Source organism: Anomaloglossus baeobatrachus, chromosome 10, assembly GCF_048569485.1.
Source record: "Anomaloglossus baeobatrachus isolate aAnoBae1 chromosome 10, aAnoBae1.hap1, whole genome shotgun sequence".
In the NCBI taxonomy this organism is placed as follows: domain Eukaryota; kingdom Metazoa; phylum Chordata; class Amphibia; order Anura; family Aromobatidae; genus Anomaloglossus; species Anomaloglossus baeobatrachus.
This window is the reverse complement of record NC_134362.1, coordinates 60650671-60897712: the sequence shown is the minus strand read 5'-3', so window position 1 is coordinate 60897712 and position 247042 is coordinate 60650671. Positions and strand designations below refer to the sequence as shown.

The following is a 247042-nucleotide window of genomic DNA, read 5'->3' as shown; positions in this document are numbered from 1 at the left end:
AGCTTTCTGAGCTCTGCTGTATTGAAACAATATTGCAGCACTGTCTGCCTGTGAGATGGAGGCAGAAGAGGAACCTGGAGGAACCTGCAGATGTGTCACTTGTAATCATACAGCTCTGTAGTGTCCGCCAACGGGTAGCGGTGTGCAACGGCGGCACGCCAACGGGTAGCGGTGTTCTCCGGTGGCACGCCAACGGGTAGCGGTGTTCTCCGGTGGCACGCCAACGGGTAGCGGTGTGCTCCGGCGGCACTCCGGCGCAAGAGGCCCGAGGGTGTAACCGTTGCTGGCCGGCGCAAGAGGCCCGAGGGTGTAGCCGATACTGGCCGGCGCAAGAGGCCCGAGGGTGTAGCCGTTGCTGGCCGGCGCAAGAGGCCCGAGGGTGTAGCCGTTGCTGGCCGGCGCAAGAGGCCCGAGGGTGTAGCCGATGCTGGCCGGCGCAAGAGGCCCGAGGGTGTAACCGATGCTGGCCGGCGCAAGAGGCCCGAGGGTGTAGCCGGTGCTGGCCGGCGCAAGAGGCCCGAGGGTGTAGCCGGTGCTGGCCGGCGCAAGAGGCCCGAGGGTGTAGCCGTTGCTGGCCGGCGCAAGAGGCCCGAGGGTGTAGCCGTTGCTGGCCGGCGCAAGAGGCCCGAGGGTGTAGCCGTTGCTGGCCGGCGCAAGAGGCCCGAGGGTGTAGCCGTTGCTGGCCGGCGCAAGAGGCCCGAGGGTGTAGCCGATGCTGGCCGGCGCAAGAGGCCCGAGGGTGTAGCCGATGCTGGCCGGCGCAAGAGGCCCGAGGGTGTAGCCGTTGCTGGCCGGCGCAAGAGGCCCGAGGGTGTAGCCGTTGCTGGCCGGCGCAAGAGGCCCGAGGGTGTAGCCGTTGCTGGCCGGCGCAAGAGGCCCGAGGGGTGTAGCCGTTGCTGGCCGGCGCAAGAGGCCCGAGGGTGTAGCCGTTGCTGGCCGGCGCAAGAGGCCCGAGGGTGTAGCCGTTGCTGGCCGGCGCAAGAGGCCCGAGGGTGTAGCCGTTGCTGGCCGGCGCAAGAGGCCCGAGGGTGTAGCCGTTGCTGGCCGGCGCAAGAGGCCCGAGGGGTGTAGCCGTTGCTGGCCGGCGCAAGAGGCCCGAGGGTGTAGCCGTTGCTGGCCGGCGCAAGAGGCCCGAGGGTGTAGCCGTTGCTGGCCGGCGCAAGAGGCCCGAGGGTGTAGCCGTTGCTGGCCGGCGCAAGAGGCCCGAGGGTGTAGCCGTTGCTGGCCGGCGCAAGAGGCCCGAGGGAGTAGCCGTTGCTGGCCGGCGCAAGAGGCCCGAGGGTGTAGCCGTTGCTGGCCGGCGCAAGAGGCCCGAGGGTGTAGCCGTTGCTGGCCGGCGCAAGAGGCCCGAGGGTGTAGCCGTTGCTGGCCGGCGCAAGAGGCCCGAGGGTGTAGCCGTTGCTGGCCGGCGCAAGAGGCCCGGAGGGTGTAGCCGTTGCTGGCCGGCGCAAGAGGCCCGAGGGTGTAGCCGTTGCTGGCCGGCGCAAGAGGCCCGAGGGTGTAGCCGTTGCTGGCCGGCGCAAGAGGCCCGAGGGTGTAGCCGTTGCTGGCCGGCGCAAGAGGCCCGAGGGTGTAGCCGTTGCTGGCCGGCGCAAGAGGCCCGAGGGTGTAGCCGTTGCTGGCCGGCGCAAGAGGCCCGAGGGTGTAGCCGTTGCTGGCCGGCGCAAGAGGCCCGAGGGTGTAGCCGTTGCTGGCCGGCGCAAGAGGCCCGAGGGTGTAGCCGTTGCTGGCCGGCGCAAGAGGCCCGAGGGTGTAGCCGTTGCTGGCCGGCGCAAGAGGCCCGAGGGTGTAGCCGTTGCTGGCCGGCGCAAGAGGCCCGAGGGTGTAGCCGTTGCTGGCCGGCGCAAGAGGCCCGAGGGTGTAGCCGTTGCTGGCCGGCGCAAGAGGCCCGAGGGTGTAGCCGTTGCTGGCCGGCGCAAGAGGCCCGAGGGTGTAGCCGTTGCTGGCCGGCGCAAGAGGCCCGAGGGTGTAGCCGTTGCTGGCCGGCGCAAGAGGCCCGAGGGTGTAGCCGTTGCTGGCCGGCGCAAGAGGCCCGAGGGTGGTAGCCGGTGCTGGCCGGCGCAAGAGGCCCGAGGGTGTAGCCGTTGCTGGCCGGCGCAAGAGGCCCGAGGGTGTAGCCGTTGCTGGCCGGCGCAAGAGGCCCGAGGGTGTAGCCGTTGCTGGCCGGCGCAAGAGGCCCGAGGGTGTAGCCGTTGCTGGCCGGCGCAAGAGGCCCGAGGGTGTAGCCGTTGCTGGCCGGCGCAAGAGGCCCGAGGGTGTAGCCGTTGCTGGCCGGCGCAAGAGGCCCGAGGGTGTAGCCGTTGCTGGCCGGCGCAAGAGGCCCGAGGGTGTAGCCGTTGCTGGCCGGCGCAAGAGGCCCGAGGGTGTAGCCGTTGCTGGCCGGCGCAAGAGGCCCGAGGGTGTAGCCGATGCTGGCCGGCGCAAGAGGCCCGAGGGTGTAGCCGTTGCTGGCCGGCGCAAGAGGCCCGAGGGTGTAGCCGATGCTGGCCGGCGCAAGAGGCCCGAGGGTGTAGCCGATGCTGGCCGGCGCAAGAGGCCCGAGGGTGTAGCCGTTGCTGGCCGGCGCAAGAGGCCCGAGGGTGTAGCCGTTGCTGGCCGGCGCAAGAGGCCCGAGGGTGTAGCCGTTGCTGGCCGGCGCAAGAGGCCCGAGGGTGTAGCCGTTGCTGGCCGGCGCAAGAGGCCCGAGGGTGTAGCCGTTGCTGGCCGGCGCAAGAGGCCCGAGGGTGTAGCCGTTGCTGGCCGGCGCAAGAGGCCCGAGGGTGTAGCCGTTGCTGGCCGGCGCAAGAGGCCCGAGGGTGTAGCCGTTGCTGGCCGGCGCAAGAGGCCCGAGGGTGTAGCCGTTGCTGGCCGGCGCAAGAGGCCCGAGGGGTGTAGCCGTTGCTGGCCGGCGCAAGAGGCCCGAGGGTGTAGCCGTTGCTGGCCGGCGCAAGAGGCCCGAGGGTGTAGCCGTTGCTGGCCGGCGCAAGAGGCCCGAGGGTGTAGCCGTTGCTGGCCGGCGCAAGAGGCCCGAGGGTGTAGCCGTTGCTGGCCGGCGCAAGAGGCCCGAGGGTGTAGCCGTTGCTGGCCGGCGCAAGAGGCCCGAGGGTGTAGCCGGTGCTGGCCGGCGCAAGAGGCCCGAGGGTGTAGCCGGTGCTGGCCTGGCGCAAGAGGCCCGAGGGTGTAGCCGTTGCTGGCCGGCGCAAGAGGCCCGAGGGTGTAGCCGGTGCTGGCCGGCGCAAGAGGCCCGAGGGTGTAGCCGGTGCTGGCCGGCGCAAGAGGCCCGAGGGTGTAGCCGTTGCTGGCCGGCGCAAGAGGCCCGAGGGTGTAGCCGTTGCTGGCCGGCGCAAGAGGCCCGAGGGTGTAGCCGTTGCTGGCCGGCGCAAGAGGCCCGAGGGTGTAGCCGTTGCTGGCCGGCGCAAGAGGCCCGAGGGTGTAGCCGTTGCTGGCCGGCGCAAGAGGCCCGAGGGTGTAGCCGTTGCTGGCCGGCGCAAGAGGCCCGAGGGTGTAGCCGATGCTGGCCGGCGCAAGAGGCCCGAGGGTGTAGCCGTTGCTGGCCGGCGCAAGAGGCCCGAGGGTGTAGCCGTTGCTGGCCGGCGCAAGAGGCCCGAGGGGTGTAGCCGTTGCTGGCCGGCGCAAGAGGCCCGAGGGTGTAGCCGTTGCTGGCCGGCGCAAGAGGCCCGAGGGTGTAGCCGTTGCTGGCCGGCGCAAGAGGCCCGAGGGTGTAGCCGTTGCTGGCCGGCGCAAGAGGCCCGAGGGTGTAGCCGATGCTGGCCGGCGCAAGAGGCCCGAGGGTGTAGCCGATGCTGGCCGGCGCAAGAGGCCCGAGGGTGTAGCCGTTGCTGGCCGGCGCAAGAGGCCCGAGGGTGTAGCCGTTGCTGGCCGGCGCAAGAGGCCCGAGGGTGTAGCCGTTGCTGGCCGGCGCAAGAGGCCCGAGGGTGTAGCCGTTGCTGGCCGGCGCAAGAGGCCCGAGGGTGTAGCCGTTGCTGGCCGGCGCAAGAGGCCCGAGGGTGTAGCCGTTGCTGGCCGGCGCAAGAGGCCCGAGGGTGTAGCCGTTGCTGGCCGGCGCAAGAGGCCCGAGGGTGTAGCCGTTGCTGGCCGGCGCAAGAGGCCCGAGGGTGTAGCCGTTGCTGGCCGGCGCAAGAGGCCCGAGGGTGTAGCCGTTGCTGGCCGGCGCAAGAGGCCCGAGGGTGTAGCCGGTGCTGGCCGGCGCAAGAGGCCCGAGGGTGTAGCCGGTGCTGGCCGGCGCAAGAGGCCCGAGGGTGTAGCCGTTGCTGGCCGGCGCAAGAGGCCCGAGGGTGTAGCCGTTGCTGGCCGGCGCAAGAGGCCCGAGGGTGTAGCCGTTGCTGGCCGGCGCAAGAGGCCCGAGGGTGTAGCCGTTGCTGGCCGGCGCAAGAGGCCCGAGGGTGTAGCCGTTGCTGGCCGGCGCAAGAGGCCCGAGGGTGTAGCCGTTGCTGGCCGGCGCAAGAGGCCCGAGGGTGTAGCCGTTGCTGGCCGGCGCAAGAGGCCCGAGGGTGTAGCCGTTGCTGGCCGGCGCAAGAGGCCCGAGGGTGTAGCCGTTGCTGGCCGGCGCAAGAGGCCCGAGGGTGTAGCCGTTGCTGGCCGGCGCAAGAGGCCCGAGGGTGTAGCCGATGCTGGCCGGCGCAAGAGGCCCGAGGGTGTAGCCGATGCTGGCCGGCGCAAGAGGCCCGAGGGTGTAGCCGTTGCTGGCCGGCGCAAGAGGCCCGAGGGTGTAGCCGTTGCTGGCCGGCGCAAGAGGCCCGAGGGTGTAGCCGTTGCTGGCCGGCGCAAGAGGCCCGAGGGTGTAGCCGTTGCTGGCCGGCGCAAGAGGCCCGAGGGTGTAGCCGTTGCTGGCCGGCGCAAGAGGCCCGAGGGTGTAGCCGTTGCTGGCCGGCGCAAGAGGCCCGAGGGTGTAGCCGTTGCTGGCCGGCGCAAGAGGCCCGAGGGTGTAGCCGTTGCTGGCCGGCGCAAGAGGCCCGAGGGTGTAGCCGTTGCTGGCCGGCGCAAGAGGCCCGAGGGTGTAGCCGTTGCTGGCCGGCGCAAGAGGCCCGAGGGTGTAGCCGTTGCTGGCCGGCGCAAGAGGCCCGAGGGTGTAGCCGTTGCTGGCCGGCGCAAGAGGCCCGAGGGTGTAGCCGTTGCTGGCCGGCGCAAGAGGCCCGAGGGTGTAGCCGTTGCTGGCCGGCGCAAGAGGCCCGAGGGTGTAGCCGTTGCTGGCCGGCGCAAGAGGCCCGAGGGTGTAGCCGTTGCTGGCCGGCGCAAGAGGCCCGAGGGTGTAGCCGTTGCTGGCCGGCGCAAGAGGCCCGAGGGTGTAGCCGTTGCTGGCCGGCGCAAGAGGCCCCGAGGGTGTAGCCGTTGCTGGCCGGCGCAAGAGGCCCGAGGGTGTAGCCGTTGCTGGCCGGCGCAAGAGGCCCGAGGGTGTAGCCGTTGCTGGCCGGCGCAAGAGGCCCGAGGGTGTAGCCGGTGCTGGCCGGCGCAAGAGGCCCGAGGGTGTAGCCGGTGCTGGCCGGCGCAAGAGGCCCGAGGGTGTAGCCGTTGCTGGCCGGCGCAAGAGGCCCGAGGGTGTAGCCGTTGCTGGCCGGCGCAAGAGGCCCGAGGGTGTAGCCGTTGCTGGCCGGCGCAAGAGGCCCGAGGGTGTAGCCGTTGCTGGCCGGCGCAAGAGGCCCGAGGGTGTAGCCGTTGCTGGCCGGCGCAAGAGGCCCGAGGGTGTAGCCGATGCTGGCCGGCGCAAGAGGCCCGAGGGTGTAGCCGATGCTGGCCGGCGCAAGAGGCCCGAGGGTGTAGCCGTTGCTGGCCGGCGCAAGAGGCCCGAGGGTGTAGCCGTTGCTGGCCGGCGCAAGAGGCCCGAGGGTGTAGCCGTTGCTGGCCGGCGCAAGAGGCCCGAGGGTGTAGCCGTTGCTGGCCGGCGCAAGAGGCCCGAGGGTGTAGCCGTTGCTGGCCGGCGCAAGAGGCCCGAGGGTGTAGCCGTTGCTGGCCGGCGCAAGAGGCCCGAGGGTGTAGCCGGTGCTGGCCGGCGCAAGAGGCCCGAGGGTGTAGCCGTTGCTGGCCGGCGCAAGAGGCCCGAGGGTGTAGCCGTTGCTGGCCGGCGCAAGAGGCCCGAGGGTGTAGCCGTTGCTGGCCGGCGCAAGAGGCCCGAGGGTGTAGCCGATGCTGGCCGGCGCAAGAGGCCCGAGGGTGTAGCCGATGCTGGCCGGCGCAAGAGGCCCGAGGGTGTAGCCGTTGCTGGCCGGCGCAAGAGGCCCGAGGGTGTAGCCGTTGCTGGCCGGCGCAAGAGGCCCGAGGGTGTAGCCGTTGCTGGCCGGCGCAAGAGGCCCGAGGGTGTAGCCGTTGCTGGCCGGCGCAAGAGGCCCGAGGGTGTAGCCGTTGCTGGCCGGCGCAAGAGGCCCGAGGGTGTAGCCGTTGCTGGCCGGCGCAAGAGGCCCGAGGGTGTAGCCGTTGCTGGCCGGCGCAAGAGGCCCGAGGGTGTAGCCGTTGCTGGCCGGCGCAAGAGGCCCGAGGGTGTAGCCGATGCTGGCCGGCGCAAGAGGCCCGAGGGTGTAGCCGTTGCTGGCCGGCGCAAGAGGCCCGAGGGTGTAGCCGTTGCTGGCCGGCGCAAGAGGCCCGAGGGTGTAGCCGTTGCTGGCCGGCGCAAGAGGCCCGAGGGAGTAGCCGTTGCTGGCCGGCGCAAGAGGCCCGAGGGTGTAGCCGTTGCTGGCCGGCGCAAGAGGCCCGAGGGTGTAGCCGTTGCTGGCCGGCGCAAGAGGCCCGAGGGTGTAGCCGTTGCTGGCCGGCGCAAGAGGCCCGAGGGTGTAGCCGTTGCTGGCCGGCGCAAGAGGCCCGAGGGGTGTAGCCGTTGCTGGCCGGCGCAAGAGGCCCGAGGGTGTAGCCGTTGCTGGCCGGCGCAAGAGGCCCGAGGGTGTAGCCGTTGCTGGCCGGCGCAAGAGGCCCGAGGGTGTAGCCGTTGCTGGCCGGCGCAAGAGGCCCGAGGGTGTAGCCGTTGCTGGCCGGCGCAAGAGGCCCGGAGGGTGTAGCCGTTGCTGGCCGGCGCAAGAGGCCCGAGGGTGTAGCCGTTGCTGGCCGGCGCAAGAGGCCCGAGGGTGTAGCCGTTGCTGGCCGGCGCAAGAGGCCCGAGGGTGTAGCCGTTGCTGGCCGGCGCAAGAGGCCCGAGGGTGTAGCCGTTGCTGGCCGGCGCAAGAGGCCCGAGGGTGTAGCCGTTGCTGGCCGGCGCAAGAGGCCCGAGGGTGTAGCCGTTGCTGGCCGGCGCAAGAGGCCCGAGGGTGTAGCCGTTGCTGGCCGGCGCAAGAGGCCCGAGGGTGTAGCCGTTGCTGGCCGGCGCAAGAGGCCCGAGGGTGTAGCCGTTGCTGGCCGGCGCAAGAGGCCCGAGGGTGTAGCCGATGCTGGCCGGCGCAAGAGGCCCGAGGGTGTAGCCGTTGCTGGCCGGCGCAAGAGGCCCGAGGGTGTAGCCGTTGCTGGCCGGCGCAAGAGGCCCGAGGGTGTAGCCGTTGCTGGCCGGCGCAAGAGGCCCGAGGGTGTAGCCGTTGCTGGCCGGCGCAAGAGGCCCGAGGGTGTAGCCGTTGCTGGCCGGCGCAAGAGGCCCGAGGGTGTAGCCGTTGCTGGCCGGCGCAAGAGGCCCGAGGGTGTAGCCGTTGCTGGCCGGCGCAAGAGGCCCGAGGGTGTAGCCGTTGCTGGCCGGCGCAAGAGGCCCGAGGGTGTAGCCGTTGCTGGCCGGCGCAAGAGGCCCGAGGGTGTAGCCGTTGCTGGCCGGCGCAAGAGGCCCGAGGGTGTAGCCGTTGCTGGCCGGCGCAAGAGGCCCGAGGGTGTAGCCGGTGCTGGCCGGCGCAAGAGGCCCGAGGGTGTAGCCGGTGCTGGCCGGCGCAAGAGGCCCGAGGGTGTAGCCGGTGCTGGCCGGCGCAAGAGGCCCGAGGGTGTAGCCGTTGCTGGCCGGCGCAAGAGGCCCGAGGGTGTAGCCGTTGCTGGCCGGCGCAAGAGGCCCGAGGGTGTAGCCGTTTCTGGCCGGCGCAAGAGGCCCGAGGGTGTAGCCGTTTCTGGCCGGCGCAAGAGGCCCGAGGGTGTAGCCGTTGCTGGCCGGCGCAAGAGGCCCGAGGGTGTAGCCGTTGCTGGCCGGCGCAAGAGGCCCGAGGGTGTAGCCGTTGCTGGCCGGCGCAAGAGGCCCGAGGGTGTAGCCGTTGCTGGCCGGCGCAAGAGGCCCGAGGGTGTAGCCGTTGCTGGCCGGCGCAAGAGGCCCGAGGGTGTAGCCGTTGCTGGCCGGCGCAAGAGGCCCGAGGGTGTAGCCGTTGCTGGCCGGCGCAAGAGGCCCGAGGGTGTAGCCGTTGCTGGCCGGCGCAAGAGGCCCGAGGGTGTAGCCGTTGCTGGCCGGCGCAAGAGGCCCGAGGGTGTAGCCGATGCTGGCCGGCGCAAGAGGCCCGAGGGTGTAGCCGATGCTGGCCGGCGCAAGAGGCCCGAGGGTGTAGCCGTTGCTGGCCGGCGCAAGAGGCCCGAGGGTGTAGCCGTTGCTGGCCGGCGCAAGAGGCCCGAGGGTGTAGCCGTTGCTGGCCGGCGCAAGAGGCCCGAGGGTGTAGCCGTTGCTGGCCGGCGCAAGAGGCCCGAGGGTGTAGCCGTTGCTGGCCGGCGCAAGAGGCCCGAGGGTGTAGCCGTTGCTGGCCGGCGCAAGAGGCCCGAGGGTGTAGCCGTTGCTGGCCGGCGCAAGAGGCCCGAGGGTGTAGCCGTTGCTGGCCGGCGCAAGAGGCCCGAGGGTGTAGCCGTTGCTGGCCGGCGCAAGAGGCCCGAGGGTGTAGCCGTTGCTGGCCGGCGCAAGAGGCCCGAGGGTGTAGCCGGTGCTGGCCGGCGCAAGAGGCCCGAGGGTGTAGCCGGTGCTGGCCGGCGCAAGAGGCCCGAGGGTGTAGCCGGTGCTGGCCGGCGCAAGAGGCCCGAGGGTGTAGCCGTTGCTGGCCGGCGCAAGAGGCCCGAGGGTGTAGCCGATGCTGGCCGGCGCAAGAGGCCCGAGGGTGTAGCCGTTGCTGGCCGGCGCAAGAGGCCCGAGGGTGTAGCCGTTGCTGGCCGGCGCAAGAGGCCCGAGGGTGTAGCCGTTGCTGGCCGGCGCAAGAGGCCCGAGGGTGTAGCCGTTGCTGGCCGGCGCAAGAGGCCCGAGGGTGTAGCCGTTGCTGGCCGGCGCAAGAGGCCCGAGGGTGTAGCCGTTGCTGGCCGGCGCAAGAGGCCCGAGGGTGTAGCCGTTGCTGGCCGGCGCAAGAGGCCCGAGGGTGTAGCCGTTGCTGGCCGGCGCAAGAGGCCCGAGGGTGTAGCCGTTGCTGGCCGGCGCAAGAGGCCCCGAGGGTGTAGCCGGTGCTGGCCGGCGCAAGAGGCCCGAGGGTGTAGCCGGTGCTGGCCGGCGCAAGAGGCCCGAGGGTGTAGCCGGTGCTGGCCGGCGCAAGAGGCCCGAGGGTGTAGCCGGTGCTGGCCGGCGCAAGAGGCCCGAGGGTGTAGCCGTTGCTGGCCGGCGCAAGAGGCCCGAGGGTGTAGCCGTTGCTGGCCGGCGCAAGAGGCCCGAGGGTGTAGCCGTTGCTGGCCGGCGCAAGAGGCCCGAGGGTGTAGCCGTTGCTGGCCGGCGCAAGAGGCCCGAGGGTGTAGCCGTTGCTGGCCGGCGCAAGAGGCCCGAGGGTGTAGCCGTTGCTGGCCGGCGCAAGAGGCCCGAGGGTGTAGCCGTTGCTGGCCGGCGCAAGAGGCCCGAGGGTGTAGCCGTTGCTGGCCGGCGCAAGAGGCCCGAGGGTGTAGCCGTTGCTGGCCGGCGCAAGAGGCCCGAGGGTGTAGCCGATGCTGGCCGGCGCAAGAGGCCCGAGGGTGTAGCCGATGCTGGCCGGCGCAAGAGGCCCGAGGGTGTAGCCGATGCTGGCCGGCGCAAGAGGCCCGAGGGTGTAGCCGTTGCTGGCCGGCGCAAGAGGCCCGAGGGTGTAGCCGTTGCTGGCCGGCGCAAGAGGCCCGAGGGTGTAGCCGTTGCTGGCCGGCGCAAGAGGCCCGAGGGTGTAGCCGTTGCTGGCCGGCGCAAGAGGCCCGAGGGTGTAGCCGTTGCTGGCCGGCGCAAGAGGCCCGAGGGTGTAGCCGTTGCTGGCCGGCGCAAGAGGCCCGAGGGTGTAGCCGTTGCTGGCCGGCGCAAGAGGCCCGAGGGTGTAGCCGTTGCTGGCCGGCGCAAGAGGCCCGAGGGTGTAGCCGATGCTGGCCGGCGCAAGAGGCCCGAGGGTGTAGCCGTTGCTGGCCGGCGCAAGAGGCCCGAGGGTGTAGCCGTTGCTGGCCGGCGCAAGAGGCCCGAGGGAGTAGCCGTTGCTGGCCGGCGCAAGAGGCCCGAGGGTGTAGCCGTTGCTGGCCGGCGCAAGAGGCCCGAGGGTGTAGCCGTTGCTGGCCGGCGCAAGAGGCCCGAGGGTGTAGCCGTTGCTGGCCGGCGCAAGAGGCCCGAGGGTGTAGCCGATGCTGGCCGGCGCAAGAGGCCCGAGGGTGTAGCCGATGCTGGCCGGCGCAAGAGGCCCGAGGGTGTAGCCGTTGCTGGCCGGCGCAAGAGGCCCGAGGGTGTAGCCGTTGCTGGCCGGCGCAAGAGGCCCGAGGGTGTAGCCGTTGCTGGCCGGCGCAAGAGGCCCGAGGGTGTAGCCGTTGCTGGCCGGCGCAAGAGGCCCGAGGGTGTAGCCGTTGCTGGCCGGCGCAAGAGGCCCGAGGGTGTAGCCGTTGCTGGCCGGCGCAAGAGGCCCGAGGGTGTAGCCGTTGCTGGCCGGCGCAAGAGGCCCGAGGGTGTAGCCGTTGCTGGCCGGCGCAAGAGGCCCGAGGGTGTAGCCGTTGCTGGCCGGCGCAAGAGGCCCGAGGGTGTAGCCGTTGCTGGCCGGCGCAAGAGGCCCGAGGGTGTAGCCGTTGCTGGCCGGCGCAAGAGGCCCGAGGGTGTAGCCGATGCTGGCCGGCGCAAGAGGCCCGAGGGTGTAGCCGTTGCTGGCCGGCGCAAGAGGCCCGAGGGTGTAGCCGTTGCTGGCCGGCGCAAGAGGCCCGAGGGTGTAGCCGTTGCTGGCCGGCGCAAGAGGCCCGAGGGTGTAGCCGTTGCTGGCCGGCGCAAGAGGCCCGAGGGTGTAGCCGTTGCTGGCCGGCGCAAGAGGCCCGAGGGTGAAGCTCCATGGTAGGCTAAAGGGTGCAGCCCAATGGTTGGCCAAAGATCCAATGGTGCAGCCTGGTGGTCGGGCCAATAGAAGCAAAAAGGCGGCACGCCAACAGGTAGCAGTGTGCTCCGGCGGCACGCCATCGGGTAGCGGTGTGCTCCGGCGGCACGCCAACGGGTAGCGGTGTGCTCCGGCGGCACGCCATCGGGTAGCGGTGTGCTCCGGCGGCACGCCAACGGGTAGCGGTGTGCTCCGGCGGCACGCCAACGGGTAGCGGTGTGCTCCGGCGGCACGCCAACGGGTGGCGGTGTGCTTCGGAAGCACGCCAACGGGTAGCGGTGTGCTCCGGTGGCACGCCAACGGGTAGCGGTGTGCTCCGACGGCACGCCAACGGGTAGCGGTGTGCTCCGACGGCACGCCAACGGGTAGCGGTGAGCTCCGACGGCACGCCAACGGGTAGCGGTGTGCTCCGTCGGCACGCCAACGGGTAGCGGTGTGCTCCGGCGGCACGCCAACGGGTAGCGGTGTGCTCCGGCGGCACGCCAACGGGTGGCGGTGTGCTTCGGAAGCACGCCAACGGGTAGCGGTGTGCTCCGGCGGCACGCCAACGGGTAGCGGTGTGCTCCGACGGCACGCCAACGGGTAGCGGTGTGCTCCGGCGGCACGCCAACGCGTAGCGGTGTGCTCCGGCGGCACGCCAACGCGTAGCGGTGTGCTCCGGCGGCACGCCAACGCGTAGCGGTGTGCTCCGGCGGCACGCCAACGGGTAGCGGTGTGCTCCGGCGGCACGCCAACGGGTAGCGGTGTGCTCCGACGGCACGCCAACGGGTAGCGGTGTGCTCCGACGGCACGCCAACGGGTAGCGGTGAGCTCCGACGGCACGCCAACGGGTAGCGGTGTGCTCCGGCGGCACGCCAACGGGTAGCGGTGTGCTCCGGCGGCACGCCAACGGGTAGCGGTGTGCTCCGGCTGCACGCCAACGGGTGGCGGTGTGCTTCGGAAGCACGCCAACGGGTAGCGGTGTGCTCCGACGGCACGCCAACGGGTAGCGGTGTGCTCCGGCGGCACGCCAACGGGTGGCGGTGTGCTTCGGAAGCACGCCAACGGGTAGCGGTGTGCTCCGGCGGCACGCCAACGGGTAGCGGTGTGCTCCGACGGCACGCCAACGGGTAGCGGTGTGCTCCGGCGGCACGCCAACGGGTAGCGGTGTGCTTCGGAAGCACGCCAACGGGTAGCGGTGTGCTCCGGCGGCACGCCAACGGGTAGCGGTGTGCTCCGACGGCACGCCAACGGGTAGCGGTGTGCTCCGACGGCACGCCAACGGGTAGCGGTGTGCTCCGGCGGCACGCCAACGGGTAGCGGTGTGCTCCGGCGGCACGCCAACGGGTAGCGGTGTGCTCCGGCGGCACACCAACGGGTGGCGGTGTGCTTCGGAAACACGCCAACGGGTAGCGGTGTGCTCCGGCGGCACGCCAACGGGTAGCGGTGTGCTCCGACGGCACGCCAACGGGTAGCGGTGTGCTCCGACGGCACGCCAACGGGTAGCGGTGTGCTCCGACGGCACGCCAACGGGTAGCGGTGTGCTCCGACGGCACGCCAACGGGTGGCGGTGTGCTCCGGCGGCACGCCAACGGGTGGCGGTGTGCTTCGGAAGCACGCCAACGGGTAGCGGTGTGCTCCGGTGGCACGCCAACGGGTAGCGGTGTGCTCCGACGGCACGCCAACGGGTAGCGGTGTGCTCCGACGGCACGCCAACGGGTAGCGGTGAGCTCCGACGGCACGCCAACGGGTAGCGGTGTGCTCCGTCGGCACGCCAACGGGTAGCGGTGTGCTCCGGCGGCACGCCAACGGGTAGCGGTGTGCTCCGGCGGCACGCCAACGGGTGGCGGTGTGCTTCGGAGGCACGCCAACGGGTGGCGGTGTGCTCCGACGGCACGCCAACGGGTAGCGGTGTGCTCCGACGGCACGCCAACGGGTAGCGGTGTGCTCCGGCGGCACGCCAACGGGTAGCGGTGTGCTCCGGCGGCACGCCAACGCGTAGCGGTGTGCTCCGGCGGCACGCCAACGCGTAGCGGTGTGCTCCGGCGGCACGCCAACGGGTAGCGGTGTGCTCCGGCGGCACGCCAACGGGTAGCGGTGTGCTCCGGCGGCACGCCAACGGGTAGCGGTGTGCTCCGGCGGCACGCCAACGCGTAGCGGTGTGCTCCGGCGGCACGCCAACGCGTAGCGGTGTGCTCCGGCGGCACGCCAACGGGTAGCGGTGTGCTCCGGCGGCACGCCAACGGGTAGCGGTGTGCTCCGGCGGCACGCCAAATGGTAACGGTGTGCTCCGGCGGCACGCCAACGCGTAGCGGTGTGTTCCGGCGGCACGCCAACGGGTAGCGGTGGTCAGCCCAAGAGAGGCCTGAGGGTGCAGCCCGATGGTAGGCCCATGGGTGAATTCCAATTGTTGGCCAAAGATCCAAGTGTAGGTGTAGGTGTAGCCCGGTGGATGGCACAAGTGGCCCAAGGGTGAAGCTCGATGGTAGGCCAAAGGGTGCAGCCCAATGGTTGTTCACATAGGGTAAAATTAACCCAATGTGTACTCTGGCTGCGAGTGCAGGGAGCCAGCACTAAGCGGTGTGCGCTGGTAACCAAGGTAAATATCGGGTAACAAGCGCTTGGTTAGCCGATGTTTACTGTGGTTTCCAGTGTCCGCAGCTTCCAGACGCCAGCTCCCTGCAAGCGCAGCATCGCTTCCACGTCGCTGCTGGCTGGGGGCTGGTCACTGGTCGCTGGTGAGATCTGCCTGATTGACAGCTCACCAGCGACCATGTAGCGACGCAGCAGCGATCCTGACCAGGTCAGATCGCTGATGGGATTGCTGCTGCGTCGCTGAAGTGTGACGGTACCCTAGGAGTGCAAAGGAACTTTTCTCATTTTGTCTTATATATTGTCCTTGTCTGTTGCTGGAGACATTGTCTTAAGTACCGAAGGGAATTACCCTTGAGTGTTATTATCAACAGATATGGTATATCTTATACTAAATTGCAAGGTACCAGATTAAAATATTTCACAAGTTGTAATATTATATTTGCTAAGTGTCTGCATGTCAGTTATAACATATTGTGTTATGATTGGAGATGAGCGAACCTGAACTGTAAAGTTCGGGGATCATGCCAGACACTGGGTGTTCAGGGCTCGAACTCCAACACAGACTTTTTAACAAAAAGTCTGTCTGAGTTTGAATGCTGTTCGTTTGCTAATAAAGTTTGTTGAAAGGCTGCAGTGCAACAAATTAACAAACTTTATTGCATGAGGAAGATTGCTGTGAACAAAATTAATAAATTTAAAAAAAATGGAGAGGGCTCCCCCTATGTTTATAACTAGCCAAGGCAAAGCAGACAGTGGGGGGTTGGTATTATCAGACTGGGAAGTACCATGGTTATTTGGCCCTTCCCAGCCTAAAAGAGCAGCTCAGAAGTGGCACATGCATTAGATGCAGCCATTCTGGTGCTTTGCCTTGCTTTTCCTGATTGCCCTTTTGTGGTGGCAATCAGTTTAATACTTTTGCGGTTGATGTCAGCTGTGAATTGACAGCTGGCATCAACCCCGGGGGTTAGTAATGGAGAGGTGTCTATCAGACACCTCCATTACTACCCCGGCTGAAAGAAAAAAGTTCATGGATAGCATATGTGCTTTTTGTGAATAACAGAATATTGCAGGTTATTGTTACTAGATTTTGTTATATGGGACGTTGATCCAGGGAACTAGTCTGATTGCCGTATGTCGAGTCGGGAAGGGATTTTTCCCCTAATACGGGGCAATTAGCATCTGCCTCATGGGGTTTTTGCCTTCCTCTGGATCAGCACATTAGCTTTTAGGCTGAACTTGATGGACTTAAGTCTTTCAACCTTAAGGCTATGAAACGATCTTTGTATTGAGGCTCAAGGGTGTAGGCCGGGGTTTCTTTGGGACCAGCATTAATGGAGTGTTTTGTTCCAAGTCTATCCCAGGAAGCCTTTTTGAGCTGACGTCCTTAGACAGATACCAACATTTAGGGGGGAAAAAAGCTTTAGTTAGTTAAAGGCGTTTTCCCATGAGCAAACTTAATCTTAACATAAATTTTAATCAAATCTTGGAATAATAATAATTTCCAGAATTGGATATAATTAAGAAAAAATGTTCCTGTGCGGAGATAATCTTATATATGTGCCCCTACTACTGTAGTGGCCGTGTCTGACCGTACAGGGACATGGTCTGATCATACTCCTAGGCAGGGGAGGACTTGATCGCTAATTATTCTTTCTTTGAGGTAAAACATTTTTTAAAAGCAAGTAGGGAAATGTTTTACCTCACAAAAAGAATCAGCTGGGATCTTGTTTAATTAAGTTTAACTTTATTCATGGGGAAACCCCTTTAAGGGTGAATTAAAAGCAAAGCCACAAAGATTTAGCATTTTTTCTTGCTATATTGAACTTATGAGCTTTTAGGGAATTTTAATTCCTTTTTCTGTGGCTTTGCATTTAATTTTAGGTAGGGACTCGCAAGAAAATGAGGACCCTTGACGTGGGTTGCGAGCTTGTATATTTTGGCCAAAATATTGACCCATGCCACATAAATGTATTATATATTTTTGCACGTTATATTTCTTTATGCAGGATGCAGCCAAGCCCATCTATGTTGGCCTTGTAAACTAAGGTGTCTGTGATGGTGGGGTGCACTGATAGAGTGCTGGGCAGCCCGCCTAATCTAATACTATGGGCATCAATACTAGGTTGTAAGCCAGGCACTGGCACTTCATGTGTGTGACCAGCACCCTATACAGGCCTTATCTGTGTGCAATGTTAATACTGAGCAATCACCCCTCCATAATTTGGTAGGTTGTGAGTGGTTGTCTCATCAGCATTAGCTTGGGTAACCTGGGCAGATGAATACCGTTGCCCATTTTTTTGCCATATTGAACTTATTAAATTTTGGGAAATTTTAATTTTTCTGTGGCTTTGCTCATAATTTTAGTATAGGGACTCAAAAAATAATGAGCACCCTTGACGTTGGGTTGTGAGCTTGCGTATTTTGGCCAAAATATTAACCAATACCTCATTTATTTATCATATTTTAATGGATTCTTGATTTCAGCCAATCCCATCTATGTTGGTCTTGTAAACTAGAGTGTCTGTCCTGGTGGAGTGCAATGATAGAGCATACCTCCCCACTTTTGAAGAAAGGAAAGAGGGACAAAGTGAAAGGAGCGCTGTGGCAAATTTTGGCCACACCCCTAGCCACACCCATTTGGCAGTAAGCCCCAAATGCCCCAGACTGTTCATTCATAGTCATAACAGCCAAAATGTTCTTATATTTATATGTGTCACTATATGACATATTGCTTATTTCTGCCTATATTGCCATGTTCACACGTTGCGTAAATTCTGTTGTTTTTTTTCTGCCGCTTTCCGCACCAAACTACACAAACCATTTTTGCTGCATTTTGTATGCCTTTTCTCCATTATTTTTTATTATTATTATTATTATTAATAATAATAATAATAACACCTGCAGAAGAAAACGCAGCATTAATGCTACGTGTGAACACGGCCTCAACAATACATTACATTTTTTATGGGTTTTAATAAAGAAAAATAATAAATTGCACCATTTTTTTTTTTATAAATTTAACTTTTATTAACATTATCAATAACACAGGAAACACCGTATTATACAGAATAAAGCACAATGTCAGAACACAAGCATTGTATCGAGGGATTGTTAGCAGATCAAATCCTAAAATATGGGGAAATACAAAACTCAAGACTGTATAAACAACGATGAGAACTGTAACCGACTACTGTCGGAGGATCAACATAATACCTTTTCATCTAATATATAAAGCTGAATGTGTGTGTGTGTGCGTGTGTATGTATGTCCGGGATTGGCATCTGCACCGTCGCAGCTACATCCACAAAATTTTAAACACTCACACTTATGGACCCCGAGAGCGTCATAGGCTATGTTTTGAGGGGAAATTTTAACCCTGCGCTTTACAGTTATTAACCAAAACTGCCTCCATTAAAGCGAATGGAGCTGGGAGCCACAGTGCAGCCAGAACTTCAGAAGAATGTGCAGCCACACCCTTAAATGGAATGTTGGCGTGTCACAATGCAGCCAGGGAAAGAGACAGACACAGGGAAAGAGGCAGACACAGACAGGGTAAGAAACAGACATAGACAGGGTAAGAGACAGACACAAAGAGAAAGACAAAGAGACAGATTGACAGAGAAAGAGACAGACAGGGAAAGAGAGAGACAGGTTAAGAGACAGACGCAGACAGGTAAAGAGACAGACACAGGGAAACAGACAGGGAAAGAGAGGGTAAGAGACAGACAAAGAGACAGATACAGGGAAAGAGACAGAGGGAAAGAGACAGACAGGGAAAGAGACAGACAGGGAAAGTAACAGAGATAGACAGACAGGGAAAGAGATTGAGACAGACGGAGAAAGAGACAGACAAAGATATATATATATATATACACACACATATATATATATATATATATATATATATCTATATATATATATATATATATATATATACAGAGGGGGAGACAGACATTATAATTACATTTAATCTATTTGTTTTGTGGTTTTTGTGTGCAGAATACATTTTTGTTAATACATTCTATTTTGTTAATAGCAGTTATTAACCCGGGTGAAGCCGGGTAGTACAGCTAGTACTACATAACGAGGCCACCTTAGAGGAGTGAACAAAACTGGGGCCGTAACTCAAGTGTGAGTTGGCAGAATAGAAGATACTGAGTAAAACATGAACAAGAAAGAAAAAGAGGAAAGAAAGTCAGAGAAGAAAAAGGTGGGAGGGTTGGGGTCAAAAAGGGTAGGTGAATTTGTCAGGATGGAGGGGGAGGTGGGGCGGGAGGTTCCAGACACTGACAGTGCAAAGTTAACCAGTCTCCAACAGTTAAATGTAATCATCAGATCCCTTAAACTCTGTCCAGTTATACCAAGTTCTAACAAAGCGGTCTTGAGAGTTGTGAATTATAGAAGTGAGGTCTTCGCGCAACATCGTCTCGTTTATCCTGGCGAACCACATTGCCATCGTAGGAGGGTTATCTTTTTTCCACAAGCGAGGTATGCAAGCTCTGGCTGCCGTGATTACGTGTCGTAGTAAGGAATTCTTGTACTTTTTCCTTGAAATGTCACTGCCATAACCTGATGTGGACTCAGTTTCTTCCGACCCGCTGCGTCCGCTCACCCGAGCACCGAACTCTCCCTTCCGAGCCCCTGGGGCCAGCCCTGCTCGCAGAGGGCCATACCATTTCACTGCACTCACCATCAGCCCTAGCAGCTCCCAAACCGTGCAGCGGCGGCTTTTCCTATATAGCCGCATACCGCAAGTGGTGTCACACTACCCAATTCAAATCATATCTCAGGAGCAGACCCCTAAAACACGATACCGGGCACCGTCCACCAACAGACCGTGACATCCTTCACCCGCCCAGGACCACCAGGGCACGACATCAAGTACCCTACAGCCCCTGGGTGCCACAATATGTCATCATGTATTAAATCATAAAGTATTATGAAGCATAACTAAATCTCACCATTTCTTCCTCCTTAGCACAAACGTCGCTACTTGCTGTGTAGCGGTCTTATGTAATTTTACACCGATAACAGTCTTCCCCATCATATTTCTGGCCAATCCTCTCCTTCCACTCAGACATTTAAGGATGAAGAGACCAAAAGTTAGACATAAAGATAGTAAAGCAAACCAAAAAAAAGGATGGCTGCTGAAAAAAAAAAATAGGTGAGAGGGACGTACTGTCATGTGCTGTAATACCCCAGCTCGCTGCAAATGCTTCAGCACAAGTAGGGCTTGTAGATAGTACAGAATTTCCAGCTGTGTGCTTTGAAGCAGACATCCATCTTTGGCAGCTTGAACACACTTTAAAAATTGTTGTTTTGCCACATCCAGGATCTTCCGGCACTCCTGGGGTGTACGTTGCGATGTTGTCAGTGCCAGGTATCTAAAAATAAAATTAATAATGGAATATTATGGTATAATATATCGTATAAAAGAAATGTAAGGTAATAAATGCAAAACTATGCAAAAAATGAATTACAAAAGGCTGCCTAGTATAATAAACTGCACACAACAAAATAGGAAATCAGATATAGGTTTTATTACAAATGTGCACAAAACCAGAGGTGTATCTAGGCTTTCAGTCACCCGGGGCAAGAATTCTTTTTGGCGTCCTACGTCATACACACACGCTGGCATTGAGGTCCTGCGCAGACGCACTTTGATCTGCCCTGAGCAGGGCAGATGAAAGTACTGTAGTTCGCATGAGTGGGACCTCAATGCCGGCTACTGTGGATGACGTAGGACACGTCGTACACACAGGCTTGAGAAGAAGGAGGACAAAGATGGCCGAAAGAGGAGGCATCGGGTACCAGAGAACAGAGACACCCATCCGACCAGTCTGCACCGCACTGCGCCATAGGTGAGTATTATAAAGTGATTTTTACATTCTACACAGCAGCCTGGGCTCTTATATACAGTATGTTACAATGCTGTATATAAGAGCTCACTCGTTCAATGGGGAGTTAAAAGCCCTTTTGGAGGAGGGATTATACAGTGGGGCTCTTACACAGAAATTATTTAATTACATGTATGTGACATGTCCGGTGGTCCCCATTTACTGTTCTCTCCCAAAGATCCAAGGTATTTTTCCACCTCCACTGCGACCCATTGTTGCAGGTATTGGATCTTTGAGAGAGAAACTGAGTGAATGGGTGGATCACTATTTACAACCCCTTGTTACAAGGATCCCTACTTACATCAGGGACACTAAAGCATTAGTAGTAGCTATGATGGAGGATTTTACCTGGAGTAAGCAATACTCATGGTTTATATGCGATGTACAGTAATTCGGATTATATACCTCGATACCACATGGTATTGCAATAGATACCTTTATCTACCACCTTGAAGTTTTCAGTGACTATACTACAGAGATAAGAGATTTTTTGATAGATGCCGTGCGTTTTCTCCTTAACCACAATTATTTTTCTTTTAATGGCAGATACATGAATAATAGCAGAAACGCGTCTTGTCATGTGTTTCCGGCAGGACTAATTTTCATCTCTGCCTGTATATATATGGTAACATGCTGTTTCTAAAGATTTTCTATTTTATGGAATAAAACATACCCATATTTTTGCACTGATTTTTGAGCTTGCTGGATTTCTTTCCCTGTTCTATAACCAACTTATGCCCCCTAACGTAATCACATGGTGTAAGATACACTTAGGTTAAGTTCACACAGTGCGTTTTTCACGACTTTTTCGCGTGTTTTTCGGGTGCGTTTTTGCTCAGAAAACTGCATGACTTTGCTTCCCCAGCAAAGTATGAGTTTTCATTTTTGCTGTCTGCACACAGCGTTTTTTTAGCTGCGTTTTTTGTGCTGCCCACAAAAACGCAGCATGTCAATTATTTTTGCGTTTTTCACTGCGTTTTCCACCCATTGAGTTCAATGAGATGTTCAAAAACGCAATTAAAAACGCAAATTGCAAATATAGCTGCGTTTTAGTGCGTTTCTATGGCTAAAAACGCAGCTATAAACGCAAGGGGTGGGTAGTACAGTGACATGTACAGGAAGAGGATTCCTTCTGTCAGTAAACACAGAAGCGTGAATCCTCCCGGTACCGCCACCGCTGCTGCTTTCACCTCCCGTAGTGCCATGTCTGCTCCCGTGCGGCGCCATGGCCGGGCGGAAGGTGGAAGCCGCTGTGAAATCAAAAGTGAACAGTACAAAAAAAAAAAAAGTCATACTCACCTGTCTGCAGACTCCCGGTGCCATGTCCGCTCCCAGCTCCTCTCCCAGTACCGCCACTCCGGCTGTGTGCTCCCGGGCACGTCCGATGGCTGCAGGACCTGGCGGTGGATCACCTGATGCGGTCACCTGACGCATCAGCTGATCGTAAGTCTCGCGGTGATGTCGGCGCCCGACCGGCTTAACCTATCAGCTGATGCTGTCAGGAGACTTGATCAGCTGATTACCGGCAGCTACTGCAGCGATCGGACGGGATCAGACTCCCGTCCGATCGCTCCAGGTGCTGCCGGTAATCAGCACATAAGTGAGTATTTTTTTTTTTGCACTGATGCATCAGCTGATTGTATAAAAGCCGTTTATACAATCAGCTGATCTGTGATGTGATTCAGGCCCTTGAACCTGACATCATCTGATCGGTATGCCTTCCAGCAAACCGATCAGATGATATTGGATCCGGATTGGACGGCGCGGGACCCTTGACCCAGGATTACTGCGGAGGGGGGTTCTTTATTTCAATAAAGATGGAGTCACTAATTGTGTTGTGTTTTATTTCTAATAAAAATATTTTTCTGTGTGTTGTGTTTTTTTTTATCTTTACTAGAAATTCATGGTGGCCATGTCTAATATTGTAAAATAAAATAAATATCAGCAGTGAGAAAGGGGATAATACATAACTTTTATTAGAATTATTTAAAAAAAATTGCGTAGTGCTGCAATTCATAAATTTTTTTTTTTGTGCAAAAAAATGAAACAATACTCATGTCCAAGAGGACCAACAAAGATAGTGTTGGAGCCCCCCTGGTGGTGTCCGTCAGTAATAGACCATAATCACCAGATGGACATTGAGGGGCTTCAACACCAAATTAGTGTCCAAGATTCATAGACACTGTAAAGTGATGACTGCTATGAGCCGGGTAAACAGGGCATCAACCTATAATTCTATCTATTAGTCAGGTTAGGGTCATAGGAGGATATATTCCAGTGGGAACCAAGCCTCCCAATAGGACTCACCAGTGTAATATACAGTGTGGGGTTAATAAATCCCCCAAAAAACAAGCTTTTCATACATGTAAACACCAAAAATTACCACCATAACCTAACAAAAATCCATCCAAGATCACAGTGGTGTTTCCTGGATTTAATTCAGAGTATAGTCACGGCACTAAACATGTAGGTATAATTATTGCCTCTTGCTTATAATATCCGGCTCATTTATACATCATACAATTGTACATAGGAAATGGAATGGTCTCACCCAGTTGTAGGTGCAGGTCAGTTGTTAGAAGGGGGTCATCAGGATAGATAAATCGGGTGGCTGTCCATGGCCGGGTAGGAGCTCTCTCCCTGGCAGGAACTAGCTGAACCCTCAAACCCCATTATTCATGGTGATGAATCTTTAGGGCCAATTTATTCAGGGTCAGTTTGGGACGGCCCTTGTAAGGGCTGGAGCTAATGGGGTTTGAGGGTTCAGCTAGTTCCTGCCAGGGAGAGAGCTCCTACCCGGCCATGGACAGCCACCCGATTTATCTATCCTGATGACCCCCTTCTAACAACTGACATGCACCTACAACTGGGTGAGACCATTCCATTTCCTATGTACAATTGTATGATGTATAAATGAGCCGGATATTATAAGCAAGAGGCAATAATTATACCTATATGTTTACTGCCGTGACTATACTCTGAATTAAATCCAGGAAACACCACTGTGATCTTGGATGGATTTTTGTTAGGTTATGGTGGTAATTTTTGGTGTTTACATGTATGAAAAGCTTGTTTTTTGGGGGATTTATTAACCCTACACTGTATATTACACTGGTGAGTCCTATTGGGAGGCTTGGTTCCCACTGGAATATATCCTCCTATGACCCTAACCTGACTAATAGATAGAATTATAGGTTGATGCCCTGTTTACCCGGCTCATAGCAGTCATCACTTTACAGTGTCTATGAATCTTGGACACTAATTTGGTGTTGAAGCCCCTCAATGTCCATCTGGTGATTATGGTCTATTACTGACGGACACCACCGGGGGGGCTCCAACACTATCTTTGTTGGTCCTCTTGCACATGAGTATTGTTTCATTTTTTTGCACAAAAAAAAAAAAAAAAAATATTTATGAATTGCAGCACTACGCAATTTTTTTAAATAATTCTAATAAAAGTTATGTATTATCCCCTTTCTCACTGCTGATATTTATCTTAATCTTGAGAGGTAATTTAGGAACGGCTTTTCATCACTTGTTTCTATACTGCTGGTACATGTCTAATATTGGCGTGACACCATGAATTTCCGGCTTTGAGCCAGCTGATAATATACAGCTAGCCTTAGCCCCATCATTACCCAGCGAGCCACCCGGCATCAGGGCAGCTGGGAGAGTTGGATACAGCGCCAGAAGATAGCGCTTCTATGAAAGCGCCATTTTCTGGGGTGGCTGCGGACTGCAATTCGCAGCAGGGATGCCCAGAAAGCTTGGGCACTCTGAACTGCGGATTCCAATCCACAGCTGCCTAGTTGTAACTGGCTGGACTCAAAAATTGGGCGAAGCCCACGTCATTTTTTTTTTAATTATTTCATGAAATTCATGAAATAATTAAAAAAAAAAAAAAAAAAAAAAAAAGGGCTTCCCTATATTTTTGGTTCCCAGCCGGGTACAAATAGGCAGCTGGGGGTTGGGAGCAGCCCGTACCTGCCTGCTGTACCTGGCTAGCATACAAAAATATGGCGAAGCCCACGTCATTTTTTGGGGGGGGCAAAGAACTCCTGCATACAGTCCTGGATTGAGGATGCTGAGCCTTGTAGTTCTGCAGCTGCTGTCTGCTCTCCTGCATACACTATTGGATGGAGTATGCTGAGCCTTGTAGTTCTGCAGCTGTCTGCTCTCCTGCATACACTAGTGGTGAATGAAGAACCTATTGAAGAAGGAAATGACATCAGAACTTTTTTTTTTTTTTTCAACAATCTGTAATTGCATTGTTCACTGATAAAAAAACGCATAAAACCGCAGTGAGCAAAAACGCAGCAAAAAACGCACCAAATCGCGGTAAAAACGCATGCGTTTTCGCAGAATTTTTTGCTGCGGATGCGTTTTTGTGCGTTTTTTGACGCAAAAAACGCACAAAAACGCAGCGTCAAAAAAACGCAATGTGTGAACCTAGCCATACATTAACCAGCACCAAGAGTCAAGCTAAGCAAATCACAGAGCCACCTATGGTAGTATCAACAAATAAATCATGAGCGTCTAGACACTAATATGCATTCTACCCAATACAGACTTCCAAATGCTAATTTTGACAGGGCCATTCAAGTTGTGAAAGCTTTGCAAAGGCCATTCTTAGGTGTCAGAATGCCACTAAGGGTCATGTCACACACACCGACAGCGACGACGACGTCGCTGCTAAGTCACCATTTTCTGTGACGTAGTAGCGACCTTGCTAGCAATGTCGCTGTGTGTGACATCCAGCAATGACCTGGCCCCTGCTGTGAGGTCGCCGGTCGTTGCTGAATGTCCTGGACCATTTTTTGGACATTGCTCTCCCGCTGTGAAGCACACATCGCTGTGTGTGACAGCGAGAGAGTGACGAACTGAATGTGCAGGGAGCAGGGAGCCAGCTGGCAGCCTGCGGTAAGCTGTAACCAAGGTAAACATCGGGTAACCAAGCGAAGTGCTTTGCTTGGTTACCCGATATTTACCTTAGTTACTAGCGTCCGCCGCTCTCAGGCTGCCAGTGCCAGCTCCCTGCTCCCTGCACGCGTATCCAGAGTACACATCAGGTAAATAAGCAAAGGTTTGCTTATTAACTTGATGTGTACTCTGGCTACGAGTGCAGGGAGCCAGCGCTAACCGGTGTGCGCTTGTAACCAAGGTAAATATCGGGTAACCAGTGAAGCATTTTGCTTGGTTACCCGATATTTACCTTAGTTACCAAGCGCAGCATTGCTTCCTTCCACGTGTCGCTGCTGGCTGGGAACTGGTCACTGGTCGCTGGTGAGCTGTCAAACAGGCAGATCTCACCAGTGACCAGCCCCCAGCCATCAGCGACGCGTGGAAGCGATGCTGCGCTTGGTAACTAAGGTAAATATCGGGTAACCAAGCAAAATGCTTCGCTGGTTACCCGATATTTACCTTGGTTACCAGCGAACACTGCTTAGTGCTGGCTCCCTGCACTCGTAGCCAGAGTACACATCGGTTTAATAAGCATGCAACGACGCAGCAGCGATCCTGATAAGGTCAGATCGTCGCTACGTGTGACCCTAGCTTAAGGTTTACATTGGATATGTTAAAATAGGGTAATTGCATTACCAGGCTGCAGGTGTTAATATTGCATTTCTTGGGAATTTCCAAGCAAGGCTTTTGGTTGGAGGACATTTTATGGAGGAAAATATATGAAATTCTGGATAATATAGAATCGAAATGTATATATTAGTTCAATATTAATATTAGCACATAGCCCACCTTTTGCCGACAACTTCTCTTGAGATTCCCTTCGACAACCTCTTTTGTATATCCTCCGTCACTTTCATAAAAAACTCACACGACTTAAAAAGTGTGCGGTTTCTTTGAAAGAGGTTGGTGGCTCTCACGTTGTAAGTCATGAACCTGCGCACATGTTTTAGGTAGTTAAATATGGTCTGACTTGCCAGATTCAGGTCCCGCAGCTTTGTAAAGAAAGAGTTGACTTTTTCTAGATCTTTTCCAAAGGGACATACTAAAAAGAATGATGAAAATAAATAAAAAGAATGAAGATAATAACTTATTAGGTGTATATTATGTAGATGTATAAAAGGTTTCTTGGGCAAGTTAGACATGGAATGAACATTATATATGAGCATTATAGGTGTGCAATGATCATGAAATATCTGAAGATAATAGGAGAATGAATGCATATGGCATATAACCAGGTGTATATTATGTTACCTGAGCATTATAGGAGTGGAATGATCATGAAATAGCTGTAGATAATAGGAGAATGAACGTATATACCATATAACCAGGTGTATATTATGTTACCTGAGCATTATAGGTGTGGAATGATCATAAAATATCTGTAGATTACAGGAGAATGAACACATATGGCATATAACCAGGTGTATATTATGTTACCTGAGCATTAAAGGTGTGGAATGATCATGAAATATCTGTAGATTACAGGAGAATGAACGTATATAGCATATAACCAGGTGTATATTACGTTACCTGAGCATTATAGGTGTGGAATGATCATGAAATATATGTAGATAATAGGAGAATGAACGCATATGGCATATAACCAGGTGTATATTATGTTACCTGAGCATTATAGGTGTGAAATGATCATGAAATATCTATAGATTACAGGAGAATGAACGTATATCCCATATAACCAGGTGTATGTTATGTTACCTGAGCATTATAAGTGCGGAATGATCATGAAATATCTGAAGATTACAGGAGAATGAACGTATATGGCATATAACCAGGTGTATATTATGTTACCTTTGCATTATAGGTGTGGAATGAATATGAAATATCTATAGATAATAGGATAATGAACGTATATGGCATATAACCAGGTGTATATTATGTTACCTGAGCATTATAGGTGTGGAATGATCATGAAATATATGTAGATGTTACGTCCAGGTGGTGGAAGCACTGGACCGTACACCGATGTCCCCTGAGGAGGCAGCCAGGCCGGTCACCCCGCCAGAGGGTCCTGATGCATGGCAGCTGAAGAACTATAGGTAGCTGGACAGTCCGTAGAGGAGCAGGAAAGGTGGATGATGCTGAACCCAAGGAGTTCTGGACGGTAGTCCGGGTGACGAGGCTCAGGGTCCGAGGCCGGGTTGTAGGGTCAGGCGGGATCCGGAACCTGCTGAGCGATGGAACGGGTCACCGAACGGAGCCAGGGACTGGAGACTGGCTGAGGTGGTGAGGCATCTGCCGAAGTCACCGTCAGGGTCCAGGGATGGACTTGGTTCGGAGCGACTGGCGTAGCAGGATAGGCTCTACGAGACAGGACAGGGTTAATGCAAGGCAAAGCACAAGGCAAAGCAATACGGGGACCTGAACACTAGCTTGCTAAACACGTAGAACAGGCCCCGCCCACCAGGAAAGAGAAACCTTATATACCCTATACCTGTCTATGCAATATCCTGTTTCTGGGTGCTGGTCCTTTAAGAAAGGGTCAATGACCGCGCACGCGCCCTAATGCGCATGCGCGAGGCCCGTGTGCCAGAAGCCAGTCCAGGAAGCGGTGAGGAGGAAGCAGGAGCGCCCGGCTGGGAGTCCCACGTCGCAGAGGAGCGCCGGGAGCGGGGAGCTGGACGCATGGGGGCCGCAGGCGGGGACGAGGAGGCCGGGACCGGAGTGGTGAGCAGGGGACGCCGCCGGGGAGCGGGGAGCGGGCCACAGGGACCGGAGAACGGGACCAGGGGACCGGGAAGCGTGACAGTAGATAATAGGAGAATGAACGTATATGCCATATAACCAGGTGTATATTATGTTACCTGAGCATTATAGGTGTGGAATGATCATGAAATAACTGAACATAATAGGAAAATGAACGTATATAGCATATAACCAGGTGTATATTATGTTACCTGAGCATTATAGGAGTGGAATGATCATGAAATAGCTGTAGATAATAGGAGAATGAACGTATATACCATATAACCAGGTGTATATTATGTTACCTGAGCATTATAGGTGTGGAATGATCATGAAATATCTGTAGATTACAGGAGAATGAACGTATATAGCATATAACTAGGTGTATATTATGTTACCTGAGCATTATAGGTGTGAAATGATCATGAAATATATGTAGATAATAGGAGAATGAACGCATATGGCATATAACCAGGTGTATATTATGTTACCTGAGCATTATAGGTGTGAAATGATCATGAAATATCTATAGATTACAGGAGAATGAACGTATATCCCATATAACCAGGTGTATGTTATGTTACCTGAGCATTATAGGTGCGGAATGATCATGAAATATCTGAAGATTACAGGAGAATGAACGTATATGGCATATAACCAGGTGTATATTATGTTACCTTTGCATTATAGGTGTGGAATGATCATGAAATATCTGTAGATTACAGGATAATGAACGTATATAGCATATAACCAGGTGTATATTATGTTACCTGAGCATTATAGGTGTGGAATGAATATGAAATATCTATAGATAATAGGAGAATGAACGTATATGGCATATAACCAGGTGTATATTATGTTACCTGAGCATTATAGGTGTGGAATGATCATGAAATATATGTAGATGTTACGTCCAGGTGGTGGAAGCACTGGACCGTACACCGATGTCCCCTGAGGAGGCAGCCAGGCCGGTCACCCCGCCAGAGGGTCCTGATGCACGGCAGCCGAAGCACTATAGGTAGCTGGACAGTCCGTAGAGGAGCAGGAAAGGTGGATGATGCTGAACCCAAGGAGTTCTGGACGGTAGTCCGGGTGACGAGGCTCAGGGTCCGAGGCCGGGTTGTAGGGTCAGGCGGGATCCGGAACCTGCTGAGCGATGGAACGGGTCACCGAACGGAGCCAGGGACTGGAGACTGGCGGAGCTGCTGAGGTGGTGAGGCATCCGCCGAAGTCACCGTCAGGGTCCAGGGATGGACTTGGTTCGGAGCGACTGGCGTAGCAGGACAGGCTCTACGAGACAGGACAGGGTTAATGCAAGGCAAAGCACAAGGCAAAGCAATACGGGGACCTGAACACTAGCTTGCTAAACACGTAGAACAGGCCCCGCCCACCAGGAAAGAGAAACCTTATATACCCTGTACCTGTCTATGCAATATCCTGTTTCTGGGTGCTGGTCCTTTAAGAAAGGGTCAATGACCGCGCGCGCGCCCTAATGCGCATGCGCGAGGCCCATGTGCCAGAAGCCAGTCCAGGAAGCGGTGAGGAGGAAGCAGGAGCGCCCGGCTGGGAGTCCCACGTCGCAGAGGAGCGCCGGGAGCGGGGAGCTGGACGCATGGGGGCCGCAGGCGGGGACGAGGAGGCCGGGACCGGAGTGGTGAGCAGGGGACGCCGCCGGGGAGCGGGGAGCGGGCCACGGGGACCGGAGAACGGGACCAGGGGACCGGGAAGCGTGACAGTAGATAATAGGAGAATGAACGTATATGCCATATAACCAGGTGTATATTATGTTACCTGAGCATTATAGGTGTGGAATGATCATGAAATAACTGAACATAATAGGAAAATGAACGTATATAGCATATAACCAGGTGTATATTATGTTACCTGAGCATTATAGGAGTGGAATGATCATGAAATAGCTGTAGATAATAGGAGAATGAACGTATATACCATATAACCAGGTGTATATTATGTTACCTGAGCATTATAGGTGTGGAATGATCATAAAATATCTGTAGATTACAGGAGAATGAACGTATATAGCATATAACCAGGTGTATATTATGTTACCTGAGCATTATAGGTGTGCAATGATCATGAAATATATGTAGATAATAGGAGAATGAACGTATATGCCATATAAACAGGTTTATATTATGTTACCTGAGCATTATAGGTGTGGAATGATCATGAAATATCTGTAGATTACAGGAGAATGAACGTATATAGCATATAACTAGGTGTATATTATGTTACCTGAGCATTATAGGTGTGAAATGATCATGAAATATATGTAGATAATAGGAGAATGAACGCATATGGCATATAACCAGGTGTATATTATGTTACCTGAGCATTATAGGTGTGAAATGATCATGAAATATATGTAGATAATAGGAGAATGAACGCATATGGCATATAACCAGGTGTATATTATGTTACCTGAGCATTATAGGTGTGCAATGATCATGAAATATATGTAGATAATAGGAGAATGAACGCATATGGCATATAACCAGGTGTATATTATGTTACCTGAGCATTATAGGTGTGGAATGATCATGAAATATCTGTAGATTACAGGAGAATGAACGTATATAGCATATAACCAGGTGTATATTATGTTACCTGAGCATTATAGGTGTGGAATGATCATGAAATATCTATAGATTACAGGAGAATGAACACATATCCCATATAACCAGGTGTATATTATGTTACCTGAGCATTATAGGTGTGGAATGATCATGAAATATCTGTAAATTACAGGAGAATGAACGTATATGGCATATAATCAGGTGTATATTATGTTACCTGAGCATTATAGGTGTGGAATGATCATGAAATATCTGTAGATTACAGGAGAATGAACGCATATGGCATATAACCAGGTGTATATTATGTTACCTGAGCATTATAGGTGTGAAATGATCATGAAATATATGTAGATAATAGGAGAATGAACGTATATGGCATATAACCAGGTGTATATTATGTTACCTGAGCATTATAGGTGTGCAATGATCATGAAATATATGTAGATAATAGGAGAATGAACGCATATGGCATATAACCAGGTGTATATTATGTTACCTGAGCATTATAGGTGTGGAATGATCATGAAATATCTATAGATTACAGGAGAATGAACACATATCCCATATAACCAGGTGTATATTATGTTACCTGAGCATTATAGGTGTGGAATGATCATGAAATATCTGTAAATTACAGGAGAATGAACGTATATGGCATATAATCAGGTGTATATTATGTTACCTGAGCATTATAGGTGTGGAATGATCATGAAATATCTGTAGATTACAGGAGAATGAACGCATATCCCATATAACCAGGTGTATATTACGTTACCTGAGCATTATAGGTGTGGAATGATCATGAAATATCTGTAGATTACAGGAGAATGAACGCATATCCCATATAACCAGGTGTATATTATGTTACCTGAGCATTATAGGTGTGGAATGATCATGAAATATCTGTAAATTACAGGAGAATGAACACATATGGCATATAACCAGGTGTATATTATGTTACCTGAGCATTATAGGTGTGCAATGATCATGAAATATATGTAGATAATAGGAGAATGAACGTATATGCCATATAAACAGGTGTATATTATGTTACCTGAGCATTATAGGTGTGGAATGATCATGAAATATCTATAGATTACAGGATAATGAACGTATATGGCATATAACCAGGTGTATATTATGTTACCTGAGCATTATAGGTGTGGAATGATCATGAAATATCTGTAAATTACAGGAGAATGAACGTATATGGCATATAACCAGGTGTATATTATGTTACCTGAGCATTATAGGTGTGCAATAATCATGAAATATATGTAGATAATAGGAGAATGAACGTATATGGCATATAACCAGGTGTATATTATGTTACCTGAGCATTATAGGTGTGCAATGATCATGAAATATATGTAGATAATAGGAGAATGAACGTATATGCCATATAAACAGGTGTATATTATGTTACCTGAGCATTATAGGTGTGGAATGATCATGAAATATCTGTAGATTACAGGAGAATGAACGTACAGTGCCTACAAGTAGTATTCAACCCCCTGCAGATTTAGCAGGTTTGATAAGATGCAAATAAGTTAGAGCCTGCAAACTTCAAACAAGAGTAGGATTCATTAACAGATGCATAAATCTTACAAACCAACAAGTTATGTTGCTCAGTTAAATTTTTAATAAATTTTCAACATAAAAGTGTGGGTCAATTATTATTCAACCCCTAGGTTTAATATTTTGTGGAATAACCCTTGTTTGCAATTACAGCTAATAATTGTCTTTTATAAGACCTGATCAGGCCGGCACAGGTCTCTGGAGTTATCTTGGCCCACTCCTCCATGCAGATTTTCTCCAAGTTATCTAGGTTCTTTGGGTGTCTCGTGTGGACTTTAATCTTGAGCTCCTTCCACAAGTTTTCAATTGGGTTAAGGTCAGGAGACTGACTAGGCCACTGCAACACCTTGATTTTTTCCCTCTTGAACCAGGCCTTGGTTTTCTTGGCTGTGTGCTTTGGGTCGTTGTCTTGTTGGAAGATGAAATGACGACCCATCTTAAGATCCTTGATGGAGGAGTGGAGGTTCTTGGCCAAAATCTCCAGGTAGGCCGTGCTATCCATCTTCCCATCGATGCGGACCAGATGGCCAGGCCCCTTGGCTGAGAAACAGCCCCACAGCATGATGCTGCCACCACCATGCTTGACTGTAGGGATGGTATTCTTGGGGTCGTATGCAATGCCATCCAGTCTCCAAACGTCACGTGTGTGGTTGGCACCAAAGATCTCGATCTTGGTCTCATCAGACCAGAGAACCTTGAACCAGTCTGTCTCAGAGTCCTCCAAGTGATCATGAGCAAACTGTAGACGAGCCTTGACATGATGCTTTGAAAGTAAAGGTACCTTACGGGCTCGTCTGGAACGGAGACCATTGCGGTGGAGTACGTTTCTTATGGTATTGACTGAAACCAATGTCCCCACTGCCATGAGATCTTCCCGGAGCTCCTTCCTTGTTGTCCTTGGGTTAGCCTTGACTCTTCGGACAAGCCTGGCCTCGGCACGGGAGGAAACTTTCAAAGGCTGTCCAGGCCGTGGAAGGCTAACAGTAGTTCAATAAGCCTTCCACTTCCGGATGATGCTCCCAACAGTGGAGACAGGTAGGCCCAACTCCTTGGAAAGGGTTTTGTACCCCTTGCCAGCCTTGTGACCCTCCACGATCTTGTCTCTGATGGCCTTGGAATGCTTCTTTGTCTTTCCCATGTTGACCAAGTATGAGTGCTGTTCACAAGTTTGGGGAGGGTCTTAATTAGTCAGAAAAGGCTGGAAAAAGAGATAATTAATCCAAACATGTGAAGCTTATTGTTCTTTGTGCCTGAAATACTTCTTAATACTTTAGGGGAACCAAACAGAATTCTGGTGGTTTGAGGGGTTGAATAATAAATGACCCTCTGAATAAACTTTTCACAATTTAAAAAAAAATAACAAAAGAAATAACATTCTTTTTTGCTGCAGTGCATTTCACACTTCCAGGCTGATCTACAGTCCAAATGTCACAATGCCAAGTTAATTCCGAATGTGTAAACCTGCTAAATCTGCAGGGGGTTGAATACTACTTGTAGGTACTGTATATAGCATATAACCAGGTGTATATTATGTTACCTGAGCATTATAGGTGTGGAATGATCATGAAATATATGTGTATTACAGGAAAATGAACGCATATGCCATATAACCAGGTGTATATTATGTTTCAATACATAAACTGAAACAGATATATAGAGTAATTACACACAGAGGGATCTATTTCATGTACTTATTTCTGTCAATGTTGATGGCAATGGCTTACAGCCAATGAAAATCCAATGGTCATTATCTCAGAAAATTGAAGTAGGGAGGATGAAGGGTCTGAGAGATAAAATATGACCTAAATAGGTATCAGAGGCTTCACCTTTTATGGTTGTGAGAGTCACAACCACTATAAAAGCAGATCATGGCTGCTGCAGTCCCCATTGTGGTGCATATAGAGTAGGGAGGATGAAGGGTTAAACACCGCGCTGCTGTATTCCATGAAACATCAGAGGGTGGATATTGGTTTTAGTCAACGCGTTTCAGGGCTCCCAGAAACATGGCAATATGATATTGATCCTGACCAAGGGTCCAGGAACCTCCTGAAACGCATTGACCAATAAATCTATATTATATACACCCTTTGATGTTTGAATACAGCAGCGCAATTTTTAACCCTTCATCCTCCCTACTTTAATTTTCTGAGATAATAACCATTAGGTTTTCAATGTCGGTAAGCCCTAATCATCAACATTAACAGAAATAAACACATGAAATAGATTCCTCTGTTTGTAATGACTATATATGCGCTTCACCTCATGTGTTGAATTACTGAAATAAATTAACTTTTTGATGATATTCTAATTCATTGAGATGCACCTGTATATGTCATAGGTCAGGGACACCATCCTTCTCAAAACATATAGGTATGTTAATGCTTGTGAAGGGGTTAAAAAAAAATAAAAAAAAGTAAACATATTTAGAATTGCCATGTCAAGAACAACCCAATGTCTAAAGCTGTTAGACTAGAAAACCCATTCAATGAATACCGAAAAAAAAAATAAAAAATCAACAAATAAAAACATGGTCAAAAAGTTTGGCTTTTTCAAAATAATGACCCCCAAAACGTGGAAAAAAGCGTGATTAAAAAAAAGGCAAATGTTAATAAATATGGTATCCCTGAAACAAATCTGCATATCGGTGCTACTTCACCACCACTGTACCTGGTGCTCCACCACCACCACTGGATCCAGCACTACACCACCACTGGACCTGGTGCTCCACCACCACTGGACCCGGCGCTCCACCAATACTTGACGCAGCACTCCACAACCACTGGACCCGGTGCTCCTCCACCACTGGACCCGGTGCTCCTCCACCACTGGACTTGGTGCTCCAGCACCACCAGAGAAGACCCAACCTACTTGTCTCTCTCCCCATCGCCCTGTAGAATGTAAGATCGCAAGGGCAGGGTCCTCTCTCCCCTCTGTATCGGTCTGTCACTGTTAGTTTGTTCATTGTATTTATAACTTGTAAACCTTTCTCTTGTACAGCAGCATGGAATCAATGGTGCTCTCTAAATAAATAATAATAATAATAATTTCAAGCAAAAAAAAAAATTAAAAATAAAAAAATATAGATCCCAGAATATAGCAATGCCAATAAAAACATTTTTTTTTTACACTGACAACCAAAAGAGTAACAATGTTTTGACCTTTTGACTTTCAGGATCCATATCTCACCATCTACTACAGATTTAAGCAGGTCTAGACTGGGCATCTGGCAAACTGGGCAGATGCCCAATGGGCTTTGGCACAAAACCATAAAATTGCCCGGTAGTCCTGCTTCCCTGCCACAGGTTGTTTCTATTTTTGACACTGGCTCTTTAAATAAGTTACAAGTGGCAATACAAGTGCACTCACTAATGCGCACTTCCCCTCTCAGCACCGTCGCGGATCGCACAGTTCTCTTATCAACTCAGACGCTGGGTCGGTGCGAGCATTAAAACTTTTTTGTGGTCATACTTCATGCTCTGCTCTTTCCGACATCCCCATGGATTACTTTTCTCACTGCGCCAAGCATTCCGCGCGTCGCCCGCTATCACCGCCCCATACTTTCATCTCTCTCCATCTCCGGGATAATAATAATAATCTTTATTTATATTGCACCAACAAATGTTTAAGTGCTTTACAATTCAGTGGTTCATATACGAATGGTCATAAGTAACTATTATAAAAAAAATTCAATTCTGAAGGCCGTGGAGGAAAACTTGCTCAGCACAAAACTTTAATCAACTATAAATTGATTAAAGAACTTAAAAACTCTGCCCTTCACCTCGCCAAACAAACCTACTTCACCACCCTGATCTCCTCACTATCTAACAACTCAAAGAAACTGTTTGACACCTTTCACTCTCTCCTCACTCCTAAAGTGCAGGCCCCATCACTGACCTCTGTGCTGATGATCTGGCTTCTTACTTTACGCAGAAAATAGACAACATGATCCAGGAAATCAGCTCCCAACCTCCAAGGGCTGTTGCTCCCATTCTTCCACATATTTCCTCCGGCTCAATCTCCATATCTGATCCAGTCACAGAGGAAGAAGTCTCCAGGCTCCTCTTTCCTCTCATCCCACTACATGCACCACTGGCCCTACTCTCTCACACCTACTCCAGTTTCTCTACGGTAGTCACTACTCACCTAACCAAAATCTTCAACCTCTCCCTCTCTTCTGGCATCTTCCCTTCCTCCTTCAAACACTCTATCATTACTTCATTATTAAATAAATCTTCTCTTGATCCATCCTGCATGAATAACTGTAGACCAGTCTATAACCTGCCCTTCATCTCTCTTCTAGACCCATTACAGTCTGGTTTCTACCCCCTACACTCTACAAAAACTGCTCTCAAAGTGACCAATGGCGTTCTGACAACAAAACGTAATGGTGACCACTCTCTGCTTATTCTTCTTGATCTCTCTGCAGCTTTTGACACAGTTGACAACCATTTCCTACTCTCTATGCTGCATTCCATCGGCATCAATGACATGGCTCTCTCCTGGTTCTCTTCCTATCTTTCTGACCGCTCTTTCAGTGTATCACTTGCTGGCTCCACTTTCTCCCCTCTTCCTCTCACTGTTGAGGTCCTTCAGCGTTCAGTCCTTGGTTTTCTTCTCTTCTCTCTGTGTCCGGCATCTGTTGGACAGACCATCATCAGACTTGGCTTCCAGTACCATCTCTATGCTGATGACACACAATTATACACTTCAGCCCCTGACCTTTGCTCTGCGGTACAAAAGAACACCAATGACTGTCTAACCGCAGTCTCCAATATCATGTCCGCTCTTTATCTGAAACTAAACATTTCCAAAACTGAACAACTTCTGCTCCCGCCCTCCACTAACCTCCCTAAATCTGACATCTCCTTCTCAGTGTGCGGCACCAAGATATCTCCTAGTTAGCAGGCTCACTGTCTGTGTGTCATGTTTGACACCGATCGCTACTTCACTTCCTTTATACAATCTCTTGTCCCTTGCACATGAAGAACATTTCTAGAGTCCGCCCCTTTCTAACCATGGTAACAATAAAAACCCTCAACGTAGCCCTGATCAACTCCCACCTTGATTAAGGTTATAAGATTGATTCTAAGAAATGTGTTCCTTCCCCTATTATCTACATATATTTCATGTTCATTCCACACCTATAATGCTCAGGTAGCATAATATACACCTGGTTATATGGCATATGTGTTCATTTTCCTATTATCTACATATATTTCACGATCATTCCACACCTATAATGCTCAGGTAACATAATATACACCTGGTTATGTGGCATATGTGTTCATTTTCCTGTTATCTACATATATTTCATGTCCATTCCACACCTATAATTCTCAGGTAACATAATATACACCTGGTTATATGGGATATGTGTTAATTCTATTATTATCTACAGATATTTCATGATCATTCCATACGTATAATGCTCAGGTAACATAATATACACCTGGTTGTATGCTATATACGTTCATTCTCCTGTAATCTACAGATATTTCCTGATCATTCCACACCTATAATTCTCAGGTAACATAATATACACTTGGTTATATGGCATATTCCTTCATTTTCCTATTATCGAAATATATTTCCTGATCATTGCACACCTATAATGCTCAGGTAACATAATATACACCTGGTTATATGCCATATACGTTCATTCTCCTGTAATCTACAAATATTTCCTGATCATTACACACCTATAATGCTCAGGTAACATAATATACACCTGGTTATATGGCATATGCCTTCATTTTCCTATTATCTAAATATATTTCCTGATCATTGCACACCTATAATGCTCAGGTAACATAATATACACCTGGTTATGTGCCATATACGTTCATTCTCCTGTAATCTACAAATATTTCCTGATCATTACACACCTATAATGCTCAGGTAACATAATATACACCTGGTTATATGGCATATGCCTTCATTTTCCTATTATCTAAATATATTTCCTGATCATTGCACACCTATAATGCTCAGGTAACATAATATACACCTGATTATATGCCATATGCGTTCATTCTCCTGTAATCTACATATATTTCGTGATCATTCCACACCTATAATGCTCAGGTAACATAATATACACCTGGTTATATGCTATATACGTTCATTCTCCTGTAATCTACAGATATTTCCTGATCATTCCACACCTATAATGCTCAGGTAACATAATATACACCTGGTTATATGGCATATGCCTTCATTTTCCTATTATCTAAATATATTTCCTGATCATTGCACACCTATAATGCTCAGGTAACATAATATACACCTGGTTATATGCTATATACGTTCATTCTCCTGTAATCTACAGATATTTCATGATCATTCCACACCTATAATGCTCAGGTAACATAATATACACCTGATTATATGCCATATACGTTCATTCTCCTGTAATCTACAGATATTTCGTGATCATTCCACACCTATAATGCTCAGGTAACATAATATACACCTGGTTATATGCTATATACGTTCATTCTCCTGTAATCTACAGATATTTCCTGATCATTCCACACCTATAATGCTCAGGTAACATAATATACACCTGGTTATATGGCATATGCCTTCATTTTCCTATTATCTAAATATATTTCCTGATCATTGCACACCTATAATGCTCAGGTAACATAATATACACCTGATTATATGCCATATACGTTCATTCTCCTGTAATCTACATATATTTCGTGATCATTCCACACCTATAATGCTCAGGTAACATAATATACACCTGATTATATGCCATATACGTTCATTCTCCTGTAATCTACATATATTTCGTGATCATTCCACACCTATAATGCTCAGGTAACATAATATACACCTGGTTATATGCTATATACGTTCATTCTCCTGTAATCTACAGATATTTCATGATCATTCCACACCTATAATGCTCAGGTAACATAATATACACCTGGTTATATGCCATATGTGTTCATTCTCCTATTATCTACAGATATTTCATGATCATTCCACACCTATAATGCTCAGGTAACGTAATATACACCTGGTTGTATGGGATATGCGTTCATTCTCCTATTATCTACATATATTTTATGATCATTGCACACCTATAATGCTCAGGTAACGTAATATACACCTGGTTATATGCTATATACATTCATTCTCCTGTAATCTACATATATTTCATGTTCATTCCACACCTATAATGCTCAGGTAACATAATATACACCTGGTTATATGGGATATGTGTTAATTCTATTATTATCTACAGATATTTCATGATCATTGCACACCTATAATGCTCAGGTAACATAATATACACCTGGTTATATGGGATATGTGTTAATTCTATTATTATCTACAGATATTTCATGATCATTCCACACCTATAATGCTCAGGTAACATAATATACACCTGGTTATATGGGATATGTGTTAATTCTATTATTATCTACAGATATTTCATGATCATTCCACACCTATAATGCTCAGGTAACATAATATACACCTGGTTATATGGGATATGTGTTAATTCTATTATTATCTACAGATATTTCATGATCATTGCACACCTATAATGCTCAGGTAACATAATATACACCTGGTTATATGGGATATGTGTTAATTCTATTATTATCTACAGATATTTCATGATCATTCCACACCTATAATGCTCAGGTAACATAATATACACCTGGTTATATGGGATATGTGTTAATTCTATTATTATCTACAGATATTTCATGATCATTCCACACCTATAATGCTCAGGTAACGTAATATACACCTGGTTATATGGCATATGTCTTCATTTTACTATTATCTAAATATGTTTCCTGATCATTGCTCACCTATAATGCTCATATATAATGTTCATTCCATGTCTAACTTGCCCAAGAAACCTTTTACACATCTACATAATATACACCTAATAAGTTATTATCCTCATTCTTTTTATTTATTCCTTTTCATCATTCTTTTTAGTATGTCCCGAAAGAGGGAATGTTTTGGGCAGTGTTTTTTCAAATAAAACTTTTTTTTTTTTTTATTAGTGACTGGGTTGGTGATGTCGGGTATCTGATAGACGCGTGACATCACTAACCCCAGGGCTTGATGCCAGGTGACATTACACATCTGGCATCAACCGCATATATTAACCCGTTTGCCACCGCACCAGGGCACGGGATGAGCTGGGGCGAAGCACCAGGATTGGCACTTCTAATGGATGCGCCACTTCTGGGGCGGCTGTGGCCTGCTATTTTTAGGCTGGGGAGTGTCCAATAACAGTGGACCTCCCTAGTCTGAGAATACCAGACCACAGCTGTCCGCTTTACCTTGGCTGGTGATCCAATTTGGGGGGGACCCCATGTTTTTTGTTTTAAATTATTTATTTGGGGTGCCCTCTGTTTTGGATTACCAGCCAAGGTGAAGCTGCCAGCTGTGGTCTGCAGGATGCAGCCGTCTGCTTTACCCTAGCTGGCTACAAAAGTATGGGGGACTCTACGTTGGTTTTTTTTTTTTTTTAATTATTTTTTATTTTTTGGATAATTACAAGGCTAAGCACCCTTTAGTGCCACATGAATGTCACTAAAGGGTGCCAGCTTAGAATATGCAGGGGGGTAGGACATTATATGTCTTTTTCATCTATCTACCTACCTACCTATGATTCTATCTATCCCTCTATTCATTCATTCATTCATCCGTCTATCTATTCATCTCTAGATCTACTCATCTATCTTTCTTGCTGCTTCCTTTTTTTGCGGTCCGCAATAAAACAGAAGGCACACGGATGACACACGGATGTATCCATGAAAAAATGGACCGTTTTTTGAGGACCGCAAAAACGGAACGGTCATGTGAATGTAGCCTACATGTGTTCCCTATGGGGGTAGGGGTCGGTGCAGAACGATGGTGAGGGGGGGGGTCGGTACAGAGCGCCGTGTGTGTGTGTGTGTGTGTCGGGCGGGGGGGAGGACGAGGGTTGCAGAGCCTGATGTGGTGTGGGGTGCAGAGCCCAATGTGTGTCTGTGGCACAGAGCCCGTTGTGTGTGTGTGTGTGTGACGCAGAGCCGTGTGTGTGGCGCAGAGTCGTGTGTGTGTGTGTGTGTGTGTGGCGCAGAGCCGTGTGTGTGTGGCGCAGAGCTGTGTGTGTGTGTGGCGCAGAGCCGTGTGTGTGGGGCGCAGAGCCCAATGTGGGGCTGTTATCTCCATTGCTAGAGTGATAACAGGTCAGGTGCTGGGGCAGAATACTGACAGGGAATGTGTGTGCAGGGGGCGGGCAGGGGCGGGGCTGGACAGTGAGGCCGGGCGGTGCCAGCTCTGACTGAGGTTTTGCACCGGAAGTGGTCATTTTGCTGGAGCAAAATGTAAACAAAGAGCTGCAGAGAATAAAGGGATAATTCAAGGGGAACGAAAGGTAGAAAACAAAAAATAACAATGTAGGGGTGTTTTATATGACAATACAGCACAGATAAACTCAATATGTTTTGGTAAGCTAATGTCGGACGACTCCTTTAACAAATAAGTCACCACTGGAAATATTGTGCCTTTACATAAACTTGAAGCATTTTGTCTATAAAAGTTTCAAAAATGCATAAAAACCCCGGCTGTGGTTTTTTTTTTCTTCAATTAAAAATTTGAAGGACTCATTCACACTTTAGTTTTTTGTATTGTGTTGTGTCGATCTGCGCCAGTCATGAGGAATCAGTGCCAGTTATTAAAGAGCCTGTTATACGCGTGGCTGCTGAGAAGTCTTTGTGATCTTTTTTTGTTTCTATGGTAACGAATGTTACATCACATGAAAGCCTTATGTGTCTAATATATGTTTTCAAAACATATATTAGACACATAGCAATATGGCGACAGTGTTCTACGCACGCGGGAAAACAAAATGGCGAAGTCTAATGCGATATTTACAGCATCTGAGAGCAGAGGAGGGATAAAATTCTTGTTTCTGCAAGGAACATCTGCGAAGGATATTCATGGTGATATGTCGCAGACATTGGGGGATCAATGCCCTTCATATTCCACAGGTAAGAACTGGGTTGCCAAATTTAAACTGGTCACTTCAGCACCAATGATGAGGAACGTCCTGGACGACCGAGAGTGGTGGTTGTTCCGGAGATCGTCGATGCTATGCACAACCTCATACTGAAGAACAGCTAAAGCAACAGCAGACATCATGGGGATTTCCCGTGAACGTGTTTGTGTCATTATCCATGAATATTTGGACATGAGGAAGCGATCTGCAAAGTGGGTTCCCAAATGTTTGACAACAGATCAGTGAAGCATGCGAGTGAAAACTTCCTGGTCCATTTGTCAGCGTTTCCATACTGATAAGAAATTCCTGGATCGACCGGTCACTATGGATGAGACCTGGATTTATTTCTATGACCCTGAAAACAAGGAGCAGTCAAAAGAGTGGAGGCACAGTGGTTCTCCTCGTCCAAAGAAATTCAGGGTGCAAAAGTCAGCCACTAAGGTGATGGCGTCTGTGCTCTGGGATAAGGAGGGCGTGCTGCTAGTGGACTACCTTCAAAAGGGTTCCACCATCATTGCAAGGTATTACACTGAACTTTTGGACCAATTGAAGGCAGCTCTGAAGGCCAAAAGGCGCGGCAAACTGTCCAAAGGAATCTTGTTCCTGCAAGACAACGCCTCCGCTCACACTGCACAAGCGATCACAGCAAAACTGACAGAGCTAGGCTTCCAGAAGGGTGACTGTGGCGCCCCTGACCTGGTCAGGCGCCACTGAGTACTGCACCTATGCTGGGTGAGTGCAAACAGGTAATCCTAAAGCCTGAATAGGGTGTGTACGCACAGACACATAGTGACCAGGTCTCACACACAAACCTTAGAGGGGACCCCTGGACAGACCCAGGAGTGGGCGTGGCCTCCACATCTCAGCTAGTGGTGGGGTAGAGATGCTGGAAACTGGGTTGCAGTGGCAGTCAGAAAGAGGAGCTGGAGGAAGCCAGTCTGAAGTAGAGACGCAGGAGAGCGGACACGCTAGTCAGACCCTGCACGTGTAGTGGCTGTTGGCGGGGGAGAACGGTCACCAGAAGTTGGACAAAAAGACACTGAGGCGGTCAGCTGGTCGTGTTGCGGAGACATCTGGGGGCTAGGTACGCATGGGGAACAGGTCCTTAGAGCCAGACATCCATTTAGTGGTCTGCTAAACCTGCTGGTGGGGTGGACAACAAGTCCCACACCAAACAAAACAGTCCGAGCATCAGCAGCAACGAGGGGGCCCATAAGGAGGATTGAGCCTGAGCTATCCACCTTGGTCCATGCTACCTGCAAACGGGCCAGAAAGGGGAGAAAAGGCAGCTGCGACTTCCCTGGATGAATCCCACAGTACTTTAAGTCAGGGGTTGTCCGAAACAAGAAGTGCTAGGAAGGCGAGCCAGCAGTCACCCCTTATACCAGCCTGAAGGATACCTGGTTCCACCTGGTCTGTATCAGTATCACCCGGGTTACCTCACAAAACCAGCTGAACGTGAGTAAACAAGTTGAAAGACACTCTGGACTGAGACTGAGTTATTCTGCGACCTGTAGTTCTACGCACATACACCCAAGCCCCTGGGGCCAGCCTCACTCTCGGGAGGCCACACCATCCGACTGCAGATTCCAACAGCCCCAGACATTTGTTAAAACTGCAGTGGCGGTCACTACCCTGACCGCAAACCGAGAGTGGCATCACGACTCCTATGCAAGTGAACCTGACTTACCTGTCGCCAGAGAAGTCCCTGCGGCGTCCCTGGAGGTGGAGCGGTGTCCTTGGCGCCACCGCCACAGCGGCAGGCGAGACATGACCACCCACCTTGTTCACGAGATCTAGCTCCCTCCGACTATCATCTGTTTCCAAACCTGAAGAAATGTCACGGGCGGAGGAGGGGACGCTGCGCTCTCCCACTGCTTGGGTCCGGCTGCCGCTGCTGCTGCGGCCTGCTGCTGCTCGGTGGCTCGAGCGATGGGCCGGATCCCGGGGACTCGAGCGGCGCTCCTCGCCCGTGAGTGAAAGGGGTTTGGTTTTTGGGATAGTTTATTGTCCGTGACGCCACCCACGGTTGTGGTGATTGTATGGACACCACCGCTGCTCTGTATGGGGATCCCGGGAGCGGTGACAGGGAGCAGCAAAGTTGTTGGTTCTCCCCTCCGTAGGTAGGGGGTGGTCGTCCCGGGGCCCAGTGATGAGTTAGGGGATGAGGGATGGTTGGGCCGGTGCAGGGCTTAGTGGGGTGCAGGGACGCGGGGGCAGCGCTGTGCCTCACGGCACTGTGGTACTCACTCAGCCTGAGACGGGGACACAGTTCTCGGTAAAACACACGGCTGGAAAGACGGTTCCCACGGACGGCTGCTGTTGCTTTTCCCCAGTAGTTGACGGTGACGGTCCCTTTTCCTGCACCTAAGTCTATGTTGGTAGCGATGGGTTCCCACCGGTAACCCGCTCCCCGGCTTGAATATGTGCCGGAGGAGCCCCTCTTTGCCCGCAGGCGCTGGCCCTGAGAAACTGGTGCCTTGGCGGTGGCGGTGTCTCTCTCTAACGGTTGGACTGTTGCCTTCAATCGGGACTTGGTTGCTGGGAGACCCAGCGGTCCCCTTCACTGACGGATTTGGCAAATTCACGGCGACTCCTAGCCTTGCCGGGATCCGAAAGGCCCCTGCCAATGGTGCTGGCTTCTCTTCGTATACCGCTCCGGTACCGCCGGGCCACCACCCGTCCACGGTCCTTTCGGCAACCTCCAAGCAGCCTCTCCTGCAGACGGTCACCGCCGTCTGCTAACCTTGCTGTTCTCAGTCTGGGGCACACACCCGGACCAACTTCAGGCTTTCTCAACTGTCACTTTCTCTTCCACTTTTACTCCTCTCTCTTGCTCCTCTACCACTTCACTCTTAACTCACTCTCCCTAAACTGAACTGCCTGGTTTTCCCGCCTCCAGGGCTGTGAACTCCTCGGTGGGCGGAGCCAACCGCCTGGCCCGCCCCCTGGTGTGGACATCAGCCCCTGGAGGAAGGCAACAAGGATTTTTGTGTAGCTTTGGTGTACCTATCCGGGGTGTAGGGTGTGGTGGTGTTATGACCTGTGACCCCTGGCTTGCCCAGGGCGTCACAGAAACACCTCGAAATTTCACACTATTTCTAATTCTATGGCTGCTACGGATGCCTGGTTTGAAGCACAACTGAAATCCTTTCTTTTTGCTAGGCTTACAGAACTTGGAATACCAATGTAAGAAGTGTGTTGACTCCAGTGGAGAGTATGTGGACTAAATGTAAAGTTTTATCATCCTCTCTCATTTCTTTCTGGGTAAAGCCAAAGACTTATCCGCAGCCCCTCTTAATGGGTCAGGAGATGCAACATGGAGGTTTACACATTCGGAATTAACTTGGCATTGTGACATTTGGACTGTAGATCAGCCTGGAAGTGTGAAATGCACTGCAGCAAAAAAGAATGTTATTTCTTTTTTTTTTTTTTTTTTTTAAATTGTGAAAAGTTTATTCAGAGGGTCATTTTATTATTCAACCCCTCAAACCACCAGAATTCTGTTTGGTTCCCCTAAAGTATTAAGAAGTATTTCAGGCACAAAGAACAATGAGCTTCACATGTTTGGATTAATTATCTCTTTTTCCAGCCTTTTCTGACTAATTAAGACCCTCCCCAAACTTGTGAACAGCACTCATACTTGGTCAACATGGGAAAGACAAAGGAGCATTCCAAGGCCATCAGAGACAAGATCGTGGAGGGTCACAAGGCTGGCAAGGGGTACAAAACCCTTTCCAAGGAGTTGGGCCTACCTGTCTCCACTGTTGGGAGCATCATCCGGAAGTGGAAGGCTTATGGAACTACTGTTAGCCTTCCACGGCCTGGACAGCCTTTGAAAGTTTCCACCCGTGCCGAGGCCAGGCTTGTCCGAAGAGTCAAGGCTAACCCAAGGACAACAAGGAAGGAGCTCCGGGAAGATCTCATGGCAGTGGGCACATTGGTTTCAGTCAATACCATAAGTAACGTACTCCACCGCAATGGTCTCCGTTCCAGACGAGCCCGTAAGGTACCTTTACTTTCAAAGCGTCATGTCAAGGCTCGTCTACAGTTTGCTCATGATCACTTGGAGGACTCTGAGACAGACTGGTTCAAGGTTCTCTGGTCTGATGAGACCAAGATCGAGATCTTTGGTGCCAACCACACACGTGACGTTTGGAGACTGAATGGCACTGCATACGACCCCCAAGAATACCAACCCTACAGTCAAGCATGGTGGTGGCAGCATCATGCTGTGGGGCTGTTCTCAGCCAAGGGGCCTGGCCATCTGGTCCGCATCCATGGGAAGATGGATAGCACGGCCTACCTGGAGATTTTGGCCAAGAACCTCCGCTCCTCCATCAAGGATCTTAAGATGGGTCGTCATTTCATCTTCCAACAAGACAACGACCCAAAGCACACAGCCAAGAAAACCAAGGCCTGGTTCAAGAGGGAAAAAATCAAGGTGTTGCAGTGGCCTAGTCAGTCTCCTGACCTTAACCCAATTGAAAACTTGTGGAAGGAGCTCAAGATTAAAGTCCACATGAGACACCCAAAGAACCTAGATAACTTGGAGAAGATCTGCATGGAGGAGTGGGCCAAGATAACTCCAGAGACCTGTGCCGGCCTGATCAGGTCTTATAAAAGACGATTATTAGCTGTAATTGCAAACAAGGGTTATTCCACAAAATAATAAACCTAGGGGTTGAATAATAATTGACCCACACTTTTGTGTTGAAAATGTATTAAAATTTAACTGAGCAACATAACTTGTTGGTTTGTAAGATTTATGCATCTGTTAATAAATCCTGCTCTTGTTTGAAGTTTGCAGGCTCTAACTTATTTGCATCTTATCAAACCTGCTAAATCTGCAGGGGGTTGAATACTACTTGTAGGCACTGTATATATATATATATATATATATATATATTGCAAGACTTTTGTATTTTTACTCTCATGTTCTGATCTCACTGAGCTGTAAGGAACGGAAATTCAACCCATTTGCATTATATGGAAGCATCGGGACATGAGCCTTAACACTAGACGTTCCAGAGAGGGGTCATTTAACATTTCCACCTTTTGAAACCCAGAGACGGCTCGAATGACCTGAAGGATTTTAGCTAACATCCTTTGTTGAGGTGGAGCAACACAATTGGCCCCTGCAGATTCCTCAGGCAATGGCCACTTTTACAAATGAAAGGATGCTAATTGGAGCCATCAGAGTTGTCAGTTGTCAGTTTGGACTAATGCGGGCGTTACACGCTACGATATATCGGGCGAGATGTCGTCGGGGTCACATTGTTAGTGACGCACATCCGGCATCGTCAGACAAATCATACCGTGTGACACCTCAGAACGACTGTGAATGAGCAAAAATACTCACCTTATCGTTGCTCGTTGACACGTCGCTCATTTTCAAAAAGTCGTTCCTCCTTCTGTGCTCCGGTTGTTCATCGTTTCCGAGGCAGCACACATCGCTACGTGGGACACCTCGGGAACGACGAACACAGCTTACCTGCGTCCCGCCGGCAATGCGGAAGGAAGGAGGTGGGCGGGATGTTTACGTCCCGCTCATCTCTGCCCCTCTGCTTCTATTGGCCGTCCGCTGTGTGAGGTCGCTGTGACGCCGAACGTCCCTCCCACTTCAGGAAGTGGATGTTTGCCGCCCACAGCAAGGTCGTCTGGCAGGTAAGTACGTGTGACGGGGGTAAACGACTTTGTGCGCCATGGGCAACAAATTGCCCGTGACACACAAACGACGGGGGCGGGTGCGATCGCTTATGCGGTCAAACGACTTATTGTCCCGTGTGACGCCCGCATAAGGGTCATTTGACCCTCTTTCGGGACTTCAGGGGGGAGCTTGAAATTTCTTGTACTTCTAGTGTTAATCACTCCCATTGTATTATATGTATAAAATCCAGTCTGACTTTGTTATATCCCTACCTCGCCCAGCTCCAGCAACTTTTGGAAACAATGTGAGCAATCTCTTATGGCAGTTTGTGATGCTAACAGCAAACAATGGTATAACTTGTAGAAAGCTTGCAGTGGATTAACCAGCCTGTTTGAGAGTTCGTAGAAATCACAGGAATTTACAAGGACTAATGCAGCATAGTGATTAGTCTCTAAATGTCCAAATGTATCTAGTGCTTACTACAATCGATGGACTAACCAGCTGGTCTTGTGGAGCTGCCAGAGTCCAAACAAACAGCAGCTGAGCATAGTAGTATCTTAACACTTAGGGGCACCTTGCACACTACGACATCGCAGGTGCGATGTTGGTGGGGTCAAATTTGAAAGTGCCGCACATCCGGCGTCGCAGGCGATATCGTATTGTGTAAAGTCTTTTTGATATGATTAACGAGTGCAAAATCGTCGTAATCATATCATCGGTGTAGCGTCTGTCATTTCCATAATTTGGAAATGACCGATGTTACGATGTTGTTCCTCGTTCCAGCGGCAGCACACATCGCTGTGTATGAAGCCGCAGGAGCGAGGAACATCTCCTACCTGCGGCTCACGCCAGCTATGCGGAAAGAAGGAGGTGGGGCGGGATGTTTATGTCCCGCTCATCTCCGCCCCTCCGCTTCTATTGGCCGCCTGCCGTGTGACGTCACTAGGACGCCGCACGATCCGCCCCCTTATTAAGGAGGCGGGTCGCCGGCCAGAGCAACGTCGCAGGGCAGGTGAGTGCATGTGAAGCTGGCGTAGCGATAATATTCGCTACGCCAGCTATCAACATGATATCGCAGCTGCGACGGGGGTGGGGACTATCACGCTCGGCATCGCAAGCATCGGCTTGCGATGTTGTAGTGTGCAAAGTGCCCCTAAGGCACAGGAGTTTGTCCAACAAGAACGAAGGAGATGATGTCACTGAAACATGGCAGGCAACTTGTAAAACCTGCTGTGGAGCACAGCAAGGGCAGTGGTCATAGGGGAAGGAAGCAAAGCCCAGCTGAGAAAAGTGATCAAAGCATCCCAGAACATTTTGGAGAACTATAGCTTCCACCTTTGTGTAAATAGTTTGGGAAAGGACATTTTCTGTTGCCCGTGACTTTGTCCCAGTGCACAAAGTAAGGTTCATAGAAATATATGGTTGGGGGAATTTGGTGAGGAACACTTCAGTGTCTGAGTAAACTGTGTCCATCTACTGACAGACTTTGTTACACATGTATATTTTTTATACAGCTTTTGCATAAGTTTTCAAAGTATAGGGAATACATTTTGCAAGGTAAAAGGGTACAGTTACACTAGGGATTTAGTATGTGGAAACAAAGGACATGTATTTGCACTAGAATCTGTGGTGGAAATCTGAGTCCAACCATTGGATCTCTGCACAGATTTGCAGCTCGGACATGGATTAGATCTGACAGTATATGAACAGCAAAGCGTTTTTTTCCCATTAAAAATGCAATGGTAGATGGTTTGTCAGTGGTTTTCCCATGAAATACTATATGTAGAATTCCTGTAAACACTATATTTATGTACCTTTCACAAAGGTATAAATACATACACATACAGTGGGTACGGAAAGTATTCAGACCCCATTAAATGTTTCACTCTTTGTTTCATTGCAGCCATTTGATGAATTCAAAAAAAGTTCATTTTTTTTCTCATTAATGTACACTCTGCACCACACCCCCCATCTTGATAGAAAAAAAACAGAAATGTAGAAGTTTTTGTAAATTTATTAAACAAGAAAAACTGAAATATCACATGTTCGTAAGTATTCAGACCCTTTGCTCAGACACTCATATTTAAGTCCCATGCTGTCCATTTCCTTGTGATCCTCCTTAAGATGGCTCTACTCCTTGATTGGAGTCCAACTGTGTTTAATTAAACTGATAGGACTTGATTTGGAAAGGAACACCTGTCTATACAGTGTGTCCACCCATATCCTGTCCACCGCCATTAACTTCAGAACGACGGCAGCTATAGGCATAGAAGTGGTGTCTAGGTGTAGTAAAGTAGCCATGCGCTATGCAATGAAACCACCTGTAGCGCCACCTGGTGTAAAACAACGGAGTTAGCATTTTTATCTGGAAAAAGGAACGAGGTATAGAAAAAAGTGAATTACAAAGTTGTAGGGCATCATCAATTCAATACAAATTGACACCTTGTATACAGGAATGCTATGATTAGAACGTGTAAAATGGGGAATTACCCTATTATGCAAATAAGTGTGCAATGTCATACCTGACGAAATACTGTAGACTGCTACTAGTAAATACTGTACAGTAAATGGGACTGTTCAAAGGGTTGCCCAACATATCTCTGTTACGCTGTTTTCTCCAGTGTGCCTCATCCATGTTTAAGCTGACCGTTTTAATTTCCTATCCATTGTATTCATTGGGGGGCATGTCTTTCCTCTCCACCCTCCTTGGTCACGATTCCATTAGTGAGCTTAGTGACAGTTAAGTGCTCCATTAGTCCACGTCTCGCAACGTCTCCGTTTTCGAGATCGCGACCATACGTACGCTCATTTTACACATTCTAAATGATAGCTTTTCTGTATTCAAAGTGAAGATTCGTATTGAATTGATGATGCCCTACAACGTTGTAATTCACTTTTTTTCTCTATCTCGCTCCGTTTTCGAGATAAAAATGCTAACTCCGTTGTTTTCCACCAGGTGGCGCTATAGGTGGTTTCATTGCATAGTGCATGGCTAGTTTACTATACCTAGACACCACTTCTATGCCTATAGCTACCGCCGTTCTCAAGTTAATGCGGTGGACAGTATATGGGTGGCCACACTGTAGAAGATCTCACAGCTCACTGTGCATGTCAGACCAAATGAGAATCATGAGGTCAAAGGAAATGCCCAAGGAGCTCAGAGAAAGAATTGTGGCAAGGCACAGATCTGGCCAAGGTTACAAAAGAATTTCTGCAGTACTCAAGGTTCCTAAGAGCACAGTGGCCTCCATAATCCTTAAATGGAAAAAGTTTAGGACCACCAGAACTCTTCCTAGACCTGGCCATCCAGCCAAACTGAGTAATTGTGGAAGAAGAGCCTTGGTGAGAGAGGTAAAGAAGAACCCCAAGATCACTGTGGCTGAGCTCCAGAGATGCAGTAGGGAGATGGGAGAAAGTTCCATAAAGTCAACTATCACTGCAGCCCTCCACTAGTTGGGCCTTTATGGCAGAGTGACCTAACAGAAGCCTCTCCTCAGTGCAAGACATGAAAGCCTACATGGAGTTTGCAAAGAAACACATGAAGGATCCCAGATTATGAGAAATAAGATTCTCTGGTCTGATAAAATGAAGATAGAACTTTTTTGGTGGTAATTCTAAGCGGTATGTGTGGAGAAAACCAGGCACTGCTCACCATCTGCCCAATACAATCCCAACAGTGAAACATGGTGGTGGCAGCATCATGCTATGGGGGTGTTTTTCAGCTGCAGGGACAGGACGACTGGTTGCAATTGAAGGAAAGATGAATGTGGCCAAGTACAGAGATATCTTGGAAGAAAACCTTTTCCAGAGTGCTCTGGACCTCAGACTTGGCCGAAGGTTCCCCTTCCAACAATGACCCTACGCACACAGCTAAAATAACAAAGGAGTGGCTTCAGAACAACTCTGTGACCATTCTTGACTGGCCCAGCCAGAGCCCTGACCTAAACCCAATAGACCATCTCTAGAGCGACCTGAAAATGGCGTCCACCAATGTTCACCAACCAACCTGACGGAACTGTAGAGGATCTGCAAGGAAGAATGACAGAGGATCCCCAAATCCAGGTGGGAAAAACGTGTTACATCATTCCCAATTAGACTCATGGCTGTACTAGCTCAAAAGAATGCTTCTACTCAATACTGAGCAAAGGGTCTGAATAGTTATGACCATGTGATATTTCAGTTTTTCTTGTTTAATAAATTTGCAAAAATTTCTAATTTTCTGTTCTTTTTTTTTATCAAGATGGGGGATGGGGTGCAGAGTGAACATTAATGAGAAAAATAAGAACTTGTTTGAATTTACCAAATGGCTGCAATGAAACAGAGTGAAAAATTTAAAGGGGTCTGAATACTTTCCATGCCCACTGTACATAAAAATCTTGGGGTCCCACTGCAAAAATCTAAAATATTTCCTCTCCCCCTCAAAAAAAAATATATCCGAGGAGTCAGTCAGAGATATGGTGCATAGGTGTAGTCGCAGAAGGGCATACCTTCCAACTTTTAAAGACAGTGAGGGGGATATTGATGCACACACACAGAAATAGTGCCCCTACTGTAGCCCGTTGGTGTTCCCACATACTATGATACTGCACTCCCAATACAGTGCTGACTGACAAATTAATAAAAAAAACCCTCACCTAACTCCCTTTATTCTGATGAGCAGCTCTGGTCTGTTCTGTGTTGGGCTCTTATGCTCCATTGATGTCATTGCGCCTATTGCACAAAGACTCAGACGCACAGGCTGAATGGTGGAGCAGTGAGACGCTGGCTCCCTGCTCCACCATTCTGTTCAACTGTATCTGTGTCATATGGATACAGATACTATAGAAATTGAGATGCTAGGCAAGGGTGAATGAACAGTGGCGTTCAGTAATGGGCCTCCCTGCTTCAAGAGCCTTATAGCCGCTGTGTGGTCTGCCACTATTAGTGGTACGCCACTGCCTTCATAGCTATATGTACGCCATATGGACTAATAAAGTCCACTTCTTCTGCAAGTATTGGAGTGCTGCTTTCTCTTTTTGTTTTATTTAATTTTCCATTAACCATTGGGCTTTGCACCCAATTTTTTTTGTGCTATTCCATTTTCACTTTCTATCCCCATTTACAGGTCATGCCCACTCAATGGACTTTCTATCCTCTTTCTTGCCCCCCCCCCCCCCCCCCCGAATTGGTGTTTGGAGGCAGTGGCTCCTTTTGAAGACAAAGCACCCTGGCAGTATACACAAAAAGTCTTCTAGAAGTGCTGTTTTTTAGGAGGTTTTGGAAAGACTTCAGCACTTGCTTGGAGATTGTCATAATGTGACTGTAGGATAGCAAGGAACATGGGGCTCCTATATTGTCCCTCACGCTAGGGGACCCTAGGCTATCTCTAACCTCTGGATTACTCCTGATGTGGGAGATGCCGGAGTCCTGTGCCTGGCTATTCTCCTGACCAGAACTAATCTGTTTACCCCCAGGGAAGGGAATGAAGGGGTAGGAATGTGATTGCAACATTGATTAAGATAGACAGGGAAAAAACAAAACTCAGACACACTACAAACTCAGGAAGAAACATTATGAAACTAAGGAAACAAGCAAGAGAAGGCAGCAACAAAAGGACAACAAGGGTTAACACCACAACCGCTCCCAACAATGAAGTAGCACGACCACCAGTTAGTCTGGATCACAACACCTCATCAGACCAGTATAGAGAAGCTATAGCTGGCATTAAAGGAAGTGTCTAGCCAGCATATATAGGGGGAGAGTGAGTGTGACTGGTTCCCCCACAGCACGTGATCAAAAGTGACTAAAGGCCCTGTCACACACAGAGATAAATCTGTGGCAGATCTGTGGTTGCAGTGAAATTGTGGACAATCAGTGCCAGGTTTGTGGCTGTGTACAAATGGAACAATATGTCCATGATTTCACTGCAACCACAGATCTGCCAAAGATTTATCTCTGTGTGTGACGGGGCCTTAACAGGCAGGACAGCAGGGATTAACTCTTGCTAGCCTGCCTATGAACTACAAGTCTCTGGGTTGACACCCGTGTCCACTTTCTATAATCATAGACCTCAGAGCAGTTAGCAGACAGAGTGCCAGAATCTGTAGTCTCCACAGATCTTGATGCCGCCATGACAGTCGGCGATGTTTGTAAAAAAACTCCTTGTCTCATAGATTTTCCATCTTTTGCACCAATCAGGGACATATCCCCTTTTAATTTTTAGTTACGTATCAGGAGATTTGTCCAGTATATAGGATCTATACCCATGAAATATATGAATTTGTATACTGAGATCCTCCATCCGGCATGTTTACATCGTTGTGCATCTTTAGGGAGTCATTGTACCTGTATATGTGAATTTTGACCTATCGTCCCAATAGATCGCTGGGGCCTTGTGTTTTGAACCTTCACAACTATCGCCGCCGTTGGTGTATATACTAAGATAGACAATAATTCTTAAAATCTGATTATTTACACTGTACAAATGTGTCATTTACATGTTTATTAATTCTTGCATTTTACATTGTACACGTGATATATCATGGAATAATTACAGTATATTGCTTTTATACATGAAGAAGAAATAGCTATAGACTGGAGAAGGCCTCTGGGTGACATTACATACCATTTGTTTTCTGAATGCTCGGCAGAAGGAGTGTCGATAAGAAGGCAGCCTAAGGCTGTGTGCACACGTTGCGTTTTTTACCGCGGAAACGCTGCGTTTTGAACCGCAGCGTTTCAGTGGCAAATTGCATGCGTTCAGCTTTCCCAGCCAAGTGTATGGGAAAGCTGAAAAATCAGTGCACACGCTGCGTTTCTTTCCGCAGCGTTTTGGATGCCAAAAATCGGTGCGGAAAGAAAAGCAGCATGTCACTTCTTTTGTGCGTTGTGGCTGCGTTCTCTCCCCCATTGAAATCAATGATGTGGGGTCAGAACGCAGCTACGCCGCATGGACCTGCTTTTTTGTTGCGGTCCGCGGCCTTTGTCGGCACGCCAGAACGCAGGCATTTACCTGGAAGTGAGGTCAAGAGGTTTCCTGTTGACCTCACTTCCTGGCAAAGCCCCCGGTGTCGCCAAAGTGCCCGCCCCGACCCCCGACCCCCCTCCCGAAAATCCAACATGGCCGCGCGCACAGTAGCGCATCGGCCGCCCTGCTCCTATGATTTCTGTCGCATGTGCAATAACACATGCGACAGAAAAATGCCCCCCAGGCCCTGCCCGTTCACCCCAATTCCCCCCGGTGTCATACATACCTGTCCGGTCGCAGCGCTGATCCCCCGCGGCTCCCTCCTCCTTCACAGCAGACGCCGGCCGGTCACATGTGCAGAGCAGCTGACAGCCAGCACAGTGTTCAGTGTGAGCTGTGCTGGCTGCTCGGCAGTCTGCAGCTGTGACCCGGGGAGAGTGGGTGCAGATTTTTGCACCCACTCTCCTCAAATGGAGGGTCTGCCCTCCTAGAAAATGGGGGATACGTTCCCTGAACGTGTCCCCCATATTCTAGAAGGTCCAGAGCCGACGTGGGACGTCCAAATGGATTTCTGCGGACCCATTTTTTTTATTAAATTCGAGAACAAGGGAATGATTTGGGGAGTGTTTTTTCTAATAAAAAATTTTTTGTTGTCTTTTTTTGCTTTTGTTTACTGTCAATTAGTTATGTCGGGTGTCTGATAGACGCCGTGACATCACTAATTGCTGGGCTTGATGCCAGGTGACATTACACATCTGGTATCAACCCCATTTATTACCCCGTTAGCCAACGCACCAGGGCGCGGGATGAGTTGGGGCGAAGCGCCAGGATTGGCGCATCTAATGGATGCGCCACTTCTGGGGCGGCTGTGGCCTGCTATTTTTAGGCTGGGAAGAGTCCAATAACCATGGCTCTTCCCACCCTGAGAATACCAGACCCCAGCTGTCAGCTTCACCTTGGCTGGTGATCTAAATTGGGGGGACCCCATGTTATTTTTTTTTATTATTTTTATTTATAAATAAAAAAAAAAAACCTGGGGAGCCCTCCAAATTGATCACCAGACAAGATGAAGCTGCCAGCTGTGGTTTGCAGGCAACAGCTGTCTGCTTTACCCTGACTGGCTATCAAAAATAGGGGGGACCCTACGCCATTTCTTTTTGGTTTGTTTTTGTGATAAAAACTAGGCTAGGCACCCTTTAGTGCCACATGAAAGGTACTAAAGGTGCCAGCTTAGAATATGCAGGGGGGGTGGGACGTTGTATATATATTTGACCTCCATTGACGCTTTTTAGGCTGGATGCCCACAATCGGGGTTTGCAGCGTTTTGGGCGCAGATTGTTTTCCCTGCGTCCATGACGCTGCGTTGTGCAGTAGAAGCACAGTGGAAGGATTTTTAGAAATCTCATGCCCACTGTGCTTCTTTTCTCCGCAGCATAAACCGACCGGTGGCGCAGCTTCCCGAGCCTCAGCATGTCAATTTATGCTGCGTAGATGAGTGTTCTCTGCAGGTAGCATAGAGCTCCACAGCAGCCTGAACCCAAATCGTGGGCATGGCCAGCTGCGTTCTCCCGTGGACAACACTCACATCTCTGCAGGAGGCTGACACTGTGTACTGGACGCCGTGTCGCTGGATCTTGGCCACATAGCCTTAGGCCTGCTTCACACGTCAGTGATTCTGGGACGTTTGTGCTTTTTTTTAAACGTACCAGAATCACTGACATACGCAGACCCATTATAATGAATGGGTCTGCTCACACATCAGTGATTTTTCACTGCACGTGTCTCCGTGCAGCGTACCCGCGTGTGCGTGATAGCTGCACGGAGACATGTCCATTTTTTTCTGGCATCACTGATGTTCCACGGACCACGCAGTGGTGTGGTCCGTGAAACACGTGCCAGAAAAAAAGTGCTTTTAAAATAAAAATCATTTTTACTCACCCGGCTCCAGCGATGTCCTCTGCAGCCCGTTCTGCCGGCTGCTTCTGAGCCGGCTCATTATTGTCGCACATATTCATGATGTGCGACACAGCCGACCCGGAAGCAGCTGCTGCGGGGGTCAGCGCCAGCCGGATGCTGCACCGCGTGAGCGATCAGCACCATGGAGAGTGGGAGCGGGCACAGGTGAGTTAATCTCTAAGTGCAATCACGGGCCACGGAGAACGGAGCCCGGATTGCACTTAGACAACCCATGTGTGCCGTGATTCACGGCACACGGAGGGACATGTGCATGTTTTACACGCCAGTGAAAAACGTCACTGACGTATGAAACGGGCCTAAAAGTGAGAATATTGTTGCTACAGCAACATTTTGGGTGAAGTAGCTGTGGATTCAAAATGCTTAATATACTCCTGAATAAAATCCTTGAGGGGTGCAGATTCCAAAATGGGGTCACTTGTGGGGGGTTTCTGACGTATAGGTACCCAAGGGGCTCTGCTAATGTGACATGGTGCGCGAAGTTTATTTCAACTTTTCCAAAATTCAAATGGTGCTCCTTCCATTCCAAGCCCTCCCATTTATCCAAACAGAATGTGGAGAAGGAAATGACATCACAGGTTTTTTTTTCCAAAGGTCTGTGTTCAACCAACTTTATTAACACTGACAAGTCTTAAAAAACGCACCTAAAAAACGCATGAAAAACGCATGAAAAACGCATGCGTTTTCGATGCCTTTTTCTCAAAAAAGCATTGTTTACAATTCTCCCCTCTGCCAGAGGGTGCGTTTTTTTCCGCGCTGAAAAAAAAGCAACGTGTGAACATACCCTAAGAGCTTGCCAACACCATCAGCGATAGCCTGTTCCTACAAGCTTTATATAGAAAATCTATTTGCTATACCAGGGTGTATCCCTCAGTAGAAAAGACTGGAAAACGAATGCTGCACGTTAGATATTATAATATAGTGCAACGATGCTGCAGGAAAAAAAGTTATATCAGCTATGTTCATCAATCGGTTCTATGCATGCACATATCTTTTTCTTTATCACTTGATACAAAGTGTATTGCTTTTATCTCATATAATGTATTTGTTTTTATAATGAAGAGCAAAAAAGGGAAGAATGCCATACAATTGTATACATTGGAGCATACGTTAAGGGAGTAAGTACTGAAGCTGGTGTAAAAATGAGGCTTGATAAATGGTAAAACTAGTATATATAAGAAATATTTTAATAAATAATGTCACTTTTGTACCATTATCGTGCAGTGTGCCTTCAGTAATGTAGCAGGGTTGGAATCGTTGTGGGACCTCGTGTGGATTATGCCGGACCTGCAGGGGTGTTTGGGAAGTTAATAAAATGGTGAAAGAGGATTTTTGTTGTCTTTTATTTCAAATAAAGGAATTTTTTGGTGTTTGTGTTTATTTTTCACTTACAGATTAGTAATGGGGGGGGTCTCATAGACACCTCCCATTACTAATCTAGGGCTTAGTGGCAGCTGTGGGCTGTTATTAACTCCTTATTACCCCGATTGCTACTGCACCAGGGCAATTGGTAAAGCGCTGGGATTGTTGCATCTAATGGATTTCACAAGTCTGGGTGGCTGCAGACTGCTGTTTTTAGGCTGTGGGGCCCCAATAACCATGGGTCTGCCTAGCCGTAGAATACCAGCCCCCCCATCTGTTGGGCTTTATCATGGCTCGGTATCAAAATTGGATGGGACCACAGGCTGTTTTTTTTTTATTTATTTATTTACATAATTAAAAAAAGAAAAGGCTGCATGCAGTTCCTTTTATTTTGATACACAGCCAAGATAACCTCACAGTTAAGCTGGTGTCACACATAACGACGACGACAACGACGTCGCTGCAACGTCACCATATTCTGTGATGTTGCAGCGACCTCAACAGCGACGTCGCTGTGTGTGACACATAACAACGATCAGACCCCTGCTGCGAAATCGTTGCTCGCACCTGAATGCTCCAGGTCATTTTTTGATCGCTGCTATCCCGCTGCGCCATGCTGATAAGCTGATAATCCTTTTGTTTGACACCGCAGCAGGGACGCTACGCTACGTCTGAAACCTCACAACGACCATCGACGTGGCTATGATCGCTGCTTCGTCGCTGCTTTTTATAACATGTTTGACAGCTTACTAACGATCATCTATGGTCGCTGCTACATCACAGAATATGGTGACGTTGCAGCGACGTCGTTGTCGTCGTCGTTATGTGTGACACCAGCTTTAGGGTCTGCAGCCTGTAGCTGTGTGCTTTATCTGTCTGGAAATGTTAGCGAGAGAAGCCAGTGGATAATTAAAACAAAACCATTAAACAAAACTAAGCGAATCATTTTCATGAAACCCTCTCATTGTCTAACAGATAATATAAAACTTTTTTTTAATATTTCTCATACATTTTATACCTGGAATACACACTCACACGCACACAAAATATTCACGTTATAGGCAAAGTCGTGTTTCTTATCAGCGAGAGAATATTAATTGATCAAAGAGCTCTAAGTCATTTAGAATATTTTTGGAGCTTAAGTCACTATTTATATAATTTCTCTTTTTTGTCACTGTTTTTAATTTTTTATTATTATTATTTTACAGTAGCGGTATACTTTAGTTGGCGAAACCGAAGAGCAATTTGGTTAATAATAAATAAATAAATATATATATATATATATATATATATATATATATAAAATATTTTTTATTCTTTTTTAAAGCTGTCCTTCTAGTTTTACTGATGAGATTACCGTTTAACCTAATGATAATCTTTTTTTTCTCTATACATTATAGATTCCGCTAACCTTGTTAACAAGAATATAAAGTGATAAGATTGTATCATTTGGTATAGTGTTCTATATGTATTTCAGTTGCAATAAACACAAACTTTGCATAAATCAATAGTATAAAAAACTTTGTAGAACATCTCCTAAGAGAATTTAGCTTCTATCTGCACTTATGAGCCACCTCTTCCCCTCTCTTGTGCCTCTTTAACTCATCTTCCAAAAACCCCAGCCCAGATCCGTTTTGTCAAGAAGGCCTGCCTGCACAGGAATATGTTAGGTTATGGAGAACATTGAAATTTATATGTAGAAGAGAGGGGGAAGCAGAGCCGAGGAGCGTGCAGCACAGTGAGAGAGAGGCAGACACAGGCAGATCTTGCTGCAGCTTCTAGGAATTTTATTTCCCTTTAGTACTGGATTCACAGCTACACAGCTCAGTACTGAACATAAAGTGATAAGATTGTATCGACTGGTATAGTGCGCTATATTTATTTTAGTTGTAATAGACACAAACTTTACATAAAAATCTTTGTAGAACATCTCCTATGAGAATTTAGCTTCTATCTCCACTTATGAGCCCACTCTTACCCTCTCCTCTGCTTCTTTAACTCATCTTCCACTCTAAAAAAAACAAACAACCCAACTCATTTTGGGAAGAAGGAGTGCCAGCACAGGGATATGTCAGGTTGCACAGCATATTGAAGTTTATATGTAGAAGAAATTGGGAAGGAGAACTAAGGAGCAAATTGAGAGAGACAGGCAAATCGTGCTGGATTCACAGCTACACAGCCCAGTACTGTTTTATAATGTATTTGTGCAACAGGGAAAAAAAAACCAGAAATACACCTATCTGTGTACTGTGTATGGGAGACATCCGAGCAGCTAGTCTCCACCCACTAGCTCAGAGATAACTGAAAATTAGACATAGATCCTGCAGAGAGGGGAAAACTGGTGAAAATACAGGATACAAGTTACATAATAATAGCATCAGATTCTAACTGCAGCCACCACCAGAGGGAGCTAAGGAGCTGACTGCATACAGTTTAGAGAGGCAGACACAGGCAGATGGTGCTGCAGCTTCTAGGAGATATATTTCACTTTAGTGCTGCATTCACAGCTACACAGGTCAGTGCTGTTTTACAATGTCTGTATGCAACGTGGAAAGAAAAACAGAAATCAATCTGTGTAGTGTGTATGGGAGACATCAGAGCAGCTAGTCTCCACCCACTAGCTCAGAGACAATCGAAAATTAGACATAGATCCTTGCTGAGAGGGGAAAACTGGTGAAAATACAGGATACAAATTACATAATAATAATAGCATCAGATTCTAACTGCAGCCACCACCAGAGGGAGCTAAGGAGCTGACTGCATACAGTTTAGAGAGGCAGACACAGGCAGATTGTGCTGCAGCTTTTAGTGCTTGATTCACAGCTACACAGGTCAGTATTGTTTTATAATGTCTTTGTGCAACATGGAAAGAAAAACAGAAATCCACCTATCTGTGTACTGTGTATGGGAGACATCAGAGCAGCTAGTCTCCACCCACTAGCTCAGAGACAACCAAAAATTAGACAGATCCTGCAGAGGGGAAAACTGGTGAAAATTCAGGATACAAGTTACATAATAATAATAGCATTAAATTCTAACTGCAGTCAGCACCAGATGGAGCTAAAGAGCTGACTGCATACAGTATAGAGAGGCAGAAACAGGCAGATCGTGCTGTAGCTTCTAGGAAGTATACATAATAGTTACAAATTGTGTCATTCCTCGTGTACACACACAACAAATTATCCTGAAAAGTAACCTGAGCCAACAAGTGCACTTTAAATTAGACTCTAACTGCAGCCACCACCAGAGGGAGCTAAGGAGCTGACTGCATACAGTTTATATGATCAAATGGAACAGAATACACCTCAAAACCATAACTGATTAATAATAATAATAAAAAAAAAAAATAAAAAACAAAAATCATCAGATTAGTTTTATTGGATTGTTGACCGGAAAATGTCCACTTAGTTCAGCTACAATTGAGTTATTGATAAGAAAAAAAAATATATATATATATTTGGTACACAAGTGTGAAATTTCTTATGCGTTATGTATTCTATATCACGATATTCCTTTTTATTTCCAATATAAGATTTCATTAGTTCTGCCTAGTCCAAGCAAAACCCTCCTCTGTAGCAGCATCTTATGCTATTATGTGCATGGAAGAAAATGAGCAAAATAAGGGATATTTTTCATTAATCTGCTGAATGATACGACCAACTATGTGCCCTTCATTTCCAGTGGAATGGAGATTTTCCAACATGCCTTGCAAAGATGGTAAGACTGACTTTACCGTCTCGGCAAAAAATAAAATAAAATAAAAGTACATACATAAAAAAATAATACTTTCATGCAATACTTATTGCTCTCTTCCCTATTTACCCTTTAACTCCTAGCAGGACAGTTGGCCTCATAGGCAGCGAAGAAAGCAAAGTGTTCTAGAGATGAAATATATCCGTGAGATATACAAACATAAATATATGCGTATTATATATATCTATACATACATGCAGATATCCTCTAGCAGGTTCTGCTACTGACAAATGATTACAGGCAATGGTGTTTGGTGGTGAAACTTCTGCAATGCACCACATTTCCCACTAGAGGGCGTGATAAACCGTGCTGCGCATCTATGTATACATTTATATATGTTTCCTGCTGAGGTCCGCTTCTTCTGTCTCTTGCTTTAACAAGTTATCAGTATCAAACCATAAACCTTATACAGCCGGAGGCATAAATATCTGCAGCGAGTAATTTTGCAAGGCGACGTGGGTAGAGAAACGTAAAGGGGAGACGTCCTGCTAGTTGCTCTCAGCCTTCTCTTGACGTCGTTTCATGATTTCCTGAAGTTCTGATTCACCCTGACTTCTCTGCAAGAGAAAAAAGGTCACAAAGGATTAAGAAAAACTGATCCAGCCGTCAGTGGTATTATATCTATACTGTGACATCACTGTGTGTATTATCCCCATACTGTGACATCACTGTGTGTATTATCCCTGTACTGTGACATCACTGGGTGTATTACCCCTGTACTGTGACATCACTGTGGGTATTATCCCTGTACTGTGACATCACTGTGTGTATTATCCCTGTACTGTGACATCACTCTGGGTATTATCCCTGTACTGTGACATCACTGTGTGTATTATCCCTGTACTGTGACATCACTGTGTGTATTACCCCTGTACTGTGACATCACTGTGGGTATTATCCCTGTACTGTGACATCACTGTGTGTATTATCCCCATACTGTGACATCACTGTGTGTATTATCCCTGTACTGTGACATCACTGTGTGTATTACCCCTGTACTGTGACATCACTGTGGGTATTATCCCTGTACTGTGACATCACTGTGTGTATTATCCCTGTACTGTGACATCACTCTGGGTATTATCCCTGTACTGTGACATCACTGTGTGTATTATCCCTGTACTGTGACATCACTGTGTGTATTACCCCTGTACTGTGACATCACTGTGGGTATTATCCCTGTACTGTGACATCACTGTGTGTATTATCCCCATACTGTGACATCACTGTGTGTATTATCCCTGTACTGTGACATCACTGTGTGTATTACCCCTGTACTGTGACATCACTGTGGGTATTATCCCTGTACTGTGACATCACTGTGTGTATTATCCCTGTACTGTGACATCACTGTGTGTATTATCCCTGTACTGTGACATCACTGTGTGTATTATCCCCATACTGTGACATCACTGTGGGTATTATCCCCGTACTGTGACATCACTGTGGGTATTATCCCTGTACTGTGACATCACTGTGGGTATTATCCCTGTACTGTGACATCACTGTGGGTATTATCCCTGTACTGTGACATCACTGTGTGTATTATCCCCCATACTGTGACATCACTGTGTGTATTATCCCTGTACTGTGACATCACTGTGTGTATTATCCCTGTACTGTGACATCACTGTGTGTATTATCCCCCATACTGTGACATCACTGTGTGTATTATCCCTGTACTGTGACATCACTGTGTGTATTATCCCCATACTGTGACATCACTGTGTGTATTATCCCCGTACTGTGACATCACTGTGGGTATTATCCCTGTACTGTGACATCACTGTGGGTATTATCCCTGTACTGTGACATCGCTGTGGGTATTATCCCTGTACTGTGACATCACTGTGTGTATTATCCCCGTACTGTGACATCACTGTGTGTATTATCCCCATACTGTGACATCACTGTGGGTATTATCCCTGTACTGTGACATCACTGTGGGTATTATCCCTGTACTGTGACATCACTGTGGGTATTATCCCTGTACTGTGACATCACTGTGTGTATTATCCCTGTACTGTGACATCACTGTGTGTATTATCCCCATACTGTGACATCACTGTGGGTATTATCCCTGTACTGTGACATCACTGTGGGTATTATCCCTGTACTGTGACATCACTGTGGGTATTATCCCTGTACTGTGACATCACTGTGGGTATTATCCCTGTACTGTGACATCACTGTGTGTATTATCCCCCATACTGTGACATCACTGTGTGTATTATCCCTGTACTGTGACATCACTGTGTGTATTATCCCCATACTGTGACATCACTGTGTGTATTACCCCTGTACTGTGACATCACTGTGTGTATTATCCCTGTACTGTGACATCACTGTGTGTATTATCCCTGTACTGTGACATCACTGTGTGTGTTATCCCTGTATTGTGACATCACTGTGTGCATTATCCCTGTACTGTGACATCACTGTGTGTATTATCCCCATACTGTGACATCACTGTGTGTATTACCCCTGTACTGTGACATCACTGTGTGTATTATCCCCGTACTGTGACATCACTGTGTGTATTATCCCCGTACTGTGACATCACTGTGTGTATTACCCCTGTACTGTGACATCACTGTGTGTATTATCCCTGTACTGTGACATCCCTGTGTGTATTATCCCTGTACTGTGACATCACTGTGTGTATTATCCCTGTACTGTGACATCACTGTGTGTATTACCCCTGTACTGTGACATCACTGTGTGTATTATCCCTGTACTGTGACATCACTGTGTGTATTATCCCTGTACTGTGACATTGCTGTGTGTATTATCCCTGTACTGTGACATCACTGTGTGTATTATCCCTGTAGTGTGACATCACCATGCTTGTTATGCCTTCATTTCTTTCCTTGTTGTGTCTGGCCATCCTTCTTGGGTATATTGTGTGCTCAGAGTCATGGTCATGGGTATAATGTAAGGTAGCCGACTCGCCATCATTACAATGAGGGTAAATCTTTAAAAATGATTGTATTTACCTCTAATTGAGACTTTTGCACGGCCAGCTGACTGTAGACTCTTGCACCTTCTTCTCCACAAACTCTCTTCAGCTCTTCTTTATTGAGAGAGAATATTTGTACTCCGGTTAATATGCCCAGCTGTCCTGCGGTCCTATAGAGAAGGGACAGTGTCCATGACAGTTACATACCACTATAGAATGACCATTACTGGCTCCTATAGAAAGTGATCACATTATTAGGCATCTCCTTATCATGGTGTGTGACACTATTCTTTCCAGTAAATGAAATGTAATCCTGATTGGATCAACAATTGGTCAGCGGGGTGTAAAGAGACTGTACTTGCATTACTGACAGCCCTTAATAGATCTTTTATGCAAGCCTTTGCACAAACTGTTTAACGTAAAGGGAATCTGTCAGCCTGTTGATTGTTCGGTATTATGAGAGCAACATCATGTAGGGGCAGAGACCCTGATTCCAGTGATGTGTGTTCGTGATCCAATGAAATCAGTGTTTTATCAGCAGGAGATTATCACTACAGGACGTGGTGTAACCCAGCTCCCACCACTGATTAGCAACTTTTTGTAAATGTTCAGTGTACACAGAAAGCTGTCCATCAGTGGCATGGGTGGGGTTATACACAGCTCAGTATTCAGAGCACTGCTAGATCTACAGAAGAGAAAACAGTGATTGCATCAAAATGACAGCATGCAGACTAATAAGTGACACATCGCTGAAATTATGGTTTCAGCCCCTACATCAAAGTAAATAAAAAGTCAGAGTTCACTTTTACACTTTTAAAACACTTTTACAGTCTTAGTTCGCCCATCCCTAGTTATTACCATTGAGTGCTGGCGGCCTCTGTAGGTGAAGCTTAGTAGTACATGCTGACCATTCAAATGAATGTCTCAATGTACAATGCATAGACAGAAGTGGTTAGTGAGAACCACCAATGCCAGCAGACCACGCAGATGCTCGGGGGCCCGTGAGTTGGGGCCCCTCGATGCTGATGCAGTTGAAAATAATTATGAAAAAGGGAGAACTCTGTGACGCTCCCTCCTCCATCATTCTCCCTTGGAGGCTGACATCTCGGCATAGCGCGCTCGCTGTGCTGAGATGAGCAGAGCTGAAGACCTCTTGCCACAGAGACAAGAGCAGTGGAGGAACGATGGGAGGTGAGTATTTATTTATATTCTATATGGAGGAATATGGGGTGCATTATACTATATGTAGCACTATGGGGTGCCCATTATACTATGTGGATGACTATGCTGTGCGCATTATATTATATGGAGGACTATGTTGTGCATTATATTTTATGTATGACAATAGGGGTGCATTATATTATATGGAGGACTATGGGGCCCATTATACTATATGGAGGACTATGGGGTGTGCATTATATTATATGGAGGACTATGGGATCCATTATAATATATGTAGAACTATGGGGTGTGTATTATATTATATGAAGGACTATGAGGTGCGCATTATACTACATGGAGGACTTTGGGGTGTGCATTATATTATATGGAGGACTATGGGATCCATTATAATATATGTAGAACTATGGGGTGTGCATTATTTTATATAGAGGACTATGGGGGTAAATTATACTACATGGAGGACTATGGGGTGTGCATTATTTTATATAGCGGATTATGGGGGGTGTATTATACTTTATGGTGGGCTATGGGGGTCCCATTATACTACATGGAGAACTATGGGGTGTGCATTATTTTATATAGAGGACTATGGGGGTAAATTATACTACATGGAGGACTATTGGCTGTGCATTATTTTATATAGAGGACTATGGGGGTAATTGATACTACATGGAGGACTATGGGGTGTGCATTATTTTATATAGAGGACTATGGGGGGTGTATTATACTTTATGGTGGGCTATGGGGGTCCCATTATACTACATGGAGAACTATGGGGTGTGCATTATTTTATATAGAGGACTATGTGGGTAAATTATACTACATGGAGGACTATTGTCTGTGCATTATTTTATATAGAGGACTATGGGGGTAATTGATACTACATGGAGGACTATGGGGTGTGCATTATTTTATATAGAGGACTATGGGGGGTGTATTATACTTTATGGTGGGCTATGGGGGTCCCATTATACTACATGGAGAACTATGGGGTGTGCATTATTTTATATAGAGGACTATATGGGTAAATTATACTACATGGAGGACTATGGGGTGTGCATTATTTTATATAGCAGATTATGGGGGGTGTATTATACTTTATGGTGGGCTATGGGGGGCCCATTATACTACATGGAGGACTATTGTCTGTGCATTATTTTATATAGAGGACTATGGGGGTGTATTATACTTTATAGTGGGCTATGGGGGTCCCATTATACTACATAGAAGACTATGTGGGAGCCAGTATAATATTTAATAGGGTATGTGAAGGCCATTTTACTATTTGGAGGGTTATGAGGGAGCCTTTATACTTTATGAAGGGCTATGAAGGGGACCATTATACTGTTTGCAAGCAATTATACAGTGTGAAGGTTTTGTGGGGTCCATCATACTGTGCGGAGAGCATTATACAGTGTCAAGAGGTGTACTGTATGTAGGCCTAATTTACTGCATAGCTTGCCATGTGGGGGTCACAGTTGGTGATTATACTGTGTTGGGGTCACCATACTTTTCCGGGTTAATTGAGGGTGGGCACAGTAGGGTCATTATACTGTGTGGAGGATACTGTAGAGGAATTCTCTGTGGGGGTATTGTACAGTGTTTGTGGGGCACTTTTGGTGGCCCCATGCTTTGTGGGTGCAATGAGAGGGGAATCTAGGGGCTTCAGTAGGAGGAAAGTGAGTGTAGGCCCCTGATGAGGGCTGCTGTTTGTGAGTAACGCCCTACTGTCAGAGAGGTAGTAATGTATAGACGTAGGGGATATGATGGCGAAGACCATGCTAAGGGGAGAGCAGGAGTCCTACTTACCCTTGACTAAAGCCCTTGGCGTCGAGCCAAGCTTTGACTTCATCCGGCTCTGAATCAAAAGTTAATGGTACGTGCACTTGCTGAGCTTTTGGTACAGCAAAGTTCCTTTTCGGTGCCTGCTGTGTTGTCAGCTTTTGCAGGAGTTCATTGTTCAGGTCATCCATATTGTGAATTATCTCTGTAAGAACAACAACAGACCTGTTATCTATTGCCAACACCTAGTGATTGACAGTCCATTACTGCAAAGACTGAATGGAATTGATAACACCTATGTAAAGCCATGAGCTTCCGTGCACAATCACACAATTCCATGAGTCCAACAACCCAGTTTCAAGACGAATACACATGGAATATGTTTGCCAGAAATTTGTTATCTCCAGATTTCTCCCAGAAGACTTAATTCACCCTATTAAAGACATACATAAAAGATCTGCGAGAAACTTACGCTCCTTCTTGTTGTTTGACCATCCAGACGTCTCACTCCCCCACTTATCACCAGCATAACTACCAGGAATCTTATATATTGGGCTAACGGGACCTCTGGAGTTCGTCTCTCCTTTGTACTTGGGTGCAGCCTGAACATAAACCAGATATGTATTAAAAAAGGGCAAATAAGGTTACAATTGTTCATTGTAATATATTTAAATATTATTTCTTATAGGATGTTACTAGAGGGGAGCGGACCCGTAGAAGTCTGGGTTTGCCGGAATAACCAGCCAAGGTAAAGCTGATAGCTGAGGGCTGCTGCCCACTATTGTCTGTTTTACCTGCACTGGTTATCAAAAATAGGTGGGAGCCCACATCATTTTTTTTTCAATCTTTATTGTTTACAGCAGCATACAGTCATCTAACGCATGCAATAAAGCTTGTTTTTTGGCTGCAGCCTTTTAACAAACTTTTTAAAAGTCCATGTTTGTGTCCAAGCCCCAGACATCCAGTGTCCGGTATAAACCTCGAGCTTTACAGTTTGGTTTTGCCCATCCTTAGACATTACACATTTTCTAAAAAAAAAAAAAAAAACTCATGTTTTTGTCATGAGTGTCTCCCATCATTAGGAGATTTGTGATAGGTTTGGGACCGGAGTCTCACATTGCCTTGTGAGACTTTAGATTTTGAATGTGATTTGCTTTCTTTTAGAGCAGCGAAAGTTAAAGTAATTTTCCTTGCTTCCCTTCAGGTGAAACCGGTTTGTGACTACTTCCGTCTCCTTTAAATAGTCACAAGATCCATCACCTGATGCCGGTAATAGAATCTCCATTCTTAACTAGTCACCTTGGAGAAATGAAGCATCTGGTAGCCACTGGCGTCATGCTGCTGCTGGAGCCTTTGGTTGTAGCTCTGTTGCCTGCAGCCCTGGTGTCTGGCTGCAGCTGTAAAGTTGGTTGTGTATCCTTTTGTCTATGTGTTCCTTCCACTGTGTTATTTTACCATAGTGGTGGCATCTACTCTCCAGCCTTGGCACTATACAGGGTGAGTGGTGGGACAGTTAGGGACTAGACACATGATGGCGAAGGGTGGAAGGACCCTTTTAGGGATGGTAGGATATTTTAGGGGACAGACACTGGTTAGTGTCAGGAGGTGTCCCAACCCTCGCTCCCTATCATCAGGGTTTTCCTCTCCCTTAACATCTCCAATGATTCTTGTGTGTTATGCCGTGCACCGGACAGTTGTTGGTCCGTGCGTCTCTCACGCCGTGCATCAGACATTCACCAGTCTGAGCATGACAGTTTTAAAATATACAGTAAAAATAGAGTATATCTTCACTGACAAAATAACCATTATGAGATTTCACCTTTCTCTGCACAATTCGATATTATTTGGAGGTAAGTCCTTGTTGGGTAGGAATCCCATATACTGAAGCTAGATTTCTTAAAGACTGTAAAAGTGTTCTTTTATGATCTTACTAGGGGTCAAGGTACAGTAGATGAACAGCTATGAATAAAGACGTTTCATTCTGAAACACATAAAATGTCTGTATGCTTGTATATATCTCTGGTTTTTATGACTTTTTGAAGAAATTAAAGGAACATTTTTTACAAGGAAGACAAGATTTTTCACGATAGGTAGTTAGGGGTTTGAAGAGTCATGGCTATATTTCAGTAAAATTCAAAGCAGACCTTGAAGTATACAAGAAAGAACAATTAATATCTATCCATGGAATGGATGGATAGAAGAACGGGGCAGTCATGGTCACACATGCACAGTACTGCTCCCGTAGGATGGAATGGAGGGGTGATCACAGGTGCACCAATGCCTTAAGACTTTGGAACCCTCGTTCTCTAGATCATGAGGGTTCCATTGGCCGGACCACTACCAAATATGCATTTTTCATCTACGTTGTGGATAGGAGTTAAATGTGGGATAACCCTTCAATATGTGTTCAATTATTTTGGTATTTTAGTAGCTTATGGGTATCATATTGTCTTGACCATCAAAGCCTTCTGCTGCGGCCTACAAGAGTACAATGTAGATAAGTAAAACATTTTGGTAAATGATGCATGGTCATTACATTTATTTTGTGGTGGTAAACTTACACTGTGACCGTCTAATTGATCGGCTTCATCAGTAGACACAACATCTAGGATATTATATGGGACATATCCCTCCTGCCCAATTCTGTTTCTTAATTTCCACCACTGCTTATTGTCCTCCAGAATCTACAAAATAAGGGTAAAAGTTCTAAGAAATGTGGATTCTCAATGGAGCTTATTTTGGTGTATTTATTTGTTTTAATAAAACCTGTGATGATAGACAATGCTTACCTCCAGGACTTCATCTCTCAGCACTGAAAGTTCAGTGGCATTTCGAGCGGTGAAATCGTAGCGAATTTTGGCGCATTTCTGTGGCTGTGCCGGCACTGGTGCGTCATAACTGTTTATTAAGAAACACATATACTTTAGATATTTTATGAGGGGCTGGTAACAGAGATGGTTGCCATAAGTGTTGGGAGTGCAAAATTTGGCCACCATTGCCCCCCAACGTTAAATGAGTAGTGCTGACAAGCATTGCTTCCTCTTAGTGCAGTGTGCCCACCCAGCACTGCCTATGCAGAGCACAACATATGTGTTCAGCTGCTACACTCTGCATAAGCAGCGACCAAGATAAAAAGCTGAACAGTTAATACATGAAGATAGTACACATGATTCAATTGCTAAGAGACTCTTTTATCTTTTTATATTTTTATTAACCAGTGTTAAGCTGAGGGCTTGTGTTATGGCTAAGTTTAGGGTTAGGGATAGCGTAATAAAATATAGATAAATATAAATACATATTGCATAAAAATTGTAACAACTGCCCTGGTCGGGTCCCGTTTTCCCCGGCTGCCGCTCGCCCTCCCACATACTCTCCTGCCTACCTCCCCTCCTGGACCCTGTACATGCTGCGAAGGATTCCCGGGAGTTCACCTAAGACATGTGCACACTGGCCCTCCTCTTAAACGGCTGGCGTGATAGTTCCAGAAAATGCCTCTGAGCCTATGGTTGAGAGACACTATGTATTTAGGGAACCTTCCCATTAGGGGAGGTGCCTGCGTAACGCTTCTAGTTAGTCAGTTAGTTTTTCAGTCTGCTACCTAGCTAGTTGTCAGGTCCTGAACTCCTGTCCTGTTATCCCTGTGTCCGTCTCCAGTACCTACCTTCCGATACCTGTATGCCCCTGTCGTGCCCATTATTCCTGTCCATACTCACCTGTCGAGCCTGCCTCAGTCACCCAACCTGTACTCGGCTATTCCTGAGTCCATCATCTGCCCTGGGGATCAGGTGCCACAGTCACTACCCTGGGAGTGTTACCTGTTGTCTGCCTTGCGGTGGTTGCTTAGTTAAGCCTCTCCCACTAAAGGGTAATCCGGGTCCCCCCTGTGGTCCAGTGGGTCCACTAACCCCACTCGCTCCGACTACACCAGCCATGAGCGTTACAATATGACTTTCTATTTTTAACATTTTATGTTGGACTTTAGCAAAATGTGTAAAAAAAACTAAAGAATTAAGGGGCAAAGTTGTATGATTATTTTCTTACAATGCAATACATGGATTCTGGACTATGGGAAGGGGCTCAAGGAGACCTAAGGGTCCACAAGTTAGGGGGCACAAAATACTTGGCTGGTTGCCATACACGCTGATAAGACAACAAATTATTACCACTCACCTTGTGAGTTTTGGGCTTGTGCTATACTCTGGCTTTATTTCTGCAGGAAGGGGCTGTTGCTTGAATGATGGTGTCCTATAAGGATTACCATTAGGAGGAGGAAACTGAAAGACAATATGAGGACATTTCAGCATCATCATCTCTGGGAGGGTTAACAATGGAGATGACAATATAATGTAATAGGTTTTTTTATCTTACATTGTTCCTGGGTCCATGGTTTTCCATTGGCTTTGGTGGCTACAAAAAAAGAGAAAGAAAAGCTTTATCAAAAAGAGCTGCAAGGTGAGGCAGGTATCTGCAAACCTTCTAGCTTTCCTGACTAAGTAGATATGTGTGTTTCTTATGAAAAGACGAAAATGAACCATGTTTCCTTATCTGTGTTGTGCCATTCCTCTTTAATTCCACCTTGGAATATGCAACTGGGTTTTGCCATTTCCCTATATATTTTAACAAATTTAGTCTAAGGTTATGTTCACATGTCCTGTAGTCGTCCGTTACAACTTTTTTGCAAACGGATTTGTAACCGATCCGTCATAATGGATGACTACAGGATATGCGAACTCAGTCTAACTGATGTCTACATGTAAAAAAATGCATTTTGAGTTTTAGGACCTAAAGAAAAACTTCAGTTTTGCCTACATAATATCATGGGTGTGTCACAGGTGACAGACAGTCATGTGGTTTCTGGCAATAGAAGGTCACAGCGTTTGGCTGCGAAAAATGCTCCCTGACTTTCTATTGTTCCTGCTGTCAGTATTCATTGTACTAGGTAGCTTTCCTGCTGGGTTTTCATCTCTCCTCCTTTAGGACCTGACAGGAGCTCGCTTTCCACCCAGCTACTCATCATCAGTATTCTCTTGGTGCTTAAATACTCCCTTCTTCCCTGAAATAGTGCTGGTGATATTATTCAGTTAATTCTAGCTCTGGTTGCAAGCAGGTGGCTTGTACTCATCTGTGGTATCTTTGCTGAACTCCTGCCTGTGTCATCTGTTTATAAGTAGTTCATGCCTTTTCCCTTGTGTGTTCTCCTTGTTTCTTCCTTTAGCGTTTAGTGGGGTTGACGAAGCACTCATCCCACCTGTTCCTTATTTAGGGCTCAGCACCTGGGTTACCTAGGGTCAGGTATCCGGCTTGGCGTATAGGTGCGGAACCTATCTGGGGTGGTGAGGAACCCCAGGGAACAGCTGTAGGTTTGGTCAGGGATCATCATCTCCCCCTTCCATAGATGAAGTGGTCCTCTTCCCTTACGCCGTTCGCTTGGTACTTCCCCATACCTAGCGTAACACATTGTGGTGAGACGGACACAAAGATTGATGGCAAAAAGTAGGACAAAGTCACCACTTCTCAAAGCCACTTTCCAGAATTTTAAATCCTAATCTCACCTTAGGTTAGAACTAACTTTACTTCTCAATCACATGAAGTCGTAGTGTTAAAAATCTGCAAAAACTTATAGCCGGAGGTCTATGTTCTAATGGTGGTAATGCTACATACTTCTTTTCTGGTCATATCGGAAAATTTGGTTCTCTGATTGAGATGTGAGTGGACATTTTGTCATGGTCCTCTCTCTACTGTAAGAGTTTAGGGACAAGTTTTGGGTCTCAGTCTCATTTTCCCTTGTGAGATTTGACAATATAGATGTATTCCCTTTCCTTTGGGGAAGAGAGGATAATGTCTGTATTTCCTAACAGCAAGCAGTCACATTACCATCTCAGGTGTTTCCGGTTTGGACCACTCCCAGTCCCTTTATTTGCCCTCTGCTACCAGCAGAGGGTGCCGGTTATTCTCTCTTTCATTTGGATGTTTGGCCTGGAGGTGAAAAGAGCTAGTTGGGCCCTCTCTTGAAGTTCCTGTGGTGGCTGTAGTCTTGGGTCTGACTGCAGCAGTCTGTTGTTGTTTTCCCCCTGTCTAAATTCCTTCCCTGGTATGTTGTTTCAGCACAATGGTGGGACTAGTGATCCTTATCTACCCACTCCCTAGCCAGGACTAACGTAGGGTCATTCAGGGCTTCAGGTTCCTGCTCGGCGACAGGTGAGGAACCTGTATAGGGACTAGCTAGGAGTGCAGGGTACAATGGCAGATAAGTGAAGGAGGTGTCCATCTTACCTCTCACTAGTGCTAGGGCTCACCGTTGTGAAAGTGTCCCAGGTGTACCCCTTGTTTGTCAGGGAATTACCCCTGTTAAGTTGTGTGTTTGGCTTCACACCAGACCTTCCTAAGTCCGCGTCATGACACATTTGTTTTAAAAATCCTGGAACTAATTTACAATAATGAATAACCTACCTCGTCTAGGACAATGAGTTTAGCAGGCTCTTGTGGGTGTATGACTTCTAGCTCCCAAGATGCTCCTTGGAAGATTTCTATTGGAGGCAGCCATCCACTATTGAATTTGGGTATGTATTGTGGAATTATAGGTTCCCTTGGCCATTCTGACCTGAAAGGTTAAATAGGAAAGTTAGTTACTGACACTAAAGATTATACCAATAAAAACTGAGTTTATTGGATATTCTCAGAAATAAAAAAATCTTTACATTGATATAGGTAAAAAATATTAACATGATACTTCTTTGCATTTACCTTGGCTTAGTCCATCGTTCTCCCAAAGATTCCCAGAGTACCATTTCTTTTGGAGTTAGATGACCCCTCAGGAAGTCGGTGGCTTCCTTGGATAGGAGAGGACAGGTGATGGCTCTTCCTAAATCTGGTCCTCCAGAGCTCTGTACTATCTACAAGACACCACATCAAGTAGATCGTACCATGTTAAGAAGATAGACATTTGCTTGATCCCTATTCTCAAATTCATGTTTACTTTCTAAATATTTCAAGAAGACTCCCACGAGATAGTAAAGAATGAAATTCTATTCATGAGAGTCAAAACGATACGGAAAACAATCTAATTAATATTAAAATATATATTTTATGAAAGTAAAATAATTTCCTTTACAGTAACTAGGGTCAAAGTGCATTAAAGGACAGGGTTTTTCAAACAAACGGCAATACAGGATAAGATGGAAAATATAGGGCCACTTAAGATAATAAATAGCTGGGTGGTAATCTATATATTATCAAGTAGATAAAAATAACAATCCAAATAAATACATAAAAACCTCAAATAGTAATTATTTCCACAGTGTGAGTATATGTATGAGGAGCCTGATGCTACTGGAATGTCAGCCTGATGATTGAAAGATGTCAGCAAAAATAATGCCAATATAGATTCTGCATTTATAGCAAAACAATGATAGAGTATGACCGGTGTGGTAACCTGATACAGAGTCAATTGAGCACGTATGTCTTCTTCCCGACGCGCGTTTCGTCACTTATCTGACTTCCTTAGGGGGGGTTGATGTGTGAGTGATTGTGGGTTAGCAAAGCGAGTGATACTTAAACCCAATGGTATAAAGAACCGTAGGGGAGGAATTTCGAATTTTCCACTCAGAGATTGCCGGATATGATGGCGCACAGGCCATGTGACCATGTCTCACTACAAGTTATGTCTACATTTTGTAGCTTTATATTTGTCTCTGGGCTGAAAGCTTTGGTGATCCCAGTAGTTTGCCTGGCTACTAACTATTGTTTAGCTTCTACTATTCTGATTCATTGAATAATATTCTTGTGTGCCGAAAACTATTCTGATTGCAAGGTGCAATATTTTTACTTAATTAGTCAATACATGCAAAATTGTTTCCTAGTCTTCCTTCACACATTTGAGTATTTCTGTTGCTTGTAAAAAATGCCACATTTTTTTTTTTTTTTTACAAACTGTTGTGACTTTTTTTAATACATTTTCGTTTAGGTAAAAACACAAAATTTTTTTTATTTTTTGCATAACAATTTGTGTGTCAGAATGCCCATCTAATTATTTTTTCATGAATATCTAGTTGAACAATGCACATAAAATGTAGCCTTGTACTTTAAGAGAATCTGTCAGCAGGTTTTTGCTATGTAATCTGAAGACAGCATGCTGCAAGGGCTAACACAGAGAATACAGGGAAGCCTGTCTTGTTTAAGCAGCAGAACTTATCATTGCTCGGTCAATAATGTCACCTGCACGGCAGTCCAGTATGCCCCCTCCTGTGATTGACACCTCACTGTCAATGTGCAATCTCTATAGAGAGCCTGGTGTGGGCAGGGGCAGCTCTCTCAGCTCTGCTACATACTAAATCTAAAAACTCTGTGTCAGAACGGCTGCAGGCAGTAATCTAAGTGATACATCGTTGGATTCAGGATTTCTTTGCTGCTCTCAGAGGAGGTAACAAAAACTTGCTGACAGATTCCCTTTAAATGCCAAGAAAATGTACAACCACGGACGAACAGTATTTAAAGGCGTATATATAAAAATCATGGCGTTAACATTTCTAGATCAGTAATAAAAGCAATTACCGTTTCCAGTGGGTTAAAGAGAAAGTGGATCAGTTCAGCTGAACTCGGGTTCTGAATGTGTTTCTGTAACTTGGCCTGAAAAGGAAATTATTTCTTAAAATAAGGTACATTGAGTAAGAAAATTATACAAATATGGAGTTTATGATTGTAAAGGCTCGTGTGATGTGGAGAACCCTTTTAAGCTTATAAGAAGGTGGTATGGCCCCTTTACATTGTTAATACATGCCGTGAATTTGTGAGGGGTATTCCTGCCAATACATAGGGTGCCCACCTGTGATTTGGGAAGATCAAAGCCTTGTAGTGCGCATGCGTGGGCCTTTGACCTTTCTTTGCACCTGCGCATCACAATACTTTGCTCTGCCCTCAGCCGGGCAGAGAGAAGTGCACGTGTGCAGGAGCGCAATGGAGGACGCTGTGTGGATGATGTAGAACGCGTCATCCACACGGAGCTGGGAAAGAGGATGGCGATCGACGGAAGGGAGGAAGTGCTGGACTGAGAACAGAAATCCCCATTGCACCCGGCCGCCCCGTAGGTGAGTATAATAAAGGTGTTTTTTACATTATACAGAACGGCCTGGGCTCTTATATACAGTATTCTGGAATGCTGTATATAAGGGCTCACTGGTGGTGGCCACAGCTCATATGGGAAAAACCTGGTGACAGGTTCCCTTTGAAGCAGCAGACTTTGGGTTTAATTGCACCGTTTACCCATCCACAACTTTCTGTTTCAGAATGTCCATAATTAGAACATGTATGGCAATTTTGTCAGTTCTCGTTGTGTGACCTCTGTATACTAAGGCCCCAATTTTAATGAGGGGTGTGCAGGAATAAGATGCATTAGATTCAGAGGTGCATGCCACCTCCGATGAATTTAGGCTAGGTTCACACACTGCGTTTTTTTGACGCTGCGTTTTTGTGCGTTTTTTGTGGCAAAAAACGCACAAAAACGCACCCGCGCCAAAAAAACGCGGCAAAAAACGCATGCGTTTTGCCGCAATTTGGGGCGTTTTTTTGCTCACTGCGTCTTTATGCGTTTTTTATCAGTGAACAAAAAAAAAAGGTCTGATGTCATTTCCTTCTTCAATGTGTTCTTCATTCTCCACTAGTGTATGCAGAAGAGCAGACAGCTGCAGAACTACAAGGCTCAGCATACTCCATCCAATAGTGTATGCAGGAGAGCAGACAGCAGCTGCAGACCTACAAGGCTCAGCATCCTCCATCCAATAGTGTATGCAGGACAGCAGACAGCAGCTGTCGAACTACAAGGCTCAGCATCCTCCATCCAATAGTGTATGCAGGAGAGCAGACAGCAGCTGTCGAACTACAAGGCTCAGCATCCTCCTTCCAGGACTGTATGCAGGATTTCTTTGCCCCACCCCCAAACAAAAAAAATGACGTGGGCTTCGCCATATTTTTGTATGCTAGCCGGGTACAGCAGGCAGGTACGGGCTGCCCCCAACCCCCAGCTGCCTATTTGTACCCGGCTGGGAACCAAAAATATAGGGAAGCCCTTTTTTTTTTTTTAATTATTTCATGAATTTCATGAAATAATTAAAAAAAAAAATGACGTGAGCTTCGCCCAATTTTTGAGTCCAGCCGGGTACAACTAGGCAGCTGGGGATTGGAATCCACAGTGCAGGGTGCCCATGCTTTCTGGGCACCCCCGCTGTGAATTGCAGTCCCGCAGCCACCCCAGAAAATGGCGCTTTCATAGAAGCGCCATCTTCTGGCGCTGTATCCAACTCTTCCAGCTGCCCTGATGCCGGGTGGTTCGCTGGGTAATAATGGGGTTAGGGCTAGCTGTATAGCTGGCCCTAAGCCCGAAATTCATGGTGTCACGCCAATATTAGACATGGCCACCATGAATTTCTAGTAAAGATAAAAAAAAAACACAACACACAGAAAAATATTTTTATTAGAAATAAAACACAACACAATTAGTGACTCCATCTTTATTGAAATAAAGAACCCCCCTCCTCAGTAATCCTGGGTCAAGGGTCCCGCGCCATCCAATCCGGATCCAATATCATCTGATCGGTTTGCTGGAAGGCAAAGCGATCAGATGATGTGTCAGGTTCTAGGGGCTGAATCACATCACACATCAGCTGATTGTATAAAAGCCGTTTATACAATCAGCAGATGCATCGGTGAAAAAAAAAAAATACTCACTTATGTGCTGATTACTGGCAGATCCTGGAGCGATGGGGCGGGAGTCTGATCCCGTCTGATCGCTGCAGCAGCTGCCGGTAATCAGGGATGAAGTCTCCTGACGCATCCGCTGATAGCTTAAACCGGCCGGGCGCCCGCGTCACCGCGATACTTACGATCACCTGATGCGTCAGGTGACTGCATCAGGTGATCCATCGCCAGGTCCTGCATCTATCGGAGGTGTCCCAGCACCAGCGTCTGCACACAGCCGGAGCGGCGGGACCGTGAGAGGAGATGGGAGCGGGTATGGCACCGGGAGTCTGCAGACAGGTGAGTATAACTTTTTTTTTTTTTCTACTGTTCACTTTTGATTTCGCAGCCGCTTCCACCTCCCGCCCAGACATGGCGCCGCACGGCAGCATACATGCACAGGACGGGAGGTGGAAGCGGCGGTGACGGTACCGGGAGGATTCACGCTTCTGTATTTGCTGACAGAAGGAATCCTCTTCCTGTACACGTCACTTTACGACCCACCTCCTGCGTTTATAGCTGCGTTTTTGGTCTTAGAAACGCACTAAAACGCACCAAAACGCAGCTATTTGCGTTTCTCATTGCGTCTTTCAACATCCCATTGCACTCAATGGATGAAAAGCGCAGTGAAAAACGCGGGAATAATTGACATGCTGCGTTTTTGTGGCACCACAAAAACGCACCTGAAAAAAAACGCTGTGTGCAGACAGCAAAAATGAAAACTCATAGACTTTGCTGGGGAAGCAAAGTCATAGAGTTTTCTGAGCAAAAACGCACCCGAAAACTGCGCAAAAACGCCGCGAAAAACGCACTGTGTGAACTTACCCTTAGTGTGACTTATCAGTGGCATGTCCCATTGTGTGCCTCGCCAGAAATGTCACTCCAGTCTAAGACTGGAGTAACATTTCTGGCATAAGAAATGCTGCCACTTTCAATGAATTTAAAGGGTGTTAGTGTAGCGCCCCTGAGCCCCTCAGGGCACTACAAGGAATTGCATCCTGTTGGGGATGCAGGACCTACCCCTGGGACCCGGAGTACCAGTGCCGATACCACCAAAGCACATCCAAAATCCTAGTTCTCCAAATGGTTAAATGGTTGATCAAGTAAGGGGATGGTCACCTAGAGTTAGGAACGAGTCCTGGGATTGGCCAGCCTGGTGGGAGGGGACACACAAGGTGAGACAGAGAGATCTGTGGCACACAGAGACTTGTGCGGACGTGCTCGAGCTGGGTCTGTGCAACGGTGACCCGGGGGCACAGGAGAGAGGTCGCCAGTGCGTGTATATGGACAAGTACCGCTGGGACCGGAGCATGCACAGGGCACAGGTCCCTAGATCAGGCGCCAGTTCTACATGACTTGATAATCACCTGCACGGTGTGGACACCTTCATGGACTTCACCGAACCAAATAATCCGAAGGCATCAGCAGTAAACTAGGATCGGGGTTCGGACACTTACCTCCCCACAGGGTCCGCACTGCCCGCCGTACGGAGAAGGAGACTGCACCCCCAAAAGGGACAGTCGGGCCCCAAACGCTCCACGCTATGAGGTCCCAACCAACAGAGAGTGCCGGGGACAGAGTAACTTGGGTCACTACATTGGCACTGATATTCCATTTGACCTGAACCAGTCATCCACGCGTCGGAGTAAAGGAGGTGTTACAGGCAGCGATATCGCTAGCGATATTGCTGGTGAAAGCACCTGCCCCCGTAGTTTGTGCATCACGGGCCAATTGTTGCCCGTGGTGCACAAAATCGTTTGGAGCCGTCACACGGACTTACCTGCTTAGCGACGTCGCTGTTGCCAGCGAACCGCCTCCTTTCTATGGGAGCGGTTCGTGCGCCGTCACAGCGACGTCACACGGCAGGCGTCCAATTGAAGCGGAGGGGCGGAGATGAGCGGGACGTAATATCCCGCCCACCTCCTTCCTTCCGCATTCCCGGCGGCCGCAGGTAAGTTGTTGTTCGTCGTTCCCAAGGTGTCATATGTAGTGATGTGTGCTGTCTTGGGAACGACGAACAACCTGCAAGCTCAACAAACAACGATTTTTTAAAAAGGAACGACGTGTCAACGATTAACGATAAGGTGAGTATTTTCCATCGTTAACGGTCGTCCCTTGCTGTCACACGCAACAACGTCGCTAACGATGCTGGATGTGCGTCACGGAATCCGTGACCCCGGCAACATATCGTTAGATACATCGCTGCGTGTGACTGGGCCTTAAGTAGAGACTGTTGGTTCCAACCTTGTGTGGTCTCCGTTATTTCCCTTCACAACTCCCACGCACGGCCCTATTTGCGGAGAGCCCAACATCATTGCTGCAACCAGCCCTGGGAGTACCCACATTCAGCAGCGGTGGTTCTCTACCCTTAACCACAACTCGCAGGTGGCGTCACGTACACTAACTTAACTTGCATCACTACTTAAAATAATTCCCCTTTTAGAAGAGAAGCCCAAGGGCACGGGACCGGGCAACGGCCACCAGAGTGACATTCCCATTTGCAACCGCCCGGGACCAAGTACCCCCTTCCCTGGGCGACACATTACCGTTGTCCCATCCTATACGTCCCTTTTTGGCAAATCTGCTTTAAACTGTTGTGAAACTTTCAAAAAGCTGCCATTTTCTTTGTCCAACTCTGCGTTGTGCAAACGTTTTGCAACTATTCAGAGTTTTAAGCACTTTGCTGTATCGGCTTCTAAATGTCATAGGAAGTGGTCAAAGTGTGATAATGAACTACCAAATTGTTAAATATGGCTCCTTACCAACAGGTTAAAGGCCAGCTTCATCTTCTGATAGCAGTCTATGAACTCCTTCTCAGTGGGGGGTTTAGATCGCAGTGTCAGGACGCCCTCTGTAGGGGTGGAAGAACAAAACCCATTGTTGGATGAAACATCAAGATTGCTTTCTAAGGATATAGATTTTGATGTCTAATATGAGTTCACTTATATACATTATTTTATATAATATATTTAGAATAAAATGTTGAAGCAATTGTCAGTAATGTTCTACGTACTTGTAGAGTATGAAGGTGTCTATAGAAAAGCTCATTCAGAAGCATTGCTGCAGTACAAGTAGGGGGCGGATTACCTGCTGGTCCTTTCTTTTTGCTCTTTTTGCCTTTCTTTCTCTGGTCTAGTTGCTGGTACGCCTGTGCTGCTTTTTTTAGCTTTGCCACAAAATACTCGATGTCATCCAGTGTGCAGTTTAAACATTGCTAGAATGATAATAAGCATATAAAATAATAATTAATATCATGTGAAATCTGTACTTGAAACCACACCTTCTGTCTTAAAGGGAATCCGTGACCAAGTTTTTGCCACCTAATCTGAGAGCAGCATAACGTAGGGACCGAGATCCTGATTCCAGTGATGTCACTTATGAATGACCTTAAATGATCGCAAAAGCGGTCAAAATCGTTTGCCGTGGAGAGGTCGTCCTGAAACAAAAAAATCGTTTTCTGTTTATTAGCGATTTTGTTCCTCGTTCCTGCGGCAGCATACATCGCTGTGTGTGACACCGCAGGAGCGACGAACATCTCCTTCCCTGCGTCCACCGGCAATGCGGAAGGAAGGAGGTGGGCGGGATGTTACGTCCCGCTCATCTCCGCCCCTCCGCTTCTATTGGACGGCTGCCGTGTGACGTCGCTGTGACGCCGCAAGATCTGCCCTCTTAGAAAGGAGGCGGTTCGACGGCCAGAGCGACGTTGCAGGGCAGGTAAGTGCATGTGACGCTGCCGTAGCGATAATGTTCGCTACGGCAGCGATCACACAATATCGCACGTATGATGGGGGCGGGTGCTATCGCGCTCAACATCGCTAGCCGATGCTAGCAATGTTGCAGCATGTAAAGCCCGCTTAAGTGTGGCCATTTAGTGGCCGGTATAGGTACTGCTACCTGGTAATCAGAATAGGCAGAGAATAGTTGATCTCTGTGGGTCATCCACAAGAAGAGGAGCCAGCTGCAGGATATAGGCTGATTCCATCTTAAAGGGAACCTGTCACCACTTTATTGGCCTATAAGCTGCAGCCACCACCACCAGGATCTTATAGACAGCATTCTAACATGCTGTATATAAGAGCCCAGGCCGGGGATATAACATAAAAAACACTTTATAATACTTACCTAACTTACCTAACGGTCGCGCGGTGACCCTAATGGGTGTCTCCATTGTCCGGCCCCGCCTCTTTTGGCCATCTTTGTTCTCCTTCTTCTCTAGCCGCGGTGGATGACGGGTCCGCCGTCATCCACACTCGCCGGCATTCAGGTCCTGAGCAAGCGCACTTTGATCTGTGATGAGTAGGGCAGATCAAAGTACTGTAGTGCGCTTGCGCAGGACCAGTGAGTGTGTCGGATGCAGCCGCGTCATGCACCCGTTAGGTAAGTATTATAAAGTATTTTTTATGTTATACCCCCAGCCTTTGCTCTTATATCTTATAACATAAAAAACACTTTATAATACTTACCTAACGGTCGCGCGGTGGGCCTAATGAGTGTCTCCGTTGTCCGGTGCCGGCGCCTCCTCTTTCGGCCATCTTCGTCCTCTTTCTGAAGCCTGGGTGCATGACGCAGCTACATCATACACACTCGCCGATCCTGCCCATTAGGCCCACCGCGCGACCGTTAGGTAAGTGTTATAAAGTGTTTTTTATGTTATAAGATATAAGAGCCCAGGCCGGGGGTATAACATAAAAAACACTTTATAATACTTACCTAACGGGTGCATGACGCGACTACCTCATACACACACGCCGGTCCTGCGCAGGCGCACTACAATACTTTGATCTGCCCTACTCAGGGCAGATCAAAGTGCGCGTGCTCAGGACCTGAATGCCGGCGAGTGTCGATAACGTTGGACCCGTCATGCACCACGGCTAGAGAAGGAGAACAAACATGGCCAAAAGAGGTGGCGCCGGACAACAGAGACGCCCATTAGGCCCACTGCGCGACCGTTAGGTAAGCATTATAAAGTGTTTTATATGTTATACCCCCGGCCTGGGTTCTTATATACAGCATGTTAGAATGCTATAAGAGCCCGGTGGTGGTGGCCACAGCTTACAGGCCAAAAAAGTGGTGACAGGTTCCCTTTAAGTTTAGTCAGTCGAGGAGTAGTGAGAAAGCTGAGTCTGTAGGAGGTATAGTGAGAAGACGTGTATAGCCTGTTATATAACTTAGGTCGAAGGAAGTGAGTGTCTGTGGCAAAGTCAATTCGACCTGACTGACTCTCAGCCAACCCAGGGAATCCGGAACACGTGGGAAGGACACCAGTGAGTACAGGAAGAGGGTCACCTCTATCCCACAGTAGTAAGCACCAAGCCTGAACTCTAATTGCACAGGTTGAGACTGACTCCAGTGGTACTAGTCCTAGAGCGGAGGTTTGGCATGGACTTGGATGAACAGGTTGGTACCAAAATCACCGGTAGACGACCTGCGTCTGATCGCTGACCATCATCGTTATTTAGAATGGAACCCTATGGGTGGGACGATACCAGAAGTCTTGCAGGACTTTATGACTATACCCAGTGAAACCAGGGTGTCATATAGTGGGGTGGAGGACATTCAAACAACAACAATAGCACCAGGAACCATGTAGCAACCGGCAGTAAAAGTTTGTTTTGAAGTCAATTGTGCCATACCGAAGATGTTCAATTGTTCTACCCACAGTAATTATGTGACAGATATACTGTGCGGAACTGTTAGTAAAAGACTGTTGAAAAAGTAACCAAAATCTGTGTCTACGACTCCCGGGCGGGAAAATCCTGATTTGCACTTTGGCTTAACTCCAGGTATGGCTTTGCACACACAAGGACTGCACACCCAGCCAGGAACATGACCACCAATCCCTTTCCCGTTGCTTTGTTCAGATGACCAGGGTGTGGACTGCCGAGAAGCAGAAGCACCCGCGACCATTGCCCCGCACCACCCCCGCAACAAACATATTGTTATATCAGCAGCTTCTACCCTCATCTACTGACTCCTTATCGCTCCCCTGTAGATTGAAATCTGGAAGGGAGGAGTACAGTCACTGCAAACAATCCTTTCAGTATAGGAAACATCTGACTTAAGATCTTTGTCAACTTACTGTGTCTCTCTCAATCCTCCTTGCCAGAGCCTCCCGTGATTCTTCTGTTTCCTGAGACACGTTACTCCTTCGATCGAATTCTCAAAAATTAGAAAAAAAACATATTTTTACAAAAAAGTCGGCAAAACAATTGGTACTTTTTCTGTGACAAAGAGCGAGGACCATCCTGAGAAGGGGAACTTACCAATTTCACTCCCTGAATTTGGGGAGATGACGCGGTTCTTGTTATCGCGTAAGGCTGACTTGGGGGCAGTGTTAGGAGGGAGGATTGATTCTCTTTGCCGGATTCTTTCCTGGTTAACTCTGTAGAATAAGGTAACACAGACATGTTCATTGCTATTTCTCCACTTTTCTGTAGCAACTTCCACCTTTTGTTGGTACAGTATCTGCTCCTTATATTTAATAATTTTGTGCCCCTTTCACACGGTTGTCTTTCTCTTGTAATTCATTTTATTTTTTTCGCATCAACTTTATGTTTTAGACCTATCACATAAACTTTTTTTTTGTTTTGGGTAACACCTCATTCCACTTCCTCCTGGAATTGAGTTTTTGCAGTTTTCAAATTGTGTCTCATATTGAAAGGATTTGTGACTTTTAGTGCTAAAAAGACGTAAAAAGTGGTTAAAGGAAAAAATAATTTTGGGATTGTGTCAAATTTATGAACCATGTGCTCCTTTTTGAATAATTTGGTGCAAAAAAATATTAGTGAATACCATGAGAAAAAACTAAGAAAAAAGTGACTTCAATAAATCGCAGCGTCATCCACACAGTGTCTTCCGCTGCACTCCTGCGCACGCAATCTTCTCTTTGCCCTGCTGCAGGCAGAGTAGCATACTGTAATGCGCAGGCGCAGGGAAAGGTCAAACAGCGTCTGCACATGCGCACTACAATACTTTGATCTGTCCTCAGCAGGGAAGAGAGAAGAGCGTGTGCGCAGGAGTGCAATGGAGGACACTGTGTGGATGACATAGGACGCGTCATTCATACGGAGCAGGGAAGGAGGATAGTGACCGCAACAACTGTTGATCAAGACCAGTGACGTCCATGGGACCGGGCCGCATTGCAGGTGAGTATAATAAAAGATTTTTTTTATATATATATACAAACCAACCTGGGCACTTACTGGATATACCACATTCTAGAATGCTGTATATAAGGGCGTTCAGATGGTGGCCACAGCTTATAGATGACAAATATGGTGACAGGTCCCTTTTAAATAGAAGTTAAAAACTGCTGACTTTGGAAAGTTATTGCTATAAAGGCAGGGGGAAATCTGAGGGCAGCATTCAGTTGTTCAAGAGGCTTACAATTCGCAGAAAATGTAACTCTCTTAAAAAGGTTTTTGTTGAATATGCCATCCAACCTTCGAACAGTTCATAGATGGCGCAGGAATGGTCCTGATATAGTGTTACTGTGTGGTGGTTGTTTTACAACATCCAAAGGACACATATACGAGAGGCTGCTGATAAGTGTTTGGCTTTACCCAAAAATAAACGAGATAGGATGATGAAACTTTACATTTATTCCACATACTCTCCACTGGAGTCAACACACTTCTTACATTGGTATTCCAAGTTTTGTAAGCCTAGCAAAAAGAAGGATTTCGGTTGTGCCTCAAACCAGGCATCCATAGCAGCTATAGCATCAGAAATGGTGTGAACTTTGGAACCCTTGAGGTGTTTCTTCAGGTTTAGAAACAGATAATAGTCGGAGGGAGCTAGATCTAGTCAATAAGGTGGGTGGTCAACCAGCTGGAAGCCCAGCATGACAGTTTTGCCGTGGTCGCTTGTGCAGTGTGAGTGGAGGCATTTTCTTGCAAGAACAAGATGCCTTTGGACAGATTGGCCCGCCTTTTGGTCCTCAGAGTTGCCTTGAATTGGTCCAAACGTTCAATGTAATACCTTGCATTGATGGTGGAACCCTTTTGAAGGTAGTCCACTAGCATCACGCCCTCCTTATCCCAGAACACAGACGCCATCACCTTAGTAGCTGATTTTTGCACCCTGAACTTCTTTGGACAAGGAGAACCACTGTACGTCCACTCCTTTGACTGCTCCTTGTTTTCAGGGTCATACAAATAAATCCAGGTCTCATCCATAGTGACCAGTCGATCCACAAAGTTGTTATCAGTACGGAAACACTGACAAATGGACAGGGACATTTTCACTCACATACATCTCTGATCTGTTGTCAAACATTTGGGGACCCACTTTGCAGATCGCTTTCTCATGTCCAAGTGCTCATGGATAATGACACAAACACGTTCACGGGAAATCCTCATGATGTCTGCTATTGCTTTAGCTGATATTCGTCGATTCTCCAGTATGAGGTTGTGCACAGCATCGACGATGTCCGGAACAACAACCACTCTCTGTCGTCCAGGACGTTCCTCATCATTGGTGCTGAAGTGGCCCGTTTTAAATTTGGCAACCCAGTTCATAAGTTTGGAATATGAAGGGCATTGATCCCCCAATGTCTGCGACATATCACCATGAATATCCTTCGCAGACTTTCCTTTCAGAAACAAGAATTTTATCACTCCTCTGCTCTCAGTTACTGTGAATATCTCATTAGACTCCATTTTGTTTTCCCGCGTGCGTAGAACACTGTCGCCATAAGCAACAAACACAAAAGTTTGAAAACATATATTAGACACAACGCTTTCATGTGATGTTACATTCGTTAACATAGAAACAAAAAAAGATCACAAAGCCAAAGACTTATCAGCAGCCCCTCATATGTGACTGTGCATGAAGCTTATCATGCATATTTCAAGGTTAAACTAGATGACCAGGAAAGATCTTGGGCAACACATAAAGTGTGCAGGACATCTGCTGAAAACTAAAAGGGTTAGCGGAAAAGTCTCCACTTTGGAGTTCCAATGAGCCTTAAAAACCATGTTGATAACTGCTATATATAATTTTGACTATAACAATTAAAATTTACACAACTATTGTTCTCTTTTAGACTCATTTTTGGATGAAACAAACACAGCGTGTGAAATAAGTATTGAACATGTCAATTTCTACATAAATACATTTCTAAAAGGTGCTATTGATATGAATTTCTCTCTAGATGTCGGTTACAACCCATCCAATCCACACAGGCAAAGAAATCAAACCTTAGCTGTCCATAAATTAAGTTATATTTAATAATGGGAAATGACACAGGGAAAAAGTATTGAACACACTGAAATGTATTAAATACTTCCTTCAAAAGCCTTTGTTGGTGATGGCAGGTTCAAGATGCCTCCTGTATAGAGAAACTAGTGGCATACATTGCTCAGGTGAGATTTTGGCCATTCTTTCACACAAACATTCTTCAAATGCTGAAGGTCCCATGGCCTCCATCTATGAACTCTGAGCTTTAGTTCTTTCCATAAATATCCTATTAGATTCAGGTCAGGTGAATGGTGTTAAAGGCAAACATGGTGTGTATTATGGTATCCAAGGAGTTCAATTTTGGCCTCATCTGGCCAGACTATATTCTCCCAGTATTTCACAAACTTGTCTAAATTTTGTTGAGCAGACTTTAAATCCGCTTGAACATGATTTTTGTAAAGCAATAAATTCTTGCGTGGGGAGCGTGCATACAGGCCATGGAAGGTGAGTGCATTGCTTATTGTTTTTGTGGAAACAACTGTATGTGCTGATTCCAGGTCTTTCTGTAACTCTCAACAGGTGGTCTTTGGCTCTTGGACAACTCTTCTGATAATTGTTTTCACTCCTCAAACTGAAATATTGTGGGGAGCACCTGGTTGTGGCTGGTTTATGGTGAAATGATGTTCTTTCCACTTCTGGATTATGGCCCCAACAGTGCTCAATGGAATCTTCAGTAGTTTAGAAATTCTTCTATAACCAATGCTATCATTATGTTTTTGTAATAATAATAATAATAATAATAATGTTACAAAAGTCTTGACACAGCTCACTGGTTTTACCCATCATGAGATGTTTTTTGCGTGACATATTGGTAATGAGACACCTTTTTATAGGCCATTAGTTGAACCAGCTAATATTATTTTTCACTAAGTGGCAATATTGCTTTCTAAAGGGGGCTTTACACGCCGCGATATCGCTAGCAATATTGCTGGTGAAAGCACCCGCCCCCGTCATTTGTGCGTCACAGGCAAATCGTTGCCCGTGGCGCACAACATTGTTAGGAGCCGTCACACGGACTTACCTGTCTGGCGAAGTCGCTAGCGGAGGGGCAGAGATGAGCGGCCCTAACATCCCGCCCACCTCCTTCCTTCCTCATTGCCGGCGGCCGCAGGTAAGCTGTAGTTTGTTGTTCCCGAGGTGTCACACGTAGCGATGTGTGCTGCCTCGGGAACGACGAACAACCTGCGTCCTCAACAATCAATGTTTTTTTGAAAATGAACGACTAGTCAACGATGGACGATTTGGTGAGTATTTTCCATCGTTAACGGCCGCTCATTGGAGTCACACGCAACGACGTCGCTAACGATGCCGGATGTGCGTCACGGAATCCGTGACCCCGGCGATATATCGTTAGATACGTCGTTGCGTGTAACGGGGCCTTAATTCAGCTGGTGTGATGACTTTCCATGGCTTTTTGCACTTCTCCTTGTTCATGTGTGCTATGCTTTTTTCCCTGTGTAATTTCTCATAATTACACATAACTTAATATATAGAAAACTATGGTTTGATTTCTTTGCCTGTGTGGATTGAATGGGTTGTTACTGACATCTAGTGAGAAATTCATGCCAATAGCACCTTTTACTGTACTTAGAAAATGGTTGACATGCTCAATATTTATTTAACAGCCTGTATATTCTATATTATAATATCAAAAGAAAACGAAGCAGTCCTGTACTACTGCGGGGTTACCTTGTTTTTACGGCTGTTAAAGGAGAACGTTTGTTCTAGTCCTCTATTGATAAATGCTGGCTCAGGGTGCAAGCTCCATAGAAGAAGTATCTCCACGATGAAAACCAAATAGAAGGAAACAGCGGCACTATTCACAGCTCAAGCATAAAAATCCATTTCATTCAAAATGTGTGCATAAAATCACAGGGAAGAAGCTGGGTGCAGTTGCTCTTAGGACTATGGCCGTTTCGCGCTTGCTTGCGCTTCAACAGGTCCTAGTTTTTCTAGGACCCGTTGAAGTGCAAGCAAGCGCGAAACGGCCGTAGTCCTAAGAGCAGCTGCAGCCGGCTTCTTTACCACGATTTAATGAACACATTTATATAAACTGGATTTTTATGCTTGAGCTGTGGATAGTGCCGTTGTTTCCTTCTATTTGGATTTCATTCTATATTATAATGCTATATTTATATTTAACATTTCTAAAGACCTTTAAGTTCCCAACTTAAATTCTCGCAATGCCCCAATATAAAATTGAATACGGATAGAAGCTGACAAGAATACAAGAATATTTTATTTGCAGATTTTCAAAATGTGAACTCTGAAAATCAGGCGTTAACATTTTACCTTGTAGACGCTTCACTTGCCGACATTTCTGTGTTTATAACTGTGTGTACTAAATCTCGACCTTGTACTATGTGTCACATATTTAACACGGTGCCTGATTTTACAGCTTTTTTTCTGGGCTAAAGTCCTTTTGTGCAGGCGATGCACAAGCAAGGGTGAAGAACGACTGATTTAGCAGCCAATGTGGACTTTTCTGTCGGCACAAAACACTGCTTTTAAAGAGACTTTCAAAGATTTTATAGAGACTAATTATTTTGATTGTTATCTTTAAAATGGCAGATGACGCTTTCACATGTACAGTGCCTACAAGTAGTATTCAACCCCCTGCAGATTTAGCAGGTTTGATAAGATGCAAATAAGTTAGAGCCTGCAGACTTCAAACAAGAGCAGGATTTATTAACAGATGCATAAATCTTACAATTCAACAAGTTATGTTGCTCAGTTAAATTTTAATAATTTTTCAACATAAAAGTGTGGGTCAATTATTATTCAACCCCTAGGTTTAATATTTTGTGGAATAACCCTTGTTTGCAATTACAGCTAATAATCGTCTTTTATAAGACCTGATCAGGCCGGCACAGGTCTCTGGAGTTATCTTGGCCCACTCCTCCATGCAAATCTTCTCCAAGTTATCTAGGTTCTTTGGGTGTCTCATGTGGACTTTAATCTTGAGCTCCTTCCACAAGTTTTCAATTGGGTTAAGGTCAGGAGACTGACTAGGCCACTGCAACACCTTGATTTTTTCCCTCTTGAACCAGGCCTTGGTTTTCTTGGCTGTGTGCTTTGGGTCGTTGTCTTGTTGGAAGATGAAATGACGACCCATCTTAAGATCCTTGATGGAGGAGCAGAGGTTCTTGGCCAAAATCTCCAGGTAGGCCGTGCTATCCATCTTCCCATGGATGCGGACCAGATGGCCAGGCCCCTTGGCTGAGAAACAGCCCCACAGCATGATGCTGCCACCACCATGCTTGACTGTAGGGATGGTATTCTTGGGTTCGTATGCAGTGCCATCCAGTCTCCAAACGTCACGTGTGTGGTTGGCACCAAAGATCTTGATCTTGGTCTCATCAGACCAGAGAACCTTAAACCAGTCTGTCTCAGAGTCCTCCAAGTGATCATGAGCAAATTGTAGACGAGCCTTGACATGACGCTTTGAAAGTAAAGTTACTTACGGGCTCGTCTGGAACGGAGACCATTGCGGTGGAGTACGTTACTTATGGTATTGACTGAAACCAATGTCCCCACTGCCATGAGATTTTCCGGGAGCTCCTTCCTTGTTGTCCTTGGGTTAGCCTTGACTCTTCGGACAAGCCTGGCTTCGGCACGGGTGGAAACTTTCAAAGGCTGTCCAGGCCGTGGAAGGCTATCAGTAGTTCCATAAGCCTTCCACTTCCGGATGATGCTCCCAACTTTGGAGATAGGTGGGCCCAACTCCTTGGAAAGGGTTTTGTACCCCTTGCCAGCCTTGTGACCCTCCACGATCTTGTCTCTGATGGCCTTGGAATGCTCCTTTGTCTTTCCCATGTTGACCAAGTATGAGTGCTGTTCACAAGTTTGGGGAGGGTCTTAATTAGTCAGAAAAGGCTGGAAAAAGAGATAATTAATCCAAACATGTGAAGCTCATTGTTCTTTGTGCCTGAAATACTTCTTAATACTTTAGGGGAACCAAACAGAATTCTTGTGGTTTGAGGGGTTGAATAATAAATTACCCTCTGAATAAACTTTTCACAATTTAAAAAAAAAAAAAAAAAAGAAATAACATTCTTTTTTGCTGCAGTGCATTTCACACTTCCAGGCTGATCTACAGTCCAAATGTCACAATGCCAAGTTAATTCTGAATGTGTAAACCTGCTAAATCTGCAGGGGGTTGAATACTACTTGTAGGCACTGTAGATATAGGAAACGTTTTTTGCCAAATGTGGTCAGAAGAAAAGTTTAAAGAATACAAAAACTTCACTGAAAACATCCCCAAATTTTTTTATTTTTTACACAATTGGATATTGTACTCACTTGAGAGTCTGTGGTCGCATTTTATTTCCAAGTTTAATGTCTGCAAGTGCACTTTCTATATCATCATGAACCATTTCAGCCTTTGAAACAAAATTTTAGGGTTCATTAAATCTGTACAAATTGTTCAACAAAACGGTCAAAATCGTCTGTACAAAATATAAGGGGTCGATTACAGCTCTATTCCCTCCTCCTGCTTGCCTTCTTTGAATTTACACAGAATAGAGGCCGTCAGTGAAGCAGGAGGAAGCAGCACTGAGCAGGGAATAGAGCTGGAGTGACAGAGGCTTCAGATCTTCAACCTCATTTACATATCATTTCCAATCTAATTTCTCGGTGAAGGAGCAATGGACTGGCCTTGTAAAGGTATCCCTGAACTTGTCTTTCAAACAACTACATGAGCATATAAATAGTTGTTACATTTCCAGAAGATTGCTTCTATGCAAACTTCTAGAAGAATTCACACGAAAGTGTTGTCTCTTTTAGCACTGGTTATAAGCGTATAACATATTTGTTGACATGTCACGCAGTTACACACAGAACTAAAAAAATCTCTAAAACCTTATACTCTTTGTACGGTGCAATAATTACAGGTCAAAGCCCATAACATTTATGTAATAATATAAAACATACACTGATGAGCAAAAGGGCAACAATGATTTGAGCCTTTGACTTTCAGGCTCCATATCTCACCATTCACTATAGCTTTCAGCGTGATACTACCTTCATTTTATAAACAATCATCTTGGCTATCTCATACAATAATTTGACTTGCAACTATTTAGCATACGATTAGTTATGCAGATTCATGTCATTGTATTGTTACTGTTTTGCTCCTAAAAATCTAAATTTATATTTTTATTATTTCGTTATTATTTTGTAAATCTCCCTTGGCATTCAGCACTGCCTGAATCCTTCTGGGCTGGTCAGATTTAAGCAAGTCTCAACCAAAATCTGATCCCGGGTCTCTTCTACACGTTCCCAAGGTTGGTGCAGACTGGTTGACTTTCTTGAGTTTGTATACAACTTTTTATTCCACTCTACCCACAAGTGTTCGATTGGGTTGAGGTCTGGGGACTGTGGGTTCAATCCAGCACCTCTACATCATTGTCATTGAACTACTTTCACCAATCTCGCTGCATGCTTTGGGTCGTTGTCCTGCTGGAACACTATGTAATAATTTTTCATACCCATAGTACTCCAGTTTAAGACATATATCATTTTATAAGATACTAACATACAGCTCAGCATTGAGACCACCATCAATCCTGGTCAAGTATCCAACGCCTTTGGCTGTGAAACAACCCCATATCTTCAAGCTTCTTCCAATGAACCTGACAGTTCCTTCAATTTATTGATATGTTAGCCCCTTTTTCCCTTGTTTCTTCGAGACCCATTTGCACTCATCAGAGCCTCGTCTATTGACTTTCGTCTCATCGCTCTAAATCAACCGTTTCCAATCTTCTGCTGTCCACATTTCGCACTTCATTGCAAACTCGAGCAGACGCTTCTTAGGACAATGTTGAAGTTGAGGCTTCTTCACCTTTTTTTGGGCCACTCTTCCAGACTTGTGTAACGTGCATCGCTCGGTGCTTGCATGGACGTCTGTGACCTCACTATTATGAAGCATACGAGCCACCTCCACTGCCGTGAATGTTGTGCCAAAACTGATAGATCATGTGATGAGCCGACTTGTTGATTCCGATATTTTGCCTGGACGTCCACCTCTTGGCTTTTGAATGGATGGACAGATTTCATTTTGTCTTCTTTCAACTGTCATGGCCTCACATGATGCAGTTTGGCAATTTCCTTGGTCAAAAAACTGCTATCGAAGAACTGAATGATGTTGTTCCTCTTTTCTTGGGAAATCTTCATGGCTGTTTGATTTGAACCAGTGACCTTTCAATTGGGAATCAACCTAATAACACACTGAGCTATTATGGAATGTGAGAACAGGTTGTAATTTGTAGTATACAGGAGGAAAAGATTTTTTATACACCAGGAGCAAAACAGTAACAATGCAACATGACAAGAATCTGCATAACTAATCATATGCTAAATAGCTGCAAGTCAAATTTATGTATGATATAGCCAAGATGATTGTCTATACAATGAAGTTTGAAGCTGCATAGATATCAAGCCTGAGAGTCAAAAGCTCAAAACATTGTTACTCTTTTGCTTGTCAGTGTACATTTATTGCTTGCTAATTGTGGAATGAGGCCATATAACTGCTATAATTATATACAGCACTGTCAAAATGGAAATATGGCATTTCTAATATCATACTGTACTTCTCTTTTTAAAGATATTTTTGTACCTCGAATACCTCTTTTTTTCCCTGGCGGCCTAAGAGTAAATCAGTTGAGGGTCTGGCAATTGGAGCCTTAATGATCCACAAGTTATCATTTATCACTTGGATAACTTAACTATAGGGATAACCCTTTATGTACTATGTTACTCATGATGGCAGCCAATAAAGTTAGCGCAGTGTTGCTATAAAGACATAGCTCGGTGCACAGAGGTTGAACCGCAAATCAACTCCAACGCTATGAAGGCCATCTGCACATTATAACAAGAAGTTCTGGCTCCATTAAAAACACATCAAATATATCCTCTCTAAAATCAAGGCTTCTGAATGATAACTGCTTGTACATAATGAGTCCAATGAAACATGCTGTGGTTTTGGACTAAAGGTCACTTTACACGCTGCAATATCGTTATCAATATCGCTAGCGAGTGTACCCGCCCCCGTCGGTTGTGTGACACGGGCAAATCGCTGCCTGTGGCGCACAACATCGCTAACACCCGTCACACGGACTTACCTGCCCTGCAAAGTCGCTGTGGACGGCAAACCGCCTCCTTTCTAAGGGGGGCGGTTCGTGATGCGTCACAGCGACGTCACACGGCAGCCGTCCAATAGAAGCGGAGGGGCGGAGATGAGCGGGCGGAATATCCCGTCCACCTCCTTCTTCCTCATTGCTGGTGGACGCAGGTAAGGAGATGTTCGTCATTCCTGCGGTGTCACACATAGCGATGTGTGATGCCGCAGGAACGACGAACAACCAGCGGCATGCACCACCAACGATATTATGAAAAGGAGCGACATGTCAACGATCAACGATTTTTGCCATTTTTGCGATCGTTGATCATCGCTCCTAGCTGTCATACGCTGCGCTGTCGCTAACAACGCTGGATGTGCTTCACAAACACCGTGACCCCGACGATATATCGTTAGCGATGTCACAGCGTGTAAAGCACCTTTATGACTCCAAGCAAAATACTGCCAGCTATATATGTCTGCAAAGGTAAGAAGTGAAGCTCAAGTTTCCTTCCACCTTCATTCTTCATTACTTCACAATCTTCATTTTTGTCTCAATTACCTCTATCTCACAGTTGAAAAAATGTATGTCGGGTTTGCTTTGGTCGACCTCCTGACATACTATAAGCAGGAGGTGAGGGTATCGATGAGGACCTTGAAGGCTACGGCACTTGTGGACTATGGAGAGGGGAAAATTTTCCAGTTCTTCCTGTCATAAAAAAAAAAGAGAGAACAATATCAGTAACAGGGTTATTCCCGTCTTATTAGGTGTACAGTACAATGTTGGCTAGCGCTTGTAAAAACAAGCTCTTTTGCATTTTATTTCTTATTACAATTTTCAGCCATTCTTCAGATATTAACAGTTGTTTCCAGCTTGTTTCCTTGGAGACCGACCACCACTGCTATCTAGCTGGTAAACCCTGTATTCGAGCTGACCTGGATTAGGAGGTACCAGCATGCTCCATTAAGCCTATCAGCTTTAAAACAGTGCTTACAAGCTCAGTAGAAAAGAGCTTTAAAGCACTGTGCATATTCTGCTGTCTAGCAGAGGTGGTCAGTCTCCAAGGCAACAAACTGTAAACAAAAGAAATGAAAACTTAAAGCACCACTCAGGCATTGTTTTATTGCACTGTTGAAGTGGTGCTTTAAATCTAAGCCCCCTGTCTCATATTGATCTGCCGCTGCCTTCTTCTGTTATCACTGTCGCTCCTATCGGGTTCCTGCGATTTGAGACCTGCCGCTAGCTCCAATGTTTGCTGGAGTGCACCGGAGGTCACAAATTAATGCAACTCTATGAGAGTGTCACGGCAGGGGCCAGAGGCTAAGGCAGCTGTATAAGACAACACACAGGAAGGGGGAAGAAATGCCCTATCACTAGGGAAAGGGGAAATGGTGACTCCTGACAACAATTTGCAGCACACCCTCATTTCCCTCACCAACACTATACAGGTTCTCCACCGGTCGATGATCTGGAATACCTGGGGCCCTATTACACTTTGGCAAATGGACCCTAAGTAAGGATGGAGGGTATGAGCTCTTCATCAACACCACTAACACTAAAGAAAGACACAAGGGAACAATACTGGGAAAACAACTGTAATCACCAGAGCCCTGGTAGATAGCAAAGACAAACACTTATCTGAGCGGCAACTACAGGAGTCTGGAGCAATAGAAGACTACTTCTCCACAGCTCATTCAGGAAAAAACTATAAACTGCACCCAAATATCCCCAGGGAGAGGTTTACAAAGGAAGTCAGGGGCTTGCAACTGAGAGGAAAAACTGACAGTCTCCCAAGATCCTAGAGTCCACATGTCAAGCTACCACCAGGGGGAGCTGGAGCTCTGCAGGAGAAGACACTACATGGAGCAACAAGAACCAGGAAGTAGATACACAGTGTGTGCTAGTACACTGTCTCACAGCACAGCTGGGGATTAGAGCTGCAGGGTGTGCAAGGAATGGTTGGGCAGGCTGAGTCAAGCACAGTACGGGCAGAAGGAGGACCGGAGGAATGAGCAGAAGCGGGGTTGAGGTCAGGCCGAGGTCAGTACCAGAGGAAGCAACAGAGTGGGGAAGTAGGAGAGGGGACAGAAGAATGGAGGGGCGACTAGGGAACGGAACACAGACAGAGAACGAGGGCACAGGGAGGAGATGGATCAGGATAACACTTACAGGACCAGCAATCACAGGCAAAGCAGCGCCAAGCTTATAGCTGGCACTGGTTCACTGGAACTGATGGTATTTAAAGCATCCTAGCTCCGGAAGTGAGGCCCGAGAGAAGGCTCCGCCCCCTAGCCATGTGGACGGGGAATCGATCCATGACACACACCTGCAGAAACTGTCAGATAACAATACGTGCTGCCAATCTCTGGAATTTTCTAACATTTATTGCCACATGATTGTCAGCCAGCTGTGATACCTCTAGGACAGGCCATGATATATTCGTGACAGAGAGCCTCCATCTGGCTCTCATAGAGATGCATTAGGAGTTGTGACAAAACTTCTTACTTTCGGCTGGTCAGAAGTTACAAACACCAGATGGCACCGTGGGACCAGAGCTGCACCAAAAAAGCATGAAAATGCCGTAGGGAGAGTATATGACAGGAGATTTACAGATAAAGTGCCACTACAATGCTTAAACTCCCCAAAAAAACGCTGGAGTGGTGCTTTAATACAGTATATAAAAAATTACTAAAAAAATGTAATAAGCAGTAAAGTTCAATTTTGCTTGTATTTAGAAACACTATTCGACACTATATACAGTATTTATGAAAATGGGTTATAAACCTCTAAGATAGATATCTTGTCTTGGCTGGTTCACACGGCCAACATTCAATGGTCCAAGTATGGACCACGATGTCTGAACTGGCCATGGGTCTCCGGACTTAACCCAGCAACGTCATGGGCACACTTGTTGAGTTTGAGTCAGAAGACCTGTGGCCAGTCCAGAAATCGTGATCCATACTTGGACCGTGCATGTCGACTGTATGAAATTGAATTTATATTGCCAAACGACTCCCTCATACTCCTCTCTTGGTTGTATGTAGAAAGCATCATACCTGGGTGGCACAGTCTAGAAGGCTGATGGATGTGCTCATTACTTGAAGAACCATTTCCTGGGCCCAAATCTTGTCCTTTGATTCCAACTGTAATAATTGTTTGATGGCATCTTCCACTGTGCCGAGGGAATCATTCTTATCCATCAAAAATGTTGCCAGGTGCTAGAAAAAGAAAAGTAGTAATTGATACGTTTTGCGTCATTAATGCAGTGTGGAGACGTTGATACAGGACAGAAATGTTCACGTGAGAAGACATTTAGTTGCAGGTTGTAGACTACTGTCACGGGATTTGTTTTGAGCCATGTGTGTAAGACGGGTGCAGCCTAAGTTAGGGTTTCAATTCATGGTTAGAGTTGAGCGGATTGGTTATAATCCGTGTCCGGCGGATCCGGATCGGATTGCCACAGAAGTCCGGATCCGATCCGGAATCCGCGTCCATGTAAATCAATTGGGAGCCGGGACGAGAGAGAGAGAGAGAGAGAGAGAAAAAAAAAAACCCGGATCCGGTTCGTGCACCCCGAATCCCGGGTACTGGTCGGACTCGGATCGGGCTCTCAAACCGTGCGGATCTGGATTTTGCGGATCCGGGTCCGCTCAACACTATTCATGGTCCATTATTTTACATGTCTAATTAGTACAGAATTTTGGAACAATTTATACTTAAAAGTCTAAACACTTTAAACACAAAAATGATTAAAGTGCAGAACTCTACAATGTAATCATTCTTCCGTTGAAAATGAAGGTGTATTTTAAAGGGAATCTGACAGTAAGATCAATCCCCTAGACATGCAGATCTTTGAAATGTAAATCCATCAACACATTTTTAGCTTCTATCTGATGTTGTAAACTTTTGACTTTGCAGAAAGTAATAAAAATGCCTTAAAACATTTTCTTTTATTATTCTGCCATTTATAAGTAATTTTGGGTCCTAATTGACCTAAAACAGGAAAGGTTTATTCTGATTTAATGTCAGATAGTGAGAAAAACCTGCAGATGTGTCTTTTTAGATCTATGTAAACTTCTGGTTTCAAGTGTATTTCCCATGGGGATCAAAATCTGGCACTTGAACATTTAAAAATGACTCAAAAATGTCGATCAGTTAAACTTCTGCCCAACTGAGCTGTTTTGGCAGCTCGGACTGGCCCACAGGAGAGCAGGAGAATCCACTTTTGGGCCCCTTTGCCGAAATATGTCGCTTACCCCCTAAACATTATCAGTAGCTGTCAGAATACACTTGTTTCACTATGTACAGACAGAAGAAGCATCTTAGCATTCGTTATACAAACTACCCAGTATATTATTATATGGAAGCATAGGTAAACTTGTGATGTAATATTTGTATGTTGTTGATCAGTTGGCCCCCAGAGTCAATGTTACTAGTGGGCCTCTGCAGCCCCAGTATAACACCATGTTTGGGTCTGTTTTTTTTTTCACATGCTCAAACATTTATATTACATACCTTGTAGAAATCCCTTAGCTCTCCTGATTCTGCTGCTATTTTCCATTTAGTGCTGTGTCGCTCTATTGCACAGATATGAAAAAATTTAAAAAAATGAGTCAAATACTTTGTAAAAATCCCTGAGTTCCCCTGATTCTGTCACTCTTTTCCATTTTGTTCTGCATCTCTCTGTTGCACAGATATTCTCTTTTCTTTCTTCTGGAGTGCACTATGTGAAATCTCTGCTTTCAGTCCAAATTCTTTTTTAGAGTCTTCCCTGGGGTCGTGCGCGTTTACCCCTCCCTCCCATACACTGCTATACTTGGTTGTGTATGAAAGGGAGGAGTGAAAGTGCATGATCACAAGAGAGACTCTGAAGAAGCTGTTGGACTGAAAGCAGAGATTTCACATAATGCACTCCAGAAGAAACAAAAGAGAATATCTGTGCAATAGAGTGATGCACAACAAAATGGAAAAGAGTGACAGAATCAGGGGAACTCAGGGATTTATACAAGGTATTTGACTCATTTTTTGAGCAAGAAACAGGTCCTCTTTTACCCATTAATAATTTTTTTCATAGCCTTATTTGACAAGGGATTTTGGCAATATTCAATGCATTTGGCTTCAGGACCAGAACAATTATATTAGACCATCTGGTATTGGACTATGCAATTACCACTGGGCTACAATTGTCTTAATCTTATCTAAGTCTATTTATATGAACCTGGCAAACCTGAAAATATATCCTTATTGCTTTGTAATAAAAAATGTTTTATGATGATCAGAAATGGAACGCTGGTATATTTCTGATACTGAATCAGAAAGTAGATAGGCTGTCATGTTCCATGACTTCGCTGATTTCTAAAGGCTACTTTACACACTGCGATATCGGTCCCGATATCGCTAGTGTGGGTACCCGCCCCCATCTGTTGCGCGACACGGGCATATCGCTGCCCGTGCCGCACAACATCGCCCACAGCCGTCACACATACTTACCTGTCCGGCGACGTCGCTGTGACCGGCGAACCGCCTCCTTTCTAAGGGGGCGGTCCGTGCGGCGTCACAGCGACGTCACTGAAACGTCACTGAACCGCCGCCCAATAGCAGCGGAGGGGCGGAGATGAGCGGGACGTAACATCCCGCCCACCTCCTTCCTTCCGCATTGTGGCCGGGAGGCAGGTAAGGGGAGCTTCCTCGTTCCTGCGGCGTCACACGGAGCGATGTGTGCTGCCGCAGGAACGAGGAACAACCTCGTTACTGCTGCAGTAACGAGATTTGAGAATGGACCCCCGTGTCGCCGATTAGCGATTTTGCACGTTTTTGCAACTATGCAAAATCGCTTATCGATGTCACACGCAACGGCATCGCTAATGCGGCCGGATGTGCGTCACCAATTCCGTGACCCCAACGACTCCGCATTAGCGATGTCGTAGCGTGTAAAGCCCGCTTTAGACAAACTTTCATGATACAAATAAGGTTTGTTTACTCTGTTAACTATTTTTTTAAAGGGAAAAATTAATTGCAGGGCACAATTACCTGAATTCTGTCCGAGCGATTATCCTACTCTATGCCTTATGTGCCCTCTTGAGCTGCCCTTTCACAGCTGATATAACATGGCCAATTTTTTTTCTGCATTTGTACAAAATGCTTTAAATTTACATTACCGTTACACTTTTGTATGCAGTTGCAAATTTTTTTGGCCAAATTGGCAAATCACGACAATGCAGCATTTCCCACCATTTGCCGCTTATAACCTTGATGTCTTCTTACATGACACCTTTAGGTCCTTTCAGTTTTCTGTTTTCATTTGCAGAATTGAGACTTAACGATGAGTGACCAATCCAAGATGGCTTGTTCTGCCTACAACGCTCATATTCACACAGATACAACTCACTTTTTATGTTCCGTCTCTTTTAGATCCTAGGACCCCGGACTGTGCAAATTAAAAGCTTGCGATATTGCTAAATTATAGGCCATTCCAGTATTCACCATCTATAATTTGTATGCCCTACACCTAGAATAGCAACACGTATTAGTGGTCTAGTATGTGGTTTGACCGGGGGCATCATATCGTCGCATTAGGGTGACAACCTCCGCAGTTAGGTAGCGATTCGTTAGGGAATCTGCCCTGGGTCCTTTTTTCCATTTTTTGTGTGCATTACTATGCTTTTATACACTGGTTTTTGGTGTGTGATTTTGTAGTTATTAATCAAGTTATTGGTTTTAAAAGGGTTTTTTCTTGGCAATTAAAATTAAAAGTTTGGAATTCTATATAAAAAAACTAGTGGGAACTGGAGATTGCAAGATTAATAGTATAGGATCATTCAGAAATATTGTAATATTATTTTATGTGATAGTAGTATTAATCGCACATTAGAGGATTATTTGGATAATGGTAAACTATAGTGTCTTAAACCTAAAGTTCGCTTCACATCAGCGGTGTTTTGCCGGAAAGTAGGATCTGGCACAAATGCGTTTCAGTTCCATTCATTTACAATGGAAGCGCGGCACCATGTGGTCACATGCGGTTGTGTACGACACACACAACCGCATGTGACCGAATGTTGCCGCGCTTCCATTGTATATAAATGGAACTAAACACACATTTGTGCCGGACCTGGCTTTCCGGCAAAACACCGCTGATGTGAGCGGTGCCTAAAGAAACCATAAACGGAAAATATTTTGTAAGACAGTAATTTAATTTTAATCACAAAGTGTAGGAGAAGGGTATTCCAGTTATGCCATGCCACCAACCTGATGGCCATCTTACATTTTCCAGCTTGGATTCCCCTTCAATTTTCCAAATGGGAAGGCAGGGGTATGACCCATCAAACTGGTAGGAAATTTCACCAGAAAAACTATTGTGCACTTTATGTTAAGTTAAAACAGTGATTTTTCTTCTGTATGTGTGACATGAAAGATGGCATAATCCCAAGCATAATATGTTGAGATAATCCTCATCTCTAGAGATGAGCGAACCCAAACCGTAAAGTGCTATGTTTATGGCTGTATGTGAGCGGAGACCAGGACTGCCCAATTAATGACTTCCATTGGGGTTCAGGTCAAGTTCGAGTCCCAAACTGAACTTTACTTAAAGTCCGGCTGAACCGCCAACCTACACCTCAACGAGTCCACTCATCTCTATTCATTTCTGGTGAATGAAGCACATCATAAAAACTTTCAACCGAAACCACCCATATAGGCAACCCATTACCAAGAGTGCAGCTGCTAAAATTCTTTCCATAAATAAACAGCAAAAAAAAAATGAAAAATAACAACAATGGTGGATATCCCAAGTAAGACTTTCAGGATAGACGGTCTATAGTCTGCGTGTGGTTCACAGAGTGTGCACTGGTCAAGTTGCTACACAAAAAAGTCCAAATTGGATTTTCTGCAGCTCCAAAAATATGAAGGGATAAGAAGATGTGGGGAAACGTAACTTTTAATAGCATAGGATAAAAAAAAATATATGCAATATTCATATAGTGAAAAATAATCCAGTTAGTTTATGCGTTTCAGGTTAAATAAAACCCTAATCATGGCTAATTAGGTTTTTTTTTTTAACCCAAAATGTGCAAGCTAATTGGATTATTTTTAACTATATGCACATTGCATATATTTTTCTTTTAAGTTTTTTTTTCTTAGTGCTGGTGAATATCCTAGTTGGACGTTTTTTTTATTTTTGTAAAATTGAACAGCATCTGATAGAGAAAATTAGATTTATTGGGGCTGTCACCTTTTAAAAAATCCTCGCCATCAAGTTATAAAAACAAACTGTGTTTTACTCACCATCCCCAGGTCCACCTTTTATGCTCACAGTGTCATTTACTGGCTGCAGAAGTGTAGAAGTAACACCCTGCTTAGAGCCACTGAGCTCATTAACTGGCTGCCATCCTGCAACCAGAATATTCTGAAAGGAAACGTCGCCTTTATCGGACGTTGCTGCGTCACCCATTGGGCTACAGCGTCTCAATCAGGTGTTGCTGTTTCTTTATTTTTTTTGTAAGGGTGCTACTTATGGATAGTCTTGATGAATTGAGCTATGGTTGTCCCCACAATCCAGAGATCGATAAAGAGAGTTGTGTTGCAGGTGCTTACTGAATGAGCACAGAACAGTGATGGCTGTTGATAAGGCCGTAAAGATTTCTTTGGATTTGGCAAGATGTTTGGCCAGTGCTCTGTGGGTAATGGGAGTCCTATTTGGGTGGCGTTGCTTGAACTCTTGTGCAATGATATGTTCTACATTCAACACGCTCTGCTGAGGCTGATGCCATCTTTATGTCACACAGAGATTTTTACAAACTTTGCCATCATGGTGGCGTTGGGTTTTAGTCAGTCTACAGATTCTGACACTCCACCTGATAACTTCTCTGGTGTCTGTGATCAATGCAGTCAGGCTCAGGCTTCGACCTGCAGAATGCTATTTCATAGGCAGGCTAGCAAGAGTTAATCTCTGCTAGGCTACTTGTTAGTCTCCTTTGATCAGATATTGTAGGGAAGCCAATAATATCTGCTCCCCTCCTATATATGCTAGCTAGACCCTTTCACCTATGCCAGCTAAAGTTTATCTTAGCTGGTCTGGTGAGGTGTTGTGATCCAGACTATTTGGTGGTTGTTACACTTGTTGCTTAGTGCGGTAGTGGTGTTAACCCTTGTTGACTTTTTGTTGTTACCTTCCTGCTCTTGCTTTACTACTGAGACGCTCATTATCTATTTCTGTGTGTGTTCAGTGTTTTAGAAGCTTTTTTTCTCCCTGTCTGTCTTTATCTGTTTTCCATCACACTGGGAGGGTGTGGTCAGGAGCATATCCAGGAATGGGACTCAGGCATCTCCACCATTAAGAGTAACCCTTAGGTTAGGGATAGCTCTTCGCATGAAGGAGCCCCTATCCCCCGCAATCCTTACCTTTACCTCACTCATATAAAAGAAAAACCATATGGGTACAAACAAAAGGTTACTTTAACATGAAGCTGATTATCAGTGTGAGGGGACATACACCTGCCTTCAAATTTTAAAAATAGGTGTTGCATCCAACAATGGCTGCCCTGTTGGTAACAAAGCCTTATTGGATTCGTCTTCTCCCCACCAGTTGTGCTTAATATTAGGTCACTGGCAAATCATTTTCATTTTATTTGAGTGTTTCCTTACTTTTGAGGCAGCCTGTATAAGTAAAAACTGTCCAACCTTCCGTTTTAATCCCTGGTAATTTCCTAAAGCTTTGCAATGCAAACTAAACTAAAGTCCAAAAGTGTTTGGTCCTGTTTACACAGATGCTGCATCTGAGTTTGTTAAAAAAGCAAATAATCCTCAACCCAGAGTCCAGTACATAAGAGCCAAAGATTCCCCAAATTATACCCTGGAAGGGCTCAGTCAGAAAGGCTTATTATACGGATGACCAATGTAAATCAATAATCCATATTGTACCCGATTGTTATGGATACATTGTTATTATTAACCTAGGAAACTATATTTGATCTAGACATTTTAAACTTTGTATGTAGAAAAAGGGATGTTACTTGGATGTAAAATTGTTCCATTTTGCATCAGCTTTTTGAACTTAAAGGTGATGTCCACTACTTGGACAAACCCTTCTCATTCCCCTTGTTCACCTCTGTAAAAAAAATTAAGCCTATACTCACCTCCAGTGCGGCCGCGGTTCCAGCGATGTCTGTCTGAAGTTACGTTCCTGGGCCCACATGACATTGTTATGACACACGAGCCCCGCGACCAATCAGTGACCGGTGTCTGTCTCCCTTCGGACATCTGAGCAGGATGTGAGTGCTGCACTGACGTCCTGCTTAAATGTCCGAAGGTGGGGTCAAGGGAGCTGGCATTGATTGGTCTCAGGGCCTGCATGTGCAATGCTGGCGTCCCTGCGCTCCTTGGTGATCCTCCCGCTAGGAGGCACTCTCACCCACCGCCGCGGCTGGCTCTCTCCACACTGTCTGGCGTCCCTGTGGTCCCCTCCTTCCCTCTCTCGGGGCCTGTGCGCTCGTCATAGGTTTTCTGAGAGTGCTCCTAGGGCGTGCACGTGCACTGCTGCCCTTCTTTGAAGTGCCAGCACGCCACTCCTAGGAAGTGCCTCTCAGCCTACCGGTAAGAGGTACTAGGTATTTGAGGCATACTCCCACTAAGGGAGGGGCCTGTTCAACACCCTTGATTAGTGTTTTGTAATCTGTCTAGCTAGTTGTCCCATCCTGTTCCAGCCCGTCCTGCCCTGTTTGCACTAGTTACTCTGTCCGTCCTGGCCGTGCCATCTGCCTTTCTAGTGACTCTGCTGTGTCAGTCCCTGCCCTGGAGGTCAGCTGCCACAGTTCTGGTCTTTACCCCACTAAAGAGTAGGCCTGGGGTCTCCCTGTGGTCCAGTGGATCCACTTTTGCTCGCCGCAGCGCCATCCTTGGCACCTAGCATTACAGTGTGTTATAACACTGTCACATGGGTCCCGGGATCGCGACTTCAGACATCGCTGGAACCGCGTCCACACCGTAGAGGAGTATAGGCTTATTTATTTTTCCGGCGCGAACAAGGGCAATGAGAAGGGGTTGTACAAATAGTGGACAACCCCTTTAAGGAACGCAAACTAAAAAACAAAATCTGAAAGCAGAGTTTTATTATAGTATAGCTAAGTTTTATTAAGATCCAATTAAACTTTTTATGGTTTTCCTTATTGTACAATATGTGTTTTATGGTTGCAATCCTGAGTGAACATTAAGATTAATTCTGTTGGTCAAATAATCTATTTTTATCTGTTTTAATAGGGCATTTCCTATTTTAACTGCTCTTACTGTAAAGAATCCCTCCCTCTTTTATTTAGCTGATTCTTTTTTTTTTATTTTACACCGTTATTGGTATTGAAGACTTCAATACCATTAACAATAGTGTCATGATGTATAACTACTTATCACTAGAGAGGGAAATAATTCTAGTGGGTGCAGGGGATGCAGTCGCACCTGGGCCATGGAGCCTAAATGTGCCCAAAAGGCTCTTTTAGCCCATATGAGAATACTAATAGCATTAAATAACTGTTATAGATGTTATAGGCTCTTTTTCAGATTTTGCACAGGAGCTAACAAGCTTCAAGTTGCGCCGCTGTACAGAAAAACTTTGTATAGAAGATTGTTATGTCCTGGTTGTACTGTTATGTTTACAAGAAACCATATAAACTGCAGGTTGTCTAAATGGTAATTCAAACAGGCCCTTCAGAAAGGAAGAGGACGGCAACTTTATTGCCCCTTATTGGACGTATCAATCCTAAAAGTCAGTATTGACCCTTTGATGAGCCTTGCCACATGACCTAGGATAAAGCCAAACCAGAACCTCCATTTGCAAACACATGCAAGCAGGAGTTCTGATTTGACTGGGTGAGAGACCTCTGACAGACAGTGTAAAATAGAAACGTTTTCTCCATTTGGATAGTGCAAACCCAGCGTAAGGAGACATAGGCCATGCAATGCACCTCTGTTAATTTAAATATTCAAATAGCCTCTTCAGAAAGGAAGAGGACTAGAGCTCTAGAGCCACCTATTTGAAGAAGCAATCCTAAAAGTTAACATTGACCATTAAATGAGGCTTGCCACATGACATACCTGTAAAATAAGAAACCAGACAGAGTCCTCTTCCTCTCTAAAGAGGCTACCTGCATATATCTGTCTGGTTTCTTATTCTAAGTCATGTGGCCAGCCTCGTTAAAGGGTCAATAATAATAACCTTTAGGATTGCTTAATCAAATAAGTAGCACTAGAGTACTAGTCCCTTTCATTTCAGAAGAGGCTATTTGCAGATTTAAATTTACAGAGGTGCATTGCAAGGCCTGTAAGTCTCCTTACACTGGGTTGGCACTATCCAAAAGGAGAAAACATTTCTGCCTTACACTACCTGTCAGAGGTCTCTCACAGAGTCAAATCAGAACTCCTGCTTTGCATGTGTCTGTAAACTAAAGTTCTGGTTTGGCTTTTTATCCTAGGTCATGTGGCAAGGCTCACCAAAGGGTCGATATTGACTTTTAGGATTGCGTCTTCAAATAGATGGACCTAGAGTTCTAGTCCTCTTCCTTTCTGAAGAGGCTATTTGCATATTTAAATTTACAGGGGAACATATTTGAGGTGCTGCTGCTAAGTCTTTGGCTTTACTCAGAAAGAAACAAGATAGCATGATAAAACTTTACATTTATTCTACATACTGTGTGTCAACACACATCTTACATCAGTATTTCAAGTTCTGTAAGCCTAGCAAAAAGAAGGATTTCAGTGGTGCCTCAAAGCAGGCATACGTACCAGCCAAGGCATCAGAAATGGTGTGAAATTTGGTACCCTTGAGGTGTTTTTTCACGTTTGGAAACAGATGATGGTCGGAGGCAGCTAGATCTGCTGAATAAGGTGGGTGGTCATCCAGCTGGAAGCCCAGCTCTGCCAGTTTTGCTGTGGTCGCTTGTGCAGTGTGAGCGGAGGCGTTGTCTTGCAGGAACAAGATTCCTTTGGACAGCTTGTCGCACCTTTTGGCCTTCAGGACTGCCTTCAATTGGTCCAAACGTTCAATGTAATACCTTGCATTGATGGTGGAACCCTTTTTAAGGAAGTCCACTAGCAGCACGCCCTCCTTATCCCAGACTCCATCACTTTAGTGGCTGATTTTTGCATCCTGAACTTCTTTGGATGAGGAGAACCACTGTGCCTCCACTCTTTTGACTGCTCTTTGTTTTCAGGGTCATACAAATAAATCCAGGTCTCATACATAGTAACCAGTCGATCCAGGAAGTTCTTATCAGTCCGGAAACATTGACAAATGGACCGAGACGTGCATGCTTCTCTGATCTGTTGTCAAACATTTGGGGACCCACTTTGCAGATCGCTTCCTCATGTCCAAATGTTCATGGATAATGACACAAACACGTTCATGGGAAATCCCCATGATGTCTGCTATTGCTTTAGGTAAAATTCGTCGATTTTCCAGTATAAGGTTATGCTCTATATACCTAAAAAGACCTTCATACTCAAGAATATATTCTAAAGACCATGATAGTTCAATGCAATATATGTATATTTTTATTTTTCAATTCATACAAAATTTATACAAAATTTCTCTGGGGGTACAAAAAAGGGCAGGCAGAAACACAGACTATGCAATTAAAAATATTTAGTAAAAACCGCAGGGGGGCGCGTGTTTAACATACCAGGTCTGAGCACGACATGATTATATGGTTATATACATGTGCAACATGATTGTAAATAGAAAAAAGCATGATTACAATCCAAATTCTATGACAGCATGCAATAATAATCCCAAATGGGGTTAAATAAATGCCTCTATTCAAGAGAAAAATAATTGGTCTTTACAGACCACAGGTTCATAAAAATGCCTCAATTTGTACATAAAATGGCCCGTGGTCACTTCATATAGACATGATTATGTGGCAAAAAATCCAACCCCATGATATTCAAGTTCAGCTTTAACCAATAGCAGCCATCAGCATTTAGGATGAAAAAGGCTGTAATCAGAGTATGCACTGCATGTGCACATATAGGGTGCCCAGGACGAGTAAGGTACAATAAAAAATATACATATATTGCATTGAACTATCATGGTCTTTAGAATATATTCTTGAGTATGAAGGTCTTTTTAGGTATATAATTCAATTTTTGGTGATTCTTCATGAGATTACTATATTAATATGGACTTAGGTATTCATGTTTTTTTGAGGTTATGCTCTGCCTGTCAGAGGCCTCTCACCCAATCAAATCAGAATTCCTGCTTTGTACGTGTGTGCAAATGGAGGTTCTGGTTTGGCTTTTTATCCTTAAGCGGGCTTTACACGCTACAACATATCTAACGATGTGTCGGCGGGGTCACGTCGTAAGTGACGCACATCCGGCATTGTTAGTGGTGTTGTAGCATGTGACAGCTACGTGCGATTGCACGTAAAACCGTTCATCGCATACACGTCGTTCATTTGCTAAAAATTGCACGTCGGGTTGTTCAATGTTCCCGAGGCAGCACACATCGCAGTGTGTGACACCCCTGGAACGATGAACAGATCTTACCTGCGTCCTGCTGGCTATGCGGAAGGAAGGAAGTGGGCGGGATGTTTACGTCCCGCTCATCTCCGCCCCTCTGCTTCAATTGGCCGGCCGCATTGTGACGTCGCTGTGACGCCGAACGTCCCTCTCACTTCAGGAAGTGGATGTTCGCCGCGCACATCGAGGTCGTATGGAAGGGTAAGTACGTGTGACGGCAATTAATCGTTTGTGCGACACGGTCAACAAATTGAACGTGCCGCACATACGATGGGGGCGGGTCACATCGCATACAATATCGTATGATTAATTGAAAGGTGTAAAGCAGGCTTAAGTCATTGCTACCTCCAATAAAGGGCACTAAAGTTTATGTCCTCTTCCTCTCTGAAGGGGCTGTTTACCTTTAAAAAGAAACTAGAAAAAAAATCTAACAGTCGATAACCTCCATATGTAAGCTGACCTGTGACGTGTTCCTCGTACTGGAGGTAATCCATATGTTGTATAGTTGACATGTTTTCTGTTCAGTTTCAGCCTGTTACATGCAGGAGTGTTTTTCCACATATAATATAATTTCATTTGTGATGACATCAACGTAATGGTGAATAATTAACTTGTTTATATATGTCGTTAAAAATATTACTTCTAGGCTGGGGCTGCGAGACAGGTTGGGAGGCCAAAGATCGCGGTAAGCCGCTGCTACCCTGCAGCATAGTGCAAGTGCAACAAAGTGCAACCATGTGTATGGGGTCTCTACAGGTGTAATGTTTGGAGGTGAGATTCCTCCATAATAGAACATGCGATGGTGAAACAGGTGAATCTATAAGTAAAAACTAGTTTGCATTCTCCCTGGTTATAGTTTTGTTGTTATTTGGCCACATGGCAATCACGGGTAATCTCCCCATTGATTATAGCGGTGCATTAGTGGTGACCTCTGCTCTTTTTCTTCCCTCCGCTGATGTATATACAGTGTTTATATTGATTGAGGTTATCTCACTCACATTCTTCATATTTTACCTTTGATTGTAAATACATATTTTCTTAAGCCTGTAATGCGACTAACCTGATTTAGAAAGGAAACCTGATCATAATCATGGCAATAAATAAAATCAACGTTTCGCCGTGAAAATAGATTTTTTTTGCTACATAATCAGGTCTGGTATTCATCATAGATATCAATATACAGCTAATGTACAGACAGGTACGGTCAGGAGCTCACCACCGACACATAAGAGGCGGAATGAAGACAGCACAACAGTAGAGTGGAGGCGAAACGCTCTACAGGAGCTCGTCCATCGGCCGCGTCACTAATCAGTGATTCATATCATATGCAAGACAAATCCATCTGATGCAAACGGAATCAGAGGTGCCCATTGATTATTATGGGGTCCGTTTGGGTTCCGCTTTTTAACAGCTTTTAAAACAGAAGGAAAAATGCAGCATGCAGGACTTTTTTAGTCTTGCAAAGAATCCATTTTTCATGTGAAATCCATTTATCTGTTCTTCCCCCCGGTATCTGTGACTTTAATATTGATTAATCAACCTGGTGTGAATAATAACCAATATTGGTTATTGGTGGGCTTGATTTGCACTAACTTTACACACTTTGACAGAATGTGGTATAAATAATCTCCAGGTCACAGCAGCGGAAATTGCAACTGCACTCATTCTGTAGTCCTAACGTTGGTAGGACAGGTTTCCGTCTGTGTAACAAGGTGACGGCCATTTGATGTTTTAGAATAATTACTTTGATAGACAAATCTAGTGTGACTTTCAAATTTACAGTATTAAGGACTTAATTTTTAATTTTTTTTCTTTCTTACTTTATTTCTCTATTGCATCCTCTCGTTCGTCATTTCTATGTTTCTTCCTCTCCTGTCCTCTTTCATTTTTTCTTTCTTGTTTCGTTCCTCTTTTTTTCCTTCTTTTACTTTTTTATCATTTATTTTTCCCTTCTCTTTCTTCCTTTCTCGCTTTTTTCCTTTCTTTTTTCCTTCCTTCCCCACCATCCTTCCTTTTTTCCTTCCTTGCCTTTCGCCCTGCCTCTCTATCTACTTTCTTTCCTTGCCTATGGCCCTGCCTCTTTCTTTTTCCTTTCCTTGCCTTTTGTCCTAACTTTCCTTCCTTCCCTTTTTTCTTTCTTGACTCTTGTCCTGCCTCTTTCTTTTATGCTTCCTAGACTTTCGTCCTATCCTTCCTTCGGTTTGTCCTATCCTTCCTTTCGTCCTATCATTTTTTCCTTCCTTTCGTCCTATCCTTTTTTCCTTCCTTTCGACCTATCATTCCTTCCTTCCTTTTGTCCTATCCTTCCTTCCATTCATCCTATCCTTCCTTCCTTCCTTCCTTTTGTCCTATCCTTCCTTCCATTCATCCTATCTTTCCTTTCATCCTATCCTTCCTTCCTTCCTTTCGTCCTATCCTTCCTTCCTTTCGTCCAATCCTTCCTTCCTTTCGTCCTATCTTTCTTTCCATTCGTCCTATCCTTCCTTCCTTTCGTCCTATCATTCCTTTCTCCCTTCCTTTTGTCATATCCTTCCTTCCATTCGTCCTATCCTTCCTTCCTTTCGTCCTATCCTTTCTTCCTTTCGTCCTATCCTTCCTTTCGTCCTATCATTCCTTCCTTCCTTCCTTTCATCCTATCCTTCCTTCCGTCCTATCCTTCCTTCCATTCGTCCTATCATTCCTTCCTTCCTTCCTTTCATATTATCCTTCCTTCCGTCCTATCCTTCCTTCCTTCCTCTTGTCCTATCATTCCTTCCTTCCTTCCTTTCGTCCTATCCTTCCTTCCTTTCATCCTATCCTTCCCTCCTTCCATTCGTCCTACCCTTCCTTCCTTTCCCTTTAAAGCAACCAAGAATAAGCCTGCAGTCACCCATTCATCTTTCATAAGAATTCCTCTAGTATGAACCGTCCTATTCATGATTTTATAGCAGCCACAAGGGAAACACAGCTTTATAATTTATCTCCATACGCAGATCAGCTGATATTAGAGTAGCACTTCCAAATTATTTGACAACCACAAAATATCACATTTATAGCTGATAACAGAAGAGTCCCGTGATTTTGTGCTGCTCTTATCTTGCTTATTACAATATGAAACAATTCTTTCTCCAATGATACATCTCCAAAAAGAGTGCAAGATAATATAATGGGCATGGAAGCCAAGGCCGTAGGCTGCACATTGACCTGCACATAATTGGGTCTTTATGAATACAAGACAGAGAGAAAGTTATTAACATTTTTTCCACCAACATGGAATCATAATCCTAGGACCTAACTGGAGACACCATAAAGCATTTTGCTGAATAATTACATCGGTCACTACCCTATACACTGTTGTTGTAGAGGGCAAAACTTAAATACAGTGAAAAGCAAAAGGGTAACAATGTTTTGAACTTTTGGCTTTCAGTCTCCATATCTCACCATCCACTACAGCTTTGAGTCTGAGATTACCCTCATTTTATAGACAATCATCTTGTCTATCTCATACATAAATTTGACTTGCAACTATTTAGCATATGATTAGTTATACGGATTCATGTCTCTCTATGGATTTCATTATTGACCTCCCTTTCTCTGAATGTATGACTTTTATCTGGGTTATTGTTGATCGTTTCTCCTGCCAGTGTCATCTTATCCTGCTTTCTCGGTTGCCCTCATCTCATGAGAATTGTAAATGTGTTTATTAATAATGTGCTTAGGTTGCATGGTGTTCCTGTTCACATTGTGTCTGGTCGGGGTACGCAGTTTATTTTCAGGTTTTGGAGTGTCTTTTGTATTTGGATTGGGACAAATTTGTCTTTTTCCTCTGAATATCACCCCGAGTCTAATGCTCTCTCTGAGAGGACTAACCAGTCATTGGAAGCTTATCTCAGATGTTTTTGTTCTCATAAACAACTTGAATGGGGGGCTTATTTACCTTTGGAGAAATTTGCCTTTAACAATAAACATCATGAGTAGTTGGGTTAGTCCCCATTCTTTTGCAACTTTGGATTTCATCCAATGTCTCCTGACTTCCTTAAGGGTTGAGAAGAGATTCCGGGGTTTTCCAAGACCACCACTAGATTGAGAGGTATGTGGGAGGGAATCTCCGGAAAGTGACTTTCTTTCAGAAGGTTGTGGCTGAAAATCTGGTGGTTGGGTTTTGGTGTGGTTGTCCACTAGGAATTTAAAATATAAGGTACCCAGCTCTAACCTCGCCCCAAGGTTTCTTTGTCCTTTTCTCAACATAGAGGTGGTCAATCCAGTTGCTTTTAGGGCTAAGCTTCCTGATAGTTTTAGGATCCCCAACATTTTTCATAGATCTCTCCTTAAGAAAACCCAGAGACCCATGGTTTATCATACTCCTCCCAGTCCAGTCTTGGTCAATCATCAAGAGGAATTTGAAATTGAACTGATCATTGATTCCAGGAAACTTCGAAATTCCACCTAATATTTAATTCATTGGAAGAATAGCAAACCAGAGGAGACGTCATAGGTAGCTAAAGGTTGTATCCATGCTCTTAAACTAATTGAGGAGTTTCATTTCAAGTTTCCTGACAAACCTGGTGGGGAGAGTAGAAATCTCTCCTCAAGAGGGGGATACAATTAGGCAGTTGAGAGGACGAGTGCAGTCTTGCCACTTTCCTGCATGTGGGTCGATCTCTCGTATTTCTAGCGGTATTACAACTCTTCGGCAGGTGGTCGCCTGTTGCTCTCTGGTTGAGGGGTGGGGTCCCACCTCCGGGGGCCTTGGGGTTTTGCCGTGCCCTGCCTCAGATCTTGGTGTGATGGGGAGCCAAGAAGCTGTTGCTCCCAGTGCTGATGCTGTTCTGGGATCCCGGGATGCCAGTTCCCCAGCATCGATTGTTGCCAGCGAACTTAGGACGCTGTGTCTCCTAGCTCAAGTGTATGGTGAGAGGTTCTGTCTCCTCTGCCTTCCTTTTCCTGTTCTCCATCTCTCTGGGTAGAGGGTGAGGATTGGGTGTTAGCTCAGTGGTGTCATGTGATCTGAGGGTAAATTAAACCAACCCTTTCCTCTTGTTCTCTGCTGATTATTTCACTTTTACTACTTTAGACTTTAGTGATTTGGTTTTTATCTTTTAGGGGAGAGTTTCTAGGGTTACTCTCTGGCTCTGGTTCTGGCGCACTCTAGTCAACTGCCTAACTAAATTCGACCTTAAATTATCTGTTTATTTGTTAGGCGTTTTTACTGTGCTCTTATTTGTATTTCAAGGTTTAGAAGGAGACGGGTTGTAATGCCGCGCTATTCACCACTCCAAAAATATAAATGATTAAGGTCTTTTTATTTCATGCATAGGTCTACTCGTTTCAGGAGTACTCAGCTCCCTTCATCAGGACATCAGGCAAAAGAACATCAAATTTTATTTGCATTGTTACTGGTGAGTTTGACCCATCTCTGGCCGGTGTGCCCAGCCACCAGCCATCTCACTTTTGGCACTTGGGAAGGGCTCTGCAAGAGTCCACCTCACTTCACCTAAGGGCGTACATCTATGGGATTGGTTGCACTAAGTGTGTCTGGCATACTGATGTTGCTGGCTCACAGATCTGTCATCTCATCACTACTTGAGTGTTACAGGTGGCCTGAAAAAAGGCAAAGAAGCCAAGACTTCAATATCACCACAAGAAGCGTTGGCCCAAGTTTGCAGAGAAGAACGAAAATTGGCAGTAGAAGATTGGAAATGGATGACTTAGAGCGATAAGATGAAAGTCAATAGACGAGGCTCTTATGGGTGCAAATGGGTCTGAAAGAAGCTAGGGGGAAAGGGGCTAGCGGATTAAGAAACTGAAGGAACTGTCAAGTTCACTGTATACAGTACATACCCAAGAGGGTCAACCAGTATGCACCAACATTGGGAACATGTACAGTTAGGTCCAGAAATATTTGGACAGTGACACAATTTTCGCGAGTTGGGCTCTGCATGCCACTACCTTGGATTTGAAATGAAACCTCTACAACAGAATTCAAGTGCAGATTGTAACGTTTAATTTGAAGTCTTTGAACAAAAATATCTGATAGAAATTGTAGGAATTGTACACATTTCTTTACAAACACTCCACATTTTAGGAGGTCAAAAGTAATTGGACAAATAAACCAAACCCAAACAAAATATTTTTATTTTCAATATTTTGTTGCGAATCCTTTGGAGGCAATCACTGCCTTAAGTCTGGAACCCATGGACATCACCAAACGCTGGGTTTCCTCCTTCTTAATGCTTTGCCAGGCCTTTACAGCTGCAGCCTTCAGGTCTTGCTTGTTTGTGGGTCTTTCCGTCTTAAGTCTGGATTTGAGCAAGTGAAATGCATGCTCAATTGGGTTAAGATCTGGTGATTGACTTGGCCATTGCAGAATGTTTCACTTTTTTTCACTCATGAACTCCTGGGTAGCTTTGGCTGTATGCTTGGGGTCATTGTCCATCTGTACTATGAAGCGCCGTCCGATCAACTTTGCGGCATTTGGCTGAATCTGGGCTGAAAGTATATCCCGGTACACTTCAGAATTCATCCGGCTACTCTTGTCTGCTGTTATGTCATCAATAAACACAAGTGACCCAGTGCCATTGAAAGCCATGCATGCCCATGCCATCACGTTGCCTCCACCATGTTTTACAGAGGATGTGGTGTGCCTTGGATCATGTGCCGTTCCCTTTCTTCTGCAAACTTTTTTCTTCCCATCATTCTGGTACAGGTTGATCTTTGTCTCATCTGTCCATAGAATACTTTTCCAGAACTGAGCTGGCTTCATGAGGTGTTTTTCAGCAAATTTAACTCTGGCCTGTCTATTTTTGGAATTGATGAATGGTTTGCATCTAGATGTGAACCCTTTGTATTTACTTTCATGGAGTCTTCTCTTTACTGTTGACTTAGAGACAGATACACCTACTTCACTGAGAGTGTTGTGGACTTCAGTTGATGTTGTGAACGGGTTCTTCTTCACCAAATAAAGTATGCGGCGATCATCCACCACTGTTGTCATCCGTGGACGCCCAGGCCTTTTTGAGTTCCCAAGCTCACCAGTCAATTCCTTTTTTCTCAGAATGTACCCGACTGTTGATTTTGCTACTCCAAGCATGTCTGCTATCTCTCTGATGGATTTTTTCTTTTTTTTCAGCCTCAGGATGTTCTGCTTCACCTCAATTGAGAGTTCCTTAGACCGCATGTTGTCTGGTCACAGCAACAGCTTCCAAATACAAAACCACACACCTGTAATCAACCCCAGACCTTTTAACTACTTCATTGATTACAGGTTAACGAGGGAGACGCCTTCAGAGTTAATTGCAGCCCTTAGAGTCCCTTGTCCAATTACTTTTGGTCCCTTGAAAAAGAGGAGGCTATGCATTACAGAGCTATGATTCCTAAACCCTTTCTCCGATTTGGATGTGAAAACTCTCATATTGCAGCTGGGAGTGTGAACTTTCAGCCCATATTATATATATAATTGTATTTCTGAACATGTTTTTGTAAACAGCTAAAATAACAAAACTTGTGTCACTGTCCAAATATTTCTGGACCTAACTGTAGAAGAGACCTGGGATCAGGTTTTGGTCAGGACATGCTTGAATCTGATTGATAGCATGCCCAGAAGTATTCAGGCAGTGTTGAAAGCCAAAGGTGGATTTACAAAATAATAATAAATATTTAAATTTAGATTTTTAAGAGCAAAACAGTAACAATGCAGTGCCATGATAATAATCTGCATAACTATTTGCTAAATAGTTGCAAGTCAAATTTATGTATGAGATGATGAGATAGCCAAAACTATAAAATGAAGGTAGTCTCACACTCAAAGCTGTAGTGAATGGTGAGATATTGGGCCTGAAAGTCCAAAGTTCTGGACATTGTTACCCTTTTGCTTGTCAGTGTATATGTGGACCTGAGTCCATTTACTTTTCTCCGCTGGCGCCTTCTTTTGGAGGCGGCACTTCTTTGTCAGACATATTAAAAAAAATGGACAGTTTCCATCAGTTGTGACCAAAATACTTGTAAATGAAACATATATTTGAATAAGAGTGGAGTTTAGCTAGGTAGATTAAAATAGGATTATGCAGAAAAATCAGAACAGATAAAATTAACCAGTTCAGAATTGGGCATTTTGCTTCCCCAACCCCACTCCCCGCGTCTGAAATGTACATGTGCTTTCATGACTGATTGTGTTTTTCTTTGGATAATTCAAATAATCTTTGCCTCTTTTTTCCACTATACATTGAGCTTAATTTTTATGGAATTTTTATATTTCTTTTTTTTCTTATTTTGCTGATAACAGGGGGAAATAAAAAGAATAACCAGAAACACTTGTCTATTTTTATTTCTGTATTGACCACAAGGAACCCCTGAAAACATTTTAAATTATGCTCCCTTTTCATAAAAAATATTTAATTTTTTTTTCATTTATTTTACACTTTGCCCCTATAAGATATTAAAAGACCTTTGTGTGTGTGTGTGTGTGTGTGTGTGTGTGGTAGTTTAACATATTAATAGATTCTTTATATTGCTGATTTCCCCTATAACTGAGGCTATTACCCCCCCGTTACAAGGGAAATTCATCCTCATGCCTGCATTGCAGAGCAGACTGTGTCTCATAGGACCCAGCAGCTGTGGTTCCCTCCCTATACCTACCTACCATAGGATCACTGGGTCTGGAGGAGGAAGCACTGTCAGTGCTTCCTAATGTGTCTACACAGGGCTTGTTAAGTGCTATGTATAGAGCGATTGAGAAGGCAGAGGTGGTAATAAACCATGTCTGCCTTCTGTGTGGAAAGTCTGTCTGGTTCTGATAGGTAGCTCCTTGTCCCAACAGCTGGATAATTTCCTGCAAGCTCCTTAATGCAGCGTATAGTTAGGGCATGTAGTCTATTGACATCACCGCTCATCGGTGTCCTGGATCTCGCAGATGCTTCTCATAGCCTATGGAGAATCATTGTTTTGCTTAAAAGCCTTCTATCCAGGTAATCGAGGAATGTCGTGGGAACCGCTGGACTATGTTGGAGCTGGGAACTTTGCTTTCTGATAAATTCTGGACCAAAGGACAGTATCTTGTTTATATTTCTCTCTTTTTATGTCTTTCAGGTGTCCATTTGTGAACTACGCCGGAATCCCTGCACTACATCGGACCTGCATGGATTTTTTTTTTCAATAAAATGGTGAACCAGCGAAAGTGTGGGGGAGTGTTTCTTGAAATAAAGTATTTTTCCCTTACTGAGTTAGTAATGAGGGTGACTGATATACCCCTTTCCATTACTAACACAAGGGCTTGATGCCAGCTGATACTACACAGCTGACATCAAACTCAGCTATTGTAAACATGCCCAGGGTGTTAGCCATGGGTGAGCGCTATCTTTTATGCACCCCAGCACACTACAGAAAATTAAGTACTCCTATTACCCCGACTGCCACTGCACCAGCACAACTGGGAAGAGCAAAAGCGCAGCGCCAGAATTAGCGCATCTAATGTGATGTTCCTTTTCTGAGGCAGCTGCAAGCTGATATTTTTGGGCTCAGAAGGGCCAAATATCCATGGACCTTCCCAGCCTGATAATACCAGCCCTCAGCTGTTTGGTTTACCTTTGCTGGTTGTCAAAAATAGGGGAACCCCATGTTGTTTTTTTTCCCCATTTATTTAATTAATCATAAAAAGCTATCCAATAAGCTCCAAAGGGTGCAATTTTATTATGTCAATGGGTTGTGCAATTATATGTCTATTTCTGTCTATCTATCTATTTATCTATCTCTGTACCATTCATTGGCAACGAAAAACAGTAAAAAACGCACGTGAAAAACACATGCAAAACTGCAAGCAAAAACGCATAGAAATGAGGCACAATGCACATTTTTGCTGCTGAGTTCTTCCTGCCAAAAGATGCAGAAATGGTGCAAAAATTTCTGTATCCAAATAGTTAACGTGTGCACGTACTCTTAATTAGTATATCATGTACAGGTAATTAGCCACAAGACTCCGGATTGCACATAACAGTTGTGCAAACATCATTACACATCATTACTCGCCGTACATACACGAAAGTATATATAATCCAGTGGACATCACTGGCTTATTGGTTATGGCTAATGAACTGATGGAACAATTAGCCGCCTGTGATTTATTGCAGCTCAGGTAGATGGTTGCGTTGTTAGGAAATGCTCTTCTGATGGCTCTGATAAGAGGAGCTCTGTAGGAAAGAGCCTTCTGCCAACCTCCTGTCAATGTAACTGTGAACCTTTTTTCACTTGTTCCTCTAAACAAAGGTCATGTCTATTCATCACCTTTGGACAAACCATTCAAAGGAGTGGCTTTCCATTGCTGGAATCAACCTTTGAGCTGAACCTGCACAGGCATATGTGCAGCACACCCTGCCCGGCAGAGTTACGGAAATGTGACCCGCGCACTATCCCAGATACCTGCATTTCACCCTTTACTCATAGAGCTGCCATTTTTACGAAGGTGCATGCAGACAGTCTATGGCCACTGTATTGTCCATCCACATATATATGACTGCATTAAATAAATATATATATATATACTTTATATACACTATATATATATATATATATATATATATATGCACAAATATTAATGATCAAATGTAAAAGACACCATAAACTAATTACCACTACAACACCATACCTAAAGATTGTCCATGACAGTAAATGAAATCTAAGCTCGAGGATCATCGAGTACAATGGAAAAATATAAGGGAGCCACCATGACGCCAATATAAAATTCATTTTATATATATATATATATATATATATATACACACCGTAGATTGCCACATATATTATTAAATACAGATTGCCAGATCCTTTATATGTACACCTATCTCAAAATGACAAAATGACAGTCATTGAACCATACAGGAGAACATACTTTAAGTAACTCCTATGTGTCACAACAATAAATGTACTATATATACCTATATGTATGTATAGATAGAGATTATATATATATATATATATATTTATATATATATATATATATATTTATATTTAGATATACTGCTCAAAAAAATAAAGGGAACACTTAGACAACAGAATGGTATGTTAGTGTTCCCTTTATTTTTTTTGAGCAGTATATATATACAGTATACATATATATATATATATATATATATATATACTATATATATATACTATATATACAGTATACATATACATATATATATATATATATACACAGTATATATATATACATATATATATATACAGTATATATATAGTATACGCACACAAAAAAAAAAAAATATATATATATATATATATATAAAATCTAATACATATGTATATACCCATGTACGACACCTCTGAAATAAATCAATCAAGTGCCAGCACACAGGGTTCGATCACTGAGCCGGCATACAGGGGTTCGATCACTGAGTCAGCACACGGGGGTTCGATCACTGAGTCAGCACATGGGGTTCGATCACTGAGTCAGCACACGGGGGTTCGATTACTGAGCCGGCATATAGGGGTTTGATCACTGAGCCGGCATACAGGGGTTTGATCACTTACCTCGACATTGTAATGAGACGTCTCATGCATGATGACATTCGAATTGGAATACTTTTTCCTCTGTTCTGTAAGGGAAGACATATCATTATAGCACAGTACTAGTATAATCCTATCACATAGGTCAGTCATGACGTTTCTTGAAGACGGATTAAATGGCACAGACATACCTCCGATCGGTGGGTTTCCCCATGGTGCATTTTGTAATTGACTCATTGATCCCGTGAGAAATCTACTGGTGAAATCTTAGTTTGGCTTTTGTATCCGGAATTGTAAGACGCACGTCCAAATAGGACAACTGCTCAGTCTACTAGCTTCTCTCCAGGAAGCAACATCCTGATCACATCTGAACACACCTTCATCTACCAATCAACCCTCCTTGGTGTAGTTTAACCCCAGACTGCAGGCTACGCCCTTTTGGGTTCCTGACAGGCGTTAACTAACCACTTTGTTGCAGGGCCTTTCACTTTATGATGTTTTATGATTGTTTGACACAAGTTTATGACTGTTGGATTTTACTTGATGAGACCAGTATGTTGCTGTGAAGTGATAGTAAATTATTTTGTCTAGTTGATCAAACCTCTCATCACAAATATGAGCCCTATTATTATTAAAGAAAACTTATCATTTGCCTCAAGTATATAATGGTATAATCGATCTTGTTCTCTTGAATCTTCTTGTTCATGCTCCTCTCCATTTCTGAGATTTGGCCCTCTCTCCAGTGTATATAGATGCAGTCTTGTTAGCCAAGTGGGCTTATGCCTCAACTTTTCTCTGTGAGCATCTTCATGAAGATCACTCCCACTCGGCTAACAAGTCTAGATCTACATACAAGAAAGAAGGGGGACAGAGAGCCACAGGAACAATAGAAAAACAATGCAGCATGTACACTAGATAAAACAAGTACTTATTAAACCAATAACTATACAGATTGAGACTTTAATCTGCATATATTGAATGTTCAGTTATTCAATAAAATATACTGTATATACTGTACATGTGTTGAAGTAATTGTCACCTCAATTAAAAGTTTCTGAGATTCATTCTACAGCACAAGTGAGAATTAAAAAAAATAAACAGGCATGTGATTTCCAAAGCTCTCCAAATTATTTTAATGATAATCATCTTTTTTATAGTCTTCCAAAATATGGGCATACCTTGCATAAATTTAGGCGTTTCTTAAAAAATAGCAAATAGTGGATACATAACTGCATAGTTAATGCAGACACTCCCAGCATCCATCCAGCTTAGAAACCCCCCAAGCAGTTTTGTCCAAAAAAGTGGAATCTCACCCCCATACACGTTTTTGCAGGCTTGAAGATTTTAATTCCTTCCTTACTGTAACACCTGGCTGTTTTCCTTCAATACATTGCCGAATCTGTCCACAGACTGTAAATGGTATTGTAGCTCAGCCGCATTCACTTCAATGGAGCTGAGCTACCGAACCAGACACAACCTATGCACAGGTCTAGTGCTGTATCTTGAAGCGAACAGCCATGTTTCTCTACTCCCGCACAACCCTTTTAACTTATGGTGTAAACTTTATGAATCTATATGTGGTGCCCTGGACAAGCCAGGGGCCACAGGTAACAACACACACACACACCCCCACCCCCAGCAGTTCACAGTAGTCATCCCCAGTGAGACCTGATTTCTTCCTTCGGGTTCAGACAGACACACCAGGTGGGCGGAGTCAAGCAGATAGGCACGCCCACCGAGGAGTCTAGCTGGCCTGAGGCAAAAACCAGCTCAGACAAGTCCAGGCAGAGGAAGAGAGAGGAGGTCTGCAGAGAGGCAGACGCAGACTGGGGCCTAGGTTGGAGCCTAGGGCCCGCGTGTAGCCAGTCAGGCAGTCGGTAGTGGCTGTCTGCAGGAGCCGGGAAGACAGTCTTGGTGGAACCGTAGGTAGCCGGGACAGGGTAGTGGCCCGTCCTGTACCGAACCGGGGAGCCAGCTGGAAACCGGAGTGCAGGAGGAGCGTACATGAAGGTGAAGGAAAGGACTTACACTACCAACCTGGGGTCAGGGGAAAAACACCGCAGCCGTCTGTGGGACCCGTCCATCCAGCCGTTTGTTTGACCAGAGACTCCATGTAAATTACTGGCTGAGTGAGTACTACCGTGCGGTGCGGCACAGCGCTGCCCCCGTGACCCTGCACCTCACCAGGCCCCGTAACCCGCCTGCCAACCATCCCTACCCCATCACCGGGCCCCGGTACAAGCAACCCCCTACCCACGGAGGGGAGAACCAACATCCAAGCTGCTCCCTGTCACCGCTCCCGGGATCCCCGTCCAGAGCAGCGGTGGTGTCACTAACCTCACCACAACCGTGGGTGGCGTCATGGACAATACCCCCAAACCAAACCACCCCCTTTCACTCACGGGCAAGGAACGCCGCTTGAATCCCCGGGATCCGACCCACCGCTCGAGCCACCACCGAGCAGCAGCAGCAGCAGTAGCCGGACCCGAGCAGTGGGTGAGCGCAGCGTCCCCTCCTCCGCCCGTGACATATATAGTGACAGTAAATTATATGGCATGATTGACGTGCAGTGATTAATATATTGTGATCACCTTACTGTAATGTATTTTTACAGCTTTGACAATACAATCTAAGGCCTATAGGGTCTGTAGACTAATGCTATGTGTAAACAGGATTTAACAGGAGAGAAAAATTACAGTACTATATAGATTGCGGAAATGCTGGACTTATGTATTAAAAGTATCTGTCTTCAGATCTTTGCTTCCCCTTTTGGGATCAACACGATGAAGGGGCAGAGACCCTGTGTCCAGCAAGGTGCCACTTATTGTGCTACTTGCTGCAGTTTTGAGAAAATCCCTGCTTTATCTGCTGAAGATATACTAGATCTTCTGAATGCAGAGTTCTGTATAACACTGCCCACAACAATCATTAGCACCTTTCTCAGTACACTGTGCATAGGCAGAAAGCTGCCAATCAGTGGTGGGGTCGGGGTTACACAGAGCAGAAAAAACTAAATGGTATGAGACAACAAGTTCTCTAGTGATACTCTCCTGCAATTAGTGATTTTATGAAAACTACAACAAGCAGCCCAGTAAGTGACACATCGCTGGAATCTCTGTCTCTACATTAGATGGCAAAACCTGGTGATAGGGTCTGTTTAAACAACAGAGATGTCAGTTTGGTGATCTGCACTGTATATTAACATGGATGTGGATACTGTTCTGTAGGTCTCAATTTGTGGAGCACTGTACTAGAAGCTGCCTCTAAAAGGCTGCTGAGGTGCTAGGGTAGGTAGTATTCCACAGAGGTTATTATAGTTCATTCTCTGTAATTATGCAACATAATTGACTCTCTTTAGCTTTTTTTTTTATACTGGGACCAATTGAGTAATATTTGGACTTCAGCCTAACTAATGCCATGTACTACTTGGAGGACCCTAGTAGAAAACATTTGAAGAGGTCTTGTCACTTATCTGGTGTCAATGTTTTTGGTTTCCACTCCTCCCCAATCTTGAAATATGTCTCCAATTCTCTGTATGTAAATCTATCAAAAAGACTGACCCGCCTATCCAACAGGTGTGAACAGATGTTAGCTGAAAACACAATATAACTATAAAATATATACAGCTGCACTCTAGAATGCTAACAATTAATAAGGGAACTCTGGTATTACATTACTGCTATAGGAATATTTGAAAAAATATATATATTTAGCTTATGTATTGGCCAATGCGTGTGAGCCCGGTCACCAACGACAAAGTCATCTCAATATACTGGGTCCCTAAATGAAATGCCTCTATCTGGGTTAAAAACCTACATGTCTGGGCAGAAAAGATCCAGCTATAATGGAGGGTGGATACAGTCTGATTACTACAGGGCGGAGTGCTCAGTCAGAAAGAAATGGATTAAAAATATATCAAAAAGACTGACCCACACATCCAACAGGTGTGAACAGGCCCTAGCTGAAAACACAATATAACTACAAAATACATACAGCTGCATTTAAGAATGCTAAAAATGAATAACGGAACTCTTTTTTCAAATATTCCTTTAGCAGTAATGCAATACCAGAGTTCCTTATTCATTGTTAGCATTCTAGAGTGCAGTTGTATGTGTTTTGTATGTAAATCTAGTCTTATTAGCCAAGTAGGCAAGACCATCAACTCTTCTCTATGGGAATATTCATGAGAATCACGCCAATTTGGCTAAAATGAATAGATTTATATACAGAGAATAGGGAGCTATATGTCAGGAACAAAAAAAAACACCTGCCAGATTCAAAAGATCGGCACCAATAGCTAAAAATGACATGTGGTAAAAGAAAGTTCTCTTTAAGAAGTCTTGTACAAATTATATAGCGCTTTTTTTTATTAGATGGTTTCCCCAATAATAAGACAGGGTGTTATATTATTTTTTTGCTCAGAAAGATGCGCTAGGGCTTATTTTCAGGGGATGTATTATATTTTCCCATGAAGAACAATCCCAATTTGTTCTTGAACTAAAAAAAAAAAAAAATCAACATTTATTCAAATATAATATCACATTTTGGAACATCAATATTTTGTGTTAACCCGATTGCTGGTTCAGATGCACATTTTCTTATCTGATCTGCTATCTCATGGTGCAGAACCAGTCCTATAGTGGTGGGTACATACCATATTTACAAAGGGTAAAAATACCTGCTTAAATGTATTATTCTCTATGTACTGATAAGTTCATCCCCCAAAAGAAAGCAGACACCCCCTAAAAGAATCGCACTTAGCAGACCCCAAACAAGTAGAGTTGGCAAGTGAATGGGCTCTCACATACAAATCTGCATTGCTGTCAGATCCCGCTGTGTTCTACAGCGTTTGGCTCCCCCTGGTGAGTGGAAGCAGTATCACTTGCGTGGATTGATACTGGTACCCGATCTGTTTGTGAGAGCTGCAGTGTAATGTAGCTGGAACGGCGAGGAACCTGACAGTGATGCAGATCTCTGTGTGAGAGCCCATCCACCATCGGCACTTACCAACTGTAATTGTGTCTGGTGAGTGCAATATTTGTTTTTTCCTTTTTTTAGGGGTGGGGGGAAGTGGTGTCTGCTTTATTTTGTTGATGTCTTTCATTGATGAAGTGTCCTGTAGTATTCTGACTTTTTTAATTGTTTGGACACTTCCTTATGGAACAACAACTAGGGCTTATTTATGGACTAGGGCTTATATTTTAAGCATACTCCAAAAAGCCCAGGAAATCCTACTAGGGTTTCTTTTCAGGGAAACAGGGTATAAAGGACATTATACTGGCCATTATAAGAAAATGCTTTTGTTTTTTAACCAATACTATAAATATTCCTGAAGGAAAAATGACCAGAGGTTAAAACTGATTTTGTTCATTGCTCAATCGTATATAAAATATTTTTGGAAAATAATTCCTTATTAATTGTAAAGCTGGTTTTGTTTTCAAGTTTTAATAAAACTCAATGTTTTTGATATATGACCAGATTTTGGCCTGTTATTCCATAAGGTCAGGGAAAATTGGATTAAAAATAGGACCAGAGCTACAGTATGTGTGAAGCATAAAAAGGATAATTAAAATACGAAAATTCTTCAGATTAGCAATTTACTTTTTACTATCTATGAAAATAAGAAAAACAAACTTTCTGATTGGTCGTTTTCCTTGACGACTTTCTACCTAATCGTGCATTGTGTTTATCTAATAGATTATGTACATTTATCTTAACATTACTGACATGACAATGAGCGTTGTATGTAACCAGACAATATAAATGGCCATAAAATGACACTTAAATGGATTTTCTGCTTTTAGGTTAATAAAGCTCAATCATGGTGTATTGAAAATGAATGGAAACGCTATTGTTTACATCCAAAGGTTGAAATCAAGCACATACCTAATACATCTCAATGCTGAAGGTTTGTAACAATTTTATCCAGTCTAGACAATTCTCTGTGAACTTAAGGCTGTCTGCACACATTGCGTTATTTTTTTTATGCATTTTTGAGTGCGGATTTGTCACAACACTTATAGGGAATCCTGGCACCAGCAGAGTCAATGAGAATGCGTTGAGTATTTTCTCCTTGCAAATTTGGTGCAAATTTGATGCCGCTTCTGCAGCCATTTTTTTTAAGTCTATAGCGTCAACCACCAGCTCATCAATGCCGCCTGCCACCTTCGCCACGGTACCCCTGGGCTCGCAGTATCACTGACCCTCCTGAGCTACAACACTCCCTCCTCCAAGCCCGCAGCATTGTTGACCATCCATCCACTGACCCTCCTGAGCAGCGACACCCTCTCTTCCAAACCCGCAGCATCACCAAACATGCCTCCAGTGACCCTCCTGTGCCACTCCACCACCGCCGCTCCCCCTGGTGAGCTAATATACGCACTAGTATTATAAGACGGATCCCTATTTTAACATTAAAATGTTTTTTTTCTTATTTTCCTCCTTTAAATTTGGGGTGTGTCTTATAATCCAGAGCGTCTTATAAAACAAAAAATATGGCAATTTGTTCAGTAGCATGACTTTGTAGGTCAGGTCCTCTGTTATCATTCCTCCTTCTTCCTTGCCTCCTTCTTTCTTTAAATTTTGCACTGCACCATTACCGCTGTTGGCGGCTCATGCGCATTGCTATTATGATGTTCGCTTTAATAAAATGGGGCTGGAATCAGCGCATAGTCATCTACACAGTGTCCTCAGTAAAATGGCGTCGGAGATCGTAGTGCACGCATGAGCTGATTACGGCACCATTTTATGACAATGTCCCAATAGCAATGCACATGCACCTCCAACAGCGGTAATGGCGACTGACATGAAATATAAATAAAGAAAAGGAGGCAAAGCAGAAGGAAGAATGATAACAAAGGACCCGACCCACAAAGTCCCATCCCAATGCCCAAGCTACTCACAAATTACACCATTTTTGGATGTTTGGACAAAGATTGCTCTGCAATAAAGCCTCGGATTTCTCAACCATCCTAGCGCCATTATGGCACTGCCTATAGTTTATAGGGCAAAAACCTGGTGGTTGGTTCCCTTTAACTGTCCTCTAGACTGATACATGATATCTACATTAAAACATTGTAGCAAATTATAAGAACTATGCTATTAATTGGTTTAGTTCTCTAAAACTGCTTTGACTAGAAGGCAGGAATATTTGGGTATATACACTCACGGGCAGATTTGTTGCACAAATTTCTGCAATTTTCCTAATCATTTAAATGGGATCTGCAGTAATCCGTGTCCTCTCTGCTGGAGCAATCACATCACATTTACATAAAAGGAACCGAGTTTTAGCCGCAGGTGCCTGTACCCTTAGGACTGTCTCCATTCTCAGACTCCGCATGCAAATAATATTCTTACCTCACTGACAAAGATCTTTAATAGGGATGATCGAATGCTTCAAATATTCGGCTTCGCGAATATTTGCCGAATAGGTCTCCGCTATTCGACTATTCGCGAATATTTGATGCGCAATGTAAGTCTATGAGAAACCTGAATAACAACTATTCGGAACTATTTGGGCTTCCCATAGACGTACATTGGGCATCGTATATTAGCATAGCGGCAACCTATTCGGAAAATATTCGCGAAGCCGAATATTTGAAGTATTCGATCATCCCTAATCTTTAACCAGTTAAGAACGTTGCCTATTGGGGCCTTAAAGGTTTTCACTATCGGTCTAAATATCAGCAGGGAAGTAGTTGCCATATATAATTATGAACTTTCCTAAACTTTTAGAAAAGTTAATATGCAGCAATTATTTATTTACTAATATATACCTCTATAATATTAAGATTCCGCACATTTTACTGACAATGATTTTGACTGCAGCATCTAATGGGGTGAATGTATGTGTTTTGGTTCTTCCCCTGTCCGTGGTATTTGTGGGGTTTGCTTCTCCGCTCCCGGCCCTCTCCTGAGGTGGGAGAGAGGGAGTGTTATGGTTTGGACAAAACTTAGGGTCATGATGGTGGTCCAGACCTGGCTACCATGAAGCCTACCTCTGGGATAAGAGACATCATAGGGACCTTAGTCTGAAAGCCAGTTTAGAGGTCCCTGCCCCAGTTACCCCTACACTCCTGTGTCACCACTTTGTACATAGAGAGTGGCAGCTGTAACCAGCTCCCCCCGCCACTAATGCTAAGCCAGCTGTCAGAGCCGGGGCATTTTTCAGCCATTGTTCACTATGTACTGAGCAGTGAGGGAAGCTGCGCCGACTTAAAGCCCAAAGCTGCTGGGAGGAAATTCACTTTATTCCTCCTAGCAGCGGGGCTAAACAGCTTCAGAACACTATTAACCTGCAGATTAACCCCATATCTGCAGGTTCTTAGCATTTTTTACATGACAGTTTCCCTTTAATAACAGATAACCACTAACATGTAAAAATATAAAAACATTTTTTGTTACAAAGTTTTCATAATTTTTTAATAAAACCAGAAAAATTATATGCAGTAAATAAAAGTTTAGTTTACTGACCAAAACAGTCATAAACTATTGTTAGAATTGAACTCACCAAATAAATCTTTTGCGCTCATTTTGCTGGGTCCTCCACTATAAAGAAAAAAATATTCATGATTTTAACAGTAAGCACTTTGGCAAAATGTACAAATTTCCGAATATCTTTTTCCTTTATCCAATAGATATAACTCATGGGGAATAATAATGATAATAATTATATCAAGACATAATTAGGATTTATTAGTATAAAATATTATTAACTGATGATAATCTGCAGGAAACCAAATTTGAACTAAATTTGAACCAGATTTGAACCAAAATATTCCGATGTTCCCAGAGAATGAGATCTACAGTCATGGCTGAAAGTGTTGGCAACCTTGAAATTGTTCCAGAAAATGAAGTATTTCTCCCAGAAAATTGTTGCGATTACACAAGGTTTGTTATACACATGTTTATTTTTTTTGTGTATATTGGAACACAAAAAAAAAATAGAGAAAAAAAAGCAAATTGGACATAATTTCACACAAAACTCCAAAAATGGGCCGGACACCCTCAACTTAATATATGGTTGCACACCATTTGGAAAAGCATAGCTGTAATCAGTCGCTTCCTATAACCGTCCACAAGCTTCTTACTCCTCTCACCTGGCATTTTGGACTCTTCTCTATAAACTGCTTCAGGTCTCTCATATATGAAGGCGTCTTCACCCAACAGCAATTATAAGATCTCTCCACAGGTATTCATGGGGGTTTAGACCCCGACTCATTGCTGCCACTTCAGAACTCTCCAGCACTTTGTTTCCATCCATTTTTGAGCGATGCTTGAAGTATGTTTAAGGTCATTGTCCTGCTCGAAGACCCATAACCTAGGACGCAAACCCAGCTTTCTGACACTGGCCCCCACATTGTCACCCCAAACCCTTTGGTAATCTTTAGAATTCATGAAGTTTTGCACACAGTCACGGAATCCAGTGCCAGAGGCAGCAAAACAACCGCAACACATTTCTGAACCTCCACCATATTTGACTGTAGGTACTGTGTTCTTTTCCTTGTAGGCTTCATTTCATTTTGGGAAACAATAGAGTGATGTGCTTTACCAAAAAGCTCTATCTTGGTCTCATCTGTCTACAAGGCACATTCTCAGAAAGATTTTGGTTTACTGATGTACATTTTGGGAAACTACAATCTAGCTTTTTTATGTCTCTGTGTCAGCAGTGGGGTCCTCCTGAGTCACCTTCATAGTGTTTAATTTAATTCAAATGTGGACGGACAGTTCACGCTGTAACTGATGCACCCTGTGCCTGCAGGACAGATTGAATTTCAATAGAACTTAATTGTGACTGCTTATCCACCATCCGGACTATCCTGCATTGCAACCTTTCTTCAAATTTTCTCTGCTGTCCACATCCAGGGAGATTAGCTACAGTGCCATGGGTTGTAAACGTCTTGATTTTGTTGCTCACAGAGGATAAAGGAACATCAAGATCTCTGAAGGTGGCTTGTAACATTGAGATTGTTGATAATTTTCAACAACTTTGGTTCTCAAGTCCTCATACAGTTCTCTTCTTTTTCTGTTCTCCACACTTAGTTTGACAGACACAGACACACAATGCAAAGATTGAGTCAACGTCTCACCTTTTCATCTGGCTTCAGGTGTGATTTTCATATTGCCCACACCTTTTACTTGTCTCAGGTAAGTTTGACCGAGCATCACATGCTTGAAACAAAGTTGTTTTGGAAAGGTGCCAGCAATTTTGTCCAGACCATTTTTGTGTGACATTATGTCCAATTTTCCATTTTTTCTCTTATTTTTTTGTATTCCAATACACACAAAGGAAATAAACATTTGTATAACAAAACATGTGTAATTGCTATAATTTTCTGGGAGAAATATTTTATTTTCGGGAACAATTTCAAGAGTGCCAACACTTTTAGCCATGACTGCAAATGTACTGATAAACATAGCTCTGTCTTGGTCATTCATTGAAGACATGGAGCATTTACAGTATTTGGTGCAATTGAATATTATTGTAAGAACGAATGACATTAACTTAAGTACCACAGTCACGTTCAAGTAAAAGTAAATAATAAATGTGTAGGTATGTATAACTGGCTTCATTATATTAGTGCCTTATGTCTCCAGCCATAAGTATCTAAAAATAAGACTACAATCAGATATACAAGTGTTAGTCTTACTTGGAGGATCCATGTTTGCTCCCCGTAGATCCTGACTGACTCATCGCTGCATCAGCTGCAAGAAAAGAAGAAGCCATGTTTAGTTTTGGATGCTGATAGACGTCAGATTTAACCTCAATTGTTTGTTTGTTTTTTATTATTTTTTTATTTTTATATCACTGACATAAATAAGCAAAACATACAAATACTCTGATAATGTTGCCCAGGGTTGACATAGATCTCATGGAGCTTCCCATTAACCATCATTACTTACATCAACTGATAACTACCATCCAATGTAAATAGTCATCTTTATTACATAGCAAATCATTTTGACTGCCTGAAAGTAATAGGATGCACAAATTATAGCTTAGAGTGACTCAATGGAGGTGTACCAGCCGGTATTTTCTTTTTATCAATGGCTAGGTGATACTCTGTTTTCGAGCTCTCTGTACCTGGAGGCATATGGTCAAAATGACCACATACGAAGTGCGACATACATCAAACATCATAAAACATCCTTCATAGTGCCGCCATGTAATGAGCTACGGCACAATTTTGCAGACACCCCAGTGAATATACTGTAGTGCTCACAGACGAAGCTAATTTTTTGGTCCATAGGTGCAATGATCCTGTTCCCAAGTGATACTGGGGTATAAAATAGATTTGTGTAAGGCTTTTTAATCTTTGATTTCCGCGTAGGAAATGAACTTGCCACAATTTTTTTTTTAACAGTGATATGTATTTACATATAACATTGTTCATCCTTTATATATAAATCATGCCAGTGTGATGCTAGACACTACAAGTGTCGCGGGCGGAGGAGGGGACGCTACGCTCTCCCACTGCTCGGGTCCAGCCGCTGCTGCTGCGGCTGCTCGGTGGTGGCTCAAGCGGTGGGCCGGAACCCGGGGACTCGAGCGGCGCTCCTCGCCCGTGAGTGAAAAGGGGGATTGATGGTGGGGGTTGATTGTTATAGTCCGTGACGCCACCCACGGTTGTGGTGATTTAGGTGACACCACCGCTGCTCTGGACGGGGATCCCGGGAGCGGTGACAGGGAGCAGCTGAGTTGTTAGTTCTCCCCTCCGTGGGTAGGGGGTTGGTTGTCCCGGGGCCCGGTGATGGGGTAGGGATGGATGGCAGGCGGGCTGCGGGGCCTGGTGAGGTGCAGGGTCGCGGGGGCAGCGCTGTGCCGCACGGCACGGTGGTACTCACTCAGCCTGAGATGATGACACAGTTCACAGTAAAACACACGGCTGGAAAGACGGGTCCCACGGACGGCTGCTGTTGCTTTTCCCCGGCAGGTTAACGGTGACTGTCCTTTCCCTGCACCTAGTCCTGCTGTTGGTTCCAATGGGTTCCCACCGGTAACCCGCTCCCCGGCTTGGATATGAGCCGGAGGAGCCCCTTTTTGCCCGCAGGCGCTGGCCCTGAGAAACTGATGCCTTGGCGGTGGCGGTGTCTCTCTCCCTCGGTTGGACTGTTGCCTTCAATCGGGAATTAGTTGTTTGGAAACCCAGGAGGTCCCCTTCACTGACGGATTTGGCAAATTCACGGCGACTCCAAGCCTTGCCGGGGTCCGAAAAGCCCTTGCCAATGGTGCTGGCTTCTCCTTGTGTACCGGTCCGGTACCGCCGTGCCACCGCCCGTCCACGGTCCTTACGGCAACTCCGATAGGCCACTCCTGCAGATGGTCACCGCCATCTGCCAACCTTGCTGTCTCGCCCGGGGCACACACCCGGACGCAGTCAGATTGTTGCTCCTGTACCACACCTTTCCTTCCTCTCACTTTCGCTTCCCTAGCTTATTTGCCGCTTTTCCCGCCTCCAGGACTGTGAACTCCTCGGTGGGCGGGACCAACCGCCTGGCCCACCCCTGGTGTGAACATCAGCCCCTGGAGGAAGGCAACAAGGATTTTGTGTCTGGCTCAGATGTACCTAACCGGGGTGTAGGGTGTGGTGGTGTGATTACCTGTGACCCCTGGCTTGTCCAGGGCGTCACATTCCCCCTTAGCAAAATGCAGACCGTCCGCGGGCTGCCCGTCCAACACCGGTTTTATTTATTTTTTCTTTTAACTGTGAAAATATAAAAAGATAATGGTAACACACAATACATTTATAATAACTTCTTCCCACATCGGGAGGTACTCTTACTTAAACGGTTTCAACGGTTTCAAAACGGTTATGGCTTCCGCTCTCTCCCACCCAAGCAACCTGGCCCTGATGCTGCCCCTAAGAAACAGGCAGCACCCCTTGACCCCAGTCCTGCACAAGCTGCCCGAGCGGGTTCTGTCCTTTTCAGGGGACCCACGTCCATGGGGAACCCCTGAAACCCCCAGAGGATTGCCACCGCTTCCGGTGGTGGCTGAGCCCCAGCCTGCTCCACTACGGGCCCTTCCTCCAATCTGCCTCTCCGGAGGCGGCAACGGTGGAAGCTGTAACAAAACATTATTTACATGCCACTAACGTTTGTGGTTGCCCTGCAAGTTCTCGGGCTTGTTCATAGTAGTTCCTATGCAAAACTGTAGACGGTCCCCACAGGGACAACGGTGCCGGCAACGACCGGTTTCAATCAGCTGTCAATCAGGTAACTTTCTTCGGTTTCATTACTTATCATTCTTTTATCATCTTTAGCAAAACTTTCAAACTTTAAAACTTTACAACACAGACGGGTGGTCCCAACGGGGACGGTGACAACGGCATTCTGCTGTCCTTAGGGTGCACCTTCGTCCTCCCCACCCAGCTCTGGGTGGAAGAACACGGGCACCAGCACCTCCAGCGCATAGCAGGCGCGGCGAGGAAGGGCCGCCCGATACCCGTTATTTCCACTCCGGGGGATGTAAGTGGCCTCCATGTCATGCAGAGCGATGACTCCTTCATCCTCTTCTGAAACGGGCTCAGTGTCAGGCCCGGAATCACTATCGTCCGTCCCTGCGCTAGGCGGGTTGCCGCCAGCTGCCGCAGCTTCCAGACTCGCCACTCTCTCGGCCACTGTTACGAAGGGGTGTACGCCCGACGGGCTAGGTGCAGCGCGGTGCACGGGTTAGGAGGACGGAGGCAGCATGGGGGCCAGGGGTAGACTGGGTCCCTCAGCCATACCGGCCGGTCCCTCGGGGACACAGGGGCGTGGGTCACTCACCAGCTCCTCCATCATGGCCTCCATTCCATACACCCGTGCGACTGCAGCTACCTCCTCCACCTCCGCGGTCCACTGCTCCATCAGCCTACAGATCTGGCTCTGGTAGTGTCGGCAGATCCCTGCTGTTCGGGCCCTCAGCCATGCCGCTGTCCCGGGCACCGGCTCGGTAGCCTCCGCATAGCTAGGTGGAGCGGACATTCTTTGCAGGGGTTAGCAGATCGTGGGGTCCCAGCGTCCCTACTCGTATAGCCGCGTGCTACATGCGGCCAGAGGCCATTTCGTCCCCCCTTAGCCTCTTTCTGGCTCCTCCTCTATCGGGGCGGGGTTTTGGCCTTCGCGCCTCCACTACTCGAGGAGACGCTCGAGCGGGAACTTTCCGCGCCAAAGATGGCGGCTTCTGAAATTTTTCGGCCGGACACCTCCGGCGGTAACAAGGCGCACCTCTACCCAACGGCAGAGCGGTAGGATCCTGTTCGTGACGCCAAGTTGTCGCGGGCGGAGGAGGGGACGCTACGCTCTCCCACTGCTCGGGTCCGGCCGCTGCTGCTGCGGCTGTTCGGTGGTGGCTCGAGCGGTGGGCCGGAACCCGGGGACTCGAGCGGCGCTCCTCACCCGTGAGTGAAAAGGGGGATTGATGGTGGGGGTTGATTGTTATAGTCCGTGACGCCACCCACGGTTGTGGTGATTTAGGTGACACCACCGCTGCTCTGGACGGGGATCCCGGGAGCGGTGACAGGGAGCAGCTGAGTTGTTAGTTCTCCCCTCCGTGGGTAGGGGGTTGGTTGTCCCGGGGCCCGGTGATGGGGTAGGGATGGATGGCAGGCGGGCTGCAGGGCCTGGTGAGGTGCAGGGTCGCGGGGGCAGCGCTGTGCCGCACGGCACGGTGGTACTCACTCAGCCTGAGACGATGACACAGTTCACGGTAAAACACACGGCTGGAAAGACGGGTCCCACGGACGGCTGCTGTTGCTTTTCCCCGGCAGGTTAACGGTGACTGTCCTTTCCCTGCACCTAGTCCTGCTGTTGGTTCCAATGGGTTCCCACCGGTAACCCGCTCCCCGGCTTGGATATGAGCCGGAGGAGCCCCTTTTTGCCCGCAGGCGCTGGCCCTGAGAAACTGATGCCTTGGCGGTGGCAGTGTCTCTTTCCCTCGGTTGGACTGTTGCCTTCAATCGGGACTTAGTTGTTTGGAAACCCAGGAGGTCCCCTTCACTGACGGATTTGGCAAATTCACGGCGACTCCAAGCCTTGCCGGGGTCCGAAAAGCCCCTGTCAATCGTGCTGGCTTCTCCTTGTGTACCGGTCCGGTACCGCCGTGCCACCGCCCGTCCACGGTCCTTACGGCAACTCCGATAGGCCACTCCTGCAGACGGTCACCGCCGTCTGCCAACCTTGCTGTCTCGCCCGGGGCACACACCCGGATGCAGTCAGATTGTTGCTCCTGTACCACACCTTTCCTTCCTCTCACTTTCGCTTCCCTAGCTTATCTGCCGCTTTTCCCGCCTCCAGGACTGTGAACTCCTCGGTGGGCAGGACCAACCGCCTGGCCCACCCCCTGATGTGAACATCAGCCCCTGGAGGAAGGCAACAAGGGTTTTGTGTCTGGCTCAGATGTACCTAACTGGGGTGTAGGGTGTGGTGGTGTGATTACCTGTGATCCCTGGCTTGTCCAGGGCATCACACAAGCAGTATGAATAGAATGTTAGTCAGACAAGCTGGGATCATAAGCCAGGCGGTAACGTATAAGATTCAGGGAGTAGACAGAGACGTGGTCAGTAAGAGGTCCAATGTAAGAAGCCGGGAGGTAACGTATAAGGTTCAGGGAGTAGACAGAGATGTGGTCAGGAAGAGGTCCAAGGTCAGAAGCCGGGAGGTAACGTATAAGATTAAGGGATCAAACAGAGATGTGGTCAGGAAAAGGTCCGAGGTCAGAAGCCAAGATCAGAACACTTACACCAGACAGAAGCCAAGAGCACACTGAGCAAACAGGAAGTAAGACTGGTGAAGTTCAGACAGAGCAAGCCCAGTGAAGAAACAGAGCAACCACCACGAACAAGGCGCATCTGTGAAGGCACCTCCCAAAACCAGTGTGGATCCTAGTGCTGAAAGACATCCTGTTAGCAAGTGGACAAGACATATAGCAGAGCATTTTCAAATGCAAAATGCTCCCTACAGAAGAACCGTGACAGCCAGGTTATAAAATGGGTAAGTCTCACCACTCCATACCTATGTGAGTTTTGATTGACTTTTTTATATTCCCAAGAGGGGGAGGCTGAGACAAGGAGCTGCTGTCCATAGACCACATGTGGCACTACTGGGTAGGCAAAAGCTAAGGATGAGCGAATAAATTTGCAGGTGCCAGATCCAGCGGGATGATCTGATTTCTATGGATGTGTCGCGGGCGGGGAGGAGGGTGTCAGCACACCGCGCTCACCCCTTCTGCTCGGGTCCGGCTGCTCAGTGGTGGCTCGAGCCGTAGGCCGGATCCCGGGGGTTTCTCGAGCGGCGCTCCTCGCCCGTGAGTGAAAGGGGGGTTGTTTGGGGTGTTGGGATAATGTCCGTGACGCCACCCACGGTTGTGGTGAGGTGTAGCACCACCACTGCTCGATGCGGGGATCCCGGGGATGGTGAAGGGGAGCAGCCAGGTGTTGTGTTGCCCCTCCGTGGGTAGGGGGTTGGTGATCCCGGGGCCCGGTGATGGCTTGTGAGGTGCAGGGCCTGGTGGGCGCAGGGACGCGGGGGCAGCGCTGTGCCTTGCGGCACTGTGGTACTCACTCAGCCTGAGACGTGGACACAGTTTGTACGGTAAACCAAACGGCTGGTAGGACGGTCCCACAGACGGCTGCTTTGCTTTCCCGGTAGGTGACGGTGATGTCCCTTTTCCTTGCACCTGTATGTACGGTTGGTTGCGATGGGTCCCCACCGGTAACCCGCTCCCCGGCTTCAAGCTGGGCCGGAGGAGCACTACACTTTGCCCGCAGGCGCTGGCCCTCAGAGACTGGTGCCCTGGCGGTGGCGGTGCCTCTGTTGTATGGGTTGGGCTGTTGCCTTCAATCGGGACTTGGTTGCTGGGGGAATCTGCGTCCCCTTCACTGACGGATTCGGCAAATTTGGCGACTCCTAGCCTTGCCGGGGTCCGAGAGGCCCCTGCCCTGGTGCTGACTGTCTTTCGGAACACTGCTCCAGACCACCGGGCACACAGCCAACGGGGTCCTTCCAGGAACTTCCAAACGGTCCCCCTCCGGACAGTCACCGCCGTCGCTGACCTTGCTGTTCTGGCCCTACACAAAGCTGGACCTTCAGGCTTCTCTCTCTCTCTGTCACCACTCTTGCTTTACTCCTTTACCACTTTTCTTTCTGCACTTTCACTTGGTTGTTTACTTTAGCCCCCCTGGGCTACTCCTCCACTCCTTCTACTTCCTCCTCCCTGACTAGAGTGCCTGGTACTTCCTGCCCCCAGAGCTGTGATCTCCTTGGTGGGCGGAGCCAACCGCCTGGACCACCCCCAGGTGTGAATCATCAGCCTCTGGAGGAAGGCAACAAGGATTTGTGGTTCAGCCTAGATGTGCCTACCTGGGATGTGGGGTGTGGTGGTGTGTGACCTGTGTCCCCTGGCTTGCCCAGGGCGACACATTCCCCCTTAGCAAAATGCAGACCGTCCGCGGGCTGCCGTCCTACACCGGTTTTATTTTCTGTAAAAAGGGGATAACAGGGTTAAACAACATAACATTTTCAATAATCTTCCCTTACGGGAGGCACATTTTACTTTAACGTTTCAACGGTTTACGGTTACGGTTTCCGCTCTCTCCCACCCAAGTAACCTGGCCCTGATGCTGCCCCTAAAACCCAGGCAGCACCCCTTGACCCACAGTCCAGCACACGGTACCCGAGCGGGATCTGTCCTTGCCCTCCAGAGGGTAACCACCGGTTCCTTTGGTGGCTGGGCCCTGGCCTGCTCTGCTCAGGGCCCTCCCTCCAACCTGCCTCTCCGGAGGCGGCCTGCGGAAAACGGTAACGGTAAACAACATATTTACAAGCCACTAACGTTTGTGGTTGCCCTGCAGAGTTCACGGGCTTGTCCATGGCTAGTTCCCATGCATTTTTAAACTTTTAACGGTCCCCACGGGGACAACGGTGCCGGCTCCTGCCGGTTGCTAATCACAGCTGACAATCAGGTGAAAACTCGGTTCAATCAGTGTTTTTCATTTTTCAAAACTTTCAACAAACTTTCAAACAATGGTGGTCCCAACGGGATCGGTGCAACGGGCATCCGCTGCCCTACTCGATGTCTTCGTCCTCCTCACCCGGTTCGGGGTGGAAGGACACGGGCACCAGCCCCTCCAGTGCGTAGCAAGCACGGCGTGGAAGGGCCGCTCGATACCCATTGCCCCCAGCTCGGGGAACATAAGTGGCCTCCATGCCAGACAGGGCAACGACTCCCTCCTCTTCCTCTGACACAGGAGCGGTGTCAGGCCCGGAGTCGCTATCTTCTGCCCCCGCTGCCGTCACAGAGAGAGGCACATCCGACGGGCCAGGTGCGGTGCAGCGCGCGAGCGAGCAGGACGGAGGTAACACAGGAGCCAGGGGTAGACCGGGTCCCTCAGCCGCAGCGACCGGTCCCTCGGGGACACAGGGGCGTGGGTCATTTTCCAGCTCCTCCATCACGGCCTCCACTCCATACACTCGCGCCACAGCAACCAGGGCCTCCACCTCCGCGGCCCACTGCTCCATCAGCCCGCCGATCTGACTCTGGTAGCGACGGCAGATCCCCGCCGCCCGGGCCCTCAGCCATGCCGCTGTTCCGGACACCGGCTCGGTAGTCTCTGCAGAACTAGGTGGAGCGGACATTTTCCATCAGGGTCGATGGACCGGGGGGGTCCCAGTGTGTTTGTTGCGACGCCACACTTACATGCGTCCAGCCGCCATCGCGTCCCCCTTAGCTCTTTTTGGCCCCTCCTCTCTCGGGGCGGGGTTTTGGCCTTCGCGCCTCTACTGCTCGAGAAGACGCTCGAGCGGGAACTTTTCGCGCCAAAGATGGCGGCTTCTGAAATTTTCTCTGCCGGATACCTCCGGCGGTAACAAGGCGCACCTCTACCAGACGGCAGAGCGGTAAGATCCTGTTCGTGACGCCAAGTTGTCGCGGGCGGGGAGGAGGGTGTCAGCACACCGCGCTCACCCCTTCTGCTCGGGTCCGGCTGCTCAGTGGTGGCTCGAGCCGTAGGCCGGATCCCGGGGGTTTCTCGAGCGGCGCTCCTTGCCCGTGAGTGAAAGGGGGGTTGTTTGGGGTGTTGGGATAATGTCCGTGACGCCACCCACGGTTGTGGTGAGGTGTAGCACCACCACTGCTCGATGCGGGGATCCCGGGGATGGTGAAGGGGAGCAGCCAGGTGTTGTGTTGCCCCTCCGTGGGTAGGGGGTTGGTGATCCCGGGGCCCGGTGATGGCTTGTGAGGTGCAGGGCCTGGTGGGCGCAGGGACGCGGGGGCAGCGCTGTGCCTTGCGGCACTGTGGTACTCACTCAGCCTGAGACGTGGACACAGTTTGTACGGTAAACCAAACGGCTGGTAGGACGGTCCCACAGACGGCTGCTTTGCTTTCCCGGTAGGTGACGGTGATGTCCCTTTTCCTTGCACCTGTATGTACGGTTGGTTGCGATGGGTCCCCACCGGTAACCCGCTCCCCGGCTTCAAGCTGGGCCGGAGGAGCACTACACTTTGCCCGCAGGCGCTGGCCCTCAGAGACTGGTGCCCTGGCGGTGGCGGTGCCTCTGTTGTATGGGTTGGGCTGTTGCCTTCAATCGGGACTTGGTTGCTGGGGGAATCTGCGTCCCCTTCACTGACGGATTCGGCAAATTTGGCGACTCCTAGCCTTGCCGGGGTCCGAGAGGCCCCTGCCCTGGTGCTGACTGTCTTTCGGAACACTGCTCCAGACCACCGGGCACACAGCCAACGGGGTCCTTCCAGGAACTTCCAAACGGTCCCCCTCCGGACAGTCACCGCCGTCGCTGACCTTGCTGTTCTGGCCCTACACAAAGCTGGACCTTCAGGCTTCTCTCTCTCTCTGTCACCACTCTTGCTTTACTCCTTTACCACTTTTCTTTCTGCACTTTAACTTGGTTGTTTACTTTAGCCCCCCTGGGCTACTCCTCCACTCCTTCTACTTCCTCCTCCCTGACTAGAGTGCTTGGTACTTCCTGCCCCCAGAGCTGTGATCTCCTTGGTGGGCGGAGCCAACCGCCTGGCCCACCCCCAGGTGTGAATCATCAGCCTCTGGAGGAAGGCAACAAGGATTTGTGGTTCAGCCTAGATGTGCCTACCTGGGATGTGGGGTGTGGTGGTGTGTGACCTGTGTCCCCTGGCTTGCCCAGGGCGACACAGATGCTGGACAGAAGCCCAAGAACCTCCTCCTAACTTCCATCATCTGTGGTTGTTTTGATTAGACAGCCTGGCCCGATGTTGTATGTGTTACACCACAATGATGATGTCACACTCGGCTAATGAAAATGAGGAGTCATAGATGATGTCAACGAAGGTGGTTCCCAGTGTACAGAGGCCATAATGCTTACCTGGCTGCTGTATCTGGATTTTGCAAAGCAATTCGCTCATCTCTAGTGATAACCCATTTCTCACTTTAGGTGTAACTCAAGTTTAAAAGACTCAACTTTGGAGAAATCGTTCTGACATTGAAAAAAATAAAAGGTATTTGTTGAATTACCCAGTTATGTTTTATCCTTTATTATACTAAGTCAATTTTTGGTGAAAGCTTTGGTCATTCTGATTAGGATTGGTTTTCACCCTCTATAAATAGATCTGGCCTTCGTTGGAGGGCTCCTAGGTTGTATCTTCAAAGTAGTGTCTGACCATTGGAGCAAGCTGATGGAATTAGAAACTTTGCCAAGGTCAAAATCATGGAATGATCAACAGAGACAGAATCAAAATCAAATGCTGATGAGATCAGGCAGTGCAACAGAATAGGGTGTAGGGAGGTTATCTAGAAGTCAAGAGAAAGAGGTGTTCGTAAAGAGAATCATCAGGCACAAAGCTGTATCAGAGTGCAGACTAGCAACCCTAACTGTATCAAGACATGGTAGATGTATAGATATGTACAATAGCTCTCACAGGGCAAATGGCTAGGTGGGTTTAAACAGTGTCACGGTGCCACGCTGCAAGCATGGCGAGCGTGTTTGGACCAACAGAAGTCTGAAGCAAAACAGAAAAACACACCTCAAAAACACCACATACAAGGGGGACACCGGGGAAACAATTAGAACCGTGGGCCCTGGGACTAGTTAGAGGGTAGATGGACACCTCCTATGCTCACCTGTAGCTGTCCCTATTCTCCCAGCGAGTCCCTATAGTCTCCGCAACTGTCGCCGAGCAGCACCCTGAGAAACTCTATAGATGCCCTGACTAGTGAGAGACAAGTGAGGTTCACTAGACCCACCACTGCACTAAAGAGACAAGACAGTAGGAGAAACAAAATGGAGAGGATACAAATTCAGGAGAATCCACAGCAGCTCCTTCCACCAAGGCGGCTTTCAAACAAATGGCTTTGTATAGTCAGCAAAGCTTACTAGGAGACTTAGCTATTTAAACACCAGGGAGTGTGTCTAAGGAGCAGGTGCAGCTGACATTACATGCAGGAGAGCTGCTGACAGAAAAACTGGCATTAACTGCTTCAGAACCAAAGGAAACGAAACAACATTTAAATGCAGAGTCCCAGACAAAGATAAGGGGCTCCAGTTCTCAAGTTGCCACTAGTCTCCAAAAACAGGGAGACGGCCGTGACACCCGGAGCTTCTGATTGGATAATGAACCTGTCCGCTGATTTATCTGCTTTCTGGCTCCTTTGATTGACTGAATGACTGCACACGTTGTGCAACCTGGATCTCTTCCAGTGCCACCAAGAACCATTTAGTAGTGTCTTACCAGATAGGAAAGGCACTGGAAGGGGAAGAAGGTGAGGTTTTGGCAGTAGGTTAATATTATTACCAGCTAGGGGTTGCATGAAGGGCACTATCCTACTACAACAATAAACATTCCTTGTTCTCACCTTTGGGCACTGATCACATTCCTTGAATTCCAGCAGAAAAACTGGAGGAGGTTATAACATGACAGTTCCACTTGATAAGGAAAGAAATAGTGTGCAATACTGAAATTCATTTCTGAAGGTGAAATGGGGAGTGGCACACTGGATTTTAATGGCATCATATGCTTTTCTAGAGAACAGAACAAGTCCCTGTATTGATCAGCTTTGAACAGGGTTTATAACCAGTCACAAATGTCACGAATTGTTATGTGATCAGACAAAAATTAGCAATAATTGGAAAATTGTGAGAAATAGGTCACTCTAAAGGGTGCTTTACACGCTACGATATCGTTAATGAATTATCGTCGGGGTCACGGTGTTTGTGACGCACATCCGGCTTCATTAACGAGATCGCAGCATGTGACACTTTTGAGCGACCTTAAACAATCGCAAAAGCGGTCAAAATCGTTTGCCGCGGAGAGGTCGTCCTGAATCAAAAAAATCGTTTTCTGCTTATTAGCGATGTTGTTCCTCGTTCCTGCAGCACCACACATCGCTATGTGTGACACCGCAGGAGCGACGAACATCTCCTTACCTGCCTCCACCGGCAATGCGGAAGGAAGGAGGTGGGCGGGATGTTACGTCCCGCTCATCTCCGCCCCTCCACTTCTATTGGACACCTGCACGTGCTGTGACGTCGCACGAACCCCCTCTTAGAAAGGAGGCGGATTGCCGGCCAGAGCGACATCGCTAGGCAGGTAAGTATGTGTGACGGAGACTAACGATATTGTGCGCCACGGGCAGCAATTTGCCCGTGACGAACAACCGACGGGGGCGGGTGCGATCGGCAGTGACATCGCTAGCGATATCGCAGCGTGTAAAGTGGCCTTTAGGCTATGTTCCCAGGATGAGCTTTTGGTGAGTTTTTACACTGCGTATTTTCGAGTCTTATAGTTCCAACTAAGTGGATGGGATTTATAGGAATCTCATGCATAAAGTGCTTTTTATTACCCGTTGTAAAGTGACCTATGGTGTGTGTTCGATATCCGTAACATGACACTTTCTTCTGCATGTACGTTTTGTTTTATGGGCAGATTTTCCCCATAGAATTGCATTAGATGTGAAAAATCCACAGATAAAAAACACATGTAATCCACATATGACTGTATCAATAATGTTTTATCAAAGCCAAAATACCAGGAAGTATGAAAAATAAATAATAATAAACTTAATAAATAGCTTAATAAAGATGACATACAAAATAGAGACAAAAAACGCAGCATCAAAAATGCGAAAAGAACATGTAAAAAGGTAATCTAAAAAAAACCCTAATTACTGCAGAAATTCTAGAATACCGAAAACTCGCCAAATACTCATCTTGGGAATGTAGCCTAAATACGCTGATTTTCTTTCCCTAGATTACTAGTGATGAATTTACACTGGAGTGGGCGAAATTTTGTATACATTTTGTCATGAAATCTGCAACAGATTGTACAAAGATATATGAATGTGCTCTAATTTTGGGGATCATTAGTGTGACCCTGAGTTAATTTACCACTATCATGTGCATAGTAAAATAAGATTAGAACATTTCTCAAGGATAATTATGACCTCGATTCATTAAGGAGGTTAACCACTACTTTAAAATTGATGGCCTATCCTTAGGGGCATTTTGCACGTTGCGACATCGCAGGTGCGATGTCGGTGGGTTCAAATCGAAAGTGACGCCCATCCGGCGTCGCTGTCGACATCGCAGTATGTGAATCCTTTTACATATGATTAACGAGCGCAAAAGCGTCGTTATCGTATGATCAGTGTAGGGTTCGACATTTCCATAATTTTGCAGCAGCGGCGGTACGATGTTGTTCCTCATTCCAGCAGGCAGCACACATCGCTGTGTGAGAAGCCGTAGGAGCGAGGAACATCATCTTACCTGCGTCCAGGCTGCAATGAGGAAGGAAGGAGGTGGGCGGGATGTTTACATCCCGCTCATCTCCACCCCTCCGCTTCTATTGGCCGCCTGCCGTTTGACGTCGCTGTGACGCCGCACGACCCCCCCCCTTAGGAAGGAGGCGGGTTGCCGGCCAGAGCGACGTCGCAGGGCAGGTAAGTGCATGTGAAGCTGCCGTAGCGATAATGTTCGCTATGGCAGCAATCACAAGATATCGCTGCTGCGACGGGGGCGGGGACTATCGCGCTCGACATCGCAGCATCGGCTAGCGATGTCGTAGTTTGCAAAGTACCCCTTAGGATAGGTCATCAATGTCTGATCAGCCGGGGTCTGTTACACCGCACCCACACCGATCAGCTGTTCTCAGTGCAGCGGGAAATGTTCAGTTCCGTGGCATTTGATAGCGGCCGCGGCCGGGTACTGCACATCTGGCTACCATTCAAATCAATAGGAGGTAGATGTGCAGTACCCGGCCGGGGCTGCTAATAGCTAATCTACGGTGGTGCGACGTGTCAAACTCCAGCTGATCGGACATTGATTTAATCCACAACATGATCAGCACTCCTCCCTACTTGTCATGGTGCACGTGGAACAAGTAATCCAGAATAAACATAATCGCAGCACTCACATAGGATATATTCTTGTATGGCCCTTTATTCGCATACATCTGGGTGTTTCAGCTCATCTCGAGCTTTCATCAGCTGTGAAAGTGGGGTGTGAAACTAATTATGGAGACAGACTCTCATAGAATGAAATGATTATGTTTTCTACCAGGGGCAGAACAATGAAGAGACTCGTCAGGTCCCTGCACTGCGATATACGCTGCCAGCCAAAAAGAAGCCGTCAGCTTTCATTGGTGTCCCCGTGACTGAGGCGGCAGTCATAGGATGAACACCGATGAAAGCTGACGGCGACTGCAGGCCAGCTATAGAAGAAGACATCACTTGGTGTGGATGCTGGCTCGGTGGGGAGTACAGTATATTCTAGGAGGGGTCCAGGAGAGGAACATATACACCAGAAGGGGGACAGTATATACCAGAAGGGGGACAATATATACCAGGAGGGGGACAGTATATACCAGGATGGGGGACCTATTTACTAGGATGGGGGACTTACCAGGAGGGTGACAGTATATACCAGGAGGGGGACAGTATATACCAGAATGGGGGACATATTTACTAGGATGGGGGGCTTACCAGGAGGAGGACAGTATATACCAGGAGGGGCCCAGGAGAGGAACATATACACCAGAAGGGGAACAATACATACCAGGAGGGGGACAGTATATACCAGTATGGGGGACATATTTACCAGGAAGTAGCCCATGATGGGGGACATTCGAACAGGATGGTGGACTTACTACACAATGGGGGGAGGACAACTTGTATGTTTTTATAGGATTTAGATCACTAAATGTACATATACATGCATCTGACTAACATGTGGGGATGGGGGGGGGCAGGTCCAAATTTTGCATCGGGGCCCGTCAAACTCTAGTTACAGCACTGTTTACTACATATTGGAAAATCTCCATGTGCAGAACTGAGAACCTCTAGCCATTGGCCCAGCTTCTGCCAGATCTTAAAGAGAAGTTATCAGAAAATTAGCTATTGTTTTAATGAGGTTTTTATATTACTTTTTTTTTTATTTTTGTCAATGCTCTTTTCCATATCACGATCTAAAAAAAAATAAATAAAAAAGTCCCGTGCATAACGCATCCGACGTCATTCACAGTGAGGCATCCATTGCACTCCTGCGCAGGCGCACTTTGATCTGCCTGGCTGAAGGGAGGCGGGAGGTCTTTGACCTTTTCTTGCACCTGCGCAATGGAGCCCTCTCTGTGAATGACATGAGACGCGTCATGCACGGGGCTGGGCAGGAAGACGGAGATAGCAGAAGATGGAGAAGGCATCGGACAAGAGAGCAGCGACACTCATCGGACCAGACAGCCCCCTTGGTGAGTATTATAAAAGTGTTTTTTTTACATGATATAGAGCAGCCTGGGCACTTATATGCAGTATTATAGAATGCTGTATATAAGGGCTCACTGGGGGTGGCCGTAGCTTATAGGGGCCAAATCTTGTGACAGGTTCCCTTTAAAGAAAACTTCTAGTATGACATAGAAAGGTTAAATTATTGAGACAATAATTACTACATTAACCTGGAAGTCCCCTTTATTTATAGTACCCCTGATCTACAGATTCCCCTCTTATTTCTAATTTATTAATTATTGACTTGTTAATGTCCAAAAAACAGACATTTTAATTGGAGAGTTGGTGAGTTTTTGTTTCAGCGAGAAATAAAATCTCAACGTGAACACATCCTTTGGTTATGTTCACATTGAGTTTTTTTAGTGGAAACTCAAAAATCCTCAAAAACATTTGGAAAATGTTCTATAGAAGATTCAATAACGGCAGAGTAGACTCTGGTGGGCCTATCTAGGCGGAGAAGACACTGGTGGACTTATCTAGGTGGAGAAGACCCTGGTGGACCTATCTAGGAGAAGACTCTAGTGGACCTATCTAGTTGGAGAAAACCCTGGTGGACCTATCTAGGAGGAGAAGACCCTGGCGGACCTATCTAGGTGGAGAAGACTAATGGACCTATCTAGGCAGAAAAGACTCTAGTAGACCTATCTAGGCAGAGAAGGCCCTGGTGGACCTATCTAGGTGGAGAAGACCCTGGTGGACCTATCTAGGAGGAGAAGACTCTAGTGGACCTATCTAAGTGGAGAAGACCCTGGTGGACCTATCTAGGAGGAGAAGACTCTAGTGGACCTATCTAGGCAGAGAATACCCTGGTGCACCTATCTAGGTGTAGAAGACCCTGGTGGACCTATCTAGACGGAGAAGACCCTGGTGGACCTATCTAGGCGGAGAAGATCCTGGTGGACCTAGCTAGGCTGCACAAGATTAATTTTCCTACAGTGTTCATCCATCAAGTCCCCAAGGCTTGAGATCAAGCAGAAGGCCGTTAAAAGAAAGAATAGCCAATTTTTACTCCAGACTGGAGTGTCTCTTTAAAGCAATTATATAATAATAATAATAATAATAATAACAATAATCTCACAAATGACTTATGACTATTTTAATAGTGGGAAAAAAGGCATTATTCTTATGGGCAAGAATTCATTACACTTTGTGTCTGCCAGTGCTCGTGAAGCGTACAGTGAGTTGTTGTGGGTCTGAAACATTCAAGGTTCAAAGTTCTTGCCTGGGCCATAGCAGAACGTAGTAAATAAGTCATTACCACTGCAGTGTGTTCCCTTCCTGTTATCTGCCGGAGAGCTATAATAAGTCATGTTTTTTATGGGCATACAATCAATATATGATTTATTTGGTTTTATTTATAGAATCTTAATTGTCCTTACGTATCAATGTTGTGCAATGGATGATGTGTTCTGTTCTTGTATATTCCCATACTGTATATGCAAATTTACAGTGGTACTGTGGATTTTGGATGTGTACTAAAATGCTATATTTTGCATTTTCTTCCACATTCCGAATGGCAGCGGAGTGGTGCAAAAATGTTGCGGCTTTTGCCATTTTCACCCCAATTTCTCCTAGCTTTTACAAAATGGGTAAAGCTGGGGTGCAATGGCGACATATTGCCACAACTAGCCTGGCCAATGGAGACCACAATGAGTGTGGCACACGGATGCGCATACCACCAGTTACATGGTCCTGATTCAAGAGGTGGTCCTGATTCCGTCACAGTCTCTCTTTAAGACCGGCGAGAAAATCACCAGTCTTAAAAAAATCGGGGCAAGGAGTTAAAAAAACAATCTTTTTAAAGCAGAAACCACTTTAGGAAACTCTCTAGTGTTGGGGAGTTTTTAGAAGAATTTTTCTTTTCCTAAAAATTATTTTGATTAGGTTTTGGAAGATTTTTTCCCCCCTGAAGTGTTCTTTGTAGCAGTTTGATTGGATATTGCCTAGTTTGGAGAGATTCCCTTCAGGATCCACTTCAAAGATGTTACATACACTTTTTTATTTTCACCAGGTGTTGTCACGGGTGTGTCACGTCGACAAATTACATCTTGTATTTGAGTGGATTTACTTTCTTTTGATGCTGAAGGGGTAAAGGACTTTATCCCTAGTGGCTAATATTACTCTTAGACTTAATAACAGCTAAGCATTTTGTCATTGTGCCCTTCTGCTATATATACCCACTCCTGGCTTAACTCCATGCCGGTGATAGATGTTCTCTATACTGACCACATTGAAAGAGCTCGCCTCTGCATAGCTGTGGTGTCATTTTAATTGCAGCTGCGAAGTTTCCTGCTGAAGAAACCAAGGATTTTTGTTGAGTCTTTCCCAACCTATTTGTCTTACTTTCTTTGTGGTGGTTTATTGTAGTAGTGGGACTATTGCCACACTGGCCAACACCCTAGTCAGGGTAAATTCAGGGTCAGTGAGGAGCCTAAGTGGAGTTTTCAGTAATCGGGTGGTGCTAAACCTCTTCATTGTTGCTTGTCAGGGTCAATAAGGGCCTATGCACATGACGGCGCACAGGCAGATGGACCCATCTAAGGACTTTTAGGGAGTACTGGGATCAGCCACAGGAGAGTGTGAGGTGGTGACCCATCTCCCTAATTTCAGGGCTGACCTTTACATTTTCCTTTTTTCCCCCTGTGTTGCTTTACACACTGGGCGTTCCCTTGCCGCGGCGTGACAGGTGTTTATCCAAACCTCTTTAGGAAAACAAAACGCTAAAAAATTCATCATATGAACAACAAAGTGAATTTCCAATTGCTCGATATCAGTAAAACAAAAAAAGAATATGATAGTGGCATAAAATTGATGCCTCATGTATCATGGAAAAAAGACACAATGTTCTTGAATATGCAAAGGAAAATTGTTTTTACAGCTATTTAAACTGTATGTACGAAAAAAACCTGAAAATGTCCATTGTCAGGAATGGGGAAAATGGATGGTCTTGAACTGATTAATTGTTATTATCATTTATACTCTCGTATTATTACTATTCCTTGATAAATATGAACAGAGGATATAAATAACTGAGAGATAAGACGTGCAAGGTCGCCGTTATCACATCTAAGTAAGGGTACCTTCACACTTTAGCGATGCAGCAGCGATCCGACCAGCGATCTGACCTGGTCAGGATCGCTGCTGCATCACTACATGGTCGCTGGTGAGCTGTCAAACAGGCAGATCTCACCAGCGACCAGTGACTAGCCCCCAGCCAGCAGCGACGTGCAAGCGACGCTGCGCTTGCACGGAGCCGGTGTCTGGAAGCTGCGGACACTGGTAACTAAGGTAAACATCGGGTATGGTTACCCGATGTTTACATTAGTTACCAGCGCACACCGCTTAGCTTAGCGCTGGCTCCTTGCTCTCCTAGCTACTGTACACATCGGGTTAATTAACCCGATGTGTAATGCAGCTACATGTGCAGAGAGCAGGGAGCCGCGCACACTGCTTAGCGCTGGCTCCTTGCTCTCCTAGCTACAGTACACATCGGGTTAATTAACCCGATGTGTACAGCAGCTACATGTGCAGAGAGCCGGAGCCGGCAGCACAGGCAGCGTGAGAGCTCCGGAGGCTGGTAACTAAGGTAAATATCGGGTAACCACCTTGGTTACCCGATGTTTATCTTGGTTACAGCTTACCGCAGCTGCCAGATGCCGGCTCCTGCTCCCTGCTCGCTTCATTTCGTCGCTCTCTCGCTGTCACACACAGCGATCTTTGTGTCACAGTGGGAGAGCGCCTTTGAAGAAAACGAACCAGGGCTGTGTGTAACGAGCAGCGATCTCGCAGCAGGGGCTAGATCGCTGCTCAGTGTCACACACAGCGAGATCGCTAATGAGGTCACTGCTGCGTCACAAAAAGCGTCACTCAGCAGCGATCTCGGCAGCGAGCTCGCTGTGTGTGAAGCACCCCTTAGTGTGATCACAAGGAGGAAGTAAGAGAATTTCTATGGAAAAAAAAGAATATTTCTGTCTAAACCAATTACGGTATACAGTAATTATGTAAATAATAATAATAATAATAATAATAATAAATAGCAATAAGTTGCTTTTTGTGCTACAATGTAATATTTAGTATAGGATGCCATCGATAAGAGGTTGTCTTGTCACTGGCTGATGGGCTCATGCGTTTTGTTTAAAATGTGCACTCGTTATTAGATGCAGGGAAGGAAGGGGCAGGAGTGTGATGGAAACACAGAAGGGACAAACAGGGAGAATAGAAGCTCAGTCACACTGAACACTCTCAGGAATAAACAGTAATAAACAAAAGGGAAAAGCAAGTGAAGTAATGCAACAAGAGTTAATACCCCAACTGGTCACAGCAATATTATAATAGTAAGCCTGTATAAATCCACCTCTCCAGGCCAGTATAGTCAAGCTATAGCTGGCACTAATGCAAGTGTCCTGCCAACGTATATAAGAGTAGAGCGAATGTGACTGGCTCTCCCATAGCATGTGACTAAAGGAGATAAACAGCAGTACAGCAGAGATTAACTCTTGCTAACCTGCCCATGAACAACAGGTTTGTGGGTCGATGCCTGAATCTCCATGCACTGATCACAGACATCAGAGAGGTTAGAAGGTAGAGTGCAAGAATACTCAGATCCTGACGCTGCCATGATAGTTGGCGATGCTTGCAAAAACCTCCTTGTGACAGTACTATAGATACATTTTTACATTTCAAAGCTCATAATGAACCTATTACCCATGAGGTATGGGACCATTGCGACCTACTGATACTATGTCAGATTCACAGGGTGTTGAGGTCTGTTGGTCCTGTCCTTAACAAGCCCCAATCTTTAATATAATATTTCCATCTGCATTACTTTTTGGCTATTTTACATGGGCCAATGCAAACTGTTTGGGGGGAATTATTGGGAAGGAGCATTCTTCTGAATGCTTGTTTAAGAACATGTAGTCCCCTTGTATAGAAATATCCACCCATCGCTTTGGGGTGCGCTTGCTTGTATAAGGAAATGAGTGAAGAAAATAATCATCTTAAAGATGACCAACCACTAGGATTTTTATATATAAGCTAAAGCCATTGCTATACTGGTGCTATCATGCTGAATCTATACATACCATTAGTTGTGAGATCGGATGTATAGTTTCTGAAATATAGGCAAGTAAAGTTTGTGAAATGCACTGTTATTTGATTGATAGGTGTAATGGAATATCTAATAGGTGGGGCAGGTTTTGCTAGTTATTCCCGCCCCTGTCTGCTGCCTGTCCTTCCTCCCCCTGATTTTGTTATTACAGGGTGAGGAAGGAGGGAGGAAGAACAGCGGGGAAAGAAGAACAGGCAGACAGGGGTGGGAATAACAAGCAAAACCCGACCCACCTATTAGATATTCTGCAGCTTCTATCAATCAAATAACAGTGCATTTCACAAACTTTACTTGCCTGTATTTCACAAACTATACATCCGATCTCACAACTATAGGTAAGTATAGAATCAGCATGATAGCGCCAGTATAGCACTGGCTTTAGTTTATATATGAAAATCTTGGTGGTTGGTCCTCTTTAAGGCTGGGTTTACAAACATAGAGTGCTCTCTGCTGAGGGTTTACGTCATAACCCCCCCCCCAAAAAAAAACAGAATTCCAATGAAAAGCCATGACAAAGCCTCAACAGATCCATTCACTATTATGAGGCTGGTGGAGCCAATTTGAACACTATCTGGTAGATGACTTTTTTGTACATGTCTGAAAAAGACAGGGTGGAGACCAAAAGTGTCCAAAGTGACTCCGCATAATAGTAAATGACACTGTTAGGGTTTCAGTCGGAATCCTGTTTTTTTGGGGGGATTATGATGGAAATCTTGATGCAGAACTCAGTGGAGAGCACTGCATGTGTTTGCGCCAAACCTTAAGGCGCCGTTACACGCAATGACGTATCTAATGATATATCGCCGGGGTCACGGATTCCGTGACGCACATCCGGCATCGTTAGAGATGTCGTTGCGTGTGACACGCACGAACGACCGTTAACGATGGAAAATACTCATCGAATAGTCCATCGTTGACACGTCGCTCATTTTCATAAAATCGTTGATTGTTGAGGACGCAGGTTGTTCATCGTTCCCGAGGCAGCACACATCGCTATGTGTGACACTTCGGGAACGACGAACTACAGCTTACATGCGGCCGCCGGCAATGCGGAAGGAGGTGGGCGGGATGTTACGGCCGCTCATCTCTGCCCCTCCGCTTCTATTGGGTGGCCACATAGTGACGCCGCTGTGACGCCGCACGAACCGCCCCCTTAGAAAGGAGGCAGTTCGCCGGCCCCAGCGTCGTCGCTAGGCAGGTAAGTACGTGTGATGGCTCTTAACGATTTTGTGCACCACGGGCAACGATTTGCCCATGACGCACAAACGACGGGGGCGGGTATGCTCGCTAGTGATATCGCTATCGATATCGCAGCATGTAACACCCCCTTTACACTGAGACAACCCCTGTCCATGCTACAAAGCTAAATGGACCTCATCAACTGGGGATACCTGGGAACAAGCCTCTGTGAGCCAGAATGGAGAATCTCTTATCATATGATATTACAGTGATTAATGCAGTGGATATGTCTTTCTGGCTGCAGCTACCACCGCAAAGACAATGGTGGCGAAACAATGTCTTACATCTTGTCATCTATCATTGAATGCTGCACATACGGTAGATATTGCTGTAATATGAGCAGCCACAGTCTGATGTATTCTGTCCATTATATTAAAACATCCTATGTACTGTATGTTAATAAGTGAGTCACTTAGCCAGAGATTAAATATTGTAGTCGCGTCTGCTGTCTATTTGCTTTATCTATGTTTAATGTTTGTGAACTGCTCACTGTTTCCGAACTGCAAAGCAAAAAAAATATAAATTTGCACTTTACCATCTGCGCCTGAATCAACTTCCTAAATTCTAATCAGATGATCAGATTAGTCCTGTCACAGGCATCCAGGAGCAGTGTTGGACATGCCTTTTGCAGCTGTCTTTTTAAATACGGTAATTAATGTTGCTCTAGGCCAGGGATCGGCAATTAATATTCTGAGCCACATGAGACCATGAGAAGTGTGGACGGCCGAACCAATAGGCTGAAATTAATTCTGCTCAATATTAATATTACCATACTAATTAATTATTATTTTATATTTGCATCAAGTTAACACTTAATATTGAGCAGAACTAATAACTCTGACAACTTGCTATATACAGTATGAGCCCTCACAAAGTCTCCTGTATACAGTATGAGTCCTCACACAGCCACCTATATACAGTGTGAGCCCCCACATAGCCACCTATATACAGTGTGAGCCCCCACATAGCCACCTATATACAGTATGAGCCCTCACAAAGTCTCCTGTATACAGTATGAGTCCTCACACAGCCACCTATATACAGTGTGAGCCCCCACATAGCCACCTATATACAGTGTGAGCCCCCACATAGCCACCTATATACAGTATGAGCCCTCACAAAGTCTCCTGTATACAGTATGAGTCCTCACACAGCCACCTATATACAGTGTGAGCCCCCACATAGCCACCTATATACAGTGTGAGCCCTCACAAAGTCTCCTGTATACAGTATGAGTCCTCACACAGCCACCTATATACAGTGTGAGCCCCCACATAGCCACCTATATACAGTGTGAGCCCTCACAAAGTCTCCTGTATACAGTATGAGTCCTCACACAGCCACCTATATACATTGTGAGCCCCCACATAGCCACCTATATACAGTGTGAGCCCTCACAAAGTCTCCTGTATACAGTATGAGTCCTCACACAGCCACCTATATACAGTGTGAGCCCCCACATAGCCACCTATATACAGTGTGAGCCCCCACAAAGACTCCTATGTACAGTTTGAGCCTTCACATATCCCCACAATGTGCATTTTTAGCTTTAGTAGTGTAGCAGCATAGTTTTAGTCCTCGCCCACACTATGCTCTCAATAGAGACTGTGCATTGACTGTGAGATGTCAATCACAACAGTTGGCGGCCAAACAACATGGCCCCAGCCAGCAAGCCACAGCAATGATAAGGAACCTGCTGCTAAAACAAACATAGCAAATAAACAAAAGATTGTTGGACTTTGACAACACAGGCATTGCTGGACTTTCTGTTTTAACCCTTACAGCATACTGGCTTCAGCTTATGTAGCAAAAACTTGCTGACACAGTCATTTTAAGGGAGGTATCCAGCTGAAGCATAATTGAAAGACTGACATCTGTCCTGTGTGTTAGGCCTCTTTCACACATCAGTATTTTGCATCAGTGTTTCATCAGTATTTGGATGCCAAAACCAGGAGTATCTCCAAAAACACAGAACAGGTGTCAGTCTTTCAATTATAGTTCATCTCTGAGAGTTCCACTCCTGGTTTTGGCATCCAAACACTGACAAAACACTGATGCAAAATACTGACGTGTGAAAGAGGCCTTAGAGACACTCCTGTTTTTGGCGTACAAATATTGATCAAAAATACTGATGTGTGAATGCAGCTTTAGTACATTGCTAGTGATGTGTAGGAAGGGGCTGGCTGACTGGTTCATTTTAATACATAAGCCAGCCTCTTCACTGTGTATGAAACAGTGGTGAAAGAGAAGGGGGCTGGCTTAGCTATTGGAATAATCCAGTTAACCAGCCCCCTTAAGACACAGCTCAAGTCATGAACCAAAACAGCAAGCTCTCTGAAGTTGAACCCTCCAAGTTGGAGTTGTTGGGATGGTGGGCTAGATGTGTGCTGAATCTGCGATATCATGGCACATTTGAAAGCTAAAGTGCCCTTATATAATATTTCAAACACAAAGAATCATTTCTATGTCCTGCTGGATAACCCCTTTAACAAATATATACACATTAGACATATTCAGTATACTGTATATAATGGACATGATGCAAAATCTGTAAGAGGGACCCGACCTACAAACTGGTGAGTTGTATTGTGACTGAGGGACCCATGAGCCACCCATGTGCTTTTACCTCTGCACCCCCTAAAGCTATGTCCCAATTTGGCTGTCACCCAGCATTTTCCAGATAGAAATATGTTATCTTAGGGAGAAATGAAGCATAACTCAACTGAAACCGATTTCTTAGCTCATGGAATCTCACGGCTTTGATGAGAATTAACAACCTTTGCAGTCTTCCATTACTAAACCCTTTGTACCGGGGTGGTAGATAAAGTCTATATGTTTCTCTGACGTCTATGCCGTAATACTAAAGATCAAGAGATAAAAGACTAATTCCAAGTACAAGGTAATAAAGTTATTTGTATAAGGACAAGAATATATAACATGTTCCATAATCACGAATGAATATTAACAGAAACAAGTCTTACAAAACAACAACAAAAAAGTGACTACTTTTCGGGAGTACCCCCATTTTTCTACTTACGTGATAACAAACCTAATCATACAGACTGTACGTATACTAATAGGACATACTGTAGGTGACAAAGTACAGTTTTTTGTTTGTTTTTTAAGGTCATTTCATAATTTTTAAGTAAAGCTATAAATCCTCTGTATAGACTTTGGGGACTTTAATCATGTGATTTGGATATTTTTTTCGGCAGTCTTGCTGGCGATAGTGGGCGATTAAGACCGCAAGTATGCGTTTTGAATACATGAGGTCACATGCTCACTAGACGTGCCCGTTGTCGTTCAGTTCACTTGTATTGAGTGACGGGAGCAAGTCTAGTTTGAATGTGGCCAGAAGAATTTAAATCTCATGCTTGTGGTCACATGACTAAACATCGGAGACTATTGACAGTGTGCGGTGCGCATGCTGCAAGGATTCGGAAGTCTGCAGTCACATAGAGTGAATGCAAACACTTTTATCAGAGGACTGGACAACCCCCTTAAAATACTCCTTAAAAGGGCATAGTGATAAAAATTTGGCTGCCTATGTGGTGCCCTGGACCAGCCAGGGGCCAAAGAGAACAACACCCACACACCCCACACTCCTAGCAGGCACACCAAAGTCAGACACAAACCCTTGTTGCCTTCCTCCAGGGGCTGATGTTCACACCAGGGGGTGGGCCAGGCAGTTGGCCCCGCCCACCGAGGAGTTCACAGTCCTGGAGGCGGGAAAAGCAGACAGATTAGTTTGGAGGTGAAAGTGGAAGGAAGGAAAGTGGTAGTGGAGCAACTAACTGACAGCGTCCGGGTGTGTGGCCCGGGTGGTACAGCAAGGTTGGCAGACGGTGGTGACCGTCTTCAGGAGTGGCCTATCGGAGTCTACCGTAAAGACCGTGGACGGGCGGTGGCCCGGCGGTACCGGACCGGTACGCAAAGAGAAGCCAGCACCATCTGGCAGGGGCTTACGGACCCCGGCAAGGCTAGGAGTCGCCGTGAATTTGCCAAATTCTTTAGCGAAGGGAACCTCCTGGGTTTCCCAGCAGCCAAGTCCCGACAGAAGGCAACAGTCCAACCGAGAGAGGGAAACACAGTCACCGCCAAGGCTAAAGTTCCCAGGGCCAGAGCCTGCGGGCAAAAGGGGCTCCTCCAGCCCATATCCAAGCTGGGGAGCAGGTTACCGGTGGGAACCCATTGGAACCGTTTACAGTACGTAGGTGCAGGGAAAGGCAGTCACCACCAACCTGCCGGGAGAAACAACACCGCAGCCGTCTGTGGGACCCGTCCATCCAGCCGTGTGTTTTACCGAGAACTGTGTCCTCATCATTGGCTGAGTGAGTACCACTGTGCCGTGCGGCACAGCGCTGCCCCCGCGACCCTGCACCTCACCAGGCCCCGTAACCCGCCTGCCATCCATCCCTACCCCATCACCGGGCCGGGACAACCAACCCCCTACCCACGGAGGGGAGAACTAACAACAAAGCTGCTCCCTGTCACCGCTCCCGGGATCCCCGTCTAGAGCAGCGGTGGTGTCACCAATATCACCACAACCGTGGGTGGCGTCACGGACAATCACCAAATCCCCCACCATCCAAACAATCTCCCTTTTCACTCAAGGGCGAGGAATGCCGCTCGAGTCCCCGGGATCCGGTCCACCGCTCGAGCCACCACCGAGCAGCGGCAGCCGCAGCAGCGGCCGGACCCGAGCAGTGGGAGAGCGCAGCGTCCCCTCCTCCGCCCGCGACAACTACAGTCACAAATAGAGGGCACGTAGTGCATACAGTGTATACATTGATCTTAATGATAACCCAGTTGTCACACTTCCTCTGTGCAGAGCATTTTGCCTTTGGAGATGCTCTGCTGCACTTTCCTGAGTTACTGAGCTAGCAGCCTGATTGACAGTGCAGGATTCCATGTTGGTGCTGATCTCTAACGTGTTCCACCTTCCTGGTAATTGCTCAGGCTTCTTTAGTGAGCATGCTCCCACAGGACCTCGCCAGTTGTATTCTCTGGTTCTGCAGTTGTGCTGTTGCCTTGTGTCTCTGTTAGTGTTCTGATCTTGGTTTTCTGACCCCGGACTGTTGTTTGACTCCTCTCTGCCCGCTCCCTGTTCCTGTCGTGACCTCCTGCCTTCTGACTTCAGACTGTTTCCTGACCGCGTCTCTGTTTTCTTGCTGAACCTATTACGTGCTCTCCTGGATTTCTCACCCTCGGATATTGACCGCACTACGTCCTTGCTTACTCCTTGTGCTCATACGTGTCCTCCGGTTACCAGACCCCGGCTTTTCTGACTACTACCCGTAAGTAGTGACTAGCATCACACCAGTATGCTGTGAGCTCCTAAACTCCCTCTAGTGGTGACTGCAAGCAACCAGGATTTATTTTTACTGCGCTATATTTCTATGCATGGAATTTGGAAATATTTGAAAAAATACCCCCAGAAATAGTAGAATGTGGACCTATTTCGCTAAGAAAAGTGGACAATAAAGTGGAAAAATTGCCTATAAGTCATACACAGCATAGCAGATCTACTGTGCAAACAGAACAATTCACAACTGCAATGTGCAGAACATAAAGTAGTCAGGACGAGAAGAAAGGAAAAGTACATTTGAAGCACTCAGTTCGGCTTTGAACCTTTTTATTAGAAGGCTGTGTCTGTTTATTACACGTCAGCCTGATTTTTGCAAAACTGCTTCCATTCAGTTAAAGAGTCTCTCCACCCAAAGAATGAAACTCACACCTCGTTTTATTGCTTCTATTCTCTCTTGGCGCGTGTGCAAGACAAAGCTTGTGTTCAGGGATCCTTTACTGCTAAGGTTTAGCATTTATATCCATAGGATCTATACAAGAACCTTTATTACAGGATCACTTGGTGCTTGAAGTTCTGCCATATAGTCCTTCCATGAAATAAGATATTCTATGCAGTTCTGGCTACAACGCCACCTCAATACAAATCTGCATGGAGTATTGTTTATTCTCAAAGATTTAACTGCAATCTGTGAAAAAAAAGTGGTGCTAGTATCATATAGTACGAGTCCATGGGTAGATCTTACAATACCCATATCTATAATCCACTTCTATGTTTGAACCTTTTTACTTGTTAGTGCAGAATTTAGTGCTCCAGAGCTGCTCTTCTTTATATACAGTGTGTCCACCCATATCCTGTCCACCGCCATTAACTTGAGAACGGCAGCAGCTATAGGCATAGAAGTGGTGTCTAGGTATAGTAAAGTAGCCATGCGCTACGCAATGAAACCACCTATAGCGCCACCTGGTGGAAAACAACAGAGTTAGCATTTTTATTTAAAAAACGAAACGAGATAGAGACAAAAAGTGAATTACAAAGTTGCAGGGCATCATCAATTCAATACGAATTGGCACCTTGCATACAGAAATGCTATGATTAGAACGTGTAAAACTCGCAAGGCTGCGGACGTGAAGTGATACCTCGAGACCTTCCTACAAGTCATTGGGTTTGGTGGCTGTGTGGAGTGGCCTTCACGCTCACCTGACCTGACCCCATTGGACTCCTTTCTGTGAGGTCACATCAAACAGCAGGTGTATGCATCCCCTCCACCAATATTGCAAGACCTACGACGACGTATCACAGATGCTTGTGCAAACGTGTCACCTACCATATTGCACAACGTGCAGCAAGATACAGTATGCTGTCCAGAGTCCAGATGTGCATTGCAGCTGACGGGGGACACTTTGAGCATCAAAGTTAAATGAGCGTCATATGCGTGACCAGCATTCAATGTTTTGGGGGGTCCTGGGTTTCATATCATAGCATTTCTGTATGCAAGGTGTCGATTCGTATTGAATTGATGATGCCCTACAACTTTGTAATTCACTTTTTTTTCTCTCTCGTTCCATTTTCGAGATAAAAATGCTAACTCCGTTGTTTTCCACCAGGTGGCGCTATAGGTGGTTTCATTGCATAGCACATGGCTACTTTACTATACCTAGACACCACTTCTATGCCTATAGCTGCTGCCGCTCTCAAGTTAATGGCGGTGGACAGGATATGGGTGGACACACTGTATACACATATAACCTATAGAATGTATGAGGTTTACTGTCCACAGCACTATAAGAAATGGACATTCCTTTGGTATTGCTTGCTTGCGATGAGCAAGAAGGTTTCTTCTTTTAGACAGTTTCGTAGGTCTTCCCCCCATATCTCACTATGCTTCATGTGAGTTGACTTACCTTTTAGGCAAATCTTTGTGTGTATAAAAAAAGTTTGCATTTTGATAGAGTAATGGATTTATATTTGGAAACAAAAAACAAATTTTGCATGTGGATACAAGCCACAAGACAATCTGTTTCCCTCTGCTAGTCTGAAAGGGAAACTATCAGCAGAAAATTACTGCTCAAACCAAGCTCAGGAGCTTGGTGCCGCCAAGCAGTCAAAGGGAATCTGTCAGGTCTCTTTTGCCCTCCAACCTGGCAGTATTCACATGTGCATAACATAATTTCCTGCCTAACCAGCCATGTCTAATGCTATTTACTAATATGAATGTTATAAAAAAATTATTTATAAAGTGCGCTGTTCCTATGCTAATTAGGGCTTTTGACTAGTCGATGGGGCATTGTTTCTCCAGACTAGTTGGCCCTCTATGCATGTGATCACGCCCATGTGGGTGTGATAACATGATTTCCACAAGCCAGAGACACCACAGCTCCTGGATATCTTGCGCATGCGCATGGCTCGTTTCGGCAGCTTCAGTATGCCTCAGAAGTCTGGTGTACGAGTCCCAGCTTCAAAGCAGCAAATTGGACACCATCAGAAGTGTAGAAGCTGTTCTTCTGATCCTGCTCAGTGTGTCTCTCTGAAGCCTTGACTAGTTGATGAGGTGTTGTTTCCCCAGACTAGTCGACCCTCTTTCCATGTGATCACGCCCCTGTGGGTGTGATAACATGATTTCCACAAACCGGCGTCATCACAGTTTCTGGAAATATTGCGCATGTGCATAGCTCATTTTGGAAGCGTCAGTGTGTCTCAAAAGCCGTGTGTATGTATCCTGGCTTCAGAGAGGCACACTGCGCATGATCAAAAGAAGAGCTTCTGCACTTCTGACCATGCCTAATTCGCCTCTCTGAAGCCGGGGCTCGTATACCCAGCTTCTGAGGTGCACTGCCAAAATGAGCACATGCGCAAGACTTCCAGAAGCTGCGATGACGCTGGCTCATGGAATTCAAGTTATCACACCCACAGGGGCATGATCACATGGAAAGAGGGTCGACTAGTCTGAGGAAACAGCGCACTATGAACTAGTCAAGGCTTCAGAGAGACACACTGCGCAGGATCAGTAGAACAGCTTTTCCACTTCTGATCATGCCCAATTCGCTGCTCTGAAGCTGGGACTCGTGCACCCAGCTTCTGAGGCGCACTGATGATGCCAAAATGAGCCTTGCACATGTGCAAGATTTCTAGGAGCTGCAAATACACCGGTTCATGGAAATCATGTTATCACACCCATAGGGGAGTTATCACATGGAAAGAGGGACAACTAGTCTGGGGAAAATGCCTTGTCAACTAGTCAAAGGCCTAATTAGCATAGGAACAGCCCAGGCTATAATTGATTATTTTAAACATTGATTTTAGATTTTAGCCCACAGGGGCGTGATCACATGGAAAGAGAGCCAACTGGCTGAGTAGTCTGGGTAAACCGCCCCTTTAACTAGTCAAAGCCTAAATAGCATTGGAACAGCCCACTTTATAAAAAAAAATTTAACACTGATTTTAAACAAATAGCATTAGACAGGGCTGGTTAGGCAGGGAATTTTAGAATACATATGTGAATGCTGCTAGGTTAAAGGGCAAAAGGGACCTGACAGGTTCCCTTTAAGTGCACCGTACTTTCTACTTGTGTTTTATCTATTCCTCTGGTTCCTATAAATCAAGGAAAAGGAAGGTGGATACAGATGTAAAATTAATAGGTGGGATGGTGGACTCAACTGTTTGGCCACACCAAGGGTGCACCGAGCGCCTGTGTCAGGTTTGAACAGGCATTTTATGCTGAGAGATTCCCTTTAAAAAACTTTAGGCCCAATTAATCATTTACATATTTTTGCCTCGTATATAGGTCTTCTCTCCGCCTTTTGAGAAAAATAAGGATTCTCTAAGGCTATGTCCGCACGTTGCTTTTTACCTGCTTTTTTGCTGCTTTTTCTTCTGCGCTGTTTAATGCCAAAATGGATGTGTTCTTCTATTCAAGCAAAGTCTATGGGAATTTGGGTTTCTTGTCCGCACTATGCAGTTCAAACTGCAGCCTTTTTGTTGCAGAACTTTGGTCAAAAACTCAGCTTGGCAGTGCAAAACCCAAATGGCAAAAACAATTGACATGTCAATTGTTTTTGCCATTTGGGTTTTGCCCTGCAAAGCTGAGTTTTTGACCAAAGTTCTGCAACAAAAAGGCTGCAGTTTGAACTGCATAGTGCGGACAAGAAACCCAAATTCCCATAAACTTTGCTTGAATAGAAGTACACATCCATTTTGGCATTAAACAGCGCAAAAGAAAAAGCAGCAAAAAAGCAGGTAAAAAGCAACGTGCGCACATACCCTAACACTGTCAGCACAGTACATTCTTTTCATACCTTGTAATCCTGACACACAAAGAGGCGTTCACTGGGAGTTAGCCATTAATCTAAATTTATTTCCTATTTATAGAGTTTATATTTGCCATATAAATAAAACTAGAATTTGATGGTGTTGGCACCATTAGAGTCATTGTTACAAGGGATAAGTGGAACCTAAGCTTGGGGTCATGACTGTAGCTCTGACGAGATTAAGTCAGATGGGAGGGGTCTGCTCGGTTGCGCCTCGTTCCGGCACTCACGCCACTTTATTATGGTGTGGAGACCTCTGGAACTCTGCAACTGGTTCTTGTGAGTTAACCCTGATATGTCCCGCTACCCAGATTATCTCTCCTTGACCTCCGTTTCCCTTGTAGTGTTTGTCTGCCCTGTCTCCCTGACCCCGGTCCCGTTCTGTGACTCGGTACCCTCCCCCTCCTTTGTACTTACTTGCTCTCCTGACCTCGGTAACGTTTCCTGACTACGGCTCTGCTTCTCCTTTTTGACTTTTGACGTGACCTCTTGGTTTTCACCTGTTTACAGCTTGCTCACTCCCCTGCCCAGACGTGACTTCCTGGTTAAGACTTAAGGCGGCGTCACACGCGCCGATATATCGTGCGATCGCATGAGCGATCGCACCCGCCCCCGTCGTTTGTGTGCCATGGGCAATTTGTTGCCCGTGGCGCACAAAGTCGTTAAACCCCTTCACACGTACTTACCTCCCTAATGACCTCGCTGTGGGCGGTGAACATCCACTTCCTGAAGAGGGAGGGACGTTCGGTATCACAGCGACGTCACACAGCGGCCGCCCAATAGAAGTGGAGGGGCGGAGATGAGCGGGACGTAAACATCCCGCCCACCTCCTTCCTTCCGCATTGCCGGCGGGACGCAGGTAAGCTGTGTTCGTCGTTCCCAGGGTGTCACACGTAGCGATGTGTGCTGCCTCGGGAACGATGAACAACCGGCACGCAGAAGGAGGAACGATTTTATGAAAATGAGCGATGTGATATATCGTAGCGTGTGTTGCCGCCTTTAGGCTTGCTGACTTCTCTTTCACTGGTGCATATGCCCCCTAGTGGGCTTTGTCTAAATGCTTTTTGGAGTTCAATCTCCACTCTGCTTCTGCGCCCCCTGGTGGAAGCCTGACTTTTGGAACATGTCATTCTTCTTTGTGTATTTTAGTAATTGATTAGTATTAGGTGATTCTCTGGAGATGCCCACTGGTACATTCTAAAAAAAAGTCTGTATCGTCCAGTGATGCACATGAGAATAAGCCATAGTTTTTGCATATAGGTAAAAAAAATACAATGCACCATGGAAAAAATCTCCAAAACCATATTTTGAATTTCTGACATGAAAAACAGCGGATGAATAAGGGTGGACAATTATCTATAGTGATGAGCGAATACTAAATTTTCGGGTTTGTATTATATGTATCGAATACCTAGGGACTATTCCAAACAAAAAGAAAAAAACTTTGAGCTCACCTCTATCATGGAGTCCTAGGAGGATTCAATGAATTCCAGGTGGTGCACGGAGAACTGGATGTCGACACTGGCAGTCTAAGGCAATGCACAGTGTTAGGGTACGGTTCGACTTGCGCACAGCTTTCCGATGCAAAAGCATTGCAAGCGATATGCTAATGACCCTCTGCTGGGAGCGTCAGCCAAGGGTCATGTGACTGTGATGCGATACTGCGATCGGATCACAGCTATGGAGAAGAGGAAGGCAGCACTTTCTCCCCATCTCCTCCGCAGCCTGTCTCTGCGTACATCGCACTGCAGTCGGATGACATGCAGTGCAGTGCGATGTTTCACACACTCCCATAGACTTGTATGGGTGCGTGTGAGCAGAGACTTGCAGCCAAACGCAGCATGCCGCAATTAATTTTTCAGGCCGATTTGGCACGAGAACACAAACGCAGATGGACACTGCCCAGGGGCGTAACGATCGCGGTCGCAGAGGTCGCCACTGCGACCGGGCCCGCAGGGTTATAGGGGCCCGGCAGCCGCTCTGCAGAGCCGGCTGCCGGGCCCCTATGTGTAGTGCCACTTTGTAGTGGCCGACTGCGCGACCGTTAGGGGGCCGGCCTGTGAGTCAGGGGGGCCCAGTGTCTGCAGGGGGGCAGAGAGGCCCCTGACCTGCTGCAGAGGAGATGTGCTCCTGCACGGCAGACGGAAACCATCCCTACCAGGACCTGCGATGATGTCACGCCCATGTGACTGTGTGGGAGGAGACACAGGATGCGGGGAGAAAGCAGGAGAAGATACTTCCAACACATGAGTGGTAATGAGAAAAGAGGGGACATGAGGGGAGGGGCTGCAGGGATATGAGGGCTGCAGACTGTGACAGAAGCATGTGAAGGGTGCAGAGTGTTTGAGAGGGGTAAGTTGGGGTACGGGCAGGGTGAGATATGTGGGTCAGGGTGTGTGTGTGATATCGGGGTGCAGGCTGTATAGGGAGCAGGGTGTGTGACATATGGGGGCAGGGGCATGACTACCGCAGTCGCAGGGGTCAGAAGGAGCTGAGAGGTACTTGTTTTTTTATTTTGCTGGCTGCATGACACATATAGGCCCGGGGAAGCTGCCTGCATGACACATGGAGGCCCTGGGGGGGCTGGCTGGCAGGCTGCATTACACATAGAAGCCCTGGGGGCTGGCTGCATGACACATGGAGGCCCTGGGGGGGATGGCTGCATGACACCTGGGGGGGGGGCTGGCTGCATGACACATGGAGGCCCTGGGGGGGCTGGCTGGCAGGCTGCATTACACATAGAAGCCCTGGGGGCTGGCTGCATGACACATGGAGGCCCTGGGGGGATGGCTGCATGACACCTGGGGGGGGGCTGGCTGCATGACACATGGAGGCCCTGGGGGGGCTGGCTGGCAGGCTGCATTACACATAGAAGCCCTGGGGGCTGGCTGCATGACACATGGAGGCCCTGGGGGGATGGCTGCATGACACCTGGGGGGGGGCTGGCTGCATGACACATGGAGGCCCTGGGGGGGCTGGCTGGCAGGCTGCATTACACATAGAAGCCCTGGGGGCTGGCTGCATGACACATGGAGGCTCTGGGGGGGATGGCTGCATGACACCTGGGGGGGGGGGGTTGGCTGCATGACACATGGAGGCCCTGGGGGGGCTGCCTGCATGACACATGGAGGCCCTGGGGGGGCTGGCTGCATGACACATATAGGCCCGGGGAAGCTGCCTGCATGACACATGGAGGCCCTGGGGGAGCTGGCTGCATTACACATAGAAGCCCTGGGGGATGGCTGCATGACACATGGGGGGGGGGTTGGCTGCATGACACATGGAGGCCCTGGGGGGGCTGCCTGCATGACACATGGAGGCCCTGGGGGGGCTGGCTGCATGACACATATAGGCCCGGGGAAGCTGCCTGCATGACACATGGAGGCCCTGGGGGGGCTGGCTGCATGACACATATAGGCCCGGGGAAGCTGCCTGCATGACACATGGAGGCCCTGGGGGAGCTGGCTGCATTACACATAGAAGCCCTGGGGGTTGGCTGCATGACACATGGAGGCCCTGGGGGGGATGGCTGCATGACACCTGGGGGGGTGGGCTGGCTGCATGACACATGGAGGCCCTGGGGGGGATGGCTGCATGACACCTGGGGGGGAAGCTGCCTGCATGACACATGGAGGCCCTGGGGGGGCTGGCTGCATGACACATGGAGGCCCTGGGGGGGCTGGCTGCATGACACATGGAGGCCCTGGGGGGGGCTGGCTGCATGACACATGGAGGCCCTGGGGGGGCTGGCTGCATGACACATGGAGGCCCTGGGGGGGCTGGCTGCATGACACATGGAGGCCCTGGGGGGGCTGGCTGCATGACACATGGAGGCCCTGGGGGGGCTGGCTGCATGACACATGGAGGCCCTGGGGGGGCTGGCTGCATGACACATGGAGGCCCTGGGGGGGCTGGCTGCATGACACATGGAGGCCCTGGGGGGGCTGGCTGCATGACACATGGAGGCCCTGGGGGGGCTGGCTGCATGACACATGGAGGCCCTGGGGGGGCTGGCTGCATGACACATGGAGGCCCTAGGGGGGCTGGCTGCATGACACATGGAGGCCCTGGGGGGGCTGGCTGCATGACACATGGAGGTCCTGGGGGCTGGCTGCATGACACATGGAGGCCCTGGGGGGATGGCTGCATGACACATGGAGGCCCTGGGGGGGCTAGCTGCATGACACATGGAGGCCCTGGGGGGGCTGGCTGCATGACACATGGAGGCCCTGGGGGGATGGCTGCATGACACATGGAGGCCCTGGGGGGGCTGGCTGCATGACACCTGGGGGGGCTGGCTGCATGACACATGGAGGTCCTGGGGAAGCTGGCTGCATGACACATGGAGGCCCTGGGGGGGCTGGCTGCATGACACATGGAGGTCCTGGGGAAGCTGGCTGCATGACACATGGAGGCCCTGGGGGGGCTGGCTGCATGATACATGGAGGTCTATGGGACTGCATAATAAACATGAAGGACACCTTATACATAGACTATAGCAGCGCATTATACATGGATGTCTATGGGGCTGCATTATAATACATATAGGACTATGGGGGCTACATTATAATATATGGAGGACTATGGAGGCTACCTTACACATGGTCTGTGGGGGTGCATTATAAAGCATGGGGGACTGTGGTGCAGTATAAAATATGGAGAACTATGGGAAATGCATTATAATACATGGAGGACTATGGGGGTGCATTCTAATATATAAAGGGTTATGTGGGACCCTTTATACTATATGGAAGGCTATGTGAGGGCCATTATAGTATTTGGAGAACTATATTTGAGGGAGGAAAAAGATACAAGTATGGGATGGGAATGTTTTGTGCTGAGGGAAAAGGGCTATTTCCCATGCTCTGATATACATCTCTCAGCACCCAGCTTTCCCATGCTCTGCTATACATCTCTCAGCACCCAGCTTTCCCATGCTCTGCTATACATCTCTCAGCACCCAGCTTTCCCATGCTCTGCTATACATCTTCTCTCAGCACCCAGCTTTCCCATGCTCTGCTATACATCTTCTCTCAACACCCAGCTGTCCCATGCTCTGCTATACATCTCTCAGCACCCAGCTTTCCCATGCTCTGCTATACATCTCTCAGCACCCAGCTTTCCCATGCTCTGCTATACATCTCTCAGCACCCAGCTTTCCCATGCTCTGCTGTACATCTCTCAGCACCCAGCTTTCCCATGCTCTGCTGTACATCTCTCAGCACCCAGCTTTCCCATGCTCTGCTATACATCTCTCAGCACCCAGCTTTCCCATGCTCTGCTATACATCTCTCAGCACCCAGCTTTCCCATGCTCTGCTGTACATCTCTCAGCACCCAGCTTTCCCATGCTCTGCTATACATCTCTCAGCACCCAGCTTTCCCATGCTCTGCTATACATCTCTCAGCACCCAGCTTTCCCATGCTCTGCTGTACATCTCTCAGCACCCAGCTTTCCCATGCTCTGCTGTACATCTCTCAGCACCCAGCTTTCCCATGCTCTGCTATACATCTCTCAGCACCCAGCTTTCCCATGCTCTGCTATACATCTCTCAGCACCCAGCTTTCCCATGCTCTGCTATACATCTCTCAGCACCCAGCTTTCCCATGCTCTGCTATACATCTCTCAGCACCCAGCTTTCCCATGCTCTGCTATACATCTCTCAGCACCCAGCTTTCCCATGCTCTGCTGTACATCTCTCAGCACCCAGCTTTCCCATGCTCTGCTATACATCTCTCAGCACCCAGCTTTCCCATGCTCTGCTATACATCTCTCAGCACCCAGCTTTCTCATGCTCTGCTGTACATCTCTCAGCACCCAGCTTTCCCATGCTCTGCTGTACATCTCTCAGCACCCAGCTTTCCCATGCTCTGCTGTACATCTCTCAGCACCCAGCTTTCCCATGCTCTGCTATACATCTCTCAGCACCCAGCTTTCCCATGCTCTGCTATACATCTCTCAGCACCCAGCTTTCCCATGCTCTGCTATACATCTCTCAGCACCCAGCTTTCCCATGCTCTGCTATACATCTCTCAGCACCCAGCTTTCCCATGCTCTGCTGTACATCTCTCAGCACCCAGCTTTCCCATGCTCTGCTATACATCTCTCAGCACCCAGCTTTCTCATGCTCTGCTATACATCTCTCAGCACCCAGCTTTCCCATGCTTTGCTATACATCTCTCAGCACCCAGCTTTCCCATGCTCTGCTGTACATCTCTCAGCACCCAGCTTTCCCATGCTCTGCTATACATCTCTCAGCACCCAGCTTTCTCATGCTCTGCTATACATCTCTCAGCACCCAGCTTTCCCATGCTCTGATATACATCTCTCAGCACCCAGCTTTCCCATGCTCTGCTATACATCTCTCAGCACCCAGCTTTCCCATGCTCTGCTATACATCTCTCAGCACCCAGCTTTCCCATGCTCTGCTATACATCTTTCCCATGTTCTGCTATACATCTTTCCCTCAGCACCCAGCTTTCCCATGCTCTGCTATACATCTCTCAGCACCCAGCTTTCCCATGCTCTGCTATACATCTCTCAGCACCCAGCTTTCCCATGTTCTGCTATACATCTCTCAGCACCCAGCTTTCCAATGCTCTGCTATACATCTCTCAGCACCCAGCTTTCCCATGTTCTGCTATACATCTCTCAGCACCCAGCTTTCCCATGTTCTGATATACATCTCTCAGCAATCACCTTTCCCATGCTCTGCTATACATCTCTCAGCACCCAGCTTTCCCATGTTCTGCTATACATCTCTCAGCACCCAGCTTTCCCATGTTCTGATATACATCTCTCAGCAATCACCTTTCCCATGCTCTGCTATACATCTCTCAGCACCCAGCTTTCCCATGTTCTGCTATACATCTCTCAGCACCCAGCTTTCCCATGCTCTGCTATACATCTCTCAGCACCCAGCTTTCCCATGCTCTGCTGTACATCTCTCAGCACCCAGCTTTCCCATGTTCTGCTATACATCTCTCAGCACCCAGCTTTCCCATGTTCTGATATACATCTCTCAGCAATCACCTTTCCCATGCTCTGCTATACATCTCTCAGCACCCAGCTTTCCCATGTTCTGATATACATCTCTCAGCAATCACCTTTCCCATGCTCTGCTATACATCTCTCAGCACCCAGCTTTCCCATGTTCTGATATACATCTCTCAGCACCCAGCTTTCCCATGTTCTGCTATACATCTCTCAGCAATCACCTTTCCCATGCTCTGCTATGCATCTCTCAGCACCCAGCTTTCCCATGCTCTGCTGTACATCTCTCAGCACCCAGCTTTCCCATGTTCTGCTATACATCTCTCAGCACCCAGCTTTCCCATGCTCTGCTATACATCTCTCAGCACCCACCTTTCCCATGCTCTGCTATTCATCTCTCAGCACCCAGCTTTCCCATGCTCTGCTATACATCTCTCAGCACCCAGCTTTCCCATGCTCTGCTATACATCTCTCAGCACCCAGCTTTCCCATGCTCTGCTATACATCTCTCAGCACCCACCTTTCCCATGCTCTGCTATACATCTCTCAGCACCCAGCTTTCCCATGCTCTGCTATACATCTCTCAGCACCCAGCTTTCCCATGCTCTGCTGTACATCTCTCAGCACCCAGCTTTCCCATGTTCTGATATACATCTCTCAGCACCCAGCTTTCCCATGCTCTGCTGTACATCTCTCAGCACCCAGCTTTCCCATGTTCTGCTATACATCTCTCAGCACCCAGCTTTCCCATGTTCTGATATACATCTCTCAGCACCCAGCTTTCCCATGCTCTGCTGTACATCTCTCAGCACCCAGCTTTCCCATGCTCTGCTATACATCTCTCAGCACCCAGCTTTCTCATGCTCTGATATGGGAAAGCTGGGTGCTGAGGGAAAGATGTATGACAGAGCATGGGAAAGCTGGGTGCTGATAGAGGGATTTTAGATCATGGGAAACCTGGGTGCTGTGGGTAAAAGCCAAGTGTCAGCATCATTATCCCGTACCCTAAGTGTTGTGTACATGGAGGGGGGCCCCGGTCCAAAGTTTGCACCAGGGCCCATCAAACTCTAGTTACGCCACTGACACTGCCCTATAGTTTTGCACGGGTGCGAGTGAAATCTGATGTTTTATCGGATTGCACTCGTTCTTGCAAAACATAAGTGGAACTGAGGCCTTAGAAGAAATTTGTTCCATCAGCACATCTGGCGAATAAAATCATGTTTTATTATAGACAATTAAACCATAGCAATTGATTAAATAAATGAAGGGTGGGGCAATCCTTTCTATAATAAAAACTTAATTTTATTCACCAGACATACCGCTGCATCAAATGTTTTCTAACACTATAGGTACTATTCCAGTACTCGTCACGAATAACAAACCTAATCCAAGAAAATGGGGAAACCGAGCATTTCTCTTGAAGATTTCCTAGAAAAATGGTCAGCTACCCCATTGACTTGCATTAGGTTTGTTATTTGTAACCAATACTGGAATAGTACTAGGTAGTCTGTACAAATAATCCAAACCTCAATATGTAATATTCGCTCATCACCTTGATGCACTGGCAGACACAAACAGAAGAGGTCCCTGTGCAAGAAGAAAATATGGATCCACTCAGTGGTGTAGCAACTGCTTTTGCCGCCCGGGACAGTCGTCAAATTTGCCGCCCCCTCCATTGGCCGTTGATAAGGGTACTTTCACACTTGCGTTAGGCTATGTTCACATTTTCGTTTTTTTTTGCATCAGTCACCTGCTTGACGCTTGTGACTAATGCGTTGTACAACGGGTGATAACAAATGGAATTGATTGTCATGAGAAAGCGGATTCCTTTGGTATAAAGAGAGAGAGAGAGAGAGAGAGAACGATGCGCTGATCACTCTGAAAAGCCGGCCGCCAGGCGATCAGCTGATCGTTCACAAAAGCTGGCCGATTAGCTGATTGCTCTGAAAAGCCAGCGGCTGGCTTTTGAGAGCGATCAGCTGATCGCCCGGTGACCAGCTTTTCAGAGAGATTAGCTGATCGGCCAGCTTTTGTGAACGATCAGCTGATCACCCGGTGGCCATCCGCCGGGTGATCAGCTGATTGTTCACAATAGCCTGCCGCCGGTAAAACAGTAAAAGAAAAAAACGGATCATTGTTTTGCAGCATTTTTGCAGTCGGTCGGTCTCTCTCTTTCTGTCAGTCAGTCAGTCGGTCTCTCTCTCTGTTGGCGCCTGTGATTGGTTACAGTCAGACACACCCCCACGCTGAGTGACAGCTGTCTCAGTGCAACCAATCACAACCGCCGGTGGGCGGGTCTATGTAGTTCAGTAAAGTAAATAAATAAATGATTAAAAAAAAAAACGGCGTGCGCTCCCCCCCAATTTTGATACCAGCCAAGGTAAAGCCACATGGCTGAAGGCTGATATTCTCAGGATGGGGAGCCCCACGTTATGAGGAGCCCCCCAGCCTAAAAATATCAGCCACTAGCCACCCGTAATTGCCGCATACATTAGATGCGACAGTCCCGGGACTCTACCCGGCTCATCCCGAATTGCCCTGGTGCGGTGGCAATCGGGGTAATAAGGAGTTAATGGCAGCAGCCCATAGCTGCCACTAAGTCCTAGGTTAATCATGGCAGGCGTCGATGAAACACCCCCATGATTAATCTATAGTGAAAGTAAATAAACACAAACAACTAAAAATCCTTTATTTGAAATAAAAGACAAAAAAACCCCTCTTTCCCCACTTTATTAACCCCCAAATACCCCTCCAGGTCCAGCGTAATCCACACGAGGTCCCATGACGCTTTCAGCTCTGCTACATCGGAAGCTGACAGGAGCGGCAGTAAAACACTGCCGCTCCTCTGAGCTCCACGCAGACACTGAAGGGAATCGCGCTGTCAGCGGGGACGTCACTGAGGTAGTGCCGGTGTGTGCGGTGATGATGGGTGCGGTAGTGCCGGTGTGTGCGGTGATGATGGGGGCAGTAGTGCCTGGGTGTGTGCGGTGATGATGGGGACGGTAGTGCCTAGGTGTGTGGTGATGATGGGTGCGATAGTGCCGGGGTGTGTGTGGTGATGAGGGGGGCGGCATTTTTTATCCCCAAAATGCCTCCCCCCTGACACGTGCCACTAGGGGCGGACCGCCCCCTCCGCCCCCCTTTTGCTACGCCACTGGGTCCACTGCAGTCCAAGAGCTCATCATAATGCACAATCCCTCCTGCTTTGGAGTTGGCAGTGGCCCCTCTTTACCTCTTGGGTCTCTGTGCGGTTGCCTTGTATGCTACTGCCTTGATGCCCTCTGATTCGCATATCTATCACTGTTCTTGATCTTGATAGACAGTGCTCCCTATTCCTAAATCCTTGTTCCTGTGCGTGTGGAGGAGCACACTTGGTTTCAGTGCAGGCATGGGCACGCTCTGACTTCTAGCTTTTCTCTAAAACCAGTTGCTCGCTACTAATGATGAGCGAGCACTATCATGCTCAGGTGCTTGGTACGCGTTAAGAGCAGTTGGAGGCTCAGATAGGAACAACTTGTGTACGAGTACAATGGAAGTCAATGGGGAACTCCTCGAGCATTTTTCCAGATTTCCCCTTGACTTACATTATACTCGTTGCTTTATTCGCGCTAATCCAAGCATCCAACTGCTGTTAAGGAGGACAGAGTACAACAGCATAGTAGTGCTCGCTCATCACTAGTTACGAGCACCGAGCACCTGACAATAGTAGTGCTCGCTCATCACTAGTTACGAGCACCGAGCACCTGACAATAGTAGTGCTCGCTCATCACTAGTTACGAGCACCGAGCACCTGACAATAGTAGTGCTCGCTCATCACTAGTTACGAGCACCGAGCACCTGACAATAGTAGTGCTCGCTCATCACTACTTGCTACAATTCCAGCACTTCAAGGTGTAGCAAGCAATGGGGTTGTCCAGTCAAAAACGACAAGTCTACAGTCAATTTATGTGACTGCAGACTTGTGAATCCTCACATCTCAAACAATGTGCACTGTGAGGGTTCTCCGGTGTCAGCGCTGGAAGTAGGCGGTTTGAGGACCGCAAGTATGCGATATACAGACTCCTGGTCAGAGTCTGACTAGACTCTTTAAAGAGCGCTCAATGAATGTGCATTGCACAAGGCCAGGCACAGTCTAGTCAGAGTCTGGCCGAGAGTTTGCATATCGCATACTTATGGTCATGTGACCGCCGTTCCCGGCGCTGACACTAGAGAATCCTCTGTTACGCTAGGTACGGAGAAGTACCAAGCGAACGGCAAAAGGTAAGGGAAACCTTGCATCTATAGAAGGAGGAGATGACGACCCCTGATCAAACCTACCACTGGTCTTTGGGTCCCTCACCACTTTAGATAAGTTTCTCACCTATGCGCCGAGTCGGATACCTGACCCTAGGTATCCCAAGTGCTGGACCCTAAATATATAATGGATGGGAAGAGCTTTTCATCAACCCCATTAAACACTAAAGAAGATGCAAGGAGGACACACATGGGAAAATGCATGAACTACTTAACCACAGATCACTCAGGTAGACGTTCAGCAAAGTTTTAGCAATGATACCACAGATGAGTGCAAGCCACCTGCTTGCATCTAGCGCTTGAATGAACGGAATAATATCACCAGCACCAGTCCAGGGAAAATGAGACTGTTTAAACCAAAAGGGAAATACAGATGATTAGCAGCTGAAGAGATAATGGAAAACAAGAAGGTGGGAAGGTGCACTTAACTATTTGATCACGTCAAAGGTGCAGCGAGTGCCTGTGATTGGTTTGAACAGTCATTTTGTGCTGTCAGTCAATTTACAGTAAAGTCCAGTTGGCAGGATATTCACATTTCTTCATCAGGTTCCAGATATGATGAATTAGCTTCGATGCCACCTGAGCAGCTGATGAGCGTGCAAAGTAACTTCAATATTAAGCTGCACTTTGCTCCTAATCATGGCACTCCCTCCAACAAATCGTCATTACAATCTGTAATTCAGTTTGCAATATACAATCTTCCTTTCTGGATATTGCGCAATTTGGCTTCAGTCTTGAAGACAAAATACCAGAAGTGCAATATATGTGGCACTTTATGATACATTACAAATTAGGAAAATAGTGCACTCGCTTATTGCTTATCACTGTGCTGGAGGTTACAGGCCCAAGGTACAATATGTAGCTCATCCGGTCCTATGATCTCATGACAACACTTCCTGTACTTTTTTCTTTGCTATTATAAAGTTTACCTTAAAGTAAATGGTAATGACTACTCAAGAGCATCATTTATGGTAACTGTCTATTAAAGCAGCGGCGGACAGTCCATCGGTGCAGCCAGTGCAGTCGCACAGGGGCCCAAGAGGTAAGGGGTCCACATCAACCTCCAAAGCAGGTGGAATTATGCATTATGAGGAGCTCTTAGCCTGCAAAGGGCCCATATAATGCTTTTTTCTGTCTGTGTACGTCAGTGTATAAAAGGATGGGAAAATAAACTCAGCTTTGGACAACCTGTTATTAATTGGTCCAGGGAAGTGGGAAAAAAAAAAAATTGACTGTAGTACTTACATGATGCCCCCACCGAATATTGATCTCAGCAGACCAGTGGGCTATTGATTGACTGCAGCGCTCAAGTGATGTCCTGGGACAGAGCACTGCGTACATGACGTGATGCCAGTCTGGGAGGAATCAATTTTTTTTTCTTTCACCTCCCTGGACCCACTAATCATGGCTTCTCCAGCAGTGGAGAACCACTATAAAGGGAATCTATCAGCAGGTTTTTGCTATGTAAGGCCGTCTTCACACGTCAGTGATTCTGGTACGTATGACGCCGTTTTCATACATACTGGAATCAGACATACGCAGGCCCATTAACATCGGTGGGTCTGCGCACACATCAGTGATTTCTCACGGACCTTGTGTTTGTGTGGCGCACATGTGGGTCCATTCGGAGACAAGTCCATTTTTCTCCGGTAGCACGGACATCACACAGATCACACAACAGATTTGATCTGTGGGACAAGTGCTGGAGAAAACATGTGTCTTTGAAATAAAATGATTTTCTATACTCACCTGTCTCCAGTACTGATGTCTTCAGTGCTTGCTTCAGGGCCCGCTCATTATGCTCATGAATATTCACTGCACTGTGGACCCGGAAGCAGCAGCAGCAGCCCAGGAGGCAGCAGCACCTTGGATAGCAGCGCCGGGGACAAGTGAGTAAAAAGTTCCTGATCTCCCCAGAGTTTGTGGAGAGTTTGGCGAGCTTTTTGAACTGAGAAATGGTGGGGAGTCTCATTCCTTCCCCCCCCTTTTTTTCTTTTCTTTTCTTGCTCTCCCCCTTCTCTCTAATTTCCTCTTCTTTATGCTTGTATCTTTCCTCTTCTTTCTTTCTTTTTTGAGCATTAATCTGCATTTTTCTAGTTTCATTTTTTATATGAAAAGATTTATCAATAATTCAAAAGACAATAGACATACAATGAGAATGAGTATATTAGGATACAGGAAGTCAAAAGAAGTGGGAATTCTGACCTATAATTTATCAATGGTTATATGGTAATAGCACAAAAATAATTTGAAGAATTCCAAGAAATGTAGTAATGTAATAATTTCTGGATGTTATCCATTGAGAAAATGATGTTTATGTATTGTAATTGCACAAATGATATGTTTGTATGTTGACAACAGTTCCATCAGTAAAACAGATTTGAAAGAAAAAGTTCCTGATCTCCGTGTGCTAATACTAAGGACCAGGGGGCATTCCCTGCACATAGAAGAAAAGCGATTCCGGCAGCTAAATAGGAAAGGGTTCTTTACAGTTAGAGCAGTCAGACTGTGGAATGCCGACCACAAGAGGTAGTAATGGCTGATACTATAACAGCTTTTATATCAGGGCTGGATGATTTCCTCAGTACACACAACATTGTTGGTTATAAGTGACTTAGTGATAAAATGTATAATTGGTCTAGGAAGATTGAACTAGTTGGACTTAGGCCGGTTTCACACATCCGGCTTTTCGCCAGTTTGCCGGATCCGGCGCTCTCCCGTACAGACAATACAGTACAGTGACAGCGCTGTAACTTCCGGGTCACATGCGCCGGTCACATGACAGGATGTGACCGGCGCTTGTTGCGCTGTCACTGTACTGTAGTCACTGTATGGGAGAGCGCCGGATCCGGCAAACCGGCGAAAAGCCGGATGTGTGAAACCGGCCTTAGGGGTACTTTGCACACTACGACATCGCAGGTGCGAGGTCGGTGGGGTCAAATTGAAAGTGACGCACATCCGGCATCGCAGGCGACATCGTAATGTGTAAAACCTAGATGATACGATTAACGAGCGCAAAAGCATCGTAATCGTATCATCGGTGTAGCGTCGGCGTAATCCATAATTACACTGATGCGACGGTCCGATGTTGTTCCTTGCTCCAGCAGCAGCACACATCGCTGTGTGTGAAGCCGCAGGAGCGAGGAACATCTCCTACTGACGTCACCGCGGCTCCCGTACGATATGCGGAAGGGAGAAGGTGGGCGGGATGTTTACAATGCCGTGCCCCTTGTTACGATCCCCTGCGACCGGGGTCCAGCTCCTAGGCCCAGACCAACGTCTGCTACCTAGTACTCCCAAGGAGCCCAGCTCCTGACCTCCTCTCTCCTTCATCTCCAACACTACACTGGCCTACTCCTGACACTCCTGACCTCCCCTTAACCAACCCCTTAAGTGGGCGACCCTATTCCACTGAGGCCGTCCACTGGTGTGTCTGGTGGGTGTGGTGCAGAGTGTTCATAGGATTTTGATTAGCTGGTTTTGGCAACACCATTGGTTAGGGACCCGTAACCAAGGAGGAGGTGGATATTGCACAGAAGGGCAGATTGCACAATACCCTGTGACGACCTGATAGGCCAGGGCGTCACATTTGTGACCTGACTTTGCCTCTGTGTACTCCCTGAATTCATACCTGTCCTCCTGTTCTCAGGCCCCAGCTTGCCTGACTACTTCTTCTGTTTGTACACCCGTAAGTAGTGACTGCAATTCTACGTCCAGGCTCTGATTCATGCTGCTCGTGGTTAGGGCTGCATATAGTTTAATGTCACTGTTACACTACAGCCATAGCAAACAATGGAAACAACATTCAATACATCTGAGAGCAATAAAGACCTCATGACGCTACTGGCAATTACACATTTTTATGGCTATTTGTACAGAACGTTGACCTTCATCTTGCTCCGTTTATGGATTTGCAGAATCCCGAGAATGTCTTTATTGTCTGCTTGCAGTGAGCGCAGTGTTGGGGCACACCCGCTGGATGTTCTGTATCAGTGAACCGCTTCTGGACAAACTATAATTTCATTAAACCTTGGTGTGGTTTTACCTGTAAACCTCAATAATTCAATTTTATAGCGATGTCTCACAACATTGGTATGCATCCATGAATTATGGGATCTGCAGTGGTGCTTGAAAGTTTGTGAACCCTTCAGAATTATCCATCTTTCTGCATAAATTTGACCTACAACTACATTAGATTTTGACAGAAGTTCTAAAAGTAGATAAAGATAACCAAATCAAACAACTAAAAAAAATACACTTTGTCTATGAGTGGCAAAGATATGTGAGCCTGTCACAATGTGACTGTAAGATAGCGAGGGACAGGAGGCTCCTAAGCTGTCCCTCACACTAGGGAACCATAGGCTATCGCTAACCTCCTGATTACCCCTGATGGTGGAGATGCCAGAGTCCTGTGCCTTATTATTCTCCTGACCAGCACCACACTGGCCACCAAGCATATGTGCTATAGAGCTTTTAACTATGTACATGGTAATTTTGCTTATTACAGATCTACATGGAGAAAATAGGAAGCTTGAAAGCGAAATTGTCTGCTGATCCATGTTGCCCAAAATGCAGACAAACCTAAGCTATCTCTAAGCTCCGGGTTCCCCCTGATAGTGGAGATGCCAGAGTCCTGTGTCTTACTATTCTCCTGACCAGCACTACACTCCCTTCCAAGCATATGTTCTATAGGGCTTTTATCTATGTACTTGGTAGTTTTGCTTATTACAGGTCTACACAAAGAAAATAGGAAGCTTGAAATGGAAATTGTCTGTTGATCCATGCTGCCAAAAATACAAACAACCCTAAGTTATCCCTCACCTGCAGATTACCCCTAATGGTGGAGATACCGAAGTCTCATACCTTACTGACCAGCACAACATTGTCCCCCATCAAGGAAAGGGACGGGAGGGGTTAGGAGTGTGACTGCAACACAGATAAAGACAGAGAAGGAAAAAACAAAACTCAGACACACTGTAAACTCACAGGAACAAACAGTAAGAAACAAACAGAAAAGCAAGAGGAGTAAGGCAGCAACAAAAGGACAAGAGTAAAGGCTACTTTACACACAGAGATAAATCTGTGGTAGATCTGTGGTTGCAGTGAAATTGTGGAAAATCAGTGCCAGGTTTATGGCCGTGTACAAATAGAACAATATGTCCATGATTTCACTGCAACCACAGATCTGCCAAAGATTTATCTCTGTGTGTAAAGTGGCCTTTAACACCACAACCACTCACAGCAATAAACCACTACAATCACCAGTAAGTCTGGATCACAATACCTTACCAAACCAGTATAGATAAGCTATAGCTGGCATTAAAGAAACAGTCCAGCCTGCATATATGGGAGGCGAGTGAACGTGACTGGCTTCCCCACAGCTTGTAATCCAGGAGACTAACAAGCAGCCCAGCAGAGATTAACTCTTGCTAGCCCTCTTAAGTCTGTAGGTAGACGCCCGTGTCACCCTGGTTTGATCACAGACCTTAGAAGTTAGCAGACAGAGTCCCAGAATCTGTAAGTTCCACAGATCCTGATGACCTTGTCATCAGGGAGAAGGCACAAAATGAAGCCGATACAATATAATGTGAACGGAGAGCAGAGGCACAACTTTTTGACTGACACGTAGGGAGCATTTCTTTACTATTCACTGAGGCTCAGGCGGATCATGTTTGTTAGTCATCAGTCTCAGTTTTATCATTTACAACTGTTTTATTTCCTTGCCTTTTGTTCTCTTTGTATGATAGTAACAAGGGTTGGATATTAGATCCACTACTAGAGTGAAACATTTATTTACATTTTCCACCACCAGGGGGCACTGCTGTGAAGTTCTATAAGTAGATCATCGATACAGCGATGACCAATGATGATATCATAATGATACTTCCGCTTATACAATTGTTAAAGGAAATGCAACTTTTGCAGATTACAGTACGTAATTACAAGCATTCTTAAAAATAGCCATATAAAGAGTATAATGATGAGGGCATTGACACAATGAAAGTGGATGGTGACGTTCACTACAAACTAATTGTTTTCAATGACAAAAAGCAGAACTATGAATGCAGCTCCAGAATATAATAAAGGGTGGGACTGGATAGGTGGAAGTTAGTAATGCAAGGTTTTCTCCAAAGTGAATAAAAAAAAAAAACCAAGAGGGGAGGAAGGAAAAATTAGCTCACCAGTCTATAGAGAAATAATCAAATTCATGATATGATGCACGGAAGTAAGGAGCATTACTTCAGCGATGAAAATGTAAAAAGAAAAAAAGGGAAAAATTCCATTACCAAAATATAAATTTATTGAAAAACCATGAAAATACTAAAAGAAAAAGGAAACAAACAATCTAAGTGAAAACGCTTTCGCGTTTCAGACAACCATGTATAACATATACCTATGACTAAGGATATAGTTGTCTGAAACGCGTAATGTTTTCACTTGTATTGCTTTTTAGTTTCCCTTTTATTGGTTGTCTAAAACGCATAAGCTTTGCGCTTATAATGTTTTTTGATTTCCCTTTTCATATTGTATCTTATATACCTATAACTAAGGTAATGGTTGTCTGAAATGCACAAGGTTTTCACTTATATTGATTTTTCGTTTCCCTTTTCTTTTTGTATTTTCTTTTTGTAACTTATATACCTATGACTAAGCACATAGTTGTCTGAAACGCGTAAGTGTTCACTTATATTGAGTTTTAGTTTCCTTTTTCTATTTTCTTTTTGTAACTTATATACCTTTAACTAAGGAAATGGTTGTCTGAAACGCGTAAGATTTTCACCTATATGTTTTTTTCGTTTCCCTTTTCTTTTTGTAACTTATATACCTATGACTAAGTAAATGGTTGTCTGAAACGCTTAAGGTTTTGTGACGCCCTGGCAGAACCAGGTAACAGTCACACATTAGGCCCCCGCATAACACCATCCCTCACAGGGTTACACTCAGCCGACCTGAAACCCTAGTCACCCCCCTCAGGGCAAGACAGGCACACCAGTGGGCGGGACCAGGCAGTTAGGAAACGCCCACCTAGGGGTCTAGACAGCCCAGAGTGGGAAAAACGTCAGAGAAGAAGTCTAAAGTTCAAGTTGAGAGGAGTGGAGGCTGGGGCTAAGTGTAGCTCCAGCGGAGGTGAAGCTCAAGTTGACCGGTGCCAGGGTTGGAGCCCTGGTGCCTTGGCTAGGTGGCAGATGGTGGTCTCCGTCAGCAGGAGACGGGAAGACGGCAGCCGGAGATCCGAGGTGGACCTGGACAGGGTTGTAGCCCGCCGGTACCGACACCGGAGACCCGACCCGGAAACCGTGCACAGAAGGGGTACTTGGACCCTGAAGCCAGGACTGGAACCAACGGCCTAACTAATTAACCAGTTGAGGGCAGGATTTTAGGTCCTGTCCCAACCAAAGTCCTGAAAGCAGACAACCACGCACAGAGAGGAGGGATAGGGCAACTGCCAGGGTCCAGGAGATCCCACGGGTCAGCGTCAGTGGGCTCCTCAGGTACACAACAAGCCGGGAGCGGACTCCTGTGTTCCATACCGGGAAGTCCAACATGAACACAAACAGTGCAGAGGGAAAAGATGGCGACCACCAGCACCGGTATAACTGGCCGCGGCGGCCGGCCACCAGCACCTTGGTTTACCAAAAGACTCATGTGATTTGTTCAACTGTGAGCAACCAAACATCCCCTGGTACGTCCGGGTGCGCCGGCCCCTGCCACCCCCATCCCCTGCATGGAGTCACTGGGTCCCAGGGCAACCATCCCTACCCTCGGAGGGGTTAACATCATCCAGCTGCCATTGCATCTCCCCCGGATGACTCGCAACAGCAGCGGTGGTGCCACACTTCACCCCACACCGTGGGTGGCGTCACGAACTGAATACGGCCAAGCCCATACAACTACGTCCCCCTTTTCATTTGGCGTGTCCGCGTGACCCCCGGGTCCGGAGGATCCCTCGAGCCACGAAAAGGGTCCGGATCCGAGCAGCCTGGCTGCTACAGGCGTGGGGGCGGCACAGTTTTCACTTAGATTGATTTTTAGATTCCCTTTTATATTTTTGTAACTTGTATACATATGACTGAGGACATGGTTGTCTGAAACGCATAAGCTTTTCCCTTATATTGTTTTTTCATTTCCCTTTTCTTTTTGTAACTTATATACCTATGACTAAGCACATGGTTGTCTGAAACGTATACATTTTCACTTATATTGACTTATATAACTATGACTAAGGACTTAGTTTTCTGAAATGCATAAGCTTTTTACTTATATTGTTTTCTTATTTTCCCTTTACTTTTTGTAACTCATATACCTATAACTAAGCACATGGTTGTCTGATACGCATGAGGTTTTCACATATTGTTTTTTCGTTTCCCTTTTCTTTTTGTATTTTTATTGTTTTTCAATAAATGTATATTTTTATATTTTGGTGATTGATTTTCTCTCTTTTTTCTTATTTCCAAAATTACTTTTCAATTTATGTAGAATAAATAGCCTGTAAAAGGTATAGAGAGGTTATTAAAGGGGGTATCAATCTAAACCTAGAATAGGTAATATTCATTGGATTTTTTTTGGGTGTCAATCACTAGGAGACCCTCACAATCATCGCAACACCAAACCCTGTGTGACCACAACTCCAGTCACGGTCTTTGGTAACAGTAGTCATACATGATCATACTGCTCCTGTAGACCCCTAGAAGTCAATGTCATGCATGATCATGACCGGGCCAATCACACAGGGAATATTGGGACCCCTACTCTTAAGTGCTGGGGGTTCTAGAGGTCTGAGCTCTGGGGATCAGGTACTGTACTTAACCAGCACTTTGCTTGACCATGGGCTGTGACTTTTGATGTGATGTTGTTTTGGGAAAACAAAAAAAAAAAAAATTGTTTCTATTTTTGGATAATCTTTTTAATACCAATAAATAGGATGTGTTCAGAGCGAATAAGTCAATAAAATCAAACACCGAGTCCTTTTCCACAGCACATTGGCCCGCAGAGATGACTTTCAACCTGTTCATACTTGACTCTACTCAAAATAGATCAAGAAAATAAAGTTCTTTGTATAGGATCACATATGTTCTTTTGTTTTAAACAAAAACACAAAAAATAAACTCAAGTTATAAATAGATGTAAAATCCCTTAAATAATTAACTTTGGAAACTCTAAACATATATTAATTATTAATTTGCTTTTATGATTTTAGGAGACATATTACTCCTAAGTAGAATGCTGCTTCTACTTGTGTCTGGGTTTCTGTAGCCAATCCATAGGTAATTATCTTTGTATTATATACATATAAATGTTGCACCTTGTTTGAACATATGGGACTAGTGGCTTGTATTAATAATATCAGCAAATCTACAATATTTCACTCCCAGGTTGACTACCTAGTAAAAGTGATTGAGGGTTATGGGTCCCTCTGGCACATAAGACTGCGTTCACACACAGAGGCCAAAAACCACACTAGCTTACTTCTGTTAAGGTCCTATCACTGTTCTCTTGCATGTAATTTTGCAGTGAAACAGTCATATTCCTGCTAAACTAAAGCCTGCTTTACACGTTGCAATTTCGCATACGATATCGTATGCGATTTGCAACGCCCCCATCGTATGTGTGGCATGTTCAATTTGTTGAACGTGCCGCACAAACGAATAACCGCCGTCACACATACTTACCCGTCCATACGACCTAGATGTGGGCGGCGAACATCCACTTCCTGGAGTGGGAGGGACGTTCAGCGTCACATCGACGTCACCCGGCAGCCGGCCAATAGAAGCGGAGGGGCGGAGATGAGCGGGAAGTAAACATCCCGCCCACCTCCTTCCTTCCGCATTGTCGGCGGGAGCCGCAGATGGAGGTAACCTGTCGTTCAATGTTCCCGGGGTGTCACACACTGCGATGTGTGCTGCCTCAGGAACATTGCACAACCGCACGTTCAATCTTTGAGGAATGAACGATATGCGTGCGATGAACGGATTTTCGTTCAATCGCAATTGCACGGAGGTTTTACACGCTACATCATACTTACGATGCCAGATGTGTGTCACTTACGACGTGACCCCGCCGACACATCGTAAGATTTATTGTTGCACGTAAAGCGGCCTTAAGTGATTGTGCATGGAAAAAGTTATAAGACCTCAGCGAAAGTTAGCTAATGTGGTTTTCAGCTGCATTGCGCTGCCATGTGTGAACATAGCCTTAGAATACTTGTTCAGAAAAAACAGCTCTTTAATGGTGACCAGATGAAAAATTGTATTCGAGTCCAGAATCTTTATGTAATGCCTCATTCAGATGTCCATTTGTGGTGCCCCTGAGGCTTCAGCCGCAACAGAGGTACTGCACCTCATCCAGAGGTGTGGTATTCCATCCTGGGTGAGAAGGAAGTCAACACCAATTCACACAAAAGCACAACACCCAGGCTCAGAAACACCTCATCAGACATGGCAAGGGCGTGATTATACCCAAAGCCAGGCTGGGGGTGCGGGAGAGTCATAGGGGAGGGAACACAGTGTGGAGTTGGAGAGAGAGGAGCAATGGAGGAGCTAAGACCCGAGGCCTGGAGCTGGTACTGCTCGGCCCGGGCACAGACAAAAGGGGTCCTAGAGAATACGGGAGTTAACCTTCTGTGGCCTTGTTCCACATATAATCTACAGGTGGAAGGACTTAGTCGCAACATGGGGACTGATCCTTAGGCTAGAGGAGAAAAACCTATGGGCTCCGCTAGCAAAACCAGACTTCAAGTACCGCAGCCACACACCGCACACAAATTCACTGGAAGGTGACCCAAAAGTACCAAGGGATGGAGATTCATGCCACTCCAATAGGGTCCAAGGGCACTGGCACAGGGTTCAGTGGGCGAGGGCGCAAGGCAGGAGGGTGAAGCAAGTGCAGAGACGACCTGGAAAGAGACATTTAAGAAAGGTGCACCAGATTCAACCTCCGATCTACTCGGGATCGACTGGAGCCCAGCACGGTGAATCCTGGCACTCCAAAGGCGGTCCCTGGCGTGTATGTAACCTTGGAACAGGCTACAGTGAGTAAAAACCTTAAGACTGCATCCCTGTGTCTCTCCGTTATTCACCTGTGCCCGCTGTAGACTACTACTGCCATCCGTCCTGGAGCCCAGCTCTACCTGTGGAGAGCTATACCATCTAAACTGCGTCACAATCTGCCCCAGAGTCCCCCATCCCGAAGCGGCGGCACCTCACTTGCCGCATACCACAGGTGGCGTCGCGAACTACCATCCCCATCATCCATTCATTCCCCTTCCTTTATATTAAATGACACCGCCGGGGTCACAGAGCCAGAACCGCCACCCAGTAATGAGTCACTCCACGGCCCCGATACTGGTGCATCACATTTTTCTCACGTACAAGAAAAACTTAACAACTTTCATCAGTGATTTTAATTCGAGTTTCAGGAGAGTGTCATCAGAGTTTGGCCCAAGTTTCATCAGTTTTTCTCAGGTGAGTAAAAATAATAATAACTAATAATAAAAAAGGTTTCTCCATCTTTTCCTATCTATTAGTTCGTGTAAACAACACCACTCAGATTTTTTTTCATGGACCCATAAACTTGCATCGCAATAAAGATCTGACATTCGGTTCAATATAGGACACGTCTCAGCAATTTTGTGCGGACCACTTGGTTCAGCAACAAAAAAACTGACATGTGGACAGACCTATAGACTATCATATGTATGAGTGCTAAATCACAAATAGAGCTCATGTGGAAAAATGGACGTCTGAATGAAACCTTACACCTCTTGTGTCCCATAGTGGTAGGCAATACCGTATTTACCAGTAGTAATGAGTGAGCACTACCATGCTTGGGTGCTTGATACTCGTAACGAGCAGTTGGATGCTCGGATGGGTTTGACTTGAGTACCCGAGCATAATGGAAGTCAATGGTCAATGGGGGACTTGAGCATTTTCCCGGGAAATGTGGTAGACAATATCTACAAATAGTGTTGAGCGAGCACTACCATGCTCGGCTGCTCAGTACTAGTAATGAGCAGTTCGATGCACGAATAGGCATGACTCGAGTGCACCAGTATAATGGAAGTCAATGGGGAACTAGAGCATTTTTCCAGAACGTTTAATGGAAAAATGCTTGGGTCCCTATTGACTTTCATTACACCCAGGTACTCGAGTAGCACCCATCCAAGCATCCGACTGCTCATTAGGAGTACAGAGCACCTGAGCATGGTAGTGCCCGCTCATCACTAGTCCTAAGGGTACGTGCCCACGATCACTAATTGCAGCGTTTTGGATGCAGCGTGCTTTTGCTGCGTCCAAAACACTGTGTTGTACAGTACAAGCACAGTGGATGGGATTTCTACAAATCCCAAGCCCACTGTGCGTGTATGGCCTGCAGCAAAAAATGACCTACGGTGCGGCTTTCCGAGCGGCAGCGTGTCAATTCTTTGCTGCGGAGTCACAAGCGTGCTCCGTAGGGAGAACACAAGCAAGAGACCGCAACTGTCTGAACCTGGATAATGGACACGAGCAACTACTGTCTCCTGCAGAGGAGACTCATGGCCCTGCAGGTCAGGACCCGCAGTGTCCAGGACGCAGCGGGTCCTGATCGTGGGTATGTACCCTTATGCTGCTATTAATCTAATGATCCACAATATTTATTTTTCCAATCCAACTAACAGTGGACACATATATATCTTCTGATTTGCTTTTGTGACACCCCTGGACTATCAGGTCGTCACAGGGTATTGCACAATCTACCCTCCCTTGCAGTATCCACCTCCCTCTTGGTTATGGGTCCCTAACCAAATGGTTTTGCCTACAACAGCAAATCAAATCCTAGATACACCCTGCAGCCCACCAACCAGACACACCAGTGGACGGCTTGAGTGGAATAGAGTCGCCCACCTGGGGGGTCAGGGAGAGGAGGTGAGGAGTGTAGTCAGTCAGTTAGTGAGTAGTAGGAGGGAAGTAGTGAGTGGTGGTGAGAGAGAGTAGCCCTCGAGCTGTGAGGAGCTCTGAGGAGGTCGGGAGCGGTGACTCCCATAAGGAAACTGTCTAGGTTGCAGACGGTGGTCTGGGCCTAGAGGAGTCGGATCCCCGGTCGCAGGGGATCGTGGCAAGGGGCTCGGATCTGTCAAGCAGGACAGCCGGCAGCCTTGCACCATCAAAGGGTCCAGGACCGAGGCACGACGGGGTACGTGGACCATAGGTCGGGGAGTAGCTGCATGCAGCCCGATAATTTACCCGTGGAGAACGGAGCCTTCTATAATCCCTTGTAAATACCCTCTTCATTTGAGCGGCCGCACGACCCCCGGGTCCGGAGACCCTCGAGCCACTGAGAACCAGGATCCGAGCAGCTCGGCTGCTTCCATGGGGGCGGCACACTTTCTTTTCATGTTTCTTTGTTATAATATATCTTGCAGTGTTATCCAACACGGAATTACCACAAGGAAAACCTCAGGATAAATAGTAAAGCACCTTCAATGCAATTTCTATTCAATCAGCACTTGTTACACTTAGCATTTCCTTCTTTGTATAATGCTGCAAGTAAAGAAAAATAAATATCCACACCTCTAGTGAGATATAAGAACATGAGTCAATAACACAAAGCTGACGGTACACAGAAATAAAGAGGGGCATCATATTCTCTTAGAAGAGGAGCTGCCTTCTTGTTGTTTTGCCTATACACCTTTTAGGGGGGCTGCGTCCTATGGGAAATGTCACATATAGTGGGTGCAAAAACGATCTGTTTTATGCCTTTCCATGGTGTGGAACACACCACTGCTTAAAAGATGTCTGAATAAGGTCTAAATAATAAAGGGAGCTTCACTTTCAGAAAAAATGTAGGAGCATTGACTAAATATGGAAAATGACGAGGAATAACAGTACAAGTAAATGGGAGAAGACACGTAAGGCCTCGTACACACATAGAGTATTTGGTGAGTTTTTACCTCAGTATTTGTAGCCAAAACCAGGAGTGGTAAAATCAGAGGAAAAGTATAATAGGAACACGGGCACCACTTCTGTATTTTTTACCCATTTCCTGGTTTTGGCTACAAATACTGGGGTAAAAAAACACTCACCAAATACTCAATGTGTGCACGTGGCCTCATTAGGAAAAACAACAACAGACAACTAAGGCCACATTTACCTCAGTATTTGTAGCCAAAACCAGGAGTGAGTAAAAAATGCAGAAGTGGTGCCCGTGTTCCTATTATACTTCTCTGATTGTTCCACTCCTGGTTTTGTTTTAGCTTTTTGTGTGCACGTGGCCCTATTTGTCTATTTTCTCCTAATGAGGCCAAGTTCACACATTGAGTATCTGGTGAGTTTTTTTACCTCAGTATTTGTAGCCATAACCAGGAGTGGAACAATCACGGGAGTATAATAGGAACACGGGCACCACTGCTGCATTTTTAACCCCCATTTCGGTTTGGCTTACAAATACTGAGGTAAAAAACGCACCAAATTTTTAATGTGTGCACGTGGCCTCATTAGGAAAAACAGACAAGTAAGGCCACGTGCAAAAGTATAATAGAAACACGGACACTTTTAGTGCATTTTTTACCCACTCCTGATTTTGGCTTACAAATACTGAGGTAAAAACCTCAACAAATACTCAACGTGTGCACGTGACCTTACTTGTCTGTTTTTTCTAATGAGGCCACCTGCAAATATTAAGTATTTGGTGAGATTTTTACCTCCATATTTGTATGGCAAAACTAGGAGTGGGTAAAAAATGCACAATGCAAAGAAACTCACCAAATACTCAACGTGGGCACATGACCTAAAGATAATAAACCTGATTTAAAAAAAAGGCTATTTTTTAAAAAAAAAAACAACAAACATATAGACACTGCTGCAACATTAAACTTGAAACCAAGTCACCAACAGCCAGGTATTGAGTCGCGCACGGTTCGTGTTTCATGGACGTGTGAAGCTGGCCTTGGGTTCAGTCATTCACTGTCTCTCTCCTAGGTTACTGACATGCTCTTGGATGATCTATTAGGCCCAGACCTCCGCTCAGTCTTAAGGGGGCTTTACACGCTGCGACATCGCTAATGCGGAGTCCTTGGGGTCACGGAATTTGTGACGCACATCCGGCCGCATTAGCGATGTTGCTGCGTGTGACACCGATGAGCGATTTTGCATCGTTGCAAAAACGTGCAAAATCGCTCATCGGTGACATGGGGGTCCATTCTCGATTATCGTTACTGCAGCAGTAACGATGTAGTTCGTCGCTCCTGCGGCAGCACACATCGCTATGTGTGACGCCGCAGGAACGAGGAAGCTCTCCTTACCTGCCTCCCGGCCGCTATGCGGAAGGAAGGAGGTGGCGGGATGTTCGTCCCGCTCATCTCCGCCCCTCCGCTTCTATTGGGCGCTTCTATTGGGCGGCGGTTCAGTGACGCTGCTGTGACGTCGCGGTGACACTGAACGAACCACCCCCTTAGAAAGGAGGCTGTTCGCTGGTCACAGCGACGTCGCCGGGCAGGTAAGTATGTGTGACAGGTCTGGGTGATGTTGTGCGTCACGGGCACGTGTCGCGCAACAGATGGGGGCGGGTACCCACACTAGCGATATCGGGACCGATATCGCAGTGTGTAAAGTAGCCTTTAGGCTATGTGCGCACGTTGCGTTCTGTACCTTGCAGAAATGAACGCATCCTCTGGCAAAATTTGTCATTGTCAAATTTGGTTTTGACCACACAAACGCAGGAAATACATGCATTTTTGCCGCGTTTTGACCGCGTTTGTATGCATTTTCAGTGCTTAAAATGAGATGCATTTTCAACACAAAGACACTACTAAATAAAGTTTGAACATTCAAATAGTAGGAAAAAATTGGAATGAAAAAAAAAAAAATGAATGCTTTAAATCATACAATATAATGATAATTTTCATAAAAAGGTTGTTAAGATTAAATATTTATGTTAAAAATTACTTTAAATTATTGTTAGACTGTTTTTTTAGTCGGGCTGGATGTGAGGGCAAACGGAAACCTCTTGACCTCACTATAATGCCAAAACCACATGGTTGAATTTTGACAAAAAAACATGCGTTTTGCATCAAAAATGCATGTAAAACGCTAGGATTTTGATTTTGGATGCGTTTTCAAAACTGTCATTGACTTCAATGTTAGCAAAATGCTGCCAAAACCCTCAAAAGAATTGACATGTTGCTTTTTCAAACGCAGAGATTTTGACAAAATTTTGTCACAAAAAACACAGCGTTTTGGACGCATAGTGCACACAAAATATGCTCATTTCCCATAGACATGGCTTGGAAAACAAAACGCATGCATTTTGGCATTAAAATGCTGCAGTTCAAAACGCTGCGGAAACGCATGAAAAAACGCAACGTGCGCTCATGTCCTTACAGGAGGTCAAACTGCCACATGAATGCTCACAGCACACACTCATCACAAGCATCAAACACACACAGGTGTATGGACACCACACCAACTATAGATTATGCAGTGCAACACTGATGACAATGCAATGTCCACCATCAGTACAGGAGATCAACACCCTGGTCCCTTCTGATTGACACCAACACCTCCTCCTGCAGGGTGACATCCAGTGATAATATATAAAACAGTACAATACAACAATAATAAATGAGGTACCCTCACAGTATGCTGTGTACAAGAGCATCAATTACAGTGATTTCCAAAGTAGGACAGACCAGTGAAATCTCCAAGGACCAAGGACATATCATCAATGGGGTATAGCAGGTTATATAGAATAGTGATTGGCTTCTGCTGGACCTGTGGTCTACTGACATTGCGGTCAAGGCTCCACTAGAGAGTCGTGTGTTGCACGTCCAGCCCTGCATGTGAAGACAACTATCTGGTGGTAAAAAACATGGCATAAAATATGCACAATAAACTCTTGTGGTTAGTAGATGATCTTTGATCCTTTGAAGTACATTGTTTGCAATGTGTGCCACCAGGTACCGTAACAGGCCTGGTTGAATTTTACACCTGGCACGCTACATTAGAAATAATGCCGTTTAGCCAGGTTATTAAATATATGCACGTTACTTAATTAAAACATCAAACACTTATTCTGTAGCTTCACTTCAACACAGGTCACGTGGCCAAAGATCTTAACTGGCACCCTCTGCTGGTAGCAGAGGGTATATGAACGGATTGGAAGTGGTCCCAAACCAGTAACACCTGAGTTGGTAATTGGCTTGCTTGCTGAAAAGGAATACTGCCATTAACCCTAGAACTGCCAAAGAAAACATGTTTAAATAACAAAGTCTCAAAGGGGAAAAGTGAGACTCAGACCCAAAACCTGTCATCAAACTCTAATAGCAAGAGACAACCATGACAGATATCCACAGGTGCCACGGATCTCCAAACCCAAACTTGACAGTCTTGTATACGCCAATGAGGTTGTTTAGTTGGGGCCATGAGACCTATGGACGGTTTACCTTGCGGTCCAGAGTCGGACATGAATTCGGATGTGTGACACTAGATTTAATAGGCAGGATGTCTTGGCTGTCATTCAGTTTACTTACAAATTTAAGTTACCCCAGAAACAAAATCCTGGACAGGTGAATTACTACATACCCAGTATTTATTGTGTTATCTACATTCCTTCAGACTGATACATTTCATCTTGCACCCATTACTTATAATAATTTGTGATGACAAGAAGTTAAATAAGCTGGAGAATTAGTCCAACAAGATCATCCACTTGACTCTGGTGATAATTACTATTTTATATACACGATGATAATAAAATGATTATAAATAACTATCCAACTGAAAGTAATGGTTGACATCATTGACAATTAGCTGTATTGCTGTAATTATCATCAATGATATATACATATACCTGGGAACTGTACGCCTCATCATTGCAAAACCAGGATCTTATTGTCATCCATGGTATAATTAATACATCTCAGGATACATTTAGTCTACAAGTACATCTCAATATATTAGAATATCATCAAAAAGTTTATTTCAGTAATTCAAAACAAAAAGGGAAACGCATATATTATATAGAGTCATTACACACACAGGGATCTATTCCTATATATTATATAGAGTCATTACACACAGAGGAATCTATTCCTATATATTATGTAGTCATTGCACACAGAGGGATCTATTCCTATATATTATATAGTCATTACACACAGAGGGATCTATTCCTATATATTATATAGAGTCATTACACACAGAGGAATCTATTCCTATATATTATGTAGTCATTGCACACAGAGGGATCTATTCCTATATATTATATAGAGTCATTACACACAGAGGGATCTATTCCTATATATTATATAGAGTCATTACACACAGAGGGATCTATTCCTATATATTATATAGTCATTACACACAGAGGGATCTATTCCTATATATTATATAGAGTCATTACACACAGAGGAATCTATTTCTATATATTATGTAGTCATTGCACACAGAGGGATCTATTCCTATATATTATATAGAGTCATTACACACAGAGGGATCTATTCCTATATATTATATAGAGTCATTACACACAGAGGGATCTATTCCTATATATTATATAGTCATTACACACAGAGGGATCTATTCCTATATATTATATAGAGTCATTACACACAGAGGAATCTATTTCTATATATTATGTAGTCATTGCACACAGAGGGATCTATTTCTATATATTATATAGAGTCATTACACACAGAGGGATCTATTTCTATATATTATATAGAGTCATTACACACAAAGTGATCTATTTCACGTGTTTATTTAACATTTGTTAATGTTGATGATTATGGCTTACAGCCAATGAAAACCCAAAAGTCATTATCTCAGAAAATTAGAATATTATATAAGACCAACTGAAAAAATGATGTTAAACTTAGAAATGTTGGCGCCTACTGAAAAGTCTGTACAGTAAATGCTTCAATACTTGGTCAGGGCTCCTTTTGCATGAATTACTGCATCAATGCGGCGTGGCATGAAGGCGATCCATCTGTGGCACTGCTGAGGTGTTATGGAAGCCCAGGTTGCTTTAATAGCAGCCTTCAGCTCGTCTGCATTGTTGGGTCTGGTGTCTCTCATCTTCCTCTTGACAATATCCTGTGGATTCTAAATGGGGTTTAGGTCAGGCGAGTTTGCTGACCAATCAAGCACAGTGATATTGTGGTTATTAAACCAGTATTGGTACTTTTGGCAGTGTGGACAGGGGCCACGTTCTGATGGAAAATGAAATTTCCATCTCCAAAAACCTTGTCGGCAGAGGGAAGCATGAAGTGCTCTAAAATGTCTTGGCTGATTTTGGTGTTGATAAAACACAGTGGAGCTACCCCAGCAGATGACATGGCTCCCCAACCCATCACTGATTGTGGAAACTTCACACTAGACCACAGCAGCTTGGATTGTGGCCTCTCCACTCTTCCTCCAGACTCTAGGACTGCGATTTCCAAATGAAATGCAAAATTTACTTTCATCTGAGTAAATGAAAGTAAATGAGTAGGACAAACTCATGCAGATTGGGCTAGCCCCATAAGTTTCAATAAGACTTGGGTTCACTGGTTGTCTTTCTTTCGACCACTTTTTGGAAGGTACTAGAAAATGCATACCTAACAAAACCAAAAAAACTTGCCATTGTTTTCATGCTCTGAACTGGTCATCTAAGCATCACAACTTGGCCCTTGTCATAGACACTCAGATCCAAAATTTTGCCATTTTTACTGCTCCTTACATCAAATTGGAGAAGGAGCCCATAAAGCTGCCATAGTGTGAAGCCATATGTACTCTTTATGCCACCCATATTGCAATGCTTTTACGGGTGATAGCTTGGCTTGGCAATACAGACTCAGGCGCGTCCTGCTCCACCGCGGCGTGTGTCTGCAGTATTAGACGCCGCAGCACGGAGCAGGGAGCTGATTGGCGCGCGCGCCTCTGACCCCGGAAGTGCAGGCTCTGGTACTTCCGGGGTTCAATCAGCTCCCTGTGCCCGGCACCCGCAGTATATTTATTTGTATTCGCGTCTTAAAGATGCGGATATAAATAAATAGAGGTTCGCCTCTTCCACACACACACACTCCCCTCCGAAAACACAGCGGATTCATTAGATTGTCTAACAGAGGGGGAGAGGATGTAAAAACAAAAAATATATTTTTTTTTTTGCTGCCAGAAAGTGCCGCCCCCCACAACGCGCCGCCCCAGGCACGGGACCACGGGTGCCTAGTGATAAATATGGCCCTGAATACAGCACCTGATTTTTTGGGGGCAGAATTCTTATAAAATCATAGATTTTATACAGGCGCTATTCTGCTGCTCCATAGAACTTGGAGGTTGTATGGAGCTATAATATGAGAACGTGCAGGACGTCTACTAAGTTCATGGTCATTTTGCACAGCTTATAGGATAAGGTCTTTGTTCTTCAGATCTAATGCTTGCCCGAAAATGACTTGGTCAGTAAAACAGAGAAACAAGGAGAACCTTACACAAAGAGAAGAATGATCGTTTAATTCTTTACTACAAAGAATGATTTTCAGTGCAAAAAGTAATTTTATAATCACATTTCATTACCATCTTGTGATGCTGAAATGTCCTGCATGGTTCTCACAGACTGTATCATGACAAACAGTGTATAATCGAGCATTCGTATGTTGAAGACCAAATATCTGGCAATAGATTGGCTCCATCGACTACAATTCTACAGTACATGGCTGTAGTAGCTAAATATGAAATGGTTAACGGTATACACAAACTTCAAGACAACCCTGTGTGGATTACAAAGGCACAGTAACTCTACACCTGAGTGCTTGCTCTGTGCCGTGTGCCCCACGCCCCTGCTCTGTTAATATTTCATAGCATGCAGGTGTCCTTCTGTTCCTCTGCCAAAGATCCTCTGCTGGAGACATGAGGTGGAGGGGTATAACATTTCTTCAGCGTATACCTCCCTAGCTGGGGGATTTCTGCAGACGATATATATGTTGTCATCCATCATCCATTATATACTGATAAAATTATATTACTGTAAAGTAAGTATTGAACAAGTCAACAATTTTCTAAGTAAATATATTTTTAAAGGTATTATTGTCATAAAATTCTCACCAGATGTTGGTAACAACCCATCCAATCCACACAGGCAAAGACATCAAACGATAGATTGTCCATAAATTCAGTTATGTGTCATAATGAGAAATGACACAGGAAAAAAGTTTTGCACACATGACGAATGAGGGGTGCAAAAAGACATGGAAATTCATGACACCAGCTGAAATCTGTCAGTAATTAGAAAGCAATCCTGCTACTTAGTTAAAAATAAAATCAGCTGGTTCAAGTGATGGCCTATAAAAATATGCCTCACAAGAAACATCTCATGATGGGAAAAAACAGTGAGCTGTCTTAAGACCTCTGTAACCTTATTATTGCAAAACATACTGATGGCATTGGTTACAGAAGAATTTATAAACTACTGAATGTTCCACTGAGAACTGTTAAGGACATAATTCAGAAGTGGAAAAAACATTATTTCACCATAAATAAGCCACGAACAGGTGCTCCCCGCAAGATTTCAGACAGAGGAATTAAAAGAATTATCAGAAGAGTTGTCCAAGACAAGAGCCAAGAACCAGGTACAATTGTTTCAAAGAAAACAATAAGTAATGCACTCAACGTCCATAGTCTGTATGCACACTCACCACGCAAGACTCCTTTGTTGAACAAAAAGCATGTTAGAGTTTGTTCAACAATGTTTAGACAAGCCGGTGAAATTCTGGAAGAATATAGTCTGGTCAGATGAGACCAAAATTGAATACACCATGTTTGGAGGCCAAAAGGCAAATCACCCCCAAAACACCATAATAACAGTGAAGTTTAGAGGTGCCCACTGTCTACCTACTGCCGTCTTCATCTTTTTCCAGTATCGCTCCTGTTGGTCTCTAGCGACTTGTCACCTGCTGGCAAGTCTAGTGTTTCATGGAATGTGTCAGAAGTCACAACTCAATACAAGTCTATGAGAGCTTCGTTCTGGGGCCTCATTCTGGCTCTCATAGACTTGCATTGAGTGCTTGTTATGTAACTTATGGCTATTCAGAAGTTATGGGCACAGATGTCGCTGTGGGACCGGAACAATGCCAAAAAAGGAGAAAAGCGCTGGAGGGTGAATATAAGATAGGGAGTAGGGGTCTTAGGGGTACTTTGCACACTACGACATCGCAAGCCGATGCTGCGATGCTGAGCGCGATAGTCCCCGCCCCCGTCGCAGCTGCGATATCATGGTGATAGCTGCCGTAGCGAACATTATCGCTACGGCAGCTTCACATGCACTCACCTGCCCTGCGACGTCGCTCTGGCCGGCGACCCGCCTCCTTCCTAAGGGGGTGGGCCGTGCGGCGTCATAGCGACGTCACATGGCAGGCGGCCAATAGAAGCGGAGGGGCGGAGATGACCGGGACGTAAACATCCCGGCCACCTCCTTCCTTCCGCATTGCCGGTCGAGGCAGGTAAGGAGATGTTCGTCGCTCCTGCGGTGTCACACATAGCGATGTGTGCTGCCGCAGGAATGAGGAACAACATCGTAACATCGATCTTTCCCAATTCATGGAAATGACCGACGCTACACCGATGATATGAATATGACGCTTTTGCGCTCGTTAATCGTATCATCTAGGCTTTACACACTACGATGTCGAGAGCGATGCCGGATGTGTGTCACTTTCAATTTGACCCCACCAACATCGCACCTGCGATGTTGTAGTGTGCAAAGTGCCCTAAGATTTAAAGCACCACTCCAGCACTGAAAAAAAAAACAAAACAAAAAGCTGGAGGGGTTTTTAACTTACAAAACCTAAAAGAACCTGCATATACACTGAACATAAATATAAAAGCTTTTGTTTTTGCTATTATTTTTCATGAGCTGAACTGCAACTCGGTGTATATGACAGTGTATCCAACATTCCTCAGGCCACAATCTAAACCTGATCAACTCTATGCGAACGAGATGCACTGCACTGTGGGAGGGAAATGGTGGTCACACCAGATACTAAGTGGTTTTATGATCACCACTGATTCCCCTAATACTGTAGGACTGCACATTTTACAGTGGCCTTTTATTGTGGCTAGCCTAAGGCACACCTGTGCAATAATCCTGCTGTCCAATCAGCATCTTGATATGACACACCTGTGAGGTGCATGGATTATCTCAGCAAAGGAGAAGCGCTCACTAACACAGATTTACACAAATCTGAAAACAATATTTAGCTGAAAAAGGCCTTTTGTGTAGATATTAAAGGTTCTAGATCTTAGAGTTTAGCTCATGAAAAATAGGAGCAAAAGCAAACATGTCGCGTTTATATTTTTGATCAGTGTATAATCCACAATTGTTCACCTGTTATTGCAGGAGTCTTCCTCAGGCTGAAATGGTTAGTGACAGATGAATACTGCTATGTATAGCCTCATTGTGTGCACACCGCTTGTTTCGGTGATTTGCATTCTGGTGAAGTCTTCACATCAGCGACATTTGGCCGGGCTGTGTCTGAATGCAAACTGACTGCTTCCAAAGAGAACCAGCAGAAGCTTGAATGCACCTACATTGCATAATACACGTAAGATCTTACATTGTACAAATATGCAAAAAATATACTGGGTCAGTATGTCAGTTTACTAAAGGCTATATAGTCACTCAAAACATTGCTTCTAAAATCTCCAGAAGGAAATAACTTTATATCCGAATAGCATCGATGGTTGAAACTTGCCGAAACCCATCATGTAACCAGAACCATTCCTGGTGAAGGTTTTGGCAGTGTTCTGAATCCGGCATAGTTTTTCATTTGCACCTGCGTCTCTCCGTTCCTGAGATATGGCCCCTTCTTCCCGCTATGATAAATTTATTTTTTTTAGCCAACTGGACATGGTACTGAAGAAGACGCCTTCAGAGAGGAGCTGATGATCACGCCTACTTGGTAACAGGGAGGAGGAGGCCATATCTCAGGAATGGAGAGGCGCAGGAAAAAAAGAAAAACAGTGCCAGATTCAGGAGAACAGATGCATTCACCCCGGGTCAATTTTTTTTTTTTACAATGGCTTACAATGACAGAGAACCTGTAGACAACGAGAAGAAGAAAAGCCTTCATAAACCACTAAGAAGAAATCATGAATGTCTAAGGGTACATACCCATGATCAGGGTTCACAGTGCTTTGGACGCAGCACATTTCAACTGTTTCCAAAATGCTGCGATCTACAGTTCTAGCACATTGGATGGGAGTTTTAGAAATCCCATACCCACTGTGCACATACGGCTCGCAGTGCATACTGAGCTGCGGTGCGGCTTTCCGAGCTGCAAGTATGTCAATTCTTCTGCAGTGTCGTAAGCGTTCTCCACAGGGAGAACAGAAGAGAGAGACCGCGACTGCCCGAGCCTGGATCGTGGGCACAAGCAGTTGTGGTCTCCTTTGATCTCCTGTTGAGGAGACTTGTGGCCCTGCAGGTCAGGACTCGCCGTGTTCAGGCCGTAGCAGGTCCTGATCGTGTGCACGTACCCTAACCGTGTATAGGCTATTGTTGTAGTGACGCCATTCTTACTGCTCATATTGGTCTGGAAAAAGAAGAATTTCCATAATTCAGATGGTAAAGAAAGTTACAATATGGAGCAAGTTCATTTGATTCCTAGGGTTAATATTTCTACATATAACTTTGAGAGCCAAATGACAACGCTATGATGGAGGCAATAAATAAGCTAAGGGTAATTCTCCAATTCTTGTTCCTCTGGTGCGGGGATTTTCATAAAAGGACTTGACTGTCGTTGTCCGAGGATTCCTGGGAGTAGATGCTAATACTGAGATAAGACTCCAACCATCTAGAATGGGCAGTGAGTGCAGGGATTACAAGTGGCAATTGGAAGGCGTCTTTTATTAGCTATTATGGTGCATGATCCACAAGACTCGGCCCTTGATGTTTGGGCGGATGTCGCTCAGTTTATGTGAATGCTTTATAGTCTGGAATGTGACATTGTGTGCGGTGTGGCTATAACATCTGCTAAAGTCTGTGGGTGTGTGACATTTTTACAGGTCGCTCCTGTCTGTTTTCATTGCTATGGAGAGGAGAGACATCAATAATGCTGCATCATGGACGTGGGAAGCCTGGGGCGATTACCATTGTGTGACAGGATGGACAGAAGAGGACATTGCTGGTGTTCCACTTCTATCACACTGTCAGGGCCTACGTCCTATGGTCAGCCCTATATTTAGTCATTTATCACCACTACCTTTTCCTCAACTCTGACATTCTAGTGATGCAGGTCTTATTGCGACCCGAGAGATACTATGACTTTGGTATAGTCGAGTTTCGCTGACCCCCCAAAATACCTTTTCACCAAATACCCTTAACCTCAATAGCTATGAAATAAACACAGATGACAAAATTGGATGAAAATGGCCACAGGAGCCTTTTATTTAACATAAATACATAAAATAGAAATTGAGAGGGGGGGTGAGGTCCTTGAAGCTCATAAATCTGGTGACTAAATTAAAAACCATATTAATATTACCTTCCCCCTGAACCACACTTCCACACTTATGGAGGCGTCACATGGTACTATCTATCGTGCGATCGCACGAGCGATCGTACCCGCCCCCATGGTTTGTGCGTCACGGGCAAATCGCTGCCTGTGTTGCACAAAGTCATTAAACCGCCGTCACACGTGCTTACCTGCTGAGTGACCTCGCTGTGGGCGGTGAACATCTTCTTCTTGAAGGAGGAGGGATGTTCAGCGTCACAGCGACGTCACACAGACGCCGGCCAATAGAAGCGGAGGGGCGGAGATGAGCGGGATGTAAACATCCCGCTCCCCTCCTTCCTTCCGCATAGCCGACGGGTGCCGCGGGACGCAGGTAAGCTGTGTTCATCGTTCCCGTGGTGTCACACGGAGCGACGTGTGCTGCCACGGGAACGATGAACAACCTGCGCTAGTAAGAATAAACGATTTTTTAAAAATAAGCGACGAGTACACGATCAACAATTTTTTAACGATTTGCGATCGCACGTAGGTGTCACATGAGACGACGTCGTGAACGATGCCGGATGTGCATCACAAAACCGTGACCCCGACGATGCATCGCACGATAGCTCGTCTCACGTGACGCCGGCATTACTCCCAGCCGTAGGAGTGGGAAGGGATAAACACCAAAAGGGGACCTGACATTCCATTGCTGGTGGTCCCCCAAAATCACCGGACCACCAACCCAAACCGGTAAATTAAAGGGATCTGTATTTCGATGGACCCTCAATAACAATTTACACCAACTTCGAAGACCCATCCCAACCGCCAATTGCCACCATGACCCTGCAACCACTCAAATAGGGAAAGCGAGCTCCACTCCAGGGAACCGCAGGCCAAAGAGATTCCCCCCAAGACTACTATATATAAACCCCAACGGTCCCCTAGTCCCCACCTCCCTCTTCTGGGTCACCTCCCCCCCAACCCAAGGCATGCTGGCCTGGGGTGGGGGTTCCGTCCCTATACTTGATCCATGTCCAGTGGCACACAAGAGTATTTGGCCACCAAAGGCGCTGCTAAGGCCTGAAAAGATCAAGGGTCCAAGCCTCAAGTGATCTGTATCCCCTGTCCCCTGCCACGAAAAATAAAATTATGTACTGTATATTTTATTTTAATGTATAATATTCAATTAATACATACAATTATATAGAGATTCGTTAACACTGTGCTATACAAGGACTAGATAATATACACATACTAATCCAAATAAAGCAAACTGAACAAAGAACATTTGTACCGATAATACCACTAAACTAGGCCAAAAAACTATCGCCCCACCGTGATGTTGCCAAAAATCTATAGTATCGTTGCTGAACCTTTGCTGAACTCCTGCCTGAGTCATCTATGGATAAGTAGTTCATGCTTTAATACAGTGTGTGCCCTCCTTGTGTCTTCCTCTAGCGTTTAGTGGGGTTGACGAAGAGCTCATCCCACCCGTTCCCTATTTAGAGTCCAGCACTAGGGATACCGAGGGTCAGGTATCCGGCTCGGTGCATAAGTGTGGAACTTATCTAGGGTGGTGAGGGACCCCTGGGACCAGCAGTAGGTTTGATCAGGGGTCACCATCTCCCCCTTCCCTTCCCTTTCGCAGCTCGCTTGGTTCTTCCCGGTACCTAGCGTGACCGTAGCTGAATCCAATACAGCTGCCTCTTCATAAATTAAGGCATTAAAGGGGTTTTCTATTTTTTCTACACTGGATACTGTGCTGGCTTTTCATGTAAATGAGTGTAAGAGAAGAGTTAATGTTATTCTGCCGGAGCTGAAATTCTGGTTTTAGTCTCCACTACCCCTGAGATGGATCCGGTTTATCTTCTCTGCAAAGGACAAGACAGGGAAAAAGTGACTTACGATACAACGCCTAAAGTGAAGAAGTCTAAGCTACGCCCAGAAACCCTTCAGCTTCTATAATGGTCTGTTATGCTTTAGCCTCATTAATAAGGACTGATTTCTGCCCCCCCTGGGCTGATGCCGGTTATACTCCTCGCTCCGTGGTTTCAGACTGTACCATTTCCCAGCAGCACGGAAGAAATAAATGTATTATCTGAGTAATGAAACACACCCAGACACTCTGTGCCTCCGCCCTGGCACTACCAGCAAAAGTAAAGATATATATTAAAAAAACTAGTCATAGGAGGGCTGGGCAGAAAAGCAGCGAGTAGTGTGACAATGTCAGATCAGCGTGATACAAAATACTGTAGAATGATCGGATCCAGCAGATCTAATCTCTAATCATCTGACCTACATCAAGAAGACTGGTCTTTGTAAGCATAGTCTGATCACAAATGTGAAGACCCAGGCCCCCGCTTCTCCCGGGCAGTCCATTATTGTTTGCTTTTGGGATGTGGGCAAGGAAAAGGCACAACACTGAAAGATGATCGTCAGGATGTAAACAATTCTCTCCATTCAAAATCATTTGCATCGTGGCAAGTGCCCAAGAGAGTATCTGGCGACGAGTCAGATGTGGCAGTCACAAACAAGCCCTACTGTTTGCGAGGTAGGGACAACAAACAAACCCTGTGTAGTCTGATCCATCGCTCATACTTCCTCCCATCTGTCCTCCGCTATATGATAACGCTTATTCTGTAGGTTCTGCAATATCAGACTACACAAGGTTTGTTTGTTGTCTATTACCATAGAAACATGTTGGTCGGCAGAGGAGCTGCATACACCTTTGTATATAACTTGTTTATAACTGCGGAATATCACTTTGGTGGCCGTTGCCCGGTCCCGTGTCCTGGGTGCTTTTTGAAAAGGGGAATATTTACAGGGGATTAGAATAGTGTTCACACGTGATGCCACTACACTGCACTACGCTGCACAGTTTTCACTACTGGGGCTGGTGTTAGTGGCAGCCTGGATGTTAGGCCCTCCACAAGCAGGACCGGACCCCAGAGAGTAGGTGATGTGACGGGTGTTGGAAGAAGGTAGTCCACACAAAAGGGTTTCAGTGCAACCGGTTCTTTAGTCACTTTTTGGTGGTAAGTGGTCACCCGAAGCTGGCTGGTTTCATCTTCAGGTCCCCTTAGTCCCAATGCCTGTTTAGCAACCTAGTGGCTTCTTCCCCTGCACCTGTCATTTGGTTGGTGGGTCCCTGTGGCGTAGAGCAGCTGTGGTCCCCTCCTGGTGGTCTTCTACTGCAGTCCGTATGACGGTACCGTGAACCCTGTGGGGTTGGAGTCTCTGGTCCTGTCCCCCGCTTCTCCCTTTACTACTGAGTCCCGAACTTCAAGGTCAGTGAGGTCCTTGATGGTCCCTTCACTGTGCAGGTGTAATCAGGCCTGCCTGGAGCTTCTGCCTGACCTAGGGTCCTGTACTCTGTTGGTGCGTATGTGACGCCCTGGACCCCCAGGGGTCACAGAACATTAACACCACACACACACACCCCTCCCCTGGGTAGGTGACACCAGTCAATCAAAATCCTTGTTGCCACCCTCCAGGCTTGATGTCCACACCAGGTGGGGCGGAGCCAGGCGGTTGACCCCACTCACCGAGGAGTTCACAGGCCTGGAGGCGGGAAAAGTCAGTCAGTTAGAGTCTGGTGGTAGAGAGTAGAAGCGAGTGGAGTGAAGACTGTTGGTGTCTGGGTTGGAGCCCAGGCACGTTCAGCAAGGTCGGCAGACGGTGGTGGCCGTCTGCAGGAGTTGGTGTAGGTCAGCGGAACCGTAGGACCGGGGTCGGGCAGTGGCTCGCTGGTACCGAACCGGGGAGCAGATTGAAACCAAGGCAGGGTACTCAGACCCTGACTAGGCTAGGAGCTGCTGAAAAGGTCAAATTATCTGATTGCGGTCTGGACCTCAGGGGTTCATTAACAATTATGTCCCGTCAGAAGGCAACAGCCCAACCGTCCGGATAAATGCCACCGCCAAGGGCCAAAGATCCAAGGGCCAGCGCCTGCGAGCAAACGGGCTCTCCCGACACGTAATACCCGTGGGAAGCCATAGGAGTCAAATATACTTACATAGGTGCAGGAAAACGACAGCCACCATCAACCCATCCGGGGAGAGTGAGAACACCGCAGCCGGCTGTGGGCCCCGTCCATCCAGTCGTTTGGTTTACCAGAGACTGTGTCCTTCTGTGTCTGAGTGAGTACAACAGTGCCATCTGGCACCGCACTTCACCGCAACGTTGCACCCGCACCCATACTGCCTCCCCGCATCCGGCACCTGCACCTATACCTTCTCCCTACCCCCCAACCAGGGCCCCGGGACCAAAAGCCCCTACCCACGGAGAGGTCAACACCTTAGCTGCTCTCCGCCATTGCTCCCGGGATTCCCCGTCACCAGCAGCGGTGGTGCCCACCGTCACCACAACCCGTGGGTGGCGTCACGACCGACATCCCCAAATACCCACCACAAACCTCCCCTTTTCACTCGTGGGCGAGGAGGCGCTGCTCGAGCCCCGGGTCAAGCCCCGTGCTCGAGCCACCGAGGAGCAGAAGCACCGGACCCGAGCGCCAGCGATTCCCAGGCGAGCGGCGTTCCCACCCCTCCGCCCGCGACACGTAGTTCCGGGAGTACTCCCCCGTACTCCACCGGCAACTAACCGCCTGGACCCTCAGGTCACTGTTCACTCCCGGTCAGTTTGTCTGCTCCCTTTCACCGTCAAACTCCTTTTCCACTGTCTGACTGTCCACAGTCTGCCCCTCCCACCTGGTCAATTAGTGGACTGGACTGGCTCCACCCCTAGGCGGCCATCCATTGGTCCGCCCCTAGCCTGGTACCATTCTATGGGGGATTGTTGTGGAAAACTGGGATTTCCTGGAGTGTTTGTGTGTTACCGGCACTGGTCCCTAGGAGGTAGGCCCTGCATACTGGTGGGGATGCAGTACCTTATAGCTCCCTGATGGCTTCAGGGGCGCTACATTTGTAATTAGGATCTATCGCATTGTTATTCATTTTAGATGCATTGGAATATAAATTCAGTTTGGTGTAAACAGTGGAAATAGCCTTCAGACCGGAGTCACACTTGGAGTGACTCGCGCGAGTCCTCTCATCGCATTACCCCGGCACGGCCGCACACTCTCCGGACAGGAGCATCTCAGCTGCATAGAAATACATGCGGCCGACCCGCTCCTGTCAGGAAAGTGTGCGGGCTGTGCCGGGTGATGTAATGTGAGACTCGTGTGAGTCACTCGCAAGTGTGACTCCGGCCTTAAAGGGAGCCTGTCACCAGGTTTTTGCCACCTAATCTGAGACCAGCATAATGTAGGGTCAGAGACCCCTGATTGCAGTTATATGTCACTTACTGGGCTGCTTAGTGTAGTTTTGATAAAATTACTGTTTAATTAGCAGGAGATTATCATTACAGGACTAATTCGTGTGCTGCAGGTAATCCAGCATATCATGAGCTCTGTATAACTGCTAGATTTGTAGCAGAGAAAACATTAAATTTATCAAAATGGCAACAAACAGCTCAGTAAGTGACACATCGCTGGAATCAGGGTCTCTGTCTCTACATCATGCTGCTCTCAGATGGGGGAGCAAAAACCTAGTGAAAGATTAGATTTAAAGTGAAGTTGTCCTCAGAAAATGACCTAGTAATTTAATCAGGTTGTTGTGTTAAATTTAATTATTTATTGTAAATTTTGGGCAATATTTTTTTTCTTTTTCACACAGTACTATCTATTTTGTGAGGAAAGAAGTAAGGAAGGAAGTAGGAAGAAAGGGGAGGGAGGAAGGAAGGAAGGAAGGGAGGGAGGGAAGAAGGAAGGAAGGAAGGGAGAGAGGAAGAAAGGAAGGGAGGAAGCAAGAAAGGAAGGGAGGAAGCAAGGAAGGAAGGAAGAAAGGAAGGGAGGAAGCAAGGGAGGAAGGGAGGAAGAAAGGGAGGGAGGAAGGAGGAAGGAAGGAAGGAAGAAAGGGAGGGAGGAAGGAAGGAAGGAAGGAAGGGAGGGAGGGAAGAAGGAAGGAAGGAAGGGAGAGAGGAAGAAGGAAGGGAGGGAGGAAGAAAGGACGGGAGGAAGCAAGAAAGGAAGGGAGGAAGCAAGGAAGGAAGGAAGAAAGGAAGGGGAGGAAGCAAGGGAGGAAGGGAGGAAGAAAGGGAGGTAGGGAGGAAGGAAGGAAGTAAGGAAGAAAGGGAGGAGGGAAGGAAGGGAGGGAGGGAAGAAGGAAGGAAGGAAGGGAGAGAGGAAGAAAAGGAAGGGAGGGAGGAAGAAAGGAAGGGAGGAAGCAAGGAAGGAAGAAGAAAGGAAGGGAGGAAGCAAGGGAGGAAGGGAGGAAGAAAGGGAGGGAGGGAGGAATGAAGGAAGGGAGGGAGGAAGAAAGGGAGGAAGGAAGGGAGGGAGGAAGGAAGGAAGGGAGGGAGGAAGGATGAGAAGAAGGAAGGGAGGAGGGAAGGGAAGAAGGAAGGAAGGGAGGGAGGAAGGAAGGAAAGGAGGGAGGGAAGGGAGGAAGGAAGGAAGCGAGGAAGGAAGGAGCGAGGGAAGGAGGGAGGGAGGAAGGAAGGAAGGGAGGAAGGAAGAGAGAAAGGAAGGAAGGAAGGAAGGAAGGAAGGGAGGAAGGAAGGAAGCGAGGGAAGGAAGGAAGCGACGGGAAGGAAGGAAGCGAGGGAAGGAAGGGAGGAAGGAAGGAAGGAAGGGAGGAAGGGAAGAGAGAAAGGAAGGAAGGGAGGAAGGAAGGAAGGGAGGAAGGAAGGAAGCGAGGGAAGGGGAGACGAAGGAAGGAAGGAAGGGAGGAAGGAAGGGAAGGTTGGTTATAGATTTTTATAAAAACGTGCATGTTATAAATACTTTGATTGAACATTGATTTTAGTAAATAGCATTATACAGGGCTGGTTAGGTAGGAAATTTTGGCACATACATGTGAATGTTGCTGGGAAAGAAAGAAAGAAAGAAAAAAAGAAAGAAAGAAAGAAAGAAAAAGAAAGAAAGAAAGAAAGAAAGAAAGAGCCATGCCAGATTTTTATTGAAAAAATTCTACAGTAGAGTATTTTATTTTGACAATTCCCCTTATATTATTTTAAGGCTGTCTCTGCTGAGAGGGCGGTGGGTGGTGTGGGCCCCTTTGGAACAATCTGTTTGGTGCACATTCTAGCATTACCATGTGCCTAATCCATTCAGCCATTAGTGACCCGGATGATGTCCCACGTTGAATTTCCCGTACACTTTGTGGTAAATGCATGAGGTTTAGTATCAGTGTAAACAGCGCACTCCCGGGTAATGGGCCTGGCTCGTGCCCTGGACAATCAATTGGCTCCTAATGAAAATGTGTCAAAATATTTATCTTACTGCTCAATTGTTTAACCAGAGGCCGACACAATAAATTACTATCTCAAATAAATCTTGTAATTCATGGAAGTCCTGACCTCAGGATTTCATATTTCATAATAACATTCTTTAGAAAAAATGTCAAGTGCTATTACACATGGCCATTGATTCTGTTAGCTTTACGTGTCCAAAAATGCCCTGTGCATACAAATACCTATATATTCAGAAATGTGGAATTTCCCAGCACTTAAGAGGGACTTTTGGCAATATTATGCCTGTTTACACCGTTTCGTTTTTAAGTGTAGAATCAATTATTTTCCTTAAAAAATGCATTAAACAATAATGCATCAAAAACACAAAATAAAAAACACTATAGCTATCCTGGTCCTTGTGCTGATATCCAGTTGCTGGTAAACTTCTGTTTGGTGTGTTGTGGAAATACTCTTGTTGTCTGATTATTTTCCTCCCTTCCTTTAGTTTCCTCCTGATACCGTATTGTCTATACCTCTGTGAGTTTGACTTTTGGTTTTCCCCCGTCTGTTTGTGTGGGATTAATCACTCCTGTCCCAGCCCTCTCCTGTGTGGAGGGAGGCGTCCACTAGACCAGTGTTGCTCAGGAGCTAGGGCAAGGAAGGCAGCTCAAACATCATCACCTTCAGACGTATCTTTGGGATCAGGGTCAGCCAGGTTCCCCTAGTCTGAGGGCTAGTTTAGGTATTGTCTATACCTCTGTGAGTTTGAATTTTGGTTTTCCCCTGTCTGTTTATTTGTGTGGGATTGACCACTCCTATCCCGGCCGTCTCCTGGGTGCAGGGAGGGGGGCCACTAGACAGGGTTGTTCAGGAGCTAGGGCAAGGAAGGCGGCCCAAACATCGTCACCTTCAGACGTATCTTTGGGATCAGGGTCAGCTAGGGTTCCCCTAGCCTGAGGGCCAGTTTAGGCTCCCCCTGTTCCTAGTGATCCTGTGACAGCCAGCCCTGTCTTTAAATCTGTTACTTCATAATACTATAAACAATCACAAATATATTTTCAAATGCTTCAATATTGTTAGGAAATTGTGTTCCTCCTGTGATGTCTATGAGGATAATGCATTGAGCAGAAATTTGATGTCCTGTTTAAAAGATCAAAGTTCATGATTTTATGATGACATTAGTAAAGCAAAGAGCAAGGAGCAAGCAGGGATGTCCTTTCCAGCCTTACCACGCCCTGACCAGATTAGGCGGACTTAACCCTTTACGGACACTGGTAAAATAAATATTAGCCCAGTTTATCCTTTCTGTTTGAAGTGGAAATGTCTACACCGATAATACAAAGCTTGTGCTGACCTCTTTATTGCGACAATTCCTTCCTCCTTCCTCGTAGAGGACAGAATCCAATTTTCTCAAACAATCGACCTACTTGTCAACAACCATTGTTACAACATGGAGGATAAGTGATTGGTCGGAAATGGCAACAATGTAACAAGAACCTCAACCAATGATTTGAATTACTGTACTTTTCCACCTTTTAAGACCTCCATAGACATTACTGGCTGACAGTCTGATGTGTACGGGGCCTCCCAACTTACAGTGATGTGACAGTATAGATATAACACACACAAAAATGTCAATGTACAGATATAATACATACAGTGATATCCCAGTATAGCTATAACACATACATTAATGTCACAGTATATATATATAAAACACACAGTGATGTCACAGTAGAGATACGCACAGTGATGTTACAGTAGAGATCTAATTCAGATATAAGGCCGGGGCTACACGGGGCACTAGTGCGATGCTCGCATGACACTCGGTTCACGCTGGCAGCACAGCAGGAGCCGAGTGTCATGCTAGTGTCCCCTGCGACTGAGCTCCGACTGTGCGAGCGGACCTCAGCTGCGGGGGGGAGGGCCGGCGATGAGGAGGGGAGGGCCAGCGCTGCGGAAGGGAGGGAGGGAAATGGGGCTCTAATTTCTATGTATAACTGCTGTAATTACGCTCTAACTATGACATTAAGGCCTAAGCCACACGGCGAGAAAATCGGTGTGAGTGGAGTGCGATAAAACAGGTGTACCGCGAGTGCAGTGCGATTTTTCTTTCGCCCCATTCACTTGAATGGGAGCGAGAGAAAAGAGTGCCGCATTACAATAGCAGCCTGCTGCGATTGTTTTCTCAGTCTGATTAGGGCTGAGAAAATAATCACTCATGTGCGCTGACACACACATCGCTGTGTGTGAAACCGCAGGAACGACAAACATCTCCTTACCTGCGTCCACCGGCTATGCGGAAGGAAGAAGGTGGGCGGGATGTTATGTCCCGCTCATCTCCGCCCCTCCGCTTCTATTGGCCGGCTGCTTGGTGACGTCGCTGTGACGCCGAACGCACCTCCCCTTTGAAGGAGGGATTGTTCGGCGGTTAGAGTGATGTTGCCGACCAGGTATGTGCGTGTGAAGCTGCCGCAGTGATAATGTTCGCTACGGCAGCAAGCACTAGATATCGCATGTACGACGGAGGCGGGTGCTATCACGCTCGACATTGCTAGCAATTGCTAGCGATGTCACAACGATTGTAATGCATGCGTTTTTGGTGCGTTTTTCTGGCATGTGTCAATGGAGTGAAAGGGCTAAAAAACGCAGGAATAAAACACACCAATAATTGACACGCTGCAGATTATTGTCTGCACCAAAATCTGCAATGGAAAAAGAAGCAACGTACGCACAGTGCCTCAGAATTCTCATTGACTTCGCTGGGAGAAGGATAGACAATAAGATTTGGGCCACATTCTGCATCAAATCTGCATCAAAAAACACCCTGTGCACACACAGCCATAAGGGTGCTTTACACGCTGCGACATCGCTAATGATATATCGTCGGGGTCACGGTGTTTGTAACGCACATCTGGCACCGTTAGCGACATCGCAGCGTGTGACAGCTAGGAGCGACGATCAACGAGCAAAAACGGCAAAAATCGTTGATCATTGACACGTCGCTCCTATTCATAATATCGTTGGTGGTGCATGCCGCTGGTTGTTCGTCATTCCTGCGGCATCAAACATCGCTATGTGTGACACCGCAGGAATGACGAACATCTCCTTACCTGCGTCCACCGGCAATGAGGAAGGAAGGAGGTGGGCGGCATGTTCCGCCCGCTCATCTCTGCCCCTACGCTTCTATTGGACGGCTGCCTTGTGACATCGTAGTGGCGCCGCACGAACCACCCCCTTAGAAAGGAGGTGGACCGCCGGTCACAGCGACGTCGCAGGACAGGTAAGACCGTGTGACAGGGACTAACGAGGTTGTGCGCCACGGGCAGCGATTTGCCCGTGACGCACAACCGACGGGGGCGGGTACGATCGCTAGCGATATTGATAGCGATATCGCAGTGTGTAAAGTGCCCTTTAGTGGGGATAGACACTAGTGTGTTCCTTATTAGACCCCAGAGTATCTGCTCTGCCTGGTAGATCTGTGCAGGAATGTTGTGTAATAATAATAGAAGCAGTTGTAAAATCAATTTCCAAGCTCCGAAGCAGTCAAAAAAATAACAAAAGGCTGTTTGTGTGCAGAACAATTTTGTTTTTACATTGCTGTGCACTATATTAATTTTTTTGTGGCGGCTTTGTGGCACTTATTCAGTTGTTTTTCAGAAAAAAATCTGCCTGCAAAAGATGTTGTCTGCACATCCTCAAGTTCAAAAAAATAAAATGCTAAAGGGTTGTTGGAATTTTCATTGTTAGGTATTGTCATCAGGTCCTTCTCCGGTATCACACAATCAACAGAGCGGGAGATGAGTGAACAATCCAAAGAACGTTAATTCCAAGCAAAATAGATCCAGAAAATAATCCACCACAAAGAGGGTAAAATCGTACAGTAATGGGATAAATCTCCCGGGACCAGTCAAAATCCTCCAGCAATGTTTTTCCAGGGAAATTGGGGTTTCTCAACAGCTCTCTGGGGTGCTGCCTGTAGCCGCAGCTTCTCCCCCAAAGGATGAATCTTCCTGCTTCTCTCCTCTCCTTCTCAGCCAGACTGAATAATCCCCCAGGTAAACAGAGAGGTTGGGTGGATTCAAGGCCCCTCTCCACTAGACTTAAGGTGGTGTCACACACAGCGACAATGACAACGACGTCGCTGCTACGTCACCATTTTCTGTGACGTTGCAGCGACGTCCCGTCGCTTTCGCTGTGTGTGACATCCAGCAACGAGCTGGCCCCTGCTGTGAGGTCGTTGCTCGTTGCTGAATGTCCAGCTTCATTTTTTCGTCGTCGCTCTCCCGCTGTGAAGCACACATCGCTGTGTGTGACAGCGAGAGAGCGATGAACTGAAGTGAGCAGAGAGCAGGAGCCGGCATCTGGCAGCTGCGGAAAGCTGTAACCACTGTAAACATCGGGTAACCAAGGGAAGACCTTTCCCTGGTTACCCGATATTTACCTTCGTTACCAGCCTCCGCCGCTCTTGCTGCTAGTGCCGGCTCCTGCTCTGTGCACATGTAGCTGCAGAACGCATCGGGTAATTAACCCTATGTGTACTGTAGCTAGGAGAGCAAGGAGCCAGCGCTAAGCAGTGTGCGCGGCTCCCTGCTCTCTGCACTGTGACATGTAGCTGCAGTACACATCGGGTTAATTAACCCGATGTGTACTGTAGCTAGGAGAGCAAGGAGCCAGCGCTAAGCAGTGTGCGCGGCTCCCTGCTCTCTGCACTGTGACATGTAGCTGCAGTACACATCGGGTTAATTAACCCGATGTGTACTGTAGCTAGGAGAGCAAGGAGCCAGCGCTAAGCAGTGTGCGCGGCTCCCTGCTCTCTGCACATGTAGCGACGTTATGATCGCTGCTGCGTCGCTGTGTTTGATAGCTAAGCAGCGATCATAACAGCGACTTACAAGGTCGCTGTTACGTCACAGAAAATGGTGACGTAACAGTGATGTCGTTGTCGCTGTCGCTATGTGTGAACCCAGCTTTAGGGATAAAAGCCTGGCAGGGGGTGATTAAACTGCAAACAGGACAATGTACACACAAGGCAAGCAAATGGTAACTGAGCTGAGCTAATTAACCCGCAGACAAGACAAATAATGCACAGAATGAAGGGATAAAGGCTCCTAAAATACAAACCTATCCAAAATCATACACAACCTACAATATCCCACCATCCCAGGTATCATTTGTAATTTAATATTTTTACTAACATGCACAAGGCTAAAGGCCCCGTCACACGCTCCGATATGTCGTGCGATCACATAAGCGATCGCACCCGCCCCCGTCGTTTGTGCGTCACGGGCAATTAGTTGCCCGTGGCGCACAATGTCGTTAACCCCCTGTCACACGTACTTACCTGCCTAATGACGTTGCTGTGGACGGTGAACATCCTCTTCCTGAAGGGGGAGGGACATTCGGCGTCACAGCGACGTCACACAGCGGCCGGCCAATAGAAGCGGTGGGGCGGAGATGAGCGGGACGTAACATCCCGCCCACCTCCTTCATTCCTCATTGCCGGCGGGACGCAGGTAAGCTGTGTTAGTCGTTCCCGGGGTGTCACACGTAGCGATGTGTGCTGCCTCGGGAACGATGAACAACCGGCGCACAGAAGGAGGACGACATTATGAAAATGAACGACGTGTCAACGAGCAACAATAAGGTGAGTATTAACACCTCGTTAACAGTCGTTCGGAGGTGTCACATGCTACAACATCTCTAACGATGCCGGATGTGCGTCACAAACTCTGTGACCCCTACGACATATCGTTAGATATATCGTAGTGTGTGACGGGGCCTTTAGGCTCTTTCCAATAAAGCTTTTAAAGTGTAACCATCATTTTAATTTTTTTCCACAAATCAATATTAGACATGAAAATTAGAAACTTTGTATTATATCTTATCAGAGAAATCTGCTTCTTTCTCTTCCTAGACTGATCATGAATTTTAAAAATTCCCAATTCATAAGATAAAATCTGTATTCACTGAAGACAAATTATTACATTACTTAGATAGGAGATGACAGCTGGATGTGATTGGATTCTATGCAGACGAGAGGTGAATGGCAAAGTAGAGAAAGGAGTAAGAAGCAAAGTTGCTCCATTCTCTGGTCTACGTAGAGCCTAATAAAAACCACCTGTCACCTCCTATCTTGGTGTACTTACTTTGAACATTCCATCTCAGAATGGCCGTATAATGCTTTTTGAAAGTCTTCCTGCCTTATATAAAAATTAGCATTTTATGGATCCAGCTCTTGCACTCATCTTAATATGAGCGTGATACAGTACTTTTGAAATAGATTTTCACTGTAAGTACACCAGCTTCAACAGGTCAAAGATCTATATCATAATATATACAATTTGAATAGTGAAAATAAGTGACAAATACTGCAGCATTGATATATATCTAATATATAAAGCTGAGTGAATATGTGTGTATGTGTGTGTGTCCGCTAAAGGAATCCGCACCGTTGCATTTACAATCACGAAATTTTGAACAGACACTTCATGTGACCCAGGGAATGTCGTAGACTATGTTTTGACAGGAAAATTTAACCCCGCGCTTTACAGTTACTCTCCAAGAAACATGCCTCCATTAAAGTAAATGGAGCCTGGAACTACTGGTTTTAATAGCAGCTGAGATTGGTTGCTATAGGAACAAAAGACACTGTTAGTATAAGAAGCTTATGTGTGAGGTAATATGATGTCGGTGGGGAGACAGAGAGAGACAGAAAGAGACAGATGGACATAGACACAGACAGAGTAAGAGGCAGACAAGGAAAAAAACAGACAGAGACAGACAGGGAAAGAAACAGAGAGATAGAGACAGACAGACAGTGAAAGAGACAGACACAGATAGACGGGGAAAGAGACAGACGGGGAAAGAGACAGACCTGGAAAGAGACAGACCTGGATAAAGACAGACAGACAGACAGGAAGACAGGGAAAGAGGAGACAGGCAAAGATAGATGGGGAAATAGACAGACCTTGATAGAGACAGACAGGGAAAGAGACAGGAAAAGAGACGGGGAAAGAGACAGATGGGGAAAGAGACAGATGGGGAAAGAGACAGATCTGGAAAGAAACAGACCTGGAAAGAGACAGACAGAGAGACAGACAAAAACAGACAAGGAAAGAGACAGACGGGGAAAGAGACAGACGGGGAAAGAGACAGACAGGGAAAGAGACAGACGGGGAAAGAGACAGACGGGGAAAGAGACAGATGGGGAAAGAGACAGACGGGGAAAGAGACAGATGGGGAAAGAGACAGATGGGGAAAGAGACAGATGGGGAAAGAGACAGACAGGGAAAGAGACAGACCTTGAAAGAGACAGACCTGGAAAGAGACAGACAGAAACAGCTGGGGAAAGAGACAGACCTGGAAAGAGACAGACCTAGAAAGAGACAGACCTGGAAAGAGACAGACGGGGAAAGAGACAGATGGGGAAAGAGACAGACCTGGAAAGAGACAGACCTTGAAAGAGACAGACGGGGAAAGAGAGAGACAGACAGACACAGACAAAGACAGACAAAGAGACACAGAGATAGAGACAGATAGACTGATACAAAGACAAACAGAGATAGAAATAGACAGACAGAGACATAGACACAGACAGACAAGGAAAGAGACAGACAGACAGCGACACACAGACAGAGACTGGGAGAGAGACAGAGAGACAGTTACTATCCTGGGCAACTCCCGGGTACTACAGCTAGTGATGTGATATATCTATTTTTATGGTCATCTATCATTTTAGATATACCATGCTATGCGTTATACAGTACACAAGGTATATGACATATGTACCATTACATTGTTTCACTTTCATACATGTTATATAAGCACACAAAAATGACTTTCATGTGTTAAATAACACAATAAGCCATGTATGTAGCAGGTTTAGTGTTTAGAACAATAGCGGAAAAGAACCTGGTATGTATGTAGCTGGAGTAGAGAGGTTTGTGCGGCAGGTTAGTCTTTGGAACCAGTTGCTATGTGCTCTGTTAAAATATACAGAAGTAAAGCACCAGTTATGTGAGCACCAGTATAAGACCTACCAATGCTAATGGGTGCACACAGCATAATGACTCCTCATAGCCACAGTATGACAGAACCAAAGTGTCAAAGCCAATGCTAAGGTTAAGGAATACTGTCCAATGTGAAATATCATATTGCCAGAATGGAAGCCCCAAAAAGTTATAATAGAAAATATACACCCGATATCATAATATAGGAATTATATACATGAAAATGTCATCATATACGAGTAGAAGAAAATATAAAAAACTGACCAGAATCTCCAAGAACAAGACAAGTGTGAACAGGTGCAAGCTGAGTCAAATAAATCCACTCATCTAGTGATAGTCATTTATTGCTCGTGGTCATAACCATGGATACCTAAGCTCCTGCAATGACCTGTACATCAGGAAAGAGACATGGCTATACGAGGAAAACTATAGTACATTTCTAATTAAAGGCATTTGCTAATATTATTTTTATTACTACACTTACTACATATTGAAATAGAATCTTGGAGATGGGAATACCCCTTTAAGTACAGAAATCTCCCCCATTAGATGACTGTTGGCCCAAAAATGGTACTCTGCCCTCTCACATACACAAGAGCCAACAACGCAGACGAGCTGAAGGCGCTATCAAGGCAACCTGGGCTTCCATAACACCTCAGCAGTGCCACAGGCTGATCGCCTCCATTCCACGCCGCATTGATGCAGTAATTCATGCAAAAGTAGCCCAGAAAAAGAATTGCGGCATTTACTGTACAGAGTTTTCAGTAGGCGCCAACATTTCTGAGTTTAAAATCATTTTTTCAGTTGGTCTTATATAATATTCTTATTTTCTGAGATAATGACTTTTGGGTTTTCATTGGCTGTAAGCCATAATCATCAACATTAACAGAAATAAACACTTGAAATAGATCACTCTGTGTGTAATGACTCTATATAATATATAGGAATAGATCCCTCTGTGTGTAATGACTCTCTATAATATATAGTAATAGATCACTCTGTGTATAATGACTCTATTCCTCTGTGTGTAATGACTCTTTATAATATATAGGAATAGATCCCTCTGTGTGTAATGACTCTATATAATATATAGGAATAGATCCCTCTGTGTGTAATGACTCTATATAATATATAGGAATAGATCACTCTGTGTATAATGACTCTATTCCTCTGTGTGTAATGACGCTATATAATATATAGAAATAGATCCCTCTGTGTGTAATGACTCTATATAATATATAGGAATAGATCCCTCTGTGTGTAATTGTGTGTAATGTGAGCAAGGATGGTTGACCTTAGGGAGATCAACATCCACCACTGCGGAGACACCATCACGTGTTTCTCAACGCAGTGATTCTAGAGCAATGCCCCCTGGGAAATATTCAAAGCAAGAAGGCCTGCGGAGACACCATCACATGTTTCTCAACGCTGGCAGGAAACTAGCCAGGTCTTTCACCGGGAAGGAACAACCACGGGAAGGGCAGTCTCCAGTCAAGGAGACCACCTATGCCAAACATGGTATCCATCCACAGACAGCCGTTTCGGGGTATTTGCCCCTCATCAGTGTGGAGTAGGAATCTGGCTAGTGGGACATTGCCTAGTAAAAGACTATGTGAGCAAGGATGGTTGACCTTAGGGAGATCAACATCCACCACTGCGGAGACACCATCACGTGTTTCTCAACGCAGTGATTCTAGAGCAATGCCCCCTGGGAAATATTCAAAGCAAGAAGGCCTGCGGAGACACCATCATATGTTTCTCAACGCTGGCAGGAAACTAGCCAGGTCTTTCACCGGGAAGGAACAACCACGGGAAGGGCAGTCTCCAGTCAAGGAGACCACCTATGCCAAACATGGTATCCATCCACAGACAGCCGTTTCGGGGTATTTGCCCCTCATCAGTGTGGAGTAGGAATCTGGCTAGTGGGACATTGCCTAGTAAAAGACTATGTGAGCATGGATGGTTGACCTTAGGGAGATCAACATCCACCACTGCGGAGACACCATCACGTGTTTCTCAACGCAGTGATTCTAGAGCAATGCCCCCTGGGAAATATTCAAAGCAAGAAGGCCTGCGGAGACACCATCATATGTTTCTCAACGCTGGCAGGAAACTAGCCAGGTCTTTCACCGGGAAGGAACAACCACGGGAAGGGCAGTCTCCAGTCAAGGAGACCACCTATGCCAAACATGGTATCCATCCACAGACAGCCGTTTCGGGGTATTTGCCCCTCATCAGTGTGGAGTAGGAATCTGGCTAGTGGGACATTGCCTAGTAAAAGACTATGTGAGCATGGATGGTTGACCTTAGGGAGATCAACATCCACCACTGCGGAGACACCATCACGTGTTTCTCAACGCAGTGATTCTAGAGCAATGCCCCCTGGGAAATATTCAAAGCAAGAAGGCCTGCGGAGACACCATCACATGTTTCTCAACGCTGGCAGGAAACTAGCCAGGTCTTTCACCGGGAAGGAACAACCACGGGAAGGGCAGTCTCCAGTCAAGGAGACCACCTATGCCAAACATGGTATCCATCCACAGACAGCCGTTTCGGGGTATTTGCCCCTCATCAGTGTGGAGTAGGAATCTGGCTAGTGGGACATTGCCTAGTAAAAGACTATGTGAGCAAGGATGGTTGACCTTAGGGAGATCAACATCCACCACTGCGGAGACACCATCACGTGTTTCTCAACGCAGTGATTCTAGAGCAATTCCCCCTGGGAAATATTCAAAGCAAGAAGGCCTGCGGAGACACCATCACATGTTTCTCAACGCTGGCAGGAAACTAGCCAGGTCTTTCACCGGGAAGGAACAACCACGGGAAGGGCAGTCTCCAGTCAAGGAGACCACCTATGCCAAACATGGTATCCATCCACAGACAGCAGTTTCGGGGTATTTGCCCCTCATCAGTGTGGAGTAGGAATCTGGCTAGTGGGACATTGCCTAGTAAAAGACTATGTGAGCAAGGATGGTTGACCTTAGGGAGATCAACATCCACCACTGCGGAGACACCATCACGTGTTTCTCAACGCAGTGATTCTAGAGCAATGCCCCCTGGGAAATATTCAAAGCAAGAAGGCCTGCAGAGACACCATCACATGTTTCTCAACGCTGGCAGGAAACTAGCCAGGTCTTTCACCGGGAAGGAACAACCACGGGAAGGGCAGTCTCCAGTCAAGGAGACCACCTATGCCAAAGATGGTATCCATCCACAGACAGCCGTTTCGGGGTATTTGCCCCTCATCAGTGTGGAGTAGGAATCTGGCTAGTGGGACATTGCCTAGTAAAAGACTATGTGAGCAAGGATGGTTGACCTTAGGGAGATCAACATCCACCACTGCGGAGACACCATCACGTGTTTCTCAATGCAGTGATTCTAGAGCAATGCCCCCTGGGAAATATTCAAAGCAAGAAGGCCTGCGGAGACACCATCACATGTTTCTCAACGACAGTGTGGAGTAGGAATCTGGCTAGTGGGACATTGCCTAGTAAAAGACACACTGATGAGGGGCAAATACCCCGAAACGGCTGTCTGTGGATGGATACCATGTTTGGCATAGGTGGTCTCCTTGACTGAAGACTGCCCTTCCCGTGGTTGTTCCTTCCCGGTGAAAGACCTGGCTAGTTTCCTGCCAGCGTTGAGAAACATGTGATGGTGTCTCCGCAGGCCTTCTTGCTTTGAATATTTCCCAGGGGGCATTGCTCTAGAATCACTGCGTTGAGAAACACGTGATGGTGTCTCCGCAGTGGTGGATGTTGATCTCCCTAAGGTCAACCATCCTTGCTCACATAGTCTTTTACTAGGCAATGTCCCACTAGCCAGATTCCTACTCCACACTTATGAGGGGCAAATACCCCGAAACGGCTGTCTGTGGATGGATACCATGTTTGGCATAGGTGGTCTCCTTGACTGGAGACTGCCCTTCCCGTGGTTGTTCCTTCCCGGTGAAAGACCTGGCTAGTTTCCTGCCAGCGTTGAGAAACATGTGATGGTGTCTCCGCAGGCCTTCTTGCTTTGAATATTTCCCAGGGGGCATTGCTCTAGAATCACTGCGTTGAGAAACACGTGATGGTGTCTCCGCAGTGGTGGATGTTGATCTCCCTAAGGTCAACCATCCTTGCTCACATAGTCTTTTACTAGGCAATGTCCCACTAGCCAGATTCCTACTCCACACTGATGAGGGGCAAATACCCCGAAACGGCTGTCTGTGGATGGATACCATGTTTGGCATAGGTGGTCTCCTTGACTGGAGACTGCCCTTCCCGTGGTTGTTCCTTCCCGGTGAAAGACCTGGCTAGTTTCCTGCCAGCGTTGAGAAACATGTGATGGTGTCTCCGCAGGCCTTCTTGCTTTGAATATTTCCCAGGGGGCATTGCTCTAGAATCACTGCGTTGAGAAACACGTGATGGTGTCTCCGCAGTGGTGGATGTTGATCTCCCTAAGGTCAACCATCCTTGCTCACATAGTCTTTTACTAGGCAATGTCCCACTAGCCAGATTCCTACTCCACACTGATGAGGGGCAAATACCCCGAAACGGCTGTCTGTGGATGGATACCATGTTTGGCATAGGTGGTCTCCTTGACTGGAGACTGCCCTTCCCGTGGTTGTTCCTTCCCGGTGAAAGACCTGGCTAGTTTCCTGCCAGCGTTGAGAAACATGTGATGGTGTCTCCGCAGGCCTTCTTGCTTTGAATATTTCCCAGGGGGCATTGCTCTAGAATCACTGCGTTGAGAAACACGTGATGGTGTCTCCGCAGTGGTGGATGTTGATCTCCCTAAGGTCAACCATCCTTGCTCACATAGTCTTTTACTAGGCAATGTCCCACTAGCCAGATGCCTACTCCACACTGATGAGGGGCAAATACCCCGAAACGGCTGTCTGTGGATGGATACCATGTTTGGCATAGGTGGTCTCCTTGACTGGAGACTGCCCTTCCCGTGGTTGTTCCTTCCCGGTGAAAGACCTGGCTAGTTTCCTGCCAGCGTTGAGAAACATGTGATGGTGTCTCCGCAGGCCTTCTTGCTTTGAATATTTCCCAGGGGGCATTGCTCTAGAATCACTGCGTTGAGAAACACGTGATGGTGTCTCCGCAGTGGTGGATGTTGATCTCCCTAAGGTCAACCATCCTTGCTCACATAGTCTTTTACTAGGCAATGTCCCACTAGCCAGATTCCTACTCCACACTGATGAGGGGCAAATACCCCGAAACGGCTGTCTGTGGATGGATACCATGTTTGGCATAGGTGGTCTCCTTGACTGGAGACTGCCCTTCCCGTGGTTGTTCCTTCCCGGTGAAAGACCTGGCTAGTTTCCTGCCAGCGTTGAGAAACATGTGATGGTGTCTCCGCAGGCCTTCTTGCTTTGAATATTTCCCAGGGGGCATTGCTCTAGAATCACTGCGTTGAGAAACACGTGATGGTGTCTCCGCAGTGGTGGATGTTGATCTCCCTAAGGTCAACCATCCTTGCTCACATAGTCTTTTACTAGGCAATGTCCCACTAGCCAGATTCCTACTCCACACTGATGAGGGGCAAATACCCCGAAACGGCTGTCTGTGGATGGATACCATGTTTGGCATAGGTGGTCTCCTTGACTGGAGACTGCCCTTCCCGTGGTTGTTCCTTCCCGGTGAAAGACCTGGCTAGTTTCCTGCCAGCGTTGAGAAACATGTGATGGTGTCTCCGCAGGCCTTCTTGCTTTGAATATTTCCCAGGGGGCATTGCTCTAGAATCACTGCGTTGAGAAACACGTGATGGTGTCTCCGCAGTGGTGGATGTTGATCTCCCTAAGGTCAACCATCCTTGCTCACATAGTCTTTTACTAGGCAATGTCCCACTAGCCAGATTCCTACTCCACACTGATGAGGGGCAAATACCCCGAAACGGCTGTCTGTGGATGGATACCATGTTTGGCATAGGTGGTCTCCTTGACTGGAGACTGCCCTTCCCGTGGTTGTTCCTTCCCGGTGAAAGACCTGGCTAGTTTCCTGCCGGCGTTGAGAAACATGTGATGGTGTCTCCGCAGGCCTTCTTGCTTTGAATATTTCCCAGGGGGCATTGCTCTAGAATCACTGCGTTGAGAAACACGTGATGGTCTCTCCGCAGTGGTGGATGTTGATCTCCCTAAGGTCAACCATCCTTGCTCACATAGTCTTTTACTAGGCAATGTCCCACTAGCCAGATTCCTACTCCACACTGATGAGGGGCAAATACCCCGAAACGGCTGTCTGTGGATGGATACCATGTTTGGCATAGGTGGTCTCCTTGACTGGAGACTGCCCTTCCCGTGGTTGTTCCTTCCCGGTGAAAGACCTGGCTAGTTTCCTGCCAGCGTTGAGAAACATGTGATGGTGTCTCCGCAGGCCTTCTTGCTTTGAATATTTCCCAGGGGGCATTGCTCTAGAATCACTGCGTTGAGAAACACGTGATGGTGTCTCCGCAGTGGTGGATGTTGATCTCCCTAAGGTCAACCATCCTTGCTCACATAGTCTTTTACTAGGCAATGTCCCACTAGCCAGATTCCTACTCCACACTGATGAGGGGCAAATACCCCGAAACGGCTGTCTGTGGATGGATACCATGTTTGGCATAGGTGGTCTCCTTGACTGGAGACTGCCCTTCCCGTGGTTGTTCCTTCCCGGTGAAAGACCTGGCTAGTTTCCTGCCAGCGTTGAGAAACATGTGATGGTGTCTCCGCAGGCCTTCTTGCTTTGAATATTTCCCAGGGGGCATTGCTCTAGAATCACTGCGTTGAGAAACACGTGATGGTGTCTCCGCAGTGGTGGATGTTGATCTCCCTAAGGTCAACCATCCTTGCTCACATAGTCTTTTACTAGGCAATGTCCCACTAGCCAGATTCCTACTCCACACTGATGAGGGGCAAATACCCCGAAACGGCTGTCTGTGGATGGATACCATGTTTGGCATAGGTGGTCTCCTTGACTGGAGACTGCCCTTCCCGTGGTTGTTCCTTCCCGGTGAAAGACCTGGCTAGTTTCCTGCCAGCGTTGAGAAACATGTGATGGTGTCTCCGCAGGCCTTCTTGCTTTTAATTGTGTGTAATGACTCTATATAATATATAGGAATAGATCACTCTGTGTGTAATGACTTTATATAATATACTGTATAGGAATGGGTCCCTCTGTGTGTAATGACTCTATATAATATATATATATATATATAATATATATATATATATATTGTGTTTCCTCTTTTGTATTGAATTACTGAAATAAATTAACTTTTTGATGATATTCTAATTTATTGAGATTCACTTGTACTGTATATGTCTTTCTACAACATATCACTTTTATATCTATCTATCCATCCCTCTATCCATCTATCTATCTATCTATCCCTCCGTCTAATATCTATCTATCCTTCCCTCTATCCATCCATCTATCATCTTTCTTTCTATCTTTCTATCTATCTATCCCTCCATCTAATATCTATCTATCCCTCTATCGATCCCTCTATCTATCTATCCTTCCCTCTATCCATCCATCTATCATCTTTCTTTGTATCTTTCTATCTATCTATCCCTCCATCTAATATCTATCTATCCCTCTATCCATCCCTCTATCTATCTATCTATCTGTCTATCCATCTATCTATCTATCCATCTATCCCTCTATCCATCTATCCATCTATCTATCCCTCTATCTATCTATCTATCTATCTATCTATCTATCTATCTATCTATTTATCTATCTATCTATCTATCCCTCTATCTACCTATCTATCTATCTATCTATCCATCTATCTATCCCTCTATCCATCCCTCTATTTATCCCTCTATCTATCTATCTATCTATCCCTCTATCTATCTATCTATCTATCCCTCTATCTATCTATCTATCCCTCTATCTATCTATCTATCTATCTATCTATCTATCTATCTATCCCTCTATCTATCTATTTATCTATCTATCTATCCCTCTATCTATCTATCTATCTATCTATCTATCTATCTATCTATCTATTTATCTATCTATCTATCCCTCTATCTATCTATCTATCTATCTATCTATCCCTCTATCTATCTATCTATCTATCTATCCCTCTATCTATCTATCTATCTATCCCTCTATCTATCTATCTATCTATCTATTATCCATCTCTGCCACTTTAGTCTTCGGGGAATCGCATACATTCCTCCCATAGTCTTCGTTACATGAGAACAGTTTGCTTTTACCTTTTATCCTCTGGTTTTCTGCAGATTGTAAAATCTGATTATTTGCACATCATAATGATGTGGACATTCTCTTTTATATCACTGCTTTATAATAGTTATCTGTAAAACTCTGCTTTCAGGGTGATGAGAGGAAAACTCACAAACTAATCACGACCTTTAGTCAAGGATTATAAAGGTGAAGCTTGGCTGCAAACATAGCATCCCATATGGAGCGATGCCACTGCCAGGCCTGCGGGTGACGTAGCAGAACCAGTAGCTTTGGCTTCTGCTGCCATTGGTATTTATAATGACCGCTGTATTCCACAATACACCTAACTCCAGATCCCAGGGATTGTTATCGCAGCTCCTGGACGTCTCTGTTATCTCGACCTTTTCTAAAGTCACATATTATTTTTTTTCAGTAAAGCAGATATAACGTAAAAGAAAATGAATATTAAAACCTTAAACTGCCCACACCTTATATACAGTAAATATTGGCCAAATGCTTGTTCAGCCAACAGCTTTTCTTCCTGACACCCTCAAACACATGCATGATCAGTATGACTGAGCATACTTGTGTTTTCAAAATGGAGAGGGTAGTAAGTTGCAGGCAGACTAATCTTATCTTTCTTGAGAACAAGGGATCAGGCGTTGATATTCAACATGCCCAGTCCTCATCATCAGATAAAGCAGAGGAGTCTGTCAAGATCTCCGTCATGGAGAACAGAGGAACGCTCAGCCGAGCCGAGTGCGAGAGATGGGAGGATATAACTGTTGGCTGGACAGCTATATAACGTGTATGGCCAGCTTATCAAAATAATGGCTTTGCAGGGTTAATTCAGACCTTGTGTGGATTATGTCGGACTTCTGTGTTTTGGGGGTTAATAAATTGGTGAAAGAGGGTTTTTTTTGTATTTTATTTCAGATAAAGGATTTCTTTGGTCTTTGTTTTTATTTCTTTTCCCTTAAAGATTAGTAATGAGGGGGGGATCTCATACATGTCTGCCATTACTAATCTAGGGCTTAGTGGCAGCTGTGAGCTGTCCTTAACCCTTTATTACCCCGATTGCCACCACATCAGGGCAATCGGGAAAAGAAGGCTAAAGTTCCGGGATTGTTATATTTAATGGATGTGACAATCCTGGGTGGCTGCAGGCTACTATTTTTAGGCTGTGGGAACCCAAAAACTATGGGTCTCCCCAGCATGAGAATACCAGCCCCCAGCTGTCGGGTTTTATCATGGTTAGGTATCAAAATTGAGGGGGACCACACACTGTTTTTTTAAATTATTTAAATATTTTTTTAAAAAAGCAGCAATGGGTCCCTCTTATTTTGATACACAGCCAAGATAAGCGCACGGCTGGGGGCTGCAGCCTGTAGCCATATGCATTATTTTTACTGGGTATCATAATATGGGGGGACCTTACACCATTTTTTTTTTTTTAAATTACCCAAGTTGCCGGATCCAGATTGTTGCCTGGAGTTCCCAGGGAGCCATGGGCCCAGGGTCAGTGCTCGGGTACTTTTGGACTTTTACAGTCCGGGTGCACGCATCACTTGTTAAGACTGAGCATTTTGTTAGTCATGGAAAGAAAATCAGTGATGACCCTTGATATCACAAGCACTCACATGGCTGCCACATCAGCCTTCCAGTGTGATAAGTTGCACATGGTCGCTGTGAGCAATATAAAGGTGATAGTAGGATGTTGTAAATCAATTATAAATAATGAAATACAGATATTAATTGTTATATTTATCTGAATTGGTTGTAGGAGATATGAGTGTACTGTGTTGCTAGTCAGTATAGAATAAAAAAAGTATCCAAAGACTCCAGGGTATAATGAATGATAGTGATTTTATTTTCAATGCGTTTCGAAGTATCTCTAACTTCATCAGGACAACACACAACCACAGAAATTCTTTTTTCTACAACCAATTACTATGTTGGACTCCCCAACTTGTGAAGCAGTAGCTGGATTTATACATTGTGCCTATAAAGTGTTGTGCTTTCTCAAAACAATATCAGTTGAGCACTACCACATCACCATTTAACACTGTTCTCTGGATAACACACTATTGCACTTGTGTCCACCCCAACTTTCCATTAGTTCATCTGAATTGGAGTCACAATGTGACTGTAGAAAAGCGAGGGACAGGGGCTCCTATGCTGTCTCTCACACTAGGGGTCAATAGCCTATCCTTAATCTCAGAGTTAGCCCTAATGGTGGAGATGTCTAAGTCTCATGCCTAGCTATGCTATTGACCAGAGCTAATCTAATCACCCCCTCCCACCAGGGAAGGAAGGGGGAGGAGTGAGATGGAAACACAGATAAAGTCAGAAAGGGGGAAACCAAAACTCTGACACAAAGTAAACTCACAGGAACAAGTAATGAGAGTCACAGGAGAAAAGCAAGAGCAGGAAGGTAGCAAGACAAAGAAAACAATGGTTAACTCCACAGCAGAGCAACACGTACTACAACCAACACTTAAGTGTACTTTACACGCTGCGATATCGGTACCGATATCGCTAGCGAGCGTACCCACCCCCGTCGGTTGTGTGACACAGGCAAATCGCTGCCCGTGGTGAACAAGATCGCTAACACCCGTCACACGGACTTACCTGCCCTGTGATGTTGCTCTGGCCGGCGATCCGCCTCCTTTCTAAGGGGGCGGTTTGTGTGGCGTCACAGTAACGTCACATGGCAGCCGTCCAATAGCAGAGGAGGGGCGGAGATGAGCGGCCGGAACATGCCGCGCACCTCCTTCTTTCCTCATTGCTGGTGGACGGAGGTAAGGAGATGTTCGTCGCTCTTGCGGTGTCACACATAGCAATGTGTGCTGCCGCAGGAACGACGAACAACATCGCTACTTACCAGACAACGATTTTTGGTAAATGAACGACCTCTCATATACCAACATTTTTTGTCTCTTTAAGGTCGCTCCAGCCTGTCACACGCTGCGATGTCGCTAACGACGCCGGATGTGCGTCACAAACACCGTGACCCCGACAATATATCGTTAGCGATGTCGCAGAGTGTAAATGGCCCTTAAGTCTGGATTACAACACCTCACCAGACCAGCTTAGATAAACTATAGCTGGCAAAGAAGGAAGGATGACACCCTAAACTATGGTGGCTTCCGGTCTGGTATATAGGGAGTAATCTGGCTATTAGAGCATGGCCGGTACACAGCTGCATTCTCCTTTGTGCTGACATTTCTGCACCTGAACCCGGAAGATCCCCTCATTTACTCATGGTGCGGCCAATAATGATCAAGTTTACGCAATCAGTGAATATTAAAGATAAAGAATAGTATTATCATTGACCTTTATTCCTCTTTATCCCTATTACTGTAGAAGTTGTCCTCATGCCACCAAAACAACATTGGCCTATCAAGGTATGGACTCTGAAAGTGCCCTGTGATATCTGGCACCAAGTCATTAGCAGCAGATCGGGAAAATTTAGAGGTCAAGTCATAACCTTGAAATCTTTGTTATGTTCCTTAAACTATTCTGTAATAACTTTTGTAGCATGGCACAGTGTATTTTTCTGTTGAAGTTAGAATTACCATTGCCATGAAGGGTGTACATCGGTTTCTTCGAAAGCCTTGCTACTGCAGCTTCTTCTACTTGACACTGTCCTTCCTCTTGCTCTTTCCTTCTCTTTAGTTCATTAGCCAATTGAGGAATTTTCTTTCTTTTCATTTTTTTGTTCTGTATCTGTGTATAGATGACCAAGGTATTGATTGCCACCAAATCCAACATGTTGTAAATGACATGCATTGGCCATCTCCTCCATGCAGCCTTAGAGGTATATTTCGTGTCACTTGATCAACCACGTCCACTCCATACTTTGTGGAGTTATAGAAGGTTACAGTTTCTGGTTTCTTCTTTCCTTATATTGTCAGTGCTACATCAGAATTCAGTGTATTGAGAAGACTGACATTCTTCTTTTTATTCCTTTGGTGAACAGTCAAAATGCATTCTGCATTTCCAGTTGGTCGGAGAATGGTGGTAGAGTACATTTCATCGTTGCCCTTCTTCAACTCAACAGAGATTTCACGCCGAATCTTGTTTATTGTCCGCACCAATGATGTTTTATTCTCGTGGAGCTTCTTGGCAAGTTGAAGAGACACGAACAAGTTGTCTACAGTCACATTCCTTCCTTGGTATAGAACTCACTCCATGAGGTTGAGAACAACGAACTCTCTCAGTGGCTGTTTGTTCGGACGGGAATGGTCTTTCCCGAGGTATGGGAAGGCATTACAGACATACTTTGTTTCTACATCTGCAGGGCTCCAGAATTTGAGTCCATATTACAGGCATGATGTACAGGTTGATTTCTCATCAAAACGGAGGAATCTTAGAAGCTACCGAAATTTGCCCTCTCCTTCATGTCCTTGATGAATTTTGGTCACCAAGAATGTAACCAAAGATCATCCAGAGAGGTATTCTTTGCACAAAAAAGCACCCCGGGCGTACATGATGACAATCATCATGTCCAACTCTTCGAAATGACACTGTCCATTTGTTGTTTACTTCTTTTCAAGCATTTGAACCTGTGTTTCTTCTCATAAGATGAAACATCGATTAATCGAAAAGCAGAATGAATGCACCAATGACAGAATCATCAACTCGGTGACAGGCGTGTGTAGTAGGACCTCGCCACTCTTTTAGGATATTCACAGCAGATCTCCTTCCTGACAATGATGAGTTGGCATCTATGAGCTCCCATTTGGTTCCATGTTTTACAACCATCTTCACAAATGAGATATCAGGGTAAGCCTGTGTAACGCTTGCGGCCGGTGTAGGGGGATTAGTGGACTCACTGGACCACAAGGGGGACCAGGGCTCACCCTTTAGTGGGAGGGGCTTAACTAAGCGCACACTACAAGGCAGATGCCAGGTACCACTTCCAGGACAGTGACTGGTACTGTGGCAGCTGAGCCCCAGGACAGGAGATGGACTTCGGCACAGAAGCAGGCAGGTAGAGGCTGGATGGCTGAGGCAGACCGGCCAGCGGGTACTGACAGGTGTGGTGGTCACGGCAGGGACAGATAGGTATGGGAAAGCAGACTCAGGTACAGGTGACACAGGGATAAAGGGACCTAACAAATAGCTAGAGAGACAGGACACTGACTAACTAAAGGTGTTAAGCAGGCACCTCCCTAAAGGCCCAGATGCATTTCCTGGAAATAGTGCATCTGCCCTTTAAGAGGAGGGCTGGTGGGTGCATGTGCCCTAAGCCCACTCCCGGTAGACCTGGGGTGCATACACATGCCCCGGAAGGGGAAGGAGGCAGCAGTACATGTGGATGGCTGGGGAACTGCGGAGGAGAACATGACCTGGCCGGGGCGGTGAGTGAGTCGGTGTCCCCACAAGGACGCCGGCGCTACAGCCTGCTGAGATGGTTGAGGCAAAGATTGTGGTAGATCAGGATCCATATTCATTTCTAAACACAACTCCTCCTGACTTGCACCTTCATCTTCACTTGTTTGCGGCACAAAATCACCATCTGAATCAGATACATCACTTTCTGATTCAACATCCAAATTTTCCAGAAAAGACAAAACCTTTTCCCTAGAGATATGAAGTTGATGAGACATGATTGAAGAAGTCTGTCAAAACCAGATTACAAAGTCTAAATGATAAACTGAACACAATGAGAGCTAAGACAAGTTTAGACCTACCACAGCAAGTGTCAACACGCCCTGCGGCCTGAAGCATCATACAGTAACATTCAAAGGAGAAATTTCACTGGGGTCAAATTGACCCTTCCCACTGTTCTAGGTAAATCACACAAAATACCAATGAAAAAAATATACAGTATATTTTGTAAATTGCAATACATGTTGAAAAGACAACAATAAATAAGTAAAAGTCACAGAACTTGGAGGAAAATAGTAAAAAAACGAAGAAATTATTGAAGAAAAAATAAAGCCAATGGGTCATTATGACTCCTTTACGTAGCTCTAGTCATCCAGATGAATGCCAGGATCCAATACTTCCTAGCAGAACATGATATTTCCGCAGCTAGCTGCCTTCTTCTCCTACTGCATTCTGGTGTATAGCTTTCCCAGGGATGAACATGACTTATCAGACCAGGACAGGGCAAGGACGAAGGGTAGGTGAAGGAAGGCGACCATTTAGGGTTCTAAATTAGCTAAATATATATATTTTGGGTCCACAGTGGTTAGTTATATGTACTGTATATATATGGCCTAAGTGACTAACCATTTATTTGGGTGACACGTTATAGAATAACTTTGTAAGGCAAATGTGTATTTAGAGATGACACATGGGGCAATTGTTATTGAGGGGCATATATATATGTACTAGAAGGTGGCCCAATTCTAACGTATCGGGTCGTATAGAATGTGTATGTGTCACGCTTCCCGGTCCCCTGGTCCCGTCCTCCGGTTCCCGTGGCCTGCTCCCCGCTCCCCGGCGGCGTCCCCTGCTTACCACTCCGGTCCCGGTCTCCTCTTCCCCGCCTGCAGCCTCCATGCGTCCAGCTCCCCGCTCCCGGCGCTCCTCTGCGACATGGGACTTCCAGCCGGGCGCTCCTGCTTCCTCCTCACCGCTTCCTGGACTGGCTTCTGGCACACGGGCCTCGCGCATGCGCATTAGGGCGCGCGGTCATTGACCCTTTCTTAAAGGGCCAGCACCCAGAAACAGGATATTGCATAGACAGGTACAGGGTATATAAGGTTTCTCTTTCCTGGTGGGCGGGGCCTGTTCTACGTGTTTAGCAAGCTAGTGTTCAGGTCCCCGTATTGCTTTGCTCTGTGCTTTGCCTTGTATTAACCCTGTCCTGTCTCGTAGAGCCTATCCTGCCACGCCAGTCGCTCCGAACCAATTCCATCCCTGGACCCTGACGGTGACTTCGGCGGATGTTCCACCCCCTCTGCAGCTCCGCCAGTCTCCAGTCTCTGGCTCCGTTCGGTGACCCGTTCCATCGCTCAGCAGGTTCCGGATCCCGCCTGATCCTATATCCCGGCCTCGGACCCTGAGCCTCGTCACTCGGACTACCGTCCAGAACTCCGTGGGTTCAGCATCATCCACCTTTCCTGCTTCTCTACGGACTGTCCAGCTACCTATAGTGCTCCGGCTGCCGTGCATCAGGACCCTCTGGCGGGTTGACCAGCTTGGCTGCCTTCTCAGGGGAAATCGGTGTACGGTCCAGTGTTTCCACCACCCGGACGTAACAGTATGTAGGTTAGCAGATTGAATAATAAGGTAATGAATGGACTGGATGGGTTAGGTTTAATTTAGCATTCTTACAATTGTTTATTGGTTTTAAAATGACAAACAACAGAAGGAACAGTTTTAATAGATGAGTCTAATGTTTAATGATGTCCATGGCTTGTAATGAAAGAAGGCCATGATGAGTGTAAAGTAAAAATATTTTTGTACACCACATTTTGTGTGAAGACCTTGTCACTATCTGTAAGTAACTTTCCTTGTAAAGGGATGTCAACGACTTGCACTTTGACGTTGGATCTCATTGTCACTCTTGAAAACACAACGTGCAGTTGTCCATGGCCATAAACTGGTTCCCATCATGGTATAGTCTCCATCCTTGTATGGCCCCCATCCTGGTATGTGGACTGATGATGTGATGTGGCCCAATGCTGGTATGTGCCCCCATCGTGGTGCAGCCACCATCCTGACATGTGCCCCCATCCTACGGGGTAATGTGTGTGGGGGCGGAGTGCGGGTGGGGTGGAGCCGAGCAGGGCCATGGCGCTGAGGACGTCAGTGCTGGGGACTGCATCGCTGGGGACAGGTGACTATATGTGTGTGTGTGTTCAGTGTATACATGTGGAGGGCGGAGTGCGGAGAGGCGGAGCCGAGCGGGGTAATGTGTGCGGGGGGCGAAGTGCGGGAAGGTGGAGCCGAGCAGGGCCATGGCGCTGAGGACGTCAGTGCTGGGGACTACATGGCTGGGGACAGGTGACTATTCGTGTGTGTGTGTGTATACATGCGGAGGGCAGAGTGCGGGGGAGTGGAGCCGAGTGGGGTAATGTGTGCGAGGGGCGGAGTCGAGCGGTGGGTATGTGTCAACTGGGTTGCCGGTGTGGGCTCCCGGGGGTGCAGCACTCACCGGGGAGTCGAGGCTCCTTGTGGGTGCGGGGAAAAGTGTTGGGCGTCGTCCTGTCAGCCCGTAGTTCGGGCTGTTCAGTTAGCTGAGCCATTGGTCGCAGGCTCTTTAGCCCGCACGGTGTGGTGACGGTTGTCACTGTAATGACGTCATTTTGGAGCAAGACAGACAGACAGACAGAATAAAGGCTACTTTACACACTGCGATATCGGTCCCGATATCGCTAGTGTGGGTATCCGCACCCATCTGTTGCGCGACACGGGCAAATCGCTGCCCGTGCCGCACAACATCGCCCAGAGCCGTCACACATACTTACCTGTCCGGCGACGTCGCTGTGACCGGCGAACCGCCTCCTTTCTAAGGGGGCGGTCCGTGCGGCGTCACAGCGACGTCACTGAAACGTCACTGAACCGCCGCCCAATCGCAGCGGAGGGGCGGAGATGAGCGGGACGTAACATCCCGCCCACCTCCTTCCTTCCGCATAGCGGCCGGGAGGCAGGTAGGGAGAGCTTCCTCGCTCCTGCGGCATCACACGCAGCGATGTGTGCTGCCGCAGGAACGACGAACAACCTCGTTACTGCTAAAGTAACGATAATTGAGAATGGACCCCCGTGTCGCCGATTAGCGATTTTGCACTGTTTTGCAACGATGCAAAATCGCTTATCGGTGTCACACGCAACGGCATCGCTAATGCGGCCGGATGTGCGTCACAAAATCCGTGACCCTAACGACTCCGCATTAGCGATGTCGCAGCGTGTAAAGCCCGCTTAAGGCAATTATATATATATATAGATACAGTAATACCATGACTTACAAGTTTAATTTGCTCTGTGACCAAGCTCTTAACTCAGATTGCTTTTATGTCAAATTAAATTTCCCTTTTACAATTAATTGAAATGCTACTAATCCATTCCAGCCCCTACGTATGACCCCCCAACCTGCTGCATGGCCCCTCATCTTGGTACAGTGTCTCTTATCCTGGTACATGGCCACCCATTCTGGTAAATATTATCACTCATTCTGGTACATGGCCCCCATCCTGGGACATGGCCCCCATCCTGGTAAATATGATCCCCCATTCAGGTACATGGCTCCCATCTTGTTACATATAATCCCCCATTCTGGTACATGGCCCCAATCTTGGTACATGACGTCCATCCTGGTACATGGCCCCCCATGCTGGTACATATACTCCCCCATTCTGGTACATGGCCCCCATCCTGGTACATTGCCCCCATCATGCCACACACTTAAAAAAAACTATTATACTCTGCCTCCCTCTGATTCCCTGCAGCACAGCATTCTCATCTCATGCAGTCAGCTGATCAGTGTGTGAGAGCTGCAGATTTTGATGCATTTTTTGCCAGGATGTGTAGATTGGGTGCAAGAATATGGTGTACAAATTTCAGCACCAAATCTGCATCTCTTGGCAAAAAAAATGCACAGAAATGGTTTTGACGCAGTTGCAAATTTGGTGCTGAAATCTGGTGATTCCAACAGCCGGATCCCTATGTCTCCCGGTTTGGGGACATTCAGGAGACCTCAATACAGACTAGATAGCCAGCTGATCTGGCCAACCTTTGTCTAATACCAGATCAGTCCACCTCCTAAACAGAATCTTCCATGACATGACACACATAAGTAATTGCTGAATTGTGATCAGGGACCCTGGTAAACAGATCGAGATCTTCTGGGGGTGCAGTAAATAAGTAATATCTGTAGTATGAAATGAGGTTATAATTTATTTCTAGAACTCATCCACATTTATCCAGCTATATGACCCTGGAACTACAGATTGGCTATGTACACATGGTGAAGAATGGAGAAGCAAATCCGCTGCAGAATATCAACTGTTACGTGTGGATTTGCACATGTTTTGGGGCTGTTTACTCTGGTGCTAATATTCATACTTTCAGTATGGAATCCGTACTAACAATATATATAATGCCGACTTAAAAAATCGCGGTACCATCACTTATGCGTTTGTTTATTTTTTTTTAATGGCAACCTAATTCCCGTGGATCATTGTCAGATTTTGTGGATGCGTGAACTTGATCATCTTTTCTTTTTACACGACCTGAAACATTCCAACGCATCCTTCCTGGAAACGTGATTTAGTATGAAAACAGAAATGTTCACGCTTCATAGTGGCACTTTTATTACTAGTCTTTAAAATCACGTTGTTTGTACAGGATGTCACATAAAAAATAGTCGGAAATGACAAGTAGTGTTTTACACATCAAACTATCAGAATCCGGCAGCCATTGTGCTCAGTACGGTACGGTTAGGTTGTCACAAGATCAGTGGCAGAACTTGAAACTCATGGGCCCCCAACTATCACAGGTGTGTAATAGTATCAGTCAAATAAGCCAAAAGGCTTTTGGGACCTCCTAAGTGCCTGGACCCATGTGCTGCTGCAATCCTTGCACCCCCACCCTACTCATGACCCGAGATCACCTACTTACCCATCTGCCTATCAAATTAGGGAAACCACTTGGTACTGCTGTTGCAAATAAATGTAGTCTTGTTGTTTTAGGCTTGAATCTGGAATTACATGGTGAATATGTTTGCTATTTATAGACAGGTATACTTTGCATATCTACCAGCTGCACTGAAAACGATGGGCATGCCACGGGGCATACAAACGTGCACAAGTATTCACTGTATTCTTCCATCAGTGGAATCATTAGCAATAGTATGTTTTATAAAGCCAAACAAATTATAAGCTTAAAGGGAACCTGTCACCAGATTTGGCGACTATTACCTGCAACCACCATCAGTGAGCCTTTATATACAGCATTCTAGAATACTGTATATAAGAGCCCAGGCCGCTCTGTATAATGTAAAAAGCACTTTTATTATACTTACCTAGGGGGCGGTCCAGTCCGATGGGTGTCGCTGCTCTCTGGTCTGGTGCCTGCTCTCTGCGGTGATTGCAGCTTTCTTTCTTCTGAGGCCCGTGTGCATAACGCGTCCTACGTCATCCCCACTGGCCGACATTGCGGTCCTGCACAGGTACATTTTGATCTGCCCTGCTCAGGGCAGATCAAAGTATTTTAGTGCGCATGCGCGGGCGGTCTTAAACCTTTCCTCGCAACGACGTATTATAGTACTTTGATTTGCCTTCAGCAGGGTAGTTCAAAGTGCGCCTGCAAAGGACCGCAATGCCGGCCTGTGTGGATGACGTAGGACACGTCATCCATACTGGGCTGGGTAGAAGGAGGATAGAGATCACAGCAGAGAGGAGGCGCCGGACCGGAGAGCAGCGACACCCATTGGACCAGACCACCCCATGTGAGTATAATAAAGGCTGTTTTTATGCTATAGAGAGCGGCCTGAGCTCTTATATACAGTATTCTAGAATGCTGTATAGAAGGGCCCACTGGTGGTGGCCACAACTTATAGGGGACAAATCTGGTTCCCTTTAAAGGGGTTGTCTGGTGAAGATAACATCACTTATCACTAGGATCGGTAAAGGTATGACCACATATTTATCCCCGTTAGAACAGAGCGTCCGTGCTCATGCTCAACTGTGACTCCGTTTATCCTCTGTGGGTTTGAATGAAAAACCTCAGCAGCCTCATAGGGAATGAGTGGAGTGGTAATCAGACATTGTCCTTGCTGTTCCATTCTAACAGGGATAAAAGTGCCCCATTGAGGAAATAAGTGCCCCGCTATGACAATCAATCCAGGTCATCACAGCTGGACCCCACTATTCTGAGGATAGATGAAACCATTTTCAATGGAGAACATCATTAAGTCGTTCACATTAATACCATTAACAATATTGATCGTTATGAAGACAACCCAAAAGAGACAAGTTAAGTTTGTCACTTAAAGGGGCATCAATATAGTTGGAATCATCCCACACATAGTGAAGGTTTCCATTTTTAGGGTACAGTTGGGAATACATGGATTAATATCAGACAAATCTGACTATTTCATCAGGGAATCCTGGCTCTCCCCCAAAAGATGATGTCAGGAGAAAAGAGCTATCAGGCATGTCACATTTCAATATCCGATTCTTATATTGCCAAGGTAGATAAGTCGGCGCCAGAGGTGTCTGACAGTGGTTTACTCCTTTCTATGCAAGCAGAACACGTGTCTGCTCAGTAAAGTTGAACGTGCATGTTTATAGGGTACAAATGAGCATACAGATTTGTTATACCCTGGTCCAGCATCCGCTTCGATATTTCCTGACATACCGACCAGATCAGTTCGAATTTCCTCAGTCGGAACTCAAATTCCAGCATCCTGGGTGTCTCTTGCAATTACTCATGAGATGACATGTCACGTAAGACCTAGCACCTGGGCACCCTGAGTGACTCTTATGATTACTAGACCCATGCCATAATGTCGCGGGGGCATAGGGACCTTTCACACTGCGTTCTGATCGCCGTTCAATGGTCATGTCGGGGCTTCCGTCTGAAACCCTCACAAAACAGGTTTCGAACGTATGTACCGACGGGCCATTGACTATAATGCAACTTCCTCAGCCAGTAGATTGCATCTGGGCGTCCGTCTCTAGTAAGTGTATACTGCCAAAAATGGTGCACGACAGAGCACAAGGTGACTCCATCTGCACCATTGTAGTCAGTGGCCCAATCGGCACATACGTCTGAAACCCGTTTTGCAGGGGGTTAGTACAGAAACCCCGATGGGACTACTGAATGGAGATCGGAACGCAGTGTGAAAGGCCCCTTAGTAATTGCAAGAGGTGCTCAGGATGCATTAACAGGCTGGCTGAGGAAGTTTGCATTGCCCTTTTCTGTTGGCCACAGAGTACCAAAGTGGATGCTGGATCAGGGTAGTGCAGATCTTTTTGCTCACTACTAATGTAGATGTGGCGCCCCTGACCTGGTCAGGCACCACTGAGTACTGCACCCATGCTGGGGACAGTACAATACAGGTAATCCAGAAGGCTGACCGAGGTGTGACTACACAGGCGCATAGTGATTAGGTCTCACACATGTACCTTTGAGAGGACCCCTGGGGATCCCAGGAGGGGGAAAAGCCTTCACCTCCACTGGAATAGTGGAGGGGGCCAAAAGCCTCCATCTCCTCTCAAGGGGTGTGGTAAGGGAGCCTGGTTGCTAGGTGGCGTAGGCAAGAACAGGAGAGGAGGAGCAGTGAGCCGGTTCAGTGCAGTGCAGAGTCCAGGGAGCTCCGAGAGGAGCAGACCCTACCCCTGGGGCTGTTGCAGTCTGACAGCGTCCGCGCAGTGGCTACCGACGGGGGAGAACGGTCACCTAGGAGTGCTACCCGAAACCCATCTCCAGCTAAAGAGAGAGCACAGAGTGGGAAGTAAGGAGACTGCTAGGGAGAACCAGGCCCAAACGGGCGGCAGATCCCGGAGCGGGGATAGATCCACCTTTCCTTGCTAAACCTGCCGGTGTGGGGCCCTCAAAGCCCACACCACAACACCTAAAAGCCGCAGCCACGTAGCCACAGTTAGGGCCCATAGTTCACAGGAGGCAAGTAGCTGGAGTGATCTGGCCCAGGCAACAAGCAAACGGCAAACGAAGGGGAGAGAGGCTTCAGCAACTTCCCTGGGTGACCCCCATAGGGACTAAAAGTCGGGGTTACCCCAAACCACCAAGGGCTAAGGAAGGCGAGTTGGTAGTCACCATCAACAGTCAGCCTGAAGGATACCTGGTTCCAGCCTGGTTCATCCCAGCTACGCCCGGGTTACTCACCCTGCCATCTAAAGTGAGTAAAATCCCTGAAAGACATTCTGCTTGTGTGGAGTTATTCTGCGCCTTGTGGTTCTACACATCTACACAGGGCCCTGGGGCTTGCCTCACTCTCAGGAGGCTACTACATCCGACTGCACCCACCATCAGCCCCAGGTATCCCTTAATCTGCAGTGGCGGTCCCCACTGACCGCAATACTGAGAGTGGCGTCACGACAAATAGAAGATTTCCTACCAGTGACAAGATCCAGCCGAGTGGAGTCCCTGAAGGTAATGCACCGACACAACACCTGTGGGGCTTCACATAGAGACATATCTTTTGGCCAAACGAGTCTACATGACCAACTTCAGTACAACATAATTGCACCTAGACAACTCAGAACTACATACGTTAGGATTAGGATATGATAGTATTATCCCTTTGTGAATTATGTAAGATGGTCAATGGTAAAATTCTGGAAGGGAGATATTTTTCACTGAGGTTATAAGCTTCAGTGATGTGAAACCCAGAAATAAAGCTCCAGCATGGTAGGTACTGAGAGTGTTAATCGGCAATGACAAGGGATGGGTTTTTTGTGAACAGTCAAAGAGATGGGTGGATTGACTATTCACATATCTCCACCCTAGGGTGTGGTCCAGAAGGTAAAATAAAGGATTCTTAATCTATTAGGTGTTATGTGTATGGAGGTTGCAGACCTCCAGAGTCGGGCTCTTGTTGCAAAGGGTGAACGCAAAATCTGAGCAGGCGATATATAGAGTTTTAGTGTGTTGTTTTGTTTTCTTTATGGCAGAAAGACTGTTTCTGTTTTGTTCCGTCTGCTTTATGAAGTTAAATATGTGTATGGAGGTAGCAGACCTCCAGAGCTAGGCTCTTGTTACAAAGCGTGAACCCTAAATCTGATCGGACGATCCCCGCAGATATATGGACTATTAGTGCATTGTTTTATTTTCTTTATGCCAGAAAGACTGTTTTTGTTTTGTTTTGTTCTGTCTGGTTTATGACGTTAAATAAACCGGCTGAAATATAAATAGAAAATGTTCTTGTCTACGTCATGAAGCAGCTGAGTGAGTCGGTCTACTACAATTAGTATTTTGGATCAATATCAAAAATGTAAAAAAAACAACAGAAATGACTGGATCTCTACAACTCAAAAGCACATTCTTGAGGATTAGACCAGGGAACCCATGCATGATCTAATCACGATCAGAGCTGAATGAGCGAAGACCTTTCCCTACAACCTTTTTTTCTAAGAGTGTGCACTGCCCTTACAAATGGGCCTTTGTGAGATTTGACCCCCATATCGTGTTGAGGTAAGGAAAAATAAGTTACAAAACTGATTCTGCACAGAAAAGGGTTAAACAGGAGGCCACCTGAAGGTTACGTAACCTCTACCTGGCACTGCTGAATGAGCGAGGTGACATTGGGATTGCCACATTCACATTCCGCAGCCTCTGCGTTGACGGCACGTTCAGGGGCTCTCAATAATGGATCAGGAATTTAAACCCATTCACATGTAAGGCCTGGTGTGACTAAACCTCTAATTAGGTTTGGCTTGTTGGCATTTTTTGTTCCATGCATTTTTCTCGATTGTTGTGATGAATGGCCATTATTCAGAGCAGCGTCTACTGACATGTTAGACAGTGAAGTGTATATTATCCTGATGAGTAGCCAAACACAATAATAGCGCTGCACACTGATATTAGGGAACCGCTGTAACCGAATCCTGACAACCCCTGACAATCTAAAGTATCGCCTGTAACAACAACCAGATAACTTCAGGCAGGGGTCAAAATACCTTAGAGACAGTCACACTGTGCGGTGCCTATGAGTTCACTACGAAGAATTGGGCAATGTGGGTAAAGGCCGCTTTACACACTGCGATTTCGGTACCGATATCGCCAGCGTGCGTACCCGTCCCCATCGGTTGTGCGACACAGGCAAATCTCTGCCCGTGTCGCACAACATCGCCCGGACCCGTCACACTACTTACCTTCCCTGCGACGTCGCTGTGACCGGCGAACCGCCTCCTTTCTAAGGGGGCGGTTCGTTCAGCGTCACAGCGACGTCACAGCAGCGTCACTGAACCGCCGCCCAATAGAAGCGGAGGGGCGGAGATGAGCGGGATGAACATCCCGCCCACCTCCTTCCTTCCGCATAGCGGCCGGGAGGCAGGTAAGGAGAGCTTCCTCGTTCCTGCGGTGTCACACGGAGCGATGTGTGCTGCTGCAGGAATGAGGAACAACTTTGTTACTGCAGCAGCAACGATATTTGAGAATGGACCCCCATGTCACCGATGAGTGATTTTGCATGTTCTTGCGACGATGCAAAATCGCTCATAGGTGTCACACGCAACGGCATCGCTACAGCGGCCGGATGTGCGTCACAAAATCCGTGACCCCAACGAGATCGCTGTAGCGATCTCGTAGCGTGTAAAGCCCCCTTAAGTCCTATCTTCCATACTACTGAGTGGATGGACACACAGGAAAGCTGTCCTTTCCAGAAAAATTATCATCAAAGTTTTAGATTTTTGCCATGGGGCCCTCTTTGAATGCCTGTACTGAATGCACTTAGGCAAATTATCAAGATCCACTGCTGTCAGCATCTTGCGCAACAGCCAACCAAATGTGCTCAATGGGAGACAAGTCCGGAGATGCTGCAGGCAATGGTAATGCTTTTAGGTCATGCAGGTAGATCACAATAGCACGAGGCAAGCAATATGTGGCCTGGCATTGTCTTTGTGAGGAGCTGACTGAGGACTAAAGACTGTTGGACCAATGGACGCAGAGTGAAGTCCACGGCTCTAAAGGATGTGGACTGTTTCCATCACGGAGTGTTGGTAACGTCGATCTCATTGTTGTTCTCATTGTTTTGTTTTGTTAGATATTTTCTTAATTGTCTACTTGTCAGTTTAAGGTACACAGAAGACCAGGCACGAGATTGGTAATTAGAGTAAAACAATCATTCCATTACTCTCATTAGTGTCACAGAGTCCTCAATTAAGCCATTGTTTTCCTAGCTACTAGTCCTATTATGTGGATTGGGATAGAAGACTCAGTGGAGCCTTAGGAAAATACCTCCACCAATGCACAGGTAGCATTAAGGGGGTGTTTTCCCTGGGGGCCAGGCTTGAACCCAGGGGCGGTGGGGCATTATTGCCGTCTGGAGCTGGATATACATGCTATGGTCATGGTAGCCGTCTTTTTGGAGGAGTATAGACTGACTACAAACCATGCTGGCGAGAGATACAAAAGTTATGGACCAACACAAAAATTGGGAGACAGTGAGTATCACCTGATATGGGGGCACCGGTCCTGGTTTGTGATCTCATGAACTGGGGGCATCTCCTATTGGCCACCTACCAGGAGTTGCTGTAAGACACCCCACATCATGATCCCAGGAGTAGGGTGGATGTGACATCCCCTTATGAAACCCTCTTTATGGCGTTAGAAACATTGTCTCCAGACCAATCTCTGGCTATCATTGCATCTAGGACAAAAGCGGGACTCATCGTTGAAGAGGATAGACTGCCATGCCAGCCTCCATTGTAGTCTTTTTCTCCACCATAATAGCCTTGAAGATCAGTGGCGTGAAGTCAATGAAGAGGCCTTCACAAGTGACCATCACATGTAGATATATTTATGATATTCATCTATATTACAAAGACGGAAGTGAAATTTTAGGTATGTTACAACTTTTAGTGATTCATAGGGAATGTTACTTTGGAAGATCCTTTTCTTCCCACTACTAAATTATGACTAGTTCCTTACATTATAGTCCCCATTACATTACTGAGCATTGTGTCTCAAAGTCAAACCCTGTGAATCTTCACAATCCAGGTTCAATTGGACTCAAAGAGTTCAACCCTGCTATGACGCGCAAGATGCATCCTGAAAAAGATTGGTGAGATATCTTCCCCCCAGTCATGAGAATGAGTTAGAACCCATTTATGAGTTGATCGGTTCTTGTTTACCCAATTACTTGAGCTGACCAAAACTATATGGGGAAGAACGATTGTTAATACAATGGTTCTGTCCTCATACAGCATCATGTTATCAGCAGGACATCCCCGGTTTACATGATGACTTTTATGTCCGAATAAACAATCATACCACCCAACAAATGAACATTTTGCTCATTCTTGGACTGATTGGCAAAATATTTACATGGGCTGAGAAACAGGAACGAGCATTTGTTATCCAACATTGGCTTGTGTAAAAGAGCCTATAACATGAATGCAGTTACAGAGTAGCAAAGAAGACTTTGTGCTCCAATAATGGTTGGCATACCTACTTTATGACAACCCCATGGCGTCAGTATCCCACGCCTCAAAAAGCCATACGAATGGGAACCATGGAACCTATCTAGACAGATGTTCAAATGTTCTATCCCTCTGTTGAAAACTATAGTTGATCTAGTGGGTCAAAAGATCCATTTGTGACTCCATGAACCCTGAAGAACCACTAGTCAGCTAGAATAGTTCACCATAGACATCCTTGTTCCCTCCATGTTAGTGGTGTGAGCCCCGGGAATGCACTAAACCTTTGTAATGCCAAAGCTAGACAGAAACCTTTCAAGAGGCACCACATGACAGGACCACAAATAGAGCACACAATCCCATCATGGGAATCTCATAATGGTCAAAGTCATGACATAAACTTTAACTCTGTAGCTCGAGGAGAATGAAAACCAGAATTTAAGTGGTTCCAATGGGTAAGAAATGGGCAGATAAAAGTTTGATGGAGGCCACAGAAAAAAAGAACTGATGAAATTCCCATCTTACATCAGGGACCTGGACCTGACCCATTCCTGCAATCACCTGGTTGAGCACATTCTTCTCAATCAAGTCTCCCAAAATATATCTATTTCATATAAAGTTGTCCCTGTTGTTCTCAAGTCAGCATGATGTAAGCAAGGGCGAAAGTCATTTCGAAGCTGGGACTACTTGGTTTGGATTTCACCAAGCTTGGGCTTTCTAGGCCTTTTACATGTGTGTAGCACACACCGATGGTGAGCGGGAGTGGATCCACTGGACCACAGGGGGAACCCAGGCTTACTCTTTCATGGGATGTAGAAGCCGCGAGGCAGTACGCCAGGTGCCACTCCCAGGGCAGTAATCGGGACGATGGCAGCTGAATTGTGCAGGGGGATAGCAGGACAGGTGGACACAGTACTAGACAGGACGGATACTGGCAGGACAAACAGGGCAGAACATGAGGCACAGTCTGAATGGGGAAAGACTGGACAGGCAAGGGCAGATAAGGAACTTCCGGCACAAGGTGCGCATGCCTCCTCATAAAGGGACAGGAAACCCTGCACAGCATGAGCAAAACCTAGGCAGGAGCTATGGACCAACACACACGTCGTTATCCGCTGGGGGAACGAGCCGGGTACCACACAACATGTGGACAATAATGAAGGGACGCAGATGACCACGTGACACGTGGATGGTTATGAGGGGAGGCAAGCCGAGAACCACGCAACATGTTGACAGCCATGCAGGTAAGCAGATGACCGCACAGTGCCAGCGTGCTAAGGAAGCCGGCAATACAATGAGCCAATCTGGACCATTATATGACCATTTACTTTACCGGTTCATACTGCCAACATTGTCCGCGCACAAATGATCAATAATACAACATTCTGTGTGCGTAGAATATCACAATTTCATCACCACATTACCTCTTTAGACAAGACAATGCGCTGCCTAGAACAATGAGTTTTATGTGTGGACAAAAAACATCACCCTCGATGAAAAAAACGTTTTGTCTGGTTTAGACAGAGAGATAGTTAAGAACGCTCGTTTCCCGATTATTGTCTCATCGGCATGGGCCAGTGTCAGTCCATAACCTCCAATGAAGACACTATCTTTATTAGTTCAGGTTCACACAAGGTGAGGGCTTTCCCGTTCTTAACTATAATCATAAAAAGCCATTTTCTATTGTTTTACTGCAAGAGAAAAACTACTAGAAAATCTCTTCTAGTGAAGGGGCATGTACAGTATCAATGCAAAAAAAATAGTTGTATTTTTTACATATTTGTTGCTATTGAACTGAAAGGAGAAGAGTAGAAAAACCCAAACATTACAGCTTTAAAGCATGCGGCGTATTTAAAGGGGTAGTGCTATAAACATCACATCACCTTTCTATAGGAGAGAGGATAAATGAGTGATCAACCTCTAAATCCTGTTCCAAAATACACCTCAAAATTACAGTTTTCAATAATATCACATATGAATTAGGAATCAATGCAACATAATACAATAGCCTCAAAATTGCATAAAAAATGGCCATTTTTGTTATTCCATTTTTTGGGGGTATACCGTAGTGTTATTTCATATTTTTAAGTTAATCTCACATTAAAGGGGCTATCAGGGGAAACAGAATCCACAGAATAGGTGATAATTTACTGATCGGTGGGGGTATGACCACAGGGACGGGCACTGATTGGCAGATTGGGGAATTTTTATCCCCAATGGGGAACTTTTATACTTGGTAAAAAATGGAGCTGCCCGACCGCCGATCCATTCATTCTCTATAAGGCTGCTTTCGCACATCCGGTTTTTGCTTAGCGGCACAATACAGTGCTCTGCAGAAGAAACGCAACCGTTTTTTTTTGCCACCGGTTGCGTTTTTTCCCGCATAGACTTGCATTAGCGCCGTATTGTGCCGCATGGCCTTGCGTTACGTCCGGTTTTTGCCGGATGCGGCATATTTAGCCCATCGGCGGCCGGATGTTCGGAACGTTGCCTGGCACGTTTTTTTGTGCGGCGAAAAAAACGCATCGCGCCAGATCCGGCGCGATGCGGCGCGATTTACAATGCAAGTTTATGGACACTGGATGCAACGTCCTGCGGCAAAAGCTGCATCCGGCCGCCGGATGCAGTTTTTTGCACTGCGCATGCTCAGTATCAAGCCGCATCCATCAAAAAACGGACGGGCCGCATGGAAAAACTTATGCAACGGATCCGTTTTTTTCGCCGCATCCGTTGCATATGTTTTTGAGCCGGATTGAGCCGCACTGCAAAAACCGGATGTGTGCAAGCAGCTTAAGGCAGAGTTCACATGTCTTATAATTATCCATTAGAACAGATTCTGCAGAGATCTGTTGGCAAAATGATTTCTGCTGGATCCTTTTTTTTTTACTTGGGACTGTATGGAGAACAGATCCGTTAATGGATTGCTATTTATGTTCAATTTGAAATGGATTCTGTAAGAAAAAAACAGATCCATTACAACTGCAAGAATAATAGTAATCCTTTAACGGATCCATTCTGCATAGACTCCAATGTTAAAAAAAAAACGGATCCAGCAGACATCAGTTATTTAACAACGGACAAAAAAGTTTGCAAAACTTTTTTGCCAACAGATCTCCGCTAGATCCGTTCTAATGAATGATTACAGGACATGTGAACTCAGCCTAATCCTTCCCATTTACTTTTATTGTAAAATATTGATTGTCTTTGTAGTGGAAGACACCAGTACAATAGATGTTACTTCTTTTAACCATTTGGCGTCTTTTGAAAACGTCAGCATTTAAAAGAATTTCAAAAGCTTGAACATATGACTAAAGGCCCGTTACACGCTACGATATATCGGGCGATATGTGGTCGGGGTCACGTCGTTAGTGACACACATCCGGCATCGTTTGACATATTGTAGCGTGTGACAGCTACGAGCGACTGTTAACGAGCAAAAATACTCACCTTATCATTGCTCGTTGACAAGTCGTTCATTTTCAAAATATCGGTCACATTCCTGGATGCCGGTTGTTCTATCGTTCCTGAAGCAGCACACATTGCTCCGTGTGACACCCCGGGAACGACGAACACAGCTTATCTGCGTCCTGCCGACAATGCGGAAGGAAGGAGGTGGGTGGGATGTTTACGTCCCGCTCATCTCTGCCCCTCTGCTTCTATTGGCCGGCGGCTGTGTGACGTCGCTGTGACGCCGAACGTCCCTCCCCCTTCAGGAAGTGGATGTTTGCCGCCCACAGAGAGGTCGTTTGGAAGGTAAGTGCCTGTGACAGGGGTGACCGACTTTGTGCGACACAGGCAACAAATTGCCCGTGACGCACAAACGATGGGGGCGGGTGCGATCGCACATTCGATCGCATGATAAATCGACACGTGTATCGGGGCCTTTAGACTGCTGGAAAAAGCTCAACTACACAGGGACTATGTGGCCCTGATCCATTCCCGCCATGACTACTGTAATTCTCTATTATTTGGCCTCCCCCTACAGAGACTTTCATCTCTACAGACTACAGTCCATCCTTAATGCAACAGCCAGGGTCACATATCTGGCTAACCATTGCTCAGATGCTTCCTTTCAGTGCCAGTCATTGCACTGCCTGCCCATCTATCTTAGGATCCAATTTAAATTGCTTATTACCCACAATGCTCTCCACAGTGTGGCACCCCCCTACATCTCCACCCTCCTCTCTGTCTATCAGCCTACCTGTTCTCTACGCTCCGCAAACGACTTTTGACTAACATCCACACTAATCTGAACCTCCCACTCCCAGCAAAAGGACTTCTCCTGAGCTGCACGAATCCTCTGGAATGCTCTACCCCAGGAAACCAGGACAGCTTCAGATGCTCCCTAAAAACACATCTTCTTAGGGTGGCCTATCACCTATCCTAATCGAAGTCAATTCATATATATCCCCTCCACTATTTCTCAGAACATAATTCTCCGTCAAACTCCATTGTACCCAAAAGCATCACAAAGATTGGCTGATGACCGGCTCATGCAGCCTTTATCATTCCCCCATTTCTTTGAGAAGGCTGGACCATTATTGTAAATAAGAACCTGTACCTTGTGTCACTTTCCACCTCACCCCATTGTAGATTATAAGCTCTTACGACCAGGGTTGCCATTATTTTTGCACTAAATATTGTATTTTATTTAACTGTTACTTATGTTTGTTTGTATATGACCCTCCTGAATTGTAAAGCACTGTGGAATATGTTGGTGCTATAGAAATAAAGATTAGTATTATTATTATTGAATGAATGAAGTGGCGTTCGTGCATGCGCCCTACCGATCCATTCTAATGGGGATATTCGGCGCAGGTCCCTTCGGTCGTACCCCCACCGGTTTATACGTTATTGCCTATCCTGTTTATACGTTATTGCCTATCCTGTTGATAGGCTAAAATTTGTTTTCATTGGACAACCTCGTTAATAATGATATAATGTTGGCATTCAGATAAAACACATTTTTAGCCCCCAGATACCTCCTTTAGCCCCCAGATACCCTCTTTAGCCCCCAGATACCCTCTTTATCCTCCAGATACCCTCCTTTCGCCCCCAGATACCCTCTTTATCCCCCAGATACCCTCTTTAGCCCCCAGATACCCTCTTTATCCCCCAGATACCCTCTTTATTGCCCTCTGTCTCCATCTCCTCCATTCCTATATGCTTTGCAGTGACTTTCAGGCACTTATCATACCATTCTTTAACACCGATGCCAGTCCTTACTATCACCTTACGAAACAACCTGCCAAAGCTTTCAGAGATGAACACAACAGAAACAGCACGGGGCACAGGTAGTGCCAGGCTCGCTCTCATGTTTCTCCCAGTCCTGCCAAGGGGCCCATTAAGGAGCAGATAAAGCAAGTGACAACCTCTTCCCCACCACTGCTTTTAAAGGTACATTACTTATTTCTTCCATTTACTGCACCTTAATCAGTTAATTAATAGTGTCCTCGAGGTGTCCTGTCATTCTTTGACCCATCGGATATATCTGCGATATATTTACAAACATTGCTAATAAACACATATGTGGAGTCGTAGACATTTTCGAGCCTAATTTCATTAAATCGTTGCATTCTACAACAAAAGGGGTCTCTTTAAATAAAGATGATAGACAGGTACTTACCGTCCAAACTTTGCTTTGTTCTGTGTCTTTATACACTATCCTTTAAATTCCAATGTTGCCCAAAAAATAAAAAGTTGTTCCCGGTGGTGCAGGGTGTCCCTTTTTTTTGCTGTCACTTTGTCTAGGTATCACTAAACTGTCTCTGGTCTTGGTCTGATGGCAGGTGAATGTTTCACTGTGCACAAACAGAGGTGGAGCTAAACCAGAAGGACAGGTCTAGTGATCCAGGGAGGGGACGCCCATGTGTCAGCCCTGTCCTGGGCCTGTGACTAGACAAGAGAATATGTGTGTGACGCCGGGAGCATGAATACATTGTTTCCACTTCGCTGTTCGTTAAGAAACAATGTTTGCATAATGAAGCTTACCGGCAGACATACCCCGGTGATCACCTAACCCCTGAAGAAAAGTTGTTGCAAAGTATAAAAGCGGAATATCTCATACTTTGTACACTACGTCCTCGGGTGACGCGAGCCCTTCATGTCAATCATCGCACTGGGTAACATGTTGCGTTACATACGTCATGGCAATGATTCCGAAAAGAAAGCGATGCTTTATCTGAATGTCACACATAATAATAATAATAATAATAATAATAATAATATTTACTCACTTATATAGCACTATCATTTCCACAGCGCTTTACATACTTCAGCCTCACAGTCCCCATTGGGGCTCACAATCTCCATTTCCTATCACTATGTCTTTGGAGTGTGGGAGGGAACCCACACAAACACGGGGAGAACATACATACTAAAAGGGAAGAAAAATATTTAAAAAAAGGAAGTGCTAGGAACATAATTAAATCCACCCTCATTTAGCGACAATCAATGCATCAATTGTTGTCATAGGTTTTGAAGATAACCTCTTAAAGGGAATCTGTCAGCAGGTTTTTGCTACCTCATCTGATGTAGGCAAAGAGATCCTGAATCCAATGATGTATGACTTAGATTACTGGCTGCAGCCGTTCTGACAAAATCAGAATGTGTAGATTTAGCAAGGCAGCAGAGCTGAGAGAGCTATCTCTATAGCGAGTGTACATTGACAGTGAGGTGTCAATCAGAGGAAGGGGCATACCAGACTGCCGTGCAAGTGACATTGTCTCTATTATGTATACCCCTTTTAATATGTAAAGCACCATGGAATTAATGGTGCTCTAATAAAAATAATAATAATAATAATTAATAATAATAATTGTTGTCCACCAGTGATGTGTCCTTCATCTTAAACAAACATAGCAAATAAATAACAGATCGGACTGTTACAAGACAGGCATTCCTGGATTTTATGTTAACCCTTGCAGCATGCTGTCTTCTGCTTATGTGGCGCCCCTGAGCCTTCAGGCACCACAGGGTACTGCACCTCCATTAGGGTGTAGTACT

The 247042-nt window shown here is 46.4% G+C and overlaps 1 protein-coding gene across 2 annotated transcripts; it reads right to left on the bottom strand.

Moving 5' to 3' along the window:
* Window positions 1-59262: 59262 nt before the first annotated feature.
* On the bottom strand, window positions 59263-245828 carry EPS8L2 (EPS8 signaling adaptor L2). Of its 2 annotated transcripts, XM_075326874.1 has the most exons (22): window positions 245664-245828; window positions 130797-130851; window positions 128657-128694; window positions 120172-120236; window positions 97224-97385; window positions 94729-94875; window positions 91352-91431; window positions 84073-84191; window positions 83889-83968; window positions 80897-81023; window positions 80572-80660; window positions 75632-75706; window positions 73826-73974; window positions 73532-73682; window positions 71450-71488; window positions 71252-71355; window positions 69871-69979; window positions 69643-69765; window positions 67554-67683; window positions 67109-67286; window positions 64155-64287; window positions 59263-61715 (listed from the first exon to the last, which is right to left on the bottom strand). In XM_075326874.1, the coding sequence occupies exons 2-22, from the start codon at window positions 130838-130840 to the stop codon at window positions 61647-61649; spliced, it is 2211 nt and encodes a 736-aa protein (XP_075182989.1). In that variant the 5' UTR covers window positions 130841-130851; window positions 245664-245828; the 3' UTR covers window positions 59263-61646. The 2 variants fall into 2 exon arrangements, with proteins under 2 accessions (XP_075182989.1, XP_075182990.1); XM_075326875.1 differs by lacking the exons at window positions 128657-128694; window positions 130797-130851; window positions 245664-245828 and adding an exon at window positions 120339-120469.
* Between the last annotated feature and the right edge of the window lie 1214 nt (window positions 245829-247042).

Excerpts from the sequence above, each read along its gene's own strand:
- EPS8L2 (XM_075326874.1), bottom strand. The coding sequence starts at position 130,840 with ATGAGTCAGTCAGGATCTACGGGGAGCAAACATGGATCCTCCAA. Across the intron at positions 81,024-83,888 it reads GGAGGATTGAGAGAGACACA|CAATGTTTAAACTGCACACT; the intron begins GTAAGTTGACAA and ends TTATCATTCTAG. Across the intron at positions 61,716-64,154 it reads TGCAAAAGTCTCAATTAGAG|AGAAGTCAGGGTGAATCAGA; the intron begins GTAAATACAATC and ends TTTCTCTTGCAG.